At 41.6% G+C, this 288358-nt stretch overlaps 1 long non-coding RNA gene across 2 annotated transcripts; it reads left to right on the top strand.

The window, feature by feature from the left end:
- The first annotated feature begins 61561 nt into the window (after nucleotides 1-61561).
- Nucleotides 61562-227793, top strand: LOC311526263. Of its 2 annotated transcripts, none has more exons than XR_014712980.1 (3): nucleotides 61562-61665; nucleotides 220327-220434; nucleotides 227655-227793. It is a non-coding gene; the product is annotated as an uncharacterized lncRNA (long non-coding RNA). The 2 variants fall into 2 exon arrangements; XR_014712981.1 differs by lacking the exon at nucleotides 61562-61665 and adding an exon at nucleotides 195105-195193.
- Nucleotides 227794-288358: the final 60565 nt, after the last annotated feature.

The following is a 288358-nucleotide window of genomic DNA, read 5'->3' as shown; positions in this document are numbered from 1 at the left end:
AAATTGTGTTTTTCAATGGAAACGCTGATAAGCCATAAACTATAGAGATTCTACTAGCTACTGCCATAAAAATGAGATCAGTTGAGTGTCATAAGTTCTTGTTTCTTATATGGCCTTTTGAAAATATGACAAACCTAATGATGGTTAATCACACTCTTTGCAATTATATATATTCACTTATATCCTATGGGGGATCAAGACAAAGCTATTACTTTTATTGCAAAATGCCAACTGGCATCTTGTTGTTTTTATAAGCGTTGCCTGGAATACATTCATATTTAGATATGCAAATGGAGTAAGGCATAGATGTACAATGCCAAGAAATGACATTTCCCAGTTGCAAGTCCTTTAAAAGGAATGCCAACTCTTGCCGTGGTATTATTTGCACTTTCAGGACATTTGGCTTCCTTTTCCACATTGAAAGAGAAACAAGCCTTTGATTTTAAATAATTATAGCATATATATTTGAACATAACCAAGATTCATATGATTTTGTTTCATTAGTGCCCAATTTCCCTTCCTTGCTGTCATAAATATAAAGGGAAGGGTAAACCCCTTTGAAATCCCTCCTGGCCAGGGGAAAGCTCCTCTCACCTGTAAAGGGTTAAGAAGCTAAAGGTAACCTCGCTGGCACCTGACCAAAATGACCAATGAGGAGACAAGATACTTTCAAAAGCTGGGAGGAGGGAGAGAAACAAAGGGTTTGTGTGTCTGTCTGTAGTCGTCTTGGCCGGGGACAGAACAGGAATGGAGTCTTAGAACTTTTAGTAAGTAATCTAGCTAGGTATGTGTTAGATTATGATTTCTTTAAATGGCTGAGAAAAGAATTGTGCTGAATAGAATAACTATTTCTGTCTGTGTATCTTTTTTGTAACTTAAGGTTTTGCCTAGAGGGGTTCTCTATGTTTTTGAATCTAATTACCCTGTAAGATATCTACCATCCTGATTTTACAGGGGGGATTTCTTTATTTCTATTTACTTCTATTTTTTATTAAAAGTCTTCTTGTAAAACACTGAATGCTTTTTCATTGTTCTCAGATCCAAGGGTTTGGGTCTGTGGTCACCTATGCAAATTGGTGAGGCTTTTTATCCAACATTTCCCAGGAAAGGGGGAGTGCAAGTGTTGGGAGGATTGTTCATTGTTCTTAAGATCCAAGGGTCTGGGTCTGTAGTCACCTAGGCAAATTGGTGAGGCTTTTTACCAAACCTTGTCCAGGAAGTGGGGTGCAAGGTTTTGGGAAGTATTTTGGGGGGAAGGACGCGTCCAAACAGCTCTTCCCCAGTAACCAGTATTAGTTTGGTGGTGGTAGCGGCCATTCCAAGGATAACGGGGGTAATATTTTGTACCTTGGGGAAGTTTTGACCTAAGCTGGTAAAGATAAGCTTAGGAGGTTTTTCATGCAGGTCCCCACATCTGTACCCTAGAGTTCAGAGTGGGGGAGGAACCTTGACATGGTGGCACAGTGGTGGGATTAACCTGAAATCATTTTGAGATCCAGTTGAGATTTTTTGAACTAGAAATACAGATTTTAAAAAGGAATTTTTAGGAAGTCCAGAAGGCAGCTTTGAAACTGAAAGCAGCTTGGTTTCTCTCTGCTTTGTGGCCAAGCAGAGACAAAAGGGGATTATCTTGTGAATTGCAGATTTTCTTTGCCTGGAGGCAGGGTACTTAACTCCTGCAGGGAAATTCACAGTCTTCCAACCCAGAGGTTTTTTTTTTTTTTTTTTTTTCTTTTCTTCCTAAAAGTAAATAGGGGGTGTGTGCTCTACCCATTTGCCTGGAGACAAAAGTGGCAGGGTTTTTTTTTTAGGATTTTGATTTTTTTTTTTTGTTTTACAAGGAGCACAGGTTTGAAAAGAAATTTTTTTCTTCTTTGGGCTGGGTAAGCAGGTTTCCAAGTAGTTGGAGGTTTTTTGCTTTAATTTGGGCCCAGAGCAGAGACAAGGGAATTGTCTTTTTCTGTAGGCTGACAATCACTATCAGAGAATAGGTATTCTATTCCAGCACAGCAAAATTTTACAGCCAAGTTTTGTTTGTTTATTTCTAAACCTCGGGTGTAAAGTTAGTTAAAAACAGAGAGGTTAGAATGGCCAAATCCTCAGCTCGACTACAGCTGGAATTAGCCAAATTTCAGGCTGAGGAAAAACAAAGGGAACATGAAAGACAGATAGAACTCATGCAGCTGAAGAAGGAACAAGAAAGGGAGGCAGAACAACACCAAGAGGCTGCCCACAAGAGGGAAATGGAGGCAAGGAAGCATGTGGAGGAGGAGAGGGAAAAAGAGAGGAAGCATGTGGAGGAGGAGAGGGAAAAAGAGAGGAAGCATGTGGAGGAGGAGAGGGAAAAAGAGAGGAAGCATGTGGAGGAGATGGAGAGGATAAAGGCCCAGCAGAATATACCAACAAACCCTAGCAATCCTTCTCCAGGTACCACTTCCCATCCCAGAAAGTTCCCCACCTACAAGGCAGGTGATGATACTGAGGCCTTCTTAGAAAACTTCGAAAGGGCCTGCCTTGGGTACAACATCTCTACTGACCAATACATGGTAGAGCTGAGGCCGCAGCTCAGTGGACCCTTAGCTGAGGTGGCAGCTGAAATGCCTAAAGAACACATGAACAAGTATGAACTGTTTAAATCCAAGGCGAGAGTCAGAATGGGGATAACACCCGAGCAGTCTCGTCGGAGGTTCAGAGCCCTAAGGTGGAAACCAGACATGTCATTTACCCGACATGCCTACCACATTGTAAAACATTGGGATGCCTGGATATCAGGAGCAAGTGTTGAATCTCCAGTAAATTTGCCCTTCCTAATGCAAATGGAACAATTCTTAGAGGGTGTTCCTGAGGAAATAGAAAGATACATCCTAGATGGGAAACCCAAAACTGTAATTGAGGCAGGAGAGATTGGAGCCAGATGGGTGGAGGTGGCAGAGAAGAAGAAAACTGGTCGCAGTTGGAGCGGAGACCAGAAGGGACCACCCCAGACCACACCCTATTACCGGGGGCCGCCCAAAGCCCCACCTACCTCCCAAAGAACCCTCCAGACCCCTTATCGTCCCACCACCCCGTTCTCCAGCAACCCTCCTCGCCCCAGTGACCCGTCAGCTGGACGATGTTTTAAGTGTAACGAGCTGGGGCATGTAAAGGCCAACTGCCCCAAGAACCCCAACAGATTACAGTTCATTGCACCGGAATCACACCAGAGGTCCACAGGCCCAGATACCTCCCAGATACCCTTGGAGCGGAGGGAAACTGTGAGTGTGGGCGGGAAGAAGGTCACCGCGTGGAGGGACACCGGAGCACAAGTGTCAGCTATCCATGCTTCCTTAGTGGACCCCAATTTAATCAACCCAGAGATCCAAGTGACGATTCAACCCTTCAAGTCCAACTCTTTCAATTTGCCTACAGCCAAGTTGCCTGTCCAGTACAAGGGCTGGTCAGGAATGTGGACTTTTGCAGTCTATGATGATTATCCCATCCCCATGCTGTTGGGGGAAGACTTGGCCAATCATGTGAAGCAGGCCAAGAGGGTGGGAATGGTCACCCGCAACCAGGCTAAACAAGCCGTGAGGCCTAGCTCTGTTCCGGAAACTTCTATCAGGACCCAGTCAGAGGTGATGGACCTGGACCCCAGGCCAATGTCTGCAACAGCAGTAGTGGATCCAGTCCCAGAGACCCAGACGGAACCAGTCCCAGAACCGGAACCAGCCAAACAACCAACACCAGACCCCGTGTCAGCACTGAATCCAGTACTTGCAACCTCAACACCAGAGGGCCCCACCGAACCTGAACTGGCAGCAGCCGATAACCCTACACAAGAGGCTCAGCCGGAGCCTGAATCCCAACATAGTGCACCAGCGGAGAGCGGTTCACAGTCAACAGAAACAGCTCCATCCCCTATATCGCTTCCAGAGGGACCAAGCCTAGGTCCACAATCCCATGAGGAACTGATGTCTCCAGCATCAAGGGAACAGTTCCAGACCGAACAGGAAGCAGATGAAAGTCTCCAGAGAGCTTGGACGGCGGCACGGAGCAACCCACCGCCTCTCAGCTCTTCTAATAGATCCAGGTTTGTTGTAGAAAGAGGACTTTTATACAAGGAAACTCTTTCTGGGGGACACCAGGAAGACTGGCATCCTCAGAGACAGTTGGTAGTTCCAACTAAATACCGGGCCAAGCTCTTGAGCTTAGCCCATGATCACCCTAGTGGCCATGCTGGGGTGAACAGGACCAAAGACCGTTTGGGGGGGTCATTCCACTGGGAGGGAATGGGCAAGGATGTTTCTACCTATGTCCAGTCTTGTGAGGTGTGCCAAAGAGTGGGAAAACCCCAAGACCAGGTCAAAGCTCCTCTCCAGCCACTCCCCATCATTGAAGTTCCATTTCAGCGAGTAGCTGTGGATATTCTGGGTCCTTTTCCGAAAAAGACACCCAGAGGAAAGCAGTACATACTGACTTTCATGGATTTTGCCACCCGATGGCCGGAAGCAGTAGCTCTAAGCAACACCAGGGCTAAAAGTGTGTGCCAGGCACTAGCAGACATTTTTGCCAGGGTAGGTTGGCCCTCCGACATCCTCACAGATGCAGGGACTAATTTCCTGGCAGGAACTATGAAAAACCTTTGGGAAGCTCATGGGGTAAATCACTTGGTTGCCACTCCTTACCATCATCAAACAAATGGCATGGTGGAGAAGTTTAATGGAACTTTGGGGGCCATGATACGTAAATTCGTAAATGAGCACTCCAATGATTGGGACCTAGTATTGCAGCAGTTGCTCTTTGCCTACAGAGCTGTACCACATCCCAGTTTAGGGTTTTCCCCATTTGAACTTGTATATGGCCGTGAGGTTAAGGGGCCATTGCAGTTGGTGAAGCAGCAATGGGAGGGATTTACACCTTCTCCAGGAACTAACATTCTGGACTTTGTAACCAACCTACAAAACACCCTCCGAACCTCTTTAGCCCTTGCTAGAGAAAACTTACAGGATGCTCAAAAAGAGCAAAAAGCCTGGTATGATAAACATGCCAGAGAGCGTTCCTTCAAAGTAGGAGACCAGGTCATGGTCTTAAAGGCGCTCCAGGCCCATAAAATGGAAGCATCGTGGGAAGGGCCATTCGTGGTCCAGGAGCGCCTGGGAGCTGTTAATTATCTCATAGCATTCCCCACCTCCAACCGAAAGCCTAAGGTGTATCATATTAATTCTCTAAAGCCCTTTTATTCCAGAGAATTAAAGGTTTGTCAGTTTACAGCCCAGGGAGGAGACGACGCTGAGTGGCCTGAAGGTGTCTATTACGAAGGGAAATGTGCTGGTGGTGTGGAAGAGGTGAACCTCTCCATGACCCTTGGGCGTATGCAGCGACAGCAGATCCAGGAGCTGTGCACTAGCTACGCGCCAACGTTCTCAGCCACCCCAGGACTGACTGAACGGGCATACCACTCCATTGACACAGGTAATGCTCACCCAATTAGGGTCCAACCTTACCGGGTGTCTCCTCAAGCTAAAACTGCTATAGAACGGGAGATCCAGGATATGTTACAGATGGGTGTAATCCGCCCCTCTGAAAGTGCATGGGCATCTCCAGTGGTTCTAGTTCCCAAACCAGATGGGGAAATACGTTTTTGCGTGGACTACCGTAAGCTAAATGCTGTAACTCGCCCAGACAACTATCCCATGCCACACACAGATGAACTATTAGAGAAACTGGGAAGGGCCCAGTTCATCTCTACCTTGGACTTAACCAAGGGGTACTGGCAGGTACCGCTAGATGAATCTGCCAAGGAAAGGTCAGCCTTCATCACACATCTCGGGCTGTATGAATTTAATGTACTCCCTTTCGGGCTGCGAAATGCACCCGCCACTTTCCAAAGACTTGTAGATGGTCTCCTAGCGGGATTAGGAGAATATGCAGTCGCCTACCTTGACGATGTGGCCATATTTTCGGATTCCTGGGCAGACCACCTGGAACATCTACAAAAAGTCCTTGAGCGCATAAGGGAGGCAGGACTAACTGTTAAGGCTAAGAAGTGTCAAATAGGCCTAAACCGAGTGACTTACCTTGGACACCAGGTGGGTCAAGGAACTATCAGCCCCCTACAGGCCAAAGTGGATGCTATCCAAAAGTGGCCTGTCCCAAAGTCAAAGAAACAGGTTCAATCCTTCTTAGGCTTGGCCGGTTGTTACAGACGATTTGTACCGCACTACAGCCAAATCGCTGCCCCACTGACAGACCTAACCAAAAAGAAACAGCCAAATGCTGTTCAGTGGACCGGAAAGTGTCAGAAGGCCTTTAACAAGCTTAAAGCGACACTCATGTCTGACCCTGTACTAAGGGCCCCAGACTTTGACAAACCGTTCCTAGTAACCACAGATGCATCCGAGCGTGGTGTGGGAGCAGTTTTAATGCAGAAAGGACCTGATCAAGAATTCCATCCTGTAGTGTTTCTCAGCAAAAAACTGTCTGAGAGGGAAAGCAACTGGTCAGTCACTGAAAAAGAATGTTATGCCATTGTCTACGCTCTGGAAAAGCTACGCCCATATGTTTGGGGACGGCGTTTCCACCTGCAAACCGACCATGCTGCACTAAAGTGGCTTCACACCGTCAAAGAAACTAACAGAAAACTTCTTCGGTGGAGTTTAGCTCTCCAAGATTTTGATTTCGACATCCAACACATCTCAGGAGCTTCTAACAAAGTGGCTGATGCACTCTCCCGTGAAAGTTTCCCAGAATCAACTGGTTAAAATCGTCCTTGAGATGTGGAAAATATTGTTAGTCTTTATGTACTTGGTAGTATATTTAGAGATGCATGTGTCTTATTAACTCTGTTTTCCTAGAGCTCCAGGAAGAAATCCCAGCCAGTGTTTCACCCTAGCTGAGATTTGGGGGGCGTGTCATAAATATAAAGGGAAGGGTAAACCCCTTTGAAATCCCTCCTGGCCAGGGGAAAGCTCCTCTCACCTGTAAAGGGTTAAGAAGCTAAAGGTAACCTCGCTGGCACCTGACCAAAATGACCAATGAGGAGACAAGATACTTTCAAAAGCTGGGAGGAGGGAGAGAAACAAAGGGTTTGTGTGTCTGTCTGTAGTCGTCTTGGCCGGGGACAGAACAGGAATGGAGTCTTAGAACTTTTAGTAAGTAATCTAGCTAGGTATGTGTTAGATTATGATTTCTTTAAATGGCTGAGAAAAGAATTGTGCTGAATAGAATAACTATTTCTGTCTGTGTATCTTTTTTGTAACTTAAGGTTTTGCCTAGAGGGGTTCTCTATGTTTTTGAATCTAATTACCCTGTAAGATATCTACCATCCTGATTTTACAGGGGGGATTTCTTTATTTCTATTTACTTCTATTTTTTATTAAAAGTCTTCTTGTAAAACACTGAATGCTTTTTCATTGTTCTCAGATCCAAGGGTTTGGGTCTGTGGTCACCTATGCAAATTGGTGAGGCTTTTTATCCAACATTTCCCAGGAAAGGGGGAGTGCAAGTGTTGGGAGGATTGTTCATTGTTCTTAAGATCCAAGGGTCTGGGTCTGTAGTCACCTAGGCAAATTGGTGAGGCTTTTTACCAAACCTTGTCCAGGAAGTGGGGTGCAAGGTTTTGGGAAGTATTTTGGGGGGAAGGACGCGTCCAAACAGCTCTTCCCCAGTAACCAGTATTAGTTTGGTGGTGGTAGCGGCCATTCCAAGGATAACGGGGGTAATATTTGTTACCTTGGGGAAGTTTTGACCTAAGCTGGTAAAGATAAGCTTAGGAGGTTTTTCATGCAGGTCCCCACATCTGTACCCTAGAGTTCAGAGTGGGGGAGGAACCTTGACACTTGCAATTCTCAATCCTTCTCTATAATAAACCCTGATATTTAGACAGAAATCTTTGCATTGTAATTCATATGTTTGACTTTTCTAGATAACTGAAAATTGTTCATTAAACACTGAGCCCTCATCAAGAGTTTTTTTTTATCCAACTGAAAACAAGACCAATACTATTGCCAATACTATATGATATAATGGTAGATTCTGTTCTCAGTGGAGTTACTTCAGACAGACACACTGTGGAGGCCCAGAATTTGGTTCTGTGTGTCCAGTCTTAAATGCACTGTACATGTGAATAAAATCAAGCAGCTACACACAAAAAATGCCTCGGCCTAATGATCATATTAATCTAGTTCATACAGAAAGGCCAGGGGATTAAGCAATTTATTTTTCTTCATTCATTTCAAAAACTGTGATGAATTTCCTTCCTGCTCAGCCATATTAATGATATAATATTTAATAAATAACATATGCTAGTAGGATCTAGACACAGACCTGATCTCTAATTCCAACTCTGACATTGACTTGTTATGTTGTTTTTGGCAAACCGCTTAATCTTTCTATGCCTTAGTTTTCTCATCTGTAAAACAGATAAAAATACTTACTTATCTATGTCACAGGGTGTTGTGAGGATTAATCCATTCATTAATATTCGAACAACACTTTAAACATGAAACCTACTATGTAAACAATAATTTTATACCAACTAAATTGGCTTAGAGCTAGGAATTTTACTTATATTTTGATGGGAGTAGCATCCTGTATTATAACTACATTTAATTCCTTCTTTTTTGTTTAGAAGTGTTCTCTACAGGAACGTGAAAAAAATAGCACAATCAGTATCCTCAATATACAGCTTTACTTAGATGGGCTCAAACCATTAACATCTGGGTTTGCAGCTTGATTTCAAACTCTTCAGAAGTTGGGGTTGTCCTGGAATTTTTGGTTAAGCCTTTTAAAGAGATAAAGTTGAAATTCAAGTCTAGTTCCAGGTTTGGATACCTCCTAAAATCTTCATCCCACTCATCCTCTTGATCCATCTTAATTTCTAACCTGAGGCTTACAGCAGCAAGTTGGAAAGAATGGTCGGAACACAATATCTGAGAACTGAAAAAAACAGCCCACAAGGTCTGATTCTTAGCTGCATTTCTCCAATTCTACATCAGTTATGCTCTACTGAAGGCAATGGATATCCACTGGTGTAACACTTCTGCAATATTGTGGAGAATAAGGCCCAAAGCTCTTACCCAGCTAAAATGAACCTTTGGGAATGGTTCTGATCTTATAGTAGTGTACGTTCATTGAAGTAAATGGGCTTGATTCTCACACTGGTGCAAGCCAGAAGTAATTCAGTGAGGTCAATGGAGTCATATTTCTGTGAAACTTGTATCTGAGTTAGATCCAAATGATGCCCTGTGAAGTTACAATAGCGTGAGATCAGAATCCAGCTCTGTGTGAAATGCTGGCTCCACTGAAGTCACTGGGGCACAGATTCTCAAATATGTTTAGATGACTAACTTGTTACAATCAATGAGAGTAAAGCACCTCAATACCTTTGAGGATTAGTGCCTGTGAGTTTTGCTATTAACTTCAATAAGACCAAGATTTCACCCTGGGTCTTTAGCATGCTGCTATCATATGCAGTCTAGTCATGATCTCACTGTCCCTGCTTCATAACTTCAAATTAAATTACTGCCAAGGATCCCTGACATATATCAAGAACAGGAATGCCATCTTCAATTCATGGCTCTACAGTCACTGACAAATGAGCTCTTCTTTGGCAATCTGTTGCTCACAAGTAAGAAAATACTATATCAAAGCAGGTCACATATCGTCCACTCTCTTCAGAAAGCTAAGCCATGTTGTGACCACATACTTGACAATATTCTGTGGCTCAACTTCAGGAAACATTGCCAAGTTCTTTAGTAATTTCAGTCCCTGGGAGGAAGCTTGGAGAGTGACAATAAATATCATATAGCCACTTTTCAAGCAGTGTTGACAATGCCTTTCCCCAGAGATCTGTCAGGTGGCCAACATTAACACATTTTGAATTGATTGCTTTGAGTCTTGATAAAGCATCTTGTTCTCACTGGCACTGCAGCAGCCATTGTCTGAATTGGAGGATACAGGGTTGCTGATCTATCAAACTATTACAATGTGATGTCAAAGACTGATTTCCCGGTTCCAAACAATCGCTGTGGAATGTCCAGAAATGAAGTAAATAATGGGACTTGTTATTTACTATAATAATCAATATATATATTTGGTTTATATACAATAAACAAAATGGTATCCCTAGCCTCTGTTTGCCAGAAGCTGGGACTGGGCAACAGGGAATGGATCAATTGATGATTACCTGTTCTGTTCATTCCCTCTGGGGCACCTGGCATTGGCCACTGTCAGAAGATAGGATACTGGGCTAGATGGACCTTTGGTCTGACCCAGTATGGCCATCCTTATGTTATGTTCTTACGTTAGCATTAGAGCTAAACAAGACTTCCAAAATGAAGGTTGGTAGTGATTAGGTAACTTTTTTTGGTGTGGACTGGTTTTGTGTTTCATTATTTGAGCTGTGTAAATGGATTTTTCGGTTCAGTGGCAATTCTGGGGAAAAAAAACTTTTGGGTTTCTTAAAATTTTTTTTGGCTAACTGAAAAGTTGACAAATACTTTTTCTGAATCATGACTTTTAACAAAATATTTAAAAAAATAAAATTGATTTTTTTCAGATTTTATTTTGCCACACACAATTTGGCGAAATGTTTCATGAATTTACATTCATTTCAATGTTGACAAATCTGCATTTTTTAACCAAAAAATTGTTGGCTGAAAAATTTTGCCCAGCTTTAATCCTAATGAATAAACATGAAATTCATTTATTCATTGTGAATAAACATGAAACATACTAGCATTCCAGTCAATGGTTTGTTAAATTTCATTGATCCTCTCTGTGAATATCTGGGAGTACTGGTTTAGGTCAGAAATCAGAGCAGTTCTATGGCCTGGGTTACACAGGAAGTCAGATTACATGATCACAACAGTTCTTTCTGGTCTTAGAATCCATGACTCTACAACTGGCCACAAAACTAGGCATTGGTGTATGATTCTGGGAAATTCCACAGTGATCCTACTGACAGAAGAACGGTCAGAAAATATGATGCAGGAATGCTAAACTGATCAAACAAACAAATAATAAATTGGGACTTCCTGCATGACAAGTTGCGAAGTTTTCTTTTCCAAAACAGGTTAAATGAAAATGGTAGTTTCCTATGATCCTGGATACTTGGTGTGACTGAGAAGATGTTCCTACAATCAGGTTGCTTAGATAAGGATTTACCAAAGACCAGATGGCTATATGCTCCATTCCAGCTCACTTAATATAAAACATTTCCTTTCTCTGTTCTATCATGCTAACATCTTTTTTATTATAATACAATGCACAAAAATGAGAATTAATAATGTATATATCTCATAATGCAGTAGGATTGTAACAGAGCAATGATATAGAACTAATATAAATGGAAAGATTACTGTATCATAAATTTCATAGGTATAATGCTTTATGATGGATATTCTGCTTCCTAAAATAAATGACTGAAATAGGAGAGCTTAATGAAATAACAACAAAGGTGTCCTTTAGGTATTTTTTTACTTCTAAAACTGTGATTTGGAGCATTCTTTTTTATTAAAAGTAACAAATGGCTGTTACACAAACAGTATCTTTTCATGCCAGGTTGCCATGCACTAATTCTATTGACATCTTTAGCATAGTAAATAATAGATACTCTTGTGAAATGTGCTTTCTGGAACATGGGGGCGGGGCAGACGCTTGCAGTGAATGTGGTGGTGGTGGTGGAGGGATAGGAGGGTGAGTGAGGGGGGCTACTGAGACTTGGTGGCAGGAGTGTCGGGGTGGAGGAGTGAGCTGGCTTCAGTCTGGGAAGGGGTGTCCTGGCAGTTCCTACTGCTGGTCCTTGGTGGCTGGTTCCCAGTTAGGGTTGCCAATATTGTGTTTAAAAAATATAGGACAAACCTCAGATGTCCCCAATCTGGACTTGAACCCTTTTCTCCCACCTCTGTGCTTCCTAGGGTTTCTCGCTCTCCAGGTCTGGATGGTGCAGAGAACCCAGGGCCTCAGGTACTGGGTCAGCAGCTGCTGCGACTCCTGTTCAGCTTCTGCATGGGTGCCAGGAGCTGAGGTGGAGGCTGCTGTTGCTGGTCTTTGCCTGCTGCTGCACTGGGCACCCAGTGCTGGGGACATTGTCACAGGCTGTGCGAGCAGGGAGGCTACACTCCGGGAGTACTGACCTCCCTGCTAGCACAGCTCCTTCCTGACCTTGCCCCCTCAGCGTAACTCCGGGCATCCAGCCCTGTCCACTTGTCCTGCCAGACAAAGCCTGTGCAGGGAAAGCAGATGGGTCACGCTCAAGGGCTGGAGTCAGCAGGGAGCCCTGTCCAGCAGGGGGCCCATACTCATGGATGCAACTTTGCACTCCCCTCCTGGTCCTGGCCCTTGAGTGCAGCTCCGTCTGCTTTCCCTGTGCAGAACTGAAGGGTCAGGGTCAGCAGGGGAGTCCACCCCTGAGTACTGGCCCCCTTGCTGTTGAAATACAGGATAAAAGGCATCCTGTACTGATTTAGTAAGGGACAGGTAATTTTCTATTTAAATAAGGAATGTTCCTTGTAATACGGGACTGTTGACAATCTTATGCCCAGTACTCGGTGTTTTTTCTCCACTCGGTTTCTTCTTACTCCCCAAGTTGTTCTCCTGGCTTCCATATCTGTTACCCTATTTGCCTTTTACTGTCATACCATTCCCCCTTCCCCAGCATTTTCAGCAGTGGTAGATGTAGCCTCCCCATTCAGTGGGTGCACTCTACTAATTCTAGAGTAACCACAATATGAAACAAAACAAAAAATTGCCACAAAGAGAGAATAATACAATAAGAGCTTTGGGTGCACAGATGTGCCTGGTGAATGGCCCAGTCCCAGCCTCAACAACTGGTCCCAGGTGCTTGGAGTGGGGAGAGGCCCCAGCATGAACACAGAGCCTCACCTCCATGGCCTTGCTGCTTAGAGACTGGGACACGCATAGCCATTGCCCCACTTCCTTGCCCCTGCTGCTCCCTCTGACAGGTTTTTGCTTTTCAGGTCTCCCTAGCAGCACATGATTCTGATGTCATTGTGCAGTGGCATGGCTGGGAACAGTGCCACCATAGCACGGGGCCTGGGCTATGGAGCCATGCACGGTTTCTCTTGCAAAACAGTGAATGTAGCTCCCTACAGGGAGCTTTTGCACCTGTTTGTTTCAAAACTGGGTGCAACTGGGTGGTTTCTGTGGATGCAATTGAACCCATGTACCTCCACTAAAGCCACTTCTGAATATCAGTAACAACTAGCTTCTGTAGCAATAAACATAATTAAAAGTAGCAGTTTCTTAAAGTGGCTTTAAATTATATAATATATATATATATATATATATATATATATATATATATATATATATATTTTATAATCCATGGACCTACACTTTGCTCCCAACTCTGACAGGTGTTTCTATCAGAGTGGTGGCCATACATCTCTCACAACAAATCATAAACTCCTAAACAGTGAGAGTGTCATGCTGTACATGGTAACTTGGGCCAGGAAAATAACATTGGGACACACACTGAGCATGTCTCCCACAGTACCTTAAGTTCCTTACCTGGTTAATCAATCTTCAGTCGGGTGGGAAAGATTTTTAAAGTGACATGAAGTAGTTGGGATATTCCTGTGTGACAGCTCCATTCAGGATAAACATTAACCCTTTACCTGCCACAAAATGAAAATTAGGGAGGAGGCAGGCCCTCTTTCAAGGACTCTCCAAGGGACAAGATTCCCTCCTTCAATGCCTTCTCTAATTTAAAAAAGAAATTAAAAAAAAAAGTTTTGAAAGTGTCATTTTGACGTTTTAAAAAAGAAAAAAGTTCCATTTTTGGGGTTGAAACACGTTGTCTAGTAATTTAAGTTAATTGATAGTACAAATGTAAAATAAATGCATTAATTAATTAATTAATAACAAGAAAAGAGTCAAAACCAAATTGAACTGTTTTGAAATAATCAAAGTATAACAATTCAATTGACCCCACGTTAATTTTTTTTCTTTTGGTTTGCAAACATTTATGAAATTTCTACTTTTCATCCCTATTTGGGATGGGAAAAAATTACAAAATCTTGAAACTTCTTACAAGATAGGAAAACTATTTCCTGCCCTTCTTGTTTACAAACCCCTAAAGATAGAAGTGCTGACAGAGCTTTTATATTGGCCCTCTTAATACATGGCTATAAATAGTTTCAATTCTGAGATTTCCTCATCTGAAGTCTAGCCCTCTAACAATCTGATTGGAAAATATAAAACCTGAAGAGCAGACTAGATAGGAATTATGAAGACAGGGGAGAGTGAGGAAGGAAATGGCAAAGCAGGTTCCTCATTATTCATAAATAGGTTTAATTCAAAGAGATTTCATAGTAACAAAAGCATGCACTTGACAGTGATCTGTATGATTTCCACGTTGCTGTATTCTGGGCAGGAAACCAACTTCTGCTAAAATGGTTCTTTAAGTGAAGCTGGCTGTAAATGCACACTTTCAGGGTCTGTCTACATTATAAATACAACCTTGTCAAGGGAACCAGTTACTATATGTCCAAGGCTTTAACTTGGGCCCAAACATATTTACGGTCCTGTTTTCACTACACACTGCAACCTTCTTGTAACTGGATCCCCTGATTTGGGTGTATTTATAAATGTGGACAGGTCCTTATATGATCTTACAAATACATAAAGGCTCTGTGGCAATCTTCTCCCCTCCTCTAGTATGCACAGCTGTTTCACAATAAAATTTGCAACTGAGTTTTCATTATAAACGGGATTTTGTATTTTCTAGTTTGTCATGGTTTAGTTTATTGATGAGAGCAACCTTACCTTATGTTAAACAATTTTTTTATGAATATAAATAAGGAGTAATGGCATTAGACTGGTATAAAATTGGAGGAGAATTAGGCCTCACAGAGTCAAATTTTGTCCTTGCATCAGTGCCCAGCTTCCAAGGGGTGCTGGACATGTTTATCTGAAGTCAGATTTTAGCCCATGGATAGCAAGATGCTGCAAGCTAAGTCTACTACAGTTTGCTTGTTTTACAAAGAGCTTGTTTAACAAAGTCCTAAAATAAATGTTTCCTATAGAATGCCATCTAGAGAATGTGGTCTAGGTAGTGTGAACCAAGGCTCTGGGGACCTCCAGTCTGGGACTATGCAGCGCTTTTAATAATCGGAAACGCTGAACAAATGTCCAAACTGCAGTGCTGTGTTAACATTCTAAATAATAAGAACCGGATTCTGATGTCAGTTGCACTGAGGTAAGTTTAGAGTAATTCTGCTGCTGTCAGTGGCATTACTCCAGTTTCAAACTGGCATAACTGAGAGCAGAATTTGGCCCTACATTATTTCAAAGTAATCTTATATCAGTGTTGCTGACTACAACTGAATTTGATAATTAAGACAAATAAAAATGTAATTTATTATTAGTCGGTTTACATTAATGTAAGCATAACTGCTAATTAATTTAGGAACAGAAAGGATCTGAGTTTTAGCTGCTTTTTATTTTAGTCTAATTAAACTTCTTTAATGCACTCAGAAATTAAGGGGAAGATCATAACACCATGGTGATAATGGAATCACTAAGAAAAACTGAAGTTTGATATGAAAGGCAAGAATTGATCAAATACTGAGCTTAGTGATTTCATGGTATTATCATTTGAAAAATGGTAGCAAAATATTAGAACAGTTCAAGGTTCATTTCACTTAGTATAAATAACATCTTTTGGTACAGTACATGAAGGAAATGTAATAATTTTCCAGTTATTTTACAAGTAGCTCTCGAAGAGGCATTACATTACATTACTGAAGAAAGCAAAGAGGCCCACATTCCTAATTTAGATAAAATGATATATACCTATTGATTATTTTAGCTCACTAGATTATTTTTAGCTGCTACAGTTAGGTAAAATGGTCTTAGTCTAAAATGCACAATGTCCACTACCAAGATGAGGATGAGGCCATGGGGCTTGCTGAAAATTACCTTGAGGCTGATACCTTGCAAGGTTGGTACAGGAAAACCAAGCCAACCTCTCCAAGCCCAATGATAGGGGCACATATGAGGACTGGCAACTCTAAAGCCATGAGGTGGAGGCCCTCTTCACCCCAGACAGATTGGATCTCATAACAGAAGCTACCCCCTAACCAACTCTCCCCCCAATCTCCAACATCTGAACCCCAGAGGTGATCTGTTTCCAGTAAGGGCAAGGAAGACATATCAAGAAAGATTGTTTGACTGTGGAATGCAATTGCAAAACAGAGTTAACCTCTTCCCGCCTTAACTGATCACCATCAGTTCAAAGTTAACAATGGTGGTACAGATTAATTGGTGGGAATTGAAAGCCTTGGTAGATCTGGGCTGTGAACAAATCCTAATAAGGGAAAGCCTGCTGAAGGAGGCCAGAGGGCATAGTGTCTGTAACTTGTCTTCATGGTGATGTGAGAGTCTGTCCCTGCACTGCGGTCCACTTAACCACTGTGCACAAACAAACCACACCACAGAAGGCATAGCCCAGAAGTCACCATACTCAGTCCTTCTGGGGTGTGATTAGCCTCACATCAAGATGCTTCTACAGACTTTGTTGAGGGAGACAGCAGAGGTAGCCACGGAAATGGATATTCAGCAACCTGTTTTCTTTTGAGGATGAGGACCCCTTCCTGCTCCAGACAGACCCAACACACTAAGTGGGAGAAGCATGACACTGGACATGAGGACTGAGACTTACACAAAAGGAACCTAGACTGTTGTGTGGGTGACTCAGATATGCCCATAGTGGCTGATGTTCCCATTGTCCTACCTCCCAAACAGGGTCCCGGTGATGCTGGGAAACTATTGGGGTCCTCTAATTTGTGTCTTGAGTAAAAAAGAGAGGACTAGAGGGTTATGAAGAAGGGATAGCTCTCATAGACAGAAAGGTGATAAGACCAGAATAGTCTATATGACTACCATGCTTCCAATTACGAGGAAACTTCCTGTGATGCTATATAAAATGTGGATGACCATTTATACTATTACTGATACCATTATTATATAATTGCAACAAATCTTGTGCAAAGTATATCATATAAGATATCAATGGAAAAGTTACACTCTGTCAAGTATAATTATCCTGGTTAAATCATAGAATATCAGGGTTGGAAGGGACCACAGAAGGTCATCTAGTCCAGCCCCCTGATCAAAGCAGGACTAATCCCCAATTTTTGCCCCAGATCCCTAAATGGCCCCCTTAAGGATTGAACTCACAACCCTGGATTTAACAGGCCAATGCGCAAACCACTGAGCTATCCCTCCCCCCAAATCCATATATCATAACTATATCTGAAGTTACAAATATTGGCTATGTATTTGTATCTCAAATGTGTTTGTTCTTGGGGTGACATCTGCAAGGTAGTTTACATCCAGTCTCACCAGCCCATTTTGAATGGATTATTTAACTTGGATGGGCCATTAAGAAGAATCAACTCTCCAGATAGCTCATCCTGAGGATGCATCAGACAACATGGAGCTAATGGCTACCCCTATGATTCAGCAAAATGTGTAAGGATATTTGACATGGACATGTCACCTAGAACGCCATCTTTGCCAGTAACTTTCCATGCACATAGGCTATGGGCATTGCTTGGGACAGTAACTTTACATGCACATGGGAGAGGGTATAAATTGCAACGGAAACATCTCCATTTTGCCTCATTCCTGCTCCAGTTCTCTGGACTGTGGATTTACAACTACAAGGAATATTTTGAACAATGGACTGAGGATCTTCCAATCTTTTGGAAATTACCAGAGAGACTTGTGCAAGCCAGCAGTCTATTCTATCACTGATACAAACCTAATCTAAAGACTTGCAATAATTTGTGTGTAGATGATCTTTTAACCATTTATAACTCTATTCTTTTCTTAATAAATCTTTAGTTAATTTACTAAGGATTGGCTGACAGCGTGATATTTGGGCAAGATCTAAGATACATATTGACCTGGGGGTAAGTGTCTGATCCTTTGGGATTGGTAGAACCTCATGTATGGTGAATTGGGTTTTCAGTAACTTCTTACTGTACAAAACCAATTTGTCTGGATGGGAACTAAGGGCTGGAATGCCTAAAGGGAACTGTGTTTTGGCTTCTTGTTAAGCAGTGTGGTACTGCAGAAGCTCTTTTGTTATTGGTTTGGTCAATCTAATTGTAGTATAAACCACCAGTTTTGGGGTGTGCCTGCCCTGTTTCTTGAATTTTGCCCTGAATGTGGCATTCTCTGTGTTGTCCGTTCTAGGCACCCGGTCCCACCTCCTATACTGCATAGGCCACTGGACTCTGGGAGGTGAACAGTACAGCCAGCTCCTCATGTCTGAGTATTCAGGTGGGAATTATTGAAGCTATCCCATGAAATACCAATGGCTGGACAACTGGGCTATGAAATGATGCTATCCCATCTGTTGCCTTGCTTCTTTTGTCTGGGAATCCACAAGGATGCAAGGGATTATTGCATATCCCATCCTGATTGCCAACTAGTAGCTCCCAAGCAGGGGCAACTGACCCTATTAATCCCCCCTTTCAGTGGTGGAAATATTCCAAGCACAGAAAAACAGAACAAGAGGCTAGAGAGCCCACAGAAGTAGGAAGCAGCTCAGGGAACAACAAGGGACTTGAAAAGGGTTAACTCTGACTGCTCTGAACCAGGGTCCTGAATTGGAACCCAGTGATGTGAGCAGGCCTGGGTTCCCCTAGCTCTTCTACAGACTAAGAAGGGAGAAGGAAAACTGCTGAGGACTACAAATATTAAACGGAGGCGAGAGACTCCAAGACTGCTTGACTTTGAGTCAGGGCTGGATTAATCTTTTGTGGGCCCTGGTGCCTGGACTGTGGCCCAGCCCTGAGGCTCCACCCCCGCTCAGCCTCTTCCCCCTGAGGCTCCACCCACTGCTCACACAGGGAGGTAGGGGGCAGAGAGGATCAAGCAGAGGACAATGAGGGAGAGATGGAGGGGAACAAGAGGTGGGCAGGCATTCGGGGAAGAGGCCAAATTGGGGTGGGGCCTCGGGGCAGGGTTGGGCAGTGTGGGGGGTGAGACCATGGTCCAGGCACTGGGGCCCCTTCTAAGTGTGGGCTTGGTGCCTTTGATGCCATTGTAAACTTGGTACTGCTTTGAGTTCCATACTTTTGGACTTTTCTGTTATCCACGAAAGGGGATAGCGAGAGCAGTGACTTAGCCAGAGAGCTAGGCAGGGCCGACTCTACGTTTTTTGCCACTCCAAGCAGCCAAAAAAACCCAAAACCCTGCCGAATATAGGACCATCGGAGGGACCTGCAGCCGAATTGCTGCTGACGGCGAGACCCGAGCCAGAAGAGTCGCTTTTGAATTGCTGCCGTGGGAAACAATGGAGAGGAGCTGCCGCCGAATTGCCGCCGGGGCTGCTGCTGGCGTGCTGCCCCAAGAACAGCCGGAGTGCTGGTAATAGCTATCTAAAGTGATCACTCTCCTTACAATGTGTATGATAATCAAGTTGGGCCATTTCCAGCACAAATCCAGGTTTTCTCACCCCCCCCCCCCACCACACACACAAACCCACTCTCCTGCTGGTAATAGCTATTGCCAGCAGGAGAGTGGGGTGGGGGGAGGTATTTTTTCATGCTTTGTGTGTATAAAAGATCTTCTACGCTTTCCACAGTATGCATCCGATGAAGTGAGCTGTAGCTCATGAAAGCTCATGCTCAAATAAATTGGTTAGTCTCTAAGGTGCCACAAGTACTCCTTTTCTTTTTTGCGAATACAGACTAACACGGCTTCTACTCTGAAACCTTTGGAATTATGTGGTATTTATATGTGAATTGAATACAGTTAATCATCTGCAGCCTTCTGTTTCTAATTAAAATACAATTACAAAACCATTTTTAATGCACATTTTAACTTTTGTGTTCAATTAGCATCCTTTACAAATGAACCAGTGTGGGAAATCAACCAATGAATGTCTCTTTGTATTGCTTGTTATCGATAAGACTTTCTATGCCATTACCATGTAAAGTACTGTGTTTTCAATAGACATTCATTATTCTTATCAAAAGAATGCCAGCAATTCAGATAACATTCCACAAGACTCATGCTTTACGAGCATGTCATAAATAAAAATTTAGGTAATTAGGTTTGAACTTAGAATTAAATACGGTAGAGTTGTTTGGGTTTTATTGGTAATTATCGCTATGAATCAAGTGTATGATAATGGAGGATATTTATCATTTTGTGAAAGGTTAGCAGCATGCTGGGGAGATTCTCCTGAACTTGCATCTAGAGAACACATTAATCAGCGATGGTCATCTATAAACTGTTAAGTACGTTTCAGTAATGCTTCATCATCATCAGGCCCCGACCCCGCAATGACTGTGAGTGAGTAGACATCTGTGCTCTTGCTCAGGCGATTGACTTCAGAGGTCTGCCCACAAAACAATCATTGCAGGGTCACAGCCATACATATTTAAAAGGGATATTTTATTTCTGTTAACATACTGTATCTGTACAGTGGGGTTTAGCTGATGTACAATCTCCAAGCAGCTTTCTGAATCAGTGCTTTGCAAGCTTTTCATTCCCATGTGGTCTACAGAGCAGTTTCTATCACAGTGGTGAAGCTTCTGTCAGTATGTGAACAGTGATGCTTACTGCAGCCCAGTTCAACACCCAGGGAGAGAAACAAACAGCACTGGGGAGGTAACAAAACAGCTGTACGAGGTGTATTAAAGTGAGTTTATTTTCATCTTGTCTCCTTTAAAGGACACCTGGGTGTGCGGGTGAGGGGAGAGAGAGGAAGAAGAAAAAGATTTTTTTTCTTCTTTCTATTTTTGCTTCTTTATGTTGTATAAACATAGTGAATGCTTTTTATTTCTTTGAAGTCCTTTTTTTTTTTTTTTTTTTTTGTAATTTTTCACAGAAATTCACGTCTCTGCTGCCTTGCTTTTCTTGGGATACTAAATGGGCAAGTGCAGTATTAGACCCTGATCCTACACCTTGTTGCACATGAATGATGTGGATGAACCCATGAGCTTGCCTGGAACCCCACTGCCTTCCAGCAGGCTCCATGGAGGCAGTGTGAATTAATGGATAGAAGACTGGACTGGGACTTAAGAGATCTAGATTCTATGCCTGGCTCTGCCACTGGCTTGTTGGATGACCTTGGGCAAGTCACTTAGAATCATAGAATCATAGAATATCAGGGTTGGAAGGGACCTCAGGAGGTCATCTAGTCCAACCTCCTGCTCAAAGCAGGACCGATCCCCAATTCACCTCTATGTGCCTCAGTTTCCCGGTCTGTCAAAGGGAGATACTGATACTTACCTCCTTTGTAAAGCTGATGAAAAGTTCTATATAGAAGCTAAGCCTGATTATTAATTATTATTATTAGTGGAGGGACAGGGATTTATCCTAAGAGCTAGATTAACAAAGGGATTTAGGTGCCTAACTGCCACTGTTAGTGACTAAATTCCAGAATCAGGCACACTCGTATTCGCAAAACTGCCACTCAGCTGCTGCCAAATGCTGTAGATGCCTAAACTCACTCAAGTTCTTTATGTAAAAGTTCTCTCCCTATGGGTATGTGTACATTGCAATTAAAAAGTGCAGCTGCCCTATGCCAGCGAACTCGGGCTTGTGGGCCTCAGGCTAAGGGGCTGTTTAATTGCAGTGTAGACTTTCAGGCTCCAGCTGCACTGCAGCCTGGGCCCTAGGACTCTGTGAGTTGGGAGGGTGCTAGACCATGAGTGTCTAATTGCAGCATAGACATACCCTGTGTTTCTGCCTCTAGGCATGTGCACTGCTGCCTCACTGTAGGAGTCTGGACGCCTCTCTCTCCCTTAAGCCCCAGTGCAATGCATGAAGCCAGGGAAAGATAGGTGTTGACTCACCTAACTCACCTGGAGAGTCCACTAAGATAGACATGTTCTTAGCATACCTAACTCCAGCTTGGGCAGTGTGCTGGCATTTGTGAATTCCATTCTTAAGCACCTATCTCTCTCCATTCATTGTAAAGGAAGCCTGAGCACCTAACTCCAGCTTTGTAAACCCCAGTGGCTTTTTAGCACCTAAATCCCTTTGTAAATCTAGCCCTAGTATATTAAGATACTGTCCTACTATCTTTTTTTTTTTCATATATCCAAGTGCTGTGGCTGTATCAAGCCAGGTGTGAGATCAGAGTTGGAAGGGAAGTAATTCACAAGAGGATCTTTCTTCAGAAGTAATCTACAATTAAAATAAATAATAATATGAGTTAAATCGTAAGCAAATCTTCAGCACTGTTGGGACTGTCTTTGCATTTTCTCCTCTGGTTGCCTGACAGAGATATGAAACCTGGAGCTTTTGGTTTACAGGAGTTTGTGTGAACCTTTGTTTTGAAGAAATGGGCCCAAGTCAAAAGATTTAGATCCAGATTTGATCTTCTGCTCTGCCCCCACAAAACCACTAATATTTAGGAATGTTCAGATCCAGATTACTGGTTATAGCACACCTGTCATTTGGTTTTGAGTTGCTTGAATTTGTAACCTGGATATTTCACTTTGAGTTTTTGTGTTTGAAATAGTCAAAACCAAGATCAGCATTTTATGCAAATACAAACATCGTATGCTACTTCCTTAATGAAACAGTCATTGTAGGGAAAAGTTTGGATTGTCAGGTTAATCCAGCTGAAAACATTAGCAGAAACAGTCCCTTTATGAGGAGTCACCTAGCAACCCTCTGATTGAAGGATTACCTTCCAGTAGGAAAAGATTACTCTGCTTGCCAATCTAGGGCTGGGCAGGTAAATTTGACAAAGGGAAGCAGCTGTGGGCCTAAAGTTGCCATTTTCCAACTGACAAATGCTTGTTTCAGCTACCTGTTTCTCAGTTGGTAAGTGTTCTTATTTCCTGTTACATTTTTCTCCAGTTTTCCCTTTCCTGTTTATAAGGAAACATTTGAACTAATGTCCAAAGATGTTGGATAAGAATCAATATAAATCTATTCTATATATTATCCTCAAATCACCCTTTTTGGGATGATTGCAGCCAACACATAACATACAGTGTGTGGGACAGCATTCTCAACAGGACTTTTGCATACTGTCCAAATTATAGTATTATTGTGTTATATATTTAGCTGCTGTAGTAATTAATAGCTGATACTTTCACACATTCCTTGTCAAATTCTTCCAGTTTTCTTTATTACTAACTAATGTTTCTGCACCATCCCCTTCTGTGAAGATCTTTTTTTAAAATTTTTTTTATTATTATTATTCACCCCAGGGACCATTAGATTTTCTGTGTTTTGTTTGCCAAAGTAGTTATTTTCATAGCTTGTTAAATACTCTCTTACACAGAAAAGGTGAGCGTCCCATTTTGCCTTTTGAAATGACATCATCAGGTTTAAACAAAACACAGTTTAAAAAAAAAATCTAGATTGTGTATCAATTAACTTTGGTTCTGCTAACACTGTGTGAATGCTGTGATTTTGGTCCAAAGGGTTTATTGTAGTAATGACTTTTTATGACATTACATAGTTTTGAATTGAATTAACTAATGTGCTATGATTTATTAATGTTATCAGTCCAAGGTATTATTTTTAACATGTTCAGGTGGATTTTTATTATCCTAGTCCTTAGGAAATGTGCATACATTTTTGATACAGCATCTTTTTCACAGCTATTTAATGCTTTATGTTTCTCAAGGTGCATTAATTTCTTTTCTTCTGTATTCCTTTCCATGATGCAGACTAATGCATTTTTATGGCCGTTAATATTAAAGCCCTGTCTTATGGCAACTTTGTATTGTAATAGTAACTTTGACAAATGAATACCTAAAGACTCTTTTCCACCTTGTTTCCCATTCAATACCTCCATGCTATAACTGATAGGCCTTGTGAAGATGCCATTACAATGGCAATCCAGCAGCCAGAATTTTCATTATTTTCCAATTGCTAATAGGAGACAGATACAGTTATGGAACTTAAGTTTGTTGTTCTAATTCAACAGCCATATTTCATAAGTGATTTTCAGAAGTATGAGATTAGTGAGGCTTATGTCTTAGTTTTGGGCTATTGGGTACTAAATATGGGAACCTGAAGCAAATACTCACCAACAACCACATACCACACAACAGAACCACTAACCCAGGAACCTATCCTTGCAACAAAGCCCGTTGCCAACTGTGCCCACATATCTATTCGGGGGACACCATCACAGGGCCTAATAACATCAGCCACACTATCAGAGGCTCGTTCACCTGCACATCCACCAATGTGATATATGCCATCATGTGCCAGCAATGCCCCTCTGCCATGTACATTGGTCAAACTGGACAGTCTCTACGTAAAAGAATAAATGGACACAAATCAGATGTCAAGAATTATAACATTCATAAACCAGTCGGAGAACACTTCAATTTCTCTGGTCACACAATCACAGACATGAAGGTCGCTATCTTACAACAAAAAAACTTCAAATCCAGACTCCAGCGAGAAACTGCTGAATTGGAATTCATTTGCAAATTGGATACTATTAATTTAGGCTTAAATAGAGACTGGGAGTGGCTAAGTCATTATGCAAGGTAACCTATTTCCCCTTGTTTTTTTCTACCCCGCCCCCCGACGTTCTGGTTAAACTTGGATTTATGCTGGAAATGGCCCACCTTGATTATCATACACATTGTAAGGAGAGTGGTCAGTTTGGATGAGCTATTACCAGCAGGAGAGTGAGTTTGTGTGTGTGTGGGGGGGTGTGTGAGAAAACCTGGATTTGTGCTGGAAATGGCCCACCTTGATTATCATACACTTTGTAAGGAGAGTGATCACTTTAGATAAGCTATTACCAGCAGGAGGGTGGGGTGGGAGGAGGTATTGTTTCATGGTCTCTGTGTATATAATGTCTTCTGCAGTTTCCACAGTATGCATCCGATGAAGTGAGCTGTAGCTCACGAAAGCTTATGCTCAAATAAATTGGTTAGTCTCTAAGGTGCCACAAGTCCTCCTTTTCTTTTTGCGAATACAGACTAACACGGCTGTTACTCTGAAACCTGTCATAGTGGGCTGTAAGCTATTTTGATCTGCAGAAGAAACAAAACTCAGGATGCATGCTTAATTTCCACTTTCTACTTCCATTATTAGGAGCGCTATTTCTGTATATCTCTGATACAGCCTAGTGCACATATCAGGATGCATCTGTCTACTTTGCAACTCCAGACAAAATTCAACCTGACACAACATAATGTACACATTGCCTTAAATCAGAATGTTGAAGAATGACTTATTTTTAACAAGCTGATATCTGCTGTTGTGTGAAGCAGGAAAATAGCAAGCTGCTCACAGGTTGGAGGATTTATCTGAATTAACAAATTATTTAATGTAGTACTACTAGGGTCAGTCAAGTGCATGGGTTTTGAGACCCTGCATTCACGGTAGCCCTGAAGATTAATGGTTAATGTTGAGATGATGCATAACTCACAAGGGATCAAATCCTGAGCATCTACTGATGTCAATGGGAATTGTGTGTGATCAGTATCCCTCAGGATGCCCCTAATACAATTATATCTGATGTGTGTGGGTAGAGGACAAAATCTCTGGCTGCATGGTTGTTTCCATAATTTTTTTTTTTTTTTTAAAGAAGGCGGGAGTGTGAGAGTGGCAACATTTTCTGAAAATTAAGAGTTGTGCCCGACAAGAGCTATAGGGACAGGCACAGTGGATAGCACAAAAGCAGGTGTATCAAGGACTGCACAACTAACTGTGCCCTAGGGCACATCGTTGCACATACAAGACTTTCAAACAACACAGCAATGAAAGAGAGTTGGCACAGGAATAAGTAGGCAAGAGAGTAGGCAATAAGGAATAAGCCCGGGAACAGCTGCGGCAGAGCAGAGGAGATCCGTTTTAGAGATGAACTAACTCGGATTTATTCTAGATAGGCACTGAAAAGGACAGCACTTGTGAGGGCCTATTGTCAGCTCTGTAGTTCTCTGCAAACAAGAGCTGCAGTTGGCAAGGGTAGAAAAGAATGAATGATAACTGTACTCTTTCATCAGTCACCTTGATTGAAACAGTTTTCACTTGAACCCAAGCTTCGAGGCGGCTGACAAAACTTCCAGGTAAATGGAGCTGCCCTCTAGTCTATCTCCTTTGTAGAAAATCCTTGCACGCTGGGCCAGTAGCAATGAGGAATCCGTGTTCTCTTGAACAATTCCAAATCAGAAAAAGTTTAGAAATAGCTTCTTGGAACCCTGGTGCTAATTCTCGTATCTTGTAACAGTTTTTCTGTCACAAGAGCTGCATGTGGGAAGCCATGACATTTTTGAAATCCAGACAGCAGTGTAGACAGAATAAAAAATAGAAGTATCATATTCACTATTGTTCTCTTCTGTTAAAGAACACATCCATCTTCATTGAAAAGAGGGCTGGGGGTAATACATATTTTTAAAGTACTGCTTAATATTCTAAAAATGTTGGAAATTGTCCTCTCCAAGGTTATATCCTGCTACAGGATTGTCTTGCCTCATCTCTGTGATGAGTGGGGAAAAGAAGATCCTTTAGAAACAGTGGGATTATTGTGTGAGCTTGACACTTTTTAGGCACTTATGATGGAATGCAGAGCTCAAAGAACAGTAGAACTAACTTGGGGGGAAAAAAACACAAACATATGCCTTAAAATAATCACTTTTTGGGACCAGCATGTGGGTACTAGAAAGCAGAATAAAATAGTTTAGTTCACACAGAACATGCCATTGAGAGCCTTATTTCCTAATAAATATTTGCTTCATGCCACTGCTCCAGAAACTCCAACCTTAGAGCTATGAATTTCTGGCAGCAGATTTTAGTGACTTATTTTGTGTTAAGTGATAAGTCTGGCAAACAGGGAAATAGCCAGTGCTGTGATAGATATAGGACACCACTAGAACTATACCCGGTTACATGGGAAAGGCCCTTTCAGTGTGTGTCTATGAACAAGTCCCTTTTCCAAGCTGTGCTCAGAAACCTCGCTGTATAAAAGCAGGTAGACAAACGGATAGACATGTGGTCTAGTGTAAGAATATCTCCCATGTGATAACTTCAGAATTCAGGAGCATGGGATTTTGAAAGATGTATGTAGACAGGGGTTTATCTGTGTATTTGAGATTAGTTGCCAATCAATGGATCAGTAAAATTCAGTGTTACAGAGGAGCATCCAGAAAATAAAATTAACTTAATTTCAGTCTTCATAGTAGTGGACCAATTGAATGTTAGAATGATTGATTAATACATCCATGTTACTACTGAATAACAGGATTTTCAAATGACAGATCCTGTCTACGTGTGTGTTTGAGACTTTACGGTTTAGCATGGTTCATGTCAAATATATCTGTATGTGAAGCAGTGAAAAAAATGTCTCTGAAATTAGGAAAAAGAAAAGGAGTACTTGTGGTACCTTAGAGACTAACCAATTTATTTGAGCATAAGCTTTCGCGAGTGAGTTGTAGCTCACGAAAGCTTATGCTCAAATAAATTGGTTAGTCTCTAAGGTGCCACAAGTACTCCTTTTCTTTTTGCGAATACAGACTAACACCGCTGTTACTCTGAAATTAGGGAAGTTTTTAGTGATATTTGAGCTGTGTGTCCCCAGTCAATGAGCTTTTCTCCCAGCTAACTCATAATGAGATATCTGAGTCTTTTGAATTAATCCATGTTCTTGAAAGAGGCCTTATGTAATGACAAAGATATCTTGAGAGCTATCAGGGAAAGTAACAAGATTGATGGGTTCTGTGGATGCTCATGCCATTAAAAAGACTTTCAAAAGTAACAACTAGAATTGTTAAATTAAGTTTGAATTTGAAAACCTCACTAATGCCCTCCCCCCTGCCCCGAAGATAACTAAAGAAGTTAGAAAATCGATCAAGAAAGAACAGTCTGAGACTCCCTGAGGGAGAAAACCTCAAGATAAAGGAATTCCTTCAATGCTTCCAGATTATTAACACCCTAATCCTGTTAAGGGCTGATGTTTTTTCCCCACTGCAGTCTATGCAAGTTTTCCCATTGACATAAATAGGAGGTGGCTCAGGCCCTGAGAATTAAAATGGCTCTATGGAAGGTATTGAAGTGCAAGACCTGTAATTGGTACCTGAATCAAATAGGTAACAGTGTGTTGTAGGCAAGGAATGTCTCTTAGTAGATGTCTGTATGTACAGGAAGCACACTGAGGTCCCATCTATGGTTAGGGCTTCTAGGTTCTACTGTCATAAATAACAAGTAATTATTAGTATCCAGAAAAAACTGCACACAACAGTTTAGGAAATGCAAGAGAGAAACAAAGCCTGATAGCTGTTTCATGACTCTCTTTTTTTAAAATTTTTTTAAAGGAACTTGCAGTATTATTCTAGGGTCATATATACCAGAACATACATTCCTGGCCATTTAACTTCCAGTTCATAGAACCATAGAATATCAGGGTTGGAAAGGACCTCAGGAGGTCATCTAGTCCAACCCCCTGCTCAAAGCAGGACCGATCCTCAATTAAATCATCCCAGCCAGGGCTTTGTCAAGCCTGACCTTAAAAACTTCTAAGGAAGGAGATTCCACCACCTCCCTAGGTAACGCATTCCAGTGTTTCACCACCCTCCTAGTGAAAAAGTTTTTCCTAATATCCAGCCTAAATCTCCCCCACTGCAACTTGAGACCATTACTCCTTGTTCTGTCATCTGCTACCACTGAGAACAGTCTAGAGCCATCCTCTTTGGAACCCCCTTTCAGGTAGTTGAAAGCAGCTATCAAATCCCCCCTCATTCTTCTCTTCCATAGACTAAACATCCCCAGTTCCCTCAGCCTCTCGTCATAAGTCATGTGTTCCAGTCCCCTAATCATTTTTGTTGTCCTCTGCTGGACTCTTTCCAATTTTTCCACATCCTTCTTGTAGTGTGGGGCCCAAAACTGGACACAGTACTCCAGATGAGGCCTCACCAGTGTCGAATAGAGGGGAACGATCACGTCCCTCGATCTGCTGGCAATGCCCCTGCGTATACATCCCAAAATCCCATTGGCCTTCTTGGCAATAAGGGCACACTGTTTACTCATATCCAGCTTCTCGTCCACTGTAACCCTAGGTCCTTTTCTGCAGAACTGCTGCCTGACTCACCTATACTTGTTTTTACAACCATGACTCTCTGGACAAGCCCACTGCCTACCTATATGTTACTTGGTTTCTTTGTGCTTCCCATATGGTCCCATTCTTTTTTGTTTTAACCTTTAATTCTTACATAAGGGAAGAAATGTAACCTGTGTTCAAAATACTGTGTGTGTCTCAGGCTCTGAACAGAGGTTAACAGGGCACATACAAGCACAGAAACTTTTGAGAAGCTGAACAGAATTTTATAGCACTAAGATTGGGTGATCATTTAGAGTAATTTCTCCTGGTGCCTCCTCAACATCTCAGGCAGGGCTCCTCCCAACCTTCATTTGCCCTTTCACTCGTTTGGATTGGTCTGCTCAGATACTTCCTCCAATAAAAGAGAAAAGTCTTCCAATTGAATTGAAATGCCTACCCATCCCCACACATTGTTACTAGCATCTACATTTTACTCTCTCTTTTTTGTTCATCATGGGTCAGCTTCTCCTGTCCCAACTCTTACTTCCCGGAGTGGCATTATTGATCTGCCCCAAGGGAGCTGCAATGAACAGTTCCCACCAGTTCAGTTTAACACTCACTGTTTTTACTTGAACTGGTTAATCATCTGATTGGGTAATTTTCTGATAATACGATATGATGGCACCAGAGTGGTTACCATTAAAAAGTCAGTATTTGACAAACATCACTACACAACGGTATCTAAGATTCTAATAGGTTCCCCTCCCCATTCTTAAAATTGAATACATCTGCTAATGGTATTGACTTTTAAAAAGCCTCTTCTGTATATAGTATGCAGTAAGTAACGACCAATGTTTCAGTCATTACTAGGCCAGATACTTTAACTGAATATAGCTTTTGAACACTTTAATTGAATCTGAAATGTTAATGTGCATTAGGAAAGAAAAGCTGATATTTTAGTGGTATAAAAGAAAACTGATTCTCTAGTCTTGAAACTTTCTTATATTAAATTATTTTACTTGTGCATCATTGGAAGTTAATTATGATGTGATGCATTTTACACTGATGTTTTATGACAAGCTCAGTTAAGTTTACATAAATCTCTTCTGGATCAATGAAACATCACAAAATGATCTAAATAGGAACCATAAATAGTCAGTCAGGATTCTCCATTTTATAATGTGAAGTTCAAGGTTATTGATCACTGCAGTTTCTCATGAAGTAGTGTTTTCTCTCAAATATGGTCAACTTGCATGGAAATTGATAAGGGCAAAGATGGAAGTCAGGGCTCAACTGCAATGTGAAGCCAGAGTCCATAGGGCTTGCACAATAGAAATGCAGGGACAGAGGGATACAAAAGGGCAAAATGATATTTGGCTAGGAGATGATAGTTAGTCCCCAGCTTGCAATAAGGTGTGAGAGCATCCCTTGAAACACGGCGCATTTTGAACAACAACAACAAAAATCTCCCCCACACTACAGGAAAAGTTCCATGGCACATCCGTACACTGCATGAACAGGTGAATACGGGCATTCTATGTGTGTGTGAAGTGTGGTGACTAAGATACATCTTTGCACTGGAATTCTTCAGTCAGGCATTCAGAGCGATGCATCTACATTGCAAATGCATTTAGACCAAAAAAGACAATGTGTTAAAGAGGGACTGTGAGAGGGGAACAATGAAACTTACTATAGGTCACCATATGAGTGTGGACATCCTAGGGTGTGCACATACACTATGTTGAACCAGAGGGTCATTTCAGGCTATCAGTAGGATCCTGCACAATTGTTGTTTTAAAAAAAATTCCTCCAAATTCTCTCCCCTGCCCCCCAAACAGCTCAAAGTGCAAGCACTTAAAATTTAGAGCCAGATACCGGTCTCCTTAATCACAATGAACAGCATGTTACTCCACAAATAATCTAATTGAAATCAGTGGGATGACCCGTGGGCTACGTTGCTACCAACTCAGAGTTTGAGGTCAGAATCTGTCCCTGTAGGTGTGGCCATTTCATGCATCTTTAGTTGTCTCACTCTTTCTTGTTGAAATGAAATGGAACTTTCTACGTTCATTTCAGCGTGGACTTGGAAAGTATTAGCAAGTATGAAAAACCTTATCCAAAACTTCGGAAGGTTATTTTAGGTTGGGATTACCAGTGAGAAAGGAGAGTCTTCCTTTTTTTATCCCATAATTATAACAGATGACACTATTTTTTTTATACTTAACCCAGCCTTCAGCAATCATAAGGCACTGTGTGTCTGCACAGATTTATGTCAGGAGAGCCACTGTGCAGGCATGCCTCTCTAAGGTGTGGCCAGGAGTATGCTGGAGGTATTACTTTCAGGAGGTTTGAGGTAATATGGAAATGTGACAAGAGATTTGTAATGAGATCTGCTGAGTAATGTGCACAATAAGGGAATGAACTATTTGTGTACTTATTTTTAAATGCATTTCTAACATCAACCCTAGCTACTTTCAGGGAATAATTCATTTCCTATTTAATTTCAGATTTGCAAAATGCCCTAAGGTTGTTATGAATTATGTATAGCACTAAAAGTTGCAGTTTCTATTCTTTGCTGGTACAAATTTAGCTTTAAATTAAACATGTAGATCTACAGTTTGCTGGCCCCAAATCTTGTTTCATTTGCACGATTCTTGTCTTGGTATCTGCAATCAAAAGCTTTGAAAGGTGTGAAATGTTTTATGTTTCATTGCAAAGTAATCTACATGCTAAACAGTTCATTGTGAAATTTTATTCTTTTGGGAGAAATTTAATAAGCATAAAAGCATGCAGGCACAAAGTAATAGATCTAGAAATCCCTTTTAGTGTCAATGTTTTCATATGAGTCATTTGATTCTCTTTGGTAACTAGAGCTAAATTCAGTACCTATTTTTTAATTAAAGTAATGGACCTGATTCTGAACTCATTTCAGTTTTATAGAGGTTAGTCCACTGACTTTGATGGAGTTGAGTATTCCTGATTTACACTGGTGTAGTTAAATTTATAACCAGGCTCATTCTAAGAAATGTGCCTGACTGATAGCGTTTGGCAAAATTGAACATTTTTGTTGTTCACAGTTTGTTTTCAGAGACTTTTTGCACCAGCAACATTTCACAAAATTTTTCATCAAATCATAAGAAAATTAAACTTGATACATGTTCTTTGACTGTAGTTTGGTCTGTGAACTCATGTCATTACTTAGATAAATATACATGCAATGATTATATACTGTATTATCATAAGAAGAATGTTACAGAGGAATCTAAGAGGCTTTTCATGCTAAACAGAAAGTCTATCCACTGTGCTAAAGCATCTAGGTCTGGCTTACGATCCTTATTAAAATACCAGACAAGATAGTAGCTGACTTTTGATGGTCAAATATATGTATATATATATAAAAAATTGCTGAGCCAAATCCTACTCCCCTCTAAAATCAGATGAGTTTAATCAGTCTGGATTTTTCTGTGATAATCTATCAGGGTTCATTGTAAATAAATCTGAAATACCAATATGTGCTTTGAAGTTAATAGATATGGGCCTGAGCTACACTTCCATTTGGTCCAGACCTGATTCCCCCAAAGTCCAGGGACATTTAGAGGTTTTGATTCATGTTCATTCCTAAGAAGCAATGTGACAAATTATTGACAAATGACATTACTCTCATGCTGGGCAACAGAAGTCATTTTACTAACAAAGAAAAAATGTTAAGTTTGCTTAAAATAATGGGCAGGAGGGTGTAGTAAATTCACACTGGTAGCAGAGGCTGAAAATGTTTGTTGCAGACCAGAACCATCATATTCCAGCAACTGAGCAAAGCAAATAAACAAAATTACTCTGCTTTATGTCATAATCATCTATATAATCCTGTTTATTATTTTGGTAAGACTAATTTAGACAAGTTGAACTATTGGAAATCCTGTGCTAGTGAGCCTTCATTAAAACTGACTGCAAAATACAGTGCAAGTAATCATCATTAGCAATGGCTGTGCTGTTATTTCATGTTTACCATCTCTGGATTTTCTAATGTTGCTGATTTCAATCACAGTTGTTGTAAAGAAAGTTGGTGCCATTTAATAAACAATATGATTGGCTTGCTGACATTATAGCAACTGAAGCATTTAGCAGATGTAGTATATAATCTAAATAGACTTACTGTAGGTAGGCTGTGGTAGTTTGACTAATTAGAAACAGGTGGATTATTTGAATACAGCGGGCAGTAAGAGATGCACTGTTTCAGGGTTTGGCAGTTAATGATCATAAGAAGATCATTTTGCAGCAGCTGGTAATTAAAGGTGGGATCTACATGAGCAGAAAATTGTGTGTTTTGGGGATGGCAACGGCTTTTATTTTTAACTAGTGCAAAGCATCTTGTCAATCAGAGAATTATGTGTTCATTTTAAAAATGTTTTGAGACAGAGGCAGAAATAGCTCTATCACTGACAATGCCATTTTACAGCTCATCTTATCTGCTATGGTTTCTGACAGTGGTGCCCAACATTATTTCACAGGAGCGCCACATAAACCGAAACATAACCTTGTGTGGGCCAAACAGATTCTACATATTTTAATAAGGGATTTAAAGTCACCTGTATTGATTTATATTTTAAGTTCAGCTTGTATTTAGATAGGTTGTTTTCAGGTATAGTATTGTCTGCTTACAGACATGTGTAAACGTGGCAAATTGCTAATGAATCATCCGTTTGTATATTGTGTGAAAACAGGCCAATGGCCTTATGAAATGCTCTGGTGGGCCGTAGGTGGGGCACCCCTGGTTTATGGAACTGAATTGTTCACAGGCCTGGACTTGGATACAGAACCTTTCACCTATACGTTGCTGGTTCAGATTTAGCCCAGACTGGCTGCATGTGAAAGTTACTGTAGTATTTGATGGCATTTCAGCAATTTATGTGCAATGTGTTGGTGGTTTCAACCTAGCTCCTGCACACTGTCAATTTTGTTACTCTCTCCAGCAAATATCGAATTAGAGAGGTTTTTAAAACTAAGAAATATCCTTGTCTCCTGGACTTCTCCTGTGGAACTAAGTCACATCTGTAACTTTCCAGCATGGTTTAACAGTCACTGACAGTTCATTGCCCTATCTACATCTGACTTGTGACTTTATTTAGAAGTGATGTCATGCAATAAATCAGTGTATTAGTGGTGATAATTAGAACTAAATAGAGTTGGATAAAGGGAAGCTGCATGTTTTAAAAATAATTTTAATGGGAGGAGAAGGAAAAGGAGCACAAGCATGATTCCTGACCATAATTTCTCTTAGCCAGTGCTCAGGCATTTTATCTAACAAGGTACCCTGACTCAAGACACCATTTAAGCAAGTGCTTAAATCCCATCATTGTCAGGGGGAGCTAAGCATGTGATTAAGTGATGTCCTAAGTAGAGAGAGAGAGAACTAAGCACATGCTTAAATGCTTTCCTGAATTGGGGCCCAAATATGATCATAATTGTGATTGGGAGTCTGTACCCCACACTGGCATTGATAGGGTTAAGGGGAGCCAGTGAGTCTAATTAACCCATTCTGTGGCCCCTGGAGGGGAGACTGGTAATTAAAGATTAGACCCAGCTGGCAAGAACCAGTCAGGATGGTTTGTATAAAGGGAAAGAATGCAGGGCAATGGGGAGAAAAACTCAGGAAGTAGTAGCTAGGAGTTTCCTCACTCTGAGAAAGGGAGAACAAGACTCCTAAAGCAGACCTGGGAGAAGAGAGACTCCAGGGAAGAAGCCCTGAGGTTCAGCAACTCGAGAGGAGCTTGATCTCCAGGGAGAAAGGCCTGGGAGGTAGCGCTCTACAACAGTGACAACGAACTCTGCAGAGTCTGGGGGTGGGGTGGGGGGTGAAGAGTCTCTGGGGAGCTGAGTCTAGAAAATTTTAAAAGGAGTGGAGATTAAGAAATATCTGATCTTTGCCAAGGAGAGGAAAGCAACAAAACGGAAAGCATATTTGTAAGTCCTTTAAAATATACAGCACCTAGCACAATATGTGTAGGGACCTTGTGGGTGACTAATGTACCTACACATAAGTCATGCCATGACCACATCAATGCAGTCTGAAATATTTAAGATCTGACTAAGGCACTGAATCCAACCAGACTTTTTTGCTGTTTACTTAGGTCCCTGTAAGGTAACAAGGGTTTGAGATTCTGATTATTTGTACAGAGTTTTAGTTGTTCACGTGCTTTCCGTTTTTCCTCATTCTTTACATAAATTACAAGGGATAGTGTACAGGAATGTTCTAGTTAACCATTTTGAGGACAAGTTAGGATGGGATTTTCAGAAGTACTCCATATTGGCCTAACTCTGCTCCAATTCCTATGAAGTTGATGGTTGAAATCCGAGCCCCACAGAAGTTGATGGCAAAATGCCCATTGACTTCAATGGGAGCAGTGTTAGGCCATGATTGAGTACATTCGAAAATCTCATTCCTAGTGTTTTGGGGAGTGTAACCCTAGCTACCTGCCAGTCAGAGGAGTTATAAACAGATGACTTAGTCCGGATTAGTGTGTCCTGCTTGTTCAAAAAGGCCTAACCCCTGAAGATCCTTATTAATCAGTCCCTAAGCTACTAACACTGTAAAAAAAATCAGGATTTTAAAATGAGTAATACTAATATTTTAAAAATAACATGGTACTATTGTGTAGTAGGATTTCTGGCATGATCAACAGACATTTTTTCAAATCTGAAAAGCCAAATTTTCAGCTATGCCCAGCAGCCACAACTGGGGCAAGACTTTCAAAAGTGCTTCCATGGGAAATCTGCCCATTTAATCTGGTGCCCAAATAGGAACAGAAAACCTGGCCTCAGCTGTGGGCTCTGATTGTGACACACATGCTACAATATCCTTGGAAGACCTTAATTAAGTTTGTCTCTTTGAGGTCCATTATATTAAATGAGTGCCTTATATATTATTGTGGCCTGGGATTGTATATAATCTCCTCTGCTCAAGAAAGGTGATGGCTGAGGAGCCAGGAGCTAGAGTGGATGCCCTCAAGGGACCATGGAGGGAGAACAGTTGCCATTATCCTGAACTGGGTCACTGAGCGCTTTCAAAAATCAAGCTATAAATACTGCAACCGAACCACCTCCCTGGCCATCCCAAAAAGCACTTCATGGTGCTCTAACTTTAAAGTAAACTAAATTGTTCACATTTTTAGTACAAAAATGCTCATTTCCTCTTACAACTTGCATAACAAGTCATTGTGTGATGTGATTGGAAATGATTGAGATAAGACATCTTAAAAATGGACTTTATAAATGTATATTTATCACTCCAAAAGCTCATATAGTATTAGTAAAACTATTATGAAAAAGCAGCAAGTTTATATGTCCTGTAGCAATTGCACATGCTGTATAAATACTGTGACTTCAAAACTTTTACTACCAAAAGGCACCAGTTCACACAAAGGAGTAAAAATTCCCCTTTATAAAAGTAATCCTTTTTATATATATATATGTAGAGGTTTGCAATAAAAGCATATCTCGCTGCAAATTGCTTATGTATGAGGGATGTTGACATTTTTTATACCTGACAAGATAAGTACCAAGTTTCATACTCGGTATGGTTTCAAACTAGGCTGAGTTATAACCCCCTGGAAAGTGGGGTTCCTACAGAAAGCATTGACAGGCCATTAAGTACAGTGGCACTCCCAGAAGCCCCTCTAATAAATTAAAGATATATTCACACAAATTTTGAAGCTTGTAAAAAAAACAAAACAAAACCTCTGTGTACTCAGTTCAACCGTGAAGTCATTGTGTAGTTTGCATCTCAGTTCATGTTTGGGTTTATGGAAAATGATAGGCTTGGTATCCTTCTGAAAGAAAAAATATTCAATAATAAATCTCCAATAATGTTTAATAGCTTGTTGTGTAACAAATTGAAAATAATCTTGTCATTTTTTCCTGAGTCTGCTTTCTTCAGTAATAAATGGTAGAGCAAAGTCACTTAGAAAACAATAGCATATACTGAGCTTCTAAAAATCAGCTTGAAACTTAAGTGTTTTGGTCTCTTCTGGATGAACTTGAGGCCAAATGGTGCCTTGAGCTACAGCTTTACATTGACTTAACTAAGAGAAGCTTAGAGCAGAATTTGGTCTTTGGGTATCTTGCTACTATTAACCAGGGTTTGGAACTTTTTAGACAAGGGATAATCACGGTCAGCTGAAAATCGAAGGAGTATTAGAAACATGAATTCCATTCTTTTCACGTTTCTCTGATAGTTTTTAGCTCCTCGATAACATCTCTTGCTTAAACCTATTGAAAAGTAAAAATGAGGTTGAATCAATATTGGCCTCAGTGTAGAATCCTGCCATGTAGATTGCAGTGCAGAACCATGTCATTTCTGCCTAGAAACTAACACCAGGTATTAAGTACTAAGTCAGGATCACAGATCTAGTTCTGTGGATAGGGACAGTACGGAGGCTCATTGCGATAGCAGGGGGACAAAGTACTGCATGACTGCTGCCTTGCTGTCTGTGTTGGGGACACTGGGGCATGGCCACTAGGTAACTCGAGGGGATGGAAGACCACGAGTGTCGATGAAGCCCCCTCGCACTAGGCCCAGGTGTCCTTGGCCCCCCCTCCCGCCTGGAGGCACTCGCAGCAGCTCTGCGTACTCGGCCCAAGTGTCCTTGGCCCCCCCTGCCTGGAGGCACACACAGCAGTTATGCTGAGGATCTGCAACAATATGTTGCAGAGTCAGACTGCCTGAAACTAAGCAAGGCCAAACAGGGCAGATATGGAAGAACAATGCTGAATAAAGCAGCTTTATGTATAGTTTAACAAATGATACAGAGAATCAGGGAACTAGCTGGGAACTGGATTGGCTGGCTATATGGATACTTGGGGCAGTTTGCTATTGGATAAGTATGCTGGGAAAAAGGATGTATAAAAGCCTGTGTAACTTCCTGCTCTGGGTGCAGGATTTGAGATTTTATTCTCCCTGTACCTCTTTGCAGCTGCAAATAAACTTTTCTGCTTCTCCACCCCGTTGTGATTATTGGGTGTAGCACACCGGGTAACGAACCAACTCAAGCTGTTGTTCAGCCTCTCGGCACTGGGTGCCGGCAACATCTGGATGTAAAAGTAGGAGGCAATGGAGCTACTTTACATCAGCAGAGGATCTGTTTGTTTTTTTTGTCAAATGCAGCTTCTCCTACCATCTTCCTCAAGCAGTAAGACTACCTTATACATTCTGAAAGTTTAAAAAAACGCATATCTAGAAAGTAGTAAAAGATAGCAAGATCTGTCTACAAATAGTTAATGGTACAAGGTATGACCTTGCAGTTTGTTCCTTGTTAGTGCTGTAATCAGCTGCATTGTGATCAATGACGTCCCAGTTGGTGCTATGGTGGTGATGTATGTTCTTGATTACTCAACTGATATAAAATGGTTAGTTAAATGATGCTGTCTGATAACATGGCAAAGACCATTTTCTGGCTGTAAATAATTTAGAATTGTTGTATTCAGTGTTGTTTTAGCCGTTTTGGTCCCAGAATATTAGAGAGACATGGTTGGGGAGGTAATATCTTTGTACAGGACCAACTTCTGCTGGTGAGGGAGACCAACTTTAGAGCTCATGCAGAGCTCTTCTGTCTCTCTCACCCACAGAAGTTGGTCTAATACAAGATATTACTTCTCCCACCTTGTCTCACTAATAATTTAAAAGCCATTCTTTACAGAATAGTTATTTCAGTGTGTTTGTGGGTGAAAATGTTCAAGACAATAAAGATCAACAAGAGAAAAAATTTTAATAGAGAAATAAAAGCAGTACAGTTAGCATTTAATGGTTTATTAATGGTTCATAAATATATAAACTAGATTGTTATACTAATATCAACAGTTCTAGGCAGTTAAAGCCAGAAAATTTCCAGTATTCATGTGTTGAGAAGGATGATAATAAAAGACTGCAGACTCCTAACTCTCCTGCCAGTAAAGAGCAGCTCCCAAAGGGAGCAAAGCATGGGTGCAAAGGCTGACAGTGCCCCATCTCTACATGAGAAGCACAGCCACGGTACCTGGGACACTAGTTCCAGCAGTCTCTTCCTCACCCTTGCACTTCCTTTGATGGTGGAAGAGGCCTCGTGGAAAGCCCTATAAAAAGTCTTAGGCCTATAGAGTTCTTACTTTACTCCTCAAGCCACCTCCACACTCACAAGACGGGAGCAGCAATAATAGGACGTGAGTGCTTTTATGAACCCTTTCTTTCTGCAGAGCTGTAGGAGAAGGGATCTGCAGACATTTGGGTACTCCATGCTACAGTGAGCATGCTCAGTAAAGTGAGTGTACATCTCTGCTTTACTGTCACAACACTGAAAGCTTCCTGCCTCCAGTGGAACCTTTGGTTTTCTAATTAGTAATCTCACTTTCCTTATGTTTTCTTCTTTGTTTCTGCCACACTCCCCTTACTGCTGGGCCATGCATTGCCTACCTATCATGCCCCTCTCCACCCTGTTGATCCCATACCCCTCTTTCTCTTTCTTCCTGTGTCTTCTCTTTAGTTTTTCTCTTGCCCATTTTTATTACAGGGGGAGCTGGTAAAGTCACCTAAAGATGTCCAACACTTCCCATTATAAGATCCTGTTTTCAGTTGCTTATAATTTACTGAACATCAACCATTTGGGCTGAAATTTTCCATGATGGGTGTTTGCCTCTGGGTGATGTTTGAGAAAATGTCAGCAAAAAAACAGTCCGTGTTTCTGAGAACAACGGCAAGGAAAGAAATATTGTTTTGCCCATGTTAATTATTTTGTTAGCTGTTGGGTTGAGAAGTTCTAGTGTCTTCATGCTTTGGAACAGGGACTTGAACTTTGGCAGGGGAGTTGCACTAGTGCCAGGGACATTCCTCTTCCTGTCCCTGTGAAAATCCACCCACATTTGGCCAAATTACAAGCCTTTGAAAAATCTGTTTGCAGAGGTTTAGTAGAGCATTGTTAGAGTTTAGCCACTAAGTTCTCCAAAGATGTCATCAGTCTGGGAATGTTGCATCCCCTCACTGCTCCTATTTATAACTGGATGGTGCATGCATTATACCCCAACAGTGACTGAGCATGCTTCTTCTCAGGGCAGACAGTGCTGAGCTAGACTTCTTCTGCAGTTGTTCCTCCTGACAGCTGAGGGCACTGGAACTGAGGGCAGGAAGCATCTCTCCTGTGCTCTATATGATCCTCCTGGTGGCTTCAAAGTAATCTGGAGGAGGAAGCAGCCTGACTCAAATTCAGAGGGGACAAAGTTGGACGTAGGAAAAGAGGAGGAGGTTGGGATAGATCCCAGTGTAGGCAAAGGGTGAAGACTGGGATTGCCTAGAGAAGGAATGAAGACAAGATGAACAGAAGGAGGAGGTAGGCTGAGCAAGGAGACGTGGATGTGGACCCTGGGAAAGGAGACTTGGCCTCGGACATGGAGCCAGAGAAGAGGGAGGAAACTGGACTGGGACAAGAACAAGCTGGAGGAGATGGAGAAGAAGGGGCCAGGCATTGGGGAAAAATCTGAGACATTGAGGTCTGATTTGAAAAACTATTGAGCACTTCCACTTGCAGCCAAAGTCAATGGTAGCTATGCTTTTAACACACAAAGAGCTATATAATGCTAGATACTTTGAAAAATTAGGCCATAGGCATCTCATATTGGAAATGCCAAATTAGTGGACAACACTTTTGATCTTAATCTTTCTGTAAAAGGTGGGTGATGTCACTTAACATCAAAGGAGGATTGTGAAAATAAACTATTTTTTGTGAAACATTCAGAAAATACAGTGATGAGCACCATAAAAAACCAATGAGGAAATTTGTAATTCTGTATTCAGATTGGGATTTGAATTGTGTGCAGTAAAGAAGGCACAGGGCCACACACTGAACAATGAGGATAAATCAAAGTATCCAATAGGAGTTCGTTCAGGGAGCATCTCCTGTCCTATGTACTGAATGAGGCTGGGGTCCTGTGGAAAAGAATATTATATGATCATGTAATTAAATTAAATTTGATCGTGCATCAAAAGGCCTATGCATAACAGGGCCAGATTAAGGTTGTACAAGCATACTTAATTCTTCTATTTCATAATTTTTTCCCTTGATTTAGCAACTTGAATTGTAGTATTTTTTTATGTGATAAGGAGTATAACCTTTTATGGTTAGGGGATTAGTTAGCCTGAAACTGGCAGGATTTAGGAAGAAACATCTCCTTTAGGCAGGTTATTTCACAAACATGCATCATGGCATTTCTTACAGCTACATTTGAAGCATCAGGTATTAAGAACTGTTGGTGATAGGATACTGAATAAGTCCAGTGGTCCAATCCAGTATGGCAATTCCTATGTTCTTGTTTCTATAAACTCATCCCCTAACCTTACCATTCCTCTTGCCTTCCCCACTGAGCAGAAGCCCCAAACCACTTAATTATATATATTTTAATAAAGATAAGCATAACAAGCAAACAAAAAAGAATAATTTCCAGGCTATCATGTAATCCAATTATATAATAATTTTATATGATTATATAAATAATGTAAAATTATAGCCTGATTTGAACTTGCAGCTACCAGGATTAGAAAGTTCTCTCTGAGTAAGCAGCTCAGATGTGAGTTCATCCCTTTTAAGATGAGCCCTGTAGCCATGGATTTTAATACAAATGTAACTTTAGTTTAAAACAAAAACTTGCAAACCTCTCTCTCCAATTCTGCTCCTCCGTTTTATGGAGAGTTCAATTGGAGCCTTCACTCATTATGAACACTGGACCAAATTCTCCTCTCTTATACTGGTAAAAATCTGGAGTAACTTCCCAGATGTCAAAAGTGTTTTTCTGGAGTCTGTCTGTTGTAACTGACAGCAGAATCTGACCCACAGTGCCACTCAATTAGCTGCCTTTTTTTGGTTTAAAATTGGGAGAGTAGAATTTCTTTAGCTAATCTAGTGATTTTGCTATCTGAATGCTACTTAGTGTTTTATAATATTGTTGGACCTTTTGAACTGAGCAGCTAGTCAAAGTGTTATCCCTGTGGGTGTTCCAGTTAGGGATAGAAATGGGTGGTAGTTAGGTAATGTAGACAAGGCCTGAGACAGAGAGACCGCAAAAAGGAGCTTTTTTTGATGCAGTTTTGTTTTTGTTTAGGAAAAAAAAAAGTCCTGTGTCTGTAAATGCAAAAGTAATCATACAACAAGGAACAGGTTCTTTTTCTGCCAGCGTCAAGAGAGCTTCTTGCACCCTTAACTCAATCTCTCCCCAGGTTTCTTCTGAGGTTAGCCACAGTGCTTTTAGCTGCTTCTTTTTGCTGTCTCTCGGTCTTAGTCTTTCTTGTCTGTTCTCAGTTTCTTTGTGCTTTGCCCCCTTCCAACACATACCCAAAATAATACACAGCAAAGGAGCCTGGGCAGGTACACACACAGATGGGTTTGCATCTATCCGTCTCAATCCCAAAAAGATTTCACCCAAAGTCATAACATAAGAGGAAAGAAAGCTCTTTCATGTTAACTATTGCTGATGATTAGTGTGCTCCTGTTACCTAAAGACAGAGGCAAGCACAATTAGGCAGCCACCTATGTATCCCAGAATCACCTTCCTACAACATTTTTCTCTTTACTTAAGGTAATTTCATAGCAGTGAAATTTCTTCCAAGATGCCCTAAATAGTCCAAAAAAACAACTTTAATGTGTTAAGCAGTGGATATTTTAAAAAGATGCCAGTGGTTAGGCAGAAAACTGTCTCCTTGGGCCCTAAAATGAACTTAAAATATGTGTTTCAGCAGGATGAAATTACTGTGATTACGATAACTTTGCCCGGCATCAGACAGAGCAGCCGAAGAAGCCCATGATGACCAGGGAATTGAATAAAATATGAATGATTATGGTTTGTAGATTGCTTAATGAGGTAAAATTTCAATCTTTTATAAGAGTCTTCTTACAGGCCACTTGGCTGATCGTGTGATGGAGCTCATGATGACTCAGTGCATCTGAAGTCACTACATCATATTTGACCCCTAGACAAATTGAAGAATGCAGTGACTGCATTTTATGCTCTATTATGTGTCCAAATATTTCCATCATTTTATCGCTACTCCTCACCACCACTAAATAGGGGATTTAAGCCCTCATCTGCAGTTCTATGCACACGACCAGCGCAAAGCCCGACTGAAGTCAACGGAGCTATGATTAGGCTCAGTGATCTGCTCCCATGAAGCTAATTGCAGAATCTGTGCCTTAAATGCTCAAAGCTATTAAAAGGATAGGAGTAGTTAAGAAAATTTCCAGCGTGAACTTTGTGCACTAGCATAATTATCCTGCTGGGCATATTTCTGCCTTTTGTTTTCTGTTTCACTGTAGTAGCATTTCAACGTTAATTTGCAGGCCGGGTTGAGCATGTTATATTGTACGTTACCTAGTGAATGCGGCATTCCATTCAGCATGTATTAGAAACACTTTATTCCCAAGTAGCCCCATGTGAAAGATGCAAATGTAGTTAATAAGATGTAAAGGGGGCAGGGATTAAGGATTGAGCAGGTGGACCATTCAGCAATTTTTTTATGAGTGACTCTAAACATTGTTAGTTGAAGGCATCCAAACAAAACTTGAATGTCATGACAATTTCCAAGGTCCATGTGGAAAATAGTTTTCCTCAGTTCATTGACTTCAATGCTAGCAGAGAGCATCCTGATCTGAGTTGCCAACCACAGCTTTCTTATGTCAGCAACCCCTTCTGAACAATTTGTACAGCAAATCTGCTGATGTTGTTGTTCCCCGTAGCACATAACAGAAATGCACATGAACCCAAACTGAACTAGTTTGCACATTCTAGGGTCTCTGGTGCTGAAACTGTTGTCTGTTGTTTCCTATATCCTGTGAGAAGTAGGTATACGGATCACAGATGATATCCAGGTTTATAATAAATAGGTGAATCGTTACAGTACCAATGTTCTGTCTAACTTCAAATGGTATGCTATCTGGCCTGCAGATTGTGGCACAATTAAAACTGTATCATTAATTTTACTTATTGGGGAATTGCTATAACTGTGGGATAGTGGTATCCTGGCATGAGTGCCAGCAATTGCTATAGAAAAAGTTCCTTGAGTTAAGAGCTTTTATAACAGTCTCAAATGTTCACCTTTTAGGGTAACTTTTTCCAGGCTCGTTGTCTGCTAAAAGGTGAAAGCATTTGAAAAATGAGTAAAATAGCTTCCCTGGTCTTTGCCATCTCTCATGTCTGTGATTCTGTCTCTATCTCACTCTATATGTGTAATGTCCCCAAATACCACACAATTAGATTTAACCTTTATGCACAAAAACAATCAAAGAAGGGGGAAAAAAACTTCCTTGGTTATTAATATGTATGAAATTTTGGGAAATAATATGTATTTATGAAATACAGTAGTTGTATTGATGAATACCCTTTCTTATCTTTTTCTAAGTTCATCAGAGCCAATCCTGACTGACAGAGGGTAGAGCTACCATACAGTTTGATTTGATGGCACATCCAGTTTGTTTCAGATCACACAATATACTGTTGTATAGGCAGCTATAAAATAATATACAATTAATAGAAAAAAGAGGAAGTTAAAATTAAAAAAATTTAATCAGAAGTTAGGAATTGTAGACAATTGAAAAGGGAAACAAAGGGATACAAGTAGTAATCTATGGTCAGCAATGTTAAGGACAATAAGGAGTATTTTTAAAGTATATTAGCAACAAAAAGAATTCTAACAATGGTATTGGTCCATTACTAGATAGAAATAGTAGAATTATCAATGATAATGAAGAAAAGACAGAAGTGTTCAATAAATATTTGTTTTATATTTAGGAAAAAACATAGAGATATAGTCATGTCAGATGATAACTCTTTCCAGCAGGATGTTAATATTTATGCCAATATTTAAAATGTGTAAATAGGATGAGCTGAGTAATTATAGGCCTATTAGTCTGTCATTGATCCCAGACAAGATAATGGAGGAGCTGATATAGGACTTGTTTAATAAAGAATTAAGTGAAGGTAATGTAATTAATGAAAACCAACATGGGTTTATGCAAAATAGATCCTGTCAAACTAAATTGATATATTTTTTGATGAGATTACATGTTTGATTGATAAAGGTAATAGTGTTGATGCAACATACTTAAACTTCCATTAGGAGTTTGAGTTTTTAACACCTCTGAAAGACAAAAGTTTTGTCGTTCAGTTGCCAGTGAAGACGTAGCCTTCGTCTGTGATGAGATACTATGAGATAAATTAATGCAACTGTTACCTCTGCAGAGACATTATCTTCATGAAAGAAAGCAGGAATCTGTTGTCGCTCAAGCATCATCAGCAAAATTGTCAGCGAAGTTAAAATGGCATCCTTGATGGGCATAATGAAGAAAGAAGGCTTGATTTTTAAAATCGCCAATGTAATTTGCAGAGATTACAGTTAGATAAATCCTTTTAAACTTGTAAAGTTAGAGAATAAATAAGGAATCCCTTGATGTCAATTTGAGAGGATCCCTTTTCAGAGCTGAAAACATATTGGAAGTAAGAAAATTTTCCAGCAGTGGTAGTCTGCCTGCTGTATTTAGGTATTCAACTTTGGGAAGCAGTGGGTTGGAAAAGAGTAAGGGTTGGAATGTAAAGCTGTGATCTCTGTTCCTTGGGAAGTTCTGACACTTTGAAGAAGTTTTTGTTCTGATTTGGAATCAAACTTAGAAATTTTCCTGTTGGAAGGAAATTCTGAACACTTTTCATTTTGGAAAAAAGGAATTGTTTTAGTTTGATATTTTCATAAATGAAACCGAGCATCTGGCTGTCTCACCTCTGGGGGACTCCCTGAACTGCCTTGCCTCCAGCGGACTTTCGTAGGGCACTCCCTAGACTGCTCTTGAGGAGTTGGGGACAGCCCAGGGAGTTCTCCTGGAGTTCCCTGCCATGGAGCAGGGAGCACAAAAACCCTGGGAGCACTTTCTCAAGCTGGGGCTCTAAGGGTATGTTTGTACAGCAAAGAAAAACCTGTGGCTGGCTTTTGCCAGCTAACTCAGGCTAAGGAGCTGTTTCATTGCTGTCTAGACTTTGGGGCTTAGGCTGGAGCCCCAGATCTGGGACACTCCCACTGCAAAGTGTCCTAGAGCCTGGGCTCCAGCCTCTGTCTGGAAGTCTACATAAGAATGATACCGCCCCTCAGCCTGAGTCTGAGTCAGCTAGCACCATAGGCATGGGAAGTAGGGGTGTGAGGGGTGCTGCAGCACCCCCCGGTTTTATGTGGGGTCCCAGCTGCTTGCTGCACATGCAGGATCCCAGCTGCCAGCCCTGCTCCGCGTGGTGTCCCAGCTTCTGGCCCCGCTTCTGGCCATGTATGCAGGGTCCCACATCATGGCTGCTGGCTCTGTGCCTGGGGGTCCTAGCTGCCAGCCCCACTCCCGGCTGCACATGGTCCTGCATCCCGGCTGCTGGCCCCATCCACGGGGTCCCAGCTGCCAGTCCCTCATGTCGGGCTCCACTACTGGCCCCGCACCTGCACCCAGCCATGGCCCCAGCCTTGGCCCTATTATCCCTGTCCTCATCCCCACCCCCCCGCCCCTGCTGGAGACACGGCTCTGCTCCCGGCCTCAGATCTGGCTGGGGGGAGGGGAGGCATGGGGGAGGAATGGAACGAGGTAAAAAGTTTGGGGATAGTTTTGCTGGCTTTCAGCACCCCAGTATAAAAAGCATTCCAGCACCACTTGCTAGCACGGGCCAGTCGCAGGTGTCTAGTTGCTGTGTAGACATACCCTAAGAGTTTGCAGACTCCCTGCTGCAGACCTCTAGAGCTGCTGCTACAGCCAGGGCTCCCAGAAGTCAGGTTCCCTGTTCCACAGCAGTCTGGAAACCTGGAGGTCCCTGAATCCAAGGCAACCAGGATGGTAGGTCTACCCTGGAACCACAGAACATGGATGTCCAGGCTCCCCAGCAGCAGTGAATGGGAAGTCGATTGAAGCGAATAGGTTTCTACAAAACTTCTTGGTTTTGATGAACTGATATTTTCTGATGAAAAAGGTTGAGTTGGAAAATTCCTAACCAGCTCTAGTTGGATCAGAAGTCTTCCTACTTGGCATGTGCACTGAGGGTATACCTAATCCGAAGCTGAAAGGAGTAATTTCCAATTCAAGTGGACATACCCGCTCCAGCTCAGATCAAGCTAGCATGCTACAAATAGAAGTGTAGTCGTGGTGTCATTTGTCCACCAAATTGCTTTATGTTACGTCATATAATGTGATATGACAGTCAGCCCAGCTTGACACATGAGCGCAATATGATTTTGGGATTTCTAAAAAGACTTTTTTTCTGAAAACTTAGTTTGCAAAACACAAGCACAAAAATGAACAAACCAAAATATCCAACCCCACCCCCACTTTGCCCCTCAGAAGCTTGGTTTAATGAAGCCTTAAAGTTTAAAGGACAAAGAGTTGCACATTAAGGTATTTTTAACCTTTTGGCACCCTTTGGTTTCTTGGATAAGTGAGTTACTAATAGTGAATGCTCATTATTCTGGCAGATCGCTTTATTTAAACTCATCTTGAACTGAGCAAATGTGACCTGGTGCTTGGTTGGCTAGTTTTCATCTGCTTTAATGAGCTACCCTTTATCTTTTTCACTGCAAGATGCATCTTCCAAAGCCAGACTTTAAATCTTAAGGGACAGCACTATTGTCTGTTTAGACAATGAAGGCATCTTCTGGAAAAAGGAGCGTAAAAAGATGAAAAGAGATGTAGATAGTAATGCTTGACAAAAGGCTGAATGTAATTTTGGGAGGCTGCTTTGTATAGCTCAGGGCATAAGTTTCAGCTGCCTCTGCAAATATTGTTTTGGGATTGTATGTTTTGTTTTTCATTTTTACTACTTTCCTACTGAGCCTTGGGAATTTACAAGGCTTTCCTTGAAATGCTAAAATTGAGGAAAGTAGTGTCAACGTTCTAGTGGTCTTAAAATCTGAATTTAATTGGAGGGTTAATGTTCCTTTTTTTCTTCTTCCAATAAGGAAGTGATGTTACTTATTGGAACTACTAAGCCTGATTGGCCTCCACTTATGCCAGTTTTAAATCAGTGCAATTATATTTGATTTCAGTAGAGTTCAATAGACATAAAAACCACACAAGTAAAAGGGGAATCAGATCTATTTTCTCCAAAGAGAGTTATTGGTCCTGATTTTATACTTCCTAGTGGCTTCATGTAGTCATTTACAACTCTGCAAAGTGAGCGCAAAATGACACCAAACCAGAATTCTCCAGGGACTCTTAGCGCTGGTAGTAATTTACATCCCGTTTACAAAGGTGTAAAAGACTGCACAAAGTGAAAGGCAAAGAAGAATTAGGTTCCTAGAAGTCAGTTCTAGAATATGAAGGGTGACAGAGAGAGAAATAGAAGATGGAGAAATGGAAAAAAATAGGTCCATATATATCCAGCCTGATTTCCCTCCCTCCCTCCCTCCCCCCCCCACCACTGGAAAGTGCATTCTAGTTTAAAGGGAAGAAACAGTAGTCCCTGCCAAGGGCTGTAATGGGACTGCTCATAAGTTAGGGTTTGTACTATAAAGTCGTCAGGACGTGATCCAATGCCCACTGAAGTGACTAGAAAGACTACCTCACTGCAGCCCAGTATCACAGGTTGAGAACTGCTGTGGTAGACTTGTTTCAGAGTAGCAGCCGTGATAGTCTGTATTCGCAAAAAGAAAAGGAGTACTTGTGGCACCTTAGAGACTAACCAATTTATTTGAGCATCAGCTTTTCTGAGCTACAGCTCACTTCATCGGATGCATATTGTGGGAATCCAGTAACTAAAAATGTGATGCCCAATGTATGTAAAGAAATCAGGAGCTATGATGGATTTAAAAAATTCTGTAGCTATGTTTGTTCTTATTTTTGGATTGGGACCTTCTCCCAGGCAGCCAGTGAAGTGTTTTCCCACATTCTGTTTGTTTTGTTCTGATCACTGTCCTCCAGTAATCCAAACCTTATTCTGGGACTACCAGGTTGCTATGCTCTGAACCTTCTGTTTCTCCTGGAAAGTGTTGTTATGGAACTCGCCTTCTGTCTTGCAGGATGTGTACGCAAATTTATAGTGGTGCCAGTATGTTGAGGATGCAACGGTAGAATACGTAGCTGCTCCCTCCCCTTCCTGGACCTCAAGTGTATCATCTCCCAGTGTACCCAAGATATCTTAGATGTAAGAATGAGCATGGGGTGCTCCGATTCTGCTGATGTATATTCTATTTCCTTTTAAAAGGAACTAGCCAGTAGACCTGTTTGAAGTAAGTAATATAGGGAGTCATCTATATTTATGTATTTATTTCTTATATGCATACTCACTTTCTGCCACTACATACGTAATTATATTGACCAATTCAGTAGAGAATGGTGAATTGGGGCCCATATAATCTATCCATATTACTTATTTATAACATATACATAGTGTGGATATAAATATAGGCACACACTTAAGTTACAACCAGTAATTGCATTTTATAACTCTAGTTTGGGATAGGGTTTACACACACCATTAACTATAAAAACTGTTTAATCCCTTTGTTTAATATTTACATCCACTTTTATCATAGAGACACAATGAAGCTGATTGCTTAAAGAGCAAGGGTGATACAGTCAAACCTTACTTTGTTGTGCTGAATGGGTTTTTTTAAACTTTGTGCATTTACACATGAATGGGCCATTGGTTCTAAATGGCAGAAGATCACAGTGAATTATATTCACTTTAGTGATGTGGTGTCAAACTCAATGGAGTGTAACATTCCACAACCTTTCAAACATAGGAAACAATTTTAATTGTATCAGGAGCTGAACTTTTGCTTTCATCTTTTCGCTGAAAGCACAACTAGAGATGGTTAGGTACTTGATATACAAAGCCCACAGATACCTGTCGTAAATGCATGTGTTGTGAGAATAGTTTCTGCATAAATGGGTAACCTGCCCCAAAAACAAAAATGGGGAGAGAGCCAACGGCCTTCCACGAAAATAGCGTGACAAGTCATTGCCCAAAGTTGCAGCAAGGTAGTTAACAGTATCATTTAGCAGAGTTAAAGTCTGGTTTATGCTGGCAAAAATGGCACTGGTAATTCAACACTGATGTAGCTGCACCCATTTGTTATTGATCAATTATATTATAACAGTGTCTGATAGTCACAACTGAGCCTGATGCCCTATTAGTGTTATGCATTGTACATACCCACACTGACAGATAATTCCTGCCCAGACAAGATTACAATCTAAGGCCTTGGTCCACGCAAAGCACTTAAGCATATGATAAATTTAACTACGTTCATGGTTTCAGTGAGGTCAACTGGACTGCTGATGTGCTCAAAGTTAATCATGTTTATGCATTTTGCTACAACAAGGCCTGTAAAGACGAGACAGACAGTGTACTCGCAACAGCAGAAGCTGTAGTGTAGACTTGGCTCTGTGTCCTCTAATTCCCTGCCACACAATGATAAAAGCTGACAAAGCCAAACCTGAGCCCTATCCATATTATAGCTCCACCGTTGCTAGCACCAGTGAAACTGCACTAATGGAAACATTACTAATTGTGAGGTCCTATTTTGGCCATGGAAATGCAGCCCAAGAGAACGGGAAAGAAAAGTAAAGCTTAACAGACAAATGGCATGCAGGCTATTTTTAGCAGTTGTAGAATAAGCAGAGTTGTGTGTGCCCTCTTGATTTTGCCTTTTAAGGCAGAGCTGAAAAATGACAGATATAAAAAAATATTGATTCCTTACACCATTTGCCATGTAAACAGTCCTAGGCTCCAGCATATTTGTTGTCATCCTGTGAATTTATCAGCCACTCTATTGAAATTACGCAAAAAGTTCTTGCCTTTGAAAGGGAAACCTTTCCTGTGAGAAACGCATGCAAAACTGGGGCAACAAAAAGTGCTCTTCATTGCCATTGCTAGTTTCAGTGTCACTGCAAAGCACTCCTCGCTTCCAGCAAAGGTGATGGCTGAATTGATACCTTTGTGGTGGGAGGTTATTTCAGAATGAGAGGCTGCCTCTTCAGCTCAATTCTGCACAGGAAATGGCAGGCAGGGAAGCAGGTCAAACACACATATAGGGAACAAGGTAGGGGATTAATGCCTGGTATGAGTGAGGGACAATAGTGGTATCGGATCACAGCTTTAAAAAAGTAACACATACAGAAACTCTAAGCCTTTATCTAGGGCCTACCTCTTATAAAACGGTTGTTTTCATAGCTATCATATAGCACTTTGAATATAATTTATACAGCATAGTAAGAAATAGTAGTGTCACCTGGAAAAGGATAAGGATATTTTTAGTTTCTGTGAGTTCTGTGAAATCCCTATTCCATGGAAGCTGCCAGAAACAACACAGTACTGTTTCAACCAATTTCCTGTAGATTCAGAAACATCTGTGTGGGATTTCAGTTTAGAAATGACCCCATCCCAGAGCTGGAGAAGGGTCTCAATGATGAGCAACAGCTTAAAATATGTCTTACCATTTGCATACACATAAATGGTTTGATGTTTTCAAATGTATTTCACTAAAGTCTGTACTATTCGTATGATCAATTGACAGAAAACCAGATCTACTGTAACATTTTCTCCAGTACAAAAAAATCCCTCAAGCCACCTTTACAGATCTGTTTAGGTATCACCTTGCAACCAGTAGATGAACTTTATCAATTATTTGATTGCTGATCATGTTTGCAGTGTCATGGGTTAATTAACTATTCAAGCAAATATTATTTTAATGAATATTCATATGCAATGCATATTTATTATATGAGCCTTCTCTTCGTGATATGCCACTTCTCCACATAGAATAAGGGGGGCAAAGCAGAAGCCACCTGTTGCAAAATCTGTTTCGATAATAAAATAGATACTGTTCTGAAAGTAATTCCTGGCCTCATATGAGAATACTTCTGCAAGGTACTGAGCACTTCCTGAGGGATTTCTCATCACCTTCACTCCATTTGACTTCTAACATTGATCCCAAATGTTTTTCAGTATTGGGTCCTGTAGGACTACTAAGGGAATCAAATAAAAAGACACAGCAGAGCTAAATGGAACTAAAATCTCCTGAAGTGTGAATTCCATTTAAGTCTAGAATTCCTGATTTGTGAGGAGATTCAAAATTTGGCAAAATCAATTCTCCCTGATCTAGTTGTTTGTGTCTTCCCCTTTCACTGATAAATCAGCACTGGTTGTCTTTATACTTGCTATTATAGCAACAGCATAATTTTGCTAGGATCACCAAATTGTTATTTTCTGATTTTATAGGGTACTTTTCACTTGCATTAATATGCTTTGCAGATTACGAGAGATCACTTTATCAACCACAAAAATGGAGTGACAGCTGGGCTGGAAGGCAGTAATCCTGTACTGCTGCCAGCTACCCCACACAACAATATAAGGCTCAAGGAATACAGAAGAAAGCTTATTCAACTAAAGAACCTGAGGAAATTAGGTAGGTAGAATGAGGAGCTGGCTTAGCTTGGAGACACATTCTTTGTTATAACAATTCAGACTGTCTACCCAGAGAAATGTTAAACTAGGTACTCCTTGAGTGTAATAGGTTAGGTCAAACATTAAAATGACCTTTAATCATTGTTTGGACAGCTGGGACATTTAAAATCAGCTGCATCTTACAGAGCAGTATTTTCCTCTGATTTGGGCTGATTGAACCTAGTTTGAGCCCTCAGTGTTCAGCTTGGCCTGGGGAGTGCCAGCTACATTCCCCAGCCATATCCATGACACAGATCTGTCAAGGAGGTGATTCCACACAACATCATAGAATTTAGTAGTTTTACAAGCCACAAATCTGGCATTTAATCTCAGTCTTGAATCATCAGATGTTTTATTGACTCTGTTGATGCATTGAAGTTTCACAATGAGTAGGGTGACCAGATAGCAGCTGTGAAAAAACAGGACAGGGGGTGGTGGGTAATAGGTACGTATATAAGAAAAAAGTCCCCAAAAACAGAACTGTCCCTATAAAAACAGGACATCTGGTCACCTTAACAATGAGAGACCAAGGGAACAGAATGAAGGCATCTGAAATAAATATAATCATTTAAACCTGGCTTAAGGACGACTTAAAAATCAATGGAGGCTTCTAAACATTAGGATTGTCCCCTCAGTGGATCGAGAGGAGAACTTAAAAGGACATGTCTAGTTTATCCTACCATATTCTCCCAATATAAAATCAACCTCACCATTAGTAATCTTCATAATGGTCTGTGTTCTGTTGCAACCGATGGAGTGAGCTGTAGCTCACAAAAGCTTATGCTCAAATAAATTTTAGTCTCTAAGGTGTCACAAGTACTCCTTTTCTTTTTGTGAATACAGACTAACACGGCTTCTACTCTGAAACCTGTGTTCTATTGGATAGTGGTTTGGCAAGATTTACAATAATGACTAAAACCTAATCTTACACTCATTGCAATCAAAGGGAGTCTTTCTGCAGGCTTTAGGGAGAATTGAACTGGGCCTGAAGTGGCCCATTGCTCCAATTCCTATTTATGTGAGTAACCCCTTTCGCTCTGTAAAGACTGATTTAGTGAGCAGGATCAGGTCATATGAACAGTGATGAGATGAAGGTTGCCAACATTCCTTAAGTAGGTTATATTTTTAGGGGATACACTGATAATAGTCTCATATATAGTATTTTGCGAGATTTCCCAAATATTAATGCCTGATTGCAAACTTTCTTAAAATTAGTTTGTTGCTAGTATTTTTTTTTCCATTTCCATGGCTAAACCATTAGGATCCTGTTGGCTAGAATCTTAATACCCAGCAGATCCTTTTTCTGGTTATTTCAGTGGAAAGTTCAGACGATTCTCCTTCTTTAGGAAGTATAGGGAGACCTTTGTTTTCTAAGATTTCAGATCAACTCTGTCTTATTTTATATTGCATATAACTGGTTGGAAAAGTGAAGGAATTTGTCTTCTATCCTATCGGGCTTTGTTAGGGATCCAGAACTGGTTTTAATATTAATAATTTTCCTCCTTCTCCATTTTCTTTGTTGTCAAGCCAAAATTTCATCAGTGTTATTGCTTTTATTCTAATAACTCAAGAGGAATCTAATAGAATATTTAGTTACAAGCATCGATCACACTTTTGGTGTTTCGTGATGACCATGATAATTTGTCATTAAAATAATACGATTTGCTACCCAGAGTACCTCTGATTCTTTAATTCAACTGATTACTCACCTGCTTGTAGAATGATAATCATAAATTACTAAATACTTTTTCAGTACTCAGCATTTTGTGTTTTAAAAGGGCGAACACAAAATATAAAGGGGAGTGCTAATCAAAGCATAACTTCAAACAAGACTGAAGAAATGAGTATGCATGTGTTTACAGTTTTGGTATTTTAGTATCTTTATTTCTGATGTCTCTTCAACTTGTTCTATATTTTAGGTAGTAATATATAGGATATTAGATATTTTAAAGCATTACTTCAGGAAGCATATATTCTGATTTTGCACCTTAATTGAATTATTAATGAATTTCATTGTTTTGAAATATGCCCATTAATCTACTAATACAAAAATATTCATAAGGTCCCTCTAATTCTAAAGCTCTTCATTTTATCTTAATTTAAATGTCAAGACAAGGTGATTTATCTTGAAAACAAACTTGAACATTAAAATTACATTGTAATGCTACATCCTGAAAAGTGATACATCAAACACAAACTAAAAATGCAAATTTTTCTTGGTGCCTGTCACCTCATTATCTGTGAAAATCCATAAAAAGTTTATATGCCCTTAACATCTAACACCACTAAGGACTAATTTACTTTCTAAAATCTTTGCCATACACACTTGGGAACATCTGTCCCTGACGTTATTCAGAAACATTCTGGATCAGCAGTTTAATAATAATTTACTTATAACCTTTATCCTTTCACATCTTGTGGTTTATAACATATTCGTAATTTTACATTCCATACTCCAGGTGAATGGTACAGAGTATATAATGGGAGCCTATTGTAATTTAAGGAATAGTCTTCTAAAATAAAGATGTACTGCAAATGCACCCATGAAAACATCATTTAAACCAGTGGGCCAAGTTCTACTTTCCGCTCCTTTGGTGTAAATCCAGAGTAACTCCAATTATGTCAAAATGTTAACCTGGATGTACACAAACATAATTAAACATCAAATTTGGCTCATTAATTACAATATGCAAGATTGGAAGAACATTGCCATTGACTCTTTAATTTGTTATACAGTATATTACTTGTTAGAAATTATCAAAATATGGAAAAACTATTTCTGGAAAAAATGAAGTTTCAAAATTTCTTTGCAGGGCTTGAAATGGAACAATTTTCATTTTACATAATTTTATGATTTTTTCAAAATATTTTAAATTATTGTTTTCCCACCTTTATCATCTCCCGTTTCCTACATTTTCCCCTTTTTACCACTGAGTTCAATAAAATGAACAATGCTCATGTTTTCTTTTTTTTATTTATCTGGTCTATAAGTTTTGCAAATTTAAGGAAGTTTTGAAAAGCAGAGTGGAAAAAGAAAAAGTAGGGGGAAAAGGTGGTATAGAATTCTATTGCATTCAGTGTTGGCAGAGGGGGGAAAGGTGGAAAAGCAAAAATTAAAACTTCATTTTTTTGAAAGGAGAAATGTAATAGAAGACCTTAATATGAAGTAAAAAATAAAAATTAATTTTGTTTTGTAACTTGCTGTAAAATTAAGTGATATTTTCCTGTTGTTTTTTTTAATTTTTTTTTGAAAACCCCAGTTTTTGGCAGGAAAATTTTTTGCCTGAAAAATTTCAAGTAGCTGTAAGACTGATGCTAATGAACTTGAAGAATAATGTATTAGTCTGCAGTACACTGAGGTGGTAAAGTCTTACTAACTTTTTTTGGTATTAAAAGGTAGTTGTAGAAAAGAATGATTAAAGAATCTATATTAGATTTACAGATAAGGAAGTTAAACCATTTGACCTCCATTTCTACTAAAATCAATGTGAGTTCTATCAATTACACTGGTAGCTGGGTTATATCTGAACTAGTAGTGATGGGCAAACAACAAAAAGAGAGAGGTCTTGGATGTGCATTTAAAACATCAAATGCTTAAATAAACTATCCAGATTTCAGACTCCTATTTCCGCTTCCCTCTTCACGATTCTTCTAAAAATGACCACTCTTCTTCTGTTCCTGTGTTGATTAAATGGGCTCATAGCTCTCGGCCTCCTAATTACACTGTCCTAGAGATAATGGGATTAGAAACTATGCAACCTTTAAAGGTAATTTTGCAGGGCCGGCAACACTGGCTGGTTCTTTGTTGTTCCCTGGTTGCTGTTCGTTTCATATTCCATATGTCCAGATGTTACAATGATGTCTGTACAATGGAGGAAGGGCTTACGTTGACCAGCGCCTTGATGAATGCATTTCAAGGGAATAAGAAGGCTAAGGCATATTATGCCACCATGGAGTTCTGGTCATCATTTGTATGCTCTGGAGACTCTGTGCTTTTCAGTAACCTATGAGAACAGTGATCTTTTCTGACTGGTATATGTATGTGCAGGTTATTTCAGGCTGCTATGAACTGTAGACTGTGATGCATCTGGATCTATATGAACTTACTTGTATAGCCGGTTTGTGGCAGCAGGAGGCAGCATGGTCATCAGACTCTGAGGAAAGAGATCACAGATCAGGTCATAGATCTGTTAAACCTTTTTGACCTGAGTGGCTAGTAAAAGTTCAGGGCAATGAGGGTGTTCCAGTTGGAAGCAGAAACTGATATGGAGTCTGGTATTTTCTTTGTATATTGCACGTAAATAAATGAGATTGCATCAAAGTCCTGATTCTCTGAATGCTGGAGGAACCCCCAAAAACAAAAGGAGGGGAGAGCTTCTTTGCTTATAGCCCCGAACCTCTTTGGCCAGTATCATGCCCTCTCTTCTTCCAGGATCAGACACTATACTTGTTCAGGCTGTCTTTCTCAATATCTATCTGCACTTCAGCTTTATCCAGCCTCTCTCACACAAACAATACCCAGTCAAACCCTCTGCCCACATGGTGCTAGTTTCTGGGCAGCCTTCATTACACCTTGTTTTAGGAGGGGTTCTTTAACTGTCTCTTACAGCTAGTTTAAATGAAGGGCATGTTCACACCCATGATCTTTAACCCAACTCATAAGAAGGTTTAACCGAAATCATAGAAGATCTGATAAAGCGTATCAGAGGAGGATCAAGATGGAGGGGGCCAGGGATAGATCCAAATAAACTTTGATTCAAGGACAACAGCAGCAGGTGCATTCAGTGCTAATGATGCTGCAGATTTCATGGCTGGCTTATGTACGCCTGCAGCCAGGAAGTAAGTGACAGTTAGAAATGCACAGTGTACATTTAACGTCTGTTTTAAGGCTAAGGTTTGTCTTGCAATTCCACTGAGCTTTGCTAATGTTAAATGGACATATTTTCAGAGCAACTGCCCATTAAACTAACAGGCATTATGGAAAATAGCCATGAACAGATTTTAAAAGCAAAGCCCTAGGTGGAAATACAAGACACATTATATGTCAATTACATTCCATTTAATAATGGTGGCCTTTTTATTACTTCAAAATATGGACATATTAACATTATTAAGGTGGAGACATATGTTTCTTCATGGGACCTGACAATTAATTGATTCCTTCCTGGATGTCATTGTAGAAAATGAAGCAACAGTTCTGCTTATCATCTGTTCAATAGCCTTTATTACAAAAAGATGTAATCAGTCCTTCCCTTTTTTTGGCTGAACCCTGATTTAATTTTTAAAAATATAAACCTGCTTTCTATTTCCACTGAACAGTTCAGTATGTATTATATGAGGTGCAGTATGTTGTGGTTCTCTATGCAATTTTTCTTCAGCAAATCTGAATGAAGTTTTTATTTGGCTTTTAAGTTTCTTGAGACCTTGCAGGCATGGAGATAGTTTCTCCTCACTTTGAAACAGCCCTGGCAGAGATTTAAATATCTTGTGATGGAAGAAAGGCAGGCAGATCTTCAACTGTCATTTGCTCAAGAACAAGAAAGATCTTCCTTGAGAAGAACACCTGAATTAACTAAATTGACACTATTGAAAGAAAAGGGGGGGGCAGTTCTTGGAAACAGAGCTTATAAAAAATTGTGAATATTCATCCCCTCTCAGGATGTGCCAGTCTTTCTCACCAGCTGGAGTAAGAATTAATGATGCTTGTAAAAAGATAATGTTTTTAAAAATAGATTTATTTTAATAAAGGTAATATTTTCAGAAAAGTAACTCTTCTGCACTGGTTCAGGTTCTGTGGAGAATGAGTGCAGTGAAGTACAACATTTGGAAAGGGAATATTAGCAGAAGTCGAATAATACCTATTTCTTCACACAATGCACAGTCAATCTGTGGAACTCCTTGCCAGAGGATGTTGTGAAGGCCAAGACCATAACAGGGTTCAAAAAAGAGCTAGATAAATTCATGGAGGAGAGATCCATCAATGGCAATTAACCAGGGTGGGTAGGAATGGTATCCCTAGCCTCTGTTTGCCAGAAGCTGGGAATGGGTGACAGGGGATGGATCACTTGATGTTTACCTGTTCTGTTCATTCCCTCTGGGGCACCTGGCATTGGCCACTGTCAGAAGACAGGATACTGGGCTAGATGAACCTTTAGTCTGACCAAGTAGGGCCATTCTTATGTAGATAGTATTTCCCATATTGCGTACCAAGTATAGTAAGTGAATAGTACAAATTCTTCATGTAGAGCAGGGGGTCTCAAAGTCCCGGCCAATGGGCCATCTGCAGCCCGAGAACCTCCCCACTGTGGCTCATGGAGGAGAGACGCATGCAGCCGCAATGTCAACTGCAGGCGCTGCCTCCCACAGCTCCCATTGGCTGCGGGAGAGGGACAGAGTTACCATCATTAGTTGCCATGCAGTCAGCATCATTAGTTGCTGGGCGGAATCAGCCATGGTGGGAGCATCATCAGTTGCTAGGCAGAGTCAGCCATGGAGGCAACGTCACTTTTTTCCATGATGAGTATAAACAAGTCAAAATATCGAACACAACTATCTGATGCCCACCTTGCTTCAATCCTGAAGGTTTCAACTGCTCAGTCACTGAGGCCAAACATCAACAAACTGACAGAACTGAAGCATTGCCAGGTGTTGGTAGGTGAAGAATTTTATAAAGTTGTATGACAGTTTTATTATTTCTAAGAAATTTGAAATAAATACAATATAAACACTTTTTTTTCTGAACACTATCTTCAGTGACATTATTGGCCCGCTGGGAGGATTTGAGGACTGGCACTGGTCCTAAGGTAAATTGAGTTTGAGGCCCCTGATGTAGAGGAGCACACTTTTGGTGCTCTAAGTTTCCAGAGTCAATTGCCAGTGATAATCACAGTGGTTGTATGTATTTGGATGTGAAGCCATTACTAAATGACATAACGGATAGGCCTTGAACTCCTGTGATCTTGTATGTTTGGGATTAGTTTGTGTGTGCAGGGATGTAATATGGTGTGTCAGTTCCCCTTGTTAGACACCCATAAGACTGCTATGAGGAGTCCAACCACTGAATCCTACATATCCTCAGCTTGCTGAGACTGGGCAAAGTTTAGGCATTGTTCTTGGCTTTGGGTTTCTAGGTGTGCACTCCAGGTACAGACCTCATGTCTGACAACTCTCTTGGTAGTGGGGACCCTGCAGTCCAATACCTATCTGCATTTTCTTGCTTCAGGTTTCTTACCACTCTGGACAGTTCTTTGTCCAAAGCCCCTTGAGCTGCACAGAATCCTTCCTCTGCAGCTCATGGTATCCCTCCAGAAACATTTAATCTCTCTGTAGGTCAACTAGCTTTTCTTGTTCTTGGCTGGTCTGCAAGATATCCTTTCCCCCCCACCCTGCTATCAAAACCTGGCCATTTCTTCCCCTCTCCTACCCAAAGCATCCTGTGTGGCTCTGAATCTTTCCCTGACCCACTCAGCCTCTGTGTTTTTTAAAGGCTGGCATCAACCCCTTGGGTTCTTTATTGTGCATTTGAGGATTTTCCACTCGGACAGCATCCTGTAGAGAGGAAGGAAAAAACTAGATTTCACATGCTTCAGCTAATCCATTGTCCCAAGGTGTTTCCACCTTAATAGGATTCCATCAGGTTCTAATGATCCACCATTGTATCTGCTGTGGGAGGACATGGCACAGCCCTTGCCAGCAAATGGATTCCACATTCACTGAGTCAGTCCATGACATAACAATGTTTATAATAACTTCATAGGATCAGTCAGAATTCATAAACTGTGAACACAGTCTCCTCAAAACATCACAGGTGGTGTAGGGTGAAATGAACCCTGGGGTAGAAGGCTGGAATAGGGTCTGAGACATAATGGGGCTTAAATAAAACATGGGCTTTCAGTTGACCCTCTGCTAAAGTTGAATTTAATCCATAGTGCATGTGATGATGCAACTAGTAGTTGATCCCTGTAATTTACTGTCAGCTGTGGCCTTTAGCTTAAGAGGTGGGAGTTTGTGCTTCTGGTAGCGAATGTCCCAGGTCTGTTGCTGGTGGTGACTGTGTGTCCATGGTTCATTACACCAAATTTCCCAAAGCCATTCTGCACAGATGAGCTTCAACAATTACACTCTATTTAAAAATGTAGCCATTATACAAGAAACAGTAATAAATTCTGCATGAGAATAAGTATATTAAATTAAACCTCTTCAGATAAAATGTAGGCCTATTTGCAGAATGTCTGCTGCGTGCCAATGTGATTCGTTGAACCCTGATAACATTTGAGATCCACATCCGCAATAAACAATGCCGTCTGTCACATTTTAAGTTGACTGACTTGCATTAATTTGTTTATCACTTTCTGTTGAAGTCAACCTCATTTTCTGATGTTTGAACAAGCTCAGAGTACAACATGTAAATATTGCAAAACTTAATCAGATAGTATTAGATCCTCCCAAGCAAACAAACTGCAGTTATAATCTCTGGATATTATAGAACTCCTATCTTTCCCATCTGAATTTTGTGGAGCTCATTACGGCGAAGTAGATGAGGGAGTGATTTATTCTATCAGGTGATTATCCTAAGTTAGGACATATCTCTGATCAAACCTTGTAGAAAGTGGCTGGTTAGAAAATCCTACAAGAAGCCCAATGTATTAATTAGCATAGGCAAAGTCCTATTCATGTAAATGCAAGTATGCTCCGAAACCATGCCAAGCTCTAGAATATATTTTTGTATTGACTCTGCATGACATGTCAGAGGTTTGTAGTGCTCTACTTCAGAGAGCAGTACAAAATTATTTGGAACAAGGGGCCAGGAGCTCCCATGAAATTAACTTTGCTGTTGATAACAGATACATTGAAAATGTTTTAGAATTCCTACTTGGTACTGTATATTTTTATAGTAGTCATTATAACAGAGCTGCACAAAAGGAGCTTGGATTAAACACTAATCATTCTGCAGAAAGCTATGTGCTCTGGTATAGTATTGCATACACATGTAAACAGATGACTGAGCAAAGTGGGGAAGCAAAGTTCACAAAAAAGGAATGCACGGCTATAGTCAGTTGGATACCAAACTACAGGCATCAGCAAAATAATGAATCTACGAGAAGCTGTTAGCAAGAAAAGAGAGAAGCTTTCCTTGATGCGTGGTAAAAAGAATAGGATTCAAAGTGATGTCAGGAAGAAGAAAGGTAAAAGAGTGAAACTCTGCTGAGGTGAGAGAAAGTTCGGATTCTGTCCCTTATACCTAGGCTTCTTTGCTGAACATGTCAACAAGAGAAGCAACTGGTGCTATTGTTTGGTATGCTTTATGATATAGACACTTGTTCACTTGGAGCTGCAGGCCAAACTGTGATTAGATGACAGTGGCTGTCAGTCACAGCTCACTGTAGGACAGTTTTGAACAAATGACATGGGGATAAAAGGCTAATTATTGCCAATTCTCTCGGCTGATTAATAAATAATGTAACAAGGGTCCGAAATACTAGATCCTTAATATTTATTTTCCTGATATATTATTAAATCCTCATTTACAGTTATGGGGTCAATTATGCTGCTTTATATGCTTATTTTGCTGCTTTTAGTTTGTTTTATATACTGTATGATAAAACTCTAGTCAATGACTCTCATCCATGTAACAATACTATAGACAATGGGTGTAGCATTGAATCTGCCAGTCTACATATAATTTTAAATTGATTTGGATATTGTCACTGCATGATCTGGGGTTAAGGACTGTGCCTGGATCAGGTGACCAAGGATCACGTGCCGGCAGGCTGGAGGCCGCATTTCCTATAAGATGGGCTGCCTGCTTCCTGAGCGTGGGACCTGCAGGGTACAGAAAAGTGGTTCTGTGGTAGAGCCAGGATGGTAGCGAGCTGGAAAAACGTGCCAGAATTTAGGATCCTCTGGAAGAACTGCAGAAAACCCTGCATCCAAGGCACAGGGGAAGACCTAAGATTCCTTAGAAGGAGTGATGCTGAGAGCCTTGCTCCCAGAGCAGAATGACTGCAGTCCATAGAAAGAAGGCTAGAGAGGGCCAAGGGTTAATAGACAACTGGGCACAGTGCCTTAACGGAGGGTGGTAGGGGACTCTGTTGACCAGAAAGAAACAGCAGAGACTGGAGAGTGCCAACCTGATGTTTTAGAATCAAAATGGTTTAATAAAGTAGACCCGAATGGGGTGGGGAAGGGTCTGTTACTAAAATCCCTAGTTGCATATGAGTTGATTAGATAAACAGAGGGAAAACTAAGGTTAGGGTGACTATAGTGCCAGGTTATGGGATGGCCTGCACTGGGCTGCACCCTGAAACAACTATGGTGCTATACGCAGGTGATTATCAAATGTATGAATAGGTTGGAGAGTGGTGAAGGAAGCGTTAATGTTAACAAATGCTCAGTTATTTGGCTACTGCACATGACACTGTGCTGATTCAGAAATGATATTAATAATTTGTAAGCATCCATAGAGGAATTTAACGTTTGTCCAAAGTGCAGCGAATTAAAAAACCCCAGTGTTCCTACTCATATGCTGAAATACTATGAATGTGACATTTGTCTGAGTAAAGGAAAGTGGCTTTAAAAGAGTTATTTCATTTGGTTCCATCTGAAATGAAGAATAGGGAATGACTTGAAAAGGATATAACTAAAATAGAAATGGGAAGATATGGGTTATACCATGGCATGGAAATTCATAAATCCTTTCTGATATTGAGAAAAAAGCTTTACAGATAAAGACACTAAAGGAAAACCATTACGAAGTCTTGGCTCCAATTCAACTCTAGTTACACTGGTGTAAATATGTAGTAACCCATGGAAGCCTGTGGTGTTCTTCAGGATTTAAATCTGTGTAATGCAGAAAGGATGTTCAATATTATCAGAAAATGAATTGTTTTTTGTTATGCTGTCATTCCTACATACTATTTAAAATTTCATTCAACTGAATTAGACCTTTATATCAATATTTACCCATTGTCAAAGGAGAAGAGAGACTGTTACAAGGTCAAAACAGTTGAAATGGGTTATTTGTAGAAAATCTTAATGTTTGAGAATTAAGATTACTACCATGGACATGTGATTCTATAGCCAATTTACTCAATATACAAATTCACTTTGTAACTGCCAGCCCCGCAAACTCACATTGGCCTCTGACAACCAGGTTAGGTTCTTTCCTTCTCACACAATACTAACACTGTTATTTATATTTTGTTAGTGCTTATAGGCCCCAATAGAGGTTTGGACTCCATTGTGCTTGGCCCTATACCACACATACGAAGACAAAATCTCTACCTAGAAAAGTTTACAATCTAAAAGACCCCAGGACAGATGGGTGCTTGTAGGGATGTAACAAAGTAACATGTCTCCAAATTACAGCAAATAACCAAATATAAGAATCCAAAAAGAGAAAAGTACTTTGTCTCTTTTGGAATACCTCTGAAAGTGAGAACAATGTAAAGGACAAGGTGATGCTTTAAATCCAGCAGCATGACTTCTCCCCATATACTGTTTTTTCATCAGAAGATGGCAGCAAAATCTCAGAAACCACCATGTTCACAATTCTCACTTTCGATCACATGTAGGGATTATATAGAGAATGCATGGTGGTGTGGAATAAAGGATCAGTTGGATTTATCTTGGGATGCCTTCTTCATTAGGGTCACCCTAAATAAGTCTGTTAGTCCTTTATTTCCAATTATACCAGACTGCAGTTGCTACATGTGTCATATTTTGCAAAGTAGCTGTTATAGAAATATTTTAACTATGTATTTCTTAATAAGATGAGTGCTTTTTTCATATTCCTCTACGCGTGAAAGCAAAGTCTTTTATTTCATTAATCCAAACTGCTCAGGGTTCAGAGCAGGGGAAAAATTAGAACATAACATAAAAACGGTCATACGGGGTCAGACCAAAGGTCCATCTGGCCCAGTATCCTGTCTTCCAACAGCAGCCAATGCCAGGTGCCCCAGAAGGAATGAAGAGAACAGGTAATCATCAAGTGATCCATTCCCTGTCGCCCATTCCTAGCTTGTGGCAAACTGAGGCTAGGGATACCATTCCTGCCCATCCTGGCTAATAGCCATTGATGGACTTATCCTCCATGAATTTATCTAGTTCTTTTTTGAACCCTGTTATGGTCTTGGCCTTCACAATATCCTCTGGCAAGGAGTTCCACAGGTTGGCTGTGCGTTGTGTGAAGAAATACTTCCTTTTGTTTGTTTTAAACCTGCTGCCTATTAATTTCATTTGGTGACCCCTAGTTTGTGTGTTCTGAGAAGGAGTAAATAACACTTCCTTATTTACTTTCTCAACACCAGTCATGATTTTGTTGACTTCCATAATATCCCCCCTTAGTCATCTCTTTTACAAGCTGAAAAGTCTTAGTCTTATTAATCTCTCCTCATACAGAAGCTGTTCCATATCCCTAATCATTTATGTCACCCTTTTCTGAACCTTTTCCAATTTCAAAATATTTTTTGAGATGGGGTGACCACATCTGTATGCAGAATTCAAGATGTGGGTGTGCCATGGATTCATATACAGGCAATATGATATTTTATATCTTATCTACCCCTTAATGATTCCCAACACTGTTTGCTTTTTTGACTGCTGCTGCACATTGTGTGGATGTTTTCAGAGAACTAAGTACTAATGAAAACTAATACTAGTATGAAACCTTGTGATAGCTTTTCTGTACATAACACTTCGCAAGTTTGTTCTGATATCCTAGGACTTTCTAGGGTTGGAAGTGAGTGTTGTGTGTCCCATTGGTAAATTAGAAATATTCCCTATCTGATGATAAAAAAGATCCAGTTTCCAGCCTAGTGGATTAATATATTGTTATGGTAGGTGTCCCCAGGTAGCACTGTTACACAGTCTTGTTAGTTATTTTTTTAGGCCATGTATAGATTACAAGCGAGGGGTGTGATTTTCCTCCTTGTATACACATAGTCATGCTACCTCTCATCAAGCTAGCACAAGTATAAATGGCAGTGTAGCCACAGTACCATGGATAGCAACAGCAGAGCTGTGGCAAGTACGTACCTATCAGTTTCATGCAGGTTTGTACTTGGCGTGGCTCAGCCATGCCTCTGTTTCTGCTATCAGTGCTTCCACAGCTACACTTCTATTTCTACTGACACTAGTTCAAGGAGAGCTAGCATGAGTATGTGTACATGAGCCTGGAAATCACACCCCTACCTGGAAGTGCAAATACAGCCCTAGTGGGTGAGTAGTGTACTGTCTTTGAAGAAATGCTGTGTTTTGTTTGTAGTACATGGGTTCATTGGAGGAGCTGTTGCAAACAGCAAGAGACTTTGTTCTCCTTCTTTAGCCTCTTTCTAATTCTGGAGCTGGAGTTGTTTGTTGGGAACTGAGCACTGGTGTTGGGGCTGAGGGTCTTGAAAGAAGTTCTCTAGCTGCGTGCTCTTTGTGGCCACCTCTGTTCTACACTGGCGGACGTGTGTGTAAATGATACAATCTATAATAAGAAAATACTCAGATTGTGTACCTCTGATTTTTCCTCCCAAAGGAAGTGCTAACTTGCATGACCCCAATATCTGTTGTCCTACAGGTGTCCCCAACTGCCTGCCGAAGGATCACAATATATTAGAATCTTACGGATTTCAGTAGAAAATGATAACGTTTGTCATTTTTTGCATCATCCAGTGGAATATCATAAAAATTTGTATGTACTTCATGTTGTATGAGAGAGTTCCACAATCCTACAGAGCAGTTATTTTCTATTTAACCCATCAGACTTCAGAGTAATTTCAAAAATATGTATTGCGTTTCTATAGGACCTTAGTGGTGTCACCCCTATTCAATTCTACAGGAATTTTCCCTAATGATTAATCTGACACTGGGGCAGGATTTTAATATTGCATATCCTGCACTTCAAATCAGGATAAGATAAGGGTAGTGGGAAAGGAAGCATTTCTTCAGAAGGGTTTTTTTTTCACTTTTAGAAGCTGTCAAAGATTTGGAATATTGAAAACAGACCAGATGGAAATAGACTGGTGGGCATAATAAGTGTGAGGTGGTCAAAATTGCATGCTAAATGTATTCATCACATGACTGTCAGTGCAAGATAGGTAGTGTATATGTGCAATTACAAGCATATAATGTACACATGTACATAATATTAATCTTTTAAAAACTTGTTAATGTGTTGAAATATTACTTTGTACGAACAGTGAAAATTCGTTTACGACTGTATGAAGATCAATAATCAATTAGATCCTTTGAAAATAACGGGGAAATATTGTAAAGACAGTAATTTCATGGCTTTGATTTTCTTCTTGGATTAGAATACAAAACCTGTTTCATTTTTTTCCCCAAGGCTTTTTCCTTGTATGCCCAAAGAAAGGCAAGAAAACCTATGCTAGACATATTATTAAATTAAGGCTGTTTTAGACTCAATTTGGTAAGGGTTAAATCTTTTAATAATACTTACATGATAATAGGTTAAAATCTTTTCTTGAACTATTCATTTTAGCTAGGAGGAGCATTTTTCGTTCTTAATTTTTCCCAGAAATATTTCCACTTCTAAAATTACTAATTAATTTATAGAAATTTACTGCAATGGAAGGTCCATTGAGAATCTCTCCATACCAGTAGATGCGTGTGTGGCAGATATAAATATCCAACTTGCAATAGGCAGCTGCCTATGAATTGTTACTACAAAGGCAGTCTGACATGTTTTTTTCTTGGAGTAAAGTGAAGACTTTCAGAAAATGCTGCTGAGTAGCAGTGCTCTGGAAATGGACCCAGAGCATATTGCAGATTTGTGTTTTGTTGTGGTCAATATCTATTAAGATATTGAAAGAGGGGTAGAAGTAGAGCTGTAGGAAAGCTACAAATATTTTACTCAAGGAATTTTTTTTCCCACTGAGTGCTTATTGAGCTAGACCACGATTCACCAGAATTTAACTGTTCAAATATACTTAATTTTTTTCACCTTGTCTTTATTCTGTGGATTGATGGTGAACAGTTCTGACTTCCTAATATATGATCGCTCATATTTGAGCTATGTTGCATAGCTGCACACAATTGGCACAGTAGTCTTATTTGTTCTTTGATTGCATGAGCAATAACTCTTACAGGACCTGATCTAAAGCCCTTTGCAGCCAGTGGAAGTCTTTGACTTCAGTGGACTTTGGATCAGGCCCATAATCAAGAGAGTAAGAGGCTGAAGTCACAAAGGCTTTCAATTTTGCAGGGACAAGTAACAGTTTTTAGGTAGAGATAGTAGATGGAATTAGGGAATTTTAAAATATTTGAAACCTTTTCCCTTCTGAGCCACAAAAAGGTTGCCTGAGGCATCGTTTTTAGAAGTATCAGGAAACTGTAAGATTGATTGGCTAGGTCTAGAATTTAAATTGATTTTTTTTCTTGTTGCGGTCACACAAAGTAATCCATGTATTTAGTCCTAGTTGCCAAGGATGTGGTCAGAAGATGAACTGTAATTCAATGGCTTCTGTGCCAGGAATTCCAGAGAGGGATTTTAAGCACCTCTCTTTGTGTCTAAAGTGACCTAGTGCATCCTATATAAAATACTCCACTTTTTGTGACAATAGCTTAGATATGAGCTTCCACATTCCAAGACTGCTTTATGCAAACATTAGTGCACATGAAACTGAGTCACTGAAATATTTGTGCAAAGTGGTTTGAAATAGTCATAAAACTCGGTTTCAGTTCACATGACTTTCTTGAGCCAAAACCAGTGGGGTTTATTTGTCAGGGTCCAGGTATACTTCTCTTTAGGTCCACGAGAATCTGAACGTTTTGGGAAACTTGACCCATAATGCATTTCCCTCCTCCCTAAATAAACTTAGCAATGAAACCTGAAACCACGTGAGGTTTGCTGCTTTTCTGTGGAAACTTTTCCAGAAATCTAGATACTAGGAGTGATGATACATGTGTCTGAGGGCCTAGTGTGGAATTTAGGATGATTTAAAATTGAATAGAAGTCTATGAAATCTGGATTTTCATATGGCTCCTACAATTTATTTTGGAGTCAGTACATGAGATTTTTGGGAGAATTCACTTACTGCTGAAGGTACATAATTAAGGATATTTTTTTCCTGTTTGCGTGGGCTTCTAGGAAGTGAGAAATGAAGGTAATTTACTTTGAGAGAGAGACTGCAAATGGTATGCTTTTGACTAGATTTGCATCTTAGATGAGTAGAAGACCTCATAACATGGCTTGGAAAATCCCCTGCTATGTATGTATGCGAAAACCATAGCAGCAGATTTTTTTGAGATGAGCATCAGTATGTGCTATGCATCTGAAATTAAAATCTGTCCCATTGTTTTTATGTTACTAATCTACATGGGGGAAGTTAAGATTTAGGAAAAGATCATCGCAAAGGAAATGTGTAGGGCTTGACTGATATCACACACTGGTTTAATTCCAGGGTAACTACTGACCTAAGGGAGGTTTCAGAGTAGCAGCGTGTTAGTCTGTATTCGCAGAAAGAAAAGGAGGACTTGTGGCACCTTAGAGACTAACAAATTTAGTTGAGCATAAGTTTTCATGAGCTACAGCTCACTTCATCCGATGTATTCAGTGGAAGATACAGTGTGGAGATTTATATACATAGAGAACATGAAACAATGGGTATTACTGTACACACTGTAATGAGAGTGATCACTTAAGGTGAGCCATTACCAGCAGGAGAGCGGGGGGTGGGAGGGGAACTTTTATAGTGATAATCAAGGTGGTCCATTTCCAGCAGTTGACAAGAACGTCTGAGGAACAGTGGGGGGTGAAGGGAGGGAATAAACATGTGGAAATAGTTTTACTTTGTGTAATGACCCATCCGCTCCCACTCTCTATTCAAGCCTAAGTTAATTATATCCAGTTTGCAAATTAATTCCATTTCAACAGTCTCTCCTTGGAGTCTATTTTTGAAGTTTTTTTGTTGAAGCATCTTCCCCATCATGATTACACTAGTCATTCTGTTAAACCTGATCAAAATGGTTGAACCCTGAAGCCATATTCAACAGTCCAGGAAATATGATATCCTGTCCTGGAGGAAAGAGGTGGCAAGCTCCTCATTCCTAAATGGATGGTGAATATGAAACACCATGGAAACGCATTTTGGTCCTGCGTAAGGGCTGACAAATTTGGCCTCTGTGTCTATCTTCTACTGCTGTACCATGAAGCTGAATTCTCCTATTCAGCAGCCTGACATTCTGTCAATTAATACAGCTGACCTTGACCACTGTAATTTTAACCAAAAGTGGGAATTTAGATTTGTGAAAATAAAATTCATGGTTCTGTAGATGAACAAACAAAATATTGTTAGTTTATCTTTTTTTCACTGTAGATAATTAATCATCTCCTGCGTGCTCAAATTATATCAAGAGAAAAAACACTGACAGGTATTTAAACAAAGTATCTGATTCTACTCTTGTTACTTGTGTATTTGTTTTTAATTTGTTTGTTTTCTCCCGTGCCAATTTCTTCCTCTATTTACATTTGCCTGATTTCCATACTTCCTGCTAACCTTTAAATTCAAGGTCAAAATCCTAGTCACCTATAAAATCACAACATAAGGACGGGGGAAATTACAGGCTAAAAGCAAAAATGTTATAGTGTTCTTTGAAATATTTCATAGTATTGTAGTTGACTAAGTATTAGGAGATTTTTAATAGCAATAAATGGTGATTACTACTAAAAATGGTTTTGAGAACTTTGTCATTGCTGTAAATTGTTTATAAAAACAATATTAAATTCCATTGGACTTGAACTACTTGATGTTTGTTAGTCTCTATGGTGCCACAAGTACTCCTTTTCTTTTTGCGAATACAGACTAACACGGCTGCTATTCTGAAACTTGTTTATTTCTATCATTTAATTTCATGCCTAAGTGAACTATTAAATCAATCATGCTGTATTTAAAGGGCAGCATTTGCATTGGTATGACCAGTGAGTCATAACCAACTATTTACTTTTTATAGCTTAAAGAATAAGAGAACATACAATATTAGTAAATGATCCATAAACTATAGTTTAATGTGGGTGAAATCTGTACACTTTAGCTTTTTGTTTAGAATTAAAAAAACCCCAAAGTCCTGCTAACGCCTTCTAGAGAAATCATGACATGTGCTTACATTAGGATCTAATTATTTCTTTTTAATTGTGCTACAGTTACTATTCTGGATCTTGCATTGTACAAAATGCATGGACTCCAAAATACTACTTGCTTCTGTGGGAGACTTGGGTATGGAAGAAATGCAAGGCATATACTTAGGGTGACCAGACAGCAAGTGTGAAAAATTGGGACGGGTGGGGGAGCAATAGGAGCCTATATAACAAAAAGACCCAAAAATCGGGACTGTCCCTATAAAATCGAGACGTCTGGTCACCCTACATATACTATAATGTTTTAAACTGATATTTGACATAGATGCCTATTAACTTAAACTTTAAATCAAATCTTGAATTCTAATATTAAATACAAGTTTTCTTAGGATTATTCTTCAGAAATTTTAATAAATTTAATTTGGCCCATGAAAATAGAGAGTTATGAATAACCAAGTAATTTTAAAAGGATCAACATCTAATTTCACGAGTCAAACTGCTGCTGTTGCTATATTCTAATATGAATTCTAAGAATATAATTAATTATCTCTTTGATATTGTAAATTGGTAATCGCATTACCATAGAAAACAAACTAAAACTCTTAAGACACTGACTCCCTTTCTGGCCTTGAGCAAGTAACTTGACATATCTGTGACTGACCTGCCCCTGATAAAGGTGCTGTCAGACTTAATTAATGACTAAAATGATTTGAGAGCCTGAGATATGATGCCTTGTACATTTCAATGTTTGCTATTGCAAATCACTTTTCACCAATGCTATCCACCATGTGGTGGGGTCTGAGACAGTGCAGCTATATTTTGTTCTAAATACAAGGAAATCCTACAGTTTCTTAGGTACCCCCATGTCATAAAAGTTGGTAAATGATGGCTTATCAATGTCAAAAGTGTAAGTGCAGAGTGTTTGTACAAACAGAAGTAATGTGCCCTAGAGCTCCCCTGAAATCACTGTGTGACAGTAAGGCTCTCACTCTGTGCTCATGGATGATGGGGTTGGCCATCTTATAGCACTAGCCTGCCTGACCTCTATGGGTGGCTGAGTTGTGTTGTATTAATTTAGATGGAACAAAGGGTCAAAGGTGTTAATGTGACTCTGCTGATGTCCAACATTAAACAGCATTCAGGATTTGGTGTATAGAGACCTCAGCCTGCTTAGCACCCTGGCAAACTCAACATTTAAAAATCTTTTCAACTTTTTATTAAATATAAAGCATTTGAAATGTAAAGTTATAAGTAAAGCTTTCATTTTAATAACCTCCCATGTTCCTTTTCACTTTAGCTGGAGAGAGTCTTTAAAGGCCAAGACCTCCATGCTTGACAGTCTCGTTGACGGTAATAACTGTCCTCTGGGGGGAAAAGAGGAAAAGTTAGTTGAGATGGAGCTGTCATTTTTGCTGCTGCTGTTAAAGTCCGATCCTGTTTCCTAGAAGACCAAACAAAACACATGGAAGGGAGAATAGCAAAGAAAGAAAAAATGCAGCTTCTGTCTCTGGTGTTCTGTCTCTTGCAACCTTACTGCTGAAACATTACAGTCATGGCACATGGTTTTATTAGCCATTCTGAGACCGGGCAAATTCGTATCAGCATCAAATTGCTTAGGACATTGCTTTTATCTGCCTCTCTGGTCACAGGCTTATAGCCGTATTGCAAAATATATAGATTTGGTCAGCTAAACCAGACTCTTATTAGACAGAAGTCAAAAGAAGTGGGATAGAGAAGAGATAAGCTGGGGAAGGAAAAGGACACGAGTGGGTTGGGTGACAAAAAGTCTCACATCCCAGGTGGTATGTGGGATTGAGCTAAAGCTGGTGGAGGTGGCATTGTCATCTGAGTCCCTCTTTTTCGCCTGGTCAGGACATCTCTCAGGATCAGGAAGTGGTCTCAAGCATGATCCTGGGGCCCCAGGAGATAACAAAGGTGGTGGCCAGGATGGTAGGGTCCACTCATTCCCCCTGTTTCAGTCAGCCAGCATCAATGCCCGATGTCCCTCCCAAATGTTTTTAAGAACCCTAAAAGGGAGTGATGGGGGGAATAGCTCCTCCTCTCATTATTTTGTCCACCAGCTAGGCCGAGTTTCTGACACCCCAATTTTGATCCATTGATTACAGTCCCACACTTTCCTTGTTTACGAGCTGTGATTTGAACACAGTCCTTGAGTTATATCAGTAGGCCTTTTTGCTTGGACTTACTCAGTCTCTCTCCCTTTTTGCATTTAGGTTATTGTGACATTTTTTAAACTTTCACTCACTTTTTACAGTTGAGCTCACAATTAGGGTAAATTGGTAGACCCAATTATCACAACACTAAGCAATCCCCAGCTGAGGAGGGCTTGGGAGACGAGTTTCTTTCCCTTCAATCCCTTTGAGGTATCAGTGAAAAACTTAAAAAAGTGTTAATTTTTAAGATACCCTTTGGTGCTTTGGAATGCCCTTCATGATGGTCATGGAGCAGCCAGTGGCAGAGGAAGCTCAGGGGTAGGTTTCTATAGCAGTGAGGAGATGAGGTGACAGAGGCCCTGTGTTCTCAATATCTGTTGGGTTTGTGGTCCTGTTCCTTTCCTGTGGAGGGAAAGACCTGTCAATGACAGAAATATTTGAAGGAAATGCCATAAAAGGAATTTCTGAATTTTCCTTTCCACTGGTCTTTGCCACATGAGGATGTGATTCAGCCCACTATTGTCATTTTATTTGCTAAGTGCCAACCATATAGTCAACACTGAATGAAACACTGAAGAAGATGTGGAGTTTATAATATAAACAGACAGCGTATGAACTGGACACATTGGCAGACTGAGAAGGTGGTTCTAATTTAGGGCACAAAACAAATATTCAGTGGGTTCAGTGACAGCACTGCAAGGATCGATAATGAAGGTAAGTAGACTGGCTGTTTCCTTATCAATGTGACAGGAGTTTCTGACTAAGATATATGAGGGTCACAAGGGGATCTTAAATGCAAAGCGAGAGACAGTGAGAGAGAGAGAGAGAGAGAGAGAGAGCACCAAATATTCTGACTGATGGCCAGGACTTAAGAAGCAATTGCAAGTTCTGGTGGAAGGTTGACAAGTATGCCAAAGAGAGGTTTAGCTGCACAGAGCCATTAATCCTCTGTCTGACTTGATTGCCCTTGGCAGAAAATAAGACCAGGTAGACTTCAGCTAAATCATGCAGTTTACTCCCTTGTGGCTGACTTCATTTATAGCTGTGTAAACTCACCAAAACTCTTACCTGTATTGTTTCCCTTGGTTATCAAAGATACAAAGTGTTCAGTGATGTTCACCCACTCAGGCATCATGACAGGACAAGTCAGGTTAAACAATGGAATGCCATTTGCTCCATGAACTTCTAAATGTTTTCAGATAACATGTACTTTTGCAGTGTTACTGCCAGTCCTCCTTCCCTGGGGAGCAATGGGGAAGCTGAATGTGGGATGAAATTATTGTACCTTTTGAAACCAGAGGGTGGCTCACAGTCTCTAGCTGTTGGAGCCTTAAAGGCTAGTCACAAGGGCTACAGTCCAGCAGATTTTCTAATGTGGCAGGAGCTGCATACGCTTTTTGCCAGCTCTTCCATCTTGGTGAGATCCTGAATGGACAGCTTCTCCGGAGGAGGGAAGGAAATAACAAAAAAGGAAAATTACTTCACTTATCATCCTGGAGCAAAAGACTTGGAAAAAAAATTGGGGAAAGGGGGAAGAAAGATAAAGCCATGACAGTGGGTGTGCTGGCCCAGCAAGGAGGACAGTGTACATTGCTACACAGTGTACACGCTCTTATTGGCTCATCAGTCATCCAGTACTCAGAAACGTGCATCTTGTTCAGTCAGAAAACTGGGCATCAATGCCCTTCCTTGTCTTCCCACCTGTATCCCAGCATAGGCATAGAGAGTCTTCCCTTGAACATGATAAAGATACAGCGTGCAGTAGTCTGCATTCTAGTATGGTAAGCTATCCTTTTTTTCTTTTTAAACTAGAGATAGTCACTTAATTCAGCATCTCAAATATTTTTGTTTATCAACAGCACGTTTGCCATTAAGTCTGCATCTCTTTTCCTTACTTAGAAACCTGAAGCTTTCTGAGGCTGTAAGTCCACCACTAGTACCAGGGTAAAAATACAATTCCCCAAAAATGTTTTTTAAAACCAGTAATTATACTCCTTGAGCAAGATGCTTGTGGTGTAGAACCAAAAGTGTGTGCCTGGTTTTCTAAGGAAGAGGTGATCATGTAATTAACACACTACTTACAATTACTACATTACTTTTAATTTGTAAACCTCTTTAAACTTCTAAACATGTTCCAAGTAAAAATATAGTATTGAATTTAATACCATCAGATCATCTTAATATCACCTAATTTTTTTGTGACCATCAGAGCTTACACTGGAAATGAAGCCCACAACTGGTAACCAAATATCATAGCAATGAGAGTATTAGAAATGGGGTAATTTGGGGCAAATCCAGAACCCAGACTGAACTGAATTCCTGACAGGAATGAAGGACCCTCCTTCCAGGGAGTATAGCTGTGGAGTGAGCTGCTGCTGGAGCATAACCTCCGTGGGCCCATCTGTGTCCCCTGACCCAGGGGTCTCCCTGCATTGTACTAGTTATATTTTCCAACTACCCTAGATAGCCTGTAAATTATAAGGCTGGCACTGCTCTTCCTCCAGTATGACACAGAAGTTTTGTCCCTATTAACCAGATGTTGTCAATTTGAAATGCATCTACTTTTAATAAGTAAGCATCCTTATCTATGGTACTTCCATGACACTCATTACCATTAAGAACGCCTCACAATCTCCAATGTATTTATATTCATACAGCCCCTGTGGAGAAGGGAAGTGCTATTATCTCCATTTTACAGATGGGGTGCTGAGCATAAGGCACATTTTTAAAGGAATTCAGGCATTGCTCTGCTCAGTCTTGCAATGCTTGGGTGAAGGAGTGACTTAGACTCCTAAGTGTCATGACCTCCCATGTCTCAGACCCACATCTGCAGGATTCCTGGGAGTCATCACACTCCAGTCTTACATGTGATGGCTAGCTGGCATAGGCTAGAACTGAGACTTCTTGAAGCCCAGCTCAGATAAACGCTCCACCCTGGGCTCTGATGGATGGAGCTCCTGTTTGGCCTGCTCTACCTACTTAAACCGGAAGGAGAAATGGGAAATAATCCATACAACTGGACTCCACACTGCTTTGGACTGGTCACCCAGTGCTACCTGCTCTTATTTCCTGATCCTGAACACCTGGTTTCCTGACTCAGCCTGATTCCTGGTCTCTGATTTTTGGTTCCTCACTCTGGCTCCTGGACCCCAGTTCTGAACCTGGTGTGGGGACCCAACATACCACCCCATCCTCACCACTAGTCCTGGTTGCCTCTATCCTGGCTCTGCACTAAGTCAGTTAGGCAACACTCAAAAGAGCCACGCCAAAATATTTTCAAAAATCTGGGCCTGTGTCTCAAAGACCCTAGATTATTATAACTGAAACAACTTAAAAAAATAGAAATTACCTTTCACCATTTACACAGTTTGTTTATTTATCATACTACTTTCAGCTTGGACCATGAAAATAGGAAATCCATTAAACTTTTGTTTATAGTTTTCTAGCAGTTTCCCTTTTGGGTTCTTTTGCACTTGTATAATATTGAGGTTGCAAACAGTGCAGTCAATTCTTTTTGAAGTAGTTCTCAGTGGCATTTTAAAATAGTATTCCTGGGAACGTTGCCCTTCGTTTTAGATAGCATTTAGATAACATGGGGAGTGAGCACTTTTTTTTATATATAATATAGGTGGAGGGATGGATTTTGTATTAGGTTTTTTCCCACCTTTTCTAAAACCTACATTTGTGTGTGTTTGACCTGCAGTGTCCCTTTTAAACTTCAGGAAGTTTTCCTAGCAAAGTGTTCTTTTTAATTACGCTCAAAACTCTTGAACTGTGTCAGCAAAAAATGGTTTTTAGTTTTTTTGTGGTGGTGGTGTCGTGTGCTTTTCTTTTTTTCTCTTTTAAAAAGAACTGGTGAAATGCCAAATTCTGTCATTTTCTTTTTACAGATAGAGCCTTTGGTAGGGCTTAAGACTGAATACTGAAAATATTGAATAATTGACATTCTTAGAGGTGCAAGTGGAGATTTTTCATCAATATTTTGAAGCTATAGTTTCTAGTTTAGGAATGTTTATGGCTAATCATGACCATTTAGCTGACAAATTAATGTGAAAAACATTATTTAATTTTCTGCTAGAGTATCAGCTGATGTTTTGCTAATGGTAGTCTGTAATGGGGTATACTGATCCTTTTAAGACTAGAAGGGACAAGAACACCCCATTCTAGGGATGGTGGAATAAACACAGGCCCTGGAAATGTCCAGATAACAAGAAAAGAGGGGAATTAGTATTTGGATGAGAAAAACCAGGACACTGTCCCTTACAGGGCCTGGGACTAGGAGCCATATAGTGTAGGGTGAGGCAGGACTTCCCCTCTCTCCCAACCAATCAGGGGAAGCTCTCCAAAGAAGGCCAGTATATATGCTGCCTTCTCTGTCAGAACGGAGAACACACTGATGGGGAAGGTTCCCAGGGTCAGAAGACTGAGCTCGTGCTAGGAATGACCGAATTGGTGGCTCCGTGAAGGACAATCTGGGTCAGAATAAGAGCTCCATGTGTGGTAGAAGAGCTAGGAATGGGAATGAAATTTTGAGTTAAAATGGACTTAATTTGGGGGACACTGAGGGCCGTTTTGAACTGTTTTCAGCTTAGCTGCCGGCATTGGTTGGTGGTAGTCCCGAATGAGAGTCTGTGGGAAGTTCCTAAGGGGCCCTGAAGAGGGGGAACAGTGTGAGGGCACTACAGATGCATCCCTGGCCATGAGGGGGCACCCAGTAAATGGCAACCTTGCTATGAAATATTTTTTCTTAATCTTAAAACAAATACTTTTAACAAATGTCCCAAAGAAATACTCTGGCATGCACTATCTTTGAGTGCCAACTTTGTCTTTCAAGTGGAACAGTATTACTGATTCCTTTTCAAGTTTCCATCGCCGCACCTTTGACATAGACTAACAAGGCTCCATTGATTTACCCTGGACTGGATGCCCAGTGCTGATCTACATTCAGTCTTTAAAATATTGCATTTAAATAATGATGAGGTTGTGATACATATCAATGAAAGTCAAGAAATTCTAAAGTTAAAGCTGATATGTCAAGCTTGCCTTACTCTTGGAGTATAGAGACAATGTATTATGAATTGAAGGTGGCTTTGTCCGATTTAAAGGGACACAGTAATTCCAGCCAATTTTAAAACAGAATGTAAAGTTTTGTACAAATTAGCAGAAGGATGGAGGAGCAGATGTTGCATAACAAAATGTTTCCTATTTTTTAAATGTTTCTCTCTGTTGCTGTGTGAAACACCCTCACAGTAGTTCCCCATTACATGTTCTAAAACCGTTAGACAGCACTTCCTTTCATGCATACATGGCAAGATCTTCTCCAAGGCTAAACAGAGCAGTCTTCTAAGTATCAGAGTAACACTCGTGTTAGTCTGTATTCGCAAAAAGAAAAGGAGTACTTGTGGCACCATAAAGACTAACCAATTTATTTGAGCATAAGCTCACGAAAGCTTATGCTCAAATAAAATTGGTTAGTCTCTAAGGTGCCACAAGTACTCCTTTTCTTCTAAGTATGTCTTTCCTAGGGGAGAGGGTTCTAGGACATATCCAAGCCCTGAAGGTGCTGGCTGCTATGGCTGAAGAGCTTGGAGGATTAAATGGAGTTCCAAAGAGAGGACAATATTGTAGCCTTTTAATTATTCTGGCCCTTTTCACTATCCAGCCCAATCTGATCCTAGTTAAACAGACTCATCAATAACTTGAAAGTCTAGCTGAGATAACTGGAGGGGAGGGAGGAGAGTTCACTGCTCATGTATAATAGAGGAGCAGATTGCACACCACCCAGCTGGGTTTGAATAATATCTGGTCTCTAGCTCTTACCTTAGTTGTGGACCAAATCCTTCCAAACCCTCTGCATAAATACAAGTCAAAATAATAAAGAAATTCTTTAATTAAAAAAAGTTGCGAACACACCTGTTGAACATTAGAGAGACAGATGGGTTAAAGAAGAGAACATGAACAGGTTTTCACTTTTAGACTAAAGTCCATTGTGAGAATACAAAGAGAGATGTAGTTCAAACTCCTTCTGTAAAACTCAATGTTCCTCAGTCCTTGGTACTGTCTATAGGAAGAAGGACTCCAAAGTTTTAAAATTACTGTGTGTAGCAAAAGAGAATGCAAACCCAGAAGAGCCGATAGCTCAGGGGTTAGAGCACTGATGTGAGAGACCAAAGTTCAAATCCCTAATCTGAATCAAGCAGGGCAAGGAGTTGAACATGGGTTTCCCATGCTGGCTATTCTGGTGTCCTTCTCTTTGGTTTTTCATACATGGTTTTGAAAGGGTTTGGTGGTTCTTTGGAACTGGATCAGAAACAATTGTCAAAATTGTTTTCCAGGCAGCCCTGAGCCCTTCACACATCAGTCAGAGGTTGCCCTGACAGACAATTATTGCCCTTCCAACTTCCATACAATCTTCACTTCATTCCCCTGAGTGTACTCAGTCTATGGAACGTGCTGCTTTAATTGTGAACTTTCCCAGTGCCTGCCAAACTTACAACCCAATAGCTCAGTGGGGGAAGGAGACTATACATGCAAGGGTGTTGTGAGAAAGATAGGTGTGTTAGCTGCTCCTGTGGCTGAAACATTGGAGATGGAACCAGCGACCTCCAGAGCTGAAAGCCCAGCCATCTACAACTTGAGTTTATAGATCCAAGCTTACTAGCTGAGAGCTATAACAGACTCACATCTCCACAAACCAGCAGTATTGTGGCTGCCTCCTGTGTCAGGATCTTTGAGGAGGGTGCTGGAAAATCTATAATTAGCCTTGGGTATTTAGGATATAATTAGGGCTGTCAAGGGATTAAAAAAATTAATTGTGATTAGTTGTGTGATTAATTGCACTGTTAATAATGGAGTACCATTTATTTAAATATTTTTGGATGTTTTCTACATTTTCAAATATATTGATTTAAACTAAAATACAGAATACAAAGTGTACAGTGCTCACTTTATATTTGATTACAAATATTTGCACTGTAAAAAACAAAAGAAATAGTATTGTTCAATTCACCTAATACAAGTACTGTAGTGCAATCTCTTTATCATGAAAATGTAACTTACAAATGTAGAATTTATGTACAAAAATAACTGCATTCAAAAATAAAACAATGTAAAACTTCAGCACCTACAAATCCACTCAGGCCTACTTCAGCCAATTGCTCAGACAAACAAGTGCAGTTAGAATTTGCAGGAGATAATGCTGCCCACTTCTTGTTTACAATGTCACCTAAAATTGAGCACAGGCGTTTGCATGGCACTGTTGTAGCCGGCATCGCAAGATATTTACATGAGCAATTAAGTTAATGGTGGAACTGTGATATATGTTCACACGCTTTTATATGAAGGACAGTGAAAGGCTAAGTGAGACATAAGAAACACTCAGATGATTATCTTATTTCCTTATACACAAACCACGGATCCTGCTCAGCCTTGATACTGCTCATGAAAAGTTAGGGCTTGTCTACATTTGAAACATTACAGCAGTGCAGCTGTAGTGCTTAAGTGTAGATACTACCTGTGCCGACAGGAGTTCTCCTGTCAGCATAGGTCATCTACCTTCCCAAGAGGCGGTAGCTAGGTTGATGGAAGAATTCTCCCATCAGCCTAGCATTGTCTACACCTGGGATTAGGTTAGTTTAACTATGCTACTCTGGGGTGTGGATATTTTACAGCCCCAAGCAATATAGCTGGTTTGACCTAAATTTTTAGTGTACACCAGGCCTAAGAAACAGTCAAAGAAGAAACCTAGAGTTCTTTCACTTGCTCAACTATCAAACTAGGCTTGGAGGAAAAGGGTAGGGTTCAGACTTGAATTGATTGTCAGATCATTTATTCAAGTTGAGCTCTGCTCCCATGGAAGTCAGATTTTTGTCACTGACCTTGGCTGTGAGAAAGTTTTGGACTCAATCATTGAAGAAAACAGTCACTCACATGGGACAGCATCTACCATGAACCAACTAAATTCTCATATTCAGATGTATTCTTCATCTAAATCAAATAGAGTTTAAATAGAATTTCTTACTATGAAAAGGGAAACTTTACTGTTAGCAGTGTCCTCAAACCCACTTTAAATCAAACAAAAATGTTTGCAAGTCTTTTTTTTTTTTTTTTAAACTAAGAGTGCTTTTGGAGGAGCTGACAGTAAAGGTGATGACAGGCATGTCTAGAAAGGACATTAATGTTCCTGAAGGAGCTGCTGCCTATATTTTACAGCAGGCATATCTTAGTGGATTTATGCTACCCTGAACATATTTATTTGTAAGTATTTATTTAAAAAATTCTCTTGCAGCCCAGATATAGGACTTACACACAATAAAGGGAAAGAAGAATCAAAGTGGGAAAAATGGCTGGGATTTTTTCAAAAATAGGAACCTAAACTAATTTATTTGGCCTTTTGTTTTTGTATGGTTTATTTAATGAAAAGAGCCATATTCTGTTATCTCATTCGAGTTGAGTAGTAACTTATTTCATGATTAGTCTTATTGATTTCAATGGGACTACTTGCTGAGTAACAGACTATTCAGCCTGAGCAAGGCTGGCAGAATCTGACTCTTAAAAAATGGTGGTGGTTGTTTAATGTGTTGTCTGTGATCCCAAGTGATTCGTTGTCAGGGTAAGGGAGAAAGTGGGGGGGACTTTACAAATTAATTTGTTTTTTCTAATGTCAAAAGTTCCAAACCATTAATTTAACATCCCATTATTACCATGGCCCTGGTAACAGGGTAGCTGGTGCCTTAACTGAACAGGTGCCTGAAACAGCTCCCCTGTTGCGGTCCAGGTATGCCCTAGTTTGGTATGATGAGGAGGACAGGGCTACCCTGGGGGTTATAAATGGGACACTGCCCAAAGGCAAGGGTGGTTTGAGCATTGGCCTGCTAAACCCAGGATTGTGAGTTCAATCCTTGAGGGGGCCATTTGGGATCGGGGCAAAAATTGGGGATTGGTCCTGCTTTGAGCAGGGGGTTGGACTAGATGACCTTCTGAGGTCCCTTCCAACCCTGATATTCTATGATTCTATGAAAGTTCTGAACCCAGAGACCAAAAATGAGAGCGCGCTCAGATGAACAGCAGGGAGGGAATGCCCCTGAAGGGAGAAAGCGGTGAGAATTCTCTAGTCAGCAGTGGAGTCAGAGCAGGCTGGTGAAAACAGTCAAGGGGTTACCTACAAACTTCTCCAGGCCAGAGGGCTGAAGTCTGAGAACAGCAGAAGGAGGTGTCTGCTGATACTCTGAGCTGGAGACCTGAAGCCAAAAGGCCAGAGAGGGCTGAAGGCTGGGGAATGACGGAGGGCTCAGCCTACTGATCTTTCCATGTAAGAGCTAGAACCGGACTTGAGGATGAAACAGGACAGAGAAGCACCCCAGCTAGAGGGGATGGGGTGAGGAGTGGTGAGAGGTACCAGGGCTGTACTTGGTCTGTTGATGGACTGTTGGAACTAGAAAGATTGAATGTTGAATGCTGGGACTACGCTGGGGAATTCTGGATTATGTTTGGAGGACTTCTGTAATAAATAATCCTGTAAGGGCTATTTATATGTGGAAAACTATGGCATGGGATTACCGGGAACTCTGTCAAGAAAGGGAAACTGAGGTACACACCCATTGTGCTGCAGCCTGCCGCCAGAGGGCATCCCAGGTGGGGCTGCCATATCATAGGGCCATGCTATGCCACTGAGTTTTGAGCAGAACTTTCCACTGCAGTTTTTTTAAAATGAAACAATGGTTCAATTTTGCCATTATTGTTAAAGTGTGAGTTGTTGCTTTTTAATTATTATTTATTAGTAGTATTACTGTCCCACCTAGGAGCTCTAGTCTTGGATCAGGACCCCATTATGCTAAGTGCTGTATAGCACAACAAAAAGATTGTCCTCACCCCAAAGGGTTAAGTCATCTGTTGCTTGATTTTGTTTGATAAATATGTATAGTTTTTAATTTTGTAATCTTTAATAATTATGTATTTGAGCATCACATGTAAAGGAAATTGTAATTGGCTAGGTCCCAATGCAGCTCTTATTGAAGTCATTCGAAGTCTTTTGACAGACTTCAGTGCGTGGTGGATTGGTTCTGTAATCACACAAGGTTTTCAGCATTACTCCCTTGTTTATTAAAATAATAAAGTAAATGAACTGCAGTCACTTTAGACAATATTGCCTGCAGAGGGTCATTTCAGTCTTTAAGCAGAGCTCCTCTTTGAAATCAATAGAGCGTTTGACTTGAAAACGTATGGTCCAAAGAGATTTAGCAAAAAAGTATTTTCAGTTTTTAGTGGATTTAATTATCTATTTAAAATCAATTGGGACACATAATCCAGGTTAGGGGACATAGAAACAGACACACGACTATATATCTATATCTTTACATATTGCCTAGTTAAAGAAAAATTAAAGATGCAAAGAAACATGCAGTAGCACTTTCCAAGCTGTAACTCAGTCAGAAACGAAGGTTATATTATTCGAGACAGAATGCCTGGAGGTGAATCCGGTAAAGAAAATAAGGTTGAAATTTAGGAGCACTGAAAGTCCATCAGTTTTGAAATGCTAATAGAGGTCTGTAGCAAGAGCTGTTGCAAGAGAATACATTGCTCTGGTTCTTTTCATTAAAATCAATATTATCTTTAAAAACAAAACCTTTAACTGCATTTTTGTTGTATAAAACGAAGTAGCAACAAATACTGTGGCCTGACTTTCAGGCAAAATCCCCACTTGCTGAGAATTGTGACAGAAGAAGAAATTTCAGTTCTCTGTAGCCATGGTTTGTGTGCCAAAAAAGCACAGCAGCTTCAAAACCTGACTCTGAATTCTAGGGTGTGGGAGCTTAGAAGCTCTGTGGCTTTCCCCTCCCTTTTCATGTTAGGGAAAGTTGCATGAATTTGCAAATGGCCTCTATTTTTGTATTGTGAGGTGGAGAGAGGGGGGTTCAAATCCCAAGCCTTGATCTGGATTTTAAACAGCTCCAGATGAAAATGTTTTACTTTGAGCCTGTTTCTGCTTCATAAGATTAGTTGCCTTCTGTTGATATTTATATTTTATTTTCCAATTTTAGCATTTTCCTACTGACTTTGGGCAAAACCTTAACTTTATTTCTCTAGGTTTTTATCACCCCTCGATGTGGTATCTGATCTTACAATAATATGGGGACAGTGGTCATGATGTAGTGACTAAAGTCAAAGTATCAGTATGTTACAGATTATAGTATTTTAATCTCAAGGATTATTATCCCTACTTTTCAGAAGAGGAATTACAACCACAAAGAATTTGTGACTCTGGATACACAGGAAGTCTGTAACAGAACCAGGAACAGAACCTCAACCACTGGGATCTTCCTGTGCCTTAAACACAAGGCCATTTTTCTTCCCCTCTCACTGAATCCATGCAATAAAAAGCATTTTATATTGGTGTGATATACATATACTCCATCGAAGTCCACAAGGATATCTTTTAAAATGTGATGACTCAAGAACTGCATGTACTGTGCTTTCCTGATTACACTTGCAGAATTATGATTCCTTATAACTCAATAAATGTCTTCCAATTATGTGCAACCTGTAACAAATGGTGGTCAGTGTACCAAAAGTTTGTCAGCACAAGGCAAGTATTCAGCTGCAGGATTTCTCACCAACTTTCCTCCTGTGCGCTTCAGCAAATGTGCAGCTAGCAGCTCAAAACTGAAAGGACTTCATAACGTAAGTGACAAATACTGGGAAATGTCTCACTCTGCCAGTTAAACTTCAGAATGAAGCTAACAAACACCAAGAGCTTTCCCTTCAATCAGTCTCACTTGGCCTATTTCACTCAAATGCAGTTAGAAGATGAGAACAAATTTCAAAATGTCCAAATAATCCTAAATGCTTCTTACAATAGCTTGCAGCAGACAGCACTGAGTCCCAAAAGTCTCAATATACCAAAATATATACATCAGTTGTCAAAACCTGGGAACTAATTTATAGTCGCATTTAATCTAGTGCAATCTTGGAAAGAAGTCGAAGTAGCAGGCACGTAGAATACAGTAGCACAAGTTGTCTTTTCCTGAGCTGGGGGAGGCAAGGAAGAATCTTTTATTTCTGAACCCCTCAATTAAACTTTTCCTTGATGGAAGTTGATGAAAATCTGAGCCATTGCAAATTTATATGTTTGTAAAGTATATTGGTGAGTTATCCTTTAATGAGTTTCTTGTTAGCCTTTGCAGCACTACTACAGGATAGACACAAGCATAAAATTTAATAATTTAGGATCAGCTAGTCAATTTCCAACAAAAGGCTAGTGTGCATTTTGAAGAAGCATGATTTGGAGTTAAATTAATGGTTGCAGATTTCTGTTTTGTATGTGGGTATGTAATGTGAGACTTGTGACATACCTATACTAGAACAGGGGATATTCATCTATTTCAGACAAGTGTTAGGAATGTAATATTCCTGTAGAAAAAATGTTCCCAATATCTTAGCATTTTTCACACCCTTATTACATGTGTGTTGACCTTGGACCTTGCGTTCCACAATTCTGGTGACATTTGACCAGGATGTAAAATGAAATCCACTCATCTACTTGCCTGTGAGCAGAAAATTTGTGCAAGCATGTGCAGCACTGAAAGAAACTCGTTCAGAGAAGACTCAGTATTTGCCCTTCAGTTTGCTCTTCTGTTTTTCATGTTACTAGGTAGCTTAGTCCAGATCTGAGTGGTTTTATCTGCCAAGTAATATGAAGAGTACAGACTTATTCTAGGGAAATGGTCAGCCTTTAGGTTGATTGGCTCATATCTACAGCACCAGGCCCTCAAAGGTTCTGGAAACCATGTTGTTTATTGAAAGAAATGATCAATCCAACAGTGAACTTTCCCTCAAAAGCCAAGTGTTTATATTTAGGTACCAGTTACAGGGCAATTCTGTGGATCACCACTAGGTGAGTCACAGAGTTGCCTCTTATATTTACTCTGGGCACTCCTCAGGTTCAGAATCCTAATGTCTGGGGAAGGAACATCTGAACCACACAGGTTTTAAATTGTATATATTTTGTTAATTAAACTAAATAACTAGGCAACCGTATAAAACAAGATACATAGAAACAATTCAAATTAGAATCAAGTGGCTTTGTATTAATGTAATTAGCAGGATGATTTAAACTATAGTTTATTTTACAATAATTCTCTATAAATTCTATATAACAATTTGGGAAGGCAGTAGTTTTGTTTAGTCATTGACCTCAAAAGTAATAGGGTATTATCAATCTCAATCAATATATTTGTTCCAGCCAAATAGCTGTTACAGGGAGGGTCAAATTACCTCCAGGTTCAAACTCATGTTGTTACTACAGTTCTGATGCCAGTTAAGGCAGCATGCCCAAATAATTGGTAATTAGGCCAATCTTCTCTCTTTTTTCCCCCACCCCAAACATGGAGGTTCAATGAAACATTCCAATATAATTCAAGAAGTTTTATTTAATATTTCAACGACAAATATAGGTGCAAATAGGACTTCTCAAGATTAAACATACCACTCCTACTCATGAAATATATGCATGTATGATCTTTTAGACAGTCTGATGGTTTAACCTAGGGCTGTTTTAGATATCTGAGGAACTATTCTATAGGCACCATTCTCAAATAAATTCTGTGGGTTCAAGCCTTGCAAAAATCCTGTGCACACGCAAGTGCAGACTCTCACACATCGTCACTACCAGCCATCTGCTGAAGTAAAAACAAGTGTAAGAACACTGAGGTGGCAGCTTGTATCTACTAATACTGATTGGAAACCACAACAAAACCAAAAAGATGGCAGAGTCATTGTCACAATTCTTGTGGTGTCATTTAGCTTCAGGAAGAGGGTATGTGGTTGAAAAGTTTAGCTGGTGGTCGTCTTAGCTCTGGTGTTTAATACCTATCAACTTGCTGACTGGCTAGAGGTTGCTTGACTGTAGATCTGGAATCTTAGATGTTTCAGGTTGTGGGAATCCTACCATTCAGTGGCCAACTGGGAGCGTGGAGAAAGCAAAGGTCTCTTCCTCAGGCATGGTTGCATTGCATAGACCGAGACCAATAACCAGTGGCGGCAGCAGTAGCAGCAGGCAAAGAAGAGAGTAAAAGTAAAAGGTCTCTTTCTCCTAAAATCATACTTTGGGTTCAGTATTTTATATGCAGGCCTATCTTCCTCATGGCATCATGAACTTTTTTCACAGCAAGAAATTTCTAACCAGGTGGAAGCTGCTAGATTTAACCAGCCTGAAGCAGCTGTACTGTATGAGATTTTGCAGATGCTATGGTAAAAGCAAAGAATGTTTTCTTTGTATCCCACAAGCCACAATGTATGTTTTTGGTCCCCCTCTTCAACCTGTCATAATGGGTCACTTTATCTATATATGCATGGGTATCTGTATATCTTATGCTTTTGTACTGCCATCATCACTGTAGTATCTGAGCATCTTCCATGTAAAAAAATCAATAGCAATAATGAAGTCCCTAGTGGATTTCATGGAGTCTTGAACAGTTCTCCCTTTTCAGAGTAAAGAAGGAAGGATGCTTTGATGATGTAACTCATGAAGAGGCCATTTAGGGGTCACTATATCAATTACAGCAGGAAAAAAGGCTATTATAAAGTTCCCCCTGACAATCTATGGAATGGACAGTTGCTGAAAACACTATATTCACGGGAAACACACTAGTTCCATCAACCTTGGAGTGCAGACCATCAAAATGGGTCACTGGAACTGAAGGAGAGAGAGGTCTGTTCTTGGCAAAGGGGGAATATTTACCTATTGAGTGGACCCATCAACCAGCTACAATATTTGCATGGTTTTCATTGGAGCATAAAATTCTCAGCTGATCCAGAAAAGTAATCTGCTCTGAGACACTGTAGTCACCAAGCTCTATCTGCCTCAGCATCACTGTAGTGACAAATGGGGGAAGTCTAAGTCTAGATCTGGCATCTGTGCTGCAATGAGGCACTCTATATACAAAAACTACCCTATAATTTCTTCATACCCAGACACTCACATGATGACCATATTTGGGATATGTCTACACTGGAGCCTAGAAGGTATCATTTCCAGCTCAAGTAGACATATTTGAGCTAGCTCTGATTGAACTAGTATGCTAAGAAAAAAAAAGTGTAGCCATGGTGGTGAGAGAAGCCAGACAGGCTAGATGCCCTAGGTATGTCTACTTGAGCTGGGAAATAACACCTTCCAGCTCCAGTGTAGACATACCCTCAATCTGATCTAACTTTGCAATGAGTAATCTCCTACAATTTGAGATGAGAAGCAAAATACAGAGCAGCACTTCCTCTCTGATTCCCTCTTCACCTCATGCTGAACCAGATACTCCACCAGAGGCAACTGCATCAATAAGAGTTCCAACGTGTCATCCAACCAGGTTTCTGTTATGCTTGCAAAGTTGCAGGCTTTGTGATTTAGCAAATCATGGGTGGTGCTGACTCATGTCAGCCACTGACTTTGCATTAAACAAAGGGCCATACCTCTGTCCACTAAAACCCCATGTTCTTGAAAATTATGAGAAGACTTTGCTGAAGGAGCTCAGATCAAACACCTTGGTTGTGGATTTTGCCTGCTGTACCCAGTAGCACTGGCTGCTGTTCTCCTACCTCTTCTCCCCTTACTCACCACTATTGGAATCAAGAGGCCCAAACATTGTTTATTTTTGAGTTTTATACAGGTCCATTCTGGTCACTTGTGATGTTGAGTCTGGTTGCTATTGGTGGCTTCTGCAGTGGTAGATGCACTTGAATGATATATATGTATAAATAATGTGTGTGTATGTTTTAGTATGTGTGTGTAAAAGGTATGTGTGATGTCCTGTCCCTTTGAACATTTTAACACCCTCCTCTCCCCAGTTCAAACCTTCACTTTTGTGTTTTCAGATTTTCTGCCTGAATAAAGCGTTCCTTGGCAGATAGCTATGCTTAAATGAGTTCTTCCGTGTATCTATTTCCTTCTCTGCTAGGTCCATATATAACACTATTCACAGATGATTCCATCTGTCATCTGCCCTGCAGTTTCAGTGCACCTGTAGTAGCATTCTCTGTTGCAATTACACACGCTACTGCTTTGGCGAATGCTCACTTTCTGATGCTAAATGTTTTTGATATGCTCATCTTTGTGTTTTGCAATAAAGCCATCTTTCAAAGTCTTAAAAATGTTAGGGAATGGTAATGTTTGATCAATTTCTTAGCCTGACTGTAAGTGCCAATGCTTTCCCTTTCCTGTAAGTCACATTAGTGAAGTCTGAATCTCTATGGTGTTAGCAAGGGATTTGGAACTAAATTGTTCTGCAAAATAACCACACTGCTTTGAAATAACATATTGACCAACTTTCCTGGCAGAGTGAGATCCTAAGAGGCAAACTAAACATTCTCCTTCCCTTTTGAACTAAGCAGTACAAATACCATATTTTTAATGATTCAGAAAGAAAATACTTGTCAAGGTACACCTAGGTGAGCCCTGCCAAATCCAGTTCACACAGCATTTCATCCTTGTATGCCATAAATTTATAAAATGTGCCCAGAGACAAGGTAGGCGAGGTCATGTATTTTACTGGATCAACTTCTGTTGGTGAAAGAGACAAGTTTTGAGCTGCAAAGAGCTCTTCTTCAGGTCTGGGAAAGGTACTCAAAGTGTCACAGCTAAGTACAAAGTGGAACAGATTGTTTAGCATAAGTAGGTAATACACATTCGAAGGGACCATTCAAGGTGAAGTAGCCCAGTAACATCTCTGCAGTCATAGGACAAAAAAAGCAGGTAAGTGAGTTACAGATTGTCGTAATAAGTCAGATAGCCAGTGTTTCTAATAAGGTCATGATTTTTAGTGTCTAGCAAAGTTATGAATTTAAGCTCCCAGGCATGTCTTTTGAAAGCGTTGTGTTAGGTGTCCTTTGAGGAGGAGGACTGAACAGTCAGATATGCAGTGATCATTTTGTGAAAAGTGTTTGCACACTGGTAGTACGGTGTTTTTGGCTTTTCTTACTTTTCTAGAGTTCGTCTGAGTGCACTGGATGAGGTACACCACATGCTGTGATAGGCATGTGTAGGACCCATGGATCTTGAAAAGTGTGTTGTGAGGAGTGTTGATCATAGTAACAGTGGAATTAGGTCAGCAAGTTTTGCATCTCTTGTTCTGGCAGGGTCCAGTGCTGCTTTGAGTTGGTGCATCCTGGTCTGTGGGGAGCTTGCTTCTGATGATGAGCCTGAGAGTTGTTTGAAGGTCAGAAGAGGGTATTTGGGAAAGATTTGTTTCAGGATGGGGCTCCCATCGAGTATGGGCTGTAATTCATACCAATGCAAAACTGTCTGTATATTCATTTCATTTGCAAGCTACTGCAATGAGTTAATTACAATACCGTATGCACTGATGACACATTTGCATGATGCCAGTGTTATCGTGTAGCCCCAGATGTGCTGCCCTGTATTTTGCAAATCAAATTTTACAAAATAATTCGCAACCTTCCTCACATAAGTTGACCTTCTTTAGTTGGATGAATGGAGGATTTACCTCCATCTGTTCACTGGTTTTCAGGAATATCACCCAAATGACACAAGTAAGTTTTTGTTTGTTTTTTTAAGATACTTTTTTATGATCAAAGTCTTAACGTGTGCAGCTTTAATCTGCTATATTACATTGATCTTTCAGACATGATCTAACGGAACAAAATTGATCTGCTTACAAGCAATGCAGGCAACAATATTGTATTTTCACCACGTAGTACTGTGGGATCATCACCTTCCTAGCTGCAGGCTTCATGCCAGCAAAATAACTTCAGGCTGCATAGTCAAACCACATCTGGATTTCAACTACCTTGAGTTTTGTGACATGGAGGGATAAAGATCAACCCTTACATATCATATCTGACACTTGGTTTTCAGGTCTATCCCCTTGTTGAGGATGTGTTTGCTCTTAGAAATGCTTTCCATTATTGGGTAGAGTTCAGTATCACTCCATATGCTTAAGAGATATTTTGATGCGACAGTCTCAGCAAAGAGAACTCTATTGTAATCCTTTAGCTTTGGTGCAGTACTGCAGCAAGCCAAGTTCATGCAAGCTGTCACAGTGGCATGGTAATGACAGGCAAACTTTCTCCCTAAAGTTATATTTACCCAAAGGTTGGCAGATTTTGATACCAAATACCACTTTGGTTGTTTCTAGTGAACATGAGGCCTTTGAGTTAGCTAACAAGAAGTAAACAAAGTCCCCTGATGGAAGTTGTTAGGCATCTGATGAAGAAATAATTGAGTTTGTTAAATGCACGCAGATCTCTTTTGTGTTTTCATTTAAATCCAGTGCAAAATCCCAAGCTCAGATAACATAGTGCAGATTTTGTTTCCATGGGTGACCTTCGGGGAACCTCAGAGCCTATACTGTCCAAGAGCAATTTACTGAATCTGGTTATATTGGCTAACCAATTTCATTATTTTGTCCACTGGCTTTGCAATGTACTTTGGGTCTTCCAAGCCTGGGAGCATAGCCATCTCCTGCTTGAGCTGGCTGGCCTTTGAAAGTCAGCTGGCATTATCGCTACATTATTTTCCAGGCCTCCCAACCATCTACCTCTAGAGCCAAGTAGCATCAAGAAACATCATCTATGCTCTTTCAAAGATCCCTTCCACCATAATATCTAAGATGAGCTGTAAATCTTCACTGTGTCTCAGTAATCATGAAATGCAGCCACCTTCTCCGGAGCCAGCCAGCCAGCCAGCCAGCTTCACTATTAAGGCTAAAAGGCTTTGAAGTTTTTGCTACAAATTTGCAGGACCCCAAAGCCACACTTCAAAGTCTGCAAGGCTGGCTTCCCAGGATTTTCTTAAACCTCAGTTTCCTGAAGGTTTCCTCTTTGAAGAATGGGTGCAGTACAGTGGTTGTTTTATAGAAAGTACAGAGATGCTGATGTGCATGTTTCTTCAGATTTAACATTAGTATAAATATGTTGAAAGTGAACACTGGTTACATCAAAAAAGGAAATACAGAAATCTTCTTTGAGTGATTCCCACTTATTTGCTTTCAACAAAGTATTGCATTATGGAAAGGGGAGAGGTCAGGGATCTGGTTTTATTTTATTTAGATTGTATTGATATTCAGTGTATTTTGTTTAACCTGATTAAAGCTGGAGAGCAGAGTTGTATTTGTGTGTGTAAGAAAGTAAAGTAAGAATGGTCTTTCTTGATAGGAATCAATTCAAAGCTGTAACTCGGAAACAATTTGGGAAGAGAGTTTTGTTTAGAGTCTCATTAGTTGAAGCTGATTGGGTTTGCAAAATAAAACTATACTTTACTTCAGTGATAGACGAATTGCTCATTAAGGATTTGGGCCAAAGCCCATTAAGTCAACTGGAGTCTTTTGACTGACTTCAATGGGCTTTGAATCAGGCACTAAGGGTCAGTTTTTAGCTGCCCTAGGGCCTGATGGAAGAACCAGTAAAGTCCATGAGTGTCTTTCATAGAGAAGATGGGCTAGTGAGTGAGTGAGACCCCTTCCCTTGCACCTTTTCCCACATTGGAGGCAGCCATACTTGAGACTCTGTGGGTCTTGAGTGTTGGGGAAATTAGTGCTCAGTTCTCCAGTTTGTGAGTATTGGTGGAAGTCTATCTGATGTTTAACATTTTGGGTTTAAGGCATAGGGACCAAATTCTGTCCTGACTTAAACCCCACGCAGTTCCATTGAGGTTGTATGGTTGGGGGATGTCAGAGCACAATTTCTACCCATTTTGGAAGCAAACTGTTTTACCATGGCCTGAGGAAAAGACTCTTAAAAGTCTAGGAAACTGTAAACCAAGAGTTTCATCATAAATCACTGGGGGTGAATGAAAACTCTCTGCGGGAATACCAGAGATATGCTGAAATTAATTAGATTGAAATAGACAAATCTAAGAGGCGAGCATAACTTAAATAATAAAAGCTGCCAGACAATGAACAAGCTAGCTTTTTAAAAATATATTTTTTTTAAATTTAGTGCTATGGCTGAGGTAACAAAATAAAATAGCTTTAGAAAACACCAGCAAAATAGAAACTAGCATTACTATTAAGAGAATTTTATGTGACATCTGAAACCCCAGGAAGAACATACAATTCACTTCCCAGTTACATTTCCATTAGAGCTGATATAATTAGACTCCTCTGTGTCCCTTCCATCCCAAAAGAAACACAATGAAAAATACTAATGATACAGCTCAGCAAAGAATATTGGTAAGAAAAAAATTGCAAAGGCAAAACTGATTTGCTGTCCACCAATGTAAGCATTAGATCTTCAAGACTCAGCAGAATGTTCTTACTGTTAATAGCCCCGAGAAAGATCACAAAGAATGTTTTATTTGTTAAATAAATAAATAAATAAATAAACCTCATTGGATTCTCCATGCATTGGTTTATTATTTGAGGAACAAACACACACAATTGTTCTCATTATATAATGCAAGCATACGAACCCGAGGAAACTGCCTCATCCTGTGAAAAATGTCCTTAATTAGGTGGTGATCCAAGTCCTACTGAAGTTAATGGAAGTCTTTCCATTGAGTCCACTGGGAATTGGTTCAGGCCCCTACAAACAAATAATACCACCAAGTTCTTGTCTAGCACTTCACATCAGTAGATATTAAAGCCCTTTACAAAGGAGGTCAGTAATAATATACTAATTTTACAAATGGAGAAACTGAGACCCAGAGGTGTGAAGTGACTTACCGAAGGTCACCCAGCAAGCCAGAGGCAGAGCTGGATATAGAAACTTGGTCCCCTGAATACAAGTCCAGTACTGTATCCATTTCACCATACTACCTACTAAATATTTTAGCTGCAGTCCAAGAATTGTATCTGAGCACGCAGATAAAAATCCCTGTCAACAAATAATTACATTTGAAAACAACAATAACCCTTCATAATTAGATACAATATGCTTTAGAGATGGTCACCAATTTTCTGACAATGATTTTCTATCAGAAAATGCAGTTTCCTTGAAATCGAAACTTTCTAGGGAATCTGCCAATTCTGATGAAATTTCGTTTAGAAAAAAATCAAATGAATCATTCTGTTTTGACCTTGTCTGATTGGAACTCTGACTTTTGTTTCAAAGTTTACTTTATTTTAAATTACATTTCATGTTTAATACTTTTTTAAAAGTTACAATCGGAATTAAACTTTTTTTTCCATTTTGTTTCCCAGAAATTTTTTTTTTAATTGTTGTAATCTGGAATGAAAACAAATCTTGAAAGTTTGGAATTTTCAGCAGAATGGAAATGCTGAGTTTTAACCAGCTTTGCTCTGCTTCCATTTGTTTAGAAACCGTCAATGCAGCAAAAACAATGGCTTCAGATATTGACCTCAATTAGGGGAGATCCTGAGCTGAAACTATAGATGTTAACCAACCGGAATTTGAGTCATTCAGATCCAGATATGAACTTGGGCCCATTTCTAGAATTTATGGGTCTGAAATACTTCAGTTCAGATCAGAAGTAAAATACTCTGACCACAGTGTGTCTGTTTCAGATTTCTCACAAGTTGTACATCTGTGTAACTCCATTGACCTCGGTAGTGTTACTGCTGACTTATCCCAGTGTAAGTGAGAGGAGTGTAAAACCTTGTATATGCTATGTTGATCCAAATAAGAATAAGGCAGTCCACAAGCCATCCATATAATTTTCATTCCCAGTTAGATCTAAAATGGGCCAGTATGTATTTCCTAGTTCAGGCATGGCCACAATCTCCTAAGAACAGCCCAAGTGACCTACCAAATTAGACCATATGTGCAATTGACTAGCTTTTGGTAGTTTCCTGGAGTGACCCATAAAAATATCGGAAGTGAGCTCACATGTGGTAACTACTTGTTCTCAGTCACCTTCTTCTCTGTGTTGGCTGAATATTCAACATATTTCTAGGACGTACTCCTGGGTCAAAAAAATCGTACAGAACACTCAAAAAGGCCAATAAAAATGCCAGTTGGTGAATACTGATATTTCTTTGGTGCACAAAGTTATTTAATTTGGTGACAGTGAATTACATTGGATTTGCATTTCATTAGATGGATTTGGTGAACCACAATTATGGACCTAAAGCCCTAATGCTTTCAGAAAAATGTGTGTAAGAAATCTATGATTAAGTGTGCAAACAAACTGGGCAAACACAAGTATGCACTTTTAAAAAAACTACATGCATCTGAAAACATATTTTTATGAAAATCTTGCCTCAAATAACTTGCCTTTGTAAAACAGACTTGCTCACACTCTATAACACAGTCTCTGGGTGCACTCTCTTGAAGGATTTGAAAGAATTTAGTGGGGCCAATTAGATGCTACAAAATCCACTTCCAACGTGTTAGGCTCAGTAATAATTTATTTGGCAATACTTCAGTTTAGAAATTAGACCTGTCTTTTTCAAATGCTGCTACTACTTCTTCAGTGGTACTTTAAGATGGCCCTCCTTTGATGTTGTGTCAAAGCAGCACTGAATCAGGAGAAAGTTTAAAGTCTGAAGTTGCAACTCTAAACAGCCTCAGTGTGCTGTATAAAATTGTTCATGGGTCTGAACCTCCTATTGTGGTACCCTGGAGCATTCAGTCATTCTCAATGAATCTCTTTTAATAATTTCTCACTAGTCCCTGTTGTTACTGAAAGCAAGAACATCTCAGGGCAATATCAGAACAGAAGTTTGGACTAGATGCAGGTGAAGGGCCTTTTTGAAATTTAATATTAAAGTAAAACAATCCACATGTGAAATTACTAGGGAAATGGAGAGGGTATCCTATATTTCATGTGAAATTACAGGTGTCAGATCACTAGAGTTTGAAATTCTGTCAAGTAGGTCACTATGTCTTTGAATCAAAGAATTTATACTGTAAATATATTTGTGGGTTTGCATGCACACACCGTCCTTCAAATGTCCCGTAGGTCTATTTTTCTTTCTTAAAAATATTTCTATTACTTAATTTTCTTTCTGTACCTTTGATGAGGCCAAGCTCAGAGTCTGCTGGATGTATCAGCCATTAAATCATTTCTTGCATGGGATAAAACTCTGGGCAGTTGACATTTGCCCACTTGACTTTTTTTCCATTTTTTTGGTTGCTTTACATTAAAAAATATTCATGTGTTTTGGGAAAGAACTTTTTATGTGCTTTTGATTAATTCCTAACCTCTCTCCTCAGCTAATTCATTCCCTCATTGCATACAGTAACCTCCATTATGTGATGAAAAATTCAGGTTGTACAATATTAATTTATCTTGAGTTAGATACAAACTTGTTCTGGACAACTTTTCTCATGAGTTTATTCAAATATTATTATTACACTAGCTAATAATTCCTGGCAGGATAATTTTTTAGTAAATATAAATTCCCATTTATAAAATGAACTGCATCAAAATAGTAATGTGATTGGCCAAACAAGCTCTGAACCCATGTAGTTGTCTCATAACGTATAGGTGCTATTAATCCTATTCAGTATTCAGAGCATTATAGTGACTTGACACTATTTTAATTAAAGATATATTAAATAATAAAAAAACAACAAGATTTAGACCTCTGACATGTAAAACTCCCCACTGGCTTCACTCAGAGTGAAGTTAAGCCAATCTGGAGTGCTTTGAAAAATCCCAACCAACATGTCTGCAAACATCATTATGAACTTTAAAGAAGAAATCTAAATCCCACATCCTCTGCTTTCATTAGGACACAGAGATCCCACATGAAATTTCTCTGTGTAGAAAGTAGAGCTGTTTGGAAAAATTCCAACAAAACATTTTTTATTTGCCCATTTATTGAATTCAAAACATTTTGCAAAAACATTTCAATTTTGACGAACTTCTGATGGACGTCAGGCATGTTTCTGTTGAAAACCTGCCATATTTCCTGACCATTCGCCCACCTGGCTCCTAAACAGCCATCATTCTCAGGACTCTTCTTCAGTCACTCAGGTGGACTATCAAGGACTCAGGACTTCCCAGGCCTTTGGGCTCCCCTGCAGCTTGCCATGCTGGCTGCCATGGAGCAGGTCACCCTGGAAGCCTCAGCAGCTGTGGAGTGAAATGGAGAAAAATCTTGCTAGTTTCCCAGCTGCTCCTCACTGAATAGCAGGGTGAAACTGACCCGATCTTGGGAACCATATTTTGTTTTGGAAGCAACACATTTCGCTGTTCCCAAAATAAAATATTGCAGGATTTCAGTTCCACAAATTTTTTCCAGTTTTTGCCTTTTTCATCTCCGTTCAAGACAAAACATTTTTCTAAACACTTGAAAATCTTAGTGGTAAGCTTGTTTTCCTGGCCAGTTCTAGTTGAAAGGCCTTGGTTAACTTTATCATCCTTGCTGTCGCCTCCTATCAGTTTGATTCACTTAAGCAGAGTGTTAGTAGGTTGTATTACATTAATCTGGGAAGTTTTCCATATCTAGCATAAAAAAGTGAGGCATTAAAAAAATTGCCTGAACTATAAGGAGTGTTTTTCAGTCCCTTAGAGTGCTATACAACCAGTGATTAGCCATCACTACCTATGTTTTTCTCACATTAGAAGCCAATACTGGAAGCCTGCTGTTTGTCAGAAGATGACGCTTTGTTGAGCAGTTCCCTGTGTTGCCTGATGTTTTAGAAGTTAATATTATAATTGAGGCTTGTCAACTGATGTAACCAGAAGATAGTAAGGTTCTTGTCCTGGAATCAGTTTACACAGAATTAAATGTAATGGATTCAATACCTTGTAACGACCCTCAGAGTGTATGGCGAGAACACTCACGCTGAGGACAAAACACAGCCTTAGAGACTTTTATTAAAATAAATGAAAAGCTATCAAATCTCCAAACCATAGAACCAAAAAGGAATAATATCGTTCTGGGGGTATATGTGGTATCATTCTTCACAAAAGCTTCCTAGAATAACATACTCACACCCTTCCTTGGTAACCTGGTGGTAAGAGACAAAGGATCAGCCTCACCCCTGGCTCATCAAATGGGTCCGATGAACCAGGTTCCTCAATGCTCTCAAGGTTCTTAGTGAATAAGAGAGCTGAAGGGTCAAATGCTAAGTTAATAATAAACAACTTAGAGACCCAAAAGCTAAGGAAGAAGATGGAAAAAGCTGCTTCCACAGGGTGGTTTGCCCTCTTATTGGGCCTCAACACTTGAATATTTATGCTAATACCCAATCTTCCATGCACAAATCGAACTTTCTCACCCACATAATATTAGGGTACACTTATTCTTTAGGTTAGTGTATTCATACATATTAATGCCAACTAGCTCATTCTCAAACTTATTTCTTGCCCAAACTGGTTTGATTGTTACTTCCATGTTTCTGCTGTGTACCCTGTGCTCACTGATAAGTCCTAACTTCCTTAAGTAAATATGTCTAATTCCCCAAAATCTAAAAGGGTAACCATTAGGCCATTTATCTGGGCCAAAGGTAATAGGCCTACTTTACTACACTTAGGCTAACTTGCTTAAGCTAATCATACAGGATACAGGCCTGTAGGTTCCTTGCATTACAGCCAGACTTAATAGAGTAATCCAATATAAAAATACAAGCCAAATATAATAAAGCAAACTCATAAATAAAGGCAGAATATAATAAAGCAAGCCAGCAGGTTAACCCTATGGGCTACAACTGGTGACTCTGGACAAACAAAAAACAAATCAGGAACAAATCATTCACCAGTAACTTCTTTCTCCTTTGAGGATTTTTTTGATGATACAAAACCTACAATATGTATAGGAGCAGGGCTCTCAAAGTTATGTGAAAATTAACTTTCCCTTTTGTGAATATTCTTTTTTATATATAAATTTGAGTTATATTAATATTCCAGTTTCCAATTGGCTAGTATCCTAGAATAGTGCCTGATGAGATGCAATACATAACAAATACTTGACAATTGCTAGGATAATCTTAGCCTACTATTTTGTGGGATTAAAAAAGGAATTTTACACATCAGTGTTGAAATGGATGTGGTTTGTAATTCAGGATATTCACTGTGAAACTGCGACAGAAACTGAATATAGCCCCAGTAGAACCTTGTGACCAGATTAGACTATATGTTTAAGCAGAGAGAAACAGTTTTATTTCAGAGGAGTTGGAAATATAACAGTGAAAAAAAACTGGTTTAAAGCTTTAAAATATTCCCAGTGTAAATAATGCTAGTGATTACAGGTTGGGGGGATAGAAAAGGAGAGTAGGCTTTCATTTATCATTGTGATTGTAATTACCAGAATGCATTAATGGAAAAAAAATCATGGCTGGAAGGGCATTTATGTGGGAAGCACAGCAGTCATTGTGCCCACAGTAGGCCTTTTAATCAAGCAAAATGTAATTCCTTCTGCTTCTGTCTGAGGTAACATGAGTCCAAATGACGAAATGTTAATTCTCCGTGTGGAAACATGGATGGGGGGAGCCAGGTGATAAACTCTGCTCTGCAAGAGCTGGCAACTAAATGAACCCCTTTACCTAGCTCTAGTCAGTGGGATCAGTTGCAGCTCAGAATGGGCAGAGAGAGGGAATAGAAAAAATGGAGGCCAGCAATCCATTTGTATCTGGGATGCCAACCCTGCAGACCTATGGGTTGACTGCATGGAAAAACGCTACTCAATGTTCCCCTTTGTCCACCATACCATTTACAGGAGTATGGCTAAGTCATGCTCCATTGGCTGACAGCCCATTGTAGCTGTTGTTTTGTTCGGTGCCAATAAAAAAAAAAATTCATTATTTGCCCTATTTGAAAGGGAGTATAGTTGCAGTGAGAGAGTCTTCACCTGGCAGAATTTAAAAGGCAAAAGGAATATCACATATGTGGAAAATCTAGTTTTATTCTCTAGATGATGGATTTTTAATCACCACCAGTGGCCTGAGCAACTTTTATTTTTTGTTCAGAATTGAGTGTGTGAATATCCCTGGACAAGTCATCTATATGGCGTGAACCCAAAACCTCTGGATCATGAGTTGCTCTGTTTGAAAATCAATTTAATGGGAGTGTTGCCAAGAGTCTACCCCAAGTTGGTTAGCTCAGGGACAGTCTCTGTAAGTGGACTTGCAGCGGGGGGGGAAGAACCACACTGTGTTAGCATAAGTTATAGCAGAATATGTCTATAAGAAAACAAAATGCCTTTTTGCTGGCTGAACTGCACCGTATTCTCTTGTGTAGTTCAATTAAACCAATGTGTATATTCATGCTGCAGAAGTCAGTGAGGTTCTCCAAGTGTGCCTGAGAGAAAAGTTTGGCCCAATGTATGGACTAAACACTGAAAGTCCATGTTAAAATCCATGTCAGCTCTTGCCTTAGGGTATGTCTACACTACGAAATTAGGTCGAATTTATAGAAGTTGGTTTCTTAGAAATCGGTTTTATATATTCGAATGTGTGTGTCCCCACAGAAAATGCTCTAAGTGCATTAAGTGCATTAACTCGGTGGAGCGCTTCCACAGTACCGAGGCAAGCGTCGACCTCCGGAGCGTTGCACTGTGGGTAGCTATCCCACAGTTCCCGCAGTCTCCGCTGCCCATTGGAATTCTGGGTTGAGATCCCAATGCCTGATGGGGCTAAAACATTGTCGCGGGTGGTTCTGGGTACATATCGTCAGGCCCCCGTTCCCTCCCTCCCCCCGTGAAAGCAAGGGCAGACAATCATTTTGCGCCTTTTTTCCTGAGTTACCTGTGCAGACGCCATACCATGGCAAGCATGGAGCCCTCTCAGGTAACCGTCACCCTATGTCTCCTGGGTGCTGGCAGACGCGGTACGGCATTGCTACACAGTAGCAGCAACCCCTTGCCTTGTGGCAGCAGATGGTACAGTACGACTGGTAGCCGTCATCGTCATGTCTGAGGTGCTCCTGGTCGCCTCTGTGAGGTCGATCAGGAGCGCCTTGGCAGACATGGGCGCAGGGACTAAATTTGGAGTGACTTGAGCAGGTCATTCTCTTTAGTCCTGCAGTCAGTCCTATTGAACCGTCTTATGGTGAGCGGGCAGGCGATACGGACTGCTAGCAGTCGTACTGTACCATCTTCTGCCGAGCAGCCATGAGATGTGGATGGCATGCAGTCCTTCTGCACCGTCTGCTGCCAGCCAAAGATGTAAAAGATAGATGGAGTGGATCAAAACAAGAAATAGACCAGATTTGTTTTGTACTCATTTGCTTCCCCCCTTCCCCTGTCTAGGGTACTCATTCTTCTAGATCACACTGCAGTCACTCACAGAGAAGGTGCAGCGAGGTAAATCTAGCCATGTATCAATCAGAGGCCAGGCTAACCTTCTTGTTCCAATAAGGACAATAACTTAGGTGCACCATTTCTCATTGGAACCCTCCGTGAAGTCCTGCCTGAAATACTCCTTGATGTACAGGCACACCCTTTGTTGATTTTAGCTCCCTGAAGCCAACCCTGTAAGCCGTGTTGTCAGTCGCCCCTCCCTCCATCAGAGCAACGGCAGACAATCGTTTCACGCCTTTTTTCTGTGCGGACGCCATACCAAGGCAAGCATGGAGGCCGCTGAGCTCATTTTGGCAATTAGGAGAACATTAACCACCACACGCATTATCCAGCAGTATATGCAGCACCAGAACATGGCAACGCGATACCGGGCGAGGAGGCGACATCAGCGCGGTCCCGTGAGTGATCAGGACATGGACACAGATCTCTCTGAAAGCATGGGCCCTGACAATGCATGCATCATGGTGCTAATGGGGCAGGTTCATGCTGTGGAACGCCGATTCTGGGCTCGGGAAACAAGCACAGACTGGTGGGACCACATAGTGTTGCAGGTCTGGGACGATTCCCAGTGGCTGCGAAACTTTCACATGCGTAGGGGCACTTTCATGGAACTTTGTGACTTGCTTTCCCCTGCCCTGAAGCGCATGAATACCAAGATGAGAGCAGCCCTCACAGTTGAGAAGCGAGTGGCGATAGCCCTGTGGAAGCTTGCAACGCCAGACAGCTACCGGTCAGTTGGGAATCAATTTGGAGTGGGCAAATCTACTGTGGGGGCTGCTGTGATGCAAGTAGCTCACGCAATCAAAGATCTGCTGATATCAAGGGTAGTGACCCTGGGAAATGTGCAGGTCATAGTGGATGGCTTTGCTGCAATGGGATTCCCTAACTGTGGTGGGGCTATAGACGGAACCCATATCCCTATCTTGGCACCGGAGCACCAAGCTGCCGAGTACATAAACCACAAGGGGTACTTTTCGATAGTGCTGCAAGCTCTGGTGGATCACAAGGGACGTTTCACCAACATCAACGTGGGATGGCCGGGAAAGGTGCATGATGCTCGCATCTTCAGGAACTCTGGTCTGTTTCAAAAGCTGCAGGGAGGGACTTTCTTCCCAGACCAGAAAATAACTGTTGGGGATGTTGAAATGCCTATATGTATCCTTGGGGACCCAGCCTACCCCTTAATGCCATGGCTCATGAAGCCGTACACAGGCAGCCTGGACAGTAGTCAGGAGCTGTTCAACTACAGGCTGAGCAAGTGCAGAATGGTGGTAGAATGTGCATTTGGACGTTTAAAGGCGCGCTGGCGCAGTTTACTGACTCGCTTAGACCTCAGCGAAACCAATATTCCCACTGTTATTACTGCTTGCTGTGTGCTCCACAATATCTGTGAGAGTAAGGGGGAGACGTTTATGGCGGGGTGGGAGGTTGAGGCAAATCGCCTAGTTGCTGCTTACGCGCAGCCAGACACCAGGGCGGTTAGAAGAGCACAGGAGGGCGCGGTACGCATCAGAGAAGCTTTGACAACCAGTTTCATGACTGGCCAGGCTATGGTGTGAACTTCTGTTTGTTTCTCCTTGATGAAACCCCCCGCCCCTTGGTTCACTCTACTTCCCTGTAAGCTAACCACCCTCCCCTCCTCCCTTTAATCATTGCTTGCAGAGGCAATAAAGTCATTGCTGCTTCACAGTCATGCATTCGTTATTCATTCATCACACAAATAGGGGCATGACTATCAAGGTATCCCAGGAGGGGTGGTGGAGGAAGGAAGGAAAATGTCACACAGCACTTTAAGCACAGCACTTTAAAAGTTCACAACTTTAAAATTTATTGAATGACAGCCTTCTTTTTTTTGGGCAATCCTCTGTGGTGGAGTGGCTGGTTGGCCGGAGGCCCCCCCACCGCGTTCTTGGGCGTCTGGGTGTGGAGGCTATGGAACTTGGGGAGGAGGGCGGTTGGTTACAGAGGGGCAGCAGTGGCAGTCTGTGCTCCAGCTGCCTTTGCTGCAGCTCAACCATACACTGGAGCATACTGGTTTGGTCCTGCAGCAGCCTCAGCATTGAATCCTGCCTCCTCTCATCACGCTGCCGCCACATTTGAGCTTCAGCCCTCTCTTCAGCCCGCCACTTACTCTCTTCAGCCCTCCACCTCTCCTCCCGGTCATTTTGTGCTTTCCTGCACTCTGACATTATTTGCCTCCATGTAATTCGTCTGTGCTCTGTCAGTGTGGGAGGACAGCATGAGCTCGGAGAACATTTCATCGCGAGTGCGTTTTTTTTTCTTTCTAAGCTTCACTAGCCTCTGGGAAGGAGAAGATCCTGTGATCATTGAAACACATGCAGCTGGTGGAGAAAAAAAAAGGGACAGCGGTATTTAAAAAGACACATTTTATAAAACAGTGGCTACACTCTTTCAGGGTAAACCTTGCTGTTAACATTACATACATAGCACATGTGCTTTCGTTACAAGGTCGCATTTTGCCTCCTCCCACCGCGTGACTACCCCCTCAACCTTCCCCCCTCCCTGTGGCTAACAGCGGGGAACATTTCTGTTTAGCCACAGGCAAACAGCCCAGCAGGAATGGGCTCCTCTGAGTGTCCCCTGAAGAAAAGCACTCTATTTCAACCAGGTGACCATGAATTATATCTCACTCTCCTGAGGATAACACAGAGAGATAAAGAACGGATTTTGGTTGAATGCCAGCAAACATACACTGCAATGCTTTGTTCTACAGTGATTCCCGAGTACGTGTTACTGGCCTGGAGTGGTAAAGTGTCCTACCATGAAGGACGCAATAAGGCTGCCCTCCCCAGAAACCTTTTGCAAAGGCTTTAGGACTACATCTAGGAGAACCACAAATGCAAGGGCAAAGTAATCCTTTCACATGCTTGCTTTTAAACCATGTATAGCATTTTAAAAGGTACACTCACCAGAGGTCCCTTCTCTGCCTGCGGGGTCCAGGAGGCAGCCTTGGGTGGGTTCGGGGGGTACTGGCTCCAGGTCTAGGGTGAGAAACAGTTCCTGGCTGTTGGGAAAACCGGTTTCTCTGCTTGCTTGCTGTGAGCTATCTACAACCTCCTCATCATCATCCTCTTCTTCGTCCCCAAAACCTACTTCCGTATTGCCTCCATCTCCATTGAAGGAGTCAAACAACACGGCTGGGGTAGTGGTGGCTGAACCCCCTAAAATGGCATGCAGCTCATCATAGAAGCGGCATGTTTGGGGCTCTGACCCAGAGCGGCTGTTCGCCTCTCTGGTTTTCTGGTAGGCTTGCCTCAGCTCCTTCAGTTTCACGCGGCACTGCTTCGGGTCCCTGTTATGGTCTCTGTCCTTCATGCCCTGGGAGATTTTGACAAAGGTTTTGGCATTTCGAAAACTGGAACGGAGTTCTGATAGCACGGATTCTTCTCCCCAAACAGCGATCAGATCCCGTACCTCCCATTCGGTCCATGCTGGAGCTCTTTTGCGATTCTGGGACTCCATCATGGTCACCTGTGCTGATGAGCTCTGCATGGTCACCTGCAGCTTGCCACGCTGGCCAAACAGGAAATGAGATTCAAAAGTTCGCGGTTCTTTTCCTGTCTACCTGGCCAGTGCATCTAAGTTGAGAGTGCTGTCCAGAGCGGTCAGAATGGAGCACTCTGGGATAGCTCCCGGAGGCCAATACCATCGAATTGTGTCCACAGTACCCCAAATTCGAGCCGGCAACGTCGATTTAAGCGCTAATCCACTTGTCAGGGGTGGAGTAAGGAAATCGATTTTAAGAGCCCTTTAAGTCGAAATAAAGGGCTTCATTGTGTGGACGGGTGCAGGTTTAAATCGATTTAACGCTGCTAAATTCGACCTAAAGTCCTAGTGTAGACCAGGGCTTAGTGTGTGTTAATTTTTGAAGCGAAGGTGAGTCCTAGGATCTAGTTTAGTTTCTGAATGATGATAGCGTGGCTCCTAAGGAGAAAAAAGACAGAATCTTGTCAAAAACCTTGCAAAAGCTTCACAGATAGCAGCAAGGTGCCTGGCAATGAAATACATGACTCCAAGGAATCATGAAAACAGTACTAGATAAAACTTTTAATGAAGTATTTCACATATCGGTTGTAATTATTTCCGATTAGCACTAATGAAATAAGGATGGTACAAACAAGCAATATAATATGGTGATAAGGGTTGCTTAATTAATATGAATGGTATGGCCAAAACTAATTGATTTATGGTTTGCTGATAGTTATTTTTTAAAAAAAGAATCTTGCTGTAGGAAGAAGTAAACTCCTTTTAATTTCTTCAGGGTTTTTTATTTTGTTCTGTCAGAAAACTTTCAACCAGCTCTAAGTACAGCCTTTATTATCTAAACCCCCTTTTATCCAAGAAAACTGTCGCAAAATATCAGCATTAAGTTTCCTTACTTACCTTAAAAATTCCATCAGTTCTCTGAAATAGTTCAATGGCTAGTCTCCATTACATTTGAATGATGGAAGATGTATTCGCTGCTGTACTAATAATCACATTATGACCCACAATCATGGATTTTATGTTCTTATGCATATTAGGCTAAAATTTTGCCCTGATGTACCAGCATAATTCCCACAATCATGAATGGAAGAAAAGTCTATTATATTGCTATTTTTCTAGTATTGTACTTTATAGAAAAATTCCAAAATAAAACCCAGGGTTGTGAGTTCAATCCTTGAGGGGACCATTTAGGGATCTGGGGCAAAAATTGGGGATTGGTCCTGCTTTGAGCAGGGGGTTGGACTAGATGATCTCCTGAGGTCCCTTCCCACCCTGATATTCTATGATTCTATGAAAATAATGTACTACTAGGAAAGTGCAATTAAATTTGAAATGTTGTTTTGAAGCTTGAACTTTTTTATTATCATTAATTTTTTTTTTGGTGGTATGCAGTTGAGTGTTCTACATCACACACATTCCCAATTTACACTCAACTATGCTATTATAGTCTAATGTATTCAGGCTCCGTGTTTAAATATGCCTTTTTATTAAAACAACTTGACTGTTGTGAGCATGGAAGGGTTAAATCTGTGTTGACAGCATGTGTTAACAAAACTTTAGTTATTGGTAAGCACGGTAAGTAATTTCCAATCTGCAACTACAGCAGGCAATGAAAAGGATGTTTTGAGATGAGGCATAGGAAAATGTTGGTCATTAATGAATTTAAGGGATTTGAGGATAGACAGCACCTCAAGAATCAGTCTGTGAGCGATTTTGCCCAAGGTCATAGTCAATGGTAAAATTAGAAATAGAACCCAAGTCTCCTGATTCCCAGTCTACTGCCTATCTCCAAATTTAGGACTACATTGTAATCATAGGGTGTGATGCATCTTGAGCGGTCATACCCAAGCCAGCTTTAATCTAGCGAACTCAGGTTCTGGATCTATGGAACTGCACCAGTGTGTGCTTCATTGTTGACCAGCTCCGTGAGTAATTTATCCAGATCTAGGTGGGCTTGTACAATCTTCACTAAAGTACACACTGCTGTAGTCTGCTCAAGCTGTAAATCACACCCTCTGATTGTAGTATAGGCATAACCCATATACGGTGTGTCCCTGGCTACATCTAAAGATGCAAACTCTTTTAAGATTGGAAAATAACCTGGCAACAATAATAAATAATTGGAAAAGAAACTAGCAGCCTGTGGGTACAGGAGTAAGGACAACCCTCCCTGCATTGTGGAGCTCACACTAACCATCAGGAGGGATTCTGGTTCAGGAGCGCAAAATGGCTGCCAGATATGCAGAGGTATAGAAACTTACTCCTTCCCATAGTCCTGGCTGGGTCTACTGGCTGGTGCATAGGGATTATGAAGTCATGGTCCTGCCTTCCATCCTTTCCCTTTGATGCACTGTGCCCTGCACTCCAAGAGAACAGGCAGGAGCCATTTTGATATGTGGGATGCAAAGGTAGTGGATCAGGGGAGGGGAGACAACTTCTTGATGCATTCCAGTCCACATGGCATGACTATGTAAAGGCCATAAAATCTCTATCTGCGAGTTCAAAGAAAATTTTATCCAGTAGTTTCATGCAGGAAATTAGCCCATTACATTCTCTGCCAATATCCAAGCTTTATAAAATAGATCTAAAATTCCAGTGCCTTTCCCCAGCCAGGGAATTTATTACTGCCCTTATATGCATATCAAAAGACTTTCAATGAAAGGTTCACAGAAGGTTTCATGGTTTTTGTTGTTGACGTTGTTGTCTGAGGTTTTTCAGTAGGATTCAAGGGTCACCATTCCAAAAAATGAAATGCTTTGATTACATTAATTCTACAACCTTCAGGGAGAATCACAAGTGAAATGAGTTAGAACCATGCATTATTCCAGCTGTTGCTAATCAGCTTTTCATTCCCATACAAAAAAGAATAGTAGGAATATTGTAAGAATAATAGTAACAAAATAATCCTTCTAGGCAAAAATCTTGCTGCTCACAGCCTTCCTGCCTACAGAGAGGATTCTATAGTTATGTGCAAAACCAAAATTATCAACTTCCAGTAAACGCTGACATCTCTAATTTAAATTTTGTGGCATGTTAATGAATTTTGGGCCAGATTCTTTCCTTAGTTACATGGGTAGAAATCTGGAGTAACGACATTGAGTTCAGTAGCATAACTGAGAGTAGCATTTGTTTTTATCAGTGACATAAAATAGGCAGTCTGATTATGTCTGTAATTTAGATAATGAATCTTATTTAAAATATTGATTAAATCTAAGCCTGAGAAACTTATCAGGCCCCCAGTAACAACATTCTGTATCAATGACAGTTAGCTTATAGCCATTAACGTCAAATAAAATGAACATAATGACATTTATTTAAAGAGGGTACTTCACTTGCATACAGAAATGATTCTTGAAAAAATGAAATCCCCTGAAGGGGATGACTGACAGATTTTGAGTTCATGCAGGGAAATCAAGGAAATTTGCTATACAATACATCGCTCCCTACAAAGAGGGGCTTTGCCAAGCCTAAACAGTCTCTCACAAAACAATGAAGTTTTCAATCATTGTCTTGGGATACTACGTTCTTTCAGCACTTTTAAAGTTATACATGCACAAAAGTTACACTGTGTGTGTGTGTATGTACACGTACACACACAGTTTTAGAGCAAGAAAGAGAAATACTTCAATTTATTTTCTAAATTAATACATACTGTGACAAAGTTCCTTCTCTACTTTGGTGGGTATTCTGCTTATTGGCGGATTTGCTCGCCTTGGAGCTTCACGGCAGCCCTCAGTTTGGCCGTTTTCGTGAATCCAGAGTTCAGTTGGACGACTCCTGTGTCTGACCAGGAGTTGGGAGGATTTGGGGGGAACCCAGGCTTGCCCTCTACTCTGGGTTCCAGCCCAGGGCCCTGTGGAATGCAGCTATCTAGAGTGCCTCCTGGAACAGCTGTGCGACAGCTACAACTCCCTGGACTACTTCCCCATGGCCTCCTCCCAACGCCTTCTTTATCCTCACCGTAGGACCTTCCTCCTGGTGTCTGATAATGCGTGTACTCGTCAGTCCTCCAACAGTATGCATTCTCACTCTCAGCTCCTAGTGCCTCTTGCTCCCAGCTCACACACACACAAACCACAAACTGAAGTGAGCTCCTTTTTAAACACAGGTGCCCTGATTAGCCTGCCTTAATTGATTCTAGCAGCTTCTTGATTGGCTGCAGGTGTTCTAATCAGCCTGTCTGTCTTAATTGTCTCCAGAAGGTTCCTGATTGTTCTGGAACCTTCCCTGTTAGGAAACGGAACGTCTTTCGCTTGCTCCTCAGCTATCTGCTTTCTATTCTTTCCTACAGCCCCCTGGCCCGGACTTTTCTTACTTTTTGCACCTGCCTTAGTCCCCCCCCGACCGGGTCAGACGCTTTTTTGTTTTTTCTTTTCATTTTTTGTGTTTTTTTTTTCCGTCTACGTCCTTCGCCGGCCATCCCCCCCACGCCTGCTTTCGGGCGCAGCTATTTGCCTCAGCTGAGCCCCCGGAGGAGGGGGGGGAAGATTGCCGATTTTGCTGTCCGGAGGGGGGAGTGGAAACCCCCAGACCCAGCTGTTCTGCCAGCAGCTCGGACCTTACAACATTCTTAACATGCCGGAAGCCTTGGAACACAGCCAATACAGCCGGAGACGGAGATTTCAGCAGACAGAAGAAATAATATAAATCATCGTGACGAAGGCCGTAAGATTAAGTAACTTTCTGAATTATACTCTCGTGGGGGGGAGTTTGACTGTGATTACTTGCGTTTGTGGCGGCACAGGGGGTGTGGCGTGGAGACCCCCACCCCCGATCCATCGGTGCCCCTACCCCCCATCGTTATTACAACTGTCACGGCCCCCCCGCAGTCTGTCCCTGCTGGCAATCTGCCATCTCCCTTCGGATCCAGCTGTTTGCTTTGAACTTTGCCTTCGATTTTGTTCCCCCCCCTCCTCCCAGCCCCCCTCCCTCGGCATTTTTTCTCTTCCCGTCCGCAGCCAGCGGAAGGAGGGGCTATTCCGCCTTCTCCCCTCCCCCCTCCTCCTTCCGGTGTCTCCCTGTCTCTCCCTGCTCACAATGGCGGGGAACGAGAGGGGCGAGACTGCTTTAATAAAATTAGTTGTCCCTTCCCTTCCCCGTCATCAACCGTGGCGCCCCTCCCAGCGTTTCCCTCCACCAGCTCTGCGATTGTCCCTCCCCCGGCCCCCAGGACGTATGCCCGGGCGGCAGCGGGCTCCCCGCTGCCTGCCGCCTCATCATCTCGCCCCCCCCTGCCTCCGCCACCATCACCAGCGGCCGAGGCCCTTTCCCCGCCTTGACCAGGAAGCACGGCGTCCGTTGCCTCCTGGTGCCCGCCTCGCCCCACGTGGAGACATACGTGCAGGCGTTGGCGAAGGTGGTAGGACCCACGGCTATTGTGGCGGCCTCCAAGATGTATGGGAAGGTCGTTTTCTTCTTAGCCTCGGAGGATGCCGCCCAGGAGGCGGTGGAGAGGGGCCTGACGGTAGGGGGGGTGTTTGTCCCCCTAGAACCGTTAGAAGACCTGGGCGTTCGCCTCGTCCTTACCTCCGTTCCTCCCTTCTTACCCAATGCTGCCCTGTTACCCGCTCTTTCCACCCTGGGGAAACTTGTTTCTGTCATCAGCCCTCTCCCGTTGGGCTGCAAGGACCCCACCTTCCGTCACATTTTTTCGTTCCGCCGGCAAGTGCAGCTTCTACCACCGGCAGGGGCGCGTGACGGAGAGGCGCTTGAGGGGTCCTTTCTAGTCCCCTACGAGGGAGCCCGCTATCGGGTCTTTTATTCTACCGGAGAGGCCCGGTGCTACCTCTGCCGCTCAGCGGGGCACATCCGCAGAGACTGCCCTTTGGCTCGGGGGGGGAGGGGCACCCGAAACCCCCGAGACCCGGCAGGACATCGGCCCCGTCGCTGCCGACGCCCCTGGCTGCCCAGTACCTGAAACCAACCCTCCTCCTACTCGACCCATCGCTGCTCCCGTCCGGGCCCAAGAGATACCTTCCCTACAATGCCCGGGCGAGCAAGGGGTTTCCACCCTTGCTAGTACCAACCCAATAGAGCCCATGGAGGAGGGTGTGGCAAGGATATTATCGGGTACAAGAGAGGGCCCTCCCCAAGGAGAAGCCCCCACCCCTCACGTTACCCCACCGCTACCTCCCCGAACCCCTAAACCGTCGCCTCCGCCCCCCGACACGACCCCTGCTAACTAGCCCCCAGATGATGCTATGGAGGGCTGGACCCTAGTCCAGGGGAAGCGAGGCAAGCGGAAGGCTCGAGCTCCGCTGCATCCACCCAACGCGGAAGCCCCCCGGAAGACCAGGAAAGGAGGCACTGCTATCGAGCCTCCCGCCACGGCCGCGAGCGAGATCCATCCGCCGGTGTCGGGAGGGGAAGACGGACTGGCATTGGAGGGCAGAACCCCCCCTCCACGGGAGACCCTCCCCTCCGAGACTTCTGAGGACACCCCTTCTGCCTGGACGCTACCCGAACCCCCCGCAGACCCTGAGGCGGCCGTTGAGGCGGGCCCTAGAGGAGAGGCCCCTGGGGTGGCAGGAGTTGGCCTCTCCTCCGTGTATGCGGAGATTGAGGCCCTAGATTTGACCCCGGTCACCCAGGGAGGGGATGATTTGCTGCCGGCTGGCCTCGAGCTGGGCAGCCTTACCCCAGCCTCCCTTTCCCTATGCTCCCTCTCCCTATTTGCCTTCCCGGGTGAGCACCCTGCAGAAGGCGGTCCACCACCTGATGCCATGACCGCTAAAACCACCATGGAGCCAGCACCTAGCATTATTGGGAGCCCTTCCCCTTCCCCCTTAACCCTTGACTCTGCTCAGGAGGCACTTTCCTTTAGCTGCTCGCCTCCTGCACCCCAGAGCCTTACCCCTGCCCCTGCCCAAGGTCCCTCCTCCTGCAATGTTAATGCCGCCCCTGGGGTTATTTCCTTTCCGCCTTTTGCAGACTCCCCCCAGGGAGCAGTCTTTGCACTTTCTAGTCGCGACCCGTTAGGAGTGGCAATTTTTCCCCTGCCATCCCCCTCCACCCCAAGGCGTGAAATGAATTTAATAACCCCAGCCTGTCAGACGCCCCGTCGGTGGTCCGCACCCTGTCTACCTGCCTTAGCGGACCACGAGGCTGTATTAAGAGGCCCATCAGGGAATACCTCGGGAATTGTAACCCCACCCCCCCATGAGCTGCGGCATGCGCTACGGAAGTTCCTAGAGCACTCCCGTGGCGCCCACAATAGGGCACAGCTGGCTCTTCGGCTATGGGGGGACTTTGATCAACTCCTCCAGGCCACAAAGGCCCTTATAAAGGAGGGCAGGGGGCAAGGAAAGCGCGGTGCTGCGGCCTACGAGCGAGCCCGCAGCTTCCGAAGCGATCTACTCACCCACGGGATGGGTCATGGGTTGCTGCGCAACCCGCCGGGGGCCCTGAACCCCCCCGCCAATACGAGACCCCCACCCCCCCAGCCCTCCGTATGACGCCTCTTATTATTGCGACCCTGAATACCAGGGGCTGTAGGATGGCTCTCCGCAGGTCCCAGGTGCTCTCTTACCTTCGGGAGGGGAGGTACTCTGTAGTTTTCCTGCAGGAGACCCATACAGACCCGGCCGCCGAGGACAGGTGGCGGCTGGAGTGGGGGGACGGGGTATACTTTAGCCACTTTGCGACCTGGCAGGCTGGAGTGGCAACCCTATTCTCCCCCAACCTACGGCCTGAGGTGCTAGGGGTCAACGAGGCTGTGCCGGGCCACGTGCTGCACCTTCGAGTCCGTATGGAGGGGCTCGTGGTTAATCTTGTTAACATCTATGCCCCGCAAATGAGCTCCAGGCGGCCACAATTTTATCAGCAGGTGTCCGACTTTCTCGGCACCCTGGATTCGCATGAGTGCCTGGTCCTGGGAGGGGACTTTAACACCACCCTCGAGGAACGGGACCGCTCAGGGGCCGAACCGAGTCCGGCCGCCGCGAATATTCTCCAAGGGATAGTCGACCATCACTCCCTAGTGGACGTCTGGCGCGACCATCACCCAGATGACACCTCCACGTTCACCTTTGTCCGGGTGGAGGCCCATCGGTCACACCACTCTCGGTTGGACCGTATTTATTTATCCCGTTTCCATCTTTCACAGGCCCACTCCTCCGCCATTCGGCCGGCCCCATTCTCCGATCATCATTTAGTCGCTGTAACGGTTTCCCTCCGTGCAGAGAGACCGGGGCCGGCCTATTGGCACTTTAATAACAGCCTGTTGGAGGACGAGAGCTTTGTGATGTCCTTCCGGGAGTTTTGGCTGGCCTGGCGAGAGCAGTGGCGTGCCTTTCCCTCGGTGCGGCGATGGTGGGATCTCGGGAAGGTGCGCGCCAAGCTCTTCTGCCGTGACTACACTCGGGGCACCAGCCGACGGCGAAATGCGGCGATAGAGCAGCTGGAACGGGAGGTCTTAGAGATGGAGAGGCGCCTGGCCGCCGATCCCGAGGACCCGTCCCTCTGCGGAGCGTGCCGGGAGAAGCGGGAGGAGCTCCGGGCCATTGAGGACCACCGGGCCCGAGGTGCCTTCGTTCGATCCCGCATCCGCCTCCTTCGGGAGATGGACCGCGGCTCCCGCTTCTTCTATGCCCTGGAGAAAACGAGGGGGGCCAAGAAACACGTCACCTGCCTTCTTGCGGAAGACGGCACCCCCCTCACGGGTCCGGAGGAGATGTGTGGGAGGGCCCGTGACTTCTACACAAGCCTTTTCTCCCCGGACCCGACCGATCCTGACGCTTGCGAGGTGCTCTGGGAGGAACTCCCCACGGTCAGCGTGGGCGACCGAGACCGACTAGAGCTGTCTCTCACCCTGGCCGAGTTCTTGGAAGCCCTCCGTCGCATGCCCACCAATAAATCTCCGGGCATGGACGGGCTGACCGTGGAGTTTTACCGCGCGTTCTGGGACATTCTCGGCCCAGACCTAGTCACCGTCTGGGCTGAGTCCTTGCAGAGCGGGGTCCTCCCTCTGTCATGCAGGCGAGCGGTGCTCGCTTTGCTGCCGAAGAAGGGGGACCTCCGCGATCTACGAAACTGGCGTCCCGTCTCACTCCTTAGCACGGATTACAAAATCGTAGCGAAAGCAATCTTGCTGCGGCTAGGGTCCCTGATGGCGGACGTGGTCCACCCAGACCAGACCTATACTGTCCCGGGTCGCAGCGAGGAGTGCGGCAGGGGTGCCCCCTCTCGGGCCAGTTGTATGCTCTGGCGATCGAGCCTTTCCTCTGTCTCCTCCGCAGGAGGATGACAGGGTTGGTGCTGCGGGAGCCGGAGCTGCGGCTGGTCCTGTCGGCGTACGCCGATGACGTACTCCTCGTGGTCCAGGACCCGGGCGACTTGGCGCGAGTGGAGGCATGCCAAGCCATCTATTCGGCAGCCTCCTCCGCCCGAGTCAACTGGGTCAAGAGCTCTGGCTTGGCGGTGGGGGACTGGCGGCAGGTGAGCTCCCTCCCACCCGCACTTCAGACCATCCGGTGGAGTGCGGGTCCACTGCTCTATCTCGGCGTTTACCTTTCCGCCACGCATCCTTCCCCGCCGGAGAACTGGCAAAATTTAGAGGGCGGGGTGATAGAGCGGATCCGGAGATGGATGAGGCTTCTCCGATGTCTCTCCCTCCGAGGGAGAGCACTGGTGCTTAACCAACTAGTCCTGTCCACGCTCTGGTACCGGCTCAACACCCTGGCCCCGGCCCCGGGTTTCCTGACCCACCTCCGGAGATTGATTCTAGAGTTCTTCTGGTCAGGAATGCACTGGGCCCCTGTTGGAGTTCTTCATCTACCCCTGAAGGAAGGAGGGCAGGGCCTGAAGTGTCTGTACACTCAGGTCCGCGTTTTCCGCCTCCAGGCCCTGCAGAGGCTCTTTTATAGTGCAAGTAGTTCGGCGTGGAGCATACTGGCGCACGCCTTCCTGCGCCATTTCCAAGGGCTTCGATATGACCGGCAGCTCTTTTATCTTTCTCCGAGGGGTTTTCCGCGAGACCTCTCCGGGCTGCCGGTCTTCTACCAGGACCTCCTCTGGACCTGGAAATTGTTTCTAACAACCAGGTCCGTGGTGGCCACCGTGGGGGCAGATCTCCTCACGGAGCCCCTGCTACACAACCCCCAGCTCCGTGTGCAGGTGGCGGAGTCCCGCTCGGTGCGCCAGAGGTTGGTCCTGGCGGAAGTTACGAGGGTCGGAGACCTCCTCGACTACGACCGGAGAGACTGGCTGGATCCCCTGATGCTCGCTCGGCGCATGGGGCTCTCCAGCCTCCGTACCCCCCGGCGCGTGCTTCAGGAGGTGAAGGCCGCCTTGACCCCCGCTGCTCGGGCTTATGTTAGCCGAGCCTTGTGCGAGGGCGCACCCCACCCATCCCTTACCCCAGGCCCGCCGGACCTTTCCATCGGGCCCCCACCCCGTAGATCCCAACAAACCCCTCACCCTTTCACTGCAAGCCGACTGCACGAATTGCAGCCGGTTAGCTTTCAAATTGCTCCACGGAAATATTTATATACACTTACGCTTCACACCCTTCACGCCCACACCCTGGTGTCCCGCCCCGATACAAAGTGGCGGGATCTCCTGCCACCTTTGGAGGGTGAGCAACCTCGGTGGGCCAGCCTGTATTCCACCCTGGTCCCAAGGCCCGTCGGGGACATCAGTTGGCGGCTCCTTCACGGAGCTGTGAGCACGGGCGTGTTTTTGACACGGTTTACCCCCATTCCGGACACTTGTCCTTTCTGTAATGTGAGGGAAACCCTGGCGCACGTGTATTTAGAGTGTGCCAGATTGCAGCCCCTTTTCCGGCTCCTCACAAATATTCTATTACGCTTCTGGCTTCATTTTCCCCCCCACCTCTTTATCTATACACTTCCCATCCATGGCCCCACAAAGTCGCGGGATCTTCTGGTCAACCTCCTCCTAGCTTTGGCTAAAACAGCCATTTATAAAACCAGAGAGAGGAGGTTGGCCCATGAAACGTCCTGCGATTGTGGGGCCGTTTTCCGATCCTCAGTACACTCACGTATCCGAGCGGAGTTCCTCTGGGCGGCGTCCACCGACTCCCTTGAAGCCTTCGAGGAGCGGTGGGCGCTGTCTGGGGTTCTCTGCTCGGTGACCCCGTCCGGTTCCCTCCGTCTGACCCTTTGATTGAGGGGAAGAGCGAGAGACGCCAGCCCCAGCCATTGCCGCTGTGGATACCATCATTCCTGTCATCTAGGAGGGGTCCTATAATACATGGGTGTCTACCCCCCCTCCCTAAACCGCCCACCCCGCAGCCGTGCCCATCTTACCAGGCACTCTCAGGAGAGGGAGGATCGGTGACACTGGGCGCGGCACTGGGTAACTTGAGGGGGTGGAAGACCACGAGTGTCGAGGAAGCCCCCCCGCTCTAGGCCACCAGGTAACTCAGGAGGGTGGAAGACCACGAGTGTCGAGGAAGCCCCCCCGCTCTGGGCCCAGGCTAGCCTGAACACTTCTCCCTCCTGAAAGCTGCTGTGTTATACCTTCTGATTGCGTTGTTTTGTTGCATAGTTGTTTTGTTTCCTTTGGTAATTCTGTAAGCGTTACCAATAAATTTTCTTTCTGTTTCAAAAAAAAAAAAAAAAAACACCTTCCCTGTTACCTTACCCAGGGAAAAGGGACTTACTTAGCCTGGGGCTAATATATCTGCCTTCTATTACTCTCCTGTAGCCATCTGGCCCGACCCTGTCACAATACACACACATGAGAATGTATATCCTTGGTAGGATTGAGCAAATGTCACAAAAATTCCCCATTAATACTTTAAAATAAATTTGCTTTAGCTGTGTTTATGGGTCTTTTGTGTTCATTTTGTATGAACAGTGGAATGAGTGATTTTTCACTGGTATGAATTTTTGCGGAAAGAATAGCACATACATCTTGTGTGGATCTTCTGCACAGTGGTGAATTTCACTCACAAATCACGTGAGAGTTTATGGAAAGTAAATCTTAAATTAGCAGGGGCAAATGCTCTTTAAAAGTGCATCTGTAGTTATCCAATCAAAGAACAGAAACACTCTCCGAGGAACTGACCACTCTCCACTAACAAGGAAAACGTAGAGAATGAAAACTCTCAGAAAGCTGTTTGTGCTTATGTGATGGTGTTTGTGGTACAATCCAGACCAGTGAGGGGTTGTCACTGCCTACCCTGTAACCCTGAGTGCCTCACAATGCCTTACTGCTGTGGTTCCCAATCTAGGACACTCATAACTAGTCTACAAGCATGCAGTTCACACCCAGGTGTCTGTGTGTTTAGACAGCCCTGGTTCAGCCTCTCTGACTCCAGCAGCCTGTCTACATCCCCCCTCTGGCTTCCACCAGCCTTGGTTACAAACGGTAAGGGGACCCCAACACATTCCCAGTTCAGAATTTCTCCAAAACCATGTGTTCTGCAATGTTCAATCCCCTTCTGGATAATAATATGGAAAATAATATGGTTCTTTTGTTCCTCTAAAGAAACAAAAACACATCACAACATATTAACTGGGGTAAATATACACTTCCATTTAAACACAGCACTGAGCTGTTTTATAGTAAGAATAAATCAAATGCATTAATAAGAGAACATGGGTTAAGTGATGAGATGTAAAAGGAATAAAGTTAGAAAGGGTTCCAAGTAAAGCAAAAGTGAAAACACATATCTTAAAGTCTAAAACTTAATCTAGCAAGATGCAAGCTTTAAGATGTTTCTCTCACTTATATTCAGTTCCCAGAGACTTCAACTCCCTTGGTGAAAGGACCCATCTTTCTCAGCTTGCAAGAGCTCTGGCCTCTTGTTTCCATGTAGTTTTGGACGCCAAAGATGGATTTGGTATTTGCTTACATTTTCCTAAGTTCAATGACTTTGTTTCAAGAGGCAGAATGACCTCATGCTGTTCTTCCCTTCCTGTGGGCTTCCCACTCCCCTTTATGTAAATGGGGATTTCACTGTTTTGATTCCACCATACTTAATTTACATAGGACACAGGTAGCTGTGAATGATTCATGACATTAAATAGCTGCCTTCTCTCCTGCTGGGGCAGGAAAGTGTTTCTCCCTATTTGGCCACAGACTTTAAAACATAGTATCATTAAGTGTATATATCCCTATATTTCCTAATATGATGTTAATACATACATTTAACAATGATGATGATGACTTTTAGACCAGACATCACTGTTTACACTTTTAGAATACAGTAATATTGTATACAATCAGTTGATTCAATTGCTTATCACTTGAAGTTCAATCAGCCCTCCCCCCAACCCCCATTTTCATAGACCAGTAAATCTTTGCGATGTATTATATGAAAAAGTAAAACACTGACCACGCTTCTGTGTCCTGCTGGGTGTAGATAACTTGCTGTTTTCTCCCCCACTTGTTAGTATGATGTTTGTCTCCACTCCTTGTTAGCTTGATTGGTCTGTTTATGTGATATGTTAATACATTCTCATTGTCTTTCAAAGTACTTTGGAAGTAAATCCCAGGTTGGAAAAACCTATTTCTTTGTCTTGGGAAGACCTGTTTACCAAATCCCCCTATATATGTGGTTTACACACACTTTAAGCTGGAATTATGACTATATTCATAACTCTTAATACCCACCATGTACTTACATCATGCAAGAATATTAATGATCAATGAGTTATTAGTTTTCAAATGGCAGCTCACAAGGCATACTTTAAACAAAGATTGTTACAATAGCATATAGGATATAAATACAGGGGTCCTTAGTGTCACAGTTTGATGTTTTCTCCCAATTCTATGGACTAAATACATTTGTGGGAAATCATGATCTGATCACGATATTCCATGAGCAGAAAAAAGGTCGTTTTTGTCATACACAATTTTGGTTGAAAATTATTCCTTTATTTTAGTTCTTACCAACCACAGCTGTGTGCAATATTAGATCCTATAAAAGAACCAATAATCCATGATGACTGAAGATGCAGTAAATATTGGCACTGATACAGTGTCAATACTTTAATCAATATCAATTATGTCTTGATAAAACAGAAGGAAAAGCATGTCAACAGCATATTAGAGACTCTGTACAGAGAAGAAATGATTAAGAGGAGCATATTTTTACCCCTCTACAGCTTTCAAAAATATAACATTATCAAACTAAGGCAAATTCTGAGAAGTGCAATATATCACTGACTTCAACGGAAGCTTTGAGTGCTCAGCACTTATCAATATTAGGCCTGGCCCAGCATCCTAAATCATTTCATTACTAAAATTACTTAATTCTTTTTAAATGAGGGGAAATTATATTATAATAATAAAAAATGTGTATTTTCTGTCTCTGTTAAGTGAATAGTGTATAGATATTGTCATCATAAGCCATGATGTATGCTATTCTCTGAGGTTTAATGGATTAATATGGAATAAGAAGAGCTTTATACAATTCAAGGAGCAGAATTAACTACAGTTTTATTAAACTGCACACATTTCTATTGTTGAATAGTGCGATTAAAACTGTGATTAACCGTGTTTTATTTTTAATTAATTGTGTGAGTTAACTGCAATTCATTGTCAGCCCTAGTTATAAAGTGTATCATCATATTGTGCCAAATTATGCAAGTAGGGGTGGAGTCAGACTAGCAGAAAATTTGGTCCATTGTGTCAGCTTTGGGAAAGTCAGGTTCTAATTTCACATAGGAAGAGGAAGTATTTCTGTAACTGTGCTCCTCTGGGAAGGGACTACCTTCCTCTGTTTGGAAAGCAACTCGTGCTAGTTTTTTGTTTTTTAATGAAATTAACACCGGCTTGTGGTGCAAGGAGTTAAGAAGTTGCGAAGTGGAAATTTATGCTGCTAACTCTGGACCCTGAATTGTCAACAAAAATGGTTAAAGAAAACATCTGAATATTTCAGTGAATAGTTATTTTGATTACATTGTGCAATATTTGCAAAATATTCACTATATGTTGAATTAATGTGCTTAGTATTCACAGACTGATTTTACCTTTATGGAAATGTCTAGTGAAGAAACCCTGGAGTGTTCTACGGGAATGTAATAGGGTAGAAATTACTCTAATGACAATCTTTCTGTAAGTTCATAGTTGTAGCCATGTTGGTCCCAGGATATTAGAGACACAAGGTGAGTAAAGTAATATCTTTTACTGGACCAACTTTAGCTGGTGAGAGAGGCAAGCTTTCGAGTCACACACAGCTCTACAGGTCTGGGAAAAGTACTCCAAGCATCCCGGCTAAATGCCAGGTGGAACAGATTGTTTAGCATCAGTAGAGTCAGTGCATGTTCTAAGAGACCATTCAAGGTAGAGTGGCTCCTTAACAGTTCTTCAGTCTTAGGATGTGGACCCTTAACACTTCTACTTTGAATGGTCCCTTAGAATATGCACTATTTCTACTGATGCTAAACAATCTGTTCTACTTTAAATTTAGCTGTGATGCTTGGAGTACCATTCCCAGACCAGAAGAAGAGCTCTGTGTGGCTCGAAAGCTTGTCAATCCAATCGGGAAGGGTGTAGAGTCTCGAACTGACTTCATTCAGCATCTGGCAGGATTGGGACCACATATGGTTGTGTATCTAAAAGCAGGATTAAGCTCTTTTAGAGTGGAGAACTATCAGAGTACTTAAAATACCTAATACTAGTAAAAGACCCACAAACCATCAAAGGAAGGAATAAAGAAAAAATAAGGGCAGTACATTATAAGGAGATTGATATAATGAATTCATCCTATAAAGGAAACCTGCTGTGAAGTGTCCTAGAAAGATTAAGAGTAAAAACCAAATGACAACATACCTTTTAAGAATCAAATTTGACACTCAATGGATTTCAAAATTGCAAAGAATAAAAGAGAAATGAAGAGAAGAGAATCAGAACACAATGATTATGGTTCATTTAAATCAAACAAATTATTTTTTCAGGACATACAGTCAGTATTTTGTGGTGTGTGTGAATCAGGCAGAACATTCACTGAATCTAAATCTTAATGGGTATAGCATTACCTGATGACACAGCTAAAGGAAAACAAAAGAATAAAAGAAAGCAAATCAGATGGGCAAAGCACTATACCAAGACAAACCTGTAAGGTTGTTTACTGAGACAATAGTCGAATTTAGGAATTCCAGAGTTTTATATAATGTATTATGAGGACATATAACATTTGTAGTGAGATACACTAAATTTGCTGTTTGAGTAATCTAATTTATAGGTTTGTCCAGATAGGGAGGATTATGTTATTCTTCTGCCTTGCTTTCACATATCTTTCATTTTTCTTTTGGATAGATTGCTAGTTTTGAGAGTCTAAAAAGCAGATGTAATTAAACTCCCAACATCTTTTTATAAAGAGGAATATTTCAGTAATGGACAGTTCTAGCAAATGTGATCAAGTAACTCAAGGAACTCAAAAGGAATACCTTTAAATATGCTTACTGTGGGTCATAACTACTTTCCCTCCTTGAAAGCATGCTAACATCACTCCCAGAGGCTTGGCTTCCCCATTTCAGATTGTAGATTGCTCTAGCAATTACCCATTTGCCAACATTCACCATGTCAGAATAAATAAATAGAAAATCCTTTCGTGGATTGGAAACTGGGACGTCATCTTCAGTCATGAAAGCTGTTGAATAATGCTTATTTCTTTTCAAATGCTATAAAGCCATTTCCTACATTTTTGCTAGCAATGTATCGGCAAATCTGTTGATGGAACTTTAATATGCATAGCCCCTCTTTAATCCAGCAAGTGTTAATTGTCTGATAAAAGAAGCACTCTTTAAAATATCATATAGTGGAGAAAGATCAAGGATAAACGGACTGAGCCAAAAACTGGGAATCAGGAAATCTTAGATGTGCCATTGACTTGCTTTGTGAATTAGCGAAATCATCTTCTCTGTACCTCAGTTTCAACATCTGTAAAATGGAGATAACTACTTTCCAAATAGACGTATTGGAGCATAAGCTTTCATGGATGAATACCCCTTCGTCGGATGCATGTAGTGGAAATTTCCAGAGGCAGGTATAAATATACAAGCAAGAATCAGGCTAGGGATAACAAGGTTAGTTCAATCAGGGAGGATTAGAGGCCCTCTTCTAGCAGTTGAGGTGTGAACACCAAGGGAGGAGAAACTGCTTTTGTAGTTGGCGAGCCAGTCACAGTCTTTGTTTAATCCTGAGCTGATGGTCTCAAATTTGCAAATGAACTGAAGCTCAGCAATTTCTCTTTGAAGTCTGGTCCTGAAGTTTTTTTGCTGCAGGATGGCTGCCTTTAAATCTGCTATTGTGTGTCCAGGGAGGTTGAATTGTTCTCCTACAGGTTTTTGTATATCACCATTCCTAATATCTGATTTGTGTCCATTTATCCTTTTATGCAGGGACTGTCCAGTTTGGCCGAAGTACATAGCAGAGGTGCATTGCTGGCATGTGATGGTGTATATTACATTGATGGATGTGCAGGTGAATGAACCAGTCATGGTGTGGCTGATCTGGTTAGGTCCTGTGGTGGTGTCACTGGTGTAGATATCTGGGCAGAGTTGGCATCGAGGTTTGTTGCATGGATTGGTTCCTGAGTTAGAGTTACTATGGTGTGGTGTGTAGTTGCTGGTGAGAATATGCTTCAGGTTGGCAGGTTGTCGTGGGCAAGGACTGGCCTGCCTCCCAAGGCCTGTGAAAGTGAGGGATCGTTGTCCAGGATGGGTTGTAGATCACTGATGATGCACTGGAGAGGTTTTAGCTGAGGACTGTATGTGATGGTCAGTGGAGTTCTGTTTGGTTCTGACTTGGGCTTGTCTTGCAGCAGGAGGCTTCTGGGTACACATCTGGCTCTGTTGATCTGCTTCCTTATTTCCTCGTGTGGGTATCGTAGTTTTGAGAATGCTTGGTGAAGATCTTGTAGGTGTTGGTCTCTGAGGGGTTGGAGCAAATGCGGTTGTACCTCAGCGCTTGGCTGTAGACAATGGATCGTGTGGTGTGTCCGGGATGGAAGCTGGAGGTATGAAGGTAGGCATAGCAGTTGGTGGGTTTTCGGTATAGGGTGATGTTAATGTGACCGTCACTTATTTGCACCAGGGTGCCCAGGAAGTGGACCCCCCCATGTAGATTTGTGCATGCTGAGGTTGATGGTGGGGTGGAAGCTATTGAAATCATGGTGGAATTCTTCTAGGGTTTCCTTCCCATGGGTCCAGATGATGAAGATGTCATCACTGTTGCGTTAGTAGAGAAGGGATGTGAGTGGACGAGAGCTGAGGAAGCGTTGTTCCAGGTCAGCCATAAAAATGTTGGCATATTGTGGGGACAGGCAGGTACCCCTGGTCTGGAGGTATATATTGTCACCAAATTTGAAGCTCAGGATTAAACAAAGACTGTGACTGGCTCGCCAACTACAAAAGCAGTTTCTCCTTCCTTGGTGTTCACATCTCAACTGCTAGAAGAGGGCCTCTAATCCTCCCTGATTGAACTAACCTTGTTATCCTTAGCCTGATTCTTGTTTGCATATTTATACCTGCTTCTGGAAATTTCCACTATATGCATCCGACGAAGTGGGTATTCATCCGCGAAAGCTTATGCTCCAATATGTCTCTTAGTCTATAAGATGCCATAGGACTCTTTGCTGCTTTTACAGATCCAGACTAACACGGTTACCCCTCTGATACTTCCCAAATGTGTTGTGTTGCTTAATTAGTTAATACGTGTACAGCCCTTTTGTAAAATGCAAAGTGTACAGGTGTAAAACATTATGATGTATAACCTTAGCCTTCTAGCTTTTATCTCTGAGATTGAGATGGAGCGAGAGAGATTGAGATGCAGCAATAAGTTGTTTGTTTAAAGTAATAGTATGTACTACTCAGGTTTTTTCCCCGGTGAAATATCTGTGATTGATTTTTCTGTACCTGCTTCTCCAAACTCAAAACAAACAAATGAAACCAAAAAAAACTCCTCTATCTACTAACAAGCTACCTAGAAATACATCCTTGTGCCACATACTTACGTGCTCAGGCTGCTAGAGGTCCACCTACAAAATATGCTACATATTGTTTTTTGATTTACAGTGCTTTGGGAGGAATTTGTTAGAGACCATCCATATCGGCTTCAAGGGAGCTATAACAGCTGAGAAACTACCCCCTTGGTCTCCATCTTCCGGTTATATTTCTGAGCCAGCAATGGCTGTTTCATAACTTTAGGGTTCCAGGCATACTGGGTTATTTTATTCTCTGCAGTTGCTCTATTAGTGTATACCAGGTTATCCAAGACCAATCAAATGTTTCAATGTCTATCTACTCCTAACAAAATAGGGGCTTATTCTGAGGCTTCATGATACATCTCAACTAGCACTCATTTCAGACAATTACTGTTAAAACTGATTCACAGCCATAAAAATGCCAATACTTTCTCTCTCCATAATTCTGACTATTGTTCCTAAGGCAGAATTAAGGTAAATGACTGAGATTCATTATATTAGGCAGCAGTACTTCAGGTCATTCTGTGCTGCTGATCCCACTTTTTATTGATCTAGATATGCAAACTAATAAGCTAACAGTATTTAAAATATCAATCAATTCCTTTAGTTAAATGAATATTTTATTAGCGAGTGCAACAGTAGTTATATTTGTGCACATGTTCTTAAAGTGCATTCGCATTTACACAGGGCCAGCAGTGATTGAACTGAGAATGAATTGAACCAAACCTTTCATCCAACTTTGAACCAAGACTCTGAGGTTTGAAAGATTTTATTTTCCTTTGCCTGCACCTTTCAGCATGTACTAGGCCAGATTCCTAGGTGGTGTACATAGGCATTTCTCCTCCATTGAAGTCAGTGAAGTTATACCAGCTGCAGATCAAGCCCTTTGTGATTAGTCAGGATTGGAAGCAGAAATATAAAAATGACCTGAGAGAAAGAAGACTAAATCCTGAATGATGCTGAGCACCTGGAACCTTAACTGGCTTTAGGGCAATATGAGGTTTCCCTCAAAGTGGATGCTCACCACCTCTCAGGATTTAATCCACCTATTTCTGACCAATATATAATACATAAGATATGGGAGCTGATTCTAATAATAGAATCATAGGACTGGAAGGGACCTCGAGAGGTCATCTAGTCCAGTCCCTGCACTCATGTTAGGACTAAATATAATTTCACTTACCACAATTTTGAACTGGTTTAATTCACTAGCTTCAATAGACTTGGGGCTTGTCTACGCTTACAGTGCTGCAGTGGCACATTGTGGCCACTGTAGAGCTTACTGAAGATGCTACCTTCACTGACCAGAGAACTTCTGAGAGGTGGTAGCTATGTTGGGAGAAGCCCTACCATGGACATAGCCCTGTCTGCACTGGAGTTCGGTATAGGTGTAACTGCGTTGCTCAGAGGCGTGAGTGACATAGTTATACCAACACAAGTTTGTAGTTTAGACAAGGATTATTGAGTCTGAGGTAAGAGCCCAGAATAGGCTAGTATTGTTTACAAAAAGGTTAGGGCCAAATGTTCTCACTCAGCGTTTACACTGCCATTTAAAACAATGAGAATTAAAGGGGACAGTTGCAGAGTAGAGATTCTGGGAACCAGAGTTTGGAGGGAGGGGGAAAGAAGGGCAGAGAATGCTGGAATTGGCATAGAGGGCTCTGTACCTCTCCTGACCCCTGAACTCTATAGGATTTGGGCCTGAACCATTTGCTTCTTCCCTTGGTGGAAAAATTCTGAGAAAATCTGCAAGGGAAATCTTAAAATGTTTTCTTCCCATGCTCCTTCCTGTTTCTATCTCCCACATACACATTTACATTCCCACAAGAGGGGAAGTTCTCAGTCCAAGAAAAGACATCAGGATTTGGCCCATAGATAAAGTAGAGGTGGGTTGAATTCAAAATCCTGCTACCACTAACCTTTGTGAGGGCTGACTGCCCACTAATTGCCTGGCGGACAAGGAACCAGGTGTTTCACACTCAAATGGATTATCTGAAAATGATTGCTTAGGGCAGGGCAAAACAATGTGTCATTATTATTCATCACTGTGACTTTAAGATGGAGAAAACAACAAAAACATGAGCAGGATGCAGTGTAAACAATGAGCAGTTGTAGACACACACACACAAAACATAGTTCATTTTATTGATCTTTCTCTACAGCAGACTCTTGGTTTGAGCCAAGCCCAATACATTCTCTCTCCCTTTACACTATCAGATCCGTTGCCCTACTCCACAATAGTGCTTGGAATTGTTTCATCTGAGTATAGTTTTATTATGAAAATGTTATCAGTTAAAAAGTATACTACATCCTTGAATGACTTATTCATTAAAAAGTGTACTGCATAATAAGTTCCTACCAACACAGGCCATTAGAAAACCCAAATCCTAAATTTCAACTTTCACGTTTTAACAGACTATTTGGCAAACCACATTGTATAAGTACCATAGTTCTTTCAGCATGGTTTAGTAGTGCATAAAGTGTGGGAGAAAGTCTCAGGAGACTTAAGTTCTAGCTCTGGCTCATTGCATGACCTTGTTTAATTCATCCCGCCTCTCTCTGCCTTGGCTTCTCCAGCCGCACAACAGCAGATAACCCATTTTCATCTAAATGAGGCACTTTGCCATCTTTGGTTGAAAAATGGTATGTAAGTGCAGAGTATTATAATTATTTTGAGCTCTGAAATTGGTTTTCATCTTGGCATATTCAGATCTAGATCATTCACTTTGTCTAGTAGCAGGCAGTGACAAAGGCAGCAGTTTTTTGGGTTCCAAGTAGCAATACAGTGACAACCTGTTTTCAACCAGTGCTGGCTCTTGATATCATACTGTAAAGCTAACTTCCACATTAGCCCTTAATAAACCTTTTTCCATGCTATATGCTGATGGAAAATTCACTCTGTAGCTGAACTCTGTATTAACACATTGCTATAGATGTACACAAGAAAGGATGCTATCATTATAGTGAGTTAAAAACGGAGATGATATTAATGGTGCTAAAGTACACAAGAACCAGGAAATTGAAGGTTAAAAGTTAGCGCAGGAGTGAAAAAAGTAAAACATCTGGAAGTCTGTTTATTAATTTGGTTCCACTGTGTGGAATTATTCTGAAGCTCAAGTGGAAGTTTTATATCTTCTCAGAGAAAGAAGGGTCGTAAAATATATTGTAAAATGTTTAATCGTCATGAGAATTTGCAAGACAAACTATTCATCAATCAACATTAGATTTTCACCTCTGAGTATTTAGAAATCATGCAAAACAAAATACTTAAAATTAGATGTCAGACACATTGAAATTAATGGGCATTTTTTCCCATTGACTTCAGCAGGGCTTGCATTTAGCCCATGGTCATTCAACCCAGATGATTTGCGTGGTGGAATGTTACAGTGCCAATATTCCCTTAACTTGACAGTAGATTCATGCAGAAAAACACATACAAAACCAACCAACCAAAACATTTTTGTTTACTTTCAGTATTGGAGAGATTGTAGGATTTTCCACGGATTTGTTACTGAAATTAAATCCCAACTTTATTTTTCATTTTTACTATGAATAATGTGAACTTTATCTCTTTTAAACATAATCCTACAATTTGGTATGAAGGAACAAGGAAAATGTCCTTATCACCTCTCCTCCCTTTAAAAAATATTAAAGAACTTTGCATGTTTTCAGTAAGTTGGTTTTTAGTTAGTTTTCTGTCTGCAGTTCAGTGTCCTGCACATGCATTTAGAGTAGTCAAGAAGAAAGGACACTTATAAACTAAGCAATAGGATTTCTGAAGTCAGATGCAGAGTCCTGCTAACTTGTCAAAATGTAAGACATTTTTCCTGACAATTACGCTGTAAGGTAGGGGTGTGTGTGTGTGTGTGTGTGTGTGTGATATACAACAAACCTCTCTCCACATTAACAATCAGAGCTTGTCCAACCAGCAGCAAAAAACAGTCAAAAACTGCCTGACTAAACCTAGAGTTGTCGTCTCATTCTTGACTCTTTGTTTTGTGCAAAGTAAGTTACCGAAGGGTTTTAGCTGGATGGTACCATGATGCATGTTCAATGTGTTACTGTGGCAGCTTTTGGTCTTAGAGGGAGATTTGAAGAGGAAAGGACAGGCTACCAGTACCACCATTAGCTTTTTCAGTAATACGACTGACTTTTCTCCAGCTGCCAGCTGTACTTACAGCATGATGTATCAGGCCCTTGTTGTTCTGATATATGATGTATCCCATGGATGGTGAACAATGAACCACTAGCAGCAGAAATCATATCAGTAAGCCTCTCTGACTCAGATTTGGTTGATGAATGAGAAGTTCCTGCAGAACCTAGCCCGTAAGCCTGAATCTAACAGAAGTGCCTGTGGCCAACTTTCTCTTTTGTGCTGTTCTTTATATTTGACATTTTGGAGGCTGAGCTTTCTAACAAACCATTAGTTTTTGGCTCTGGGCTGCTGAGATGAGACTTCACCAAGGTGTGGAACAAAATATTAAGTATGAGGAAAAACTGAGATGACAAGATTGTTGAATTAGTTTTAGCTCCTGGTACGTGCTGAGGTAGTTTATTGTTAGGGAGGTTTTCAACAAAAGCTAAGGACAGGATTTGACTGCTGCTTATGACACAGTTTGGCATAGAGGCCTTATGTATAAATTCTCTCGAGTTACCCGATGTTGGGTGGTCAAAGTAGTAGAGCTGTTCCTCCGAAACAGGCAGTTCAGAATAGACATGGGCAACCGTTACAGTTCCTGGAAGTGTCAGATTAATGGTCTTCCTCGAGGTTCAGTTCCTTCACCAATACTGTTCAATGTGTACATCCAATGACTTGCCAGCACCACTCTCAAGAAAATGTATCTATGCTGACATCATCTGCTACAGCTATCGAGCTCAGTCCTTCTCAGAAATGACAAGGTCCTGAATGACGGTATAAAGCTCATGGCAGACTACTGTGGTTGATGGTGCCTGCAGCTGGGCTTTTCCAAGATGGTTTCTAGTATATTTCATCTGTATAATGCAAGTGCAAGCCATGAGTTAAATATTTTATTAAACGGCCAATCTCTGCAGCATGAGCCAAACCTGGTTTACCTCGGCGTGATATTGGATAGATCATTGATGTACTGCAACCCCTTGAAGTAGGCAGCAGCCAAGTTTAGCACTTGGAATCATTGGCTCAGAAAACTGGCTGGCTCAAGCCGGGGTGCGAGCACCCGGATGCTTAGAGCATCAGTCATTGCCCTCTGCTATTCAACAGCAGAGTACTATACGCCTGTCTGGTATCGCTCATCTCACAGGAGGCTGGTCAATGTAGAGCTTAACAAAACTATGTACATTGTTCCTGGGACTTTATATACATCTTTGCTGTCATGGCTGCCAATACTTAGTAAGATAGACCACCCCATATTCACCCGGAGAGGGCCTCCACCATACTCCTGGCCAAGATCCATAAGAACAGTGACTTGCTTCTGTACTCAGACCTCTTCAACCACCTGCCAGTTCACCTGTCTTCTAGGCACCCTTTATGGTCACTTATGCCACCATAGGACAAGACAGTGGAATCTGCTTGGTGTAACAATGGGTCAGCGATGACAGTCATTAATCACTCTCATCACTGACCCAACCATCTGCCCACCAGGTTTTGATCTGCCAAGGCACCTGTGGTCATCTCTGCACTGGTTTCGAACAGGACTGGGTAAGTGGTCAAGCTTCAAATGGGGCTTGTTGGATGTCCTGCGATGTAAAAGTGATCAACTTCAGATTATGTCGCATATCCTTGATGATTGCCCACTGACTTACTTCTACAGCGGGCTACTGACTCTTTGCCTGGCTGATGACAATGCTATCAAACGGTTGGGTACACTGCGCATATGCTCAAAGTTAGGAAGGGAAATAAAATCTGTAGCAGACAATTCTCATTATGTCCTAGACTCTATAAAACATTCAAAGATAAAACTTTCTTCAGTTTCTTATTTATTATGGACCAAATCTGTCTTGCCTTACTCCTTGGATTATTACCATTGATTTTTAACAAGGTTCCTTGCATGGGTGAGGCAAGTAGAACATGATCCTATTAATTTAAGAATAATTTTGCTTCTCTGACGTTTAATGAGAATTTAACTCCTTAGCAGTGGCCAGTAGCATTAAATACTCAATATGGTTATATCCCAAGGCCTCACAGAAACTTCAAAAATATATTTTTATAAGTGTCTCTATCATTAATATATTGAAGCCTTACGATTTTGCAGAGCTGTGATTGTGTGCAGTATAAAATGTATGTCAAAGATATCTGACTACTTTAAGAGCTTTCCAGTTGGTGCTATTGGGCTGAAGCTATCCACTGGCTTGGTCTACATGGAGCCAGATAAACCCGACAAACAGGGAAGTCTCAGTCAGAGGAAATAACAGCTCCGCACATAGCTTTTCTAATATAGCACAGTAAAACACTAGTGTTTTGTCCATCTCACCATGTATCTGAGAATGAACGGCACTGCTAGTGTTGGTGTTGTCACAAAATTGTTCAGCTACCTCTGTTTTTTCAGTCGCTCAGCTGCATAATCAATCATTTAAAACAATTAAAACACTATGTGATGGCTGGCAGCTGACAACACCATAAGTGCCAGCTGCCAGTTTGTTTGGCTGGAGTTTTTCAGATTTAAAATTACACATGAATGGGTGGTGCCTAACATTTATGGTCTTTTCATAGTAACTTTTTTTTGTTTCACAAACACTGATGAAGGGGGATGCAAGACTGGTTCTCAGCCTAAATCTACATTTGCAGTACAAATTTCCAAATATATTCTCCTCTGTTAGACCTGGGATCTGCATCACCATGGAAGTCATGACTTCTGCCAGTGGCACTTCAGCATTCTCCTCTATCTTTCCAAATGAGTTTGGATAAAGAGGTTAAAGAGCTAACATGTAGACTGCTTTTACTGTTGACTTCCAGTTCTAGTGAATATCAGTGCTTTGCCTTTCTGATGCATGTTTAAATATTCATTTATAGCTGTTTGTCTAGTGTTCCAAAAATTACTTGAATGTAGAGTAACTGGAGTCCAGATGATTTGGATCGTCTTGCCTTCATCAGTGTTACAGTAAATTATTTTCCTGCTCTAGATCTGCCAAGTTTTTCTGCTTTTGACAAAACAGCACCAATTTTACAGAATATTTTTTTTTGGGGTGCCGCCACCTAACTTATTTTGTTATATAGTGCTGTAGCTGCATGTTTTATTATACTCCATTTTGGAAGATGTGACAGAGGGGATATTTGAATGGATATGACTCTGTGTTCTCTTGCTGACATATAGTCCATCATTTGATCAGTATTTTACAGACCTGATGCAAATACCAAACCCTCATGTTTCTCAGGGTCATCTGCAATTTTGTTTTAATTACATTTGTTTGTCGGCTTTATGTGGAACTTTATAGAGTCACAGATGCTAGAATCTCCATACCAGTGTTAGAGAGACCAGGTGGTTGAGACAATAATGTCTTATTGGATCAACTTCTGTTGATGAAAGAGACAAGCTTTTGAGCTGCACAGAGCTCCTCCTCTTGTCTCTCTCACCAACAGAAGTTGGTCCAAAAGATATTATCTCACCCACCTTGTCTCTCTAATAACCTGGGACCAACATGGCTACAACAACATTGCAAACACAGCAGTGCTGGACCATCACAATAGCTAGTTTCATTTTCGAATGGTGGAAGGAAGGGTAGATTATTGTAGCTACAATTCTCATATGAACTTAGTAGTCAACTTTACTGATAGGTAGGCAAAAAGGTGACCAGTTGAGAGGGGAAAACTGTTTGCTTACTTGTAAAATACAACAACTTTATCTATACTGAGAAAAAAAATGTAAACCACAACCAGCTAACATGTTTTTAAACTTGACTGTGCTTGTCCACACTAAGGACAAGATCATGTTTAACCTTGTGTTAGTTAAAATGTATTGGTTAATACAGCGGTTCTCAAACTTCATTGCACTGCGACTTCTTCTGGCAACAAAAATTGCCACATGACCGCAGGAGGCAGGGACCAAAGCCTGAGCCTGCCTGAGCCCTGCCACTCTGAGTGGGGAGCCAAAGCTGGAACTCCACTATCCTGAGCAGGTGGGAGGTACCAAAGCCCAAGGGCTTTAGCCCCAGGCCTGTAATCTGAGCCCCGCTGCCCAGGACTGAAGCTTAGACTTAGACTTCGACCCCAAGTAGTGGGGCTTGGGCTTTGGGCCTGGGCCACAGCAAGTCAAACACCAGCCCTGGCGACCCCATTAAAACGGGGTCCCAACCCACAGTTTGAGAACACCTGGCTTAACATGATGCCATTTTTCCAGTATAGAAAAAGCTACTGGAGCTGGAATTGCCCCCTATTAAAGTACACGCACTATTTTTGCACAGCCCTAATGACAATCCTTTTGGATATAGCCAGACTCTGATTTCAGTTATTCTGGATTCATACCAGTGTAATGTCATTGAGTTCAGTGGAATTACCCCAGATTTGCATCAATGTAACTGAGGTAGCAGTCTGGCTCATCAGATATAGTCATCTTGTGTAATTCACCTTCAAAGCAGATCACGGAGTTAAATACTGTAAGTGGATTTTAAAACAGGCTGGACAATTTTATGGCCACTAATAACATTTCTAATTATGCATGCTGTCACAGGAGTAACTAGATCAGATCATGAACTGACCACCTTAAGGGTCAGAAAAACATCCTTTCCCTTGGCTCTCCCATATATACGGTAGCAGTTTGATAGTTATATATCTGAAGGAGGGAGGGTAGATTCAACTACCTCAGAAGCATCAGTTATTGGCCACTACTAAGAAAGATCATCACCGAATTGACGGACAAATGGTCTGAGCTTATGTGGCAAATTCCATATTCTTATGTTTAGGCACTGGGCCCAATTCTGCTGTCCTCACTTGTCTAAAACTCTTACTGAGCTCAATCTGGAGGAAGGGATAGCTCTGCTGCAGATATTTGAAAGGAATCTTGTTTCACTGTGAAAGAAGTTGCAAATGCTAAAATTTCCTGTTTTTTTTTCTATATACTGCACTTACAATTCATGTTCTGTTGTATATCACAGTGAAGTTGCATCCCCCAGTCAACTTCCTTTACACTATTAGTTGGGAAAAAAACAGAATTTTAATTACAGATGATATAGTTAATAGCCATAGCAACAATTAAAGGCTCTCACATCTTTTGCAGCTTCTGGAACATCAACCATAGCTTAATAATAGATGCATGAGATTGCTGCTCATTTCTTATGAAAAAAACTTCTCTAAGGAACTGTTCTTAAAGGAAAGCATGCATAGTACCAAGGATTGCTCATACCCAATATCGCCTTTCTTGGTTTCTGCTCCCCTGTTGCTGAATGCCACTAGAGGAAGCCTAGTGAACACACAGCCATCCTCCACTACAATTTTGCTTTCTCCTCTTTCTGAGCTGCTCTTTCTTGCCGAACAGCACTATTTCGCCAATCTTGGTGTCTTCCAAACCTACAACCCCAGCCACTTACTCGCTACATTTGACTGCTACCCAACACCCAGGCTTCTGTGTTTAGCTGTACATGTTCCATTGCTAATATACAGAGAGAATGAGATGTATCTGTTTAAGAAGAAAGGCTGAGGCATAATGAAAAAAAGGAGTATTTTTCTCTTTTCTTTTGTATCCCTTCATCCAGCGTCCCCTCCCCCCACTATAATCTTTCTACTTTTCATTTCTTTTTGGGCTTTTAATCAAACTTTCCCTAAGTTGGTGATTTTCTTTTAAAGAGGGTATGACCAGGCCGATTTCCTGAAAGCACTCACAATTAGTCTGTGACTGCAGTTCCTTATAAAGCAAATCACTTATATAAAGGCACAAATATATATATAGTATGTGTGTATGTGTGCATATATATTTTACAATGATGGAACACCATTTGGCCTGCTATATTTGTTCATATTTCAGGGATTGCCTTTCTCAGTCCTGCTCTATGTTGATGGGATTATGTGCACTTTGGAGAGAAGATGATCTACTTTTGACAATAACTACAACAAAATTGTGTTTTTCAAGAGGCATTCCTGTTGTCCCTCATATGTTTAACTGTAGAGGTTTGCCTCTATATTTTATTGAAACACACTGAATCAGCTTACCCAGGCAAATGAACTTTAGATTCAATGGCATGTCTCAAATAGATGTCCTCTTTAAATTAGATCTCTCTTCTTAACAAGGTCTCTGAGGGTTTTTTAAACCTATCATTCAGTTTGAAATACAAAACAATATAATCTACAGCCAGGAGTTTTGACACTTATATGCATATGCTTTTGTGTAGAAGCCATGTATTTTGTACATGTGTTTATTTGTTAAGTAGTGACAATATGTTAATTGGAAGACATAACCTTTGCCTTAAGAAGTGTATAGATTTAGACACCAACTGTGCAACTAGATCTACATGGACAGGGTAGACAAACATCTGTCACAAACAGTCTACTTATTACTTAGTCCTGACTTGAGTGCAGGGGACTGGACTAGATGACCTAATGAGGTCCCTTCCAGTCCTACACTTCTATGGTTAGCAATGCCAGTCCACATTTAATTAATGTTAAGTGGGGTTGGAGATCAATAGCACCAATGCTGCAAATAATTCGACTACTACTGTTCCACAGTGTTCTGATTACTTCTGAGGTAACCCGTCTGGTCCCCTTCTAGCTAATCATTACAAAATTATCAGACTGGTCAGAGGCTATATACCCATATAAATAGTACTGCACAGACACAGAGCTCAGTTAGAAGCTATTTTACCACACGCAACGTCTTTTGCAACTTGAGATTAGCTTTTCGAAAGCTCCAACAGAAACTTTTCTTGCAAAGCAAGAACATGAGATGACCATTCAGTCTGGCCTCCATTTTGAGAGAAATGCTACAAGAACTAGGGGATGTATGGGAATTTCCAGGGGGGTTGTAGTGTAGTACAGTGCTAGTGGAGATGCAAGGCAAAGCTGGAATCATCTGTGCTAATACACTAGTTTTATTAGCAACAGTTCAGTCCTCCACTATAAACGTGGTCATAATATCTAATCCAACCATGGGTGGCTTTATTCACTGAATCAGTATAAGTATATTAAGTACTTGAACTATTCTGAGAACAAAATTGTTAAGCTTTGGTTGCATAACAGTGACCAGATGCACCTACTGAATAATCTTATTTGGATTTTATTATTTCATATTTTTAACTGTATCACTAAAATGCTGAGAGAGCTAAATGTGTGTAGAGCCACTTTATGAATCCCAATCACTAAGACATTTGACCTCTTTTAGCTTGGTTAGGATATACGTTCTTGTATGTTTTTGCAAGAAAAGGATAACTTCACTGCCATCTTAATATAGGTTTTACAAGATTTTGTCACTAAATATGCATTTTTATGCATTTTCCACACCTTTTTTTCCTTTTATTGCTTAAGTGGTATAAATTCCACTGCAAACACTTCCAGCCTGACATGAAAAACTATTTATAAAAGAAACAAATGTAGTTGCAATCGTATATTGACATTTTCTAGTCACAAGGTGGGTTGTATTTCATACCTGACAATTATCAACAGAAAAGCAAGTAAGAAAAACCTATTCTCAGATGATTGTGGGTTTCATATGACACTGTATAAAGAGTCTGAAATATACTGACTGAGGAGAAAATGTGAGGGGATTGTTTGAAGCTATGCTTTTTTTCTTTTTCCATATTCAGGAATTAAGGTCACATTAACAAATTTTCCTTTCATCATATCATAGTATTTAGGCCAATAATATTCCATAATTACCACCACAAAATGGTGTATTTTTCAATAGGATGCACTACTATAAGACAAGACAGAAGCATTGACTCTACATCTTATTAGTAACTGTATAAATATCTTGTGTATTCTAGCTCTGAACTCTCAATATGGCGTAGCGCAGCATTTATCCACATCTGTTTGATCCAAGACTTGTAGCTTACATGAAATCACTACCTTGAATAATATCAGTCACTCAAATGTTTTCTTGAAAGTGGTTCTGTTGGGAATTACATCTCAGCAGCTGTCAGCTGGCATTGTCAATGATGGAACACCAGTCCAAGAAGAGCCTTCCATCTCCTTTCTTCTTCATCTGCCCAGCAACTCTCATGAAGTGTCAGCATTCCTTTCTCTCACTTCTTGACAGGCCCCCAGCTTCAGTACTGGAACTCTTTAGAATGATAAGTGTGAAGTAAATGATGATAGAAAGGCATAGGTAGTGACTACAGTTCAGGTTATGCTGAGATTTGCACTTAAAATAGGATTTAAATTCTTTTCTTTTCCATTTTAAAGATTGTCTCCAAATGCAGTTCCATAAGTATTGAGAAGCAGTTGAGATGCCTATAATATGTTTGTGGTCTAATATATTTACTTACTTTAGTGGAGGAAACATTTAAATATTATCTTTTTTTTGTTAAGTGTTGGTTTTAGAGCAGGTTCGTCAGATGGAGAAGCTCCCTCTGGAGCTAAGCTCGTAGATCCAGTCCTGTGTGATCTTTGGTGGCAATACATTCCCATCTCCCTGAAATAATGAAGGCAGGAGATGGTGGGAGGGACAGGGAGAAGGGGAGATGTGCATTTGTGGTGCCTGAAGATCAGAGGTGCAAACTTTGCTGAAGTTGCTAGTTTTCAAATTGTTTTGGCTTTGAGTCTATGATAAATATATACAGTTATTACTTTCATTAATCTGAGACATGACAAGATTGTCCCAAGCGACTTCTCATTTATTCTCCTTCTCTTGAAGGTCACATGATGTGTATGACTCTGGCACTCAGACCCATGGCCTCTTTGAAAAAGGTTTCTTTTGTGATGACCATTAGACATCTTGGCCTAATTTCAGAAATGTTTACTTTTGAAACAATTTTCATTTGTTGTAGGTGCACAGTGTCATCCAGGAAATTACTATAATTTTCATGGTAGTTTTGGTGCTCGGATTCTGTTGGGATCACTGAGATGGAACTGGAGCAGAGGACTATTATGTTCACAGAATATTCACAGAGAAATTAGATGAAGACATAAATACTCTTGCAGGAAGGTTGCAACACGACACTAATTTCTTAGAATTCAGAAAATACACAAGAACCCCAAAACACACACAGAGAGAATAGACTTCTTCCTGAGGCAGTGAGGTACCGTTCATCCTACCTTGCTTTAAGATGGCTCTTTCCAGACTGACTCTGATTGCATGCATTGCTAGAGAGCCCCCTAGACTGCAAGCAGGAACAGGAAACACTGCTGTTCTTGAAGTGATCCAACACAGTCCTCAATACAACACAAGGACTAATTTTCTATTTTTCTATGGCATCTTCTCTGATTGATCCTACTGGTAGCCAAGCAGTTATCCAAATTGTTGTGTTGCCTGCAATGACATTAACTCTTGCTGTTCCTATACATAGATCCTGACTGCATGTCTTATGTATGTAACCACAACCCTGGGTTTAGCAGGCCAATGCTCAAACCACTGAGCTATCCCTCCCCCTGTAAATTGGAGTTTGAATAAATACCTTTGTTTCTAGGGGATTAAAGCTTTTCTTCCTCATATATCAGCTGCAGGAATTCTGGGATGAGATTGTAGAGCATCTGCCTGCTCCACAGCCCTAACCTCTCCCACAAAGGTAGATAATTGTGGTACTTGAAGATTACACTAGGTTAACTTCATGTTGTTTCTGGTCTTTCTCCATCCCTTCTTAGGGGTTTCTTCATGGGTAGGTATAACCCATCCATGTTAGTTTTAAAAGTATGACTATATTAATATAAAGAATGGATATGAGTAACTATTGGATGCCATAACATTCTTTATGCACAAAATTAGGAGTAGTGGTTAACCGTTAAGTATTATGGGGATCACATATGCATTTTGCAGTTCTGTTGAGAACTGGGGGAACTATAAATCAAATCGCCTAGGGTGAAATCCTGGCTCCCTTGAAATCAATTATAGTTTTGCCACTGACTTCAAGGGAGCCATGATTTCATTTCTACTGTGCGTTCCTCTTCAGCATGAGGCTCACGTCACTTTCAGGTTTAAACAAGTGTAAATGATGGATTCTCTGTAATTTGAAGTCTTTAATTTAGTCTGATCATCTAGTCTGACCTCCTGCATGCTGCAGACCACAGATCCTCACCCACTCACTCCTGTAATAGACCAATAGCGCTGAGTTAGTGCAGTCCTCAAATCATGATTTAAAGTCTACAAGTCTATGAGAGAGAGAGAGACATAAACAAGATAGAAAATAACTAATTTACTGTAATTTAATATTTCTTTTGATTAATTGTAAATAATTAAAATCTATTTAGACAATAACAAATTAGAACATAGTGGCAGCTATTTGGAATTGGAAAGTAAAGACTGTTAAATAGTAATTCTAACTGACCACCTGAGTTTTGAAGAACTCTAATAACAACCTTTATTCATTCACCTGCAAGTAATAACTTTGCTTGTGCTTACATGATGCATTCACTCTGAAGAGCTTCTGTCTCCAAACAGCCCATTGCCATGATGAGATCTATTTTGTCAATGACTACAGGATGCTTCAACTCTGTGTGCATGTCTGTTCGAGAAGTGCTAATTTTCTTGGCGAGTAAAGAACAGAACATCTGCTGGTCTTCACTTTCTAGGCAGAAAACAAAGAGGGGAAACTACTTTTCCATGCTGTTGAGATGTTAGCAGTGCCACACTGCATATTAATTTAGACAGGGATATATATATGCTTGGGATTGAGCGCTCAGCTTGCTAAGCAGAGGCAACCTTTAGTTAGTAATCAAAATCAAACATCATTGACCAATATTGCTGGTTTTCACAAAAGCGAGCCGTTTAAGCACAGAAAATGAAATGCTGATGGCTGTGAGTAAATAAAATATTTTTAAAAAAAATCCCAAGAAAACCAGTAGGTGGTTGTTAAATATTTTCCATTCTGCAGCTTGAACACAACTAATATGGTATTCATAAAGAGGTGTTGCTCTGTAGAACATCTGCTGTATTTGGGAAATGGAGGAAGACTAAGCTGTTTGGGGAGGAAAAACAAAAACCTGTTCAGAGAACACCACCCAGCTGTTGTACGAGTTTCGGTGTAATCAGGTTTCATTATAACATGCACGTTGTGGTATTTAGGCATTGAAAAAGATTATAAATGCAAATGAAATGGTATGAGGTTTTTTTATAGTTCAGTTAAAGTACAATGTTATGCATTTTTATATACCTCATTGAAGGAAAAACCTCTTTAAAATATTGGCTTTATTTTTATGTTTAAGCTAATAGCACATTGTTACAGACCGACTACGGAAAATGCTACACAGAAGAACGCAAATCTTTTTGTTTCATATCTAATCTTCAAGATGTGAGAAATAGTTTAGCATCTATAAGACAAGAGGCTAAGCAATTGCTACATTCAGCGTAGGTATGGGGCAATCATTTTTGGTGAATTACCTTTTAAGCTATCAGATGCTTTTCTTTCTCTTATGGCCAAATTGTGGAACTTTTAGTCGTGCTGGTGAGCACTTGTTAATGTAAGTGGAAATATAATTCTTCAGATGGATAAAGACTCGTTAGCATGAATAAGGCATTCACAGCTGGACCTGTAAGGTCAAATTTTCAACAGTGTTCAGCATTGGTCTAACTCTGAAGCCATTGGAATCAATGGTAAGACTCCCATTGACTTCAGTGGGAGAGGAATTCAGGCAAAGCCGAGCTCTTTTGAAAATCATAACGTTAATGTTTGAGTGACTAATCAATTCAGCTGATTTTATTTTATAAATGAAACCCCTATTTGCTTGCAGTGGTGATATATATTATATTCATGCCACTGGATTATTATAATCAGCAATATAATCATAAAATTGACAGAACAGGATTCAATTTTCCCACAGCCACTCAAGAGCAAATATTGCATATCCTGAACATATGAGATACAATAACAATGATGTCATTAAGCACTCATAGCAGCTGTCTCTTTCCATGTGTATGAAATGGTTAAACTTGTGGCTGATCCCAGCGACGAGTCCCTACTGCGTGAAGTGAAGAGCAAGGTTCTGGAGGTGGGGTCTGTAACAGACTCTGACCTAGAGTTAAATGAAATTTTTTGACCAAAACTTTTTATTGCTGAAATATACTGATTCCAGTGACTCAACCGTTTCACAAATTTGTGTCAAGGGGGGTGGGATAGCCCAGTTGTTTGAGCATTGGCCTGCTAAACCCAGGGTTGTGAGTTCAATCCCCAAGGGGGCCATTTGGGGCAAAAATTGGGGCTTGGTCCTGCTTTGAGCAGGGGGTTGGACTAGATGACCTCCTGAGGTCCCTTCCAACCCTGATATTCTATGAATGTTTTTCAGTTGGGGAAAAAATATTAATTGGAGCAGGGACTGGAACCCAAGTCGTCCCTTCTCCCATGTTAAGGTACTAACCATGAGGCTACAGAGTCACTCCTGTTTGCTGTCTCGGGCCCAGTTACTAAGTATTGACACCAAGTGGAACAGTTCCACAGGAGAGATTGAGACCCACCCCACAATATCCAATAGACCCCAGTGATAAGGGTACTCGTGAAAGATGTGGTTCAAATCCCTACTCCAGAATGGGGCTTTGAACCTGGGTTTCCCATATTCAAGGTCAGTGGCTCCCAAACTTTCCAGACTTCTGTACCCCTTTCAGGAATCTGATTTGTCTTGCACATCCCCAAGTTTCACCTCACTTAAAAATTACTTGCTTAGAAAATCAGACCTAAAAATACAAGTGTGTCACAGCACACTATTACTGAAAAACTGCTTATTTTCTCATTTTTACCATATAGTTATAAAATAAACCAATTGGAATAGAAATATTGTACTTACATCTCAGTGTCTAGTATATAGAGCAGTATAAAGAAGTTATTGTCTATATGAAATTTTAGTTTGTACTGACTTTGCTGGTGTTTTTTATGTAGCCTGTTGTACAACTAGGCAAAAATATAGACGAGTTCATGTACCCCCCAGAAGATTTCTGTGTATCCCAGCGGTTTGCATGCTCCTGGTTGAGAACCACTCTTCTAGCTAAGTGCCCTAACCATTGGGTTATTGAGTATAAGGGGAGCTCTGATACCTCCTTCTATTCAGTTTTGTGACTGGTGTGCAAGTCCCCTTTTAAATCTAGCCCTTTGTTTCTAAATTTCCTTTGGTTTTATTTAAAAAAAAAAAAAGTAAAAATGCCCCAAATTGGAACAAAATGTTTGAGTCGAACAAAATGTTCTGTTACCTAGAAATGTTTGTTTTGACAAATCTTAACAAAGGTAGGTTTCAAAATTTGCCTGCCAGGTAATTTTCTGGTGTGGTCAGCCTTACCACTGCTGTGCTGCAGTGAAACTGCAAAGAATTATGTCAGTTTTAGTCAGCAGCTGCTGTGGATCTTGGGAAACATTTGTTTTGGATCCACCATATTTCGATGTTTCTGAAACAAACTATCTGTGGGATTTTATTTCTGCTGACACTTTGATTTGTTTGGTTTTCCTTCTCTACTCACGATAGGGGAATTCTCTAAAAACTTGAAAATTATTGTGGGACAGAAATGTGGTTTCCTAGCCATCTATGTGCACATCCACTGTTAAGCAGGCTGTCATAAATATAAAGGGAAGGGTAAACCCCTTTGAAATCCCTCCTGGCCAGGGGAAAGCTCCTCTCACCTGTAAAGGGTTAAGAAGCTAAAGGTAACCTCGCTGGCACCTGACCAAAATGACCAATGAGGAGACAAGATACTTTCAAAAGCTGGGAGGAGGGAGAGAAACAAAGTTTTTGTGTGTCTGTCTGTAGTCGTCTTGGCCGGGGACAGAACAGGAATGGAGTCTTAGAACTTTTAGTAAGTAATCTAGCTAGGTATGTGTTAGATTATGATTTCTTTAAATGGCTGAGAAAAGAATTGTGCTGAATAGAATAACTATTTCTGTCTGTGTATCTTTTTTGTAACTTAAGGTTTTGCCTAGAGGGGTTCTCTATGTTTTTTAATCTAATTACCCTGTAAGATATATACCATCCTGATTTTACAAGGGGGATTTCTTTATTTCTATTTACTTCTATTTTTTATTAAAAGTCTTCTTGTAAAACACTGAATGCTTTTTCATTGTTCTCAGATCCAAGGGTTTGGGTTTGTGGTCACCTATGCAAATTGGTGAGGCTTTTTATCCAACATTTCCCAGGAAAGGGGGGGTGCAAGTGTTGGGAGGATTGTTCATTGTTCTTAAGATCCAAGGGTCTGGGTCTGTAGTCACCTAGGCAAATTGGTGAGGCTTTTTACCAAACCTTGTCCAGGAAGTGGGGTGCAAGGTTTTGGGAAGTATTTTGGGGGGAAGGACGCGTCCAAACAGCTCTTCCCCAGTAACCAGTATTAGTTTGGTGGTGGTAGCGGCCATTCCAAGGATAACGGGGGTAATATTTTGTACCTTGGGGAAGTTTTGACCTAAGCTGGTAAAGATAAGCTTAGGAGGTTTTTCATGCAGGTCCCCACATCTGTACCCTAGAGTTCAGAGTGGGGGAGGAACCTTGACATGGTGGCACAGTGGTGGGATTAACCTGAAATCATTTTGAGATCCAGTTGAGATTTTTTGAACTAGAAATACAGATTTTAAAAAGGAATTTTTAGGAAGTCCAGAAGGCAGCTTTGAAACTGAAAGCAGCTTGGTTTCTCTCTGCTTTGTGGCCAAGCAGAGACAAAAGGGGATTATCTTGTGAATTGCAGGTTTTCTTTGCCTGGAGGCAGGGTACTTAACTCCTGCAGGGAAATTCACAGTCTTCCAACCCAGAGGGTTTTTTTTTTTCTTTTCTTCCTAAAAGTAAATAGGGGGTGTGTGCTCTACCCATTTGCCTGGAGACAAAAGTGGCAGGGTTTTTTTTAGGATTTTGATTTTTTTTTGTTTTACAAGGAGCACAGGTTTGAAAAGAAATTTTTTTCTTCTTTGGGCTGGGTAAGCAGGTTTCCAAGTAGTTGGAGGTTTTTTGCTTTAATTTGGGCCCAGAGCAGAGACAAGGGAATTGTCTTTTTCTGTAGGCTGACAATCACTATCAGAGAATAGGTATTCTATTCCAGCACAGCAAAATTTTACAGCCAAGTTTTGTTTATTTCTAAACCTCGGGTGTAAAGTTAGTTAAAAACAGAGAGGATAGAATGGCCAAATCCTCAGCTCGACTACAGCTGGAATTAGCCAAATTTCAGGCTGAGGAAAAACAAAGGGAACATGAAAGACAGATAGAACTCATGCAGCTGAAGAAGGAAAAAGAAAGGGAGGCAGAACAACACCAAGAGGCTGCCCACAAGAGGGAAATGGAGGCAAGGAAGCATGTGGAGGAGGAGAGGGAAAAAGAGAGGAAGCATGTGGAGGAGATGGAGAGGATAAAGGCCCAGCAGAATATACCAACAAACCCTAGCAATCCTTCTCCAGGTACCACTTCCCATCCCAGAAAGTTCCCCACCTACAAGGCAGGTGATGATACTGAGGCCTTCTTAGAAAACTTCGAAAGGGCCTGCCTTGGGTACAACATCTCTACTGACCAATACATGGTAGAGCTGAGGCCGCAGCTCAGTGGACCCTTAGCTGAGGTGGCAGCTGAAATGCCTAAAGAACACATGAACAAGTATGAACTGTTTAAATCCAAGGCGAGAGTCAGAATGGGGATAACACCCGAGCAGTCTCGTCGGAGGTTCAGAGCCCTAAGGTGGAAACCAGACATGTCATTTACCCGACATGCCTACCACATTGTAAAACATTGGGATGCCTGGATATCAGGAGCAAGTGTTGAATCTCCAGTAAATTTGCCCTTCCTAATGCAAATGGAACAATTCTTAGAGGGTGTTCCTGAGGAAATAGAAAGATACATCCTAGATGGGAAACCCAAAACTGTAATTGAGGCAGGAGAGATTGGAGCCAGATGGGTGGAGGTGGCAGAGAAGAAGAAAACTGGTCGCAGTTGGAGCGGAGACCAGAAGGGACCACCCCAGACCACACCCTATTACCGGGGGCCGCCCAAAGCCCCACCTACCTCCCAAAGAACCCTCCAGACCCCTTATCGTCCCACCACCCCGTTCTCCAGCAACCCTCCTCGCCCCAGTGACCCGTCAGCTGGACGATGTTTTAAGTGTAACGAGCTGGGGCATGTAAAGGCCAACTGCCCCAAGAACCCCAACAGATTACAGTTCATTGCACCGGAATCACACCAGAGGTCCACAGGCCCAGATACCTCCCAGATACCCTTGGAGCGGAGGGAAACTGTGAGTGTGGGCGGGAAGAAGGTCACCGCGTGGAGGGACACCGGAGCACAAGTGTCAGCTATCCATGCTTCCTTAGTGGACCCCAATTTAATCAACCCAGAGATCCAAGTGACGATTCAACCCTTCAAGTCCAACTCTTTCAATTTGCCTACAGCCAAGTTGCCTGTCCAGTACAAGGGCTGGTCAGGAATGTGGACTTTTGCAGTCTATGATGATTATCCCATCCCCATGCTGTTGGGGGAAGACTTGGCCAATCATGTGAAGCAGGCCAAGAGGGTGGGAATGGTCACCCGCAACCAGGCTAAACAAGCCGTGAGGCCTAGCTCTGTTCCGGAAACTTCTATCAGGACCCAGTCAGAGGTGATGGACCTGGACCCCAGGCCAATGTCTGCAACAGCAGTAGTGGATCCAGTCCCAGAGACCCAGACGGAACCAGTCCCAGAACCGGAACCAGCCAAACAACCAACACCAGACCCCGTGTCAGCACTGAATCCAGTACTTGCAACCTCAACACCAGAGGGCCCCACCGAACCTGAACTGGCAGCAGCCGATAACCCTACACAAGAGGCTCAGCCGGAGCCTGAATCCCAACATAGTGCACCAGCGGAGAGCGGTTCACAGTCAACAGAAACAGCTCCATCCCCTATATCGCTTCCAGAGGGACCAAGCCTAGGTCCACAATCCCATGAGGAACTGATGTCTCCAGCATCAAGGGAACAGTTCCAGACCGAACAGGAAGCAGATGAAAGCCTCCAGAGAGCTTGGACGGCGGCACGGAGCAACCCACCGCCTCTCAGCTCTTCTAATAGATCCAGGTTTGTTGTAGAAAGAGGACTTTTATACAAGGAAACTCTTTCTGGGGGACACCAGGAAGACTGGCATCCTCAGAGACAGTTGGTAGTTCCAACTAAATACCGGGCCAAGCTCTTGAGCTTAGCCCATGATCACCCTAGTGGCCATGCTGGGGTGAACAGGACCAAAGACCGTTTGGGGGGGTCATTCCACTGGGAGGGAATGGGCAAGGATGTTTCTACCTATGTCCAGTCTTGTGAGGTGTGCCAAAGAGTGGGAAAACCCCAAGACCAGGTCAAAGCTCCTCTCCAGCCACTCCCCATCATTGAAGTTCCATTTCAGCGAGTAGCTGTGGATATTCTGGGTCCTTTTCCGAAAAAGACACCCAGAGGAAAGCAGTACATACTGACTTTCATGGATTTTGCCACCCGATGGCCGGAAGCAGTAGCTCTAAGCAACACCAGGGCTAAAAGTGTGTGCCAGGCACTAGCAGACATTTTTGCCAGGGTAGGTTGGCCCTCCGACATCCTCACAGATGCAGGGACTAATTTCCTGGCAGGAACTATGAAAAACCTTTGGGAAGCTCATGGGGTAAATCACTTGGTTGCCACTCCTTACCATCATCAAACAAATGGCATGGTGGAGAAGTTTAATGGAACTTTGGGGGCCATGATACGTAAATTCGTAAATGAGCACTCCAATGATTGGGACCTAGTATTGCAGCAGTTGCTCTTTGCCTACAGAGCTGTACCACATCCCAGTTTAGGGTTTTCCCCATTTGAACTTGTATATGGCCGTGAGGTTAAGGGGCCATTGCAGTTGGTGAAGCAGCAATGGGAGGGATTTACACCTTCTCCAGGAACTAACATTCTGGACTTTGTAACCAACCTACAAAACACCCTCCGAACCTCTTTAGCCCTTGCTAGAGAAAACTTACAGGATGCTCAAAAAGAGCAAAAAGCCTGGTATGATAAACATGCCAGAGAGCGTTCCTTCAAAGTAGGAGACCAGGTCATGGTCTTAAAGGCGCTCCAGGCCCATAAAATGGAAGCATCGTGGGAAGGGCCATTCGTGGTCCAGGAGCGCCTGGGAGCTGTTAATTATCTCATAGCATTCCCCACCTCCAACCGAAAGCCTAAGGTGTATCATATTAATTCTCTAAAGCCCTTTTATTCCAGAGAATTAAAGGTTTGTCAGTTTACAGCCCAGGGAGGAGACGACGCTGAGTGGCCTGAAGGTGTCTACTACGAAGGGAAATGTGCTGGTGGTGTGGAAGAGGTGAACCTCTCCATGACCCTTGGGCGTATGCAGCGACAGCAGATCCAGGAGCTGTGCACTAGCTACGCGCCAACGTTCTCAGCCACCCCAGGACTGACTGAACGGGCATACCACTCCATTGACACAGGTAATGCTCACCCAATTAGGGTCCAACCTTACCGGGTGTCTCCTCAAGCTAAAACTGCTATAGAACGGGAGATCCAGGATATGTTACAGATGGGTGTAATCCGCCCCTCTGAAAGTGCATGGGCATCTCCAGTGGTTCTAGTTCCCAAACCAGATGGGGAAATACGTTTTTGCGTGGACTACTGTAAGCTAAATGCTGTAACTCGCCCAGACAACTATCCCATGCCACGCACAGATGAACTATTAGAGAAACTGGGAAGGGCCCAGTTCATCTCTACCTTGGACTTAACCAAGGGGTACTGGCAGGTACCGCTAGATGAATCTGCCAAGGAAAGGTCAGCCTTCATCACACATCTCGGGCTGTATGAATTTAATGTACTCCCTTTCGGGCTGCGAAATGCACCCGCCACTTTCCAAAGACTTGTAGATGGTCTCCTAGCGGGATTAGGAGAATATGCAGTCGCCTACCTTGACGATGTGGCCATATTTTCGGATTCCTGGGCAGACCACCTGGAACATCTACAAAAAGTCCTTGAGCGCATAAGGGAGGCAGGACTAACTGTTAAGGCTAAGAAGTGTCAAATAGGCCTAAACAGAGTGACTTACCTTGGACACCAGGTGGGTCAAGGAACTATCAGCCCCCTACAGGCCAAAGTGGATGCTATCCAAAAGTGGCCTGTCCCAAAGTCAAAGAAACAGGTTCAATCCTTCTTAGGCTTGGCCGGTTATTACAGACGATTTGTACCGCACTACAGCCAAATCGCTGCCCCACTGACAGACCTAACCAAAAAGAAACAGCCAAATGCTGTTCAGTGGACCGGAAAGTGTCAGAAGGCCTTTAACAAGCTTAAAGCGACACTCATGTCTGACCCTGTACTAAGGGCCCCAGACTTTGACAAACCGTTCCTAGTAACCACAGATGCATCCGAGCGTGGTGTGGGAGCAGTTTTAATGCAGAAAGGACCTGATCAAGAATTCCACCCTGTAGTGTTTCTCAGCAAAAAACTGTCTGAGAGGGAAAGCAACTGGTCAGTCACTGAAAAAGAATGTTATGCCATTGTCTACGCTCTGGAAAAGCTACGCCCATATGTTTGGGGACGGCGTTTCCACCTGCAAACCGACCATGCTGCACTAAAGTGGCTTCACACCGTCAAAGAAACTAACAGAAAACTTCTTCGGTGGAGTTTAGCTCTCCAAGATTTTGATTTCGACATCCAACACATCTCAGGAGCTTCTAACAAAGTGGCTGATGCACTCTCCCGTGAAAGTTTCCCAGAATCAACTGGTTAAAATCGTCCTTGAGATGTGGAAAATATTGTTAGTCTTTATGTACTTGGTAGTATATTTAGAGATGCATGTGTCTTATTAACTCTGTTTTCCTAGAGCTCCAGGAAGAAATCCCAGCCAGTGTTTCACCCTAGCTGAGATTTGGGGGGCGTGTCATAAATATAAAGGGAAGGGTAAACCCCTTTGAAATCCCTCCTGGCCAGGGGAAAGCTCCTCTCACCTGTAAAGGGTTAAGAAGCTAAAGGTAACCTCGCTGGCACCTGACCAAAATGACCAATGAGGAGACAAGATACTTTCAAAAGCTGGGAGGAGGGAGAGAAACAAAGTTTTTGTGTGTCTGTCTGTAGTCGTCTTGGCCGGGGACAGAACAGGAATGGAGTCTTAGAACTTTTAGTAAGTAATCTAGCTAGGTATGTGTTAGATTATGATTTCTTTAAATGGCTGAGAAAAGAATTGTGCTGAATAGAATAACTATTTCTGTCTGTGTATCTTTTTTGTAACTTAAGGTTTTGCCTAGAGGGGTTCTCTATGTTTTTTAATCTAATTACCCTGTAAGATATATACCATCCTGATTTTACAGGGGGGATTTCTTTATTTCTATTTACTTCTATTTTTTATTAAAAGTCTTCTTGTAAAACACTGAATGCTTTTTCATTGTTCTCAGATCCAAGGGTTTGGGTTTGTGGTCACCTATGCAAATTGGTGAGGCTTTTTATCCAACATTTCCCAGGAAAGGGGGGGTGCAAGTGTTGGGAGGATTGTTCATTGTTCTTAAGATCCAAGGGTCTGGGTCTGTAGTCACCTAGGCAAATTGGTGAGGCTTTTTACCAAACCTTGTCCAGGAAGTGGGGTGCAAGGTTTTGGGAAGTATTTTGGGGGGAAGGACGCGTCCAAACAGCTCTTCCCCAGTAACCAGTATTAGTTTGGTGGTGGTAGCGGCCATTCCAAGGATAACGGGGGTAATATTTTGTACCTTGGGGAAGTTTTGACCTAAGCTGGTAAAGATAAGCTTAGGAGGTTTTTCATGCAGGTCCCCACATCTGTACCCTAGAGTTCAGAGTGGGGGAGGAACCTTGACACAGGCAGAGAGGGAGTTGCATAAAACACAATGACCAGTGGGTTACTCGTACACTGAGCTTGACCGTATCATTGCAATTAAGTCCATTGAACAAGGAGATAAATTGAGAATTTCTTCCTTTTATGGGCAGTTGTTCAGAAAAGAAATGTTTTGCATTATAACACGAAACTGTAAATTTCTAATGTAAAAAGTGCTGCTTCTGTTGCTTGCCATAGTTAAATGTGATCTAGCAAACTGACCTCAGGTGCTGACAGTCTCTTGGTAATTCATGGTCTAATTCAAAAGTCAGCAAATGATTTGGCTACCAGAAAATATCCTTATCAACAATATACTAGGGGGACCAGACAGCAAATGTGAATAATCAGGATGGGGGTGGCGGGGTATTAGAAACCTATATAAGAAAAAGACCCAAAAATCGGGACTATCCCTATAAAATCAGGACATCTGGTCACCCTACAATACACACCAATTATAAAAATGGCCTGGTTCCCACTCAAGGCCTTTCCTGGGAAATTAACATTTACCAGGCTGACGTAGATGTTTCTGTGGGTATATTGATCACCATGTGTCTCCAGAATTTATATCAGGCAAAAACTTTACATTTTCTAGGCATGGCAGTACCATTTGAATCACAATAGATGAAGCATGTGGTGCTTCACTGCTGATGTGATGGAAAGATGAAAAGCAAACCTGTGTGGGCTGATCTCGAACCCTCTTACCCATTGTTTATAGTAAAAACACCAGCAAAGAATTGTCAGCACAAATGGAGGCAATATAAATAGTAACACCAGCACAATACATTTAAGCAAAAGCAAAGAACAACTGCAAAGTAGTTTCTGCAAATGTTTGCTGAAATAAAGAATATCATCCACTTTCCTTTTGTGCTCTTCTCTTTGTGCTCCTTTTGTGTTTTGCATTGCCTGGCTATTCTTGTGAATGAGTTTCCTGACAAAATGGTTCTCAGGAACTGCCAATTACCTAGATACCAATGAGTTATTTGCTCTGGAAACCTGGTTCCATGATTTATGCTCATCCATTCAGAGAGTATAAAAAATGGGTTAAAATCCCTTCTGTCTTAACTCCATTGACTTCAGTGCAGTCACCTTGGCAGGGAGGTTGGGCGGTATTTGTGATTTATGTGCCCAATCAAAACTAACTGACAGCATGAATTTTGGATATTGAATAACTCACAGCAAAAATCTTCTAGATTACAAACTGCTTGGGGCAAGAACAGTTGTTTGCTGCTATTTCTGTTGTGCCTATCACATTGGGGCCTCAACCTCTTTGAGGTTACTAGGTGTTACCAAAATTTAAAATGATGATCTGTTTCAGGAACTATTCAAATACATTATTTAAAATTAATAATTAATAAATTATTTGAATAACTGATTTATAGCTTATCTACCCCCAATTCTGCCTCCCTACAAAAACTAGGGAGAAGTATTCTGCAACTCACTTTGTAAGAGAATTCAAGAAGAGACTGTTTGGGAAGGATCTGGTGATAATATACATGTTTATGTATGCATGCATGTACATTTATGTTGCTAGCAGGAATAATCTGTATGCAGGGGGCTATAGGTGAGCCCACTGCTACTACATATTACCTTGCTTTTATAGCATGTGTGTACCTAAATGGGTACCAATCCATACATTTCTAGACTTTGGCCCATAAAAAACATATCACACATCTACAGAGACAATAGAGGATACAATTCTATCATTCAGAGACTGTGACCAAAAGCTCCTGTATTCACACTCTGCACATAATTTGGAAACTTGCTGATCAATAATATCATGGTGAAATGTATGTAGCAACATTATATGTAAAGCTATGAATTCCTCTTGTACGATGTTGTTAGGGCTGCATGAGTCTGAACATGTGGTGATTCGGCAAGAGTGGTTAAAAAGGTCTGTCTTAAAGAAATGTGTGTTTACTTCAGTTTACATATAAGTAATGAACAGGGTCCTTGAGACAGCAAGAGGGGGTAAACGGGTTTCTGAAAGACGAAGGACAAGCTGCTGCTTCTAGCCAGGTGTCATCAAAGTTGATAGGCAATCACCAGTCAAGTGGCCATTTATGGAAATGAAATGGGAACAAGAACAGCTCAATCTGCATTTTGGCAAGTAACAACATGGAACCTTTTCACCACAAGACTCCATGGCTCCTTCTTCACAGCTGAAAGGAACTCTGTCCAGGAGTAACCCTGAGTAAAAGGTTTCAGAGTAACAGACATGTTAGTCTGTATTCGCAAAAAGAAAAGGAGTACTTGTGGCACCTTAGAGACTAACCAATTTATTTGAGCATAAGCTTTCATGAGCTACAGCTCACTGCATCGGATGCCTTAGTAAAAGGCATTTAAAGGGTGACAGGACTGTTAAAGTGAGAGACAAAAATACTCCAGGTTATCTTTCTCTCTCTTTTTCACCTAAGACGACAAAGGAATTAGCCTTTTGACTTTGGCGAGGGGGGTGGGGGAGGGTAATCCTGACCTGACAGTTTGGGTAAACAATGTTGCTGGGAACATGTGGTAAGGATTTTACCTTGAACCAAGTCTAGTCTGCTAAATTTTAGCTGTTTGAAAGCATTTTATCTTTATTTCTCTTGTAACTCTGCCTTTAATACTTGTACTCACTTAAAATCTCTTTGTAGTTACATACTTTTGTTTTATTTTTTAATCATAACTAATCCAGTGTTGTGTTTAAACTGAACTATTTTGGTAACTCCAATTAAAGTAGCAAACTGTGGAATATTGACCCCTTTCAGGGGCAATGGGCCTATAATATTTGAACGGTCCAGGAGAAGGCTAGACAGTGCATAATACACGTTTTGGGGGAAAATTTGGAACTGGGAGTGTGTTCGGGTCACCCGGCAGGTAGTAACCAATGTTGCTGGAAGCCAGAGTGTGGCTAGTGTGTTGCTGACAGCTCCTGGGGTCAGAGTTGCTGGACCAGGGCTGTAGCAGATACTCTGGGTATGACCTGCGTGCTGTTCGGCCCAGTTTGGTAGCTATAACAGCAAAGCCCTATTAGGCACCAAAGTTACAGGGCAGGCAGTGACACAACCTCTCACTGGTCTCAATTGCATCCCAGAATGTTACAGTGACACGTATTTTAGGGTTCATAAGGAACATAAAACACAATTACCTTTGCATATATTCACAGATTAGAGGCAAAACAATGGTCCGGATTCTGTTCTGTTACACCAGTGCAAGCCTACTTTGCACAGAGCTAATTTTGTTTTGCCTCCTCAATGTATAATTCAACAAAATAAACATATTTCCTATAAAGCTCAGGCTTTTAAAAGACTTTGATTGTTGTATTTGAGGATGACAAATATTATTTCCCAAAATAATGCGGAACAATGTGCTTCCAGGTTGAGATTGTGTATGCCAAACTTTCTCAGTCTGGAGTGGATTTTTTATGGACTAGTTGTAAATTCCTGGGAGAGAGATTTGTAATTGAAATGACAATAGGAAAGTTTCTAAAGCAATATGGGTGGTAAATGGCCTCACTCTTATAAACTGCAGAATTATTAAAACCAGTTCAATTAAAAATGCAAATCAAACTTAAATTAATATACTATATAGTACTAATTGCTTTACTGCATTGTTGAGAGAGCGAAAATCTTGTCCTGTTTAATGTTCTTAGGCATATGAAAGCTGGATAAAATATGTATTATTTTAATAAAACACAGAGATTCAGTTTCAAAGCAATTACAAACATCTTTTGCTTTTAAAACAAATTGGTGTGAATGAAAATAATCTTGTTTCTACTCATCCTGTCAGAATAAGTTCTCATTCACTTTTGAGTCAAGAAAGAAAGAAAAGTAGACAGTTACTGTAGTTCAATCTGGCAGGCCTGCTGATGGGGGGGCAAAGGGGACAATTGCCCGGGTGATTTAAAAGGGCATGGGGGCCCCAACTGCCGCTGTCACTGCTCGCAGCACAGCGGAGCTAAGGCAGACTTCCTGCCCGCCCTTGTTCCGTGCTGCTCTCAGATGCAGCCAACACATCCCTGGAGGCCCCTGGGGTGGGAGGGCAGGGGGGTCTCCGTGCACCTCTGCTCCCGTCCCGAGCACTGACTCCACAGCTCCCATTGGCTGGGAACTGCAGGGGCAGTGCCTGCGGCCAGCGGCATGTGGAAACTCCCTGGGCCCCCCGCCTAGGAGCCGCTGCCAGAGGGGTGTGCCGCTCACTTTTGAGCGCCGCCCGAGGTAAGTGCTGGCCCACTGGGCCCCTCCTGCACCCCAACCCCCTGCCCCAGCCTAGAGCCCGCACCGAACTCCCTCCCAGAGCCCAAACCCGCACTGCCTCCCTCACCCTGCCCCAGACTGGTGAAAGTGAGTGAGGGAGAGCGATTGACGGAGGGAGGGGGAATAGAGTGAGCAGAGGGCAAGGCCTCAGAGTAGGGGCAGGGCACGGCTGGGGCGGGGGGCAAGGATCTTTGGGTTTACGTGATTAGACAGTTGGCAACCCTACTGGGCAGGCATGTGGAAGCCTTGGCCATGCTAGAAGTGCATGCCCAGCAGTGCAGCTAGCAGCTTGCTGGGCATCAGCCATTACAGGCGTAGCACTGCCCAAATGTCAGGCAGACCGCATCCCTACGGGCACATGCATTGGGGCCCTGTCATCAATATAAAGGGAAGGGTAACAACCTTCCTGTATACAGTACTATAAAATTCCTCCTGACCAGAGACACAAAATCCTTTTACTTGTAAAGGATTAAGAAGCTCGGGTAACCTGGCTGGCACCTGACCAAAAGGACCAGTAAGGGACAAGATACTTTCAAATCTTGAGGGCGGGGAGGGAAAGGTTTTGGTGTCTGTCCTGTGTGCTTGCCGGACACAGATCTAAGAAAGCAAGCAATCCAACTCCATTAGAATTAGTAAGTACTAGCAAGGGAATGTGTTAGCTTATTTTTGTTTTGGCTTGTGATTTTCTCTGTGCTGAGAGGAAGGTGTATTCCTGGTTTTCTTTTTGTAACTTTAAAGTTTGGCCCAGAGGAAAATCCTCTGTGTTTTTGAATCTTCTGTTACCCTGTAAAGTTATTTTCCAACCTGATTTTACAGAGGTGATTTTTACCTTTTTTTAAAAAAATAAAATCCTTCTTTTAAAAACCTGACTGATTTCTCTATTGTCCTAAGACTCAGGGGTTTGGGTCTTGTGATCACTTTGTAACCAATTGGTTAGGATATTATTCTCAAGCCTCCCCAGGAAAGGGGGTGTAAGGGCTTGGGAGGATATTTTGGGGGAACAGGAACTCCAAGTGGTCCTTTCCCTGATTCTTTGTTAAATCACTTGGTGGCAGCGTACCCTCCAAGGGCAAAACATTTGTGCCTTTAGGAAGTTTTAACCTAAGCTGGTAAGAATAAGCTTAGAGGATCTTTCATGCGGGTCTCCACATCTGTACCCTAGAGTTCAGAGTCGGCAGGGAACCCTGACAGGACCATTGACTGTCCTGCTCTGTGACCCGGAATTGCTGTCAGTGGGCCTGCAATCTGGTAGGTATTCATTGTTTATTCAGTCCACTATTTATTGTGTGCGTCTATGTGGAGGAAATTTAGAGCTTGTCAAAGGTGCTGGCTTTACTGCCCTGGAGAATAAAATCCTTCGTTTATGCACAGACATGGCATGGCACTGGCATCAGCAGTAGAAGACTCGCAAAACTACCTCTCTGATGTGTGCTAACACGTTGTGGACATATCAGGCCAGATTCTTTACACAGTTATGGCCCCTTTGTGACAGTAAAATGACATAAAAGGGCCATAATCTGGTCACAAATACCTTGTTGGAGGAAAACTTTTTGCTGGGTGTAGCTGAACGGTATCCAGCCCGTTCACTTGGTGTAGGACACAGTCCAGTAAGGTTCCTAGGTAAGTGGCACAACTGGTCCTCAGTATCAGTGAGCCCTACAACACCATCTCTGCTGTGCTGAGTGGAGTTTGGTGCAGAGCTGAATCTAGCCCACCATCTGCAGTGGAAAGGATAAAATTCATTCTCCATGAACACTCATCTCTCTCTGCTGAGAGATCTGTTTCCTCCTAAGATAAAATATTAATTCAAGTCACGTGGTCTGGAATCTGGCTCTAAAACCGTAAACCACGCATAATGGCACATGACAAAGTATAATTTTGGGAGGAGACTCCTGAAAACACCTCAGGTCTGCTCATTAATGATCTGGAAGACGGAGTCACAGTCCATTAATGAAATCTGCAGGGGAGGCTAAATTGTGATTTGCAAACACACAAGTCAGGGCAAAAAAAAAAAAATAATAGAGAAACCTAGAACATCCAGAAACACGGGCATTAGTTTGTACTGATGGATTTAGCTGTATACAAAAACAAGATGCCGCTATCTGGCACTCCAGGCACATCGGACAGCTGTTTAAAACCCCCACCGATCAGTGAGAAAAGAAAACAAACTGCAATCCCACATCATGTAATGACCAGCCCGAATGAAGTAAAATATTCTCCCTGTACGCTGCCTGTCAGACTCCTTATCTTTCCCCAAAGCGTAGGCTCATTTTTTATGTGTAGGATCAGCTCTTCAGCTGAGAATCTGCCCTGAAGGCCCCCAAGTGTTACACCAAGACATCGTTCTAGGTACTCCCATCTCCGCTTCAGGTGCTTTGTGCAGTTTAAACTCGTAGCTTAGGTCACCTTTCTGCTCATGCCTATGGGGAATGTTGAGCAGTACTATCTCTGTATTTACACCCAGTGCCTCAGCCAATGCCCACTGAAGTCAGTGCATGCCTTTCCGTTGACTGTAATGGTCATTGATCCAGCCCCATCAGAGAGTATGTATTATATAAAGGTAGCATGCTCTTTTCCCAAGAGCACTTTCCTTCACACGTCAAGCCCATTACTAACCCTCTCCACTGAAGGGATACCTCTCTTACAGGAACTCTTTCCCAGAGCATCCTTTTGGGGGCTGGCCCTTCAAATATGGCAAATCCAAAGTGCTGCCGCACTGAAGTGGCACTTTTTCAACTGGCTGTTACTTGCTGAATCTGTCTCTTCTCCAGCTGGTCAGTATTCCAGTAACTCCCTTTTATGTTGTCTCCCAGCTTTTCCTGTCTTATTCCTGAGGAGAGGGATCAACTTTTACATTGGATCCCTGCAGCTAGGTGCTCAGATACTGCGGTGTTGTGTTTTTATATAAAATTCTAGATAAACTACCACAGCCTTTCTCCCCGCTACTTAGCAAGGCTTAATTATAACTGAGCTTCTAGAACCCAGTTGTGCTTGGAATTTTCAAACCACTATCTTTCAGTGCATTCAACACTGCCTCTGCTTCTGTCACTATTTTTAATAACTGAAAACTGAACTGTGGACAGTATAAGATACTTCCTTAGATAAGTGGTTAGGGCTTGATCCAAAGCCCATTGAAGTCATGGATAGACTCCTATTGAATTTAATGAGCTTTGGATCAGAACCCACAAGAGAGAGAGAAACTAAAAAGGCTAATGTAGCAGAGGTAAGACAATTCAGGTTATGGGTTATATTTAATTCATATAATTATCTTAAAGTGCATTAAGGACTATCACTCTTAGACATTAAAAACCTTCTTATGAATCCCTGATGCTCAACCAGATCTGTGGCTTTCCTTGCTCTTTTCCTTCCTGCTAATAATGATTTAAGTAATGGTTTAGGTGAATCTCATCAAAGATATTAAGAAAATGAAAGGAAAAGAAATACAGTGAATGTCCTTACTTTAAATGCCAAGCATATTTATTCACAGATTAGACTGGGACTGGCTGACGAACTCATGAAACTTTTTTGAACTGAAATTTGTCAGCTACTGAAGCATGCACTTCAGTGACCCTGGGTACTTTTTTCCTTGGGGGCACTACAAGTCTTTGTGATTTGCTTAAGGATGTAACAAAAGTTTTGGAAATAGTAGAGTTCATGGAGTGGATTTTTATGGGAATGGTTTCATATTTTAGTGACTTATAAAAGTTTGGACGCCATCAATGGTATACTGTGATATCATTTCTTAAAATAATGTGTTAGAGTAGAAAGAAAAGGAGGACTTGTGGTACCTTAGAGACTAACCAATTTATTTGAGCATAAGCTTTCATGAGCTACAGCTCACTTCATCGGATGCATGCCATTTGAGCATAAGCTTTCATGACTACAGAGTAGAGAGAGTAGGAGAGTGGTAGAGTAGGAGAGACTTAGGGCTGGTCTCTACTACTGGGGAGATCGACACTGCTGCAATCGATGCAGCAGTGATCAATTTAGCGGGTCTAATGAATACTGCAAAATTGATGGCAGAGTGTTCTCCTGTCAAGCCCGGTACTCCAGCTCTCCAAGAAGAGTAAGGGAAGTTGACCAGAGAGAGTCTCCTGTGATGCAGCACAGTGAAGACACCAGGGTAAGTCAACCTAAGCTACATTGATTCCAGCTATGTTAAGCTACGTAGCTGGAGTAGCATAGTTTAGGTCAATTTACCCCCATAGTGAAGACAAACCCTGAGAATAAAATCCTATTTCTCAAATATTTGAGAAATTTATTTATTTTTAAAATAAAGGCACTAAATCTAAGCCTTGTTAATAATAAAATGCCCAACAGTGGGGAATCTTAGTGTTAAGGAAAAGTTAGCACATGTGACTCCATTTTGGTTTGGGGCCCACCATTGTTTAAATGCCAGCACATCATACACCAGGAGGAGTAATCCTTAGATACTGAATCCCTGTGAAAATCCTCCTCCTTGTCTCCAGCCTGCCTTGACTCCCAGTATCTGGTTTTTGTCAGTCTCTAACTCCCTGTCTCTTGGCCTTGATGTGAGGCCTCCCATCCTGATAATAAAAGTTACTGATGCATGGCTTTAGGACCATGCTGTGTAATTAACATACTGGTATAGCATGAGGAATGCACCAAGCAGGGATAGGTGGTAGATAAGACAAGGGTTTGTTTATTGGCTAAGGTTTCTGATGCATGAGGGCAACATGCTTTGCTAAAAGGTATATAACCTTTGATAATCTGCATTCAGGGTCCCCTCCTGGCTAGCAGGGGGGCACCACGCTCGAGCATAATAAACTTTGTGTCTTTTGGGAACTCTACAGTTGTGGACTTTATTTCTGTGCCTCAGCCTAGATTTGAACTGTGCATGTCCTACCAGGTGTAATTCGCAGCACTTGTGTGCGTGTCCTACCAGGTGTAATTCGTAACATTAGTAAATGTACTTCATTTTGGCTTTCTAAATCATTCTAGGATTTCATATAATATCAGTACGAGGTCTCAGAGTACGTATTCTAATCTGATGAAGATGTACTAAGGCTCTTGCATCTACAGGAATATAGGTGGATCCCTGCACTCACACTAATCCTCTATGTATATGCAGTTTGCCTGGCTCACATGCGACTGCAGGACCATGATCTAAAATGCCTGTGGGGGCCAAATATTAAAATTGAGGTAATTGCAAGCTTAAAATACTCCTTTATGAGCATAAAAATAAAGTTTTGTTTCTAAATTTTGCACATTCACTTTTAGAGGTCCATTTGAAAATTTGGCACCTATATTAAAGTTTCATACATATAAATGTAGTCTGAGTGAAGCCTCCTCTAACATATTGTGCTGATTAAAAAAATGCATACAAACCAACAAAAAACCCTGCTAATTTGGTGGATTCAATACAGTTGTTCCACCATTTACTTCAGTGGGGCCAGCATTTCACACCTAGTATTTAGGATTTTGGCTACCTGATTGCTTTCACAAATTAGGTAGTGTGACAAAGTTCCTGCTCTACCTTGGTGGGTCTTGCGCTTATTGGCGGATTTGCTCACCTTGGAGCTTCATGGCAGCCCTCAGCTTGGCCGTTTTTCTGAACCCACAGTCCAGGTCGACTCCTCCTGTGTCTGACCAGGAGTTGGGAGGATTTGGGGAGAACCCGGGCCCGCCCTCTACTCCAGGTTCCAGCCCAGGGCCCTGTGGAATGCAGCTGTCTAGAGTGCCTCCTGGAACAGCTGTGCGACAGCTACAACTCCTTGGGCTACTTCCCCATGGCCTCCTCCCAACGCCTTCTTTATCCTCACCATAGGACCTTCCTCCTGGTGTCTGATGATGCTTGTAATACTCAGTCTGCGTTCTCACTCTCAGCTCCTAGTGCCTCTTGCTCCCAGCTCACATACACACACCACAAACTGAAGTGAGCTCCTTTTTAAAACCCAGGTGCCCTGATTAGCCTGCCTTAATTGATTCTAGCAGCTTCTTGATTGGCTGTAGGTGTTCTAATCAGCCTGTCTGTCTTAATTGTCTCCAGAAGGTTCCTGATTGTTCTGGAACCGTCCCTGTTAGGAAACGGAACGTCTTTTGCTTGCTCCTCAGCTATCTGCTTTCTATTCTTTCCTAAAGCCCCCTGGCCCGGATTTTTCTTACTTTTTGCACTTGCCTTAGTCCCCCCCCGACCGGGCCAGACGCTGTTTTGTTTTTTCTTTTTATTTTTTGTGTTTTTTTCCGTCTACGTCCTTCGCCAGCCACCCCCCCCCCACGCCTGCTTTCGGGCGCAGCTATTTGCCTCAGCTGAGCCCCCGGAGGAGGGGGGGGAAGATTGCCGATTTTGCTGTCCGGAGGGGGGAGTGGAAACCCCCAGACCCAGCCGTTTCGCCAGTAGCTCGGACCTTATAGCATTCTTAACATACCAGAGGACTTGGAACACAGCCAACACAGCCGGAGACGGAGATTCCATCGGACAGAAGAAATAATATAAATCATCGTGACGGAGGCCGTAAGACTGAGTAACTTTCTGAATTATACTCTCGTAGGGGGGAGTTTGACTGTGATTACTTGCGTTTGTGGCGGCACAGGGGGTGTGGCGTGGAGACCCCCACCCCCGATCCATCGGTGCCCCTACCCCCCCATCGTTATTACAACTGTCACGGCCCCCCCGCAGTCTGTCCCTGCTGGCAATCTTCCATCTCCCTTCGGATCCAGCTGTTTGCTTTGAACTTTGCCTTCCGGACCGGACCTAACAACCTACCAACCGAGACTCTTTGGACAAACGTGTGTGGGTCTGCACCCCCCCCCGGATTGCTTATCCTACAATTTGCCCCTTTTACTGGACCCCGATTTTGTTCCCCCCCATCCTCCCAGCCCCCCTCCCTCAGCATTTTTTCCCTTCCCGTCCGCAGCCAGCGGAAGGAGGAGCTATTCCGCCTTTTTCCCTCCCCCCTCCTTCTTCCGGTGTCTCCCTGTCTCTCCCTGCTCACAATGACGGGGAACGAGAGAGGTGAGACTGCTTTAATAAAATTAGTTGTCCCTTCCCCACCACCACCCCTGCCCAACCCCCAAGGGTCCCCCCCTACTACTATTGTTAAGGTACTTACCACCCCCCCTGCTGGGGCACCGGTAGCAGGAGGCACCAGGGTGATTGCTGCTGCTGCTGCACCCCCCACCCCCCCAGATTCTAGGAAACCCCCCCCGGTTCGCCAGAAGGGCCGGGGTGGGTGGAAAGGAAAGGGCCCCGCTAAAACCACTGAGCCCTCCATGGCAGGGGCTGCCCCCACCGCTGCGGCCTCGTCATCAACCGTGGCGCCCCTCCCAGCGTTTCCCTCCACCAGCTCTGCGATTGTCCCTCCCCCGGCCCCCAGGACGTATGCCCGGGCAGCAGCGGGCTCCCCGCTGCTTGCCGCCTCGTCATCTCGCCCCCCCCCGCCTCCGCCACCATCACCAGCGGCCGAGGCCCTTTCCCCGCCTTGACCAGGAAGCACGGCGTTCGTTGCCTCCTGGTGTCCGCCTCACCCCACGTGGAGACATACGTGCAGGCGTTGGCGAAGGTGGTAGGACCCACGGCTATTGTGGCGGCCTCCAAGATGTATGGGAAGGTCGTTTTCTTCTTAGCCTCGGAGGATGCCGCCCAGGAGGCGGTGGAGAGGGGCCTGACGGTAGGGGGGGTGTTTGTCCCCCTAGAACCGTTAGAAGACCTGGGCGTTCGCCTCGTCCTTACCTCCGTTCCTCCCTTCTTACCCAATGCTGCCCTGTTACCCGCTCTTTCCACCCTGGGGAAACTTGTTTCTGTCATCAGCCCTCTCCCGTTGGGCTGCAAGGACCCCACCCTCCGTCACATTTTTTCGTTCCGCCGGCAAGTGCAGTTTCTACCACCGGCAGGGGCGCGTGACGGAGAGGCGCTTGAGGGGTCCTTTCTAGTCCCCTATGAGGGAGCCCGCTATCGGGTCTTTTATTCTACCGGAGAGGCCCGGTGCTACCTCTGCCGCTCAGCGGGGCACGTCCGCAGAGACTGCCCTTTGGCTCGGGGGGGAGGGGCACCCGAAACCCCCGAGACCCGGCAGGACATCGGCCCCGTCGCTGCCGACGCCCCTGGCTGCCCAGTACCAGAAACCAACCCTCCTCCTACTCGACCCATCGCTGCTCCCGTCCGGGCCCAAGAGATACCTTCCCTACAATGCCCGGGCGAGCAAGGGGTTTCCACCCTTGCTAGTACCACCCCAATAGAGCCCATGGAGGAGGGTGTGGCAAGGATATTATCGGGTATAAGAGAGGGCCCTCCCCAAGGAGAAGCCCCCGCCCCTCATGTTGCCCCACCGCTACCTCCCCGAACCCCTAAACCATCGCCTCTGCCCCCCGACACGACCCCTGCTAACCAGCCCCCAGATGATGCTATGGAGGGCTGGACCCTAGTCCAGGGGAAGCGAGGCAAGCGGAAGGCTCGAGCTCCGCTGCATCCACCCGACGCGGAAGCCCCCCGGAAGACCAGGAAAGGAGGCACTGCTATCGAGCCTCCCGCCATGGCCGCGAGCGAGATCCATCCGCCGGTGTCGGGAGGGGAAGATGGACTGGCATTGGAGGGCAGAATCCCCCCTCCACGGGAAACCCTCCCCTCCGAGACTCCTGAGGACACCCCTTCTGCCTGGACGCTACCCGAACCCCCCGCGGACCCCGAGGCGGCCGTTGAGGCTGGCCCTAGAGGAGAGGCCCCCGGGGTGGCGGGAGTTGGCCTCTCCTCCGTGTATGCGGAGATTGAGGCCCTAGATTTGACCCCGGTCACCCAGGGAGGGAATGATTTGCTGCCGGCCGGCCTCGAGCTGGGCAGCCTTACCCCAGCCTCCCTTTCCCCATGCTCCCTCCCCCTTTTTGCCTTTCCGGGTGAGCACCCTGCAGAAGGCGGTCCACCACCTGGTGCCGTGACCGCTAAAACCACCATGGAGCCAGCACCTAGCATTCTTGGGAGCCCCTGCCCTTCCCCCTTAACCCTTGACTGTGCTCAGGAGGCACTTTCCTTTAGCTGCTCGCCTCCTGCACCCCAGAGCCTTACCCCTGCCCCTGCCCCCACCCCTGCCCCTGCCCAAGGTCCCTCCTCCTGCAATGTTAATGCCGCCCCTGGGGTTATTTCCTTTCCGCCTTTTGCAGACTCCCCCCAGGGAGCAGTCTTTGCACTTTCTAGTCGCGACCCATTAGGAGTGGCAATTTTTCCCCTGCCATCCCCCTCCACCCCAAGGCGTGAAGTGAATTTAATAACCCCAGCCTGTCAGACGCCCCGTCGGTGGTCCGCACCCTGTCTACCTGCCTTAGCGGACCACGAGGCTGTATTAAGAGGCCCATCAGGGAATACCTTGGGAATTGTAACCCCACCCCCCCATGAGCTGCGGCATGCGCTACGGAAGTTCCTAGAGCACTCCCGTGGCGCCCGCGATAGGGCACAGCTGGCTCTTCGGCTATGGGGGGACTTTGATCAACTCCTCCAGGCCACAAAGGCCCTTATAAAGGAGGGCAGGGGGCAAGGAAAGCGCGGTGCTGCGGCCTACGAGCGAGCCCGCAGCTTCCGCAGCGATCTACTCACCTACGGGATGGGTCATGGGTTGCTGTGCAACCCGCCGGGGGCCCTGAACCCCCCCGCCAATACGAGACCCCCACCCCCCCAGCCCTCCGTATGACGCCTCTTATTATTGCGACCCTGAATACCAGGGGCTGTAGGATGGCTCTCCGCAGGTCCCAGGTGCTCTCTTACCTTCGGGAGGGGAGGTACTCTGTAGTTTTCCTGCAGGAGACCCATACAGACCCGGCCGCCGAGGACAGGTGGCGGCTGGAGTGGGGGGACGGGGTATACTTTAGCCACTTTGCGACCTGGCAGGCTGGAGTGGCAACCCTATTCTCCCCCAACCTACGGCCTGAGGTGCTAGGGGTCAATGAGGCCGTGCCGGGCCACGTGCTGCACCTTCGAGTCCGTATGGAGGGGCTCGTGGTTAATCTTGTTAACATCTAAGCCCCGCAAATGAGCTCCAGGCGGCCACAATTTTATCAGCAGGTGTCCGACTTTCTCGGCACCCTGGATTCGCATGAGTGCCTGGTCCTGGGAGGGGACTTTAACACCACCCTCGAGGAACGGGACCGCTCAGGGGCCGAACCGAGTCCGGCCGCCGCGAATATTCTCCAAGGGATAGTCGACCATCACTCCCTAGTGGACGTCTGGCGCGACCATCACCCAGATGACACCTCCATGTTCACCTTTGTCCGGGTGGAGGCCCATCGGTCACACCACTCTCGGTTGGACCGTATTTACTTATCCCGTTTCCATCTTTCACAGGCCCACTCCTCCGCCATTCGGCCGGCCCCATTCTCCGATCATCATTTAGTCGCTGTAACGGTTTCCCTCCGTGCAGAGAGACCGGGGCCGGCCTATTGGCACTTTAATAACAGCCTGTTGGAGGACAAGAGCTTTGTGATGTCCTTCCGGGAGTTTTGGTTGGCCTGGCGAGAGCAGTGGCGTGCCTTTCCCTCGGTGCGGCGATGGTGGGATCTCGGGAAGGTGCGCGCCAAGCTCTTCTGCCGTGACTACACTCGGGGCACCAGCCGACGGCGAAATGCGGCGATAGAGCAGCTGGAACGGGAGGTCTTAGAGATGGAGAGGCGCCTAGCCGCCGATCCCGAGGACCCGTCCCTCTGCGGAGCGTGCCGGGAGAAGCGGGAGGAGCTCCGGGCCCTTGAGGACCACCGGGCCCGAGGTGCCTTCGTTCGATCCCGCATCCGCCTCCTTCGGGAGATGGACCGCGGCTCCCGCTTCTTCTATGCCCTGGAGAAAACGAGGGGGGCCAAGAAACACGTCACCTGCCTTCTTGCGGAAGACGGCACCCCCCTCACGGGTCCGGAGGAGATGTGTGGGAGGGCCCGTGACTTCTACACAAGCCTTTTCTCCCCGGACCCGACCGATCCTGACGCTTGCGAGGTGCTCTGGGAGGAACTCCCCACGGTCAGCGTGGGCGACCGAGACCGACTAGAGCTGCCTCTCACCCTGGCCGAGTTCTCGGAAGCCCTCCGTCGCATGCCCACCAATAAATCTCCGGGCATGGACGGGCTGACCGTGGAGTTTTACCGCGCGTTCTGGGACATTCTCGGCCCAGACCTAGTCACCGTCTGGGCTGAGTCCTTGCAGAGCGGGGTCCTCCCTCTGTCATGCAGGCGAGCGGTGCTCGCTTTGCTGCCGAAGAAGGGGGACCTCCGCGATCTACGAAACTGGCGTCCTGTCTCACTCCTTAGCACGGATTACAAAATCGTAGCGAAAGCGATCTCGCTGCGGCTAGGGTCCGTGATGGCGGACGTGGTCCACCCAGACCAGACCTATACTGTCCCGGGTCGCAGCATTTTCGACAACCTCTTTCTCGTCCGAGACCTTTTGGAACTCGGGCGGAGAGATGGTCTATCGTTCGCCCTCCTGTCTCTTGATCAGGAGAAGGCGTTCGATAGAGTAGACCATGGGTACCTCCTGAGCACTCTGCAGGCGTTTGGATTTGGACCTCAGTTTGTGAGTTTTCTCCGGGTGCTGTATGCCTCCGCGGAGTGTTTGGTTAGGCTCAACTGGACCCTGACTGAACCGGTCAGCTTCGGGCGAGGAGTGTGGCAAGGGTGCCCCCTCTCGGGCCAGTTGTATGCTCTGGCGATCGAGCCTTTCCTCTGTCTCCTCCGCAGGAGGATGACAGGGTTGGTGCTGCGGGAGCCGGAGCTGCGGCTGGTCCTGTCGGCGTACGCCGATGACGTACTCCTCGTGGTCCAGGACCCGGGCGACTTGGCGCGAGTGGAGGCATGCCAAGCCATCTATTCGGCAGCCTCCTCCGCCCGAGTCAACTGGGTCAAGAGCTCTGGCTTGGCGGTGGGGGACTGGCGGCAGGTGAGCTCCCTCCCACCCGCACTTCAGACCATCCGGTGGAGTGCGGGTCCACTGCTCTATCTCGGCGTTTACCTTTCCGCCACGCATCCTTCCCCGCCGGAGAACTGGCAAAATTTAGAGGGCGGGGTGATAGAGCGGATCCGGAGATGGACGAGGCTTCTCCGATGTCTCTCCCTCCGAGGGAGAGCACTGGTGCTTAACCAACTAGTCCTGTCCACGCTCTGGTACCGGCTCAACACCCTGGCCCCGGCCCCGGGTTTCCTGACCCATCTCCGGAGATTGATTCTAGAGTTCTTTTGGTCAGGAATGCACTGGGCCCCTGTTGGAGTTCTTCATCTACCCCTGAAGGAAGGAGGGCAGGGCCTGCAGTGTCTGTACACTCAGGTCCGCGTCTTCCGCCTCCAGGCCCTGCAGAGGCTCTTTTATAGTGCAAGTAGTTCGGCGTGGAGCATACTGGCGCGCGCCTTCCTGCGCCGTTTCCAAGGGTTTCGATATGACCGGCAGCTCTTTTATCTTTCTCCAAGGGGTTTTCCGCGAGACCTCTCCGGGCTGCCGGTCTTCTACCAGGACCTCCTCCGGACCTGGAAATTGTTTCTAACAACCAGGTCCGTGGCGGCCACCGTGGGGGCAGATCTCCTCACGGAGCCCCTGCTACACAACCCCCAGCTCCGTGTGCAGGTGGCGGAGTCCCGCTCGGTGCGCCAGAGGTTGGTCCTGGCGGAAGTCACGAGGGTCGGAGACCTCCTGGACTACGACCGGAGAGACTGGCTGGATCCCCTGATGCTCGCTTGGCGCATGGGGCTCTCCAGTCTTCGTACCCCCCGGCGCGTACTTCAGGAGGTGAAGGCCGCCTTGACCCCCGCTGCTCGGGCTTATGTTAGCCGAGCCTTGTGCGAGGGCGCACCCCGCCCATCCCTTACCCCGGGCCCGCCGGACCTTTCCATCGGGCCCCCACCCCGTAGATCCCAACAAACCCCTCACCCTTTCACTGCAAGCCGGCTGCACGAACTGCAGCCGGTTAGCTTTCAAATTGCTCCACGGAAATACTTATATACACTTACGCTTCACACCCTTCACGCCCACACCCTGGTGTCCCGCCCCGATACAAAGTGGCGGGATCTCCTGCCACCTTTGGAGGGTGAGCAACCTCGGTGGGCCAGCCTGTATTCCACCCTGGTCCCAAGGCCCGTCGGGGACATCAGTTGGCGGCTCCTTCACGGAGCTGTGAGCACGGGCGTGTTTTTGACACGGTTTACCCCCATTCCGGACACTTGTCCTTTTTGTAATGTGAGGGAAACCCTGGCACACGTGTATTTAGAGTGTGCCAGATTGCAGCCCCTTTTCCGGCTCCTCACAAATATTTTATTACGCTTCTGGCTTCATTTTTCCCCCCACCTTTTTATCTATACACTTCCCATTCGTGGCCCCACAAAGTCGCGGGATCTTCTGGTCAACCTCCTCCTAGCTTTGGCTAAAACAGCCATTTATAAAACCAGAGAGAGGAGGTTGGCCCATGAAGCGTCCTGCGATTGTGGGGCCGTTTTTCGATCCTCAGTACACTCACGTATCCGAGCGGAGTTCCTCTGGGCGGCGTCCACCGACTCCCTTGAAGCCTTCGAGGAGCGGTGGGCGCTGTCTGGGGTTCTCTGCTCGGTGACCCCGTCCGGTTCCCTCCGTCTGACCCTTTGATTGAGGGAAAGAGCGAGAGACGCCAGCCCCAGCCGTTGCCGCTGTGGATACCATCATTTCTGTCATCTAGGAGGGGTCCTATAATACATGGGTGTCTACCCCCCCCCCCTAAACCGCCCACCCCGCAGCCGTGCCCATCTTACCGGGCACTCTCAGGAGGGGGAGGATCGGTGACACTGGGCGCGGCACTGGGTAACTCGAGGGGGTGGAAGACCACGAGTGTCGAGGAAGCCCCCCCGCTCTAGGCCACCAGGTAACTCAGGAGGGTGGAAGACCACGAGTGTCGAGGAAGCCCCCCCGCTCTGGGCCCAGGCTAGCCTGAACACTTCTCCCTCCTGAAAGCTGCTGTGTTATACCTTCTGATTGCGTTGTTTTGTTGCATAGTTGTTTTGTTTCCTTTGGTAATTCTGTAAGCGTTACCAATAAACTTTCTTTCTGTTTCAAAAAAAACCTTCCCTGTTACCTTACCCAGGGAAAAGGGACCTACTTAGCCTGGGGCTAATATATCTCCCTTCTATTACTCTCTTGTAGCCATCTGGCCCGACCCTGTCACAGTAGTTAAGTCTCTAACTACTAGTATTTGTGTGCATAATTGCTTACGTGCACAAAATTGGATGCCATGCTGAGGCACCCAATTAAAAAATTAACTTTTTGGTTTTTCTGTCATAATGATGAATTATATAGCAGTTTATACTGTCCTACACAAAACACATCACAATAAAGCAGTTCTTACATTTGTACTCATCGTGCTTTTGCTTTTGTGTTTGCATTTATCATCTTCTTATTTAAAGGGCTAAAACAGAATCTTAAAGGTCTCCTGTTCAGTCAAATTGTTGATATTTCAGCTATAATTTTTGCATAAAGGGATTTATATTGGTGGAAAGTGTGTGACTCTCAATGCTGCTTTGGGCTTTTTGGTAAAATCCTAACGAGTAGTGTTGACATATTTTATTTTATAATCTCACTTGTGGCCATTACATCTCCCTGTCCATATAAGCTTGTATTTCCCAGAAACTCAGCTAGAATTCTGTGTGCTGGAAATAATACTGTCATTAACAACTGAGAGCATAGATTCTCCCATATTGCTGTGACTCCAGGAGACGTGTGTATCCCTGGCAGTCAAGCACTAATTCATCCAAAGGGAAAGGCAGGTGATGGTATTGCAACTGTCTGCTGGAGAGAGCATCTTTAGACTCCAGGATCACAATATAGAGCTCCAGAAGTGAAGGCTTCCCAGGCAATACAAGAGATATATTAGTTCCCCAGAGTGCTCTAGCCCCATCTAGTTATGGACCAGCCTGCACACTTGGTTTACTGCCTGTTGGCTCTTTGCAACCCCAGTAAACTGTACTGTGTCCTCACCACAGGAGGGGTTTGGCCACTGGCTTGTAGCCTGGAAGCTGGCAGACCCCTAGAAATGAATCTGGCCCACAGTTAGTTATGACATTCACTGATATTTACTGACAGCATTTTGACTTAATTATGTCATAAAATGGGCTATGTCACTCAAGATCCCACTACGTTTCATTTTTCAAAAACACTTTTGTACTAAGGTCAGTGGAGTAAATGAGTTCTAATTTTGTGATCTTTTCCTCATCCCCTCCCTATTTCACAGTTAAATTATTATTCTATTTGCCTCAAGTCCCTTTGTTAGGATTGTCTTTCTATTTAAACAGTTCTGGCTGGATTGATTGTTTTATAATAGGCCAATAAGATTGGAACAATACCAGATTGTTAGAGAGTAGCATGGAGTCACCTTTTTGAATTAAATCCTAGGTGATTATTTACATTTCCTAAATCCATGTATATAGGCGATGATAGATAGCACTCTACAGAACTCCCTCTTTCTTGGTTTTCATTCGGCTACAAACTGGTTTAGGGGGTTACATATGAAAATTAATAACACCTTCCTTATAAATATTCAGATTTTATCCAATTTTTCCCCTCTATTCTGTGATTTTTATTTCTTTCTTCAACCTTTCTTCAGACTTTCTTGGCTTGTTTATAATATGAATATTTTAGAAAAAGAGTTAATAGTGTTTCATTTAAAAAAGCATTTCTTAACTTAAATATTTATTAAGGGGTCTAACTCTCCTTTCACCTTGGAAAGAATAAGTCTTGATTCTCCTCTCACACTTTAACACCAGTGTAATTCCACTGAAGTCAATGGAGTTACTGCTGATTTACCCAGTGTAAGAGAGATCAGATGCAAGGACTCTTGAAAGCTTCTTTCCCCAATGTGAGACACTTTGTAAGTGAATTAAGCTAAATTGAATTATGCCCACTTCTGGATAAGAGCGTCCACACAAGGTTTATGAGTTTAAACTAATCCACTTTATATTTGCATTTTTAGTTAATTTGGATTTTTGTGTGTCCCTGTGTAGACAAACCTTAAGACAGATCTTCATTTTCTTCAGTAGCTTGAAGAATAGCGGGGCTGAGATTTTCAAAGGAGCATGAGGGAATTAGGCATCCAAATCCCATTGATTTTTTTTAATAGGATTCATGTACCTCACGCTCCGCGGCCCTTTTGAAAATATTAGCCCAAATCAGTATTACTCATGACTTTAATAGTAGGGGTGAACAAATTCTGAGCCTCAAAGTGAATTTTCAGTCTAAAAGATTGACTTAAACTTGAATGTAATTACTGGGCTTGTGTTCTTCTTAGGAGAGCCTAAGAAGCAAAGCACATGATCTCTCCTAAAACCAAACATTTCTACTTTTTTCAAACATTTTTTACATTTCTACTTCTATAATCAAAAATAAATTTATATATTTAAAAGTAATGTTGAAGAAGGGAAGACTAACTTTCAAAAGTAAATAAGGGAGCAATTTATATTAAATACTTCTCACCTGGCCCATCATTTATTGCACAGAATCTATTATACCTATATCAATCAAATATATCTGTCTCCTGAGATGCAGGACAATGTATTTTTATTTTGTAAAGGTATTGCCAACCTTACCCCCTCCTCACTCTTTGGAACCCACTTCATGTTGTAGGGCTTGATCCTGTACCACTTTAGCTAATGGGACTTTGGCCATTGACTTTAAAAGGAACAGGATGAAAGAGCTTAGTTTGTCTTGTGTTTGAAAATTGTGCACAAATTACCTCCCAAAAAGTGTTCATTGACATTCTTCCTTTTACAGCTATCTTAAAGAAACAAAAACAAGAAAACACTCCACTTTTATGATAAATTGTTCTTAGCCAGGGAATGAGGTGCCTCATAATTCATTGGAACACATGGTGTTATCTCCATTAATTCTATAATCTTGGAAAACATTTTATTTTATGTGAACATTGTACACCATTCAAAGTTACTGGGAAGTTGGAAGATTTTTCCACTTGTTTTTATCTCTCTGATTTGAGATTTACAAAGTAAATGATGCAATACTGCTGAGAAACATTTTCTTTATTTCAGCCCAAACTCTAGAAATATTTGCAAGAGCTGAAGCGGGGTAATTGGTGAATTGCTCAATATATGTCTGTCTGCTTGATAAATATATCACCATAAAAGCTACACATGAGCATTCTGAGGAAATTGTCTTTTAAACTGCAAATATTTTGAAAAGTGCATTGTTACATTTTATTAGTAGCTAACACATAAAGAAAGACTCGAATGCCGTGTCTTTGCAACAATTACCCTGTAGGTACAAATACGTGCACAATGTGATTTCTTATTGGTGCTAAGACCGGCGCTATTACGTTAAAATGGCCTTGAAATATAGGAGGAAAACTGTAGCTATTTTTCAGTATTGTCTTGTGCACAATAAAGGAATCACTTTGGATAACCATAAAAAGTACTAAGAATATTGTTCTTTGGCTTTGTATTTCTTTGAGGAATAAAAAATGTCAGAACTGATGGTTCTAAAATTATTAAAAACATCCAAGCAGTGTCTTTCATATACTTTTGGTAATTTTGACAATCTAGAACTTGTTTTGCATATTTTGGCTCTTATGGTTTCTGCTATGTAATTGGATAAGTACTTCGGAATACTGGCAAGAGGATTGGAAACCTATCCCCTGGGTTGTTTTATGTGTTGGCATTCTTCATAATATCCACTATGCTGTGGATAATTATTTAAATTAATAACTAAGTTTGTCTTTAAGTGTTTTCTTCTTGAGTATTAGCTTAAAAACAAGAAAGAAACTGAAATCTGGGGACATGAGCATCTATTTTTGGGAAGCATAAGGAATCAAATGCAAACTCAGAGTAAAACTGCTAAAAAATAAAACAATTGCCAACAGTTAAAGTATGTTTTCAGTAGTAATATAGATAACAATACAGCACCTTTACCTGAGAATCACAAAGCACTTTACAAACAATTTTAATAAATAGCACTTATAGTGCCTTTCATCCAAGGATCTTACAGCCCCTAGTTTATAAGTAGATAAATTGAGGTACGGTATAGACAGATGAAGAGATTTGCCCCTAAAAGGCAGTGACAGAATCAGGAAGAAAGACTCAGACTCCTGACTTCCAAAGACAAGGTTCCTGCCTGTGAAAGTCTTTATATAATTTTAGGCTAATGGAAAAGTGATTCCTGTGGATGCTATAAACAGGTATCTAATATGGTTTCCATTCGTTGCTTGAGTGATACTGTCTTGAACAACCTGAGCCATACCTCATACTACAGACATGAGTAGCACCCAGGTAGATTTTAGACTAGCAGTTACTGAATCATCAAGACTTATCTACAAATAGTGTCCTCTTTCTGGAAACACTGTATTTCCCAATGCTTTCTATGGAACATGTGTCACTGCTATTGTGTTACATTGTACAACAATGTACTGTAACCAATATATTGTGAAAATATACCTTCAATCTCTGTTGACAGTGCATAGATGCCCTGTATCCACCAAGATTTAATCTGAATTTTTATGAGATACTCAACCTGTTTTTTATTAGATAACTAATTTATCTGAATTAGCTAGGGATGATTTGAGGCCACAGACAAGTCAGTGCCTCCATATCTTTTGCTTTAAACAAAGATGGTAATCACTGTGTTCAAAAATATCTTGTCATTGCAGGCAACCAGAAAAGATAAAGAACCATTACACCTATGAAAGTGTAGAATGTCAATAGTCTGAGAAATGCCAACATAAAACACAAGTAGACTAAGCTAGTGTCACATTTTAAATTCTGAAATGTTTAAAAGGTCCATGGTGCTACTTTTATGAAACTTGTTTTACACCCTTAAAATATTTATAAGAAAGGCCCACTGAGATGTTACAATTAAAAAGAAAAGTTTGATTTATACAGATAATCTTTTGATTAAACATGCTGCACTCTCAAAAAACAAGCTGGTGAACAGTGCCCTGCTAACAACCTTTTCATATGTGACACTTTTGATCCACAACGGCGCAAGTTTGTAGGAAATAGTGGGGTGGATAACGTGTGTGGGTTTTTTTTCTTCTTGCTATCACTGTTTTCCTTGGTTGGATGCTGCCAGGAGAAAAGAGGACAAGCCACGACAGACCCAACTATCAGTCTGTGTTAAACTATGTTTTAATTCAGACTGCTGCTCCAGTAAGAGTGCTGAAAAACTCACTAGGTGGAGCAAGAAAATGATTTACCCTGGAACCAGGTATTTTATATGTCCCTTTTCAGTTATCAGGAGCATGAGTGTGTGTGGTCAGAATACATCAGCACAGTTCACAGTAAAACCCAATGGCTCTTCGAACCTGGGTTTCTGTTGTTTCTTAGGCAACCACATTGCTCTGTTAGCCATTCTGTGCTGTTTCATATTTTAGTATCATTAACCAGGGCCATTAGTCAAGCTTCATTGTTGTTGCTAATGAAACCACACACTGTTTGATTCTTTACTGACTTACCCTGATGTTAGGCGTCAAAGCACTGCAGATAAAGGAATCACACTGGGGTAAAAAGCAGTGTAAGTGGGAGAGGGATCAGGTCCTTGTTTTTTCAAATTTTTGTTGGTTAGAAAGTTTTTCAGGGAGTGCATATGCAGATTGTCCTGAACAGAGAAGGTAAGTTCCCAGGGAAAATAAACAACAATTTTCAACTTAAATAAATGGCAGGGCTAGCAAGCAGAGTTCTTCCATCAAAAGCTTGTTAGAAATAAAATACATTAGAAGTGTCATTCCATCTTCTTGGAAAATGTGAAAAACGCCCCTGTCTGCAGTTCAGGGTAGAACATTACCAAGCCAGTTCTATTGAAGCCTGGAGGTTGTAGCTGACAACAAATGTGCACTTGTCAAGCAGAACAATGATCGGGCAGTGACCAAGTGTCCAGAATGTATCGTACAATACGATTCCCTAATGGAATTGCTGTGATGTACATTAAGCAGCCCCTCCTTTCTTTGCTTCAGCAAGACTGGAGGATGAAGGGATTCTTTTTTAGTACACTACTGTAGCCTTGAATTATAATGCAAAAGCACAGTGCTTTGGGTCTCTGTCAGTATAAACAGATATGGCAACATCAAAAACACTACTTCAATTAACATTGCATACAGAACGTGATTCTCGGTTCTTTTGTGACTGGGCAGGCGGTGGAGAGAAGGGGTCTGAGTCCACACTCTGTATAAATCAGGAGTATCTCAATGGGATTATGCTAATGTAAAACTAATGAGAAAGTCGAATCCAGCTCAAGAACTTCTGTGATTTAGAAGCTAGATTCTGGCCCCTATTCCACATGCTTTAGGCTATTTTTGCAGTGCAGGGACAATGGAAAGCAAGTTGAACTGGCTGGTTGGAAATTCCCCTAGCATAAGGAGAATAATGCAATAGGCTGCATTACAGTGTTTATGATAAAAATTCCTGAGACAGCTTAGGATGTGCTTGCCTGTTCCTTGACTTTCCCCATGTGTTTGAAGTCAAGTTGGAAGGAGGTTTACACATGGTAGGGGCCTATCTGACATTGAGTAAGAACCTCTGGATTTGGTCCAGGACTATTGTAATAGCTTTTCATTTCCCTGAAGCATCACCCTTCAGAGGGCTCTTCAGCTCTGACTTGCATGACAGGCAATCCATGATGCTGTCCCTCACCAAGAGCCGATAGGAAGTCTCGTCCTTGAAGATCATCATATCATCCTCACTATAATTTCTGTAACTTTATCCATGCAATGCAGCACACAAAGAGTAGTGTAAAATACATCGGCCATTAAAACATTATACGCCATGTATTATTACTACAGTCAGCTAAAATTGTTAGGGTATACTGATGATTTTTTTCTAAGGGCTAGAATATGAATTTCTAGCAGAGTAAAGTGTAATGCAAAGGTGACCTTATTTTGCCTTACTGTTTATCTTTACTATCTATGGTAATATTCTGTAGTTGCTATGGCACTCCACGTTCTGATGACACACAGGCAATCTGTATAAGTGGTCAGATGTCAGAGAAGTGCATGTACAATCTATGTAACCTATGGTATCAATTTTAAGAGTGACTTCTGCCGCCACCACCACCTTTTTGGGTCTATCATTCAGTATGAACCATTATTTGTTGCTTTGAAGCAGCTCCCGTCATTGTAATTTTAGAGACAATTGATTCTGAACAACATAAGTGAGATGTAGAAGTGAAATACTAAATTTACATATTATAGGGCATTATCAAGGTTAATATGACCTCATTTGACATCTGACTCCTGATGTTCCAAAAAAAGTGACAAAAATTCCTCCCAAATCCTCCAGTGTGGGTCAATATGGGAGAATATCCCTGGGGGATGGGCAGAAATCCTTAGAGTTTTCCTCTTCATGGGCTCTCTTCCATGGCTTTTTTTCCATAGCAAGGGTTAGTCTGACCAAAGGATATTCACATGCCCACATTATGCTGGTAGCTGGAAATTAAAGTGGTATTTGGTGCAACGAATAAATGTATTAACAAGAACACAGACAGAGAGGTGAGCCAACCTATATACAAAATTTAGTGTGGCATCACTCTACCTGAGTTTTCAAAAAGTTATCTGTTCCTTTTGGAGTGGTAAGTACACTTCCCACCCACCCGCCAATCTCCCTCACCCACATACACACACATATTTACAGAATCTGATGATTAGGGGGTTGAGCACATGATTTATGAGGAGAGGCTGAGGGAACTGGGATTATTTAGTCTGCAGAAGAGAAGAATGAGGGGGGATTTGATAGCTGCTTTCGACTACCTGAAAGGGGGTTCCAAAGAGGATGGATCTAGACTGTTCTCAGTGGTAGCAGATGATAGAACAAGAAGTAATGGTCTCAAGTTGCAGTGGGGGAGGTTTAGGTTGGATATTAGGAAAAACTTTTTCACTAGGAGGGTGGTGAAGCACTGGAATGGGTTACCTAAGGAGATTCCACCACCTCCCTAGAACTTTTTAAAGTCAGGCTTGACAAACCCCTGTCTGGGATGATTTAGTTGGGGATCAGGTCCTGCTTTGAGCAGGTGGTTTGTCTAGATGACTTCCTGAGGTCTCTTCCAACCCTAATATTCTATGATTCTGTTATACCTTCATATGCCAAATGAGATGGTTTTTACTTCAGTTAGTCTCACAGTGGAGTCTGAATAAAGAAAAGGAAAGAGAGGTCAAAATCACAGTTCTAACTTCTGGGCTTTTTCACGGGGCTTGCTGCATGCCTATACTAAGTGGACTGCTTCTAATACTTATGGCGTTGATCATCCAAAATTTCCTGTTCAAGGTATTGTAAACACCCATTCAGTTTAATTTTCTTCAGTTTTTCAATCAGGCCAATGATTCTGATCCCCAATGATTTTTGTTGAAAATACAGAGTTTCTGTAGTTACATTTATTTTATCAATTCTCCACTGATTTATCTTTAGTTTTTTCCTCATATGTGCTCCCTACAATTTAGAACTAGTTTTCAGCTCAGCTTTTTCCATTTGTATCAAGCTGACTTCCATTTGACCAGCACATCTCAGTTGCTTCTCAGCATGTTCAGAAAGGGACAAGGGTGTCATACTTCTATTACACCTATCTACTGCTCTACCATGGATCCCAACCATAGTAAATAGTCCTTTGCTGAGCCTGGCTTACCTTCTGACAGTCTGCTGAGGCTACTAACAGGCAGCTCAGTTTTATCAGAAAGGTCTTTCAGAGTTGAAATTTTAAATTGGTCACGTTGCAGCATTTTGGGGGGAAGGGGGAGCAAGTGAACCACAACAGAGCTCCTACCTTGCACTCTTCTCTGCTGTGCAGTCCATGTGACGCCTAACATGCTTCTGTAAATCGTTCTAAATGGCCTTTGAGCTGATAAGACCAATGGAACTTATTCATTCCCTTAACCCATTTTGACACAGACGGTACCAATTTATTTTTCCATTGACTCCCTGTAGGGAAAATTTCTATATTGGCAGGGAGATGGATGGTGACTTAATAGGTATTTCTGCTTTCACATTTCTATGGGCTCAGTCACCACGTCTCACAGGAACACCTGTGAGAAGTGACTGGTGAAGGGGAAAAGAAAAACAGTGAGGTTCTCTTCAGTTTGCCCTCAGTCATTCCTCTGGAGGTCAGGAGGATTGCCAGAATGGTTCAACCCTTGCAGTTCTGCAGATCTGAACAGAATCTGCAGAAACTCTAAATTGATTCTGAAACCCCTGTTTCTCACTCCCTGCCAGCTCACTGACTCAGACTCCATTAACTTTTTGTAGGTGTCCTGGAAGGGTCAATGCACCTGGCCCTTCCCTGCATGCCTCTTCCTTCCAAGGCCTCAGCTGCAGATCCTGGATCTCTGTTTTACTTTCTTGGGCCAGATTCTGCATTGGCACTGGCAGGCCAGTGTAATAAAGAGGAGTGAAGGTTCTGGCACATGCATTGTCTTACTAGAGCCTGATTCTGCATGGCTAGCTACTGTAGCAATCCATTTAGTGTGCATCTGAATAGAAGGAAACTTCATGTTGACCTGCTGCCAGCCAACACTTGCTGTGGAAAACAGAATATATGCTAGCTGGCTTGAGGGTAAAATAAGCCCTTATTTTTATAGGGACACCGTGTACTTCCTAATACATTCTTGTGTGGACATATTCTGCATGCTTGCTCAGACATTAGGGAGGTGTTCTGTAGATTCTCTTCTCCCAACTTATAAAGTATAGTAGGGCTCAATGTTTCTCTCTTTGAAGTGAATGGAAGTTCTACTTCAGTAGAGCAGGAACAGACCCAATAAAGGCAAAATGTAGACCTCGTACAAGAATCTCGAATTGAATTGTACACCAGTCATTATTTTTGGAATAATATATGTAACCTAGGTTGGAAAGTAATTGTCACCTGGTGCTTAATATTTTTTGATGCAATCTTAAACCTATTCACTTAATAAATGCTAGTCCTCCTCCATACTAATCAGCATTCAAGTACCTTTGTCATCTGTCCTTTAGTCCTTGAATACAACCTTCATGGTTTTCCATTTGAAAAATGTAAACACAAAAATCTTCGCGATTTTGTTTAAGCACAAACCATCCTGCTTTCAAATTGAGGGTGTTTTAGTTCATTTTAGTTATTTAACAGCTAATCATACAGTGGAGGGAAATTTTGTTAACACTACTGATTGGTGGAAAATTGAGACTTAAAAAGTACTCAATGATTTACAAAATCTCATATTAGAAAGTGGTGGAAGAAACAGGTTGTTACTTCTTTACCAATTGACCTATATTATTTTGTAATTTTATGTGGGAAATTCTCATTGAAAATGTGGTTGTGTAAATTTGTTGTTTAAAAATACCACTAGAGCTTGGAGGGGACATTGTATGTCATAAAATTGAAGCTTTAAAATAAAATGGATAAATGCTAGACTTAGGCCACATGTGCATAACAAGTTTTGGCATTTTAATATGGAGTGATCCATGACTGTTTTACACCTAATACTCTTGAGGAACATTTCGAAGTAACTTAGGGCCTGACACATTTTAGACTGACTGCTAGAGAGGTTTGCTTGTTTATATGGCTACTGTATTTGATGAGCTTTTTTGGTTTTGATTGGTTGCTTTTTTTAATACAAATTCAAAGAAAAGGAAGCTCCTTCTTCAGACTAATTTTTTTAATCCCATTAAAGTTTCAATAAAGATGGCGTAGTGCATTAATAACAGTACAAAACAGCTTAATGTGTGTTCATAACATAATTAGCTCGTGTGATAGTCACTACTAAAAGAAGAATTTTAAACAGTGCAGGGGAGATTCACTAGCAGAATATCTGGAGCAGTAGTCCAAATGTGCATAGAATACACCCAGAAGACACCCTCGAGCCAAATTGTAAAACTGTTTTCATATTTTAAATAAAGCAACAATATGCCTGATGTGTGCCGGTTTCACAAGAGTTAATTAACAGCATATCAAAGCAGAAAATATGTAGCTTCTATGGGAACCATTTACAAACAGCTGTGTAACTGGGCTGCCATGCTCACATAGCTGATTTACAGGAGTCTGGAAGAATGTCAATTCAGATTGGAATGCCACTGAAAAGGCTGTGGATTTACAATATAACAAAATATGTTTCTTCTCAGCTGTCGATTGGATAAGCAGTATTATCCTCATTTCACAGGAGACGAAACTGAGGCACAGACAGGCTGAAAAAGGGGGACTGTGGTTTGTAGAGATTCCATACCACCGGAACAAAAACAATCTGCAGAGGCAGCAATTTATGAGTTGTCTTGCTCTGATTTATGAAACTTTCACGTGAGTGGATGGATAAGGTCTACCTTTCTCTCTCTAGTTCTTTAATAATTTTGACTTGATAGTTTGTAGAGGTGGTTTCTGCTTCTTATTGTGAGCTACAAGAGAATGCAGTGCTTCTGACTCCTCCAGCAGTTACTGATTTCTCCCTTTTAATTAGACCATCTTTCTCTCACCTTCCTAACCCCGCAACTAAAAAACACTCACAGGAGTGGAAATGACTATCTGTAGTATTTATATGGCCCCCATTAATGTGGTATCTGAGCATCTAACCATCTTTCAGCTATTTATCTTCACAACACCCCTGTGAAATATGAAAGCATTATCATCCCCCACTCTATAGATGGGGAACTGAGGCACCGGGAGCCTAAATGACTTGCTCTAGGTCACTCAGGAAGTCCATGGTGGAGCAGGAACTTGAATCCCTATCTCCCAAGTCCTACGTTAGTCCCCCAAATTCAGAATAATCCTTCCTGTCTCTTTCCAAACTTGGAATTGAAATCTCAGATTTTACCATGAATGATGAGATATTCCCTCCCCCCCCCTCCACTTTAAGAAGGAGATGATTCTAATCACAAGGAAGGACTCAGGCTACAGGATTTAAAGCTATGTGAATCTCAAAGGATCCCCAGGAAAATCTGGTTGCAAACATGCGGATCTTTTGACATTTATATACACAGCAAGCTTCTCTTAGCTCCTGGCAACATGACTCCACCAAGACTTATTGCAGACAATTATTTAACATAGACAACATATACATTTATGTTTTGTTCTAGCTGAAGGTGGAGAGGCTTGGCTTTCTAAATGTCCAGTTAGGAATATCTAAAATCCCTAAACCAAAAGGTTCAAATACCGGCAGGGTCATTTTATCTGTACATGCTTCTAAGATAGATAATCGGAGTACTATGCAATTTACTGTGTAGGGCTCTTTCAGATGTTACATTAAAAGACAAAATACAGTATACCCTGTCGGTGATTAAACATCCTATGTCACTTCTTAAACCTGCTCTTGTCTTGGTTCCACTGTTCTGTTGCATGCAATGCCCTGTGTATCTTACCTCCAGAGAGCTGGCTGCATTTCAGTGGGCCTTTCAGGATGAAACATGCTAGACGAATAAATGATTATTATTTTATTATTATTATTTATTATTGTTGTGTAGCTATCATGGTAATGAATATTTAGTTTATAGCTTTTGGGTTGCAGGGAAACTCAGTGTAAGAAAGGAAAAGCAATTAAATGCTACAATGGCCTAAGTCTGTCTTTGAAGTCTTCTGTGTAAATTTCCTTCCCAGAGTTTGTTTTTCTTTGAGCTTTTCTTTGTTATTAGCTTCAAAAGCAATTGAACAATAAGGTAATTAGGTCAACAGCAATTATGGTTGGACAAATTAAGATAACTTTACTGCTGATTCCCAGCCTATATCCTATTGTGATTTGCATATCACTGCTGGATTCATTATTTCTTCTGTGTTAATAGAATATATCAAGCTATTGACCCATGCATAGTTAACTAAAAGCTGCTCAGTTCAAAATGTGTTTCCTAGATGCTTCCAATAAATATTTTAGTAGGTGCTATTAACTAGCATAATTTATTAACCAATACAAATAGTTGAAAGATTATACTTTTTAAGGTTGCCTCTCTGTATATGTCTACATTATTCCCTCTCTCCTCCCCTTCATTTTCTCTTCTGTCCTGCTTAATTTAGAGAAGAGGGTTTACATAGCCCACATATGAAATCATAGTGGCAGTCATGATTCCTAGAGATACTGTATAATAATGAATTATCTCAATAACATTACTGGGACCAAATTAACTTCTGATATAAGAGAGTATAGCACCATTGGAGTCACTGGAATTGCACCCTCTTACACCAACTCTTTGTTAGTCTCTTCTCATAACTGGGTAAATAAAACTTTCAAGGCAAGTTTAATGAATAAAAAATATCTAATTTCGATGCTTTTCACGTTCATATGGCAATCCTGAACTGTCATGGAATTCTCTGATTTTAAGGGAGATGAATGGGGCACAAAAATCAATATTTTGCATAGAGCAGATCCATTGAGGTTTCATTGGTGTATGTGTTGGCATTTCTGCCAATAGAGAAGATTCTGGACTAATTCAAGAAAATTATATTCTAGCCATTTCCTGCAGCTCCTATTGGCCGGGAACAGTGAACTGTGGCCACCGGGAGCTGGTGGGGGGACGTGCCTGCAGTTGGTCAACATCACCAAAATGTCTCGTGGCCCGCAATCAGATTACCCTGTTGGGCCGCAAGTTGCCCACCACTGTTTTAAACCCTTATATACCTCATTAATAGTTTCCTAGGCCATTCTGTCCCACTCCCAGTACCCATAAATTCACTTCTTTGTCTGGTAGAATAGGACTTTCTAGCCCCATCTCCTCTTTCAGAAATCTTCTCAATTGCCCTTGGATGTTCTGGGCCTCTTTAATCTTGCACTCAGCCATGCTGAATTTATGGCTGGTCTGGGCATTTGTATTATACCCCATTCCCACTTTAATACAGCTTTCATAGTGATACAGCTGGGTATCACAGTCTAGTAAACTTAGCCAATTATTTTCAATGGAAAATGTCTTGCCCAATTTAAGTTTCATTTCCATGCACTAATTACTTTTCATATAAACCACTGACTGAACAGAGTATCCCATTATTTTCAACTAGTAATGTCTCACCATTTTTTCTTGTTGCTTACACTGAGAAGCAACCTTATCATAAGGAGAAAAAACATCTAGGTATGGTTTTCAGAAAATTTCTTGTTTTGTTATTGTGGACTGGATAAAGAAAATATATCATTTGAAGTGATATGTGCACAGTCTATGGCTCTGATGCTGTAAACGCTTATGGACTTGGGCTCTGATCATGCAGTGAGCTCCTTTGAGATGGACTCAGGCAGAGTCCCACAGAAATCAGATAGTTTCTGCCAGGGTGCAGGAGTCCATCCATATGGAATGTATTGTGGGATCAAGGCCTCAAATAGTTTCATTGAGCTTAATAGGACTACTCACTTACATAAAGTTACTTACATGCATGTTTACAGGATGAAGGCTGTCATTATTGTGTTAACCTACAGACTGGTAATTACCAGGTAGAAAAAAGTGCTGGTTCTCTTTTGATACTGACTACTACTGAAAAAATTGCATTGTAAAATACAGCCACATATTTTCCTCACAGCTAAATCAGTGTTTATAAAAAGGTGAATACATTTGAGAAATGGCTGGATTTAGTGAAAATGCCATGATTATGCAGAATACATTTAGTATTATGGTAACATCATCATTTACAGCAGCCTCTTTCGTTCTGCTGGATGTGAAAATAATTTGAACATTGTGGGATAAATTTAGAGTAGAGAAATGCAGATGATCCTAGAGTTGGTCAGAAGAAAAAAAAATGGTTTTCTCCAGAAAATTTTGGCAAAAACAATTTTTTTCATTTCTGTTGGACTTTTCCATAGAAAACTGACTTTCCAGTGAAATCCAACCCCCAAATATTTCTATTTAAAATGGCATTGTCATTCCTCAGGGAGTCCCTGACTGTGTGGCATCATGAGAGATGTTGTCCAGCCAGAGAGCTCAACCCATAGAGAAGAACTGGCATCATAGGATACCTGAATTACACCTCCCATAAATCTGAGTGGTACCCTTTTGAACCTAAATATTTCAATTTTTGGCCAACAATATTTTGGGTTTTGACCCAAAACTGATTTTTTTTTTTTAATTTTCAGGCATTGTTTTTCAACTAAATAGCAAGATTTTCTGTGGAAGGCTTTTCACTTATTGTGAAAAAATGTTGTTTAGTTGAAAACTCAGTTTTCCATTTAAAAATGGTTTTAATGGAAATGTTTTCACCCACCCATACATGTGCCCCTAGTTCAAATTTGTCTCTAAATGTAGAGGGATGATTAACCCATCAATGAAACCCAGCTGTTTCTGGAGTGGAGTGTGGCAACAGTTCATGGGAGGGAAGTGAAGAATACATTTGCAATTTGAAAATATGGAGGAGAATCTTGTCTAGGCATAATGTAATTACTCATGTTGGAACTTGGAAAGGACACTGAGGTTAGCGCCATGCATGATTAGGACCACAGTTTACTTCTAATTATGGTAATTATTTTATTATGCTGCAAAAATATGGAATCATAAGTGAACTGTGTTTTTTAAATAACTACTTTTACCCTTTCATACTTGCATGTGATCACTGGGAGTTTGGGGGAGCTATAGCACCACCCTTTCTCTCTCTCCTTCCCCCTTCCCTGGTGAAAAAAAAAGAATTGCATTAATAAAGAAAACACTGATTTTGGAGCAGAAGCTCATTTATCTCACTTTATTAAAAGTTGACAAATTTAGTCAAGGTATAAAACTACTCATTAAAGTGATATTCAAAAGCTATTATTTTATTATGTTTATATCTTGCTCTCCCAAATAAATACATACATAAATAAAAAGTTGTCTATGTTCCTCTCATCCATGGATCTATAATAGTTGAAATTTTGTTATGCTCCATTATTAGACCATTCTTAAATTGAAGGTAGATGTCACTAATATCATGTGCAAATGACTGTTAGATAACATAGGGGAATGAAATAAATTTAAATAAGGATAGTATATGGAAATGAAAAATGAAACTCCTCCTCTAAACTTTACTTCTGTGTGAGTTGCAACGTAAAATTGGTAGCAATCAGTTACTCAAACAGTGCAAATGCTAAAGATAAAAGTTTTGTCTGAAGAAAAATCCTGAAGGAAGTTGCTGTGGAGTATTTTAATAATTTTAATTTTGCAATGTTAATGAGCTTCCTATCTATTCCTTAGTTTTATTTGGGAGAAGAGTTGTAAATTTTAAAAAGCAGATATAGGAATTAAAAGGGTAATCGTGCTTCATAATCACCACTCAACCAAGCCCTTTCTTTCTGCAGTGAACAGAAAACATTTAGGAGGGTGATATTAATTTCATAGCTTTGGTTGGCAATATCAGATTTACCAACACTAGTTGTGATCTTTTGATCAGATTTACCAACACTAGTTGTGATCTTTTATGTTATAATTAACTCAGATCCTCAGTTTGTGTAAATCAACCTCTGACCCCATAAAGCTTACCATCTAAGAAGCAATTTTCTTAGTTAGAGAGAATGATTTGTCACTAATAATGTGTCATCTTACAAAAAAACCTCACAAATGTCTGCCTTTATAGATGGGTATCTCCCTAGTTATTCCCATCCTCCATCACACACCTAAGAAAACACCCTGCATACCAACTCCATTATTTGCCATATCCTGCTAGCATCCAATCCTCTAAACAATTACTACTAGATATTGCTTACTACCGTAAGTAGTCTCATAGACAAGGCCACAACTACTTTTACTTCTAAGTTTCTCTTTTTTGGGGGAGGGGTGGGATTTGAAGAGAGGTATTTTTGATGGACTGATATGGAGAAGTGAAGGGCAGACAGATGTGGACTTAGTATTCTATTATTCTATCATATTCTATTATTGTGGCGGTTATTGTGGCTCTGTATATGCAATCCATTACAGATTGCTATTTTGTTTGCTTCCCTCAAAAATATACATCTTAAATTCCTGTCCAAGAAAATAAGTGAAGGGATCTGAGAGAAATGTGGAGAAGAAAAGGTAGCTTGTCATATTTAACTGAAATAACAATGTATGTAGGTCCAGAGGTTGCTAGAGCAGGGCAAAAAAATTACCGATGCTTAAATCATAGTTCACATCTGTTAATGAAACTGCTTCTGTGCTTAACCATGCTAAGCCCAGACTGTTTGCAGACGGGAAAAAGTGTGGTTACTTCTGAGGATGATTATGCAATTGCTTTTCTTATGACACAGCTGAAAACAAGGAGAGGTTGAGTGATGAGTGTGTAGCAAGATGGAAGGGTGACCTTATGGCAGAATCTATTCTCCCTGACTTTGAGTCATTTGCAATATGTGGTTGTATTTTACTTCATATCCATTTGAAATCAGTCTGTACTATGTTTCTCGTTTTTCACTTAGGCTTTTTTTTTTTTTTTAATCCTTGGATATGCTTTTGTTGGTTTATTTTTGGGAAGTGGCTTAAAAGTGATTTGAAGACTTCAAGGAGACAAATTATAAATTGTATTGTTTACTTTTCTCTTTGGGGCTGTACCAAAGTCCATTAAGAAAAGCTCCCATTTGAGTCAGGCCCTTTATGAAAGTTGTTTTTAACCAATATCAGGTAATTGGATATCGTTGCTAGGTGTGATATGAAAATTATAAAATACAAATATGAACCAATATAGCTCAACATGTTGTAATATTAGTTTCCATTCATACTTCTAAATACTTTGAAATCAAACCTTGGACTGAGACATATTAGGTTGAGTGGCTTAGTGTTGGTGAAGCTTCTGACAAAGGAAATACTTTAAAACAACTAGATATTCTACTAAACTGAAAGAGCTACTGATGTGGGAAGATAACACTAACAAAGATAGAGAGCTCAAAAGTTCAGTCTTCTGAACTGAAAACACATTGCTGCAGAATCAGCAGGATGTATGAATTCCCTGGCTATACATCCTGTCTCCTTAACACACCTCTTGCTTTCTCCATTCTGTCCCTTTTGACCCCTGGCCTATCCTGGAATTTCCTTCTACAACAGAGTCTTTTGCTGAGTACCTAGCAGAGCAGGCTCTGCACTTGTCTGATCTCCTGCCAGCAAGAGTATTTTCTAGAAGGGAGGTGTTTACACTTGCCCAACAGCCCCTTTGTGCCAAAATAGCGGGTGCGTTAAGACTGCAGTACAATGCTGAATAGGGTCTGTCATAAATATAAAGGGAAGGGTAACCACCTTTCTGTATACAGTGCTATAAAATCTCTCCTGGCCAGAGGCAAAATCCTTTCACCTGTAAAGGGTTAAGAAGCTAAGGTAACCTCGCTGGCACCTGACCCAAAATGACCAATGAGGGGACAAGATACTTTCAAATATGGAGGGGGGAAAAAGTTGTCTGTCTGTGTGATACCTTTGCCGGGAACAGATCAAGGATGCAAGCTCTCCAACTCCGGTAGAGTTAGTAAGTAAACTAGCTACAAAATGCGTTACATTTTCTTTTGTTTAATGGCTGGTAAAATAAGTTGTGCTGGAGGGAATGTGTATTCCTGTTTTTGTGTCTTTTTGTAACTTAAGGTTTTGCCTGGAGGGATTCTCTATGTTTTGAATCTGATTACCCTGTAAGGTACTGACCATCCTGATTTTACAGAGGTGATTCTTTTATGTTTTCTTTAATTAAAATTCTTCTTTTAAGAACCTGATTGATTTTTCATTGTTCTTAAGATCCAAGGGTTTGGGTCTGTGTTCACCTGTACCAATTGGTGAGGATATTATTATCAAGCGATCCCCAGGAACAGGGGTGTAGGGCTTGGGGGATATTTTGGGGGAAGACGTCTCCAAGTGGGCTCTTTCCCTGTTCTTTGTTTAAATCACTTGGTGAACGCAGCAAACTGTTCAAGGACAAGGCAAAGTTTGTGCCTTGGGGAAGTTTTTAACCTAAGCTGGTAAGAATAAGCATGGGGGTCTTTCATGCAGGTCCCCGCATCTGTACCCTAGAGTTCAGAGTGGGGAAGGAACCTTGACAGGGTCAATTGTTGCAATATGTACCACAAATTACTGGAGGAAGCAATCTTCCCCTCTTCATCTATTTAAGTAAGAGAGAAGCCAAATAATATTCCTGAAAAATGTTAATGGTACATTAATGGTATATTTCAGAGTAGCAGCCGTGTTAGTCTGTATTCGCAAAAAGAAAAGGAGTACTAGTGGTACTTTAGAGACTAACCAATTTATTTGAGCATAAGCTTTCCTGAGCTACAGCATACATACAACATCAACAGGAGAGCAGGAAGAAGGTACAAATAAATACAGATGAAAGAAACTGAGATAAAAGGAGAGTGGATAGAAAATCTGAGTTGCACACCTAAGTAGATGTGCCTTAGTGCCAGCCCGGCCTCAGTCAGCTAACTGGCAGGTGGTACATGTATCTTTTGCAGATGGAACAGCATTAGCACATTTAAAAGTAAAGCTAAAGCAAAACGGGTGCAAAAGCATTTCTCCTGAATGTGCTAGTTAGCTTGATAACTAGTTTGCAGAAGGGCTCACCATGAACTCTTCACCGACAGAGAGAGTAATCCACCCACTGTGAATATATGTACTCATCCTCACTACCTCCCAAATCAGACTCATTATCTGAGATATAAATTACAGGGCAGATGTATAATCTGGGAAGTATTCCAGATTCATCTTTTAAACAATGAGGTGCTCAACACTGATTGCACTATGTATGTTCTTCTCTCTGTAACAATGCCAGCAGCAGCAATGAAGATCTGCTGTGAGTCATGCTGTTTGGTAGACAAGTCAGGTAGGGAATTTTTTTCTATTAATTGGCCATAGATCACACATTAGTTCTCAGTACACTGATGAATATTTTTCTGAAACGTATAGAAGTTGCTTGTGGCATTCTCATTTTATCAGTAGCAGTGGTCAGTTCTCTTGGTTAGTCTTGCTCAATTCTGGGTTTTAAAAATGGGCAGAATTACAATTTTTTACTATTATGTTATTAATTCATTCCCATTATGATTTTAACCACAAATCATGTAATTAGTATCTATATTCTATCATTTGCACCCAGATTGAGGCTTCTTTAAAATTATTACCTGATCCCCTTTTACCCCAGGATAAATCAGGAGGTGCTCCACTAAAGCAATTCGAGTTACACTAGTGATATAAATAAGAAGAGAATGAGTCCCATAACCGATGGGTACATATTATTTAGTGTGCATGTCATGTAAATTTTGTAGAGCACTACACTGTATGGATGTGTGTATTTTCACTTTCATTTTCATGGGTTTGTTCCTTCAATCTATATGCTGATGGAGTTTTTATAATATAAAACTTACAATGTTATTTTTGTGAGTTTATGACTGACACTTCATATTATGTTGGCCCCTGGATTTTGTGCTTTTAAACTGAAAATCATGCATATGGCCTGATACTGATAAAGATTTTTAAAACAACACAGAGGTTCTTCTCCAATTTTCTCGTGTAAAACGGACACAATATATTTTCTCCCCTTTTCTCAGCTTTCCATCAGCTATATTTATTTGAGAGTGTAATTCAGTTGGTTCTACTAAAAGACAATGTAACATAAGAAAATACAACAATTAATCATCACAGAATATAGTTATAGAAATTAGAGATGGAAAAGATTTATTTGAGCATCTAGTTCATCTCCCTGCAGAAGCAGCATTATTTCCTGTAGACCATTTTCTATTGTTTTATCTATTTTTACAAGTCTTGGATAGTGCAATTGCCCAAAACTTCACTTCAGAGATAGTTCCAAAACCTAATTGGTTCAGGAAGTTTTCTTCAATATTTAGTCTAAATTTTCTTCTTGCTGACTGCGTAGGGAGCATGGCTTCTGCAACAGTCCATCGGTGGCTGCCCTGACTCACCCCAAAGCCATATCAAGCATACAGGAGAGGTTTAAATTGGTTTAAAACATCAAGTCACCATCATTCCTGCACCCAGTTCAGCTGAGCCGGAATAGAGAATTGGCACCGTTTTGCATAAAGCAGTACAACTACGCATTAGAGGAAAATGAAAGCTGTAAATTGTGGGGCTAACCAGTCACACATACGAGCATATTTGTTTCAAGAAAGCTCTTAAAGTCACCAACAGCCACCTGATTAAAAACAGCAATGAAGAACAAAGTGATGGGAGACAAAGAAAATCCCTTCCAGTTTGTTTACATCTTTTTGGTAATGTGACATCCAGAAATGAATGCGGTATTCTAGGTATGTTCCCAACAGAACTGTATGTAGTAGCCTTGATACCTCTCATTGTAAACTTGAAATACAACTCTTGTAGGTTCCAGAATACTAATGCCAGAATACTAATCCCTGCTGATTTCCCCCCCCCCCAAGTTACATACAGCTGTTGATTACTTTAATACACTACTGTGATTCAGTTAATTTCAGCTTTCGGTGGGATGTTTAACTATCAAGTGTATAAAAGCTTTATGGCATCTCAAGGATATGTTTAATAACATTATCAGATAATTACAGTGCAGAAGTAATATGAAATACAATGTGTTCTCTGTCATTGGGATCTGAAATGCACCCTATCTCAGAGGGGTCTTAGAGGTAATATCTTTCATCCACCCTACACTCATTTTTCATTCCAAAGGGCAAACTGAACAGATACATTTACTGTCTCTTCCCTCCTCCACCCTAAACATACACCTGTTCTTCCCTCCCTTGTTCTATTCCCAGAGAAGCCAATTCTGGATTAAAACCTCTAGTACTGGGAAGAAGTCGTCTTCTTACCACCTGATGCTGAGGGGTGCTAAGTACCCCTCCCACACATCTCGCATTGATGTTGTCTAGGATCAGGACCTCTATCTCTTGTTTTCCACTCCTCCATTCAAAATGCAGAAGCACTGAGGATTTCTGACCCTAAATGCAAAGCTAATTAATTTTACCTGCTGCTTGATCCACTGTGTCAAGACTGAAGTTGTGTTCACTGGGAAGAAGGAATTCAAACCAGATAATAGTTTATTCATACCTGACTAGATTGTAACTTGACTACACACATGTAAGAACATAAGAATGGCCATTCTGGGTCAGACCAAAGGTCCATCTAGCCCAGTATCCTGTCTTCCAACAGTGGCCAATGCCAGGTGCCCCAAAGGGAATGAACAGAACAGGTAATCATCAAGTGATCACTCCTACCTCCCATTCCCAGCTTTTGGCAAACAGAGGATAGGGACACCATCCTGGCTAATAGCCACTGATGGACTGATCCTCCATGAACTTATCTACCTCTTTTTTGAACCCTCTTATAGTCTTGGCCTTCACAACATCCTCTGGCAAAGAGTTCCACAGACTGACTGTGCGTTGTGTGAAAAATACTTCCTTTTGTTTGTTTTAAACCTTCTGCCTATTAATCTCATTGGTGACCCCTAGTTCTTGTGTTATGAGGAATATATAACATTTCCTTATTTACTTTCTCCACCCAAGTCATGTTTTTGTAGACCTCAATCATATCCCTCCTTACTGGGTATGGGGTGGGGAGTAAGAAAGAATAAGACCCCTTTGCTTTTGAACCCTCTGTACCCACATGAGGGCTACCTGGGCCAAGAACACAGGAATAATTGGGGCTATATGCCCACTAACTTCCTCACTAGAGCAGGTAGAAGGGGAGGAGTAAGAAGTGGGTGGAGACTTGTCTCCATCTTCTCTCCGTCCAACTGACAGGGTCCAGTCATAATTTGCTGCTGGCATAAGTCAGAAGCAATTTACTAATGCTTTGGAGCATGGGGCAAAAAGGGGAAGATTTGTGACTCAAAAGTGTGTGTCTGAGAGACAATGCCTCCTGAGACAGCTTCTAACATGGTGTAGCTTATACATCACCCCTTGTTCAGAGTAAGTTCCCCATGCAGCACCAGGTCATGCTAATGATGGTTTTGAGGCATCATATTGGGGCCATATACCTATACAGACCTCAGATAGGGATGCAAGTTTGGTTCTGTTTGAGGGAGGAGAGATGATCTGAAAATTGGGGTGTTTTGAGCCATCACCGTTTTGTATATCCAGATATGTTGCAAATCAGACACTAGGTTTTTTAAAAATATATTTTTCATTTCCTTGTCTGTTTTTTAAAAACCATGTTTCTATTTACTTCTACCTAGTGTTCACTCTCTAAACTAATCCCACACAACAGTGTGTGCTGAATTTTAAAGATCTGTAGGCAGGAATTTTCATTTACCACTTTCCCCTTCCTATCACTCCACACAGTATGACAGATTCCAAGTGCCAGGTGGCTGTTACAAATGATAGAACTGACAAACCCAAAGGAGACTCATTCTTTGCTAATATCCCATATTCTCCTCTCCTATACCACCCTCAACTTCACTGAGTGATAAAACTACATCTCCTCCCAAAGAAATATTTCAGATTTAGGATATTTATTTGGAGATAATCAGACCCCGTGGGTATTAAAAGCATCCAACTCTCCCTTGTGCCTTGTAATTCTTCAAAAGTATGCTTATACTGTAATAACTATATACTCTGTCAGACTGTATTCCTTAATTAACCCCCTGGAATTTTAAGCATAGTGGAAAATATATAGAAAAGCAGGAAAGTTAACCTTATAATCCTGTAAGACTGGTTACATTTTAGTAAAATATCTTAATTTATCAAAAAATGTTTAGTTGAAGATTAGCATTTTTGTCCGGAGAACTGAATTTTAATTGTTTTTTTCCACGGAATGTATCTGAAGTATTATTTATTTGGTTATAATTTGGGTCCTATCACAGAGAATGTTCTACAGAAGGAAAGAGCCTACACTAGTTCAGGGAACTTCAGACATACTGTAATATCTTTTGAAGATCTGAAAAGAGAGAATCCAGTTCTACAATTCTTTTTTCAGCCTGTAACTAGGGGAAAAATCCCAGTAATTTAAGGACAGATTCTATACCGTTAAAATCAATGAAAATTTTTACTTCAGTGAAAATGGGTCTTTAATTTGCAGTTTTGATTGACTAAGGACTCTAGGGTTTGTCCCAGGGACAGTATTTTGCTATATATACACAACTGAAAGGCATTGTAGTTCAAACTATATGCTAAACATACTGTCCTAATCTAGTGGGGGTAATTAATTTAAATTAGAATATGTGGCTGGGAGAGAGAAAATAATTCACCACTTACTTAAAAAAGCTTTCTATTCATTTGTATAAGTCCTGCAGTGCTCACTGTTTTATTTCATGGGGAGTTTACCTCAGTATTTGCTCTGCTAACCCTTTTTACAGTATTCCATTTAATGACATTTAAAGTGGCTGATTATCTACTTAAATATTTGTAAAATTACTTTTTTAAAGTAACAAAATATGCGAGGAATGAACAAGTGCACTTTAAGGTATGTCATCATGGATGCTGAACTGTTCAGATACCTCTCACATTCATATTTTCACCTGTTTGTGTCTCTGCAAAGGAGCTAGTATATATATTTCTATTTGGAAATGCCTGGTTAGGTTCAACCCTGCCTCTTGCTATTTGACCATCTGAAAACTGACCTGAGGACTCTGATAGGTTTCAGAGTAGGAGCCATGTTAGTCTATATTCGCAAAAAGAAAAGGAGTACTAGTCGCACCTTAGAGACTAACCAATTTATTTGAGCACAAGCTTTCGTGAGCTACAGTTCACTTCATCGGATGCATCTTCAGTTTCTCTCTCATTTGTGCTCTCTGACTTAGGGCTGCTTTAACCCATACCAGCTGGCGATGGTCCTAAAATACCATGCAGCAATTGAGCATAAAACACTCTAGCCACGGCCCACCCCAACCTCTGAACTGCAGCTGACAGGCAGAGAGAGTAGCACAAAGACAACTCTGCACCAATTGAGTTTCCTCACAATGTGGGAATTCTCACAGGGCATATGTGGCTCCTTTCCTGCCTCTTTCTGCCCATCATACGGCATACAGGGGCCAGAATGTAACCTAGAATCTGGTCCTCATAATTTTTCTTTTGAACATAGGTTTTGTTAAGAGTTGGGGAAATATTCTCAAATCCTCAGAATGCAGAAAAAGAGAACTTCAGAAGAGAGCTTTTTTGGTGCTGTTGAAGGAACTAGAAGCTTAGGTATCACCCAATAAATTGTGCTGAGTCTTATTCAAGATTTAGACAAACAAATGTATGTCACAAATTATGGAGCTTGAAAGTAAAATGGTGGTTGATGTCAAAAAGACACATATTTGAAAGTGCCTGTGAAACTTAAAGCCATTAATTCAGAAGAATAGAACCTTGAGTTGAGTTTTAGAGAATATAGATAAGTTTATAAAAGTATATATAGTTTATAGCTCTTTGGGTTATGATCTGCCTTTAATAATGTGGGCAACTTACCATTTCCCCAGCTTACCTTGGGTTGTGGTGGATTTGGGAAGGGTTTCAAGTGCAAGGGTTCTCAGAGGTTAAGAAAAATTGTTTTTCTTAACCTCTGAGAACAGGAAAAGAAGCAATGGGCTTAAATTGCAGCAAGGGAGGAGTAGGCTGTACATTGGGAAAAACTTCCCAACTGTCAGGGTGGCTAAGCACCGGAATAAATTCCCTAGGGAGGTTGTGGAATCTCCATAACTGGAGATTTTTAAGAGCAGTTTAGACAAACTCCTGTCAGGAATGGTTTAGATAATTAGTCCTGACACAAGTACAGGGGACTGGACTAGATGACCTCTCGAGGTCCCATCCAGTTCTATGATTCTCCGTCACTGGCAATTTTAAAATCAGATTGGGTTTATTTTTTCTCTCAAAGACATACTCAAGTTAAAATAGCAATTAATTCAGGGAAGTCTGATGACCTGTGTTATACAGGAGGCCAGACTAGATGATCGCAATGGTCCCTTCTTGTAATCTTTGAATCTATGAATCAATATCTTTCATCTGGGAATCTGAAAGGAGAAGTTTCAGAAACATTTTTGAAAATATGTAATCATCATTCTTGTACCAGTTTTAATAGGCCAGTTCAAGCACTAGTCAATCTTACTGTCAATGAAGTCACAACACAGATTACTTTAGTCTGTTCTTTTGGCTTGTTTGGGTGTAGTTTGTGAATGTTTATGCCTCAATTTACCCAAATTGTATGAATAATATGCTAATAATAATTTATTTAGAGAATTAAATGTATTTTTTCTAGCTGCATATCTGCCAGAAGATCATGCTATCTTTAATTTGAAATTCAGATAATTATTTTCTAAATTAATACTGGATCTGGTTGGAAAATGGACTTTCTCCCATGGAAAGTTTAGATTTTCGACCAACAAAATCAAAATCCAAACTATCTTGATTTGGACATGCTGGCCAGGAGTGCCTCAAAGGAGTTGTAGGTGGTATGCTTCATGCTCCCATTCTCCTCTGTAGGCTAGACTAGGCTCCCTGGTTGTTAATCTGTTGTTACACCATGGTCTCACCTTGTAGTGAGGGAAGTCAGTTGCATTATATGAGACTCTGGTTGTAGTGAATCATGGGGGATGTAGTCCCTTTGGGGAGTCTGCCCTTAGAGGAAAATAGGGACCTGAGGAAACTGAACGACAGTCCCTGTGAACAATTCTGGCAGGCTACCCAAAATGAAATATTTTGATTTTTATTCAAAGAATTTCAGTTTTTGGGTATTTGAATTTTCAATGAAAAATCTACTTTTTCCAGAGAATGTAGACATTTATTGTGAAAAAAATTTAGTTGAAAATCCAATTTTCCATTGAAAAACAGCATCAACAGAAAATTTTCAAAGCACTCTGCTTTTTACTCTATGAATTGATTCCATATATCCAAAAGCAAGCTGTATTGACCTGAACTACAGTCCCCAGGAACAATTGTGGCAGGTTATTGCTTAACGGGGATAGATCATGTTAATTGCATGGGATTGTTGCTATTCCCCAACAGGATGAGTATGTAAGTATTTCTAGACCAGATAATCGTGCACATGATGATAGGATTCTGTTTCTGCAAATAATCTCACATGTGACTTTAAAATTTACTTCCCATAAACATTATTTCCAACAAAATTAGATCACTGAAGCCCTCATGAAAAGTGAACACAAAAGGTATGTAAACGTGGCTCAGGCAAGTTAATTTACAAATTCATATAAATAAATACAGATCTTTTCCAGTCATCTGCCCAGCTCTAAAAATGGGTACAGTTAATGAATTACTATAATGGCTGGGTGTGTATAAAAATGTGTGAGGTATGTCAAAGCATTGGTGTAAGAGTGCTTGGATGACACAGCACTCTTTAAATGCAAAGTTGCATTATCATCTTTGCAACAAGGAGTGGAAACTCATTTTCTCAAATAAAAATTGATGTTCTAGAACATGTAATCAAATTTGCTGAAAATCAACAGGGAGACCCTACATTTCAGAATTCACAACATTCCCAAGTACAGTCATCTCAAATATAGCAAAAATACAGAGATACATAAGATTCTGACAATCTGAGTGAGAATATTATCTATAAATACACTGGCTTAGAATATAAACGATAAATCCTTATGCTATATTAAGTAATTTGCAATTTTGCACAAATAATTCTACAGACGGAAGTTATCGCTTTCTCCAGTACATATCATGCACCAGTTAATGTTAGTGACACAGTACTTCATGTATTCATTTTTAAGCAAGACAGGAATCCTGGTAAAAGGAAACAGCAAAGCCACCCACAAATTTTGTTTAATCTATACAGGGAAAATGAAAACTGCCATAGGCTGTTGTGTACACCATCATAATAACAACCTGCCTTCAAATAAGAACACTGAAGTATCTCTAGATTTGATTCTGCTCTCAGATTGGACGTGTGTAGAAAATAGGATATTTCATATATCTGCAAGAAATGGATTAAGACTCATGACTACCTTTACCTAGTCATAGGCTGTTTACAGAAACCATGAATGCCACAAGAAAAACAAATCATGTGGGTTTTTTTTCCTGCTCATTGTTTTTCTGTAGAAAAGAAATGGACCACAATAGGAAATTGTACTTGTGAACATCACAAATACAATCCCCCTCAAAGGAACAGAAATGAATTTATTCACTTCACCAATGACATTCTTCTCAGAAAAGGTCATCTCTCTGTACCTTTGCAGAAAGAGTGGTTGATTGGTTGACTCATAATATTTTCAAGTCAAGCCAACTAGTCAAGTTTGTAAATAACATCATTTCCCTTCTCCTGCTGGTAGGATCTTGGAGGGAGGAGGGGTGATTCTTAGCATGTTCTCTATTTTGATTCAACATGAAGCACAGAGTATATGCATGTGGCAAATCATACATTCTAAAGATTGATGTTGTAACATTTTCTAAAGGTTTTCCATCTCTTTACTTGATAACTTTTGACAGCTATGTTTGATGAGCAACTAATAGGCTCACTAGTACACTCCCATCTTTAAGTTGTGTAAGTAATTGGTAGGAAAAGGTCACTGTCTCTCTGTTTTTGTGCTCAAGAACAATTAAAAATAAGTTTCCATCACAGACATCACTAAATGTCTGTTTGCAGGATTCTGTCATCTGAAAAAAAAAACCTGTATGTGAAAAAATTGATACTTTGGAGCCCAGTCACGGCAGCCCTCCATTTATGTCAGTGGAAGCAGTGGAGGGAAATTGGAGGGCTGCATACATTTTGTAAGTCAAGCAGTCCTCCTGAGTTCTTTCAGAGATTTCACATGAGAAATCATTGGTAGGAATCCTTTTATAGGATTTTATTTCTTTAAAAATCCAGTAAATACTGGCAGATAAACCAACAAAATCTATGCAGTCACAAGTCTAGATGGTCCCAGGTCCCTATTTTATTTCTAAATGTCCCACAGTAAAGTTAAATTTAGTGCTTCTATTGAGTCTCTCTCCTGTGCATTTCAAACTATTGTGCTTTTACTGTGTTTTTTATGATATGGTAACTAATCATAGGGGTAACAGATACATCCAGAACACTGCTTTGTCACAGTTACTGGCTAACTGCACCTCTCACCCATCTTTGAGTTCACCCCCTCTCAGGTCTTGGGGCTCACACCATCATTTTTCTCAGGATGGAATCATGTGATTCTCTCATTCTCAGGTTGGACTCTGGGCTGCAGTCCCCTGTGATCAACCATGATCATGTCAGCAGGCCTGAACTTTTCTTCACTGTCTGCAGTTCTGTTCCCTCTGGTAAGCAATGACCAAACAACCTTCTTAAAGCCAAGTGTGATTTATTAGAGCAAACACCTATCAGAGAAAACAGATTTTAAAATAATAAACAGGCTTCACACAGGTCTAGCTTAGCAGGTGTCTAATCATCTTCCACATGGGGACCTTGGTAATTCTAAGCTTCCTATAGACTCCTCCACAGAGCCTCTCTCTGTGTCAGCATGTCTCCCTGATTAACTCATGGCAACTGCCAACCTCTTCCTTCTCTCCAGAGCGAACTTTTAATTGCTTAGGTGGTTTTGCTCTCTAGGCTTCCAGCCTGGAAAAATGAAATTTGCATGTTCTCTGGAGATAGGGTATAGGATCTCTGGACTCAAAAGCTTCCTCCATTATCTTTCAAGTGTGTGCCAGGATATTTTTATCTGAGGAACTATTGTATTGCCTTCCTCTACTGTCTCCATCAAAATAAAGCATGATAGGGATATCACAAACATTCCACTACCACCAATATAAATTAGAACAATATATCCATACAGGAAAGCCTTAAAACCCAGTGTTCAATAACTTTACTTCTCTGGCCAGGTCACATACAATGTTCATAAAATTATTACATCTAAGTATTCTTAGAACACTGCATAGCAATTCCATTTCCATCACAACAGCATTAGTATTCAGGTTAATTATATAATGAAGGACAATAGGCTTCTCCTCTTTCTTCTGTCCTACCATATAAAAATATTTTGGTACTAAAGATTTTTTTTAATTTATTCATTCAGTATATAATTAACTGTGGAATTCACTGCTACTTTATATAACTGAAGCAAAGAGGTTAGATAGTTTAGTGCTAAACTACAATGAAGCAAAGACCTACCAGTTGATTAGAGCAGAAAAGAAATGTCCTTCAGTGGATATAGAGAGATATGTGAGATAACTTGGGGCATAATTATAAAGGAGTCATTTATGACAGGAATTTTTTGGGAAATGAAAAGCAGGATTTTGGTCTAGGTCAGGGTTGGGCAAACTTTTTGGCCCAAGGGCCACATCTGGGTGGGGAAATTGCATGCAGGGCCATGAATGTAGCAGGGGTTAGGGGTGCGGGAAGGAGTGCAGTGTGTGGGGGGTGTGCGATGTGCAGGAAGGGGCTCAGGGCAGGGGGTTGGGGCACAGGAGGGGTGCAGAGTGTACAAGGGGGCTCAGGGCAGGCGGCTGGCGTGAAGAAGGGGTGTGGAGTGTGGGAGAGTGGCTCAGGGGAGGGGGTTGGGGTACGGGAGGGAGCTCACGGGAGGGGGTTGGGGTGCAGGAGGGGTTCAGGGTTTGGGCTCTGGCTCGGTGCCGCTTATCTGGAGCGGCTCCGGGGTGGCAGCAGCACGCAACGGGGCTACGGCAGGCTCCCTGCCTGCCCTGGCCCAGTGCTGTGTCGCTCCCGGAAGCGGCCGGCACCACGTCCTGGCGACCCCTGGGGGAAGGAGGCCGCCAGAGGACTCCGTTCGCTGTCTTTGCCTGCAGGTACCTCCCCCGAAGCTCCCATTGGCCATGGTTCCCTGTTCCCGGCCAATGGGAGCTGCGGGGGAAGGTGATGCCTGAAGGCGAGGATAGCGCATGGAGCCCTCTGCCGCCCCTCCACCCCCAAGGGGCCGCTAGGATGTGGTGCCGGCCGCTTCTGGGAGCGGCATGGGGCCCACGGCACCATGGGAATAGCAATCCCGCAGGCCGGATCCAGCCCGGGATCCAGCCCATGGGCTGTAGTTTACCCACCCTGGTCTAGGTAGTCATTAATTGTGGTAATAAGAAAAAACAAATGTAATGGCAGGAGCTTGTAGTGGATACTAAGGTCAATTTTTTTGACTTGGACACCTAAAATTAGGCACCCACTGTAAAATATGTTTAGGCATCTCTTAAGTATCCTGATTTTTCACTTCCTAAACTCTCAGAAGTACCATTAATGTCAATGGGAGTTGTAAGTGCTCAAGTGGAGCACTCAGCACCCTTAAAATAGAAAGTAAATCAGTGGTACTGAACATTTTGGGAACGTCAACTGCATGAAAGTGACCATTTGAGTGCAGAGTATGGAAATGTTGTATTGCACTTGTTCAGCTTCTCCATCTGGAACCAGAATGCCTAGACAGGCCTTCTGCTGTGGGTGAGGTCTCCATGGCAGTGTAGGGTCCTGATGAAAACAAAAAATTAAGGCCCTGGTCCTGCAATTACTGTGCGCACAAATCCCATTAAATTGAATGGGCATTAAACTTGTGTTAGGAATTCATCCCTGAAATCAATGCAATTTGTGCAAATTCTAGATTTCAAACAAATATATATACCTAAAATAAATTCTACTTCTATACATCATTGTTAAAAGTCACCCTGTACTATTTGCTTAATGGCCATTGTATAAAAACATAAGAAAAAGTAACGTTTCCTGATATTTTCTCCTTCACAAAAACATTTTGATATTTCAAGTGAGTCATTTTATTACAGCACTAAAACACTCCGGGGTGTAATGATCTGCTGCCTAATGATCATAATGTACAAAGCATATCATTGAATCCCACTTTCATACATGACTTGGACTCCAGGAAGTTTGTAATTATCAGCTGATGATTACTAACTCTGAGGTTATAGAATTTTCACAGATCTGGATCTTCAAAAAGTCACAAACTGACAAATGCAGAACTAGTTAAAAAATGTGGTTTTAAAAAATATTGTGCTAGATTCTCAGGCTGTCATAAATTGATGTAGCTCAATTGAAGGCAATGCTGCTAAGCTACTTTAGCTCATTAGAAACTCTGGCCTATTGTTTATAAAATAGGAAATTTCAGGAAAAGATGATACTCTGAGACATTTCTCCTAAAGTCAATGATGGCAGCTGGATTTCACACTTGTTATATACAATCCAAGTGATAGGTGAAATATTAAAAAACAAAACAAGAAAAAGGTGTCTAGTATTGCACCAGAAAAGTACATTATGCATGAGCATCCACTATTTGCACATGCAAAATGGATACTGTGCATGCAATGGGGAAACATACATTTTTTGGACATAACATAGGTAGCTAGCCTTCAAAAAATTGCCAGATGGTGTTTTGCTTACATGGTATTCATGTGAAATTTGTTATCTGTGTTCTTAATGGTAGAGCTGAAAAGTACGTCGTGACAACAAAGCACTTTAGTTACACAATCTCTTTTTGCATTGTTAGATTATAAATGGAAAGAGAAGCTTTCCTGATCTTTTGGAGGCTGGGTCATACACAGCACCAGGACAGGAATTTTAGAAGACTAGGGAAATGTAGAAATCTACAATCTAAATTCAGTCAACTGACAAGGGATAAGGCATATACTCTTCTCCTTCCTTCTGTTGTCTATGTACAAAGTAATTTAACAAGAGATTAACTTTTTAGAAGGAAATAGATTAGTTTTGATTGTTTGATCCTGTTCTCTAAAAATTAATTTACTATGGAATCAATGTTTTCAGGAAAATAGAAAATTGTTTTCCAAAACCTAACGGAATAATGTATTTCTTCAAGGGTGATTGATTAACTCATTTAGCATCAGCCAGAAGGCACCCAGGCATGCCTCTGGGAGCCTACTGCTTTTCCTTTTGAATTGTTGCTCTGTGATGGTTCTCTGTTAGTTGTGCCCCAGAATGTATTCAGCTCCTTTTCTATGGGAAATCCAAGACAATATGAGACTTGAATGGTCTGCATTTTGTTTTCTAATGAGTCGTACATACCATAAATTTGGATACTAGCTAGGCAAAGCTTTGGCTCGCTCCACCCAACAAATATCACCTGAATTTCCAATTGTACTAAAATGGACTCTAGCAGTCCTCCATTGAAGTCCAATGATGCGCCACCTGGAAAGGCACTGCATGTACAGTGAACTAAAAGACTGGGATCATAATTCTAGTTACTAGTTCATAGAAAATCTCATTCTGTGCTGACTAGTCAATTGATCTGCTTTTACATCATCTCAAGTTAATAAAGGAGATGAGATATTGCTCCATGCTGATGCCTTTCTGGGAGGATTTCATACCATGACTCAAATAGTCCTGGGTAACCACAAAAATAGTCCAACTCTCTGCAATGGTTCTGTTTTTGTGAAGATAGAGATTGTCATCTCTACCAGCAAATCTTCATTAGGTTCCTCTAGGAATGTAAAGAACCATAGAGTGCCTCTTGTACAATCTACCGGGGTTGTGCAATCCCTCCACCAGAGGTTCTGGAAGCAGTATTTTTGAGTGGCATCAGTAACATCAGCATGGATACAAAGTGCTGAGGAAATTTTACCTATTTTGCCTGGAACACAAACAGTTTTTATTCACTACCTACATAGTGAATGTATCCCACAGGTAGGACACAGTGGCACACATTCTGGGCTAATGTAGACCGATTTAAATCCAGAATTATTCCATTCAAGTTATTACTCATTCACACTGGGGTATATATTGTGCACTGTGAATTGAACTATTCTTTTATGTGATCATCAAACAAGGGATTCTTTTGACCATAACTGAAAACTCTGATGGAAATGTAAGGTGTCACATAGCTTTTAGTAAGATTATACCTGATGTACTGTAGGTATCTACTTTGTTATTTCTAATATGTTGGTTCTTCCATGCCTTAAATAATGGAGATAATATTCCTTTAAGGAACGCCTAATGTTGGGAGAGGGACCCATGAGTAGGTGCAGAGTGTCCTGCAAAATCAAAGGAAGAGCAAATTTATTCTGATGAATGTTAAAGTAGCTCAGAGTAACATGATCAGTTTATAGAGAATTGTTGTATTGTTGGATCATATTAAAGAAGTTCTGTATTAAAATCACAAATGAGTTTGATTCCCCATAGTTTAAATTCCAGGGTATTACTAATTAAGAGGTCTCTTGGTTTTTGGTACTGTTTCTCTCCCTCTATGTGTGAAACTTGCAAGCTCAAAGCAATTCACACAGAAAGAGACTCAAAGCAATACTCTGTAACAACAGAAACAGCACCCAGAGACTCCCCGCCCTTTTGTTGTATTAACAATTGTGATTAAAAGAGAGATAGAGGATGTATGTGGATGGATGCTTGGTGTGGATAATAACTGAATGATCAGGGAGGTGCCAGCCTAAGAATCCAGTGTCCATCAGCTGAAGACGGCGGCAAGTGGAAATAACCTGAGGACCCCTGGAGGGCAGACTGGAATCCACCTAACAGCCTCAAGAATGGGAGAACCAAAGAACAAGATAAGATCTAGCAGCACGGAGCCGTCAGGAATGTGCTATCTGCTGATTGATTCAGCAACAGCATGATGAAGCAATTCCCATAGACTGGCATAGGAAGAAACTCCTATAAAAATGGACTCTAGAAAGTGAGAATTTTGGGGTCTGATTCCGTAAACCAACTTCCAGGAGCATCAGATGAGCATCTGACAAGGCCCTGCTCCCTCCTCATTCCAGGCCACCTGGCCAGTGGCTTGGCATGAGCAACTATAAGGCTGGTAAGTATGATAACAACCTTGCAGAACCTGTGTGTGTGTATGAATGTGTGAATAAATATGAGATTGAATGGAATGTTATAGCTTTAACTAACTGCTTACTATGATTCTTTCTGTATTCACAATAAATGTGGCATTTTGCCTTTTTCCCTTTAATAAGATCCTGCTCGTTTTTATTTTATTGGTATAACATCAAAGGGAGAGCAAATTTATTCTGATGAATGTTAAAGTAGCTCAGAGTAACATGACCACTTTATATGGAATTGTTGTGTAACATCAGAGAAATATAACACCTTCTTGAAGAGAGATGGAAATATTTAAAGACCTAAGGCCAAGTACTCAATGCCTCTGTCTATTTTCTCATTGAAGGACAAATTTTAAGCATCAAACATTGAGCATGCTTGCTGCTCCTGTAAAAGAGTTACTTTATCCCAGTCAGGTAAAGCAGATTAAAACAAACAGACTGCACTCTTAAATTCAACTGTATTCCTTAGAGATGCCATGCAGTTTGACAATAGATTGACACCATGTCGATTCAGTTTCTTAAAATTACAGTCAGCCGAGTTGCCCTCTAAATGTGTCCTAAAAACACAGTCAGTTCATGCAGTACCTAATGAAATTAGTGAACTAAATTTATCTGAGAAAGTTATTATTCAAACCCATGAAACCCTCTCAGACTATATTATTTGTTTGAACATTAAATTAAGCAATCTTCTTTCTGAAGAGCTCAGAGGAGCACTTAAAAGGAATAGTACTATATCTTCTGTTTCCTCTGGAGGAAAATATATTTACTTTGTCTGTTCATTCTGCTCTTGATAATTGAACTCTCTTTGCAAACAGTGTACCAACAATAAACTGACAAATCTGGCAGGACGCTGTTTACCAAGGTAAAATTAGACCTGTGTCAGAGGTCATAAAATGTATTGCTGCACTCAATAAAAATGGAGATGCTGATGCCTGAGTTTGTCCAGGTATAAAATAAGAGCTACGTTGGGAAGGATATTTGACAACTTCGAACGAGTCTAGTCAATATACAATATATCCTCTTAGAATCCGGAATTGTGCTTGTTGCCCTATAAATCCATATTGGTCTGGACACTGCAGCAAATAAGACGATCTATGCAAGAACTGGGGTTAAAGTTTAAAGTCCACAACTTTTATTAACTCAAACATTAAATCGGATGAGTGAGAGACTGCAGACAGCTCACCCCACAAACTACCTGTCAGAGCAACTCCAGTGGGATTCTGTAGTAATTGTGATGAAGGTAAACAGTAGTGAATTAGAACTGGAGTAAATTGTGGTAACAGTCTGGCAGTGTTTGCCTGAAACACCTCACCTTGTTAGCAGGTATTAATTTTGTTGGGGAATGTTAAGTGGTTCCTGCTGATGCATTGATGAAGGTGGCTCACTAGAAAGAGAGGCTCTAAGCAGTCCTGAAAAAGGAAAATTAACAGTCAAGCCTGGGGACATAGTTTGAGATGAACCTTATGTTGCACCAACCTTAATTTATATGCTGATAAACACCAAACAGGTTTGTAGTGTGTTGACTAAGATGGAGTGCAGATTGGGGACAGCCCCTTCTCATAACTCTCTTCCTTGGAAATATTTACTTTGAATTTGGTTTTGAGCCCTGCAGTGTGTACCTTTTCTTCTTCAACAATTCATTCCAGATGACTCAATAAGAGGCTTTGAACAATGGAGGAGGCCATATTCAGAACTCTTTGAATGGAAACTCAATGCAAGATGAGGTGACATCTTTGAGACTAGGGGGAGAACTCTGGACAATCCCAGATTCAGTCACTTCTGGGTTCCAAAAGGCCTACAGCTGCAGCTCCTCAAGGGGTTGGCCTTCCTGAGATGCCAACAGCTGTAGGTTCTCTGAACTTTGGGATACCAGACCATTTAGGCACCAGTTGGGGGTTCTTGCCAATAGTGCTCTAGGTCCTGTGAGGCCCCTCCTGGCCATGTGCAGCAAAGCTGGCTGCTATACTGAGCTGCCAGGGAAGATATGAGGACTATGGAACTTGGGTAGAGAGCAACATAGTGAGGAGCTGGCCCAGCTGCAACCAATATGGGGAGGTCCAAAGAAGGAAGGATCTGGCTCCCCTTCACACATACAGCTGTTGCTTTTATGAGGCTGTACAATTTTATCTTCAGAATGTCACCCATTATCAGCCTAAATCCTGCAAACACTTTGGCATGTGAGTTACTTTATTTACATGAACAGTCACATTAACTTCATAAAAGCAACAATCTCATTAGGACTGTGAGTGTTGCAGATTAGATTTATGTATCTCAGGGCTTGTCACAGTGCTGGACAAAAACTTGTTTGCAAAAATAGGCAAAACATATAGATAAACATATAGGAAATGTTATATTTGGTGGTGGCACATTATAAATCAAACATAGGTGAATAGAATGAGTTTAGAGGCTTACAAAGAAAGGAAAAGAAAGAAAAAAGAAATGATCCTTACTTTTGTCATCTTTTTTCCATTTATCTTTTAAGTACTATTATTAATTGTGTTCTGGACTGTACTGTACACAAGGGGAGACATTGTCTCAATCCCAGGAGCTGGCTTCAGTGTGGGTCCTGCTGTAGAGAGTATGCAGGACTGGAGTATGAACATTTAGTGATCTATTTATTAATTTTTAAAGTAAGAACTGTGACAAAAATACAATACATGCAGTAAAATAGCATTTGCATCATATAATAAACCAGACTATAGAAAGCAGAAGTTTTCTTTTATCTCTCACTCACTAAAAGAAAACTTTTGCTTTCTATAGCCTGGTTTAACTATATATATAGATAGATAGATAAATACTGTCCTTTAAATGACACTTTTTATCAATAGATCTCCAGGCACTTTACAAAGGAGATCACTATTATTATCCCCATTTTATAGATGGGGAAACTGAGTCACAGAGCAGGAAAGTGACTTGCCTAAGGTCACCTAGCAGACCAGTGGCAGAGCTGTAATAGAACTTGTCTCTCTAGAATCCCAGCCCAGTACTCTATCTACTAGGCCACATTGTCTATTTAGTGCTCTGGTCCTTCATAAATGATGATAAATGACTAGTGATCTCCTAAGTAACCTATTCTCCAGGATTCATTTATCCAGAGCCAAAGAATCAAAAGTACCTACCAAAGCAACACACAGTTAGTGCCCATTCCTTATGGGAGTGAGTTGGTCTAGTGGGGTCAGGACCAACCTTTTGACATTGTATGTCACATGTACAAGTGTTCTAAGGATTAGGGCCTATAATAAGAGTAAAATATCTGAAAGGGCACTTAGCTTGTACAAAGTGCTATGAATGTCCATCTCTGATGATCATTTTTTTCCTCATAACTTTCTTTGTCAGAAAGCTTGAATAGATTATTTGGATGTTTTTAACTGGCGTCAGGGTGGGGCTAGGGGTGGGGATGGGAAATGAAACCATTTATGAAAAGCATTTAACTGTGTTCCTATTTTTCACAAGACAGGCCAGTCCTCTCTGTACAGCTTGTTAGGCATGCAATTATATTTATACCCAAACATCTGGTAGCTGGCCAGTGTGAAGCTAGTTATGTGCTGTTAAGAACATATATCTAAAGGGCTTTTTTAACAAGCATTTTTTGAAAGCACTGCCAATTAGTTTTAACTTCAGAAAATGAATGACAACCTGATGAATGCTGAGACTGAGGCTCATCATTACTTGTAAATCTGGCTCTGCTTTAAAGGGATTCAAAAAGGCACTAATTAAAATTAGCAGCAAAAAGTAAGACTGCCTTGATGTGGTGTCTTCAATTAAATCAAATCCATATAAGTTAATGATGGCTTTTGATAGTATTTTCAACAACTATTATATAAGTGAAGTACAACTTTGTTATTCAGTGATCAACTATGACCTTCACCAATACACGGAAATGAGACACTAACATTCTGCAACATAATGATATATTAAAATAAAGGATATTTTATTTACTGAAAATAAAACTTCCAGTTTTCACCTTTTTAAATACAGAAGGCCAGATCTTCAGCTGGTGTAAATTGAACTAATTTCATTGGCTTCAATAGAGAAATATACCTAATTACGTTAGCTGAGGATGTGAGTGATAATTGAGATTTTGACCAAGGCTCCCAAAAACATATTATAGGTTTCAACAGCATTTAAATGTTTATTTGTGCTAGCCCTTCTGTGCACAAGGTCAGGGTTTCACTTATATTTTATTATAAAAATGTATTGAGAAATTTACTTTGGTTCCAAGGACAACTCTTTCACTCTAAACTTTTCTTTATTAGCAATCAGGTCTGATTTTCCTCATGCTTATACTGTTGTATACTAGGAATAACTCACTTGGGTGTAAACCAGGAGTAACGTTATTTAAATCATTGGAATTACATGGTCATGAAGCTACTTTAAGCATGAGGAAAGTCCTGTGATTTTAATTAGAAGATCATGCATAATATGCTTACATTAGGTATTAGAGGGGCAACATGGTTCAGCAGGTCGGACATTGGACTGGAAATCAGGAGAACTGGATTCTGTTCTCACTGGCCAGAGTTGCTGCGTGACCTTGAGCAAGTCACCTCATCTCTCTGGGTTTCTTCTCTTCTCATTGTCAATCTTCCCTATTTAGATAGTGATGTCTTCAGGGCAGAGTACAATGCCTAGTACAATGGGGTCCTATCTCAGTAGGACATCTAGCTACTACTAGACTGTTGCAAATAGGAATAATATCCTGCTTGCTTGAGTCACTGAATGGGATTTCTGTGTGAATAAGGGAAGGAGGAACTGTCCCAATGATGTAATATGGTGTCCTATCTTATTTGGACGAGAGTATAAACTGTAAAACTCAAAAGAAAACAATCCCTCCTCCCCTGAATATAGTAGCAGATATGAAAATTACAACCAGAATTGCAGAACAACAAAAACACACCAGAACTCCATTTTAAGTGTGATTTGAGTAAGTGTGTGATTCAAAGGGTACTGACAATAAACAGCATTTCCTCTGCTGTTTATTAAGAGATTGCCAACATTCCACACATTATGCTAAGTCTCATGAGAGACAGATGCTCTCCCTGACCCTCCTTTATGCATCTCTGTGCAGTGTATTGGAGCTGGAACTGTGTCATAGGGAAGAATTCCTCCCTCACAGACACAGTGCAGTGACGCTATGCCCTTGCCTTTGAAAGTCCCATCATAGGGGGCATGCTAAGGGTGGGACCATGAGTGATTCTTGATTGCTCTCTTCTATGGAATTGTGCCAATATGCAGTCCTCAGGAAATATCTCTGACTGCTTTAGTTTACCCTGGGGCCACATCAGCCCCATAAGCATTCCAAAAAGAAAATGAGTACTTGTGGCACCTTAGCATTCCAGAATCCTGACGACATGAAGGTGACTTAAAGCCAACTTTGTTCACCCTACCTTTTGGCTGCACTGTGCCTCCAGGAGGCAAAATGTCAAACTTAAGGTCTTGTTATCTATTGAATGTATCTAGTACAGGCACTTATACTTGTGTACAGTGTGTATCAGTACTGAAAGAGTTCCTCTCTCTTCCCAACCCACCAGGCACATCCCGCACAGGAAAAGAACTACTTGCCCCACCTCCTCAGGAAAAGCACATTTACTTAGAGACCCTTTACAATGTGCCCGGTAGGTCAACAAACTTGGGCTTTGTCTTACCAAGCACAACTCAAAGGGCTACAATACATTTTCTCAATTATATAATACCTGAAGGCTCCCCATCAGCTGCAGGGATTAAGCTGTCCCTTGTTGTTTGGAGGACCGTGATGGCAGAAAGGAAGAATCTATCAAATGCAAGGAAACTAGGAACTGGCAGTCTTCCCAAGGAATTTGATAAACCTTCTGGGGTGAGTAATAGATTTGACTTCTTCTGGATATGGAATTAGCACTTTGGATAGCTCTGAGAGGCAGCATGTGTAGATACCTACAGGGAAGTCAAGCATTACACTCTGAACTAAATACCTGTTCTAATGGAAAGTGTTAGGCAAACGTAACAATAGCTGCCAGATCCGCCTACAGTGAACAAATGACTGTTTTTCTGGAATTATTTTATTCCTAGAAGCAGATGGGAGTGATGTTTCAGGAAGCATCAGGCAATCAGCACTGGCTGACGCTGGTATGTCCTTCCCAGAAGTACCACTCTTAAGCACTTAAGGGGTATAGTATTCCCTTATGCATAGGGCCCTACCAAATTCACAATCCATTTCGGTCAATTTCACGGGGGTCATAGGATTTTAAAAATAATAAATTTCATGATTTCAGCTATTTACATCTGAAATTTCATGGTGTTGTAATTGTAGGGGTCCTGCCCAAACAGGAGTTGGGGGGCGGGGTCACAAGGTTATTGCACTGCTGTCCGTACTTCTGCGCTGCTACTGGTGATGGCATTGCCTTCAGAGCTGGGCAGTGGGAAAGTGCCAGCTGCTGACCATGAACCCAGCTCTGAAGGCAGAGCTGCTGCCAGCAGCAGTAAGGATGACATGGTGTGGTATTGCCACGCTTACTTCTGTGCTGCTGCCTGCAGAGTTGGGCCCTGAGTCAGCAGCTTCCACTCTCCGGCCACCCGTCTTTGAAGGCAGCCGTGCACAAGTAAGGATGGCATGGCATGGTATTGCCACCTTTCTGTGCCGCTCCTGGCGGGGCGCTGCCTTCAGAGCTGGGTTCCTGGCCAATAGCCATCGCTTTCCGGCCACCCAGCTCCAAAGGCAGTTCAGAAGTAAGGTTGGCAATATTGAGACCCCCCCCTAAAATAACCTTGTGACCCCCCCTGCAACTCCCTTTTGGGTCAGGACCCCCAATTTGAGAAACGTTGGCCTCCCCCCATGAAATCTGTATAGTATAGGGTAAAAACATGAAAGACCAAATTTCACGGGGGGAGACCAGATTTCACGGTCCGTGATCTGTTTTTCATGGCCGTAATTTGGTAGGACCTACTTATGCATATATAACTCCCATAGACGTTAATGGGAGTTATACATTGGTACTGAGAGGAGACAATTAATCCTAAGTGCTTAAAAAGTGATTTCATTATTTCACCCATTTAAAATGTACAAATCTCATTGGTAAATAGTGTATACAAATGTGTGATCATGAATATGTTTTTCAGCTTAGTTTAAAACTTAATCAAAATAGAAATAAGCATATATAGACTGTTTTTAAACATAGTATTAAAAGTTATTTAGCATTCAAATGCTTTTAGAACCACGTGTCAACCTTAAAAAAAAAACCACCCTACTCTCAGCTTAAAATAAAAATTGCATAATTATCTGATTTGTACCAGAAACTTTCAATTATAAACAGTCAGATCATCAGAAATTGGGGCCCATAAGACCAGTCCTATTTCAAGTTTGCACATTATCCAGCAACTGGAATTTACCATTCCAGATGGAAAATGTTATTGCATGAGTGGCTAACATTATCCTCAGCTGAAGGTGCAGTTTTACATTGTCTAAAGCTAGGTGGTATTTTGTATGATGAAAAATTAGCTTGTATTTTGTTTGGTGAAATCTCCCTCCCTTCTTTACCCACCCCTAAGTAATTTGAATTAAAGGCTGACAGCATATGCTAATGAAATAAAGCAATAAGCATTTTCTGACAGGTGCAAAATATAGTACTTGTTCAATAAAGTTATATTTTTGGAAAAATTCACTCAGGAAATCTGATTTGTGTCAGTTCAAAATTGGCTTGAACATCTAGTTCTAATTTATTGACACCACCAGAAATGCTATAACAATTTGTTTTAGCACAAAATGTTCAATCTATAAGAATGAGCTTCATGAAATGTAATTTTCTGAGCAAAAAAGACAATGAAACTAAAGAAGCAAAAACCCTGTCATTTCACTATAAGCAGGAAAAGAGAGTGTGTGTGTAATAAAGCACTGGGCCTGTTTTAGAGATGACCTTCACAATATCATATCTATGAAAAGGACTGTGCAGAAATGCAAGAGAAATTGAAAGATCTCTTATTGATTTGTCACATACGCTGTTGAGGATTCAATTGTATACAGTGAAAAATCTCAGACTTTGGAATCAACGGGACTGGCTCTTTGAAAACAGGGGAAGCTTTGCAGTTCTATACATAGTTAATATGTTCTCTATGATTACCCTACAGGTGCTCAGTACTACATGTCCAAGGAAGGAACAATGACCTCACAGCACATTTAGTGGTGGGGAACCTGTCAAGGTTCCTTCCCCACTCTGAACTCTAGGGTACAGATGTGGGGACCTGCATGAAAGACCTTATTATTAAAGCTTATTCTTAACAGCTTAGGTTAAAAACTTCCCCAAGGTACAAACTTTGCCTTGTCATTGAACCCTATGCTGCCACCACCTAGCGTGTTAAACAAAGAAGAGGGAAAGAGCCCTCTTGGAGACTTCTCCCCACAAAATATCCCCCTCCCCCAAGCCCTACACCCCCTTTCCTGGGGAAGGCTTGATAAAAATCCTCACCAATTTGCATAGGTGAACACAGACCCAAACCCTTGGATCTTAAGAACAATGAAAAAGCAATCAGGTTCTTAAAAGAAGAATTTTAATGAAAGAAAAGATAAAAGAATCACCTCTGTAAAATCAGGATGGTCAATACCTTACAGGGTAATCAGATTCAAAACATAGAGAATCCCTCTAGGCAAAATCTTAAGTTACAAAAAGACACAAAAACAGGAATATACATTCCATTCAGCACAGCTATTTTACCAGCCATTAAACAAAAGGAAATCTAACGCATTTCTAGCTAGATTAGTTACTAACTTAACAGAGTTTCTGAGACTGCATTCCTGATCTGTTCCGGGCCAAAGCATCACACAGATCCTTTGTCCCCCCCCTCTCCAGCTTTGAAAGTATCTTGTCTCCTCATTGGTCATTTTGTGTCAGGTGCCAGCGAGGTTATCTTAGCTTCTTAACCCTTTACAGGTGAAAGGGTTTTGCCTCTGGCCAGGAGGGATTTTATAGCACTGTATACAGAAAGGTGGTTACCCTTCCCTTTATTTTTATGCCAGGACCATTGTCTGGTTTGTCAGAAAAGGTGTGTACCCCTTTAAGCGCTAGAAAGCCAGAGTGTGTGACTTGCTGTGGCAGCATGGGGATGCTGACCCGTTCCTCGTCCCTCCAAGGTGACTGGAAGAAAGGGGAGATTATGTCCATGCTGGTGTAGGAAAAGCCTTCTTTTACAAAGCTGCCCTTTGTATATATGTAAATAATTATGGAATTACCTGCACTGTACAATTTTATCTGCTATGTACTTCACATAGGAATAGAGTTGCAGCCTAATTAAACCACATCCAGTGTCTCCTGTCCTCCTCATGGCTTAGCTGGACAATAGTTTTTCTTAGTGAAGGGTTTCTAATCAGCAACGCAATTTGCCCAGCAAGCCAGTGAAACCAGAATAATCTTGCAGTTGTCATGTGCTGCACGTTCTTCTATTTTAAACTTCATATGTGTTTGTATAGGCACTCACAATGGGGCTCTGACCCAGTTTGGGGCCTCAGGATGCTACTATCGCAGCAATATTATATAGTACTAATAATGTGCTAATGAGGTTTCATACTTCTAATTTATAGTATCAGTTAGCAACAACCGCATCTATACAAAAAAACATATGACACTTGTTCCACACTCTCACTGTAATGTAGAAGAGCTGTCCTACATTGCAATATGCTAACACAAGGTATTTCTAGGTCATTAATTGTTCCTATTCTTATGTAACTTTTCTGCCCAAAGTACTTGTTTTAATATGCACTTGGACCCCTGCAACCATTTCTTTCTGATGTGGGCATTGCCTCTGTTACCTATTTTTCTGAGACTCCACGTTGAATTATTGTGAGACACTGTGAGGTGAATACCCTTGAAGACAAGTCAGAAACTACAGCTAGTGCAGATTGTGGTATTAATCTAGGAACACATTACTAGTGCTTCACAAATGCATGGCTCCCTATTTGTTTGTATGCAATTCATAGTGTTCATACCAATGTTCAAAGCTGTACCGATGTTCAAAGCTAGCTACCTGAGACACCATCTCTTTTCTGATGCATAATTATGATAGCTCAGGTGTTGTTCCTTTGCTTGTAGTCCATAGATATGAATGCCCATGGGCTGGCAGAGGAGCATTTGATGTTATCTCTTGGGTTACTTTGCAAGTGTTCTGGACTATGATTCCAAGGAGGAAAGGAAGGGCCCTTGTCTACACTTCCAAGTCAGCAGAAGCCCATTTGCACTTGGGTCTTTTTTTGCTATTTGTCTGACCAGGCTAATCCTTTGTGTTGATCTTTAAGGCAGTGTGTACAAAACCAACTATTTTTGCCTGATGGGATGATGGTTAAGTTTATCTCTGCCTATACTTTAGAGCTGATTCTGGGGGTGTCTCTATAGATATATTTAATGTTGCATCGTGTTTATTAATTTGTGTATCCAGACCCATTTAAAAATCAATACGTTACTATGCCAAAATTGTTCAGAATTGCATATTTTCCTATCAGAGTGTTCTGTACATTATATATTTTAATTAAAACTGAGTTTTTATGTCATCAAAGGGGCACTAGACATGGTCTTGTTGTATCTCTACTTTAAGCAAAATCCTTGCCAACAATGACAGGCAGGGAAAATAGTAAAATATAGCATTCAAACAAACAGACAAAATATTCCTGAGATTTCCCAGAAGTTACCTACTACAGGACAGGCCTAACAAAGAAAATAACAGAACGCCACTAGCTGTCACCTTCAGCCCCCAACTAAAACCCCTCCAATGCATTATTAAGGATCTACAACCTATCCTAAAGGATGACCCAACACTCTCACAAATCTTGGGAGACAGGCCAGTCCTTGCCTACAGACAGCCCCGCAACCTGAAGCAAATACTCACCAACAACCACATACCACACAACAGAACCACTAACCCAGGAACTTATCCTTGAAACAAAGCCCGTTGCCAACCGTGCCCACATATCTATACAGGGGACACCATCACAGGGCCTAATAACATCAGCCACACTATCAGAGGCTCGTTCACCTGCACATCCACCAATGTGATATATGCCATCATGTGTCAGCAATGCCCCTCTGCCATTTACATTGGTCAAACTGGACAGTCTCTACGTAAAAGAATAAATGGACACAAATCAGATGTCAAGAATTATAACATTCATAAACCAGTCGGAGAACACTTCAAACTCTCTGGTCACGCAATCACAGACATGAAGGTCGCTATCTTAAAACAAAAAAACTTCAAATCCAGACTCCAGCGAGAAACTGCTGAATTGGAATTCATTTGCAAATTGGATACTATTAATTTAGGCTTAAATAGAGACTGGGAGTGGCTAAGTCATTATGCAAGGTAGCCTATTTCCCTTTGTTTTTTCCTACCCCCCCCCCGCCCCCAGACGTTCTGGTTAAACTTGGAGAGTGGTCAGTTTGGATGGGCTATTACCAGCAGGAGAGTGAGTTTGTGTGTGGGGGCATGGAGGGTGAGAAAACCTGGATTTGTGCTGGAAATGGCCCAACTTGATGATCACTTTAGATAAGTTATTACCAGCAGGACAGTGGGGTGGGAGGAGGTATTGTTTTATGATCTCTGTGTGTATATAAAGTCTGCTGCAGTTTCCACGGCATGCATCCGATGAAGTGAGCTGTAGCTCACGAAAGCTCATGCTCAAATAAATTGGTTAGTCTCTAAGGTGCCACAAGTACTCCTTTTCTTTTTGCGAATACAGACAAACACGGCTGTTACTCTGAAACAAGAGAGTTTGTGTGTATCACTGGCTAGCAGGTTCATTGTTTCATCGGAGATGTCACAGTGTATTCACTATTGAAAGATGCTAACATTTAATGGCCACCACTGTATTTCTTGAAGCTATCTTCTAAGTAATGTTTTATTATTCCCAATAACACACATCCACCATCAGTAAATACCTTGAATTTCTCCTGTACAGTAATTTGGTGAATCATTCCATTTAAAATTGAGTAATACCAACACAGCAGGGATCTCTGAGTGACTTCTGCAAGCTCCTTCATAGGAACAGGTATTGCACTCATAAAAGCTAGTTATTGTGTAAAGAAGGAAGTTACTACTTGAATCCTTTATCAATAACACCCTTGAAAAAATGCAGTGTTTGTACTGAATATATTACACTCATCTGTTCTGCCTGCTGAACTTCTAAAGTGCTCAGCACTGTAACATCTAGGTGCCAAAATACAAGCTTAACAATAGGTTTCTCAAACAACAAAACAACCCTCTTCCAAACAGATAAAAAACCTTGTTCTCTTTAATTCACGTTTGCTTATTATTTTATTTTATTTCCCTACCATTATTCCTGTCTTTCATCTCATCCTTTGACCACGACAACCTATGCCAAGATCATTCTTGGACCTTCCTATTTGCTAAGTATTCATCTGCCCCGAGGCTGAACATCAGGTCTAGTGTGTGCCGTGCTAGGTGAGTGTGTCCAGAGATCTATGGTACTAATGACTATTTGTGGTTATATCAGTAACAGGCTTTGCATACCCTTATGTTCCTGGCATACATAAGTTAGATAAAAGCATCAAATATTCTTGCTGCCAGGTGCAACAAAATACTAGTTTATTTCTTAAAATCCAGAACCTTATTACACAAGAACTAAAAAGAGAGAGAGAGAGAAAAACCAGGCTAGTCCCTGAGGCATGGGGCACAACTCATCTCACCTTGGTCTAGGTGGGCTCTTTGCAGATGACCCAGATCACATGCTTCTTTCCAAACCCCTCCACCCCAGGATCAGGAAATCCCTTAGGTTTTAAAGTGACAGCTTGTAATTTTTACACAAGTTCAATATAACACACACAAATGCATTTGCAAAGTAAGGCATGCCTGACCTTTTGGCTTGACCTAATTCTCCTTTCACTTACAGCAGGTATATTGGGTGTGACTCTAATGTCTTCAGTGGAGTTGCTTCTTATTTGGGCCAGAGTAAGGGGATATTAAAGCTCCTGATTTCTATGTTAACTACATAATTCATGTCTATTCTACAATATACCCTGATCTTCTGGAACTGATAAATTCCTGCTATATAAAACTGATGAAATTCAGGTAATTTAAAAAGAGTATTAAAGACAACTTCCTTGATCTCGCCTTGCTGCTGGCTCCCGTGTCCCTCCCAGGACCCTGGTGCCCTTTTCACTGGGTGCTGCCCTCTGGCAGTTCATTTTTGTTGTTCATTTTTGAGATACGTAATGAATTCTTGTAAAAATGAGCAGTAATGATCTCTGTAGCGGGGTGGACACCCGCTCAAGCCCAGAGGGGTTTAGAATAGCCCTGAGAGAGGGCTGTTGTAGAAGGAAGGCAGCAGGGCTGACTGGGGAAGCAGCCTCAGCTGGGGGCCAGGCCCCAATCAGGTCCCAGCTGGCTTTATAAAAAGTTGTGAGGCAGAAGCCCAGGGAGAGTCTCCCTCTGCCTCTAGAGGGAGAAGGGCCTGGCTGCAAGGTGGCAAGCAGGGCACCTAGTTTGGAGCAGGGCTGGGGAAAGGCCAAGGGAACCTGGGAGCTCCGGCCTAGGAAAGCCCCATTAGGTACGGGGGTTGCAGGGGCAGCCACGGGTAGGCAGAGGCAGCAGGTCCAAACCCAAACTTGCCTGTGATAAGTGGCTCACACTTCAGTCTGCCCCAGGGTGTGGGGGCTAGCTGGTGACTGGCAGGAACCTATGACTGAGGTGAGGTAGGGATAGGGGGTGGGGGTTCCCCTGGGAGGGGGAGACCCAGAACTGTGGGGTACTGCTAGAGGGCAGCACCCAGTGAAAAGGGCACCAGGGTCCTGGGAGGGACACAGGAGCCAGCATTAAGGGGAGACACTGGCCTGAAGAGGGAGCTCTGGAGGCTGGGACGTTAATTCCCGGAGAGGACGAGCAGGAGCTGCTGCTGGTGAGTCTGTGCCCGGTTACAATCTCTCTCAGGCCCATGGCTCATGAACCGGCTGCTGGTAGAAGTGGCAACTACAGGATCACAGAGCACTGGCATTTTGAAAGATACTAACTGTTCGTTTGCCCATTATGAAACATTCTGACACTTTCTGCAGCAATTCAAGTGTATCTTTATTCCAAAGCTCAGCTAACGGACTGATTAGGGTAAATAAATGTGGTCTACACTTCTCATATTAATTAAGCATGGCTAACAGGAGCCTAGGTCTGTCACCGCCATGCGTACAAAGGCTTTGACAATATACTCAAGATTTTTAATAAGATATGTTGATTCAGTATTTATGCAATGTCCTTGTTGGAGTTTACCATTTTAGACTCTTAATTTAGTTGTTTGGGGTTTGCAAAATTATTTGAAGTTGCTTATGGCGGTACTGGTAAATTGATTAAGCTGTTCAGAGGGGCTTGACAGCACAATGTCTAAGCTGTTGATCCAAACCTATTGCAATCAATAGTAATCTTTCTTCAGTGTGCTCTGGAGCATATCCTTTTTGCATAAATCTTTCAGTTTTGCAGAAGAGGGCCGATTCTCTGTTGAAGTATCAGAGTTTCCACCAGTGAAACTCCACTGGAATCAGTGGAATTGTGTCTGATTCCATTTGGTGGAGTTCTTCTCAGTACAGGTATTGAAGGGTATGTGCTGTTCAGGCAAGACAAATAAAGGTAAGATGGTGCAGTAGCATTGTATATTAATGATGAGGTAGACTTAGGGAGGGAAAGGAATTATTTAATTCAGGCACCAATGTTGACACAAGCACAAAGATCTAAATTGGCTATCAAGAAGTTTAGACTTGAAATCCGATGAAGTTTTCTAACCATCAGAGGCGTGAAGTTCTGGAACAGCCATCCAGTGGGAAAGCAGGGGAGGGTTGAATCTAATTGGCTTGAAAACTAAGCTTGATAAGTTTATGTATGGGATGGTATGTGGCCCACCTGCAACAGCTAGTAGTAAATATCACCAATGGTCAGAGATGGGACACTAAATGGGGAAGGCTCTGAGTTACTACAGAGAAATCTTTCCCAGGTGTCTAGCTGGTGGGTTTTGCCAACATGCTCAGGGTCTAACTGCTTGCCATATTCAAAGAAATTTTTCTCCAATCAGATTGGCAGAGACGCTGGAGAGTTTTCACCTTCCTCTCCAACACGTGTTATGGGTTACTTGCTGATTTAAACTAGAATAAATGGTAGATTTTCTGTACCTTCAAGTCTTTAAATCATTATTTGAGGACATCAGTAACTCGGGGGTCTATTACGGAAGGGGGTGATTGAAGTTCTCTGGTGGGGGTGAAACTAGATGATCACAATCATAGGTGCTGGGAGTGCTGCCACACTCCCTGGCAGAGTTTACAGTTTGGTTCAATGGCTCTCAGCACCCCCACTGTTCGAATTGTTCCAGCACACCTGAGTAAAATGGTCCCTTTTGGTCTTAAAGTCTGAGTCTATATTGTTGCCACACAATGATGAATCAGGCCCATGTTGATTGGGACTAGGGTGGGGGTGAATAACAGATTTTTTTTGTTCACTGGCAATTCAGAATATATATATGTGTGTATGTGTATATATATATATATATATATATATATATAATTGTTTGGGGTTGAACTTAAAACAACTTTTTCCATAATTTTCAGTTGAAAAGTTGAGAAAAATGCATTTTGGGTCAAAAAAAGGTTCATTTTGATTGAATGTTTTTTGCTTTTAAAAAACATTTAAAATAAAAATTTTTGACATAATTTCCAAACTAAAACCCAAAACTTTATTTCAAAAATGTCAAAAGAAAATGCTTTTGATTGGGTTTCTTGGATTTTTTTCTGATCAAAACAGTCTGGCAAAAACAACATGAATTTGTGAAATATTTTGATGTCCCTGAATCTGCATTTTTCATTGAAAAAGCTTTCACCTGAAAAATGTCACCCAGCTCTATTTAGGACACACACATGGTGTCATAATAATCCTGAATGAGTGTTGGTTTATATGTCACAAGCAATGTACACAATGCATAATGACTGATTAACTCTATTCAATAGACACCAGACTGGATTAGCAAGCAGGTCAGGATTGGGGTGCATGGTAAATCTCTGTGAAAATGTTTGCAAAGCATTTATTCACTGTAAGACAGACCTTAGCTAATGCTTTTATTCTCTGTCTTCTGAAAATAAATTATATTTATTTCTGTTGAGAAATAAAAACATTCAAGCTTAAAACAGAGTCAATGTCTGGGAGGGGTATGACTTTTATATGAACAGCATTCAACAAAATTTGAAAAAGTAAAATTACAAAAGAGGGACAAATCCTGATGGGGTATATATAGTCAGTTATGCTCTTGCTTTTTACCTTTTTCTCAACTCAGTAACAAACTTCCATGAGCTTCAGCTCTCCATATTACACCCCTACAAGTTTTGAAAATGCATGCTGATGTTGGAGACTAGGTACTGACCTACTGTTAAGTATAGATTGATAGTGACTGTCTCTTATAGACAGTGGGGGCATTCAAATCACATCCATCTATATTAGTGGAGAAGTTTCTTCCTCACAACCTGTTAGTTTACACTCTACTTTTATGCATACAGTGTGGAATTGGCTGAGCTTTTAGACCTATTTGAATAAAAATGAATATACTGATCAATTTTGCCATTACATTTTTTATTAAGCCTGTGCTCAGCTGAACAGCTTCAGTGCAGCAGCTGCAAAAGTCATAAAACACATAAAGTACAAAATTCACATGCGGCTATTTCTAGTAAATTTTGCTTATTAAATTTCTGCATGATGAAGGACTTTTCCCATTTTGTGCCAAAAGTTCCAACTGTAATATCTGTTCTATGTTATCTGTAGCATCAGCAAGTAGCTCTGAGGTTTCACATATACATGTTTGAACATTTTGTGAACTTCAAATTAATATCTTTTAACTTTCCAAAAATCATAATTCACTTAGTAATTTTCTCAAAATTCAATGGTATGTACTTTCTAGCTGTCTGAAGCTGTGTGTCTTTGGGTTGAGCAGCATGTAGCCAGTGGTCTCAGACTTGTTACCCAAACTTAAGGTACTATATGGCAGAATTTTCCCATCAGGAAAAGAAGACAATTTGGGACAAGATGGGTACATTAAGAAGGGATCTGTCTCTCTCTTTGCAAAAAATAACTATGTCACTAGTACCTGAAAAGCAGTATTTTTTGCACTGTTTGTGTTAATTTTGGGAGATATTCACTGTCAGCTGTGAGAAAAGTACATACTACTGAATGCAAAATATTTGGGCATTCACCTTATGAAAATCTTGACTCACTGGACAAAGGTGTTCATGTTTTAAAAGTAACTTTGTCTTGCACGCTAAGTGACTTTTCAGAAAGTGTGAATACTGAAAGCATCAGAAAGATGTGCTGATATAACATATGGCTAACAAAGAGCCTGCATCAAAGTAGCCAGAAGCTATAACTATACTTAATCTTACACTGGAACTGACCTTAAAAATAAAAGGATGGGTGATGGGGTAGCTCTTGTCATTCTTTGCATCCTAAAATTTAAAAACATTGCCTCTTATTTTATGTGCCCAAAGTTCAATATTCAGGGCCAATAGCAAAACAAGAATCCTTACTTCATCTCAGGACAGAATGCTTGCATGGTGCACTGCTCAGACATTTAGCCATGGTGAATCCTTATATTCCTCATGAAACTTGGAGTAAAGCTCATTTGAGGACTGAATTGGGTCAGTTCACAATTACAGTCACACATATATCTTGGTCAGACCTGAACCTGTAATTTCATTCTAACCATAGCCTCTGAGTGCAGGAGCAGCTAGCAGCTCATTCCAAGAGAGAGAGTGCTGAACTGAAAGTCAGGATCCAAACATTTATGAGCTTCCAGGGATGTGGAGATCTGGACTTAATTTCTGGCTTTTGTGGGCAACTGGATCCAAACCCAGGAATGCAAATGTCAAATAGGTCCTGTCCTCCACAGACCCCACATACCAAAACTGTGCCCTAAAAGGGGGTTACACAGGAATTTACACCCCTGTTGTGTATCTCAGAGGAATGGCATCAGCCTACTATCTCTTTGAAGGGATGGCCAGATCCAGATTTTCCCCTTCCCCTATGTTTTCTAGGGTTAATGGTTTCCTCACCCACTCCTACACATACACTCAGCACTTCTTAAAATCAGGTTTCTGAGATATAAAATAGTAAAGCACTTATAATATACTTCATTTTTAGTGGCCCAAATACATTGATTTATACTCCACATTTTATTATTAGTATTGGACAAAATTCAAAGAGTCAGGAGTTGTATTCAAACTGGATATTGATCCAAAGTGTGTGTGGGCAGAAATGATATCAAATGTTAATTCAGGTATGTGCTGGTATAATGATACTGGTTAAAGCTGCGGTAGGATTCAAGAACTGAGTTCTTGTTGAAGGTGCTTTGGGAGTGCATCTCTGTAGTGTTGGGCGGTATAGTAAAAATAGTTGTGCTTTTATTTTAACGGGAGCTGTATGTGCTAGCTTCTCTGACAATGAGGACATGTATCAATACTATTGGATATTTATATACCTTTACACAGTAAATATACAGTAGTATTTTCAGCTATCTAAAACTCCTAACACTTGAGGTGGGAAAGTGATATTACTTATGGCTGTCAGACGTTACGAAATTGAAAATGATGAACTTCCAGATAGTCACAGACATGCCAAGATAAAAGCCCAGATTCTTGGAAATGACATGACTATCATCACTTGTTGACAAAATTGAAGGAGAGAACCTATAACCTACAATAATTGAGTTGGCTTTCAGTTCCATTTCTGCATAAGCAAGGAAAGTAAGAACACATCCTGGGCATATCAAACCCTTTTTGAAATGTCTATGAAGAAATATAAAGGATTTCTAAACAATTTGATGGAGTATTTTAATGGCTAATTGTCTAGTACACAGGTGCAGTTTAATCTATTTGACCCACACTGTTCAGCTAACACTACTACTCAACGTTTCAAAGGGCCAGCTTCAAATTACATCTTACACAGTTTTATATGAAAGGTTGCGTCACTCACTGAAATAATTCTCTACAGCAGTAATTCAGTGCATCTACTTGTCAGATGTCACCTAATCATTGAGGATAAGAATTAGAAAGATCAATGCGCTTAGAAGGCTGGGATTATTTGACTATAACTTGTTGCAGTGCATTACTTCAGTTCAGATTTTATCTAATGATTCACAAAATGTACTTTCTGAAAGTACTGCAGTGATGCTCCAACCCCCTAATTTTCAAAGCATTGCACACGGTTTAGCCATGCAACACTCATCACATCCAAAGGGTGTTATACAGTTCCCAACACCCCTGTCAAATCTTTGACATTTCTCACTTAATCACAAACTTTAGATGTAAGATGGCAGGTATCTATTAATTGTCAATCAAGTATGAGATTTACTCATTACATCCCAGATCCTCAGCTAGTGAAAATCTGTGTCGTTCCATTGACTTCAAGGATCTGGCCTGACAGGTTTAGAGCAATGCTGTCGAGTGCTTTCAAAAAAGTTTTAATGTATTTTTAGAACTATTATACAAAAATTGCCTTTAGAAAATTGAAAACAGCGTTGTGTTTCCTGCCAAATTTGCCAAGTAGGGTCTCTTGGTTAAGGCAGTTGAATGCTACCCTGGGGATCTGGATTCTACCCCTACTTCTGCCAGAGAGTTTCTATGTGATGCTAAGCAAATCTCTTAAACCAAGCTTTCCACAGGCAGTCACTACTTATGTTTTTCTAGGTGCCTGACTTGAGACCCTGTGATCTGATATGCAGAAGTGCTGAGAGTTCACAATGCAACTGAAGTCAATGGGAGCTATGCTTTGAACATTGAAAGTGTTATATAGTGGTAAGTACTCTGAAAAATCAAATTGGGCACCCAAATTTAGCGGCTACTTTGGATCTTGATCTCTCTGACTCCATTCCCCATCTATATTACAGGCGCATTATGAAGATAAGTTCATTAATGTTTGTGAAGCACTCAGACATGATAGTGAAGAGTGCCATAGAAAAACCAGGAGGAAATTAACAATTTTGAAGGGTTTGAATAATGTGCCATAAATAAGGAATAGAGCCACACAAAGAGCAGACAAAGGGCAGGTCTATACTACAGCCGGTATCAACACTCTGAGATCAATCCTCCAGCAGTCGATTTAGTGGGTCTAATAAAGACCCCACCAAATCGACTGCAGATTGCTCTCCAGTCAACCCCTGTACTCTACCCCTGATGAGAAGAGTAAGGTTAAGTCAACAGGAGATTTTCTCCCATCGACACCCCGCGGTAACTCGACCTAAGGTATATCGACTAAAGCTATGTTATTCACGTAGCTGGAGTTGTGTAGCGTAGGTTGACTTACCGTGGTAGTGTAGACATAGCCAAACAAATGATCACTGCCCATTTTGTACGCTGAATGAGGCAAGGCCCAGTGGAAAAAGTAGTATCTGAAGATGTAAATAAAGACCGTATCATAAGTGTAAGGGGAGGGAGGTGAATTTAGGTTGCAACAAGCAACCTTAATTCTGGCATTTCTTAACTTTTGAGTTCTTGATTTTGTAACCTTAATGTTTTTAACATGTTTTTTTTTAAACTGGTTATATAATTATACATAAAATTATTTATAAATATACAAAACATTAATTATCTGTTTGCCTGTATAAATATGTGAATGTGTGCACACAGCATACTTCCTTGGGGGAAAAAACAGTTTATATATGTAAGTTTGAACATTATGTTAACATACTGGTTGAAACAGGACTATGTTAACACAAACTGGATACCCTTTAGTTTGCACACTCTGGGCCTACGTAAGGCAGTTACAGCACAACACTTTAGTCCCCACCGCAACTTATGCCCCCATAGTCTGCACTGCAGGGCTGTGTACACAAGGCTTTAGGTAAGTTACATTTTGACACACAAACTGCTTAAGAATGTCTCTTTAAATACATGCAAGGATATATTTGCATGCCATGTGATTAACTTAAAAATACACAGGTTTCAGAGTAGCAGCCGTGTTAGTCTGTATTCGCAAAAAGAAAAGGAGGACTTGTGGCACCTTAGAGACTAACCAATTTATTAGAGCATAAGCTTTCGTGAGCTACAGCTCACTTCCTCAGATGCATATCGTGGAAACTGCAGCAGGCTTTATATATACACAGAGAATATGAAACAATACCTATTCCCACCCCACTGTCCTGCTGGTAATAGCTTATCTAAAGTGATTTCCAGCACAAATCCAGGTTTTCTCACCCTCCACCCCCCCACACAAATTCACTCTCCTGCTGGTGATAGCCCATCCAAAGTGACAACTCTTTACACAATGTGCATGACAATCAAGCTGGGCTATTTCCTGCATAAATCCAGGTTCTCACATCCCCCCACCCCCATACACACACAAACTCACTCTCCTGCTGGTAATAGCTCATCCAAACTGACCACTCTTCAAGTTAAAATCCAAGTTAAACCAGAACATCTGGGGGGGGGGGTAGGAAAAAACAAGAGGAAACAGGCTACCTTGCATAATGACTTAGCCACTCCAAGTCTCTATTTAAGCCTAAATTAATAGTATCCAATTTGCAAATGAATTCCAATTCAGCAGTTTCTCGCTGGAGTCTGGATTTGAAGTTTTTTTGTTTTAAGATAGCGACCTTCATGTCTGTGATCGCGTGACCAGAGAGATTGAAGTGTTCTCCGACTGGTTTATGAATGTTACAATTCTTGACATCTGATTTGTGTCCATTTATTCTTTTACGTAGAGACTGTCCAGTTTGACCAATGTACATGGCAGAGGGGCATTGCTGGCACATGATGGCATATATCACATTGGTGGATGTGCAGGTGAACGAGCCTCTGATAGTGTGGCTGATGTTATTAGGCCCTGTGATGGTGTCCCCTGAATAGATATGTGGGCACAGTTGGCAACGGGCTTTGTTGCAAGGATAAGTTCCTGGGTTAGTGGTTCTGTTGTGTGGTATGTGGTTGTTGGTGAGTATTTGCTTCAGGTTGCGGGGCTGTCTGTAGGCAAGGACTGGCCTGTCTCCCAAGATTTGTGAGAGTGTTGGGTCATCCTTTAGGATAGGTTGTAGATCCTTAATAATGCGTTGGAGGGGTTTTAGTTGGGGGCTGAAGGTGACGGCTAGTGGCGTTCTGTTATTTTCTTTGTTAGGCCTGTCCTGTAGTAGGTAACTTCTGGGAACTCTTCTGGCTCTATCAATCTGTTTCTTTACTTCTGCAGGTGGGTATTGTAGTTGTAAGAAAGCTTGACAGAGATCTTGTAGGTGTTTGTCTCTGTCTGAGGGGTTGGAGCAAATGCGGTTGTATCGCAGAGCTTGGCTGTAGACGATGGATCGTGTGGTGTGGTCAGGGTGAAAGCTGGAGGCATGCAGGTAGGAATAGCGGTCAGTAGGTTTCCGGTATAGGGTGGTGTTTATGTGACCATTGTTTATTAGCACTGTAGTGTCCAGGAAGTGGATCTCTTGTGTGGACTGGACCAGGCTGAGGTTGGTGGTGGGATGGAAATTGTTGAAATCATGGTGGAATTCCTCAAGGGCTTCTTTTCCATGGGTCCAGATGATGAAGATGTCATCAATATAGCGCAAGTAGAGTAGGGGCTTTAGGGGACGAGAGCTGAGGAAGCGTTGTTCTAAATCAGCCATAAAAATGTTGGCATACTGTGGGGCCATGCGGGTACCCATAGCAGTGCCGCTGATCTGAAGGTATACATTGTCCCCAAATGTGAAGTAGTTATGGGTAAGGACAAAGTCACAAAGTTCAGCCACCAGGTTAGCCGTGACATTATCGGGGATAGTGTTCTTGACGGCTTGTAGTCCATCTTTGTGTGGAATGTTGGTGTAGAGGGCTTCTACATCCATAGTGGCCAGGATGGTGTTATCAGGAAGATCACCGATGGATTGTAGTTTCCTCAGGAAGTCAGTGGTGTCTCGAAGGTAGCTGGGAGTGCTGGTAGCGTAGGGCCTGAGGAGGGAGTCTACATAGCCAGACAATCCTGCTGTCAGGGTGCCAATGCCTGAGATGATGGGGCGCCCAGGATTTCCAGGTTTATGGATCTTGGGTAGTAGATAGAATATCCCAGGTCGGGGTTCCAGGGGTGTGTCTGTGCGGATTTGATCTTGTGCTTTTTCAGGAAGTTTCTTGAGCAAATGCTGTAGTTGCTTTTGGTAACTCTCAGTGGGATCAGAGGGTAATGGCTTGTAGAAACTCGTGTTGGAGAGCTGCCAAGCAACCTCTTGTTCATATTCCGACCTATTCATGACGACAACAGCACCTCCTTTGTCAGCCTTTTTGTCGCTATCTTAAAACAAAAAAACTTCAAATCCAGACTCCAGCGAGAAACTGCTGAATTGGAATTCATTTGCAAATTGGATACTATTAATTTAGGCTTAAATAGAGACTTGGAGTGGCTAAGTCATTATGCAAGGTAGCCTGTTTCCTCTTGTTTTTTCCTACCCCCCCCCCCCAGATGTTCTGGTTTAACTTGGATTTTAACTTGAAGAGTGGTCAGTTTGGATGAGCTATTACCAGCAGGAGAGTGAGTTTGTGTGTGTATGGGGGTGGGGGGATGTGAGAACCTGGATTTATGCAGGAAATAGCCCAGCTTGATTGTCATGCACATTGTGTAAAGAGTTGTCACTTTGGATGGGCTATCACCAGCAGGAGAGTGAATTTGTGTGGGGGGGTGGAGGGTGAGAAAACCTGGATTTGTGCTGGAAATCACTTTAGATAAGCTATTACCAGCAGGACAGTGGGGTGGGAATAGGTATTGTTTCATATTCTCTGTGTATATATAAAGCCTGCTGCAGTTTCCACGATATGCATCTGAGGAAGTGAGCTGTAGCTCACGAAAGCTTATGCTCTAATAAATTGGTTAGTCTCTAAGGTGCCACAAGTCCTCCTTTTTTTTTTAAAAAATACACAAGCACTAAAATTATAATTGCATTACTTTGAATATGTAAATCTTCAAGGACATATATGGATGTTTAAGTTGGATTAAAAATCCCCAATTATCATATTAGCTATTAACTATTTGATAAAAAATAACCCATACTTAAAGATCATACTATTTAAAATCCAACATTAAAGAAGCATCTATTCAATGTACTAACTAAAATATAAAGTTTATGGTATTTGCTGCTATGTTAGTCAATTATTTATGTAAGTTGACTTCTTAATTAAGAGTCTGATCCAACTCCACTACAAAGCATATTAGTATTACCAGTGACTTCAATGGAACCTTGGTCTGGCCCAAAGTCTGGAGTTCCTAGAAGTCTGGGTACCTTAGACATGAATTAACTGATGATTATGTGAGGAAATACCTTTGTTGCAGGGAGCCTCCCTATCATGCTAGTTCTACACTTCATCTTGCAAGGGTTGTTGGCACAAGGGTATGCTCTGCAGAGGTACATATGTGCTGGGATGACATGGGACCATGCATGCCAATGGCACATGGGGCTGGTTGCAGGAGTTTCTGACTAGTCTCCATCTGCTTCAAGGTTTGTAGAGGTCATGGCAGTGGAAATGCAATTTAGGGATCTTCTCAGGGCTACTCAGCCTATGCCAGGAACAAAACTGCTGTCAGCACCCAAAAGTTGCTGAGACACAAGCCACCTCCCCTCAATAATTGTGCCAGGTTCTGCCCCAGTGGAGGAGAGAAGTGGAGCCCAGTTACAGCCTTCAAGACAGGGTTTGACAGAAAACTAGCAGACAGAGATTTTGAGGCTATTGCAGATTTCAGTTAGTGTTAATTCTCAGACACCTAACACTTTCATTCAGTAACAAAGTATTATAAAAGACATTCAAAATGTTAATTTCACTAAAGTGACACTCGCCTATATATAAAGGTGCCTTTTAAAGAATTATATGAGAGTCTTATCTCAAGCTAATAGATCTAAGTCATTAGCTTGAACATTATGACATCTATACATTGTACAATTAGGGCCTTTCTTAAATAATCTTAAGAAAAGACATGATCGTGCTTCATCCATATAAAGTTATTACTTAATCTTATTAATTTATATTCTCTGTCTTTATGCCACTGGTACCATATATAACCTCCCATTTTCATACCTTATGCAAGATTATAATATGAAAAGTCCTTGGTTACTGATAGAAGTATAACCTTTCTTATGCTGCCTGTCGTTTACCCTTGGGCCAAAAGCCAAAAATGAATGTAAGTTCTGCATCACATGCAGAGGAAGCAGGTGAGGCTCAGCTTTTGTCACAAGAGGAAAGGCAGGGAAGTCTATCAGTACAAGACATTTAGTTACAAAGTAGACCAGGAAAGTGGCAATGCTAAATATGATCCGTTTTTGCTTTCATTTTAATTAGGTTTTTCTTTTATCTCTGAAAAGTCAAGTTTAATGACACAGAATGTACATATCTAGCTATAAACTGGGATATTTTATTATTAAAATCTGGAAGGAACCAATAGGACCTACTTTTAAAAGTGTTAATGTTGGTTTTCAACCAACATCATCTTCCTGATTTAAACCAAACTGATGTATATTCAAGTACTTCTGTATTGTACACGCACTCCCAACATCTATTTTGCAGCACCTATTTTTAATTTAAACAAATATTAAATTGTTTGTGCAAAATTCTTATATATTGGTGAATACTTCCTGTCTGTGATATCTTTTTGAGAGACTTTATATTGGGGAAAATGAAGTATCACAGAGCAATGGGCAAAATATTTTCTTTGTGGTCAGAAAAGCACATCTCAACTGAAATTAGGGACAGCATATATGTTAGGAACAGAAATCTGCAATCCAGGTTACATAGCTATCTTTTGGGGATTTATTTTATTTCCCTTTCTTGCTCTTCTCCTCAGTGTTCACTCAGGAATTCATTGACCATTTCTATACAGATTGCTCCACATCCAGAGCTTCAAATTGGACCCTGGTACTTCTATCAAAGATTTAGAACTCAGATCTGCAAATCCTTACTCATGAGGATATGCAAATAATACAATTTAAATGCTACTTAGATGACAGGTTGTGCAGGATTGTGTCTATTATTTTGTTCATAATATCTTAATAGACCTGTGTGGCCTGATCCTGTGCATGCATAAGTCAATGGGAGTCTTGATTAAAAGGAGCAGTACTATATAGACAAATCCTATGCTCACACAGGGGTTATCAGCTTTTTGTATTGTGGGCCAGAATTGAACACAGAGGCTTTACTATTATACTTAACCACCTGAACCACCTTTCATTCACAGAAATTACTTATATGGAGAAGGAATATTTGGAAAGTATTCAATGTATTTTCCCCTCTTTTAATGTGAAACTAAAGCAGGAGAAAATGGTATCATGGCCATAATTCAGAAAGGTACTTAAGCACATGCATCATTTTAAAGGTGAGTAGTTCCAACCAACCGGACTTTTTGCATACTTCAAGTTAGACTTGTGCTTAAATACCTGGCTGAATTGGGGGCACCAGCAAATGATCCATGAATAATACTTTGTGAAAGATGCAAATATTTGAGACAGAGTTCCTAATTTTCAAACCCCTTTTTTCCTAAGTGCAATTTTAATTGCAATAAGAAAAGGAGCACTTGTGGCACCTTAGAGACTAACAAATTTATAAGAGCATAAGCTTTTGTGAGCTACAGCTCACTTCATCGGATGCATTCAGTGGAAAATACAGTAGGGAGATTTATATACACAGAGAACATGAAACAATGGGTGTTACCAAATCTCCCCACTGTATTTTCCACTGAATGCATCCGATGAAGTGAGCTGTAGCTCACGAAAGCTTATGCTCTTATAAATTTGTTAGTCTCCAAGGTGCCACGAGTACTCCTTTTCTTTTTATGGATACAGACTAACACAGCTGCTACTCTGAAACCTTTAATTGCAATGTTCAGTCACAAGATGGCAGCTCTGCTTCATAGTTTTATTTCTGCTTTAGTGGTGGATTTTTGGACCAGTTACAAAAAAGTACCAATATATGCTTCTTGTGTGGTTAAATTCACCCTCTCCTCTCTCTAGGTAAATATCATTTAGAATTCTGAAAGAGGATATATTAATATACCTATAGTTTTTTCTTTTCAGTGAAATCCTACACGGACATGCCCAACAGGAATATTAATGACGAATAAGGCCAAGAAGTTCAGACATACCCTTTCCATGGAATTTGCAGTCTGCATCACCGTAATGTTCATCAAAATATAATGATGCCTTTTGGAGACAACTGAACATTGTTCCTTTTAATATGTTTCATTTATTACACATATATGACACACAAATGGATTCTCTGTACAAAGCAATATTTCTCTAAATTCCTTTACTCCTTGTGCCCTTGTTTGTATTTTCATCAACTGAAATAGCCTTGCAGCATGCATGCATATGTATGCCTGTTCCCGTTAGAAATTTTCAATACTGGACTTGGATGTGGGAGTTGGTAGCAAAGCTCTGCTTGTTATGAGAGTTACTGGAGTGCACCTGGAACTCTTCTACTACATATTCTTTCTCATATTATGGTGATTGGCTCCTACGTGCTAAATTCCACATGTGGCTTGAGTAGTCCTATTATACAGTGATGAAATAATGTCTTCTGATGTATTAGATAACTGTACTTATACAAAAAGAAAAGGAGTACTTGTGGCACCTTAGACTGACAAATTTATTTATTATATAAGCTTTCGTGAGTTACAGATCACTTCAGCGGACGCACTATGGAAAGTTTTAGTCATGTTCAATGTAAAACTCTCAGTCAAACATTCTAGGGTTTAATCCAGCACCCACTCCCCCAAAATCCTTCTCTAGTTTAAAACCTTGTGATACAAAGTGTGACCATTGAGATGTAATGCCATTTCTTGCCTCTAGCCTTATTCACTTATAATCCCTCACATTAAAGTCTATATTGCGACTGGCCATTGCACAGATGAACAAGGAGGGAGGGCACATGCAGCTTTCTGTGACACTTACGCTTTCTGTGCAAGGGTCCATACAGGCACTGCTTTTTCCTTGTGTCCTCAGAAGCACTAACCACCACAAAAGAGTCTGAAAGAAGCAGGTGTATTGCTCCCATCACTTGCACAGCAGCCAGTAGTAGAATTGTTCGGAGAATGTTTTATTTTTTCCCCAGTGAGAATATCAACTTTTTTTGAAAAATTGAAAAACAAAATATTTCATTTTGGAAATGCTGTCAAGGTGCCTAATGCTCCCATTCTTTTTATAAGCCAGGCTCCTTGGTAAGACTGCAACCTCCCATGATGCACTCTCTGTAAGGGCAGGTGGTGGGAGATAATCCAGAGGGAGAGCCTGGTCCATAGCGGAGAATGAGGACAAAAGGAAACTACACTTCCTCTCCTGAGAGGCACTACTGTGGCATCCACAAACAAAAATAGTTTGGTTTTCAGCCAAAATCAAACTGTTTCACAAAATATTACATTTTCAGTGGAAATCAGGTACTTTTTTGTGAAAACTTCATTGATGCAAAACCTCAATTTTCTGTTGAAAAACCATTGTGATGGAACGTTTTCAACCAGCCCTAGCCAGCAGAGCTGTACTGCACCATTCCAAGGGCAGTACAATGTGCATACAGACCCCATTCATCAAGAAGTACTGTACCTGCCTTAAGCTGTCTTTGGGGTGGGTGGCTCCATGCTTCACCTCACTCCAGACTGGTCCTACCAGCACAACACTTGGAAGCATTACTTTATATTAAGGACTTGCCTAGCCTATCCAAATCCATTCTCATTTTTTAGATCCCTCTTCCTTTGTATACAGAATGAGTGACCTCAGTGTATCGTTAGCAAATTTCATCACCTAACTACTTAATCTTCTCTTAAGCAAAGTACATTAAATCCTTCTTCTGACCTTCATGGCAACCCACCAGCACTCAGTTCTGTTTACTCTCAGCAGCATCTACTCACAAGCACAGCGAGTCTTTGAAATCCAACATTGTTCTTAATAGCTTAAGTCCACTAACGCACAATGTTTACTAACCTTGATGATGAGTCTTTTGAGTCTAAATCAAATGCTTTCTGAAAGGTAGATTATGTCCATAGAATCCAACTCTCTACTCTTTTAAAAAAAAAGAATCTCAAAATTTCCTCTCAAAATCAGAATCCTTGTTTCTGAATTTAATATCGCTGAGAAGTTGTTAATGGATCTTTAATTATATCTGAATTAAAATATGCAAGTGTCTTTGCTTTGAGCCAGTATTAGCTAAAATATTATCTTAAATATGTACATAATAAATAGTATATTTGATACCATTACTAATTAATTATAGGTTGCATAAAAACTGAAAAGTTGACACAAATCTAAAATCAGCCCTAGAATTGCCCAGTGTACATATCTGTAGAGTAGTAACACATTTCTACTTGGCTATTAATAAATTGACTGTATTTTAGAATACTAATGATGTTTGTTCTATTCTGCATTGTGAAAGAATTACAGCAGTGCAAATAAGAAAGATGAGATTCATAGGTCTGCAGTATATAGGTATGCTAACTTTTTAATGCTTTTTTTAGTACGAGCGTGTTTTTTTTACACCTGTTAATTAGGTATCTTTGTGTTTATAAGGATTTACCTCTGTCCACTGAACAGGTACAGTATAGGTAGCTTTAGTGTAGGATTCCCTACACAACTCTGCCAATGTTCTTCAACAGTCCACAGGAATTAGATGATTTTGTTTCTGTGCCATTCCATTCCTGGTCTCTCTGAGGTGACTGCAGACAAGCATGTTTATTATTATTTACAATAGAAATAATAAAGCAAATTAAAGTTCTGTCTTCTCTTCCTCACTCGTTGATCAGACAATCACTCCTTTCTTCAAATCCCTACACTAGCTCTCCCTTGACCAAAAATGTCTGGGCCCTACAGCTCCAAACACAGGCCTCTGTCAGTCAAGTTAAATAAGAGTTCAGTTAGTTGTCAGCTATAGAAAAACTCTTATGTTCTTTCTAGGCAGCAATCAGCCAGTAATGGGCAGCACAGGGTCTGATGCTCTTCAACCCAGGGAGCTGCTCAGGATCAGAAAAGTGAAAAGATTGCTGAAAACCTTTCTAGCCCAACCTCCCCCTGCTCTGCAAGTTCTGTGCTGCACCTCTGCAACTAGCAGCACAGAATTTCACCCTAATCATTTAAGCCCCCGATCCTGAAAACAGGTCAAAACAGTTGCATGGAACCTTATTTAAGTCTGGAAGGGCTGCTTTTGGGAACAGGAGTCTGCCTGTGTTGTAATTCCTTACAGGACTGGGGCCTAGATATTTAATTCTGATCTAGTGAAAATTCTTATGCTTCATCTCCTTCTTTGTCCTCCTTCAGATCTTCCATACAGCTCAACAAGTAGGGACTCAGAATGAGCTTCATATCCGTGGATATCACTTGTATGCATGCGAGTGTATGATTCAGATTTTGCTGGGCAAGCAGAATCCTCCACAGCAGAAGAACTGAAATGTCATCTTTTCATGACACTTTAAGCATTATTATAAAATCTTATCTGCAGAATTTATAGAGCTGTGTATCTGATTGTGGAATATAGTAAATGGAACATTGCCTTCCAGAACACTTGCCAGGTATCTTTTCCCTCTGGTAAATTGCAGAGATTGGCATTTAAGTTGTTGCAGGTCTAGGGTAAGTCCAATATCACCATATGATGACAGGAAAAACATTTGATTAGATCACAAACCGTGAAAGATTCAGACAGAAGGGAAAGGAGACTGAGCTAGAGAGCCTGATTTTCAATCTCTACAGGATTTCTACATCCTTATTACCTTGTTTTTCTCATAAGATGCTGTTTGTTTTCCTCCTCTACCACTATTGGATACACATCAGCATCTCGTGGCCTAGCTATTGGGCTAAATCCACTTAAAATGTTATGGTCAGAATTCAATATGTGGGTGGACATTCTTTACATTTATCCTAATAACACATTTGTTGGGTTTAGCTGTTTGTTTTTCAGGAATTGGGTGGGAGGGAAGATCAAGAATCCTTAGCACATCTGATTCTTTGTGCGCTGTGTCCCCTAAGAAATATTTGGCTAATATGCCTCTGGATTTTTAATGGCTGGATGATTGGCTCAGCAAAGTAATCCAACCTTAATGTCTGTTAAAAGTGCTAAGCATTTTCAGGATGGAAATACATCCTTTTGAATAATATGGTCTGGATTTTATTGCCAAACCATTTGCTCAACCATAAAATAGCCATTGGGTCTAGACTTGCAGCCCATACTGAAAGCAATGGGAGCTATGCAGAAGTAAACACTGTAGAATCTGGCCTATGATTTGTCATGTAGTTTGAGATTCAAGTCTCAAGTGGGGTTTAGGTTGTTCATCACCTTTCCAGATCGAACCGTTATATATTTAGGCAAAGATTTTCAAAAGCACATCAGTCTCATTTTCAAAACTGACTTAGGCACATAGGAGCCTAAGGCTATGTCTACGGTGCCCAGCAATTCGGTCTATAAGGGTGTGAGAATAGCAGTGCACACAAAGTGCTATGCTGTAACTCTGCTGTGTGGATGCTGTGGGTGTGAACTAAAAGGTTCCTAGTTTACATTAATGTAGTCCTGTTGGAAAAGGATTACATTAGGTACCTTTTAGATCTCACCCACAGCCTCCACAAAGGGCAATTACAGTGCAGCACTTTGGTGCACACTGCTGTTCACACAATCAAATAGTTTGAGCTGTGGGGCAGTGTAGACAAGCCCTAGGTCCCACTGAACTTCAGTTGGACTTAGGTATTTAGGGGACTAAATCCCTTTTGAAAATGGGACTTAGCCTTCTAAGTCACTTTGGCACATTAGCATATTATATTGTAAGTGACATCCAGAGGGATTCAAATAATGAATATACAAAAAGGGAATATTAAAGTACTCGCTAGGGTCTGGCCTACACTAGAAAATTAGGTTGGTTTAACTATGTTTGTTTGTCAGGGGTGTAAAAAATCCACACCTGGGAGTGGCGTAAAAGGGACAGCTAAGGGGGGATATGATAGAGGTCTATAAAATCATGATGGATGTGAAGAAAGCAAATTAGGAAGTGTTGTTTACTCCTTCTCTTAACACAAGAACAAGGGGTCACCAATGAGATTAATTGGCAGCAGGTTTAAAACAAACACAGGGAAATACTACTTCACACAACAGTCACCCTGTGGAACTCATTGCCAGAGGATGTTCTGAAGGCCAAGACTATAACAGGGTTCAAAAAAGAACTAGATAAATTCATGGAGGATAGGTCTATCAATGGCCATTAGCCAGAATGGGTAGGGATAGTGTCCCTAGCCTTTGTTTGCCAGAAACTGGGAATGAATGGGAATGAACTGGGCAACAGAGGGTGGATCATTTGATGATTACCTGTTCTGTTCTTGTTTTAACTGTAAAACATTTTCCTGCTTCTCTTTGGTACAAATATATGTTTTCATCTGTCCTTTAAAGGTTGATTGCCTATGTGGACAGAATATTCAGATGCATCTAAATGGCACAGTGAATAACTGAGATTAAACATAATTGTGCCTTATGTCAAAGCATTGCTGAGACATTTGCTATTTTAAATCAATTTTACTTTCTCCCATTTAAACCTACTGTGTTAGTACATATGCTGATTGATGTTTTACATTATGGTGGCAAACAATTGCAGGTTAATGCCATATATATGTAGAAGTGTGTATATTGTATATACACATGACTCTTGGGCCATATTTTGTGGAGCCATGCAGAATTTAACATAATTACTGGCATTCTGATGAAAAAGGGAATCAGGTCGCTGTATTTCTGAACTCTATTCTCTGTGTCCATGGTATCATATATGAAACTTTTAAATTAGGACATAATACATGTCCTGGATACTGTGGTGATAGCTACAACTAAATTAAATGGCTTCTTTTCCCCGTGAACTAAGATGTCATTAAAATATTCAGAAATAATAACTATTTGTGCATCTTCTCTCTCCAACTTCATAGTTAGAGAGCAAATACACATTTGCAATGCAACAATAATGCATTTACATCTATATTTATTGCAGGAAGGACAAATTGTGTTTTCCAATTTTGATTAAGTGAATGTTTGGTATATTGCCTTGGAAAATTAATATTTGAAAACAGTTGGTTTGAGGTAGACACTAGCCTCGCACACTTTAATAATGGACTGTTGAAACAGATAATTTGATGAAATTTTCTTAGCTCATAAGGTTCTTAGCTCAATATTTTTAGTATCAAGAATATTTATACTGGTCCTAAACATCCTGACAGAACACTGCATCTAGAGAGATTTTATTAATAATATAATAGATCATTAATGACAATTGTGCTGAGAAGGGATACAGAAATACTGTAAACAAGTCTTTCTTCCATCTTTGTTATTATACTGCCATTTTGTAATTCTTATTTTCTTAAGGAAAATAACAAATAAACATGTAATGGAAATCCACGTTAACACCTAGTGAGATAACTGATGCAGAATAGCAAGTTTAATTAAATCGAGTTACAGGTGGCAATTCTTGATACTTTATTTCAAAGTGGTATTGGTTTACCAGTATTACCAATGGCATAATCTGAACTCTTTTGTTTAATTAAAGTACCGTTTAGCCTAATCAGTTCATATTAGAGATTTTTTTTTCTAGGCTGCATCTGACATTTTCTAATCTGTTATCTGCTGCGTGAATTGTGTTTTTCCATATTTTCAGAATGGTTGGGAGGAAAAAAAAGCCCTGTATTTATGTTTAATAACAGTTTTCTTGCTCTGTGGGCCCACATTTTAATTGATGGAATTGATTTAGTTTCTTTAACTAAGAAAGTACGTTTTAAAAGTAGAGCAGCAAAAATAAGCATTGGTTAACAAACAGTAAGGGACTTCTAAAACTAATTATCATTATTGGACAGTATATGTACATACTGGCCATAACAAGGCAACCCTTTTCCATAGTAAGATAAAAAATGTTTTTAAATTAGCACAAATGAAGCATTTCAGCACAATACAGGATTGTCCGGCTATGCCAGAAGGAGGACAGGAGACGCTGGGTGTTGTTTAATTAGGCTGCAACTTTATTCTTAAATGTCAGGGAGTGACCGTCAGATAAAAGTGTATGATGCAGGTAATTCCATAATCATTTACATATACCTGGGGGGCTGCATCAGCCCTTCCCCTTTACCAATCCTCGTCCCCAGCCAACCTGCTGCTGGGACCTGACTACTCTTCCCCCTCAAAGGAAGGTGTAGTGAAGCTAAAAAATACAGGGTGTTAGCTCCGTGCTGTACCAGTTACGTGCCTCGAATGCCTTTGTTTCTGCTCCCTTAAAAATACTATTTTTATATCATTTACCAATCCATTTTATCTATTCATCATATCCCTTCCTGCTCTGGATATTGGCCATAAGGAACAACCAGCAATTAGCTTGGTTGTTCCCGCCCATACCTAGTCAGGTTCCCGGACATCTACTCATGGTCTTTCTAATATTGGCCAAAAAGGTGTCAGCTCTCAAGTTTTACAGGTGGACCCCATCCTCCTGATCCTAAAAGTTCCAAAAATACACTACCAGAAATGCTGTCCTGAACAAGGCCACCTCTTGTCCCCAGTGACATATTGGTTCTAGGAACCATACCAGATCCCTAAATGATGGGATGATGATTATCCTCTTTGGGGCAAGTGCTTTGAGACCTTACCGTTGGAAACCTCCGAACTAAAATACCACTAAAAGGATATGGAATAAGTATGAGAGGCGACTTAGTGAGGTGAAGAGGACAGGCACACGAGAGTAGGGAAAGGGGTATTAGTAAAGAGCAAGGCTTCAAGCCAAATTTATGTCAATGGGAATGTTGTCACTGACTCCTATGGCAACAGGATTGAGCCCTAAGAGAACAAAAAAATATGGTGAGCGGGAGAAAAGACTGTTAGCATTACAGACCATGAGAGACAAGAGACAGTAATGAGTCAATAGTTAAGTGGGAGCTTCTGATATCCTAAGGAATCATATGCTGGGTTGCTGCTCTTCAGGAGAAGGGGAGACAATGAAGTGAGGATGTGTGGAGTAAAGGCAAGGGTACTGAGTGTCAAAAGATTTGTGTGCTGCAGCACCCCTTTGGGTGCGTATGAGGGCTTCATAGCTTCATCCTAGAAACATGCTACTAGCAGTTGATGATGGCTTTCTGAGGAAAAGGGAGAGGAGGGAACAACCACTGGGGCATATTATCTCTGACTAATAAGGAAACATAAGGAAACAGATTTAGGCCCAATCTTTTTAGGACATTCAGAATCAAGGATCACCTAGCGTATGATTGTGGAAATTGTAAAGGCTTAACTAGTGAGCTGAATTCAGCTATTCAGAATGCATGAGGGCTGCAAGTTGTACAATCATAAGTAGCACCTGGTAGGTGTTCTAGTTCTGTGCCTGCTCCCTAACATTAACAGTGGTGCTTCCTGGCAGAATAACACACTCAATATTTTTTCTTTCAAAACACCTGTACCCGGTCTACACTGTATCAGTGCAGCAGTAAAGTAGAAGTAGGTTAGACTTTTCATAGGTTTCAGAGTAGCAGCCGTGTTAGTCTGTATTCGCAAAAAGAAAAGGAGTACTAGTGGCACCTTAGAGACTAACCAATTTATTTGAGCATAAGCTTTCGTGAGCTACAGCTCACTTCATCGGATGCATTCAGTGGAAAATACAGTGAGGAGATTTATATACACACAGAACATGAAAAAATGGGTGTTGTTATACACACTGTAAGGAGAGTGATCACTTAAGATGAGCTATTACCAGCAGGAGAGCTGGGGGGGAAGAAAATCTTTTGTAGTGATAATCAAGGTGGGCCATTTCCAGCAGTTAACAGGAATGTCTGAGGAACAGTGGGGGGTTGGGGGGGAAATAAACATGGGGAAATAGTTTTACTTTGTGTAATGACCCATCCACTCCCAGTCTCTATTCAAGCCTAAGTTAATTGTATCCAGTTTGCAAATTAATTCCAATTCAGCAGTCTCTCGTTGGAGTCTGTTTTTGAAGTCTTTTTGTTGTAATATTGTGACCTTTAGGTCTGTAATCGAGTGACCAGAGAGATTGAAGTGTTCTCCGACTGGTTTATGAATGTTATAATTCTTAACATCTGATTTGTGTCCATTTATTCTTTTACATAGAGACTGTCCAGTTTGACCAATGTACATGGCAGAGGGGGATTGCTGGCACATGATGGCATATATATAGCATATATCACATATATTCAAAAATAGACTCCAACGAGAGACTGCTGAATTGGAATTAACTTGCAAACTGGATACAATTAACTTGGGCTTGAATAGAGACTGGGAGTGGATGGGTCATTACACAAAGTAAAAGTATTTCCCCATGTTTATTCTCTCCCCCCACCCTGCTCTCCTGCTGGTAATAGCTCATCTTAAGTGATCACTCTCCTTACAGTGTGTATGATAACATCCATTTTTTCATGTTCTGTGTGTATATAAATCTCCTCACTGTATTTTCCACTGAATGCATCCGATGAAGTGAGCTGTAGCTCACAAAAGCTTATGCTCAAATAAATTGGTTAGACTTTTCATAGTGTAGACACACCTCACACTGTAAAGACTCCAACCTGTTCATGTGAAGAAATGATACCTCTCTCTCCTTTGACAGCAGCCAGGCTGCCTGCCTTGCTATTCTATGCAAAAATCATAAATCAACACTGGTTTCTCTGAAAGATTCATGAACTTCAGCAAACCCTTTGACTAACTTGGTCCGAGGTTGTAGTGCAAACCAAAGCCAGATGAATTTTGTTTGGCTTCAGTGTTTGAGCTAGGATTAGAAGTCAGGATTCCTTTTCCTCTGTCCTGTGCTACTAGACAACTCTCCTCACATGACTGAACTCCTGTCCTTCTGGACAGATGCCACAAGAGCTGCTCAGTAAAGATTGTGGCTCAACTAAAAGCCAAGGGATGGAAAGTTGAAGCGGACTTATTACCATTAGTAGCAGCAACCCAGGTGACAACTGCTTCACTTTTAAATGACTCGAGGTTCCTCACCCAAAATCAGAAAGCAAGACTATGGAATCCAAAGGCTGCGGGGTAATTATAAATAACCCTCCATCTCTTGGAAAAATCACTTTCTATGCAAGCGATTGGTTAGGATTTGATGGCTGGCTGGCTGGCTTGCTTTTATAAATGAAACCTGCAATTATCTTTGACATTTACAGAGTCCCAAATACCAACATCCCAGGGATATGGGACCTTTGAGCCCCTCAGGGCTTGATGTGCATTATCTCCACCCTCGCCCAGCCTCTTCACTTCTCTCTCTTCCAACTCACTTTCATTCAATTACTTTGCAATCCCAGAAATTCATTATTAACTATATGTTTTGAAAAAGAGAGGAAAAAGGCCTTTAGGAGGTATACCCTGATTATCCTAGAAAAGATAACATTTCAAAAGCAAGGCAAAAGAGAGAGTCAGGAAAATAAGATTAGTGAAAGACATGGTATTATGGGCCAGCACAGTGACAGAGACTGATTATAGTTTAAAAGATTCTGCCCTTAAAAAAATCAAACCCTTCAATCAGACCATTTCAGCAACATTATACAATAATTTACCCTCTATCTGGAGCTCTTACACTCCCTGTGCTATCTCTAATCTGCAGTAAGTTTTAGTTTTTGATTAAAAAGTCTTCCTAACAGGAAAACCACTGAGGCTTTTCTCTCAAAGAAAATCAAGGCTATTTCTCTGTGCTCCTGTATTACTGTACAGTTAACTGTTCTCTCTACAATAATGAACTCTCTGTTCAAGGGGCCAATGTCACCCTGCTACAACTTCACTGATTTGTGTGAACAAGGCCAGTTGTCATTGTATTAAATGTGCTTTGGGTGGAAAGAGGTCATTTTGATCTCTGAGGGGCAAGCTGATTAATAAATAAATACAGTCTAATTAGAAGCGAGTGCTGTGAGATCTGGTGCAAAGACAATTGAAGCCAGGGGTAAGACTTGCATTGACTTCAGTGGTTTTGGATTAGGCCTTTAGGTAGCTCTTAGGTGTGCTGACTGTGTGAACAGAGATGAGTGACCAGTTTAGGGATTATATTTATCTATTATATTTACTATATTTTATACGTAGATTGCAAACTCTTTGGGGCAGGAGCTGTCTCTCTTGTTTTGCTTGTATAGCACGTAGCACAATGAGGTTCTGGTCCATGACTGGGGCTCCTAGATGCTATGAGAATATAAATAATAATAATTAATAATAACACGGCTATATTCTCATTCATGCCAGGATAAATCTGCAATCGCAAGATATTCTAATTTTTGTGATCCACTTACCCAGCAAGTAACTTAAAATGCAGTAGCATTACATATTGCAAGTTAGAAGTCACAGTCATGCTGTATTTGAAAAATATATTGGGCAAAATTGATTTTAATGGGAATTTTGCTCAAGTAAGGCATGCAATATTTGGTCCAATACTTGTAATTTTCCTGTGTTTTTCCTCCCACAACTGACAGGAAAGCAGGACTACTCACATGAATAAAGAGACCAGGATCTCGTCCTGCATGTATAAACAGAAATTATCTTCTTTCTAAGCAGCGTTTCGTACAGGGTTCATTCAGTGATGCTTGAATCTAGTGTACATCTCCATGGAAGCAGTTTTAAAGTCAAGGGCACTTGATACTAGTATATGACTTATTTTTAAGATCTTCAAGGAAGATTTGTGGAATATATCACACTTACTAAGGGATAGATTTCTGTCTTTTTGTCCTTTGCTTCCAGAAGTGACATTGCATCTGGTACTTGCTTTGTTTTCAAAGCACTTTGCACAGCTGATTCCATAATCACCTGAATATGGATTTGAGAGTCCAAAAGGGGTTGCTTGGCAACAAAACCAGCAGTATTTTCTCTAACACCTTCCTGTTTTCAGGTGTATTTTCATGTGTGTGGAGTCAAAGAAATTTCTGTATTTTACTTTATTCCATTTCACCGTTCCCACAGTTGAATTAGTTTCTGAAATATTTGGTGTGACTTTTGTTGGACCCTAAGCAAAGCAGACTTTTGAGGCCTTCTATCTTTTAAAGCAGCTGTCTGCTCCAATGCTCTTTTGAGCACAGGAGTGTTTGTTTGGTGGCGGTTTGGCGCATGCTGCCTGAAAAAAGGATCTCCTCTATAGCCCCTCAGTGGTGGATGGTGTCTGGATATGTTTGTTACAATCAGGTGAATAGGAGAATGCTATGTTTGAGTGACTTTTCAAAGAAAACTGTATCAGGAAGATATGTGCTTTCAAGCAGAAGTGAGGGTACTTAATATCTAGTGCAATAGTGGATTAATTGGAAATTACAGGAGTAGTATTACAGAGGAATTAACCAATTCCAATTAAACCATCTGGTAACCTGCATCTTCGCTGGAGAGAAGGGAAGGGGGAGGGAATCTCAAACCAAACATAATTTTTGAGGTTTAAAATATTTGGATACATCTAAGATGATGATGTATTATCTCTACCCATGCAGTCCTGAGGCTTTCCTCTTAGACTGCCAACAAAGATGCCAACTGGTGATATTTGTGAAGATCTTTTACTGACACACGCTCTCACCTACCAACAACTTCACAGGGGCCATCATTCATTTTATATTGGCAGGAACTGACAGTCTATCAGATAACCTTCAATCGAAGAACTGAATCAAAGAATTATGCTGGAAGGGTCTGTGTGCTATTAACACTGCCCTGAGCTATACCCCCAGTTCTCTTAATGCCTTATGTAAGCACAATAAAAGCGGGAAGGTGTGTGCCAGTGATAGCCAGGCTACATGATATAGTATAGACACAAAATGATGCATTTTATTTGTTGATGGGATATTAATAGCATTTTCAAATTGAATGATTTGGCCTTTTCCTCTCATCCCGCAACAAGTAGCACCATAATGCATACAAACATTACACAGAATGTGAATCTATGGTTCATTGGCTTGCTGCACACTAACTCTTACTGTGGTCCCTGCCACTGCACGCTAACAGTTCTATAGTACATTTTGATGTGCTACCATTTTGAATGGGAATCTTCGTGCTATGGAACTTTTAGTGCACGGTAGTAAAATCAACATGGTGAGTTAGTGTGAGGCAAACTTGTGTGCTGTAGATTCACACCTTGACTTGTCATGCCCTAACTTGCCATAGACAGGCCCTCTGGAGAAATCTTGATGTTAGTAAAGTAGTTATACCTGTGAAACAAGTTTTAGAAAGCAATGGTAACTTCCACCTTCTCTCTCTCTCTCCCCCCATCGGATGCATAGAATGGAAGATATAGTAAGAAGTGGGCTGTAGCCCACGAAAGCTTATGCTCTAATAAATTGGTTAGTCTCTAAAGTGCCACAAGTACTCCTGTTCTTTTTACAGAGGGAATGAAGCCTAGAAACAGTTTGTGTTTTTATGGAGGGAGACAGAAGTAAATTGAATGGAAATATCTTGTTTTAAAGAACGTGCAGCATGCCCCAAGCAGAACAATAGTAAAGAGAGAGAGAGAGAGACCCTAATTTCTCAGGGATTTTGCAATCATCATAAAGTTCTTGATTAGCATGAACCACCTTGATCGCCAAACCAAGCAAGAGCATTAACATTTATTCTGACATTTGTGCTGTGGGGCCTATAATCTGGGAATTCTTTGCAGTTCTAGATTTTTGGTATTCTCTAACATAGCTGCAAAGCCACTAGCAATTAATTTGTCATTAAACCATGCGCTTGTTGTTGACATATTGCAAATGTAAAATCTTAGGGGATAGGAACAAAGGTAATGTGCCACCATAGTAAATTGTGTCTTTGCTAATAACATCCAGAGATTACATGAAAATGATTTACAATTGAATGTATTATACTGTACATTTGAAGCACGTATCTGCTCCAGAAAAAAGAAATCAGGTGTATGCTCCTAACAAGTCAAGTTATGGTCAAACGTAAGAATTTATTGTAGAATGGACTCAAAGGATAAAGAGACAAATTCTGTGAGACATTACATTTAGTTCATCCAGTAGTATGGTATGATGATACTTCTGTGATGATTTTATGGACACAACAATTCATCATTTGCTTAAAGAAATATAACTGTCAATTTGGTGGGATACGTTTTTTATTATAGATGATTAGTAAATGATGAAAACTATTTCTTCTAACAAGTATTCTTTTAGCTATTATAGAACTGTTCTATATAATAGTTTTCTGATTATTTATTTATTCTATAGAGGTAGAACCTAGGACTAGGTCCAGTGCTTAATTTTCTGCCAGGGCCGAGCCCTGGTACCCCTAGGCTTGGCAGTTCATTGCCCGGGCACCTCTTGGCTCACCAATCCTCTTTATCTGCTATTATGAACAGTCTGGGCCTCTCCTGTTCATCTTTTTTCACCATTCTGATGTATGAAACTTTATGCACACATATTCCCTGGGCATCATTATTGCATCCATTTTAAACAAGATTGCGTAAAGTTCTCAAGAATATAAATGGGGACCAATTTCCAGATACACACAAATGAACACATGCCAGGGTATTTTGTCTGATATACTCAGATTTGCACATGAAAATTGTAATTGTGTACAAAAACCAAGTAGCAAGGCATCTATAGCTGATATAGATGTGCAAATTAAAACATTACTTCCCCAAAACCTGTGCATATAACTGCAGAGAGTCACTGCACAGGCTTAATACAAGCAACAGTTTTTTGCGGCCAGAATTGGACAAGGCAACCTAATAGGTCTTTTTCTTTTAGTTGATTTTATGTGTTTGTTTATTCACCTGTAGGCTGTGAATTAAGGATAAGCAATTTGAGATTTTTTTAAATGTCAGGAGTCCTTTGTTCCTTCTCCGACATTCTTTGTTAACAAAGAGAACAAATGTGAGGTAAACGTGACTTTTCTTTGGAAGTTGCTGTTGAAGTAACCAACTGGAAAGATATCGAACACTGTTTGCACACAAAGTGTTGTTGCAATATATTGCATACGCCTGAGGGCATTCTGTGACCAAAAAAAAAAAAAAATCTGTGCCCAAAATATCAAAATTCTGTGCACAATATTTTAAAATTCTGCAAAAGTTTGCAAATTTTATTTGTCAATTGTGGAGGCTCCAGCATGGCATTGGGGAGCACAGGTCACTGGCTGCACAGAGGTGGGAGATTACTGTGCAGCTCCCCTGCCCCTCCCGCCTACCCCCCCACCCCTGGACATGGATTTAGTGGAGAGGCTGCACCCGACTCTGACACAGCACAAGGATGGGCTGCCCAGGTGTGGGAAGGCAGGATCCAAGTATGGAGGGACTTAGTGTGGGGGGGATCCAGGTGTGGGTTGAGAGGGTTCTGTGTGGGGCAGTCTGGGTCTGGGTGGCTCAGTGGGGGATCTGGGTGCAGAGTGGATCTGGATGCCGAGGGGTATTGGGTGCAATGGTAATGGGACTCTGCAGAGGGTCCAGGTAGGGTGACCAGATAGCAAGTGTGAAAAGTCGGGACAGAGGGTGGGGGGGGTTATAGGAGCCTATATAAGAGAAAGCCCTAAATATCAGGACATCTGGTCCCCCTAGGTCTAGGCAAAGGTGGCTGGGGCTCAATGGAGTATCTGGATGTGGGGGGGATAGGGCTCGGGGGGGGGGTCTGGGTGTGCAGGAGTGAGGGACTCAGTGGGGTGGGAATCCAGGTTCAACTGGTTGGGGCTCACTGGGGTGGGGATCTGGGTGCAGGTGACTTGTCAGGGTGGTCCAGGTGCAGGGGGAGTGGTGCTTGTCAGGGACGGTTCTGGGTGCAGGGCGGGTGAGGCTCGATGGGAGGGCCTGAGTATGAGGGGGTGTCATAAAGGGAAGGGTAAACACCTTTAAATCCCTCCTGGCCAGAGGAAAAACCTTTTCACCTGTAAAGGGTTAAGAAGCTAAAATAACCTCGCTGGTACCTGACCAAAATGACCAATGAGGAGACAAGATACTTTCAAAGCTGGCGGGGGGGAGAAACAAAGGTTCTCTCTGTGTCCGATGCTTTTGCCCGGCCCAGAGCAGGAATGCAGGTCAGAACTCCTGTAAAGAGTTAGTAAGCAATCTAGTTAGATATGCGTTAGATTCTGTTTTGTTTAAATGGCTGATAAAATAAGTTGTGCTGAATAGAATGTATATTCCTGTTTTTCATCTTTTTGTAACTTAAGGTTTTGCCTAGAGGAATTCTCTATGTTTTGAATCTGATTACCCTGTAAGGTATTTACCATCCTGATTTTACGGAGGTGATTCTTTTACTTTTTCTTTAATTAAAATTCTTCTTTTAAGAACCTGATTGCTTTTTCATTGTTCTTAAGATCCAAGGGTTTGGGTCTTTGTTCACCTATGCAAATTGGTGAGGATTTTTATCAAGCCTTCCCCAGGAAAGGGGGTGTAGTGCTTGGGGGGATATTTGGGGCCGGGGAGACATTTCCAGGTGAGCACTTCCCCTGTTCTTTGTGTAACACTTTGGTGGTGGCAGCTTTTAACTTAAGCTGGTAAGAATAAGCTTAGGGGGTCTTTCATGCAGGTCCCCACCTCTGTACCCTAGAGTTTAGAGTGGGGAAGGAACCTTGACAGGGGGTCTGGATGCACCGGGGTTGGGTAGATGGCGGAGCAGCTCTCTGTACAGGGATCCTCCCCCTGCAGCTGAGGAGCAATGGGTGCAGGAAGTAGGGAGCAAGGAGTTTGCAGAGCTTCCTGCAGTCATGGGAGAAATCTGGGTTTGGGTCTGACCTGGCCCCAGATGCTGTCCCATCCTCCCCAGCCCAGCCCAGACTACCAGCTGAGCCTGGCGCAGGGTAAGAGCCACTAGCCAGGTCTTCCCCAGTCCTGCCTCCTGCCCCACAGTGATTTACCTCTCTGTCGGCTGCCCTGGGCAACTGAAACATACTACTGGGGAGAGTTGCATGACCGCTCTTTTGAAAGTCATTTTTCTGCGGGGAAGCAAAGAAATCATAGAATATCAGGGTTGGAAGGGACCTCAGGAGGTCATCTAGTCCAACCCCCTGCTCAAAGCAGGACCGATCCCCAATTTTTGCCCCAGATCCCTAAATGGCCCCCTCAAGGATTGAACTCTCAACCCTGGGTTTAGCAAGCCAATGCTCAAACCATTGAACTATTCCTCCCGCAATCTGCAGGGGACATAAATTCTGCACACATGCAGTGGTGCAGAATTTCCCCAGGAGTAATTGCAATACATGGCCTGCAAGTAAATCAATCTATGCTCAGGGCAAAGGCAATCAGGTAAAGGCAGAAGGACTGATTTTGTGTCATTTAGAAAGAAAAAGTCACTGTTTCAAATTATACAGTACATATTGTGAAGAAAGAATGCTGTCATATTCTCTGAGTAATGTGTAGCACTTTTAGCGTTGATATTCAGATTCTAAAAATATGGTGCAAGAGCTATTATTTTATTTTTAATCTTAGGCATTTTAGTAACGAAATGCTCAGTAATTAGCTAGTGGTTGCTTCAGAAAGTGAATTGATTGCCAGTTCTAAGTCTATCCTCCTGTGGGAAATTTTGATCATAAAATTCAAAGGCTGACCTTGGTTCTGATTTTATAAGGAATATTACATTCAGTTTGACCTTCACAATCTAGATTGAAAAAAGATGAAAGGATTAGCTGAAATTGAACACTATGCCTAGAGTCCAAGAAGAAAAAAAGTTTAAACTATAGCACTTATAAATTATACATGAGAATTATATGCTAATATTGTAATCTTATGTCACCAGCTTTCTTGTATTAGTTGAATGTGTAGGTGTTCAGTTAGGTGAATGGTGACTGGCTCTAAAACAGCATATACAATGAATAGCTTTAGAAAAAAGAGAACTTGTTTTAAATTATTTTGAAAATCTAACCCATATATTTTCAAATGAATATAGCTTTGCATACGAGATATATCTTTAAGCTGCCATGCTTTCCCACTTAATTTTCCATTTTTTAACAGCTGTGAACATATAACATTCACAATTAATAGATGGAAATGTGTAGGATTTTACATGCCCTCTAGTTAACACACAACCAGCTCATTACAAAACTTTGTCAGAATTACTTCTTAGCTGACTTACACTTAAACCACAGAGGAGAATATGGTACCTTCTCTCATACATTTGATGGAATGTCTATGGGCCAAATCATTTTCTCCTTATTTATGTGAATAGTCATACAGAAGCCCTTCAGACTACTCAGGTGAGGAAATGTGAACAGGATTTGATCCTAAACAACTTCGCAATCTGTATGCAGGAACTGTTGTTTAACTAGTTTTATCTCATCCATGTTTATAAGTGACATGGGGGTTGTGACTGTGAGGGCTCAGTACAAGTATGTGAAAGAATGTGACAATACAAAAGGCCATGATCCTATAATCTAATTTATACACACTTCTCTGTATCCTTGCAGAACACCATTAACTTTGGTGCAGTTCCATGAAAGCTACCGGAGTCTGCCTGTGCAGACCCAGTTACAGACTTAGGGCTTTAGATTTTGTTTTTCCTACAAAAAGAAAACTGAATAGGCTTACAAAAGACATATTGGCGGGTGCAAATTTTTGAAACACAGCTGATCAAAAATTTTCCATTGAAATGATTTTGATGAAAAATGTAGTTTCTCAGAAAATCAAAATTTTCAATTGAAAATTTTGCTTTTGTGGATTTTCCATATATCAGGAAAAACATGAAAATCCGTGTTGGACTGACTCAGACTGAAACATTTCAGTTTGTCATACTGAATTGATACATTTACTTTTTATCAGTTTGACATTAACTGTGCTTACCTGAGCTGCTGCAGTTCCTCATGGAAGTAAGTTATAATTCAATGACCCCTTTTCCCTGAGGTGGGCTCTCTGGCTGGGCTACCTCTCCCACGGTGCAGAGTCTCTCCTCTGTTTGAACCATTGTGATATATTATGGAAATCATGTGAACAATGTGCATCATGGGAATTGTAGTCCAGCCAGTGAGGTAAGTCTATAGAGAAGAATGGGGGGGGGGGGAGGCACAAAGCACCCGTACTTCAATTCCCACGATGAACCACAGCATTTCAGAGGAACACAAAATTAATGCCAAAATGAGCCCATATAAAATATTTTAATTTGCTTCAGCAACAGAACTGAAATATGTCACTTCACGAATGTAAAAACATTTAGACATGTCTGAATAATTTTCTGCCCAGAACTTACTGTATGGTTAAAAAAAAAAATACTTTGACTTTTTCAGCCTGATTCAGGGCAAAAACAAATTTTGAAATATTGGAATGTCCTGTGGGATAGAAATTCTGATTTTTGATCAGCTCTAATGGAGAAATTCAGTGTCACCATTTACTGTTAAAGGGATGAGATTCGTATACAGATCGGTAGTAAATATGAATCAAAAGTAAAATGTGTCAAAACAAAAAGGAAAGAAAAATCCATTAATAATCTTCATGAAGCACCAAGCCTAATCTATCCTTGATCAGCAAGCTCATGTAATTTAGTTAAGGCCACATGAAGCCTTTAACAAATAATTCCATATTTCTTGGACATGGTCATGCGATTAACTTCCAAATAAAATGAATGGATTGATATAGAGAGCATTTTACTCCAACTCCAATTTAATGGTCATATCCTCAGAGATTTTTAATTCAAATTGGCAATATATATATTATTGGAAACAATGTATTGACTGTTTTAAGCGTCTAAAAGGCATTCAGCAATGCCTATTCACTGCCTTTTCTCGAGTCCCTCTTTCCCTTTTTTTTTTTTACCCCCATGTTCAAGCATTGAAGTCAATGAGAGCTTTTACATTAGCTTCCATTGGGTAAGGCACAGGACATTCTGGCCTACCGGTCACACAGATGGGCTGGTGTCCACAAGGCATGGATGGCCACAGAGCAGTAGTCAGAAAGCAGGGATTGGAGAAATTGCTAAGGCTGGGATTGATAGGCAAGAGTCAGTCAGGCTGGGATCAGAGCTGGAGAGCAGAAAGTAAGGTGAGGTCTGGAGTGCAGCAGGCCAGAAATCTCTGTGGTTGCCCAGACAACTTTTGGAGCATCTCCAGGATTAAAAAGCGAGCACTGGGCGATCAGAAGGCTATTGCTCTCGACCCTTTGAACGGTACTTTCTGTGACACCTAATTTCCACATGCATGCTCTGCATGCCCTCCCAGTGACAATGTGGAAATGTTAGCTGTCTCAGGCTCTGCAGACTTGGGTTCCAGTACCACTGATCCTTATATGTGGGCTTTGGATCAGGCCTACAGTTGGCTATTGGTTCACTTCTTGAATGTCTGAAGGCTTTTAGCCTTCTGCCTCATAACTCATGCAAGGTGTGCAGTGGTAGCATATTAATATATTCCTTGTTATGGTTTTTTACATTATTGCTCCTTCTCTAGTCTTTATGCTTTGAAGTTTTGTCAGATCACCCTTCAGTTGGTATATTAGCACTTCCAAACGAGTCATTTCTCCTATGTTCTCAAACCAGGTCTTTTTGTATAGGTGGATTTGGATTTGTCACCTTCTCAGCAATAATCTCTTGATATACGATATTTCTAATGCAAACTAGTTTTAGCCTGATTGTGATAGTCTAGATATCAGTGAATCTATGCAGGAATATTAAACTGTACCAGGACATTATCCTTCCCACTTATCACACCTTTGTTTGTACTAGTTGACTCCAGATTGATCATATTCATTGACAGATTGCTTTTCTTTTGGATCCTGTAACACCACCTGAGCACCCCCTCAAGGCCAGAGGCGCCTTTCCTGTTCCCTGCCCCTGTTTTTCCCTTCACCACGGCTCCTTCAACAAACTCTAGAACATTGTTAATATAATAAAAATTAACAATGTTCTCAAACAAACACAAAAAGAATCTTCCATTCAGGCTCGAGATGGGGGCAGCTCCTCCTTCCTGAGGAAGAGTCTCTTCCTTTGGGACCACTGTAAGAGACCCTCTTTCTCTGCAGCTTCACTCACTGCAAGAGCCCCCTCACGACAGCTTCTTGCTGCCCTTTATCCTGGGATCATCAGATTTGACATAGATGCGGCTCATAATCATTGCTGGCTTAGCCCCAGGTTCTCCAGTCTAAGGGCGAACTACCCTGTCTGAGCACTAAATGTCATTTCCTGTACTTTGTTATGCATTTTTTAAATTATGTGAACTTAGTTCTCATGAAAGAGCTGTTAATAATAGCCATAGTTATTCCACACTACCATTTTACTTTACACTCTCTGATTTCTCTTCTGTTTCTCCATTTGCCATCAGTTTAATATTCATGTCAGTTAAAAGCATGAAAGATTTGGTGGTGGTTTTGTAAGATGGACAAATTCTGTCCAGCTGTGTCCAAGAAAAAGACAAGCCAATCCATTTTCACTTGGAACTTGCATCTGAATTTGAAACCCGGTCTCCATGAGAATAGCGGATCTGAATAATCACAGATGATATTGCCTTCTATAGCAGTCTGTGCAGGAATATACAGTGTCATACAGGGAATATAAAGCTCTTACACCCACAAACTGATAGCAGTGATTTCAGGGGGAAAGGAACTTTATATGGGACATCTGCAGCACAGGGAATTTTCTGAATAGGTGCAGTAGGAGGCATTGTGCTAAAATATTGTAATTTTCTGTAGTGCGGCATTTGATTGCTGAGAATAATTTCCTCAGAAATAAATAGGGCAGTGCGGTGTCAAATCTGCCTGACACAAATACACACTCTGATTGTTCTTTCTGACTAATAGATTCATTCTCCAACAAACAAGCTTTTGCGTAGTCAAAAGGCAAATTTGTACACTTGCTTTGAAAGCTTGATAGCTTGATCCTAGATAACAATTCCTACAAAGCTCTTGGTTCCCTTGTTACACTACGTCTGCCTTGACAAATCAGTCAAGGAAGCTCATGTGGAGTATCTGCATCTGGCCCATGAGCAGATGGATAATAGTCTGTTCTATTTTTTACTAATTAGTTAAACAGTTCCAAAGCAAACAGGGCTCAAAGAGAGAGAGAGGAGAATACAGATTTCCTTCTCTGGCTTCCCAAACTTTCTTAAAAGAGTAAAAATTAAACCTTATGCCAAATTTTGCCCTATATTTCTTCCTGTTTATTCATTAAAGTAGTCAGTGGCTGCTGCTACTGGGGGCAGAAATCTACTCTACCCACATAGAATTCAAGTATTTTCCTGTTTTGTTGATTATGGCCAATGACATAACAAGATCTGTACCATAAAGTCCATGTTCCACAAAGGTAGGTCAAATAACATTGTATTCAATTGGGGGAGGAAGGGCAAGTAGTGGATCTCTTTCTCTTCTCACTTCCACTGGTGTAAGTCAGGAGTAACTCCACTGAAGTCTGTGGAGTTACACGCTAGTGGAAGCAAGAGGAGACTATGGGCTGCCATCTTTATTCTTTGGAATAAACCATCAGAGCCTCACCTTCATTATTTGTACTGCCCTATTAGAAAATCCCGCTGATATTTTGTGGCATCCTGGGATATTATTTAATGATTGAAGCAAAAATTATAGAGGAAATTACAATAGTATCAGTAGTAGTGCAGGAAATCTTGTACCAACTTAATATTAAAGATAAAACAAGCCCAGGGAGAGGGAGAATCATTCTCTATTTACCTATTCTATCATAGTGAAATTCACCTCAATGCAATCCACTGAAGGCCTTCTATAGCCCCACAAAGCCCTTAATGTGTTAGAATTAGAGAATGAAGTTACCAGTTCCTATAAAGCAGAGATACTGAATAACTAAAAAAGGGGGTAGACAGATGAACCATAATTTGAAAGATATATAATTATCTCTATATGCATTTCATTTCTTATATTTTGGCCTTGAAATCAGAAAAGATTATAAACTTCATAATTGGCAAGTTATATTCAGTTAAGGCTGCAAACACATGCATAATTTATTGCACTAAATGGGATAACTCAGTGCATGAAGTTCTATGCATGTGCAAGTCTTTGGGCCTAATATTGTAATGCATGGATTTATATAATCTCTTGCTTATGCAGGTGAAAATTCCTGCAATGAGGAGAAATTAACCATATTCCTTAAAACAGAAAGTTCATCCCAGTTCAGCAGAACCATTCAAGGTCCTTGTAATCCCACCATTTGTGGGTGATAGAATATGCTGAGGTACAGTAAAGTTATACATTTGAGTGTTTGCTGGATTGTGTCCTTAGTTTATATGAAAAGAACTGTGTACTTTATTGACATCTCTTGAGTATGACATTCTCTATAGACAGTGGAGGTAATATACATCTGTCAGTGCAAATTTACAGTAGTCACCACTGAGAAGTCTTCATTTACTAGTAATTTAGTATGCTATTGTATCTGCTACACTACAGCATATCAACCAAAGTCACCTGATCAGAACTATGATTTGATAACCAGGGAATAGGTTTACAGTTCCAACGTAACATATTTGTTTGATTTAGTTGCTTTAATTGTCAATGTACAAAATTTAGCTTTCCTATATCTGCCTTTGGTTATTGTTATAATATGCACTGTTGCATGACTCTACATTATCAAATAGCTGTTGTACTTGTATACTTATAGATTGCAAAGAATTTCTCTCTGACACTGCATTCCAATCCTTGACTACTTTAATTTTCGCAACATCGTGCTGGCTTGTTTAAAAAAAAAAAACAACCCACAAAACCGATAGCCTGCTTTATTGCGAACCACTGCATCCTAGTCACTAGCAATGATAAACTGGGCAGATCTGTGTAAGATCACTATATTTATATATATATATATAAAATAATATAGTGCTAATTTGATTTGTTAGGTCTGACGCAGAAGTGCTGACTGTCAGTATACAATATGGTTACTGATTAAATTAGACCAGAGCAGATATCAATGGTAATGGAAAAACAGCCTTCTCACAAGGGCAAGGAGAAGTGATGCTTTTATGATACCAATAGTTTTCAAACATTTCAAACATTTCAAATTAACTCATTCAGGAAGTGATCAAAAGTAGAACGGTCTGAAACCTTTAAAAAGATAATGAGCATGTCTGTGGTTTTATTAACTATCCCACAGGGCAGCTGGGCCAAATTTTCAAAGGATCTATCCTAACTGCATGTAAATTTGGGTGATAGAATTTGTGCGCTTGATTACCTATTCTGAACACACACACAGGGCACTTTACACCTGCAAACATGTGCTGCAGTTTGTGGGACCAGTTTAGAAGGCTGCTCTTCTTGTTCCTGAGAGGGATAGAACCTCTGCAACCTCCCATTAACATCAGTGAGAGGTATGCGAGCTCTGCACCTCTCGGGGTCAGATGTTTGTAGAGTACCTATGGTATATCTACAATGCACCTGGGATGTGTGATTTGCCGCTTGTGTAGATGTACCTGCACTAGCTTTGCTCTAGCTAGCTCACTACAATAAGAGTGACACACAGCATAGCAAGCTTCAGCATGGACTATACAGATGAGTATATACTGGTAGTGGCGTGGGGTGAGGGTGACGGGGAGGGGCGGGGAAACAGGCTTGTGTAGCTAGCGCTGAATTCCTCATCACTGTGTCCACAGTTCCATTTTTAGAGAGCTAGCTAGAGTAAAGCTAGCACAGGTATGTCTACATAAGCTGCAGATCCCACCCCCCGACTCAGCTGCATTGTTGCTGTAACCTAAGAAAAATGGTATGTAAATGACCAGACCATGTATGCTATGCATGGATATTTGGAGTCTCCTTGCCATTATTCATTTGTTAATGCTGACACTCAGTTCGAACAAACATCGCCACTCTTTAAGCATAAGTATAGCCCATCTGCTTGACAATCTAATGTCATTGGCTGTGAGTTGAGAAACTATTGATGTTTTTTTGTGTGGATGCATTCCCCTTTTTCCTCATTCATTTCATTTATGTGTGTGTAATTTTGTGCCTGCTTGTGCCTTAATGTATCAATTTTTTTAATGTCTTACTGGAACTTGCTGCAATAATATGCTGAGTGTGGCTTTGACTTCTTAACAATAATTAAAATAAAACAAAGTGTGTTGGCCAACTGTCTCTTGACAACTAAGTCTGTTATTTATCACAGGCCATGAGACTAATGTCTCATTAGTCAGGATACTCAAAGTGTTTGAGACTTTATCTTACTAAAGCAGTAGGAAAGGCAAACGCTTACAAGTATTTTAGACTAGATGAAATATACATTTTAATTTCCAGCAAATATTTCTGTAGCATGATCTCACCAAGAAATAGCATATTTTTTCTTTTGTTGATGTACACGAGTCAAGTCCTACATGTAATGTCCTGTCCCTTTAAATATTTGATCACTCCCTCCTCCCTAGTAAAAAGCCTCACTTTCATGTTGATTTCAGTTTTGTTGCCAGAACAATAAAAGTTTCCACAGCAGCTAGCTGTGCTTAAATGAGCTCCTCTGCATCTGTATCTCCTTCTCTGCTGGCTCCAGATAGAACATTGATGCTGGAGGTCTTTTATCCCACACATACCCAATGCTTCCATTGCCTGAACAGGAAGAAAAACATGTAAGGAAAGAAAGGGGAAAAGGTTCATCTAGAGACACATGATGACAGACTGCTGCTTTTTGCTGCTGGAACAGTGTGAGCCAGCTAGCTAGAGAAGGGGAAGTAGGCAATTAATAATAGAATAAAGGAACAGGCAGCTGCCTGGAGCTAGAATCAGTGAGAGGGAAGTAAATAGCCACCTTGGTGGACCTCATGCAAGCTGGATTATGCAATGACTAGATCCAGAAAAATAATTACTGACTTTATTAGCACTGATATTCAAGAAGGCTGTTGAAATAGCCATGGAGATTGCAGAGCTGAGAGGTCCTCCTGAATTGTCAAGATAGAGGACCATGGTAATGTCAGGATTTTCCATGTGGCCATTGTTCACAAACTATGTGCACTGAGATTTGCTGGGCATCCCAGATCATTTGCAGAAAGTGCCACAAGAAAGGACGCATTGCCATGACCTGTTGCATAGCTCAACAACGAGCAACACAGAAAAACTGTACATCCAAGAACATGCTTATGAAGACTGAACCTAAGAAAGGATGGTAAGAGATCCAATGGCATTGATCAAGACCTACCTCTACATGTGTTATTGGAGCTGGAGTCAGAGATGGCATCTGATAGAAGGAGTTCCTAAAAGAAAGGAGCTTGATATTGTAGTTGCCGTCTCACTGATTTCTGCATCTACCGATCACCAGATGTTGTCAAAAGTTCCTCTGGAAGAAATGGCCATAGTTTTGAAGACTTATACCAGAGAGAAGTTGGTCCCAAAAGGGATACTCTTGGGGAAAGTTCAACTAGATGGACAATCAGTTGTTTTACCCTTTTATGTGATTGAAGAAGGTATTATTTGACAGATCTTGCCTTGAAAAGCTCAAGGTGAATTGGACCGAGATCAAGGTGATAACAAAAACACCGCATAATCTTCAAGAAATACCGGACAGACACTCAAATATTTTTTTTAAAAGTTTGGACAGATGAGCAACATGTCAGTGAAACTCGCTGTTAAGTCTCACAGCCAGCCAAAATATTACAAGCCCAGAGTTGTGGCTCATGCTCTGAAGTCTCTGGTGGAAGTTGATTTGGACTGTTTAGGGAACACTGGAGTCTTGTCACAGGTTTTACACTGTGAATGGGCTAGACCTTTCATATCAGTGATCAAGAAGGGTGGCTCTCTCTGAATTTGTGGAGATTTCGAAGTGATGCTGAATCCAGTTTTATGTACAGACCAGTATCCACTACCCTGTATTTAAGATTCATTTGCTATTCTTGGAGGGAAAGTGTTTTAGTAAATTGGATTTGCTCAATAAATATCTACAAATGGAGACTGATTTAGCATCTCACAAATATCACACTCAACATGCAAAAAGGCTTATTTTGCTAACATAGGTTGCCTGTCAGTAATACATCGGCACCAGCCTTGTTTCAGAAAGCCATAGATGAGATTCTGAAGGGACTGAATGGACTTCAGTGCTATTTGAATGACATCCTTTGTAACAGAAAAGGATGAAGAGGATCTTCTTCAAAATTTGGATGCTGTCTTGCAATGTTTGGATCATCATGGACTGATAGAACATCAAGACAAATGTGAGCTTTTCAAACCTTCTGTTGAATACCTTGGGCATGTAATTGATGCCATGGGCTTAAGGAAATCTCCATGAAAGAGATCGTGGTTCTTCAAGCACCCCCTTCAGAGACCATGACACAGTTACTTTCATTTTTAGGGTTGTTTAATTACTACAGTAAATTTCTGCCTAATCTGATGACAGTATTGTCACTTATACATGAACTGTTCCAAGCAACCACAAAAAAAAATGGAAATGGACTAAAGACTGAGAGTGAATTTACAGAAGCACAGAAACTGTTGAGATCAGCAGATGATCTTGTATGCTTTGATGCTTTGCTACCATTGCAATTGGTTTGTGATGCTTCATTATAAAGAGTGGATGCAGTTCTTTCCCATGTTTTTCCTGATGCCATGGAGAAACCAATGGCCTTCACTTCACGAACCATGGGAAGAACTATGTGAAAATAGAGCATGAATCTTTCTTCATTAGCTTTGGATTCAGAAGTTCCATATCTATCTGTATGGCAGACTTTTTCTGTTGCTTTCAATTTTTGGACCAAAACATGGAATTCAGTCATTATCTACTATTCATATGCAATGATGGGCATTGCTACTTTCAGTTCATTTCTATATTATTCAGTTCCATAGAGGGACTCACCACAGCAATACTTGATGGGCTCTTGCACCTGCCATGCTCAATCCAAAGAAACTTCAGACAAAGTGTTTTATCTCGTTTTGGTGGATAAGTTACCTGTTACTAGCACAGACATCAACCAAAAAAATTTCAAGGGTGATGTGCTTTCACTTGTGGAAAGGAATTGTACTATAAGGTACAGTGTTGGGTCAAAAGAATCCCCAGTATACACAATTTGTGTCATGTCAACATGAATTGTCTGTGAATCATGCATCTTATGGGGTATGCAAGTTATCATTCTGAAATCACTTCGACCTCAGATTTTTTGATGCTCTTCACAAAGATCATTTTGGCATTGTACAGATGAAGGCCGTAGCCCACAGTCATGTCTGGTGACTGAGGATCAACCCAGATATTGAGAGGGATGCAAAGTGCTGTACTACATGTCAGAAAATTCAGCATGATCCTGGTCCAGATTGTCTGCACTCTTGATTGTGGCCTCAGGCTCCTTAGACACGGACTCTTCTGGATCTTTAGAAGGTTATATATTATTGGTCATAGATGATGCCCATTGGAAATGGCCAAAAGTTTCTACTATAGTTACCAAAAGATTCACCAGCCAGATACCCAGGAAAGAATTCTCTGTAGTAACTCAGATCCCACCCCATCTAACATCCCATCACAGGCCATCGGGTCTATTTACCATGAATATTTAAAGATCAATTAATTGCCAAATTCATATTATCCCATCATACCATCTCCTCCATAAACTTATCAAATTTAATCTTAAAGCCAGATAGGTCTTTTGCCCCCACTGCTTCCCTCGGAAGGCCATTCGAAAACTTCACTCCTCTGATGGTTACAAACCTCAGTCTAATTTCAAGTCTACACTTCCCAATGACCAGTTTATTTCCATTTGTTCTTGTGTCCATATTGGTATTGAGCTTAAATAATTCCTCTCCCTCTCTGGAATTTATCCCTCTGATATATTTATAGAGAGCAATCATATCTCCCCTCAACCTTCTTTTGGTTAGGCTAAACAAGCCAAGCTCCTTGAGTCTCCTTTCATAAGACAGGTTTTCCATTTCTCGGATCATCCTAGTAGCCCTTCTCTGTACCTGTTCCAGTTTGAATTCATCCTTCTTAAACATGGGAGACCAGAACTGCACACAGTATTCCAGGTGAGGTCTCACCAGTGCCTTGTATAATGGTACTAAAACCTCCTTATCTCTACTGGAAATACCTCGCCTAAGGCATCCCAAGATCGCATTAGCTTTTTTCACGGCCATATCACATTGGCGGCTCATAGTCCTCCTGTGATCAACCAATACTCCAAGGTCCTTCTCCTCCTCCGTTACTTCTAATTGATGCGTCCCCAGCTTATAATTAAAATTCTTGGTATTAATCCCTAAATGCATGACCTTACACTTCTCACTATTAAATTTCATCCTATTACTATTACTCCAGTTTACAAGGTCATCCAGATCCTCCTGTATGATATCCCAGTCCTTCTCTAAATTGGCAATACCTCCCAGCTTTGTATCATCCACAAAGTTTATTAGCACACTCCCAATTTTTGTGCCGAGGTCAGTAATAAAAAGATTAAATAAGATTGGTCCCAAAACTGATCCCTGAGGAACTCCGCTGGTAACCTCCCTCCAGCCTGACAGTTCACCTTTCAGTATAACCTGCTGTAGTCTCCCTGTTAACCAATTTCTTATCCACCTTTCAGTTTTTATATTGATCCCCATCTTTTCCAATTTAACTAATAATTCCCCATGTTGCACAGTATCAAACATCTTACTGAAATCTAGGTAAATTAGATCCACTGCGTTTCCTTTGTCTAAAAAATCTGTTACTTTCTCAAAGAAGGAGATCAGGTTGGTTAGGCACGATCTACCTTTTGTAAAACCATGTTCTATTTTGTCCCATTTACCATGGACCTCAATGTCTTTAACTACTTTCTCCTTCAGAATTTTTTCCAAGACCTTGTATACTACAGATTTCAAACTAAAAGGCCTGTAGTTACCTGTATCACTTTTTTTCCCTTTCTTAAAAATAGGAACTATATTAGCAATTCTCCGATCATACGGAACAACCCCTGAGTTTACAGATTCATTAAAAATTGTTGCTAATGGGCTTGCAATTTCATGTGCCAATTCTTTTAATATTCTTGGATGAAGATTATCTGGGCCCCCTGATTTAGTCCCATTAAGCTGTTCGAGTTTCGCTTCTACCTCAGATATGGTAATATCTATCTCCATATCCTCATTCCCATTTGTCATGCTACCATTATCCCTAAGATCCTCATTAGCCTTATTATAGACTGAGGCAAAGTATTTGTTTAGATATTGGGCCATGCCTAGATTGTCCTTGACCTCCATTCCATCCTCAGTGTTTAGCGGTCCCACTTCTCTTTCTTTGTGTTCTTCTTATTTATATGGCTACAGAACCTTTTACTATTGGTTTTAATTCCCTTTGCAAGGTCCAACTCAACTTGACTTTTAGCCTGTCTTACTTTATCCCTACATGTTTTGACCTCAATAAGGTAGCTTTCCTTGCTGATCCTTCCCATCTTCCACTCCCTGTATGCTTTCTGCTTTTTCTTAATCACCTCTCTGAGATGCTTGCTCATCCAGCTTGGTCTACAACTCCTGCCTATGAATTTTTCCCCTTTCTTGGGATGCAGGCTTCCGATAGCTTCTGCAGCTTTGACTTAAAGTAATCCCAGGCCTCCTCTGCCTTTATATCCAAAAGTTCTTCAGTCCGATCCACTTCCCTAATTAATTTCCTTAATTTTTGAAAGTCAGCCCTTTTGAAATCAAAAACCCTAGTCACAGATTTTTGTGAATCCTTCCATTCAGTTTGAACAGAATTAGCTCATGATCACTTGAACCAAGATTGTCCCCTACAACCATTTCTTCTATGAAGTCCTCACTACTCACCAAAATCAAATCTAAAATGGCATCCCCTCTAGTCGGTTCAGCAACTACTTGATGAAGGAATCCATCTGCTATCGCATCTAGGAAAATCTGAACCCTATTATTACTAGCACTCCTCCTCCAGTCTATATCTGGGAAGTTAAAGTCTCCCAAGATCAAGCAGTTTCCATTAGTATTTACTTCATTAAAAACATTAACAGGGCTCTATCCATATCCAAATTAGATCCCGGCGGTCTACAGCACACCCCATGCACCATCCCAGGGGAGGCTCTAATAGTTTTCTTCCCCAATGTGATTTTTGCCCAGACGGACTCTGTCTTATCCAGTCCATCACTTCTTATTTCTTTACATTCTACCTCATCACTGATATACAATGCTACTCCACCACCTTTACCTTTATTTCTGTCTTTCCTAAACAGCACATACCCTTCAATACCTGTAGTCCAGTCATGACTACTATTCCACCATGTTTCTGTTATCCCTATAATATCTGGTTTCACTTCCTGCACCAGTAGCTCTAGTTCCTCCATTTTGTTACCTAGGCTCCTCACATTGGTGTACAAACATCTTAATTTTTGCTGTTTGGCCTCGCTCACATTCTGTACCCTATTAGGCACGGTCATTCTACAGCCAGTATAACCTATTAGACTGGTATCCACACTGCCCTTCCTCCTTATATACATTCTCCTATCCACAGCTGTATCCTTTCTTACTTCGTTTTCTTCCCTCTCAATGCTAAAGTCCAGCGTGAAGATTACCTGGACATCTCCCAACCATCGCCCCCAGATTTCTAGTTTAAAGCTCTCTTAATCAGTTGTGCCAGCCTCCATCCTAGAAGTCTGTTTCCTTCCCTACTTAGATGAAATCCATCCCGAGAGAACTGTTCTCTGTCCATGAATGCCTCCCAGTGGCCATGCATCCCAAAGCCCTCCTTATAGCACCACTGCCTAAGCCATCTGTTGATAGTCATAATCTTGTCACACCTTTGTTGCCCTTCTCTAGGAACAGACACAGTCCCACTAAAGATCACCTGAGTCTTGATTTCCTTAAGTGTCTTCCCCAGCCTACCATAGTCTCCCTTGATACGTTCCAGCGAGAATCTACCGTTATCATTTGTTCCCACATGAAGGATAATTAGGGGATTCTTTCCTGCTCCTTTTAGGATCCTTTTCAACCTCAGGTCTACATCCCATATCTTTGCACCTGGAAGATAGCACACCCTTCTATTCTCTGGATCAGCTCTGGTTACAGGCTTGTCTATTCTTGTCAATAAAGAGTCCCCAATCACGTAGACCTGCCTTTTCCTGGTGACTGTGCTATTCTCCAGTCTGTCCCCTGTTCCCTCTGGTTGCAAGTTCTTTCTATTGCTATTCTCCCTTGTAATACTCTTCAACCCATCCTGTATCCTCCTGGGGCTCATATTTGGTGTAGTCTCCATTAACTCTTCCCCTTTTCCTATAGGACTAGCTGCTCCTCTCTTCTTCCTTGCCCTTCCACGTTCAGTGACCACCTGCTGAGCCCCTTCTTCATTTTCCAACTCTGCAAACCTGTTCTTGAGCTCTATTTCTCCTTCACTAGCCCGTCTTTTCCTCTGCCTGGTTCTCTTAGTCACATGCTTCCATTGTCCACTTTCCTCACCCAGCAGTCTCCCCTCAGAATTCTTCAGTCCTGCTTCTATCTGCAAGTCTGAGCTTTTCCCTTCAGCTGCCTCATGTCTTTGCTCCATAATCTGCTCGAACCCCCTTCTGAACTCAACCAGACTTTCCACCTACATCTCCAATCCTCGGATCTTTTCCTCCATCACCTCTATTAGATGGCATTTCGTGCAGACAAAACTCTTACCAGGTAGCCCCTCCAGGATCATGTACATACTGCAGCATCCACATCCAGTCATCTTCATTATATCATCCACTACATGGGTCACGCCCTCTGCTGCCTCTGTATCTGTCATAGCCTTCCCACCTAAATCCTGTTAATCTGGGAAACACAAACCACCACCACCCACAGCAAAAACAAACCCCACACAAGTACCACAATACAAACTCCACTTTCAAACTCCCACTGAAACTCCCCTATTTACAGCTCTGTTTGCTGGCTCCTGTGCCACTGCAGCTGTCTGTGATTAATTGGGATCAGGTGCTGGCATTAGCCTAATGACCTTAAATGGTTAATTGGCATTAGGTGTCTTGATTGGCCTGGAGTAGCCTTTGTTTGGCTATCCAGGCAACAGGGACCTGCTCATTCTGAGGCTGATATACCTGCCTTCTACTACTCTCTTATCCTTCTGGTCTGAGTCTTTCACACTAGGCTTAGATCATAAGAACTGAATTTGTCCAAAACCCTACTTGTCATGATACTTAGTCCTTTCCTTTTGTCATATTCCCTATGGAAGTTTATTTAAATTCTGGGGACATATGTGTGTGAAAAATATTTATGGGGGAAAAGCCCTAAAAACACTATGCCAAAATAATAATATTCAATAATTAATATGGTATGCCCTAAATATTAATGTCATCTGTGATTATTTCTGTAAAATGCAAGTGTGCTAACCAGTCAGTACATATTACCAGCTGTTATTCCCATTTTATAGAAATGAAACCTAATACACAGATATTTTAATAATGTGTCAAAGGTCACACAGTCAGTCACTGTTAGTCTGGAACAAAACCCATGTTTTCTGAAACCCAGTCCCTTGCTTGAACACCGAGATCAAGGTCCATTAGAACTAGAACATACTACCTGAAAAATGGCATAAAACCTCCTTATAATACAAGGTAAAAGTAACTGAACAAATAGCTGGAATATTTTGAAATATGCACAAAGAATATAATTTATAGCAGCCTGATTCTACTACCATTACTCACCTTGAGTAATGCCTTACTATTGAAGTCCCTTAATTTCAAATTGCCTCAGTAAGGTGATTGAGTAAGGGTAGCAGAATGTGGCTTTAAACTGTGCTAGTTGATTTTTGTTATCTGTACAGCTATAATATACAGGTTTGAGGCCTCAGAATAGTTTGCTATGTCAGAGAGGCTGGATTAGAATTTTTTGCTATAAATGGTCTCGTGAATTAAATGATTATAGATCTCTAGAGAAGGGTAAGATGACAGAAAAAAAAAGTTAATGTAGATCTGTGAACGTGTGAAAAAGTCTGAAACATTGATTGTGAGTGATTTACATTATTGGCACTCTGACTGCAAGAAATTTTTCAGAATGGCTTGCAATGTTTCTGGAGATAATACAAAATTATTTCCCTGAACAGTCTGTTGAGCAACCAACAAGAACAGACAGCATTTTGGACTTTGTCCTAGAAAATGAGCCAAGTATGATGAATATGATGAAATCTAATCTGATCATAATATCATTACATTAGATGTTATTTTGGGATATTTGGAACATAAGAGGCATTACATGATGGATTTTAACGCTATACATTTGCATGGTGAGCCAGAAAAAAAAATCCACAAAACTAATTATAGAAAACTCTTTGAAAAGAACAAAATGAGTAAAAATAAAATCTCCTGTGCAATAGTTCATTGGAAGAATGCTAGAGTTAGGCTCAATGTATGTCCTTTACTGCTATTGCAGACTCAGGTGGGAGGGTCTCATTGGGAAAGGTCCATCTAGGAAGTAGATTATGGTAACAATGTGTCTGCAATCTTTCTTTTGCCCGGGGATGTGTATGTTGTGGGTCAGGGCTGCCAAAAAGAAGTGGGCTGCACTGGTCACGAGACAGGTGGGAGCTAATTCAGTGCCCCCTCCCAATTGCTCCCAGACATGGAGAAATGGTGGGACTCAAAAGTGTTGTGGGTGTGGAAGCCCTCATTACAGTCAAACAGGTACAATTTTACTGTGTGCAAGAGGGTGGTAGTAGTGGTGGTGGGGAGACAGGTTTAAGGGCTCATATAAGGGAAATGGATATGGGCAAGGCAGGAGACCAGAGACCTGGTGTTAATGCTGGCAGTGAAGGACACATTCAGACTGCCATTGGGATGAAGCAGTGACTGCAGTGCATCTGCTCAACTACCTCGTGATCTGGGTAGGAAGATACAGCCTGCCTGCTCCCACCCCCCCCCCGCCTGTATGTGCTTTTCACCCAGTCCAGCTACTAGAATGTGACCCTTAATTTGTAGGCACAAAGAGGGTTGCTCTGGTAATCTTAGCTCTGAATTTCTTACCATTTGCAGGTTGCCAATATCAAACTTCAAGCCCCATTAATACAATTTTTGTTAGTGGGTAGTACAGTTCCATACCCGTGGGCAAATGAAGTTGTTTCACAATTGGTATATTGATATCCTTCTCTCGTTTAGAATTTTTACAGTCCTGTCAATGTGTCAGTATCATTATTGCACTGGCACAGTTGACTGAGAGTAATTATAACTGAGTTGGAGATTGAGAATAGAAAAAGCACCCTTCAGTTATGGAAGAAGAGATAGTTGATCAAGTGTGCAGATGGTGGGCCTTAGATTATGTACCAGTCAATCAAATTCAGTAACAGAAATGGGAGGACCGTTGAATTACTGATTAAAATACTCTTCTGGGCTTTAATACTACACTTCTTTTACCCACAATCTGTCATTTGTACTCATTCAGCCCTTGTGTATACTGTGACAGGGTCGTGCCAGATGGCTATAGGAGAGTAATAGAAGGCAGATAGATTAGCCCCAGGTTAAGTAGGTCCCTTTTCCCTGGGTAAGGTAATAGGGAAGGTTCCAGAACAATCAGGAACCTTCTGGAGACAATTAAGACAGACAGGCTGATTAGAACACCTGCAGCCAATCAAGAAGCTGCTAGAATCAATTAAGGCAGGCTAATCAGGGCACCTGGTTTAAAAAGGAGCTCACTTCAGTTTGTGGTGCACGTGTGAGGAGCTGGGAACAAGAGGCACTTGGAGCTGAGAGTGAGGACGCGTACTGTTGGAGGACTGAGGAGTACAAGCATTATCAGACACCAGGAGGAAGGTCCTATGGTGAGGATAAAGGTGGTATTGGGAAGACAGCTGCATTCCACAGGGCCCTGGGCTGGAAACCAGAGTAGAGGACGGGCCCGGGTTCCCCACCAAACCTCCCAACTCCTGGTCAGACACAGGAGAAGTTGACCTGTACTGTGGGTTCACGAAAACGGCCAAACTGAGGGCTGCCATTTATCTCCGAGACAAGCAAATCCCCCAATAAGCGTGAGACCCACCAAGATAGAGGAGGAACTTTGTCACAATACGGATGCAACTCTTTTTAAGGGAAACAAAGTTGCACCCATTTATGCCAGGGTTGAATTTGTACCAATATTGAACTTGTCCAGTTGAGAGTATTTTATAATTGTTGAATTTCTTTGTGTTAAATGAACACTGTGTACATGGCACCTTCTTCATACAAAACACCAGGCCAAGCATTTGCATACTATCAGCAGTAATATTTCCTGCAGGAGCAATGCCATGCCCTTTATTAGCCATTTCCTAAAGTGTTGCTGTCTTTCTATAAATATATTACTTTCAGAGATGAGATTCGTTTGGTAACAATTTAACTCCTCCTCTTGCCCTTCAGGATGCAAATGCACCTCAAAATTACATGTAATATTGCCAAATAACTGATGCAGTAGATAGTAACTTACGTAGGTATTCTTTTATGTATCACTGATGCAAAGCACATATTATTCAAAGAAAGCAGGTATCAGAAGAGAAATAAACACAAGTATTCCTTTGTAGGTGGATTTGCGACCTTGTCCAAACTAATATGTTTGCAGATACTCTCAAAAATTAGAAATGAAATTGTTTGGCTTTAGGAAATTAATATGATTGGCCAATGCACAATGATTCATGACCAGTGAACCTCTATGTTGACTCATCTGTGAAATAAGTATTGTTATAGCCGTGTAACTCACAAAAGAGGTGTTTAAAAAGTGCTTTGAGATCCTCAGATGAAAAGTGCAGTACATGATCAAAGCATCATTACCTTTTGGGGGGGAGGGTGTAGAGTGTCTAAGCATTAGGTTTGGAGTGTCTAGATCTCAGGAATTGAGCATTCCAACAAGGTCCTTAAGGTCTTTCTGGACCTGGAATGATCTTGCATACCCAAAGCATGCCAGGGAAGGAAACGTTACAAATAACTACCTCCCATGTCCTAGAACATGGTCTTGCAAGAGCTAAGAAGCTCTTATGTCAAATTAATGTGTTCTCAGCTACAACGTATGTGTCTTACTATTCTGCCCAAGTCACATGTATCTATCTGAGGTACTTATATGGACCTCATTGTCATAGTATCTGAGCACTTCATGATTTTAAATGCATTTATCTCCTTGACATTCCTATGGGTAGGGAAGTATTATTATTCCCATTTTACAGATAAGGAACTGAGGCACAGAAAGACTAAGTGCCAGAATTTTAAAGATATTTAGGTGCTTAAAGACACAGATAGGCATCTAGTGACATTTTCAAAAGCACCCAGCTGCCTAACTCCCATTGACATTAAATGACCTGTCCAAATTCCAGTCTGTGGCAGAAAATTGAGTGTAGGCTCAATCCTGAGTCCCAGGCTAACAGCCTAAGTATTGAACCATTGGTCCTTCATTTAATATTTTAAGAAAACCATGGACAGTGAAATTTGAACTCTTAATTAAAAAATGAACAAGTTAAAATATTGTAATTAAATCATATTTAATTGCCCAACAATTTTCAGTTTTGGCGGTTAGTTTTTTTAAGTCAGAACAAAATTTGCACTAAAATATTGCATTCACGTGAATGCATAAAATATAAAAATGTGTCTTAGCTATGAGATCAGGTTGAGTTCTCAATGGAGGGTTTGCTTTGTAAATAATGTTGAGAACATAAAACAACAGAGCTTTAAGGCTTATACTTAGAAAGGAAGTAAAATATATCACAGACAGCATATTATATATTTCATTGTGTTCTGTCATTAAAGCACAGTTATTGTGATTCCAAGGAATGATTTTAAAAGTTAATTGTAATTTCTAGCATGCATCTCAAATTATTTTCCATCATACTGAAGATTTGTAGCTTTTCTGGGTTTGGGGTACATTTACTACTCATGGGACCTAAAGTATAACTTTTTACAAAGGTTACAACAAGGATTATAACAAAGTCTCATTACTAATCCTTGTACTGTAGCGGGGTCGTATTGGAAAATCCGGGAAGCGGGCAGACTCAACAAGGGGGGTGGTGGTGTCTCCATCAGCTGCCATAGCTTCCATGGCTAGCGCCTCCTGCCGGGCTTCTTCCGGGGGTGCAGCAGAAGATGGAGTGATGTGAGCTCCCCGCATCATCATTCGCGGGCCCTCCTCGTCAGAGGGGAGGGATCGAGCACACGATTTGCAGGTACCGCACCTCCCCCGGATGAGCACCCAGTCCTCTGAGGTGGACGTGGGAGGCTGATTGGCAGGGGCGGGGCCAGGGGGCAAGGTGGGCCAATGGGGGGAAGGGAAACTTCCCCCTGGGGCAGGCCCTCTCTGTCAGCCGACAAAGGTCTTGCCACCCCTCCTCCATGGGAGAAGGGGCAGGGGCAGTGGTAGCCGAGCCACCAGCATGACCAGGCCGGTGCCCTCCTGGGTCCCGGATGTCCCTCCAGGCCGAGCCAGGGGGCAGTCCCTCCGGACATGCCCCGTTGCCCGGCAGAGGAAGCACCAGGCTTCCCCCGTCAAATAATGGACCCAGTAATGGGCACCCTGATAGGGCACCAAGAAGGATCCCTCGAGCCGGCGGCACTTGGATCTGCACCTGCCGGCTGAAGGACAGAACATGGCGGAGGGCAGGGTCCTTGCAGCCCTGCTGGAGAGGGCTAATGCGGGAAATGGGCTTACCCAGGGTGGAGAGGGCAGGCAACAGGGCAACGTAGGGTGGGAAGGAGGTCAATACCACCCATACGCCCAAGTCCTTCAGGGGTTCTAGAGGGACAAACACACCCACCACCATGCCCTTCTCTACCACCTCCTGAGCGGCCGCCTCCGACGCTCGGAAGAACACAACTTTACGACACATCTTTGAGGCTGCCACAACGGCCTTGGGCCCTACCACCCTCGCCAGCACCCACACATACGTTGCAACATGGGGCGAGGTGGGCACCAGGAGGCAGCAGATGCCATGCCTCCTGGTCAGCGAGAGGAAGGGACCCCGGTTAACAGGGATGGTACTGGAGGCAGCTGTCAGGGCAGATGGCACGGTGGCGCGTGGAGGGGCGGCAGTCACCTGGGCATACGCTCTAGGGGCTAAGGATGGAACGCCCCAAGAGCTGGTGGAGAGAATGGCCGGGAAAGGAGAGGCAGTGGCAGATGTCGGGGCCGCGGCAGGAAGGATGGCCCTGCCAGCGGCAGTTTTTGTTTTCCACACGGGGCCTTTGCCCTTTTTTGTTCACCTGGCCTTTTTTGCCAGTGGAAGGAACAGTCAGCATGGATTCACCAAGGGAAGGTCATGCCTGACTAATCTAATTGCCTTCTATGATGAGATTACTGATTCTGTGGATGAAGGGAAAGCAGTGGATGTATTGTTTCTTGACTTTAGCAAAGCTTTTGACACGGTCTCCCACAGTATTCTTGTCAGCAAGTTAAAGAAGTATGGGCTGGATGAATGGACGATAAGGTGGGTAGAAAGTTGGCTAGATTGTCGGGCTCAACGGGTAGTGACCAATGGCTCCATGTCTAGTCGGCAGCCGGTGTCAAGTGGAGTGCCCCAGGGGTCAGTCCTGGGGCCGGTTTTGTTCAATATCTTCATAAATGATCTGGAGGATGGTGTGGATTGCACTCTCAGCAAATTTGCGGATGATACTAAACTGGGAGGAGTGGTAGATATGCTGGAGGGCAGGGATAGGATACAGAGGGACCTAGACAAATTAGAGGATTGGGCCAAAAAAAATCTGATGAGGTTCAATAAGGATAAGTGCAGGGTCCTGCACTTAGGACGGAAGAACCCAATGCACAGCTACAGACTAGGGACTGAATGGCTGGGCAGCAGTTCTGCGGAAAGGGACCTAGGGGTGACAGTGGACGAGAAGCTGGATATGAGTCAGCAGTGTGCCCTTGTTGCCAAGAAGGCCAATGGCATTTTGGGATGTATAAGTAGGGGCATAGCGAGCAGATCGAGGGACGTGATCGTCCCCCTCTATTCGACATCGGTGAGGCCTCATCTGGAGTATTGTGTCCAGTTTTGGGCCCCACACTACAAGAAGGATGTGGATAAATTGGAGAGAGTCCAGCGTAGGGCAACAAAAATGATTAGGGGTCTGGAACACATGACTTATGGGGAGAGGCTGAGGGAACTGGGATTGTTTAGTCTGCAGAAGAGAAGAATGAGGGGGGATTTGATAGCTGCTTTCAACTACCCTCGAGAGGTGGTTTCAGAGAGGATGGTTCTAGACTGTTCTCAGTGGTAGCTGATGACAGAACAAGGAGTAATGGTCTCAAGTTGCAGTGGGGGAGGTTTAGGTTGGATATTAGGAAAAACTTTTTCACTAGGAGGGTGGTGAAACACTGGAATGTGTTACCTAGGGAGGTGGTGGAATCTCCTTCCTTAGAAGTTTTTAAGGTCAGGCTTGACAAAGCCCTGGCTGGGATGATTTAATTGGGGATTGGTCCTGCTTCAAGCAGGGGGTTGGACTAGATGACCTCCTGAGGTCCCTTCCAACCCTGATATTCTATGATTCTATGATAAAGGGTGACCATGGCAGCGGCGGAGTCTGGGCTAATGTTGGCCGAGAGGACAGCTGCTGGGGTGGGCAGGGGCAGTGGCTAGGGGGGAGCCACTGGGTCAGCAGGAGCAGGGGTAGGAGTAGGGACAGGGGTTGGGACAGGGTCCTCCTCCATGATGGCAAGAGGAGGCCCTAATATGGAAGGGGGGGTGCAAAGGGCAGCCGCTCCTCCCTGCTAAGCAATGCGCAGGAGAGTAGGGTCCAGCGGGAGGGGCAGAGGGATGTGGGGGATTGGGCTAACCACTCCTCCCTGTTAAGCTATAGGCAGGGAAGGAGGGTGCCCCTGGGGTGGGGGATGGGAGGAAGGGAAAACAACCACTCCTCCCCACTAGGCTGCAGGCAGGGGAGGAGGGCATTAGCAGTGAGGGATGTAGGGGCAAAAAGGGGGGCACAGGTACTGGGTAGGGATATGGTTCCTCTGGCTGCACTGGGAAGGGAGGAAACTACAGTGTCATTGGGGAGTCTGTGACCAATGTTTCAGCAACTGAAAGGGACCCAAGCATTTATGGAGGGGGCATGGGTGCTCAAGTAAGAGGGACTGAGCTTGGGGCAGGGCAAGGAAGGACAAGGGGAAAAAAGGGAGCTTCAGGTCTAAGGGCTGGGCAGGCAACCAAGCCAAATCACAAAGTTTGGGGCAGGGCAGGTGGCAAACACTGAAGGACTGGGGCAGGGCAAACAAACGAACAGGGCACTCCAGAGGGTCAAAGCAAGTGGCGGGCAGGGCAGGCTGTGTGTGTGGGGGGAAACTAACATGGGAGGGGGGCTGGGGAGCACAGCAGGGAGAGGGCCCCACCAGTCAAACGCAACTGGGGGGAGGGAAAGTCCAAGGTAAGGAGACAGGTGTGCCTACGTGCACTTGTGTAACTCAGTCCAGTGCTGATCACAGTCCCAAGTGGTGAAGTGGTGAAACAATCAGCCATGTCGAGGGGCGAAGAGCAGGTCCGGTTGGTATGTGGGGTGGTGGAGGGGCAGCGACGGTGGTGGTGGGGGGAGCAGATGGACAAGGGGGAGGGCTCCATGCCTCTCCCCTGAGTGCCCTACAACAGCAGCAATAAAGGTCACCACCACCCCAGGAGCAGACATGTCAAAAATCTGTTTGTAAATAAACCCTCTCCACAATGTCCCTCTGCAGGAGTCCTCTTCTTCCTCCTTGACAGTAGTAGCAGTCCCAACATAGCAGCTGCAGCAATCAGCCAGCCAGGCAGGAGGGACCCATTGATGGTGGTGGGGTCCTCGCTTCTCCCTCCAGAGGCCGTGGGGGAGGAGCAGGCCACCAAGCCCCACCAGCAACAGCAGCAGTAGTCCAGGGAGGGAGATTCCAGCCAGCAGCAGCCCAGGAACGGAGAGGGTTCTAGCCAGCAACAGCAGCAGCCCAAGAAGGGAGAGAGCTCCAGCCAGCAGGTAGCCCAAGCAGACTGATTTCTCCCTCCTGGAGTGGGGTAGACACCTGCTTCTGCCTTAAAAAGCTTAAAACAGCCTAGGGAGAGGGCTGTGGCAGGGAAGGAAAAGTGGGGCTGATTGGGAGAAGCATCCTCAGCTGGGAGCCATGCCCCAATTAGGCTGCGGCTGGCTTAATCAGGGCCCAGCTGGCCCTTATAAGAGGGCAGTGGGCCAGGATCACACAGAGTCTCCCCTAGCTGTGGAGGAAGATGGGCCTGGTTTCTGGGGAGTATACCAGGGTACCTGAAGTAAAGCAGAGCTGGGGAAGGCCTGAGGAGCTGGGAGGCTCCAGACTGGAAAAGCCCCAGGCTGTAGGCCTGGCAGACGGCTTTAGACAGGGTACTGGGGTTGCAACAGGGCAGTCCAAGGGTAGGTGGAGGCAGCAGGTCCAAACCTCCCTTGCCTATGATGACTGGCTTATACAGACTGCAGTTGGCCTTAGTGAAAGGGGGCTAGATGTGACCATAGGCTGAGGCAAGGTGGGAACAGAGGGTGGGGGGGCGTTCCCCAGGGAGGGGAGACTCAGATCTGTGGGGTATTGCCTGGAGGGGCCCCGCCCCAGATAAAAGGGCACCGGGGTCGGGGAGGGACACGGGGGGGGGGGCAGCGATGGTGAGACACTGACGGAGGGCACTCTGGAGCTGGTAAAAAGAGTTAATTCCCAGACAGCCAACAGGAGGCGCCGCTGGGTGAGTCTGCACCCCGTTACAGTACTTTTGATATTAATCATAGTGAGCTTATTTGGTATTCATGTGAAAATCCTAACTACTTCTATAGGATTTCCACTGTAAATCAGCACTGATAAAAATACCATTATTGTAAAATATCATGGTACTTTCAGAAATTATATTTGAATCAGAGCTGGAAAGTAAATGAATTGATGTTCCAAATTAGAACATCAGATCTTCAAGGTAGTTGTGAGGGTTTCAGAACTTTATTTGCATAAATCAGAACGTGTACACGCAAAGGTCAGATACTGCCTGAAACAAATGGCCATCCGATTTGGAAACTAACAATTTCCATGATCTACACTAAACTAATTGTTGTCATCTGCCATTATTCTAGCAATGACACAGGTGTGTCATGCTGATGGTGACCAGAGTGGAGAGGGAAGCATTTAGTGATGTCATCATTAATCACAAGACAGATTCTTATTACGCTCATTAAACCAAATTTATGTATGGTATAACTACATTGACTACTGCTACTATTAATGACTATTCAAGAACTGGGTGAAAGCGCACAGCGGTAGAGGCAGCCTGGAGGCATAATGCCTCTAGTCATCCAAAGAATGTGCTGTGTAGTGGTATTTTCTACACCTATACAATAAAACAACATTAGGGTTGACAGAAATCCTGTAATTCATGGGAAGATAAAGTACAGAGAGTCAATATTTCCAAATGTTCCAAAACTCAATTCCTCCCAGCCATTGTGTAAATTGATTATACAAAGTCTTTGGGTCAAATTCCATGCAAAGTCTAAACGTTACTCTCTTTAACTTCAATAGGAGTCATGCAAAAAATATCTGAGAACAGAATTTGGCCCTTTAAATGAAAAAACAGTAGAAGTCTCATATTTCACTTTTATCATTATAAAGAGATGATTAAATTCAAGAGCAACTCTGTAGCAAAACTAGAGACGCTTCCAGAGACGTAAGAAAGAAAACAAAACAATGTTTGATATCCACTGAGGATATTTGTAGCCACTGGACCAAATTCACTTCTGGCTTAATTAGGCACAGTTCTATTGATGGCAGAAGTGAGTTTGACCCATAAAGTCGAAACCAATGTGATATTACAGTTTGACAGGCTAAATCAGAAACAAAACAAAGCAGAAAATAGATCACAGAACAATCATTGAAGAACATGTTTGGGTTCTCCAAGGGAAGTATGCAAAGAGGAGATTCATAATATCTCCATAACATTTACTATGAAAGGGCCTGATCCTATTCCCATTGAAGTCCTTGCCATCTTCTGTTTCACTTCAGTGGAAACAGGTTTGGGCAGCTCTACAATTTTTCAAAGGTTAAAACAGACCCGTTAACCTGTCATATTAAGTAAGTGGTAAAAGTCTACACATGGCATGAAACTCAGGGATTTCTCTTGGGGCTCCATCCAAAGACCGGTGAAGTCAATGGAAAAGACACCCATTCACTTCAATGGGAAGAGGAGATCATGAAGCAGACCTTTGCACTTCCTCTAAAATTGTTTGTAGAGCAATTATCTGAGAAAGAACCTTACCTCATTTTCCCAACGACACTTTGAAAATGTCCATGTGTCATTTAAAATGTGCCATTCTTTCTAACTTTGTTAAGGAAACGTGCCATTTGCCTCAGACTTTGTGCCAAGTTTCAGCTTGAAAAATAATTTTACTTCACAAGCTGCAGATACCTTAGAATGGAGATTTTCAATTAAAGCATCTGTAAAGCCCAAAGCACACAAGTGTAACCCATACTGCACTATATGTTTTATTGAATGAAAGAAATGACATGGTTTCACAGGTGGTTTTATTTGTATCCTGTTATTCAACAAATGCAGTATTCATTAATTTCTAGTAATCCAAACTGACAGAGAAATGACCGTGAAAAGCATGACCAGAAAAAGCAATCGAGTGGTGAGGATTTTGAGCTATCAGAATTTTAAAGTGTGTATATAAGGATGACCAAGAGAAACACACTCTGTGTACCTTATAGTGAACATTTCTTTTCATAGAATCATAGAATATCAGGGTTGGAAGGGACCTCAGGAGGTCATCTAATCCAACCCCCTGCTCAAAGCAGGACCAATCCCCAACCAAATCATCCCAGCCAGGGCTTTGTCAAGCCTGACCTTAAAAACTTCTGAGGAAGAAGATTCCACCACCTCCCTAGGTAACGCATTCCAGTGTTTCACCACCCTCCTAGTGAAAAAGTTTTTCCTAATATCCAACCTAAACCTCCCCCACTGCAACTTGAGACCATCACTCCTTGTTCTGTCATCAGCTACCACTGAGAACAGTCTAGATCCATCCTCTTTGGAACCCCCTTTCAGGTAGTTGAAAGCAGCTATCAAATCCCCCCTCATTCTTTTCTTCCGCAGACTAAACAATCCCAGTTCCCTCAGCCTCTCCTCATAAGTCATGAGTTCCAGTCCCCTAATGATTTTTGTTGCCTTCCACTGGACGCTTTCCAATTTTTCCACATGCTTCTTGTAATGTGGGGCCCAAAACTGGACACAGTAGTCCAGATGCGGCCTCACCAATGTCGAATAGAGGGGAACGATCACGTCCCTTGATCTGCTGGCAATGCCCCTATGTATACATCCCAAAATGCCATTGGCCTTCTTGGCAACAACGGCACACTGTTTACTCATATCCAGCTTCTTGTCCACTTGTAACCCCTAGGTTCTTTTCTGCAGAACTGCTGCCTAGCCATTCGGTCCCTAGTCTGTAGCGGTGCATGGGATTCTTCCGTCCTAAGTGCAGGACTCTGCCCTTGTCCTTGTTGAACCTCATCAGATTTGTTTTGGCCCAATCCTCTAACTTGTCTAGGTCCCTCTGTATCCTATCCCTACCCTCCAACGTATCTACCTCTCCTCCCAGTTTAGTGTCATCTGCAAACTTGCTGAGGGTGCAATCCACGCCATCCTCCAGATCGTTAATGAAGATATTGAACAAAACTGGCGCGAGGACAGACCCTTGGGGCACTCCACTTGATACCGGCTGCCAACTAGATATGGAGCCATTGATCACTACCCGTTGAGCCCGACAACCTAGCCAGCTTTCTATCCACCTTATCGTCCATTCATCCAGACCATACTTCTTTAACTTACTGGCAAGAATACTGTGGGAGACCATGTCAAAAGCTTTGCTAAAGTCAAGGAACAACACGTCCACCACTTTCCCCTCATCCACAGCGCCAGTTATCTCGTCATAGAAGGCAGTTAGATTAGTCAGGCATGACTTGCCCTTGGTGAATCCATGCTGACTGTTCCTGATCACTTTCCTCTCCTCTAAGTGCTTCGGAATTGATTTCTTGAGGACCTGCTCCATGATTTTTCCAGGGACTGAGGTGAGGCTGACTGGCCTGTAGTTCCCAGGATCCTCCTTCTTCCCTTTTTTTAAAGATGGGCACTACATTAGCCTTTTTCCAGTCATCCGGGACCTCCCCTGATTGCCATGAGTTTTCAAAGATAATGGCCAATGGCTCTGCAATCACATCCGCCAACTCCTTTAGCATTCTTGGATGCAACGCATCCGGCCCCATGGACTTGTGCTCACCCAGCTTTTCTAAATAGTCCTGAACCACTTCTTTCTTCACAGAGGGCTGGTCACCTCCTCCCCATGCTGTGCTGCCCAGTGCAACAGTCTGGAAGCTGACCTTGTTCGTGAAGACAGAGGCAAAAAAAGCATCGAGTACATTAGCTTTTTCCACATTTTCTGTCACTAGGTTGCCTCCCTCATTCTGTAAGGGGCCAACACTTTCCTTGACTTCCTTCTTGTTGCTAACATACCTGAAGAAACCCTTCTTGTTACTCTTAACATCTCTTGCTAGCTGTAACTCCAGGTGTGATTTGGCCTTCCTGATTTCACTCCTGCATGCTCGAGCAATATTTTTATACTCTTCCCTGGTCATTTGTCCAATCTTCCACTTCTTGTAAACTTCTTTTTTGTGTTCAAGATCAGCAAGGATTTCACTGTTAAGCCAAGCTGGTCGCCTGCCGTATTTGCTATTCTTTCTACACATTGGGATGTTTTGTCCCTGTAACCTCAAGAAGGATTCCTTAAAATACAGCCAGCTCTCCTGGACTCCTTTCCCCTGCGTGTTATTCTCCCAGGGGATCCTGCCCATCAGTTCCCTGAGGTTGTCAAAGCCTGCTTTTCTGAAGTCCAGGATCTGTATTCTGCTGCTCTACTTTCTTCCCTGTGTCAGGATCCTGAACTCGACCATCTCATGGTCACTGCCTCCCAGGTTCCCAACCACTTTTGCTTCCCCTAATAATTCCTCCCGGTTTGTGAGCCGCAGGTCAAGAAGAGCTCTGCCCCTAGTTGGTTCCTCCAGCACTTGCACCAGGAAATTGTCCCCTACACTTTCCAAAAACTTCCTGGATTGTCTGTGCACCTCTTTATTGCTTTCCCAGCAGATATCAGGGTGATTGAAGTCTTCCATAAGAATGAGAGCCTGCGATCTAGTAACTTCTGTTAGTTGCCGGAAGAAAGCCTCGTTCACCTCATCCCCCTGATCCAGTGATCTATAGCAGACTCCCACCACAACATCACCCTTGTTGCTCACACTTCTAAACTTAATCCAGAGACACTCAGGTTTTTCTGCAGTTTCATACCAGAGCTCTGAGCAGTCATACTGCTCTCTTACATACAATGCAACTCCCCTACCTTTTCTGCCCTGCCTGTCCTTCCTGAACAGTTTATATCTATCCATGACAGTACTCCAGTCATGTGAGTTATCCCACCAAGTCTCTGTTGTTCCAATCACATCATAATTCCTTGACTGTGCCAGGACTTCCAGTTCTCCCTGCTTATTTCCCAGGCTTCTTGCATTTGTGTATAGGCACTTGAGATAACTTGCTGTTTGTCCAGCTTTCTTAGTATGAGGCAGGAGCCCTCCCCTTTTGTGTTCTCCTGCTCGTACTTCCTCCCAGTATCCCACATCCCCACTTACCTCAGGGCTTTGGTCTCCTTCCTCTGGTGATCCTAGTTTAAAGCCCACCTTACTAGGTTAGCCAGCCTGCTTCCGAAGATGCTCTTCCCTCTCTTCGTTAGGTGGAGCCCATCTCTGCCTAGCACTCCTCCTTCTTGGAACATCATCCCATGGTCAAAGAATCCAAAGCCTTCTCTCCGACACCACCTGTGTAGCCATTCGTTGACTTCCACGATTCAAAGGTCTCTACCCAGGCCTCTTCCTTCTAGGGGGATTATGGATGAAAACACCACGTGCGCCTCAAACTCCTTTATCCTTCTTCCCAGAGCCACGTAGTCCACAGTGGTCTGCTCAAGATCATTCTTGGCAGTATCACTGGTGCCCACGTGGAGAAGCAGGAAGGGGTAGTGATCCGAGGGCTCGATGAGTCTCGGCAGTCTCTCCGTCACATTGCAAGCAGCAGACTTCTCGGTTTTCCTGGTTGGGATGGCAGATAGATGACTCAGTGCCCCTGAGGAGAGAGTCCCCGACCACCACCACCCACCTCCTCCTCTTGGGAGCGGTGGTCATGGAACCCCCATCCCTAGGACTTGCATCTCATGCCCTCCAATCGGCAGAGTCTCCTGTTCCCTTCCCTCAGATGTATTATCTGGTCCACTCTCCACATTAGTACCTCCAAGAAAGGCAAGAGAGCTGCTGGAATTGGACATGGAAAGAAGCTTTTGAAGGCTATTTCTGAAGTTCACTTCTGCATAGGAATCTATATGATTAGTAACCTTGAACTTCTTTAGAATGACCATTTAGAAGTGATCAATGTGCCTGTAGATGCACATGCAATTTTTTGTGTTTTATGTTTACTGTAGGTTGAAATTTCTAGCATTCTTTGAGATAATGGAGAGCAAACCCTGCAGATACAGTGACACAAATGGCAATTACTATAACACCAGAGCTTAGATGTCTACATCAATCACATCATGGTCAGGCATGGAGAACTACAAACTTTGAAAAGATGCCCCTGAGGAGGGAGTCTCTGAGAATGAAAAAGTTAACTGTGACAATTAGGATAGAATGATAACCTTCAAAGTTCTTCACAAGGTGACAGTTTATATACAACTACAATTGGGGAAGGGGAAGAAAAGTTGGAAAATGGAACATGGAGCAAATTGTGCCTAAGATATGAGAAGGAAGTGCACTTTAAATGGAAGAAATTTATTGTGAATTTCCCTGAATAGTTTGGAGACCTGAAACTAAACTAGTTCTGAGAAGGAACATTAAAGACCTTTCTTAACTAAAATTCACTCTCAGTCTTTTCTTTGGGGAGGCTAACATTAGAAAAAGTGGTAGATCCTACACCCTTTACACAAGCAAGTGGTCATAGTGGTGAGTAGAATTTGCAGGTTCATGCCCAAGTTATTTGGGAGCTCCAAGAATGGAATATAGAAGCCTCCAAAATGTGCGTGGGTTTGTTTCTTCATTATTTACTCTTCACCTGATACGAAAGAAATGGATTTGTGAACATTTTGCTAGCTCAAATATTCACAAAGGGTGAAAATCATCTTAATTCAAAGGACAAACAAGCCCTATTCTAGTTGCCTTCTGGTGTATTTCGCCCAAAAGAAGATATTAAGCTTTAAAATATATCCAAGAGGGATCTTCGTAATAATCTAAGAAAAGCATAAATGTTGAATTCTGAAATTCAGACTAGAGCATGCAATTTTACATTTCTGCTGTTGGTTAATTATGTATGTCATTTTGGAAACTGGGAAGTCACTGGAATTCCCATTGACTTATAAGTAATCAGCTGAGCATGAATTTTGAATGATCTGCAAATCAAGCTTTATTTATAAAAGAAATTGACAAATAATTTCAAATGAGCAACCTAAAAAATTTTCAGTTTCTTCACAGCCTTCCCTCTGGTCTTGATTTAAAAACAAACAAAAAACTAGTGTAGTTGAAACACAGGGTAGTTTTTGAGCAATATTTTGTATTACAGTGAATTTGATCATTTGGACAGGGAAAAACATGTTCACATCAACTATGTTACCACCTCAGTGTTGTTGCTAATGGTTTTAAAATGTATAAAAATAGGCAGCCACAGCCTATAATTAGAGGTGTGTGGAAGGATTTTGAATGTACAATTAAAAAGTTGCCTTGAATGTTATATTTGCCTTCTGACTTTTCAGTTCTACTTTCTGGAAACAGCATTTGGTTGTGGATATGGAAGCAATGAGACATAGATACCATAACACGGTTAAATGTGGAGACAGCAATTTTATTTAAAATGATTACATAACTATGGTAATTGTGCCAAACTGCCTGGTAGGGTTGTTCCAGTACAGATCTCAGTTGGCACCAGTGAACCTGGTGAGCTATAACCTGAGAGTGGGAGTGAAGGCCATAACCCCTCTAAACCCTCAGGTATGCCAAAGGACATTGACTAAAAGACAGAATCCTGACCCCTTCCCTTCTCCACACTGGAGGTAGGAGAGATGAAATAAGGAGAGTCACAAGCTGTGCAAGACATAGTGTATGTCTACACTGCAATTAGACACCCCTGGCTTGCCCAATACCAGCTGACTCAGGCTAAAGGACTGTTTAATTGCGGTGTAGATGCTCAAGCTCAGGCTGCAGCCTGATCTCTGAGACCCTCCCACTTTGCGGGGTCCTAGAGGCCAGGGTTCAGCCCAAACCCAAATGCCTACCCCCCAGCCTAAATCAGCTGGCATGGGCCAGCCATGGGTTTTTGAAGTGTAGACATATCCGTAGAGGCAAACCCCTGGTGAAACACCAGGACCAATACCCAAACATCCCACTGGATTATAGGGCCCTCAGTTGGCATCTGTCTAACCCAGGGAGTGTAATGGAACATGACAAAGTTGTGACAGTTGTAACAACCCCACAAACCAGATCTCTTGGATGCCATGAAAAAAAGGGAGAAAACACACAGCAGTTTGCCAAATGGGCAAAAAATTCTTTCCAGGCTCCAAAACGTGATTTCTGCCATCAACAGAAGTGTGCCTAATCAAGCCAGAAGTGAATTTATATCTGGCTGGTGAATCTTGCCCATATGCTCAGGGTTCAGCTGATCACCATATTTGGGGTTGGGAAGGAATTTTCCTCCAGGGCAGATTGGAAAAGGCCCTGGATGTTTTTCGCCTTACTCTGTAGCACGGGTCACTTGTTGGAGGATTCTCTGCTCCTTGAAGTCTTTAAACCATGATTTGAGGACTTCAGTAGCTCAGACACAGGTGAGAGGTTTATCGCAGGAGTGGGTGGGTGAGATTCTGTGGCCTGCATTGTGCAGGAGGTCAGACTAAATGATCATGGTGGTCCCTTCTGACCTTAATATCTATGAATCTATGAATTTGGTCCAATGGCTACAGATATCTTTGAGACCCAGCAACTTGATTAAGGGTGGAAAGGGTGGGATTGAAATAGGGAGCCCACAATGGCTACCCTGTTTCTTCCCCACCTTTAATGTAGTTGCTGTATCTACAGCATAAAGTCACATAGAGATCACTCAACTAGCTGCTTAAATGTAGCCATTATTTCATAATTTAGTCTGGTTTTGTAAATTCAGTGAAGAGAGAGGAAGTCAGGGTAATGCTAGACTTTAAAAAATGGACCAGATTCTTTAGTACTGTGGCACTTTGTGCTGCTCAGGTGGTGTAAAGAGCCATAATGTGGTTAATATCTCTTGAGGTGAAAATAAAAAGTTTCCTCCAGTAACTGCTTAGTGTATAATCTGTGTGTTAATTTGCAGTTACTGCCTCAATAATTAATTGGACAGACACAGCCACTACTGTGTCAGGGTATTCATTTTACAAAACCAAGTGTGGCAGTATGTTTACATATGTGTTTCACACTATCATGCCATGCTTATGTTTATTAACTCTATTGTTATATAATGAATTTTTGCTCCCTTTAATGCAATACATTTTATTTTGACCATCATCAAAAATTAAAAGTGGTCGTAAATAATAAAAAAAAGAGATGGCTTGCTTGTTCTTTGGAGCTGCAAAGAAAACAAAGGGGAAAAACATTATCTTTTCAAGCTATTCTCTTCTAGAGGAAAAAGGGGGAAAAGCTTATTCTATGAATTATATACAAGAAAAATACATGAACATTAATGACTGACAGTTTTTAAATGATCAAAGAGTTGAAGCCAATATTCATTCTCACAGGTTTGTTTGCTTATTTAGAATTTTTTCACATTTGATATATAACATTTCACAGAAAGGAAAGTCCAGCATTCTAGTTTGACTGAGTGGCTTAAGTGCATTCTAAAAAAAAAGTTTTAAACTATGATACATGGTTATTGACAACACTCTGTCTTTATAATCTATAATTTACGGTGTTTCATAATTGGTTCAAAAAAGTATTTTCCCCCTCTTTCCTGACAATGTGTTTATCCTCCCTCCCCAGAGGCGTGGGATCAAATCTGATTTAAGGGGAGTCTAACTTCCATAGATTTCAGTTGTAATTGTACCTACTTATTGAGTTTGAGAGAGTCCAAAGAGGTAATTAGAAATAAGCAAATTATCCATAACAAAAGGGAGAAGAATTGTTCAAAATTGGCTTTTTTGATCTTTATAAAATGTTCAGAAAGAAAAGCAGTTTTACTAAAATATTATAATTCCCAAAAAACATGTCTTGCCCAAATTGCTTTCTTTTCCAACTGTCAAGTCAATGTGGTTGTGAATGGTCGCAAAAGTTGCGTAGTTTTGGCTTTGGATCTCCGAGTGTCTGAGTCTACTCTGTGTGGCCAAGAGAGTTTAATGTAGAGGAAATCAGAAAATGGGGGGCTTTCCAACAAACTGTAATTTTCTTTCTTTTTTATTGAAAGTTTCAGCAGATCTTTTTGTCAACACATTCAAAACTAAATGTTTTTGACTGAAAGTTACCAAAATTTGGAATTTTTGAAGGAAACATTTCCACCATCCCTAGTTAAGGACATTGATTTGGTCTCATTTCCTCCAAGGAAGATCCAGTTTTTAAGGGGGGTGAAAATTGGCAGTAGCAGGCTGTGGCTGCTTTTTGCTGTTGCCTGCTGTGTTGGAGGTAAACTATAGGGTAGTCCTGCCCCACTTCAAGGAAACCATGGCTGAATCCATGGCCTTAATGAGTTCAATGGTGCTTCATGAAGAAGCAGCAGCCTGCCCACATGGCATCAGTTGCAGGGTCAGGGCCATAAATCGTAAATTCTTTAGGGCAGGTACTGTCTTATTTTGTTTATGTACAACACTTTGCAAAGTGGGGTGCTGATCTTAGTTGGAGAGTTACTGTAATACAAATAGAAAAGGAGTACTTGTGGCACCTTAGAGACTAACCAATTTATTTGAGCATAAGCTTTCGTGAGCTACAGCTCACTTCATCGGTATGCATCCGATGAAGTGAGCTGTAGCTCACGAAAGCTTATGCTCAAATAAATTGGTTAGTCTCTAGGGTGCCACAAGTACTCCTTTTCTTTTTGCGAATACAGACTAACACAGCTGTTACTCTGAAACCTGTAATACAAATAAAAATGCTACCATAATGATATAGTATACTATAATAATACTGAATAATATTAATAAGATATAATAAGAATAATAATAATAAGAAGAAGCAGGTATCTTAAAGAAACAACGTAGAGAGGGAAAGAACAGCAACTTAGTAGACATAAATGAGAATCATGTTTTACAGAGACCAAGAACTAAAGAATCTTAAAAGAGCCAGTTGTCCAAACATTTCAGATCTTCAAAGAAGACACTGTTGGAGTTCAGTTTGGAGATGGTCACCCACCCCTGTTTGAAGCATATTGTCTAGACCACAAACATGGTTGCCAATCAAACAATTTTACATAAACTATACATTTTATTATTCAAGATGCTGCATATTGCTCTGTTCTATAGTTGGAGACTCAATTTTCTAGGGACAGACTGCTGTTTGGATCTTCTTCTGCTCAGTGCCTATATAAGTTGATTTAACTGAAAAAAAAAGTGAAATTTGAGCAATGTTTTTCTTATTCTGTTTACAGCCTTAAGGAATGTAGCCATCTTTGGCTGTAACTCTTACAATGTGTCTTTTTCATTCAGGAAGGCAAGATTTATCTGCTGTCGCCACAGAGGACTGATAATATTTTTATAGTCTCCTCTGTCTAGAGATAAAGATAAAATGATGTTGCTATGACTATTAGTTATAAGACTAAAAATTTCTAAGCATCAAATTTACATTACTAATTATTTTTTATTATTTCTATAGGGCCTGGTCCATTGAAGTCAATATTCTCATTGACTTCAGTAGGATTCGAATCAGGCTAAGGCTTATAGCATTGCTATGATGGGCACTGTCCAAACAAGTAAGAAGACCCAATCCAATCTGAAGACACAGATCACACTCCAAAGGGCTTACAATATAAGCAGAGAACATGTTCATGAAAGACGAGGATAGCATACAACAAAAGAAAATGGTTGTAAATGAAGTTGAGCCCTTGGTGTCCCATTTATTTTTATTATTAATGTATGCTCAGTAGTTGTTGTTGCTCTTGTCACAGTTCCAGGGTTAACAACTGCTACGCTGCCCCCTCTGTGGATCGTGCCAGGGTGTTCCTTTAGGGCTCACTCCCCTTACTGATTTTAGCTCCTACAGAAATCTTAGTAACCCTCCCCCATGGAGCTAGAATGCAATCTCTTAAAGAACAGATAACATTTATAGTTACAAACGTGTATGCATATTCCCTGTGCCCATGAATTTGGCATGTAAAATAAGTCTTTTGAAGTTTCCATGCTTCCAAGGTCTCACATCTATCACAGCCCTGATTCAGCAACATAATACATGAACACGTTTAACTTTAAGCATGTGAGTAACTGCACTGACTCAATGAGAATGTCCACGTGCTTAAAGTTAAGCATATGCTGAAGTGCCTATGGCATAGGAATTGGCACCTATGACATCAAATGCACTGAGAGATTGTTCATACTTAGTCTGTAATAGCTCAAAGGCAGCAATTAGATAATATTTATTTAACATTTTACATTGTCTAAAGAAGAGATTGAAGTGAGTCAATTTTGAGTCAAAATTGAAGTCAATTTTGTTTTATTGATTTTTAAATTCTATAACATCCAAATTTTACAACCTCCGTTCTTTGGGCATCAAAATAATTTGCACTTAGCATAGTAGTTTGTGTGTAGTTGTTAGAAACTTGTGGCGTACTATTCTCATCAGGCATCTGCTGGGATGACATTTATCCCAAATCCAGAGTCCCTTAATCTAGTTTTGGGAATGCCACACAAGGCCAGATCATCAAGTGATGTAAACAGGAGCAGCTCTGTTGAAGTATACCCTCCCTAAAATAGCCAGAGTTAATAAGATAAAAATAAATGCTTAATATATACTGGAAAAAATGTTGGCATTTTTGTTCCTTTGCGGGGGGGGAAACACCTTCTGTTGATATTGTGGCTAGGTTCTGATCTATAGATTTCAGATATCCGAGGGAGTCATTGTGACCACCCAGTCTGACCTACCATCTAAAATAGACAGTAGAATTTCACCCATTAAAAATTCACACTGGTGTAAATCTGTCAATATTTGTAACACATTTAAGGCTGGAGTTGTCATTTTTGCATATGCGCAACGTGCCTCAGGTGACGCATGACCAGGGTTCATCCCCAAATTTGGTTCGCTGGTTGGATCATTAGTTTCCCCAGGCCAGATACTGACGGGAAGTGCAACCTGAACACTGATCCCTGGCCCCCAAATCTGGAGTAATTTCACTGAGTAAACTGGAAACTAACATAATTTAGGCTATATTTTCCATAAACTTGATATGACTATTGATAATGTGTTGACGAGATACTGCAGGCATAAATGATACCTAAAGTCTATTCTATGGAGATTTCTCCTTGAAACTTAGAACTCCATGAGGCATGTTTGAAAGACTGGTTTAAGGCAATTTCTGAAGATTTATTTATACAAACTTTTTAAAAACAAAAATTCACCAATAAAGGTCAATACAAGGTATCTCAGACTATTATATCTTGTTTCTTGTGCAATCTTGACCATAATGTGGCCCACAGAGTTTGTAGCTTGTGGCCATCCTCATTGTCAACACAGCTAAAGGTGCTAGTCCCTGTAAACCACCATTTGGAGGGAGGCCTTGGGAGGAAAGATTAAGGGCTCTGTTTTAGCCAGGCTAGGTTTGAGCTGATAGATAGGCATCCATTGGGAGATATCAGAGAGACAGACCAAGATTTGAGTTTGGACTCTAGGATACTGGTCTGGGCTAAAGAGGTAGATCTGTGAGTTGTCAGCATGGAGACTGTAGTTGAACTGATGTTTGTGGAGATTACCCAGAGATAAGGTGTGAGTCCTTTCATAACCTCCTGCTTAGTCACCTGTCTATTTGTCATACTTGATAGCTTTCCATTGCTCCAAGCCTCCAGCTTGCTGATGAGGGAAGGTGGAGAAAACTGGTTTCCCAGCTGTGGCACCTTCCTTAGCATAACCACTGTGTGGTCAGGGACAGTCATTGAGTTCCAACAATCTACCATTATCTCTAGTCTGGCAGAGATGTGACACAACTTTACCAGCTGATGGTGGATATGCATACAGAGCGGCATTATACAGCAGTTTTCATAACTTCATAATCACTTCATAATATCAACCAGAATTCATAAGTTGAACATAGCTTGCCCAAATCTTAACCCAAGGACAGAGCCCTGTGGGATCTCCAGAAAAAACTGGAAGAAGGACTTGCTGTAGGAGGATTAGAGGTAAGAGGAGAACAAGGAGAAGACAACATCACAGAAGCCAAGATATGACCAGATTTCCAGAAGGTGTCAAAGGCAACTGTCAGGTCAACAAGAATGATGATGGAGCACTGAGTCTGACATTTGGTTTGAATAGGTCATTAGTGATTTTGGTAAGAACAGTTTCAGTTGAGTGCAAAGGGAAGAAGCTATACTGGGGAGGGTCTAGGATGGAATTGGAGGAGAGGAACTCCAGACAGCAATTGCAAACAATGCATTCAATGTGCTAAGAGATGGTAAGGGAGATACTTGGAGAGGTAATGGGGTCAAGGGTAGTTTTTTTTAAGATGGGTGAGACTAAAGCATATTTGTATTGTAAGGGGAGAGCCAGAGGTTAAAGGGAAGAGGAAGAGAGTGGTTGTGAGGGGAGATCATGAGGTGAAATAGGAGAGCTCACTGGGGCAAGCAAAAGGGTTAGAGGAGGAGGGCAGATTAGAAACTTCTGTGTCTGTGCCAGGTGAGAGGGAGGAGATAGCTGTAGGAGAGAAAGAGGGAAGGGAAGGCAAACTGAGGTAAAGGGAAAGATATTGTAATATTTTGTCAATTTTATCTTGGAAGAAATCAGTGAGATTCCTGTGCAGAGAGTGAAGTGGAGGAAGGGAGCATTTAAGGAGTGATTCAAAGGTGGCAAAAAGGCAGCTGGGATTGCAGACATGGAATTTAATTAATTTGGAGAAGTAGAGTTGTTTAGCTAGGATGATGGCAGAAATGAGGGAATTAATTTGTAGTAGAAAAAGTCAGCCTGGTCACAAGATGTCCACCAGAGATGCTCTTCAGCCTGAGAGCAGGAATAGAGAAACCAAATGTTGGGGATGCGCCAGGTTTGGGAGTTGGTAGGGTGGATCTTAAAATGGAGAAGTGGGACAAAAGAGTTAAAAGAGGGAGGCATGGAGACAATCAACAACCTTGTCAGCAGGAGAAAAGGAAGAGAGGTCACAGTCCCCACTGGTAGCGAATGGGCAGGTCCAGGCTGCAATGGAGAGGCTGTGGTGATTCCTGGCCCTGGTGCTGAATCCCTGTGCTCTGGGAGGGGTCTCCAGCCAAGGGCCCACACCTCTTTGATATTGCAATCTGTATAGGAACCTGGTTTACCCCTTAAAATTCCTCGCAAGTTACTAATGTGGACTTCCACTGGGCAGAGTTTGTTGCCCCTGTTTTAAATTGTGTTTGCAGAGGAGTACCAGGAAAGTCTTTCTTGCTATTACAAGATAAAATCAGTTTATAACAATTACATTATAAAATCAATATCATGGAACAGATTTCGTAACATTAACTGCACTGAATAAACCAAGGTAAAGGAACTCTCATATGTAATATCAAGAGAGATGATCTCTCAGTATTTCCTGGTACTCTGGCTCGAACAAAATTTAGTGATTAATTTTTTATTAGAGATAAACAGAATTGTTGACAGTACAAGTCATTTTCTTAGATAAATATTGAGAGAGTGACAGATTCCAAAGGTAAGAGAAAACAGCAAAGTTGAGGCAGAATAAATTATGACTTACAATAGGAAGAAGGGGAGCTAACTTCGCACAGTGGGGGAACGTGCTGTTAATTTGTTAGGATTTTGAGGGCTTCACCACACTCTCACACAGTTGAACAGAAGATTTTTACACAGCAAGACTGTGGCAGAGCTGGGAAGTCACTTCACCTTTGTTCTTCTATTTCCCTTTTCGCTGTTTGTTTCTTGCCTATTAGCTAGCAAGCTCTTTAGAACATAAACTGCGTCGGTCTCACTATATTTGTACAGTGCCTAACAGAGATGTTACCTGAAACCTGAGATGTCCTAGCCTTTTTTGGGAACTCAGGCATGATTGTCATGCAAACAATGCATGTTAATTACTCCTGGCTCTTCCTGTGACCATGGGTAAGTCACTTAAGTCATCCGTTTCTCTAGTAGGAATACTGACCTCTTCAGCATGTGGAAAGGTAAAGTGAAAGGACTAAATATTATCTGATGATGCTCACCACAGCTCATTTGCAGACTGTAGCTGAAAATTCCAAAATGAAACAAACGGGTAGAATAGCAGATTCACTGTAACCTTCTTCCTGGCCACCACTTATTCCCAGACCCTGTGGAAGTTTACATGATTGAGGTTCAATATCAGGGGACTGGAGAGAGGGAAAAACACAGAAAGCAATTGCTCTCCACAGCAGTCTTCCCTGGGTATGCTGTGTATTTCCATTCTGACATCTGCCAATAAAACATATCACTGCAATGTTAGCTCCTGATGGTCTTGTTCCTCCCTCAGACAAAAACTCAGGAGCTGTCCCTGATACACAGCCCCTTTCTCTCTCCTGCCCAACAGGTGGTGTCTTACAGCCAGAATCCAACCTATGGTGTTTTCACAAAGTTAAATGTTAATATAATATTTATTTTAAGTATTGAAGTACAATTAATAAGAGATTAGAAGTAATAACTCTAAATAACAAACTTGCAAGTCAGTTCATATTCATTTCACAAACAAACAAAAATGATTTCATGTAGACTTCATTTTTTTAGCTGTTGGAATCTGCATTATGGCATACATATTAGAAACATTTTGCTAGGAGACATGGTACTATATGCAATTATTTTGCTAAGCTAATGACCAGGCTATCACTGTGCATAAAAATGTCAGATTCTGACAAATTATTAGTATTAAGAGGAGTTGCCTGCATTTTATAATTCTTTCTCTTTCCACAGTGCAGGAGGTCAGAAGTTTATAACGAGATTTTTATAACAATAAGGTGAAAATTTGAATCCTTACTGCTAGTGAGATAACAGACCTATGGTAGTATGATAAATGAGATTTGAAAGAAATGCTATCATTCTGAACCCGCATCCCATGAAGGATTAGATAGATAGAAAACACCAGAAAAAGTCATGACTGTAGATGAAAAGGATGAGTAAGAGTTACTCAATAAATGAAAGAAGAAATGGGAAACAGGCTGAATGGTAAGGAAGAAAAAGTAAACTGCAAAGAACTGACTGGACTCAGACGTATTCACATAGCAACAGTGTTACCTGTCTGAAAGCTCAGATCAGAAAAATGAATAATATCTGTCTGTGACCATTTAACAAGTTGTTACAGGCCTCTGGAAAAATATGGATGCAGTTGGTGCATCTCTTGGACATTTGGGTCTCTAAAGAATCAAAATAAATATGAGAATTTCAAAATATATTTTTGAAAGTTTACAAATGATAAAATTCTCTTTCCCAAAAATGTTTTTTTCCTCATACTACAAGTTTTCTAAAATCATACTTAGAATCATAATGATATAAAGTATAATAGTATATGGTACTATAGAACAGTGAATTTTAGAACAATGAATGATATGATGATTCTGAGAGTATGTTAAATTTCCACTTGAAAACATAGTATATTTTTAAATGAAAACATAAGTTTCCCAATGTGCCATATTGCACAGAATAATCAGATGTAAATTGATAATAAAAGAAATGGTAGCCATTTTTGTATAATTTCATCATTGTTTAAAAGGGAAGTGCCATACCTTTTGTTCTCTACATTTTCTTTATTAAATCTCTCTTGGTAATATTCTTTTAAAAGCTTGATTGTCTTAAGTTCTTTAGTTATCATTGCAGTGCATTTTCATTTGGGAAATATCAACATTTCCCCATGTATTTCTAATAGAGCTGGAAATTAAAATGGCTCATTCTGTTTATAGCCTCATTCATGCATCAGCATCATCAGGGATGGGAGAAGTTTTGTAAGGACATTGTGTTTTAGAATGAACGTACCAAGTAAAAGTGGCCTGATTTTAGGTCTGATTCAAAGCCCATTGATGTCAGTGTGATTCTTTCTATTTCCCTCAATGTGGTTCAGATCAGGCCCTTTCAGAGGTGCAGAGTAACCACAATTTCCACTGAGGTAAGCATGAGTTATTGGGTGTGCAGCAACTTTGAAATTCTACTCACTTACTAACTTGCATATTTTTAGGTTCTAAGTGTGAAAATGTAGATATAGAGTTTGTGTTTATATGGTATGTCTACTCCTTCTTTTAACATTCTGTTAATGTTTTCCCCTTTTCCTGCTACTTGTATTTTGTTTTGTGTTTTCTTTTCACCTTCTTTACATTTAGAAGCAAAACTAGGGTTGCAAAATTGTTTAGGATGGGTTATCTGTTGGTTTTGTGGAAGACTGATAGGGATTAATGTGTATCAAAAATGAGTAAAAAGTTTATATTATTTCAATAAAAATATAATATTATAAATACAGTTGAAAGGTACTTATTCTGTCCATGTCTGACCTTATCTACCATATATTTTAATGCATTAATCAGATTCCATTTATAACTCAAAGATTCAAAATGACCCTGTGTATGAATTGAAGAAAGAGAGGTTTCAGAGTAGCAGCCGTGTTAGTCAAATAAATTACGCTCAAATAAATTTGTTAGTCTCCTTTTCTTTTTGAGGAGTTCTTGTGGCACCTTAGAGACTAACAAATTCATTAGAGCATAAGCTTTCGTGGGCTACAGCCCGCTTCATTGGATGCATAGAATGGAACATCTAAGGTGCCACAAGTACTTCTGCTCTTTTTTGAAGAAAGAGAGAGAACTATATATACTTGTGATTAAAATCTATGAACATCACTGCAGGAGGTCTGACTAGATGATCATAGTGGTTGCTTCTGGCCTTGGATTATATGAATTAACTGCTGATTTGGTGTGTTCATATTTGGAAATCTTTCATGCTTTTCAT

This window comes from Lepidochelys olivacea (genome assembly GCF_965140295.1).
Source record: "Lepidochelys olivacea isolate rLepOli2 genome assembly, chromosome: 9".
Lineage (NCBI taxonomy): Eukaryota > Metazoa > Chordata > Testudines > Cheloniidae > Lepidochelys > Lepidochelys olivacea.
This window is presented reverse-complemented; position numbering and strand designations above follow the sequence as displayed.